Below are 275,367 nucleotides of genomic sequence, written 5' to 3' on the forward strand. Positions count from 1 at the left end.
TGATGACAGGGCACACGCTTATGACAGGGCACACGCTGATGACAGGACACATCCTGATGACAGGACACACGCTGATGACAGGGCACACGCTGATGACTGGGCACACGCTGATGACAGGACACATCCTGATGACAGGACACACGCTGATGACAGGACACACGCTGATGACAGGGCACACGCTGATGACAGGGCACACGCTGATGACAGGACACATCCTGATGACAGGACACACGCTGATGACAGGGCACACGCTGATGACAGGACACATCCTGATGACAGGACACACGCTGATGACAGGGCACACGCTGATGACAGGACACATCCTGATGACAGGACACACGCTGATGACAGGACACACGCTGATGACAGGACACACGCTGATGACAGGACACACGCTGATGACAGGGCACACGCTGATGACAGGGCACACGCTGATGACAGGGCACACGCTGATGACAGGACACACGCTGATGACAGGGCACACGCTGATGACAGGGCACACGCTGATGACAGGACACACGCTGATGACAGGGCACACGCTGATGACAGGACACATCCTGATGACAGGACACATCCTGATGACAGGACACACGCTGATGACAGGGCACACGCTGATGACAGGGCACACGCTGATGACAGGGCACACGCTGATGACAGGACACACGCTGATGACAGGACACATCCTGATGACAGGGCACACGCTGATGACAGGACACACGCTGATGACAGGGCACACGCTGATGACAGGGCACACGCTGATGACAGGGCACACGCTGATGACAGGGCACACGCTGATGACAGGGCACACGCTGATGACAGGGCACACGCTGATGACAGGGCACACGCTGATGACAGGGCACACGCTGATGACAGGGCACACGCTGATGACAGGACACACGCTGATGACAGGACACACGCTGATGACAGGGCACACGCTGATGACAGGACACACGCTGATGACAGGACACACGCTGATGACAGGGCACACGCTGATGACAGGGCACACGCTGATGACAGGACACACGCTGATGACAGGACACATCCTGATGACAGGACACATCCTGATGACAGGACACACGCTGATGACAGGGCACACGCTGATGACAGGGCACACGCTGATGACAGGGCACACGCTGATGACAGGACACACGCTGATGCACGCAATCCCATTCTAGGGGGAATTTATTTCAGCGGCTTCGGCTACCATGCCTTTGGGCTGCGGGGGGAACCAGTGTCTGAAACAGAAGGAGAACAATAGAGCAAACTTGATGCCTACAGATTCAAACCCCCAGCTCTAGAGATGTGAAACCCCCACGTCCCCAACACCTTTATTACTTACTCAAAGTTCACTTACTCTTATACTGCACTGCTGTCTGTCGTATTGCCCCCCCCCCCCCCAAGCACCTGTCGCCTCCCCTGCAAACTTTTACATAAGAATTTCACTGTGTTCCTCTGAAGACACATGGCAAAAAACGTTGAGACTTGGGCAGGATCCGATATCTGGGGGGGGGGGGGGGGTTGGGGTCGTGGCCCCTGGCTGTGGAACATTGCTGTGGAAAATAACACATGGTATTTCTCCAGTGAAACATCATTCGCTATAAAACGCTTAGTGTTTAAAATCTGCCCGGCGACCGGCCTAATGCACTGCATCCTGCAAATTAATTACACTTATGGAGAGGGAACCCGTGTATAAAGAGCTGTCTGTGTGCAGCAAGGTCACAACTAGAGCAATTAACTCTCCTGAATGCACTGGGTGTCATCGTACAGCCATCCCATCGCCAGCCTAATTCGTTAATATTTCTACTCGTCACATATTCCTGCTGGCCGCCTTCTCATGTGATGGACTCTGGCCCAGAAGCAAGCCCCCCCATCCCCCCCACCCATCTAAATGAGGCAATCATCACGCTAAGCAGGCAGACAAGTGGCCTGTCAGGTCACAACACTGACTTTCCATCCAACCCCCCCAATCCACTGCAATTAATTAACAAGAATGGGGCCCATATGGGGAACTTAGCTGCCGGGACACGCTCTGAATTACAACCGCCACCAAGCGGGGTGGACAGCGCCCCCATGCTGCAGACAAATACTGAGATGGGTGGGCGAAATGTTGAGCAGGTGAGAGCGAATAAGATCAAGCGAAGACATGTGAGTTGGCCAATCGACACCTTGCCCCCAGACCCCCGCAGTCTCCCAGACTCTGCCAGATGGCTTGAGCTCAGACACGAAAATGCTTTAACATCAATTCTAGATGTGCATCTCAACATGATTAAAGAAGATCCTCATGTTTTTACAGCATTCTCCCATGTGCAGAAACATAGGACCATTAAAAATTAGCACCTGTGCAAACATTTCTTATGAGCAATCGGGGCAGCTCCTTACCCTGACTGTGTGTGTGTCGAATTGGGGGGGGGGGGGGTTTGGTCTGGTATCCTCAGATCAGCATTTGGATCAGCGGTTATGGAAGACTGCTGGATGGATGGATGGATGGACAAATAGATGGATAGATGGATGGAATAAAGGCATTTCTAGATGAATCATTTCTGATTTCTGGCATTTCTGGAAGGATGGATGAATCGACAAATAGATGAATTGATAAATGGGTGGAAAGAATTGCAGCATTTCAGAGAACTGGGCTGGGGTGGACCCATACAAGACTTTGGACAGATCTCAGCTCAATCTCAGACCACTTTGTGTTGAGACAGCATTATTGCCTTTCTGCTTGGGACCCAAGCCCACGCCACCACATTGCTTGGAGGGATGGAGAGTCATATTTCGATAAGACACCTACTCGTCCGCAGTCGTCTCCGGCAGCTTGTCTGCCTGGTCCACAATCTCGCAGAGCCCCGCCTGCGAGCCATTTTCTGGATTTGGAGCTTTCTGGAAAACGAAGTCATAATTCAACCCGTCCTCCATCTTTGATTGTTCTGCTACTCTAAATGTAATCACTGCACAAACCTGCAGTGCTGTATTCTGGTCTTGTATGTCCATTACAGTTTATAATAGTGTCTAAGAAAAGTAATATGTGGTTGATTCTATAGAGGCACTTTTGCAAGATAATAGGAAAAAACCTTCAGGCAGCTTGCTTGTACTTACTGGGCTGACAGCACACAGACTGATGGCGGGACTCCAGACGTGTGTGGGCTCCTCCCAAGGTCACTGCACTGGCCTCCTTGTGTCATGGTCACTGGAGGCTGATTCCCACCTGCTGTGTGACGGCATTGGGTCGTCATGAGTCCATGGCCTTTCTCGCCGGGGTCAAACAGGGAAAACGGGTCCGGGGTGAAGCCCAAAGCACAGGCTAGTGACCGGTGGGGGAACCGACATGACCTCGGGTCTGAATCATGGATGTGAGATTCCCTGCGGGCTCGCAAAGCCATTTCAGAATCATTTCCTTCTCCTCAAATGATGCCAAGCTGAATTCACTTTGCATAAAGTTTGTAAGATTTAAATAGTGCCTTTTTCGTCCTTTTGCTGTTGTTCTGATTTACTTTTTTGTTATTTTAGGGTGTTTTATTGTACCCCGCTCTCCTGTAATAACAATAATTATTATAACAATGATAGCTAGTCTGAGTACCTGGTGTCAAACCTCGATCGTGCAGATCCTTCTGTGCCACGCCCCCCTCGTTAACCTCATGTGGATTCCCTGTGTTTACCAGCTGTTTCTCATTGTCTGTATTAGTTCGATGTATTTAAGTCCACGTCAGAGTTTGTTTCCCCAGTTCTGTCATTGCATAGTCATGTATTGTCGTGGAGTTTCGTGCCGTGTCTGCTTGTTATGCCCCCTCGTCTCCCAATTAAAATCTTTTATTTTACCCGTATCCTGATCCCCATCGCCTGTTTCCCTGGTCCGTGTTCCGCGCAACGTGACACCTGGCCTGTTACACGCAGAGTTTTCAATGCACTGTGTTACACTTGTGGGAGAAAAACAAAGCGATTTAACTTCATTAGCGTCTGTATCAAGGCACTAATATTTTCCGCCTGAAATGATGGCCACCTTATAATGAGAGAAGCAATTTGCTTACACGACCTTATTAATCAGGCCTCACACTCAAATGGGCCAACTGTTTAATGGTATTTGCGGGGGTTGGGGGTGTTTATCACAGAGTCCTTGGGGGGGGCACCTGGATTGAATCTAAACTTGGATTACCACCCCCCCCAAAACTGGGCACAAAATAATCTACACAACAGCAGAGTATTGAATAGGCTTAGAAGTCTGGATACACAGTGTTGGGAAGTGTTTAGACGAAAGCATCTGGAAGCTCTTTGTAATGGATTGCAAGGTTACTATACCACTGCGCTGTCCTGGTCTGTGATTTTATGCCCTGTCTCAGTGTGTGACTTCATCCTCTCCCATGATATGACATGTCCTCTAACAGGATCTGAAGCATTCCTCTCAAACTAGCCCTGCCCCCCATAGCAGTTAAGTGATCTCACATACTTATGAAAGTTTCTGGATGACACCCCAAGAAGGGGAAGATTTTATCTACAGGTAGGCAGACTACCTTGGACATAAGGTATGTCCAAATCGCACCTTGTCAGAGCGCAACTCTGCCTCTTTATGTCCAAATCATGCCATTACCAGATGCGGCTCCACCTCCTTATGTCCAAATTGTACCTTTCCGGATTGCAGCTCCGCCTCCTTATGTCCAAATCATGGCATGCCAGAATGTGGCTCCGCCTCCTTATGTCCAAATCAGGCCGTGCCAGAATGCAGCTCCGCCTCTTTATGTCCAAATCACACCTCAATGGATTGCAGCTCTGCCTCCTTCAACATTAACTTTTTTTTCTTAATGTCCCAAAATTTAGTACAAGACAATCTTTTTAAAGAGAGTTAATTTTGCACTAAGAATCATGTTTTTTCTATCAGCAGGAATGTTAACTTTCATTAGTCATTGATTTCTCGAGTGGAAGAGATATTCCTAGTGTGGTAGAATAATTATAAATCCCCTCGAATAAATACAACTCCGGACCTCTCAGTTGGTGAGCAAAGTTATCTCTTTTATTTGAGCAATCCAGCAAAGTGCTCCCGTCACACTCTGGTACCAGGTACCACGAGCACACAGAACACCCAGTTGATAAACTATAATTCTCAGTTCCAAATAAGGACTTCTAAGTCCTGATTGGTCACAAAACACTAACAAACCAAGCTCAAACGTATAACAAGCACAATTCTCTCGCTCTATTGGTTCACCTTGGCAGCAAGGTAAAATCCACCCATTTTGCTTAATCTGCCAGATCATGCCTCGACTGCTAGGCTCCAACTTGAGATATGAATATAGATATTGATTATATGACATTGAATCACTGTAAATATTTGGTTGTCCTTTGATTAATGATTGATGTATTGACATATTGTCATTGAATCACTGCAAATACATGGTTAACATGATTAATATGATGTAACAACTACCTATACATTTGTACTACCGAATAACATACTGCGTATGGCCTACTGCGACTACTCTATAACTACAGCTCTTTGTGCACCAGTCGGGGCAGCCTCGAGTCCCTTTCTGCAGACAGTTTCTGCCCTCCCCCCCTTACTCCATTGTCTGTCTCTCCAAGGTCTGATCTCTCTTCAGCGTCTGCAGAACCAACCGCAGGCAGCTATCATAAGGCGAGGACACACAGTATTCAAAACAATGAGAGATGACGCCTTGATTTCTGTCCCATGTTTTTGCATTTTAACTTATTTCACTTACTGTACTGATGCCAAAACTTCACCTACTAGCTAGACTCTAATAGAGGTAGGGTTAGGGTTAGGGTTAGGGTTAGGTTAGAGGGTTGGGTTAGAGGTATGACGTGTGTAAGAATAACTTTGAATAACTTGATATTTTAACACGTTTTCACAGGGACATTACAAATGAATAAGGAAGAATATTATCTGTAGTGATAAGCCATATTGATGCATTTTTAAGTTTCATTTACATGTTACATTAAAAAAAAAACATTCAATTACTATTTAACCATGTGATTTCAAATAAAACATACGTTTTGATCACATTTTTTTAGTTTATTTTGTATTGCTTTAAAGTGGTAACGCAACATGCCTGCAAATGAACCTTTAGGTCAGATGTTCAAACCCAGGTGTGAGGACTCTTCAGCTGATCAGTCCTCTAATTAGTAATCTAATTAGGGAGTTGCTGCGAAAACCCACATCCCCAAAAGCCCTTTCTGGATTCCTCCTCAGTTTCTCCAGTTAATTTGTTCCTCAGTGACAATCATCTGCCTCAACCTGTGCAGCAATACATTTTTTTTTGTTTTGCCCCAGTGAACACGACTGCCCCCTACTGGCATCCCGGAGAACTGTTCCTGACACCTGACCACCGTTTATTAAAAGTTCAGCCAGAGCTATATGTCAGAACTATATGTCATCACCTCCCCCTGCCCCACACACACACACACACTTTCTGCCCGTGACCGTATAAGCTAAAAATATTCCACTTGCTTCAGATTTCTAGCCAGCTTAATTAGTATAAATGCAGTGGCTCATTCGTTATTCTGATACTTCTAAGCTGGAGAGAGGTTCGGATTCGCTAATGCTATCCATCGCCATGGCGGCAGATCAGAAAGCTGTGTGAGGGAGCTTTAGCATGGCGATTTATGAGCTCCCTGCACTGGCAGAGTGAAGACAGCATGGATTTGCGGTGGGGGGTGGGATAGCAGGACCAAATCGCAGCTGGGCAATGCATTAAGTGTGTCTTCCGGACCTGCCAGGGGCTCACGCATTGCTAGACGCCGCTGGAGCCTGAGCACTGTCCTGTATTGGGGTGGTGTTTGGTGGGGGGGGGGGGGGGGGGGGGGTGAGGAGATGCCACTTGGCAAAGTGTGGGTGAGAATCTGTGAGAGAAGGGAGAAAAAAAGTCATGTAGAGAGGGACAGGGAAATGGATTCTCCGTGACGACGGGGCCTTGTGACAGGGAGCCTAACTCACATCTGCGGTAAAAGGTGAGACAGCTCCTGCCCCCCCCCCCCCCCACCTACCACAAAAATAGGCGATGGGGGGTTATAATTCATAGGGGAAGAGAATTTAATTGAAATCATTAATGAACTGCCATGGGATTCATTGACAGGATGTAAGTGACGCCTGTCAAACGCTACACGGCGAGTCACCCCCTGGCAACCTGTGGGTGAGCCGGAGAAGGTCATGCCCCCCCCCCCCCAAAAAAAAAAACGATGAAATTAATCTACTTCAGGAAGGGCTCCTACTGCAAAGACCCATGGGAAATGAGCTGTGAGAGACGATGGCTGATGCTGGAGCTCAAGGTCAAAATCTACCCCGATTATCTGGTACCAGTTTATTTGCAGCATAAGCTAAAATCAGGTGAGCAGGGCAGTGGTCTCACACCTCCAGGGTTGTGGGTTTGAATCCCAACCCTGCTCTCCGTGCATAGAATACTCTGGATGTTCTGGTTTCCTATTGTTCCCAATTTCCCATAATGTGAGCTGTGAAATAGCTCTGATGTAGATATAGATATAGAGCTCTGATATAGAATGGCCAGTGTTCATCCTGGGACAGGATTCAGGTTCTCCGTTTTGAAAGGTGGACGGACTAAAGCTGCGTTAGCTGTCATTTGGTCCAATTACAAAACGGCCAAGAGTTTTTTGATACCCAGAAAAACAGCACGATGAATTCAGATAAGCGTTCAGGTTCTCGGTTACATTCAATCTCCATACTTTGTTGCTTTTGTGTTTTGTTTTGCACGTTATATGTAGATGCTTTTATTAAATTAGAACCATTGATGTTACTCTGACATACAAGCTTTTCTGAAGTTCATGCTTCCGTTGTGCTGGTTAAATCCACACATCCTCACTTACACATGCTCTCTTTGTTCTCAGGCCCTAATGTAACACCAGCTAGTGAGTTTCCCCCTTAACGTGACAAAATTACAAGTCCTCTGTTCCGGCTAATCAAAGACACAGACACCAGGATATTTAGTTAGTGTTAGTAGCCTGAGCCGTCATGAAAATGTTCCTCCATTATCTCTTCTCTCATGTGTCATTATCCTTGGTTCCCAATGTTCCTGTTGTTTCTTTTTTGATCCAGTTCTGTCCCATCTAAGCTCAGGTTCTCATCCATAATCGTTACTTTGTGCTGTACCATTTTGTACATTCGACTGAGTCTTGTCATGAATTTTTAGGATCGAAAAAATCTATTTTGATGATTTTTTTCTGTACAAAGTGAATAAAAATTAGCAAAGGGCATTAAAAGCTATAACATATGATAGATTCCTCAATCTTCCATAACTACTTATCCAGCTCAGCATCCTAGGGGGGGCTAGAGTCCATCAGAGGAAGCACAGCATACAAGGTATAGGGCCACCCTGGATGAAATGCCAGTCTGTCACAGGGAACGGGGTTACTACTATTATGCTGATCATGATGGTAACAAGCAAGGTGTGTCGGCGTGCGGGCGAGCGGGGAAGCAGCCGAGAGAGCCGTAAAATGCAGGTATAACGGGGTTTATTAACGCAAACAGGACTCAGGGAAGCAGACTGCGAACTCACGTTACACTACGACAATGACAGATCTGGGGAATACTGACTCAGACGCGGACTAAATAAACAAGACAAGCAGAAAATAACAGGCAACAGGTGATCACAATCGGGGTAACACGCGACGGTAATGAGGGGGCGTGGCACACAAGAGGATCGTACGAGCAGGTCATGACACAAGGCTGGTCTATGCTGGTTTTTTCAGTATGGTTATTTATGGACACGTTTTTTTTTTTGTAATGTTACTTTAATGTTTTATTGCTTTTTGCTATTGTTACTAATGTGGAGTTGACCACCTTGCATTTCACTGCAGACTGCATGCCTTACATGTGACAAAACCCTTGAATCCTTGAATCTACTGCTTACGAAACTGTCTCCTTAACTATACTGCCACCTGCTGGCCTAAATGCCTTTAGGAGACCGTTATTATCACAAAGTCTGTTTGGAGGCTGTTTCACCCTGATTGCGCTCCTTCATCTCCAGCAGCGCCTATCCGCTGGGGGTGTCCCTCGCGTTCTCCATCCCAGTGTCTAGCTGGCATCTCCTTCACCATGTTGACATTCAAAGCGCCCACAACACGTGTCCTATCGTTCAATAATCGCAGCGGAGATCGTATTAAGCAGAAACATACAGTAGAGCAGAAACATTTAAAAAAGAAAAGATATATATTTGATCAGCAGAGGTCATCTGGGTGTCAACACGGATAGAGCGTCTGGTAAAATCGAAATGTATTTTTAAGTTATGCGGTCTTCCCCTCTAATTGTGAGACATTGTACATGAACACTCACTTTTCAAACCCGAAAAGACAAACACCCAACAGTTGCACATTTTGACAACGTGTAACAGGGCTGCCCGGATCATTCCGGAACGATTCCAGTTACCTGGAAGTAGCATTTAAAATACTTTTCAATATCCAGTATTCTTCAAAAGACGCAAAACATTGCGCTAATTGAGCAGTAAGACTGTCAATCTCTTATTTTAGTTACTTTAGTGTTTTAGGGACGTCTGTGATGTTTGGAACGAGACTGTTAGATTTGCATGCATGTTAATTATTCTCTTTGTTAATTATTAATGCAAATTAGGGCTCAGGTCTTTGATTAACTTGCTTGAAGTTCCTTGTAGCGCAGTCATTTTCCTCAAAGATTTGTTCTATCAATATACTTCCAGAAAGTATTGGGGAAAGTGACTGTATTAATTAACCTTACGCTAAAATAATTTATTGTGTTATTAATTACTACACATTTCTCCCGTTAGTGCCTCGACATCTGGACTGTGTGTTGTGCGTTAAATACAATATGACTAAAGAATTATAGGCTAATTACTAAGTGCATGCTTTGGGATTAATTAATTTGGAAATTTGCATACACTTTTAATTATTGAACTAGCTATAATAATAATTAAGCAAGCAAATAATAGCAGCGCTTTTCCATGTTGTTTGATATTTTGTGGAACATTAGTAACATTTCTCTGTTTTGGGATATTTTACCGTAGACTAATTGACGTTCATATTTAACACTAATTTCTCTCCCTCCCTGACTAAACAAGCTCCCTATTCATATTTGAAAAGTAGACCCAGTCTAGCGAGCCTGCTGTCCGCTCCGCTCGTACCGCTCAGCCGGATCAGCGCCGCAGAGAGCGCTGCGACTCTCCGGCAGCTTCTGCCAGAGCGGAGAAGGAGCACAGTGGGATCTTCCATCTCACTGAAGATCACTGGTGACATTTGAGGCATTTCCGAAAAGCGATCACAGCACATTTGACTATCTTCTGTTCACATTGTGACTTGCGGATGCTGAGCCGTTGCCATTCGCGGCCCCCCGGTGGACGCGTCGTGTAATACCGTCAGCTAGGCATCGCCGCGTGCTGCTTCTTGCTTACCCGGCTCTTTCCGCGATCATAGCCTTTCCCTGCCAGGGCACGTCGCATGTTCGGGGGGAGGCTTGTGTTTCCAGGCCCTGGATAGTTTACCGATGAACGATCCGACAGGCGAGGGAACGCCGAGATACAGGAGGGCGTTTCTCTGGGGGTAACATTCTTGAATTATTTTTGGGTTCGTATGCCATATTATTTATAAGCCTATTAAAAAATAAAACAGCAACCCAACCGCTTTGGATGTGAATAATAATAAAGATGATATTTTTCTTTTGCTTGAAATGGATGAAGACAACCGGCGTTAACCGTCTGCTGGTAGCCACATATGAGGCGTTATTGTTTGTTATAATTATTTTTATACATACATTGTTGGCCCTTATTAGCATAGCAACATGCTAACAGAGGAAGTCGATCTATTTAGGATAGTGTTAAATTTCTATCAGTTCAGTCATTCCAAGAAGAAAGAATCTAAAGAAAGTCAAATGCGTCGGCATGTCGGAGAATGAGAAACAAGCGAAGAAAAGAAATGGGTGAAAATGAGAAATGGAGCTAAATGAGTTGGCTGGCTCCGCTGGCTGTGATTTGAGTCGGATTGTTGTTGTGAGAGCCCTTCAGTGGATGTGCAAGGGGGTCCGAACAGGATTGCTCATCACAGGTCTAGTTTTTGGCAATCGTGAAGTAGGGGTTGGTGAGAGGAGAGACCTTTATGGGTCATTTAGCTCCGATAAGAAGATGCTGCTGCTGATTGTATGGTTTGTTAAATGAGCTACCTTGCAGATACTGAGTGTCTCGATGTGTAGCTATGGACTAGAGACATGAGCTGTGTGTAAGAAATTAATATGTAGGATTTTGCTCCTGCTGGATTTTCCTTAATGGAGCGGCAAGGTGCTCGGGGCGAGAGCTTGCGCAGGATTTCAGACACGTGCGTCAAACGCTTAGCGACGGCCTGGGATTAGATAACAGTAGTCAATGTCTCAAGGACAAGAGAATGGTTTTTCACATCTTCATTCAAGCTGGCTTGGGATTAAACAGTGTTCTTTGACATTTCGGGGACAGAGGAATGATTTGGTCACATCTTCATTAGAGTTAGCCTGGGATTTGATGATGGGAGTTGACGGTTCGAGGACAGAAAAATGATTTTTAATATTATTACCGGCATCAGTCTGCGATAACACAAAGTTCATCAATATTTGGAGGAAGGAGAAATGGCTTTTCATATTAGTGTTAGCCTATAGAAGTTTGCCAATTACAAACAGCTAATAAAACCTAGATGATAAAAGACCAAGCTAAACAAGATGAAACACCAGATGGGCTGTCTCAGCTCTCAGCTTACCCTCAGTTTTATTGGTATTCTATGCGAGGAAATTGAGTCATCAACTGCCAAGCTGTCAGGCAAACTGATGGCATCACACTGACCTAGGTATCACTTATTAATGAGAGAAAAGCAGGCCAGGTGAGACAGACGACCTTAAACTAATCATACAATTAATAAATAGAACTGGTCCAAGTACTGGACCCTGAGGGACCCCACTGATGACAGGCACAATAACATGGGAGCAGGATGGGGAATTTCTCCATGGGGATCAATAAATTATCATTCTATTCTATTCCATTATATTCTATTCTAAAAAGATACAGCTAGGAACCACTTACTGGTTGTGCCAAAACAAAGTGAGTGTATGGTACAGAATGTCACTGGTCATGCCCTCTTCTAGCAGAATGACAAGGCTAACTGTGCTAAAAGCAATATTAAAAATTAATCATCCACAACATTAAGAAGGGGAATCCCAGACCCATTACAATTAAGACATAGGAGTTGATGCATCTCTTGTATGTTATATTTAAACAGTAGATTCTATAGAGAAATTAGAATGTATTTGACACTTTATAAATCAATAAAGCCTTATTCTTATCATTATATCATACAATATGTGAAGCTGGAATTTTAATTTCCAGTTTACCCACTTTTAAAATGATTTGCTGTCCAGTATTGTATAATAATATTCATGTGTGACCTGTGTGTTACATCTTGGTCTGCTTGTTGAGTGGTAAGCTTTCACAGGAGACGTTGGTATATCTGTTTGACCCGGAGACGCTCTGGCAGAAGCACACTGCATCACTGTAAGCTGTTAACCATTGACTGCATCCAGGTTAAGAATCGGTGACAGTGGCAACAGTCTTTGTTTGGCACGGAGCCTCGCAACAGCCAGACCATAAAATCCATATGCCTGGTTTTATAGGTGCGGTAACGAGTGACCTTTCCTGGGCAGCTAAGGACCAGACTATCCATGGTGGTTTTACAGTCCCGATATCTGGCAAGGACAGAATCATCGAGACACAAACGCCACGGCTACAGAAACAGGAGGAAGGAGGTGTGTGACAACAATGGGGTGCTCTTTCACTCCTTATAAGTTGATTGTGTTACAACAATGAGGTGCTCTTTCACTCCTTACAAGGTGACTGTGTTACAACAATGGGGTGCTCTTTCACTCCTTATAAGTTGATTGTGTTACAACAATGAGGTGCTCTTTCACTCCTTACAAGGTGACTGTGTTACAACAATGGGGTGCTCTTTCACTCCTTATAAGTTGATTGTGTTACAACAATGAGGTGCTCTTTCACTCCTTACAAGGTGACTGTGTTACAACAATGGGGTGCTCTTTCACTCCTTACAAGGTGATTGTGTTCTACATTGTAAGTCTGTCCACCTGCATGCAGGTCCACGTCTTCAGCCAGCGGCGCCATTTATTACAATTCAACCTTGTGCATGGCCCCCTGCTGGCCACAAACAGTCACTACATGGGGGGGGGGGGGGGGTAAAGTGACTTGAGCGGGGCCCCGAAACAAAAGACATGCCCAAGGGTGTCTGTAAGGGCCTGCTTAAGAGTGTGACTCTCTATGATCTGCCCATGTTCCCTGCAGTCGCTGCTACAGAAAGCGAGCAGTGATATATTTATGAGATTCTCACCACTTTCACCTTTATCAGGACCCCCCCATGAGCAAACGGCAATGTCAAGAGGGACAGCATGCCCTCCAGCAAGTGGAATGAAAAGTCCCCCTGCATCTGAAGGACACTGTAATCGTTTCTTTATTCGCTATTCCTCTTCAGGCATGCTCCTGTGAGGAATCAGACTGATTTGAATAATTTGCATTCTCAATTAAAATCCGTTGAAATAATTACAAAGAGGAAGAAGATTCTCATCTCCTGCCAAGGCTCACGATCTCCCCAAGCTCCCTTCCACGTGTGCCTGGTGGATTTAACATCTAAATTATCTCACACGGTGGGCACTCGGAGGAAGGTGGAGACTGTTTCATATGGCGGTGACTTTACCTGGTTGACCAGTTGAGCTCAGTCGCATGTCTCTCTTGTTGACAACCCTCTCACAGTACCAGAAGACCTGGACCATTGGTGGATCCACTTGTGGGTTCTGGTGAATTCAGCCCAGGTATCTGTCAATTTGTGTATGTTACAAATCCTCAACTAAAATATCCACCACGAGCTGTCAATCTCAGGCCTGATGAAGACAGCTCTTAATTACCAAGTTCAAATCATCTTGCTAGGAAATGATCCCTTTTGATTGGGAATTTTATTTTTGGCTCAGAGGACAGCCAGATCTCTGGGGTCCTTTCTCACAATTGCTGGCAGCAAGCTATGAGTTGGCCATAGCACTACGTCAACTCAGATGGGCAGGAATCAACACATCATGCTTCACAGCACTGCCCCCTAGTGTGAAATGACAGTACTTCAACTGTAGCATATCGGTAAGCACTTTACTCCAGGGTAAAACAATTCCCTTCTGTGATTTTGTACCTACAGATGCGGTCTTTGTAGAACATACTAGGTTTTTTATACAGACTTTTGCATTTTGACATCATAAACTGATATTTTCAGTTAACTTCACCATCCATATCCTCAACACTCGTCATTCTAGAACTTTGTAGACCATAAGTAGAACACAGGAGGTGGCATTCAATGTGGTAGACACACCTTCAGGGGTAGTTACATCTCAATATTCCCCTAAATTTTTGGTTTTGGCAAAGACTGTGTCGTCATTCAGTCATGCCACAGAATTTTAATTGGATTTACGGATCTGTTAACCGGATTACCTATGTGCATGCTTGCGCTCATTATAAATGCTCACTTGGCTTACTCTCTCCATTGTCATCTTTCTGTGTTCCGAAGCGTTTGCACGCTCCATGCATTCTTGTAGTTACACCTCACATCCAAGACCTCACACTTGAGAGTACAGACCACCTTTTTCCACAAAGGAGCTACTAGGTGTTCAATGTTTCAGCCTCTGGTCTTGGGCTGAGCTGTCCTGGATATACAAGTGTGTGTGTGGGGCTGTAATGGGGGGTTCAGATTCATGCATAAGTTGGTGGGTATCTGGTCAAATTTTCAACACGGGGACAACGGGCTTCTACCAGCCTGGCTCATATAGGTACATAAAAAATGTGTGGTCAGATCAAACACCTGCAGAACTGCAGAGAGGGAGGAGGAGCATTAAATCCTGACATTCGAACGGCATTTAGCAAGGCATGGGTACTATTACAGCACCTCCCCAAGCAGTTAAATAACTCATTACCATTTAGTATAGATTACTGCTTCCCACAGTTTGGCTTTGTCATGTCTCCTAATTAAATGGAAAATGGAGGATGTGTTCAATAATGCTCTTCAAATTTTATCGATTTCTATATATAAAATTCTAGGAACAGCAGGCAAATGATCTGCAGAATTAGATCCTTAATGAGTTCTCAAAAATAAAATACGATTTAGCAATTTAAATTGAATAGTTTAGAAAACAAGATTATGTATTTTATATAGCATACATAACAATATTATGGTGTAAGAAACTAATTGTTAGTTAAGAGATGACCCCCACCCCCAGAGATACCTGTAATGGGTCACACGGTGCCCCATGAGCTGCCACACCTGTTAAGATGTTTCTTTCAGTTACCATCTTTTTGGATAAGTAAAGGTTTCAGCCATGTTTGCCACTTTGTATGATAGTATCTCCTACGAAGTGAAAATTAAAGCGGTGTAATTTATAGGATTTGACTGCCATCTGGTGGACATGGATGGGAAGTGCAGCGGCCTGTTTGAGACATCCTTTTTTTTTTTCTGGACGGACGGCCAAACTCTCGCCATACATCAACACGCTGTTTTCACGATACGCACCCACACAAAGAGCGCCGTCACGTTATGAAAACTTATAGCGATTAATATAATAAATTATACGGTTTAATTCATCATTATATCTCCTGATTTATTATTTTATGGTTTTAACCAGAGAAATTTATGTCACTTAAAAGAGGAGTTCAGTGTCATTTCCTCTCGCCATAGTAATCTTTAATAATCCTTTGTTAATAATACTGTTCCGACTACTTCAATGAATAATAATAATAAAATTTCTCGTTACAATCCAGAGAAATTCTAACATAAAGCAAAACACAAGAGACGTATAAAATGACCAAGCAAACAAGAGGATGCTGTCCTTTATTTCCTTTAATATCGTAACTCTTCCGTCACTGTGGCGCTTTCGAGCGGTATGGCTTGAAGCTTTACAAAATGAAAGGGAAACCAAATATTTACAAAAAGTCTCTCTGTGCAAACAGACGTGTTCTTTTACAATGGCATCGGATCGCTCTCCTATCGTATCAGAAAAGCATGCTAAGAAAGAAACTTTGGTACGTTAACAAAAGTATACTATGCTTCTTGATACACCAGTTTATATATACACGGGTAGTAAGTAGTTACTATTACTCAGTATACATTTAAACATCGATAACTATTAAATTAAAGAGCACACATATCAGTGATGCTGTCTTCAGAGAGGTATACTGGGCCTGTTTTACACAAAAAAAAAAACTCCCCACACAGTGTTTCCAAATCGGCGATTCTAAGCCCCAAAATGAAAGTACAAACACCTTAGGCAGATAGGCACGGTAACTAGCAAAGACGGAGGACTTTGACCTAATGTAACCCAGCGCCTGGGTTCACTAAACTGACAAACTGGCAGCAGGCGGGTTCCAAAACACAAAGAGGGCGGTTATCCGCTACACAGCGTTCATCTCACACCGCGATCGTAGCTATTCTAGAAAGGTACGACTATCGGTTAGTCTTTCAGTTCTTGGCAACATAAAAAACTAATGTTAGATCAAAATATACTATATTCATCCAGTTTTCAAAAAAATAAACCTTTTTCCTCTCCATTTTACACATTTTCATTCGGGTTAAACCTCAGAACAGGTATGCTCGTCCGCTTCCCATGCTTCAATTAATAAGTATCGCAATGTCAAATGCAAAATAGCGAAAAGCGCTACGAAAAGCCCCCGGGAGCTAAAGGAGCCCCCGACCCACTGCAGCCCCCAAGCGATGGACCCAAAGCAGACTAGAGGACACCAAGCTGCATGAGAGATGGGAATGCCGGCAAACCAAATCAGAGAGGCCAATGAGCAATGGAGACAGAACGCGGCTCCGCCCGTCAATATTAACCGAACCAATCAGGATGCGTCCTTGGAGGCGGCTGAGGCAGGCGGGACGGCGTATTTCCCGTTGAGTGGCTTGTGGCTGGTAAAGCTGGGTGTATGTATGGTTCGGATGCTCCTCCCACTGTGACTAAGGGAGGTGGGTGAGAGGGGGGAGGGTCGGCCATTTTGGTTCTGGGTCGAGAAGGATGTGTGGTGACTTTTACCACTGTGGGCGGGGCTAGGGGACTTCAGCGAGCCATTTGAGAGGGAGGGGATGTTGCAGGGGGTGGGGCGGGAGCAGTGGGGGGACGGGATTGAAGATTTGGGGGAGGGCTGAGTGGGGGAGGTGGTGGGACTAAGGGGGTTAGTAGTTTCTGAGTTAGAAGTGGGGTGACTTGAGATTTTTCCAGAACTAGGACAAAACGCTGGGATCTTAGAAGCAGGTAAAGTTGGGGGTGATGTTTTTATGTCCCCACCAGCTTTCTTAGCCATTCCATTTGCCTGCAAACAAAGATGCCAGGAGACACGGTTTGTCAAACGAAAGAGGGAAGAAAAACAAACGTAAAAGATGTGTACAAACAAAAGGTAAACAACACGACGTACCGCTAAAGGACCGAGGCTATTTACAAGCGAAACAAAACTGGGCTGACAAAGGATAAGCTAAGGGTGCTAAGCTACCTGTCACCATCTATGAGTTTCTGGAAGTTTCTGGGGGGTGGGGACGCCAAAGAGGGTAAAAGAGGAGAGTCAGTATGTCAGAGAGTGGGGACAGGAGGTAGAGAGCAGCACTGAGGTGGCGGCGAACGGGGAGTGCCATGCCCACACCGGGTAACTAGGGGTGGGACAAGGGCAGGAGGGGGGTGTATGGGTTAGGATTTTAGTAGGGGCATTTCAGTTTGGTGGGGGGTGGGCTGCACTGGGCACCCCGAATGGTGGGGATGGGAGGTGTTACAGAACGGTATGTATTCAGTAGCTGGGGCAGTGGGTGTTAGGTGGGCGCGGAAGTCGTTATGACATAAATTTCCTGCTCGTTCACGTTGATGTCCCAGTTGAGTGCGTGAGAAGCCGTGGACGGCATGGGCATGCAAAAGCGGATGGCATTTAAGAGGTAGCAGCCAGGCACCAGGGGGGCATGCCGTCCGAGCGATACAGGCAGGGGGGCAACCTCAACCCCCCCCATGACACAACAAACTCACAGCTCTACTCTTCACGGTCCCTCTCTCTCTCACTCTCTCTCTGTGCATGTTTTACGAGTCTTAGTGCCTCTCCATCGCAATCCTCTGGAGAGTGGAAGGCCCACCCCCACCCCCCAGCCCAGCCTACAGCAAAACTACCTGTCGGAACTGCCTGTGTGGATCCTGGAGGTTTGCCTGCTTTCCTGTTTTCTCGGCGCCCCCTGCTGGCTGCCTGGGCTTGGCAGAAATGGGCACCGGCATCCGACTAGTCGAGGAGGCGGGGTTGGCGCTCTGCGGGGTTTCAGACGGAGGGTGGGGAAGGTGGAGGGGATAGGAAAAACAAAACAAAAAAAAAAAAGAGAAACCATATTGGAGGCAGCAGGTAAGACAGGGCAACGAGGACAGAGCACAGCTCGCACCCGACACCGGTCCATTATGGGATAGGACCGTACCGCATGCAGACTGCGACCCAGAGGTGATTCCCATGCACCTGATTTCAGCTAAATGAGAGGTTAAAATAATGAAAAATGCCAGAATGAACCCCAGAATTATTATTTTTTTCCTTGAACCCAGTTCAGCATTTAAAGAGTGAAATGCAAAAAAAAAGAAGGGGGGAGGTTCAGTAATATCATTGTAAATAAACAGCCAGTTAGAGTCTCCCAGCGATTCCCAGCACCTTGAAATATATTTGGTTTAGAATCAGCTGTTAGGAAAGTGTGGGGGGGGTGAGGGGCCCAAAGATGAACCAAGCCACCAGTGCAAAGCCGGAGAAGCTAGGAGGACACCTGTTGGCTGGTGGGCACTGTGGCAGTGCCAGGCCGGGGAAGTAGAGGTGGTTTGTTCTTCTTACGGGTCAGGCTCTTACGAGCCTTGGGGACCGGCTTGACTGTATGTGGCGAGGGAGCCTCCTCCTCCCCAGCTAGGGGGTCACCGACCCTGGTCAGGGAGTCGGCAGGCTCTTCCGAAGACCTGGGTCCCATCTCGCTGATGGTGGTCTCCAGCTGCTTGATGGTTTGCTCCAAGCTGTCCAGGGTCCTGTAGGTGCTCTTGCGGATGTCGTCTGTCCGACATTTGGGCGGCTCAGGTGGGTCCTTGGAGCGGCTGATCTCAATGCACTTGGCTTCCTTGTGCTGCCTGATGGTGCCGTCAGCCTCCTCCTCTTCCTCATACACCACCACCTGTAGCGTCTTCTTGCCCGTCTTCGTGCCCGTGCGGATGGCCTGGCTCAGAGCTGCCAGCCGCTTCTTGGGGAATTTGAACCTGAACTTCTTCTTGGTCTCCTGCTTACCCTCACCCCGCTCCCCCTCACCCCTCCCCGGCGTGATGCACTCTCGTGCCCCGGGCTGCAAAGTGCCACGGCCTCTCTGGCCGTCAACCCCGTCCGCAGTTCTACCCACCGCATCGTCTCCGAGTTTTACCTGCTGGCCTCCGCTGTCCATTTTGGGTTCGTCCTCGTTCTCCTCATCGATAGTCTCCTCGGAGAGCATCCTCTCCAGCTCCTCCTCACACTCGAATATAGTGGAGAGCCTCTTGTAGGCCGAGCGGATATCCATGGGCTCGTCAAAGATGATGATGACCGGTTTGGCGTCAAAGCCGTCCTCCTGAGAGGTCACCTCCTGGTCGCTGTCCACCTTCACCGTCTGCACTTGCCCAGCCCTGGTGCTCACAATTTTCTGGTACTCCCTGCAGGATAGGGCTTGCACTTTGCTGTCGGTTATCATGAAGGCAATGTTGTCCGGTGGGGGTGGTCCCTCGTCTCCAGGGAGGTCCGGGCTCAGGGTGGCGTCACTGAAATCTTCCTCTGTGGTCCGAGGTGCAACGTCTGCGCCTGTAGAGGATACAGCCCTTTCCACTACACCGGGCGGAGCTACAACCTCAGGGACTCTGCTGGGCACCGCACGATCCACCGGGATGGTTGGGGATATAACCTCTGAGCCTGTAGAGGGCAAAGATCTATCCACCATGATGGTAGAAGGTATCACCTCTGGACCAATAGAGGGCACCACCCTTTCCACTGAGATGGTCAAAGGTACGACCTCAGGACTTGTATAGGATACAACCTTATCCACTAGGATGGTTGGAGGTATGACTGCTGGGGCTGTAGATTGCATCACCCAATTCACAGAGACACTTGATGGTACGACCTCTGGGCCTATAGACCTTTCCATAGGGATGGTGGAAGGTGTGGCCTCATTCCGACCGCTACCTCGCAGTGTCTCAATCGTCCCTCCACCCAGAGGTAGCTCATGTGACCCCGAATCCTCTCTCCCATGGCCCCCATCTGGGGACTCTGCGGTTGCATTTATGACCATGGGTGGGCTAGTTGGGCCATCCTCCAGTGGGCGGTGGGGGGCAGGCAGCTCATCAGCGCCGCCCTCCTGCTGCCTTGGGGAAACGTCAAAAGCATTGACATGTGCAACCTGTGAGGGGCCCGCGCCGGAGCTTCTGCCCTCCTTCCGCTCTTCCGTGGCGTCGGCCGGCTGCTCTTTGGTAATCTGCCCCGTGACGTAATATATGACCTACGGATGTAGGGAGACACAGCGAATAAGCCGCGCGCTAACATCCAGGGGGTGACACGCGCTCACCTACCAGGATCACGCAACGCCGACCCTTCCCGTGGCATGGGGGGGTGCTTCAAATCCTAATTACCCTCCATGTGGACTGGAGCAACATACTCTAACACAGCAATTAAAGATCTTTATGTAATCAGGCCAGCCAAAGAAATCTGGCCAGGGATGATGGATAATTTGTCAGAGATTTACATGTCATCGATCGAGCGGTCGTCATAGAAACCCGTCATGCATCACGTCACGTACCCCCGGGCCCTGGCGGACCAGGCCACTCCCGTTCTCGTCCGCCTCCCGGTCGTCGGGTCGGCCCACGGATTTCTGCTAGGACAGGTTACGAAGAGGGGGAAGGGACAACATTACAGCAAGGCTGTCTGTGGTGGGCCAGGGCCTTCTGCGGCCTCGTCAGCCAATCTAACAGGGGGGTTGTTTAAACGCATGGACTCTCGCACTCACACACACCAGCTCGTTTTTGTATTTTTTTAGTAGGCAAAGCAGCGCGAGAAGCCATCCGCCAATCAGATGGCATGACGCCACACTGCAAGCATTAATTTGCCGTGCTGTTTTAGCAAGACGGGCTAGGGGGCGCTCCACATGTCCCGTGTGAGTTCTACGGTCAGGTGCGTTTAGTGATTTAGAGGCAGACCCGTTAAAGCTCCGCTGTCTACCCTATGGAGCGAGCGGGAATTAATAAGCTCATTAACACACCCATAACAACAGCTTAACAAGCCTGGAATCTGGAGCCTCCAGACCTCTCGAAAGGAGGGATTGAACCGCAGATATGAAAGCTTCTTAAAAGATGGTCACTCATGAACTATGCCCAGCACTGGAAGGCAAGCTGAAGATCACGGCTTACAGCAGCGAAAATAAGTAGGTTCTGGTTTTCAGTTTTGCTTTCTGTTGAATGGGGTTGAGAACCGCATACCACAAAACATATGGACCAACATTATGACCAACATGAAAGGAGATACCTTTGCATACCAGTAGAAGGAGCTCACGTACCACCAGAGATAAGCATACCATAGTTTGACAACCACTGATTTCGAGCCTACAGAACACATTTTAACACAATGTGGAGAACCATGGCGGCAGGGGTGAGGAAGAGAATTTGGAAATACAATTACAAACGTCAGCTTTATCTTTCCCCAACCGTAGATGTGAGAAAGTCGCCCAACGAAAAAAAGGCCAGAAAAAAAAAGAGATTTTGAGGAGAAGGATGATGAGGAGAATCAGGTTAGCCGGTTAAGGAGGAGGCCAAAGGAAATCAGCTGATGGTCCAGCATGATGGTTGAGATGGACAAGGGCACTCTGTGGAGAAAGAATCCACTAAAACAGGGAGTCCAGTTCTATGGATCTAAGACAGGCCAAGAAGATCCAACCTCCAACTGTCAATTTAAAAAAAAATATTACATTAATGAAGACCGTTAATTTCAGATCAGGACTGAACGTTGTTCATAATTAAAATACGTGTGGGAAACTCTGGGGGGGGGAGGGTGGTAATTGAAATGATACTTTATTCAGGCAAGAAATTAAGCTTTTAACTCATTTGGACCCTCAGAAGAATCATATACAGGCAGTTAGGACACAGCACACGAGCCACAGAGCAAGCAGGTGAAGTATGATTTGCAAACGATGCAAAGAAGTCAGCCTGGACAGATTTAATCTGGTACCGTTTATTAATATGCAGCCAGTGGTCACATGGTTAAGACGTCACTCTCCCCATCCAAGACGTGCCATAGATTTTGGAGGAAACAAGTCAAAGCAGGAATTCCGAAGAAGTCCAAGGATCGAAGGGAAGAAATAAAAAAAAAAAAAAACAGGCAGGGAAAATACTGGGAGTGTCAGGAGATCCCTCGAGCCGTTAAGGATGTTAGCTGGCGGCCAGGCAGCAGAGGTGTGAGTACAGAGCTGTCATTAAAGTCATGGCCAGCAGGGGGAGCCAGAGGTGAAGCCAGGCACTCAGCAACAGAGGCAGCAGAGGCAGCAGGCGGATCGTCGCCACATTCGTTACCTTGCGGTCTCTGGGTGATACCATGGCCCCGGGTCGGATCTCTCGGACCTGGGTCTCGACGCGAGCATGCTCCACAAAACACTTGGCCTCTACGTCCTTGAACGTGCACTTCTGGAAGACCTGAAGGGGTCAAGACGCAGTTGGCGTTTACGGGCCGCTTGATCGTGGACACACCCATGTGGACCGTGGGCAGCCCCTTTGTCTCTAATTAAGCAATTAATACAGCGGCAACACAAGCTATGCATCGCGCTAGATGTCAGCATCTATGTGTGTAACATTTCAAGCTCAGGACGTTTGACTTTGATCCACGTCGTTGCTGGACACATAGACCTTGGTGGGCTCCTGTGGCTTGGAATTGGAGTCTGTTGGAAGGATCTGTATCCAGTCATGCGGTCCAGGATGCAATTCACCAATATCACCAGCAGGGGCGAATAGTGGTCCGTGGAGTTGAAGTGCCTCCCAACAGGAACAGGCTGGCTAGGGGTGGCATGGTGCCAAAGGATCCGTCTGCCACGTCTCTGGCGCCCCCTAGTGGGGATGGTGTCCGTGGCTGGCCCTTTAAGAGGCTGTAACAAGCGTCGCCATTACGTTCCTGCTGCGATGCTTGACGACGACCCCGTCACCGAGCAGATGCTGAGGACGTGTCCCATCCCAGACAGCCTCTCCGGGTGACAGGCGGAGGCCTTGCCAGGGTCGTAGCATGTGAACCCGAGGCCAAACACGCATGCATGTTTTCTGAGTGCACCCCCTCCCCCCCGCTCCCGGTACCTGCAGTTCTGTCATGATCCTGTTTGCGTCGTCCTCCTCATCCCGCACGCCGGATGCCGTGACAGGGGGCGGGCTTAGTGGCTTGGGCTTGCTCTCCGTGGGCGACTTGACCTTCGGTTTGCTTCGCTGGGGGGAGGTGACCTCTTCCTCCTCATCCTGAGTGGCAGGAAACAGCGCAAGGCTGTACATGAGCACCTTCTACACTGTAAGACACCGGCCAACTGCTTCTGTACTTTGCACAGTAAGAAGTAACAAATGGAACGCGAATTCCACTGAGATTCTCCTTTAATCCCATGGGCCATGTTTGCTGCTAATGTCACTAAATCACACTACAATAACCATAATCCATGCCATCAACTGACAGGATTGAAACATTTTAGTTTTAGGAGGAACATATACAGAAGGATGGATGGTTTATTTAAAACATTCTCAGAACATTAATGCAGTCTATTCAGACCACACACCTGAGCGGTGACGGACTCCTTCCTAGCGGTAAAGATGACCTCACCAGATCTCCCCGTGGTCATCCCGGAACCCAGTGTGTAGGTCTTCCTTGGTGGCGGTGGGGGAGGGGACTTGCCAGTTTTCTCTGCCCCCAGCTTGCCGACCTTGTCTGTGACGGCTTGGCTTAGCCTGTCCAAGGTAGGTTTGGGCTCTGTAGGCGGCTTCTGTAGCTTACCAGTTTGGTTCTGCTTGGCTGGTTTTTCTGTTCCAGGCTCGCGGACGCCCTCTGGTGGTGGAACACCTGCATATGTTGTTGTCGATAAAGGAACCAATCACAATAAGGCTCTCAGGTCCACCTCTCCAACCATTCCTTCCAGGTATGCTAAGCTGAGATCCTTGCCAGATGTAGGAGAAGGATGGAGCCGCGGATTAGATGGGCGAGAAGTAAACGACAGGGATCCTGCCAGGAGACCCTGGGGCGACAGGCTGAGAACAGGACTGGAGTTATCTCAGTATGACACATGCGTCCGGCGGCTAGTGGCTGCCATGTCATTGACATGCCGCAACTGGCTGGTTCCCTTTGCGTCTTTCCTGAACAGTCACCTTGAGATCGTGCCAGAACTGCTGCCGGAATTCACCGACTCGCTGCCATAAACATGACAAACAATGCAGAATGGACTGACATGGGTTAGCTGTGCACTGGGGGCTTTCCCTGCATTTGCAGTGATTGGCTATGCTCTCGGAAAGCCAGTGCCGCTCCGCTTTAGCTCGCTGCACGTACCCTCCGAGGATGATGGGTACTCCGTAAGGCTCTGTAAAGCTACATCTCTCTGCACTAACTGGGAAGCCTTTCACAGCTGGTTCAGGCTAATGGGAGGAATGGATTCCACAGGCACACGGCCCAAGCGAACAAACTCAGAATAAATTACACCCAAATCCGCCATGATTCACGACGACATTCTGGCTCTGTCTCCCAACAATCCGGCACGACTTGGATTCCCGCTGCTTACTGAGCGGCTTCATATTCCCTGTACATGTGCTCAGATCCTGATCGCTGGTCACTGGCTGGCTGTTGGGAGACTATGGTCGTGTGCATCACTCCTCATGTTATCTTTGCACATGTTTATATCAGGATCACCTGTCACTAAGTGGGGATCCATGTCACACAGGGAAGGTGACACAGAAAGCTGTACATCACTCTGTTACACATCAGAGGGAGTTTATATAGATTTGTGCATATTTGGATGTGGGTGTTTTCTCTGTGTAAACTAGGGTTGCAAAATTGTGGGAATTTTCCGGTAACTTTCCATATATTCCTGTTAATTCCCATGTAAAGTTTCCAAATTGGAATATCTCCAAAATTCTCCAGCTTAACTTCCCATGGAATGCAAAGTGTCAGGTTTCTGGAAATTTTCCACCCCTTTGCAACTTTAATGTAGACTACTGTTGCTGAAAAGCAGTACAGTTATGTTTGCATTCATCACCAGAGCCAAAGCGGAGTTACCAGAGTCATCCTCTCATTGGTGGTGGCCATCAGCCTACCTAAGAGCAGCGTCTTGCCTGAGAAACATCTAGAAAACAGTGCCTTCTGCTCATATAACATACTTGGCTTGGTGCGTTCAGATTTCAAGACGAACTTGCTGAGGCCCCAGCTCTAAGGTGGGTCAAAGCTCTCACCTGAGGGAGGGCACACCACTTCCTGGGCGTCGACCTCATTCGGCTGGTCAGCAGGGGGCGCTGGAGAGGCCTCATCCTGACCTGTCCGCTCCATGCTGGGGAAGCCCTTCATCATGTTGGCCTGAGCCTCCTGGAGGACCTTCTCGAAGTCCTTGCCATCGTAGTGGGTCATGTTCTGCCTCTTTTCCTCCCAGTCACGCTCCGCGGCCTGTTGGGAATGAGCGGTGATGAGTCACATGCGATGTGTCAGCGCTCAGCATAGTTCTTTCTCCCCCCATGTTAATTTATTATGTTGACTCTGACTTTATAGATGTGATAGGTTTTCCTGGAATGTGATTCCCGGGGTCATTCAGTGAAGCTCTAATAGAACTAAACACATCAAATGGTAAATATAAAATTCCAAAATGAGCTAAAATGCTAAAACACATTAAAATGCAAAATGTGCTAAAAAAAAATCCTTCATAGGGCGAAAGGTCAACAACACAAGCTTAGAAATGCTGGGACGAGTCACATCTTTGGGAAGCACCCAGTCTGGGGCCTACCTCGATAGACATGGCCCTCTGCTGGCTCTTTTCCCTCCTGGTGTGGATCTCCTCAATGAAGAGGGCCCTGGTGTCGGTAGCTGGCGACTCCGGGATGGGGGTGGGACGTTCCCGGGTGGGCGGGGCTACCGGTGTGGAAGGGGGGCTAGCCTGGCACATAGGGGCAATGGACTTCTGGGCCTGTTGCCCCTGGACAGGAGAACTCAGAGTCTGGTGGATGATCAGCGGGGCTTGAGACATGAACTCAGAGCGGATGGCAGAGCCCTGGCCTTCAGGCAGGTGGGTAGGTGGCGAACGGGCCAGCTCTGGGATATCTGCCTCCAGGGGCTCCGTCTCCAGCTCCATCCTGGGCACAGAGACTTCCTGATCTTCCACTGTGCCATTCCTATGCGGCGGGAAAGGAGGCGGGACAATCTTAAGTAGGCAACTCAGTGGCTAACGCACTGGTCACTGATTGGCTGCTAGGAGACTGCAGCCATCTACGCTTGTCCTCATGTTACCTGTACATGTGCTCAAATCCAGAAAATACTGCAGAAAGAAAGTGGAGAAACTTTTAATCTTTTCTTTTTAATACTTCCTCGCATTAGGGAGTTGACTTTAAGTGCTTAAAATGTGCTAAATACACAGAAGTATTTTCAGCTTAACAGGGTTATGGGTTTGAATCCTTCCTGCAGTGTCTGTGCATGGAATTATCTTTAATTAGCGTGTAGTGTGTGTCGATGTACCCTGCGTTGGACTGGCATGCAATCTCAGGGAATCCACTGCCTTGTATCCTGTGCCTGCTCAACTGCTAAATTTCCGTCTCAATAGCACAACAGCGAAACCCTCCTGAGCCTCAAACCAACAACCATACAGTTGATGACCTCTAGGCTGAGCTAATAATCCTTGGTAGAACTGGACAGAAGTGGTGGTGGGGTGGGGTGGGGGGGGGGGAGGGCAGACAACAGGGTGTCCATGGAGAGGACAGACCACTCTAATGAATGAAAACTTCCTCACAGCCATGGGGGAAGAACAAGACCTACACAGATACCTTATGAGACTTATTTTCACCCCCAATGCTCTCAACCTAGAGGCCAGAGACAGACCCCTCCCTGCAGGAGTCTGATTCCCATTGAGACACTGCTGTTGTACCTGTCTTGGGATAGACACCTAAAGCCGAGCCCTGAAGGACAAGCAGATCCAGCATCACCGGGTGACCAGCCTGCTCCTCAGTATCAATGGCGTGACTAAAGAAAATGTCCATGACCTATGACTTATGTTCAAGGGTCCAACAGCAGGGAACCTCATTACCTCTGGAGGCCTCCCAGCATGGTGGTCAAGATCTTCACCCTCTTCAGCATGCTGTCCAGCTTGTGGGGCTCCTCTTTCAGGAAGCGCACTGCCTCCACCTCCACCCGCAGCACCGCCCGCATCTTGGCCTGCAGGGCCGGGAATTCTCCTGCGGGGAGCAAAGAAAATCTGGGTCCAAACATCCCAGCTGGCGCCGAAACATTCCCCCCATCCTGTCAACACCAACCCTGTGACTAATCCACCTTTCCAAATAAAATCTGAGTGTCTGACCCACGGAAGCTTCGAGAAAATGGAGTTCAGAGCAGAATGTACCATGTTCTGAAGATTAGTGGGACGCAGTGGATGGAGCCCAAGATTTGCTTACGCCTGTGAATTCACCTTAATGTCATCAAACTCCACCTCACCCCCCAACCGGGCTCAGATTTTGCTCGGCGTACCTCTGAGCGCCGCCAGGGCCTCGCCGACCTTCTGGAGGCCCACTGCTCCATCCTCCACGTCTTTGAGGGTGACGGACCCATCTGTCCGCAGGCTCTCCACGTACCCCTCCAGGTCCCTGCAAAGCGAAGCGGGCCACAGATCCGTCACCAGTCAGCCTGCGAGTCGAACCTGGCCGGCCTCACAGCAGAAGACAGGCATCAGGGGGCTGGGAGGTGGCAGCAATTTAAATTGTCAATAAAAATCTCAGTTATACGCAACTGATTCCTCACTGGTCTTTGTGGCTTCAATAAAGAAAAAAATTGAGTCATTTAAGGAATTAACCATAGGACTGCTGAAGCCGCACAATATTTTCAAGAATGTCACAAAGTCGCGTGCGTGTTTGTTAAGGAAAACTACTTACTTCAGTTTAGTGTCTTTACCCCATTCAGGAATATTTATACTGGCAAAAAATTTAAAAAAATCTTTGAGGTAAGAATGAGCAGCACCTGTAGTACATAATTACAGACACTGGGGGGCAGTGTTAGTACATCTGTTTCATTATGCTTTAACCTTTGAGTGTCTTGCAGATGTGAGACTTGACAAATTGCCAGCCTAGTGAGAGCAAAGCCCATCTTCCTTTAAAAGAAACAGTCCTACATATTACATGCAATATAGCAAATAGAAACTGCACGATGAAACCTCGCCATCTTCCAGTCCTGGTGTTAGATCTACTGTGCAGCTGGGGGCCATGAACCATAGGCGAGACACTGAGGCTGCAGACAAGCCAAACCTCTGTGCCACTTCAGTACATTTTGAGCTGGACATTTAACTGAACTACAATTCCCATCAGCCCCTGGAGCCTCTGGGACCATAATGACAGATGTGCGTCCTTTTGGCACCAGCCAAAACTCCTGACAGGAGATTGCCAGATTACGTGCTCCACCAGCAGGTGGAAACGTGAACAGGCCCGCAGAGGATTAAACTAAAGCCTTTGTTTCACAACTGACACGCCGTTCCCACCCTGCACCCCGGGGGAGTGTCAATTTCGTGACTAGCAGAGTGGAACCAAGTTTTACCAGTTTAACAGGGGCAAACTTTTGGCGCGCAGTGAGCGTTAAACCCACTAACGAGGCTTGACGCTCTCCTGTGGCATCCCGACAAACGTATCTGACCTTTGACCCCGCCCCTCCCCCCACATGCACCTACACACATCTACACTTAAGTACTTAAAATATGCCTAATCCACAAAAGTATTTTGAGCTTAACTGTTGGGAGATGAGGTCACAACTTTCAGAAATATCCATTCTGTTTATGCTGGAAAAAAAGAAAAATCTCTCCCCTTGTCATCCTGGACTCCATAGTTTGAGTTTGGCTTTCCTGATGATTTTTTTCCTGAGGCCTTTTGAGCAGAAGCCGCAGAGCTGACGAGGCTCCTGGCCCGGCACCAATGCCAACACCCCCCCCCCCCCCTCGACAGGTTTCTGTGTGATATTCATCATGTTTACCGCTGTCTGTTGGATGTACAGTCTGACCTTGCCGCTTAAACGTCTGATCTAAAAACGGATTGGTCACTGTTTGCAGTGGAAGGTTATTTCCGGGGGGGGTGTAGTGCTGGTAATTATCTCATGCTACCAGGTTTGACTGAACAGAAGCCATACCCCATTTACTCACCACTCGGGGAGGGGGGGGGACCAAGAATGGGGATGTTGGGGCCCTTCCATCTGCTCAGAAATCTGCCTATACACCCCCCCCACACACCCAGTACCTACCCCAGCTGTGCCCCTGCCCTCCCCCCCACACCCAGTACCTACCCCAGCTGTGCCCCTGCCCTCCCCCCCACACCCAGTACCTACCCCAGCTGTGCCCCTGCCCTCCCCCCCACACCCAGTACCTACCCCAGCAGTGCCCCTGCCCTCTCCCCCCCACACCCAGTACCTACCCCAGCAGTGCCCCTGCCCTCTCCCCCCACACCCAGTACCTACCCCAGCAGTGCCCCTGCCCTCTCCCCCCATACCCAGTACCTACCCCAGCTGTGCCCCTGCCCCCTCCCCCCCACACACCCAGTACCTACCCCAGCTGTGCCCCTGCCCCCTCCCCCCCACACACCCAGTACCTACCCCAGCTGTGCCCCTGCCCCCTCCCCCCCACACACCCAGTACCTACCCCAGCTGTGCCCCTGCCCCCCACACACCCAGTACCTACCCCAGCTGTGCCCCTGCCCTCTCCCCCCACACCCAGTACCTACCCCAGCTGTGCCCCTGCCCCCTCCCCCCCACACACCCAGTACCTACCCCAGCTGTGCCAGCACCTTCTCCTCCATGCCCAGATACTTGTGACGCTCCTCCTCCACCAGGGCCCTCTGCTTCTGCACTGGATCCTCCAACCGCTGTAGCGTCTCCGCCACCTTGTGGCCGATCTCCTGCTCTGCGTCCTTCAGCATCAGCTGCAGGGTCTCCTGGTTCTGGAGCTGTGTGAAAGAACGTGTACACACACACACACACACACACACACACACACACACACACACACAATCAGGGACATCCCTATGACTGCTACTTAAAACCTGAATGTGATTCCTCGTTTCACCCCCTAAATACAATACAGGCTGCAAACGGGATGTGTTCCATAAGTCAGTCCAAGTCGTATTTATAGGTAAGTAATAATACTGATAATAATACATGTATGTACAGACAGCACAGAACTGTACCTCACGCTGACGGACTGCTGAAGCCGCACAATATTTTCAAGAAAGTCACAAAGTCGCGTGTGTGTTTGTTATTGCAAACCATTGTATTTATCCTGGATTTTTAATATAATAGGCTTTACGGCGGTCCGTTTGTGTAAGTACAAGTTGTCCGTAAGTCATGCGTTCTTAACCCAGGAACTTCCTGATTGATTACATGCAAATATAAAGAGAGGTGACATTGTGGCAGAAAAGTTCTTGTAGGGAAAGTCACACAAAGCAGTGTCTATCCCTGTTAATGACATTTGCTTATCAGAAATACACGTGTGTGACGCATTCTACCAGAGATAACCATACCCCTCATCTAAAACGAGCACCCCCCCCCACCCCTTACCCTTTTCAGATTTCCCCTGCTGCATAACACAGCAGCCAATCACGAGGGGATATAAATTACGCATTCCCAAGCATGTATTTGTTCTGTTTGCTTCTGTGGCCCCATGCAAAAAAAAAAGTCACTTTTGGGGTGTAGTGACTCTTTGTGACCAGCAGAGGACCAACCTCAGGGACCTCAAGCAAGTGGTGGTACGCAGCACTGCTACATGTCCCCAGATTACAAGCAGCAGCACAGAAAGCACCGTAAGCCTGTTTCACAAGCATGCTGATATGTATATAACGTGAAGATCAGACAGCACTGGGGAAGCATTCTCTTGAAGGTGTTCTCCAGTTCGCCCTCAAAGTGGATCTGCACACACTGCCTGTCAAAAGTTGACGTGTGCAACAACGCTGATAACATTTGACAGGCCGCGCAAATGGGAGGCTGTTGTCATGGGAGCCCTGCTTGCGGAACCTCTGCGTCATGGAAACGCTTGTCACTGAGCCTTTGTTCACGAAACACTTCATCAAGGAATCCCTGGCGATGAAACCACTCACCATGGAAACTCTGTTCATATAACCCTCATCACAGAAACCCTGTTCATAGAACCCTCGTCACGGAAATCCTGTTCACGGAAACCCTGTTCACAGAACCCTCATCATAGAAATCCTGTTCACGGAACCCTCGTCACGGAAACCCAGTTCACGGAACCCTCGTCATGGAAACCCTGTTTACGGAACCCTCATCACAGAAACCCTGTTCATAGAACCCTCGTCACGGAAACCCTGTTCACGGAACCCTCATCATAGAAACCCTGTTCACGGAACCCTCGCCACGGAAACCCTGTTCACGGAACCCTCATCACGGAAACCCTGTTCAGGGAAACCTCGTCACGGAAACCCTGTTTACGGAACCCTCATCACAGAAACCCTGTTTACGGAACCCTCGTCACGGAAACCCTGTTCACGGAACCCTCGTCACAGAAACCCTGTTCACAGAACCCTTGTCACGGATACCCTGTTAATGGAACTCCAGGGCCTGCTGTTGTACCCTTGAGCTGCCTACATCCATCCAGCTGTATTAAAGAGTGATGCACAAAAGGGAAGATAGGAGGAGCCAGAGAGCACAGGCAGGTTCGCAGACACTGAAAGGAGCGGCGGCCTCACCTGCATCTGCCGCATCTGGTCCAGCTGCAGCCGGAGGTCCCCCACACTGCATCTGAAATGGGTCAGGCTGAGCTGAATGGAGGCGTGGTCTAACGGCGTCGGGGGGGGAGTAGGGGTGCTCTCCAGCTGGAGCCCGTGTACTGGGGACACTGCTGCGGATAAACAAGGGGGTGGATGAAGCTAAGCGCCCGAAAGAGTAGATGCCCTGAGTCAAGCACAAACGGCACAAAAACTCCAACAGGTTTGTTAAATCCAGTGGCATAAGTGGGTTAAATGAGCTTTGGGTGATGTGTAAATAATAATTAAAGGGCTCTGCACGCAGAGAGACCTTCGCTCTGCCGAAAAACAGAATCCCTCCGAAGTAAAGGACTAAAACCTGAAATGCAGAGAGCAGTTATCAGCTGGGCTGGATTCAGAGTGGACACACACACACACACACACACACACACACACACACACACACACAGTGCCAAGAAAGAGCAGGTCCAGCACAGCCCCTGATAAGGGCCTCAGGGGATTTTAGGAAGGGGGGAGGCAGAGCTTGAGAAGAACAAGGACACATCCTATCGGAGCTGAGTGTTCTGCAGCATTGAATGACAGCGGGCCCCCCCCCCCCTCCTCATGGCTCTTCCAGCACCTGCGCCTGGGGGCACTCGGGGCAAATTCCAAGCTTGGTGTTTCCCCAAAGTCCTGGGGTTTGACAGGTTCTTGGCCAGATGCTGACTGATGCTGGATGTGATGTCGCTGTTTGTTTGCAATCGGACCCAAAAAGGCATCAGTGTCACCACACACCACAGAATCACTGTCCCCAAACGGCGACACCGAGCTGGACTGGGACGCCTGCCGCTGTCCCATCAGGGAGGGGGGTGCGGAATGTGAAGAATGCAAGGCAGTGAATGGGAGTAATCCTCAACTCCCCCCCCCCCCCAGCCTGACTACTCTCTGCTGCGAAGCCAGTCATTGTGCCGTACCCACCCCCCCACACACACACACACAACACCCCCACCCAATGTGTCTGTACTGGGCGGGAGGGGGTCAGGCACACAATCCCAGAAAAGGAGTCAGCTGGGTGGGGTGGGAGGGGGCAGCCAAAATCGGGTCCAACTACATCTGCGGGAATTCCGATGCATCTCGGCCAGGAACGCGAATGCCGACCCAATTTCCTTTGCGACACTCCTTAAGGTCAAGCTCCTTCCCCCGCATCCAACAAGGAACACAGCACTGGTTCCCTTCCGGATTTCAGCACACGTAACGTAAAAGCTGGCCCATGCGGGATTTACCTGTGCAAGGAAGGTTGCCCAGTGGGCTAACAGCCTCACCAGCACAGCTCACGCTCTGCACTGGGGACGATGCTCCTGGCGGCCAATCGCTGCAAAGAGAAAGGCAGGGAGAGGAGTCAGTCATAGCTACAGGGGCCAATCAACAGTGAAGGGAGAGGAAGCCAGGCAAATGAGCAGAGTCACGGACAAGCGGGTGGCCAATCGGGTGGGGAAATGGACAATAGGTGGGCGAGGCTAAGGGTGGATAAATGGGCGGGGTTATGAATAAGTCGACAGGCAAACAAGGAGGAATATGGACAGAAAGGCGGGCCAGCTGGGGGGGGGCAGGGTTACAGAGACAGGTTGGCCGATGGGCGGGGCTATGGAAGGGCGGGCACACGAGAAGACAGTAGGGCACTGCGACGCTGATCTCACACTCTGCTGGAATAACAGGCCTCATCCTAAATTCAGGCATCTGACACATCCGAGGCGTTTCTGTCCTCCCAACATCTGGCAGCTTCATTAAGGCCTCTTTTTCCCTTCTGGGATTAATACAGTTTATCTGCGTAACAGCACCTGAAACAGGCTGCTTAACAGTCACTTGCGGGGACACGGCGGCTGGCTCAAGGCATGTAGGTCTGGAAACTGGCGTGACCGAAAAATAAAGGTGTGGCTGCGGTATTTGTGCAGTTTTGCGTTACCTTGAGTGTCCCACCCACACACACACACACACACACACACACACACACACAATCCCTCAGCGGATCCCTCTGAGAGGGACACACCCTAAGCCACCCACGCGCGGGGGGGGGCTGATCTCGCGTTTCATGTGCCGCCCTTCAGTTTCACTAATCCCGTCCCGAGTCAACCCCACACGCACCTGACACCCACCCCCCATCCCCGCACACGCCCCCACTCACCCGCTCAGCTCATTGGTTCCCTGGACGCCGGGCGTCTTCATCAATGCGTGCTGGACCAATCCAGTCAAGCTGGCAATCTGCTGCTCCATAGCCTTCATCCGCTGCCTGTGTGATATGGCAAAGGGGACTTTTACTGTGAAATCCCTACACTGGGATTAGGAGCTTGCTAAAATGTCAAAATAAAAGGGCTCTGGATATCTCTGCTTTTCTCCTTAGCCTGTATTGTGAAATGGAACACTTAAGAAAAATATTATCTAGTACACGGGAAATGAGTTTAAGGTGTGCACATAATACAGAAATTTTATTTAAAAAATTTATTGCACAATAAATTCCACAGCCTTGAAGTATATAGTATACATAAAATTTAAAATGCATAAAACATTAAAATGACCAAAAGCAATGTGGAATTTTTTGCACAAGGGTTCTCTGTTAAAACCCAGTGTTACAGATTTAAAATGAACATCGTTAAAGCAACAGTTTCCAACGGTTGTACTCCCCGGGGGAGGGAGGGGGGGGGGGGAGTCTGGGTGGGAAACAGGCCTGAACGTTCTGCACAGACTGACGTGTTTGAAAGGTGCTCTTGGGATTTAAATTCAATCTGAGGAAGACGAGCTCTCAGGGACAGTAGGATCTGTAGGCCGGTCCTCTATGTCGACCCCAACACCGAGCAGTGTTTCATGATGATGGAAAATACGGCGGCATAAGCTGGCGAGGGAGCAGACGACGGATGAGATTGGGGGGGCTTACCTCGTCTGGGGGTCGTTTGGGGATGGGGGGGTCCCATGGCCTTGCAACGGCAGGAGGTCTGGAGAGGTCATGCTCCCACGGGCTTTACCCAGGCTGTCCACGCTATCCTTCCGGAAAGACTGGCGGATGGGCGACGCCCGCTCCAGCTGGAGACTGGCCTCACCCCGGTGCGGGGACGGCGGCGGGGTTTTGCAGGCCAGGCTGGGCAGCTGGGGGTCCACGAACTTCCTGGATTTCTGCCTGTAGAGGGCGGGGTCCTCGTAGGGGCTCGGCACAGGCCGCCGTTGGTAAGGTGGCACGGGCACATGGTCCACAAGGTCGGCGGGGTGACTGCTGTGCGACGAGGCGATGCTGAGCCGGCCCTCATGCAGCAGGTAGGGGTCCCCGTACAGCGAGTCGCCGCGTGCCAGCGTCGCCCCCTTCAGGCCCACGTCGTCGTCCGGCTTGACGTCCCGCCGCTCCAGGATGGCGCTGGGGCAGGGTGACGCGGCCCGCCCGGGGGATACATTGGCCAGCCGCTCCCTGGGGAGGGTGGCTCCACCCGGCAGGGTGCCCGAGCGTGGCCCATAGGGGATCCGGGACGGTGAGGGGGGCATGGAGTGGGGGGAAGGAGGGGACAGCGGGCCCTGTATGACGTGGGGGGAGGGCGGCTGCCTTAGGGAGTGCTGACCATCCCGGGAGGCATACATCATCTGTGGGGGGGGGGGGGGGCAGTAAAACATTAAATTACTCCAATTTCTGGACAAACGCATTCCCTTTGATTATGGGTTTTTGGCCACTGTGCATTTTTGCTCAGGCACCCTGGGTGGTCACCTATTTTCTTCTGTATTCTGCCTACGTGAACCAACCGGTATCTGAAGTGGCCCGACCACTCTTAAATTTCGCTTAAGGTTTCAAAACACCCCAACCCAAAGTCCCCCCCCCCCCCCTTCCTTTCTCCGGGACGATGGAGCCTTCTGGAGTGTCAGGGAAACCAGCTGAGACCTGGGATGAGCCTCATTCAGATTTGACATGACAGCTGTCACATGTAGCTTAACGCCGGTAAAAATAAAAAATAACAAAAAGGACAGCGGGCCGGTTTCACCAGTGTAGCGAGCTACCGAAACACAAGTGAGTAACAAGAAAGTGTGACAGAGAGCGGGCATGCTCGCACGCCTCCCGCTCTGCGGCAAAGCAGACACCGCCATCTCTAAAGTACAGGGCTAAGGAGCCTATACTTTGTGGAAGCTAAACGTGGACATTCATTTAGCGCCGTGCTTCTCTGGCTGTATATTTCGTAGCCTGGCCCGGAACGTGGCGCCAGATGGCTCTGGCTCCACATCAGCCACCTCCGAGTTCCACGCAGCTCCACGCGCTCGTTCTCAGGCCATAAACGGTTAATCCCAAACAGGGAGGGTCCGGGCAGGCTGAGAGGGCCCGCAGAGAACACGGTTACAGTTCCATAAAGCATTAGGGCCCGCGGCGGGCCGGTGGAGAGGTTTGTTCCAGCGAGACAGAGGCACCGCCCCTCTGCGAGTCCGGACCCATCCGGAAAAAGGAAAACTGAACCGAGAGCAGCGGCACCAGGCGGCACAGGTTAGTTGGGTCGAATCCTGCTACACATACTCTGTAGAAACTTACACCAGCGTCGTTAGCATTAGCGTGATTAGCATAGGTGTAATTTGCATTAGCATGATCAGCAATGCTGTGATTGGCATAGCAGAATCAGCATTAACGTGATTAGCATCCGCCATCTTGCCCTCTATAATCATTTTGCTTGATGCAGTATTAAAGTGCGCCATCACGCAATAGCTACACCACACCGGCAGTTACAGGTAACGGCACAAATCATAAATGGGATTAGCCCTTCGACCCTTTCACCTCGTGTGACATGAAATGATACTTTAATAATAATGAATGAAGCTGTCATTTAATTTTTAATAAAATTGATACTTTAAGTACCCGACAAGCCAGGATAAGCGGCCGAAAATGGATGGATGGATGAATGAATGGATGCTTTAATAATAATATTCATTCTTCAACTTACAGGCAAGTATAAAGTCTGTTTTCCTGTTGAAAAGAACAGTTGGTGTCCTGTGTCAATCATCCCCCCTACCCCAGTAAGGTCAGGTAACCCCTTGTGTTCATGAACAGCTGTGGGCCCCGACCCGAAAAGAGATCTGGCTGGATGTTCTGTTCCTAAACACCAGGCGCTCCTCAATGTGCCGTTCACAGACACGCCTCCCCCACCCCAGCGGGGCGGCATTTGCCCAATGATCCGGGTCTGCTGCATGGCGTGGATGGACGGGCAGGCTGAACAAGCCCCGTGGGGAGTTTTTGGGTTGGAAGAACACCGCGGCGGGCCAGTAAACAAGAAACAAACCCAAAACGGCAAGCAGCCCGGCCCGGATACATAAACAAAGGCTCCATTCAGCCAGAGACGAGGGTGACTCCATCCTACAGCTTCACGTAGCCTTTCTCGGTAAGCGGGAGGGTTTGTTTTCATGGTCGGGACCTGACAGTCACCTACGGCGACCCCCCAAGTAATCTTGCGCCTCCGCTGCGAAAAGGTCAACCCTAACAAAGGGGGCAGTTGGAGGGACGTTTGCCCCTTTGGCGGTCCCTGTCTGGGCTCTTCTGTTCTCCGTTTTGGGGTCACCCCATCTTCCGTTTCAAGCCTGAGACTAAGTCACATGGTCTGACTTTTCTGCCGAGATGCTGGCAGCAACAGGCTGGGAATCAAGCCCCCCCTCTGCGTAGCCAAGAAACGCACTTCAAAAGGACAACGAACCGGCCTACACCAACTCCAGTGGAACTGGGTAATGGCATGCAGCTAAAGTGTATGCAAAGGCAGCAACGGAGAGAGAGGGATGAGCAAACGGGTCGGGAAAGGCGGTCGAATGTAGAGCCACGGGGGGGGCGTGGCCACCTGGAGAGGCGGGGTCTACAGACGCCGCAAGCTATCGCAGCTCGTACACCGCGTACACACCACCACCCTCGAGCTGGGATTACTGATGGCAGGCGTGTCAACAATCTGTCTTCATAACACAAAGGTGAGCACCGACGCACCAGTCAGCTGACCTGCTCTTGCCACCACGCGCGATTCCATAAAGCTGGCCGAACTCCCAGCCATCACTGCTAACTGGAATTACAAGCACTGGCAGTACAATGAGGGGATCGTCACCATGGGTACCAACCTGCTAACATGATCGGAACGTCGCCATCGATCACAAACTGCGCTCGCGGATGCGATCAAGCCAACGGTCTAACGTAGATTGGATTATTTGACAGTGGGAGGTGTATACTGTATGTGGCCAGCTAGACTGAACAAGGGCGAATGGGACCCCATAAACCCTATAGGCAGCTGGAGGAAAATGACACACCATCCACAAGCAGCAGTAGCCTGAGTGACAGTGACAGCCGCCTTGCCTCCCATTTAGATACGACGACAGGTCATTGTTTTGCCGTCTTCGATGCGTCACTCTGCTGTTTTATAAGCCATCGTTACAGGCTGGTCTTCTGAATGCCTTCAGGAAGATTTGCAAAAATGGGCACGAGGTAGACAGATAGGGGATGGGCAGGTGTGTCCTCCATCCATCATGGGCTAAAAGAAGTTAAGTGACGAGTCCTCAGCACCCTAATCACCGATAAAAAGCCATGTCGAGCTCCTGTCCCAGCTATGCATGCGACACAGGCGTTTGCTTTCTTTGTTCAGTACTCATTACTCAGTACTCAGAAGTAGATCCCTAGGAGTTGGTTGTTTTGCTTCAAGCAAAAAGGCTGACAGATTAGTTTTGGTATGTCACCCGGTGTCATATGACCCTGCTCAGCACGCCGGTGACGTCCCCATGACACATCTGCCTGTTTCGCCACACCCTCACATGGAACAGACCCAAAATTACCCTTTAAGGCATTCGCTCTTTATGGGTGCAAGTCTCTGCCCCCCTGATCAGAGACATCCCTTCCCCTCCAGTCCCAGAAGCCTGACCCCAAATCACAGGAGCCGGCAGATCCCGCCTTATAAACCACCTACAGTCCGCAACCCGCAAAATCACAAAAGCTGTTCCAGTTTACTGACAATTGACTCGAGCATCCAGAGTGAAAGCAAAACCGAAATGGCGACTGTGTGACCCTGAGTGGAAACACTGCAGGAGCCTGACAGGTATCATCGGGTGGGGAATTAAGCCAGCACGCCCTGCTGCTCCGGCTGAGCTGACCTCTGACCTTTCCAAAGTGACCTCTGACCTTTTCCGAAAATGAGCACCGTGTGAATTTTATCCCCCACTCCTCATGCTGTCCTGCACCGTCACAACTTGCATTCCATCTGTGGCGTTCGGACGTCAGGGGATTGAGATGACGGAGAACGTCCGTGAAACATCAACCAAGAACACTTCCAAAGGGCGCCGCTGTTGTGCTTTTGAAAAGACTGGTTCACACCAAAAAAATTATCTACATCTGAAACTTCTAAGCCGCTTCAGATGACGGAACGTACCCTATTAATCCAAACCCTAACCGTAACCCAAACCCCTGATCTTAGAATAACATAAAAGGCTTCACTACATAGGAGACAGCCACCATCTACTGCACCAGACTCTCCCAAGTGTGCAAGCGTCCCGAAACAGGCAGAAAAGTGTGGACACTGACACTTTGAGGGTGGACCAGAGGTGGATGTAGTTCTGAGCAATGAGACGAGACTGAAGTGTGTGACACAGAGATGGAGCAGGATCCAGCTGTGGAGGGGGGGCGTATCCCATCATGCTCGGGGCACTCACCCTGGCATCTCCATTGGCTGGCCGTGGGCTGTGGCTGAAGGCATGCACGGGGTCCTTGTGGTAGACCTTCAGGCAGGCGTGGTCTGTGATGTTCCTGCAAGAAGCGAGGTCACATGGTCAGCACGGAACACAGCCGAGTGACGTTACAGAAAAACACGTTTAAAAGATGGCCGTCGGCGTAGTGGGCTTTATGGTCAGGGCCATCCCATAATGAATGGGCCTGAGTTTTGCCAATAGAGATCTGCTCATTTGGGCCCAGGATCCTCTCTGGTGGTCAAATGGAATTTCCACCCCCAGAGTCGGGGGGGGGGGGGGCATTCAGTGAAGTCAGTAATGTGGCACAGGGTAAAGGGCACTGTTTTTTATGGGGTGGGGTCACACCCATCTGAAGAATACCAGGTTAAGGAAAGCTTTTTTTTGGGGGGGGGGGGGGCTGGGTTTCTGAAACCAAATGAACACTATGCTTTTTGTCTCTGTCAGAGCTCCATTGCCGGGAACAGCACACTGGCTGGGGTGGTGGGGGTTTTGTCTTGGCTGGGGAAGTGGGACGGGGGCACAAGACATAGCTAAGCCCCCCCTTTCCAACACAGCACTGCCGGGAAACAGACGACCACCCGGAATCCGTGTAATATCTGCCATTCTGCAATGCTAAATAAAAAAGAAACAACACAGCTCCCCCCCCAAAAAGTTTCCCACCCCCACACTACCACACACACACAGAAATGGCATCTCTCACACTGCAGCCAACTCCAGGTGAAGATGCAGAGCACTGACGCTCCCTCAGAGTTCATAGTTCAGCAGCGGTCAGCGGTCACCCCATTGTGTGAGCGTGTGTGGATTACATTTATATTAAATTGTGGGGACCAAATGTCCCTCACAATGTAATAAAAAACAGTTTTTTTGACGCTGTGGGGACCATTTTCCAGGTCCCCACAAAGATCTGTGAATGCAAAAGTAAAAATGCCAAAAGTCTTGTGTTTTGTTTGCTTACTTACGGATAAGGTTAAGGCTGGGTGGGGGTTAACCTCGGTTTTATAAAAGTCTGTGAATGCAATCAAAAAAGTAAAAATGCCAAAAGTCTTGTATTTGGGTTGGTTACTTATGGTTAAGGTTAGGGATGGGTAGGGTTAAGGGTCGCTGGGATTAGGGTTTTTCCCATAGAAATGAATGTACGGTCCCCATTTAGATAGGTATGCGAGTCCGTGTGTATGTGTGTGTCTGTGTGTGTGTGTGTGTGTGTGTGTGTATGCACTAGCTTTAACCCCTGACAGGCCGGGATGGGACAGTCCCACAGTGAACAAACGGTCAGACGACAGAGCTCTGCGACCTGTAACCTTCTCCGGTACCCGAGACACCTTTCACTGCTGACGGCTCTGTAATTAGGACACAAAAGCTGCCCCCCCACTCCCCCCCCAGCTACCGCACTTCCTCCTCCTGCCCCGCCCTGCCCTGCGATGTGTACCCAGCTCAAATCCCCGGCAAGCCGCTCCTCAAAATCACACAAGCGCGGCTATTGTCTTCAGCTGGATGCAGAGAGACGCTCCCCGCCGGCGTGGGGGAGGGAAGAGATAAACACAAACAGAAGGAACTCGGCCTGGGATGGGGCCTGGCTAGATGGGCTGCAGGTTTACCGCCGGTCTATTTGGGTCGGGTTTTGGTGCACCATGGTTAAAGGAAACGGCTACAGGAAGACCAGACCTCACCGGACGACCTGTGGAGGAAATCCAGGCAGGCGTGGGCAGCCGATACGCTTCATCCTAGTCGCTGACAGGGAATTCAGTGACGTCACAGCAATCGTGTGTCCCCTAAGTCCTAACACAATCTACATAATATTATACTATTACCTAGCATACACCTTTATCCAAAGAGACGTACAGCTGAGTAAGCAGGGTCACCGCAGCGATTCGGGTGTTAACGACCTTGCCAAGGGCCCAACAGTAAAATCATTATGCTGACCCTGGGATTCAACCCAACACCCTTCTGATCACAGGCACAGCATCCTAACATGCTGAGCCACGCGCAACCCCCTACAGTAAAGGTCAGGGTTGTGCCTGTGGACATCTGCAGGGTATGGAGGCAGTGGCATTGACGACGGGCTTGCTGCAGGGCGACCCACAGGGGTCCTGCCGGGATAGGCGCACGCCCACCTGACGTCGGAGAGCTCGTAGTAGACGTTGCGCATGTCGTCCTTGATGTAGATGGCCATGCTGGGCGAGTCGAGCATCTTCATGGTGAGCTGCTGGGGGAAGGCGCTGACGAAGAGGGCGCGGATGGTGTCGCCGCTCGTGATCTCGTTGGGCATCCGCATCACCCGGCTGTCGTCGCCATACTGCAGGTACAGCACGCCTAGGGGGGTGGGGGCAGGGGGAGAGGCGGGGTCGTGATCTATCCCGGGGTCTGTCACTGGGAAGGAAAGGTGCGCACAGGCAGCTGACAAATGGGAGAGGGGGAACGAAAGAAAAAGGGAGATGGAGAAAGAGGGGGAGGGAAGGAGGGAGGGAGTGGGCTGAGGCGAAGCAGGGGAGCAGGTGACCACAGCTCATGCATTTTTTCACAGATCTGTGAGCCCCCCCCCCCACACACACACACACACACACACACCGATGCTGCCAGAACAGGAGGCGGGGTTGGACACGGCCGGGCCTGAGTACGCACGTGACTGCGTGTGTGTGATCCTCTGCTCACGTTCTCCTATTTCATTCTCTTTTTGTTTTTGATGGTAAAAAATATCCCCGGATATTGGGGAGGGGGGGGGGCACACATAGTGAGGATGGTGTAACTCTACACAGAACAAATACCTTCAGCTTCTCCTCCGAGCACTAAAACCTGTCTGTGGGGAATTCTGCACAAACAGTGTGTGTGTGTGTGTGTGTGTGTGTGTGTCTGTGTCTCGCTCCAGGAACGACACGCCCTGTGGTTGATGGTAGTTTTCAGTGTCTTTAATCTGTGCCCCACAGTGCACCCCCCCCACCCCTCCCATCAGGCCCCAAACCCACACAGACACTTAAATAACCGGTAACACACAGCCAGTGCTTGGAGTGCTCTCCCCTGTACACCCCACTGCAGTGCTTGGAGTGCTCTCCCCTGTACACCCCACTGCAGTGCTTGGAGTGCTCTCCCCTGTACACCCCACTGCAGTGCTTGGAGTGCTCTCCCCTGTACACCCCACTGGAGTGCTTGGAGTGCTCTCCCCTGTACACCCCACTGCAGTGCTTGGAGTGCTCTCCCCTGTACACCCCACTGCAGTGCTTGGAGTGCTCTCCCCTGTACACCCCACTGGAGTGCTTGGAGTGCTCTCCCCTGTACACCCCACTGCAGTGCAGGGAGTGCTCTCCCCTGTACACCCCACTGCAGTGCAGGGAGTGCTCTCCCCTGTACACCCCACTGCAGTGCTTGGAGTGCTCTCCCCTGTACACCCCACTGCAGTGCTTGGAGTGCTCTCCCCTGTACACCCCACTGGAGTGCTTGGAGTGCTCTCCCCTGTACACCCCACTGGAGTGCTTGGAGTGCTCTCCCCTGTACACCCCACTGCAGTGCTTGGAGTGCTCTCCCCTGTACACCCCACTGCAGTGCTTGGAGTGCTCTCCCCTGTACACCCCACAGACTTACACTCTCTTATGTTACGTGCAGCATGTCCGCTGTGGTAGCGGGAGGTCATTTCCGGAAAGATTCGTCTTTAAAAGAAAAAAAATCGGCTTCTTGGTGTCTCGCTTGCACAGAGAGCTTTAGTCTGTGATCTCCATAGCAAGACCTAACCTGAAGATTTTGGGTTCTAGCTTAATTCTACTGCCGCCTCCCCCCCCCCACCAGCTGACGTCACCCTCACCCGTCACCCTGCTTTCATTTCACGCCAAACTCTGCCGGTTCAGCCCGCTGCTGGGCTGGCGGATGGGAGCTACACCAACCTCCCTCCAAAGCGAGGAGCCGCGTTCGTCCAGCTGTGGCCAGATGTTCTGGGGGAGGGGGGCCCTGTTCAAACTAAACATCAACACGGTACTACACCCCCTCAGCTGGGCAAAGAGTCAAATTACTCATCGATAGCACTCACTTTGGATGGGATACTCTGCTTTTTGTCCAGTTACACGGTCCGGGCCGGACGCCAACGACCCGCTTCCGAAAGCGCTTCCTTTTAAACGCCCCTGGACATCACGGAAGCGATGGGAACGTGGAGGCGCCGGCCCGTGGGCCGGGAGGGCGGCGGACCGGCCTCTTGGCCGCGGGTCCGAGTCCGGGTCACGCGTCGTGGCGGTTCCGAGGTCCTGTCTGTCCTGGGAGAACCTACGATCATCCTAACCGGCATCAAACTCTATCAGGACCACACTTCTAACCACTCCCCCCAAAAAACAGCCCCAGCATGATAGACACAGAGTAAAAGCAGAGACTCACACAGCGGGACTCCTGGGCCTCCGTCTGACGATCCTGCACCGCAGGCTGAAAATGCGCCTGGCCTCCCGTTCCCTCGCTTTCTCTAGCTCTCTCTCTCTCTCTCTCTCTCTCTCTCTCTGTAGCTCCCCCTCCCTCCTTCCCCCTTGGCCGGGGCCCCCTCTCCCCATGCCGTCCCAGAGCTCGCACTTTTCACGGGGTATATTTAGCATTTGTGTCGAGCGCAGCTGGCTCCCTGGGTAGACCGCGGACCTGGCAAGACTTGCGAGTGGAAAATCAACGCCCCCCCCCCCGCTCCCCCATCGGCCCTGAAAACGATGATACTTTGGTGGGGAGAACGACCATGACCAGAACAATGCCTTTATGATGATGATCATCATCATCATCACCACCATCATCATAGGGAGACACTGCAGAAAAGCGCACTGACGCCAACAGGAAGTGAGTGATCATGTGACCATGAGCCACAGTCATGTGATCAGGCTACTGTACTGCTGCAGACAGCCTGAATGTGAAGCGAGCAGGCGGGGTGGCGGTTACAGTTACCTAGCGAGCGATCCTTGGTCTGGTTGGTGGAACGCACCACCGGCAGGCTGGCCCGTGAGCGGATGCCCCGGGTGAAGGCGCAGGGGCCGTCTAGGTCCGACATAGTCTCCAGCGAGTCCAGTGAGTCCGCTGGGAAGTGCTCACCCAGGTCCGCCGCCGGCTTAGGGGGCGTCGAGTGTTTGGGGCTTCTGCTCTGTAGGCCGAGTGGGAGGGAGACTATCAATGTCCAGGTGTGTGGGGGGGGGGGGGGGGCACGGTTGTGAAAGCGTTAGTGCGAAAAGCGGGCTCACCAACACAGCAATGTCAAGATCCACACAAAAGGAAACGCCGTCTCACCCTTATCAGGCCACAATCTGCTTTGGCCCAGCCGGGCCGAGTCACCGTGTGACCTCTGGCATTTAAGAGCGTCTGCAGGATGCAGTTGGTCGCAAGAAAACACATGAGCGTTAGAGTACAGCCACAAGGACGCGTCCAAAACCCTCCCAGGGTGTGAACCAACAGGCGATTAGCTTCCTAATTCCAGGAGACCATGCAGGGGGACACTGAATGATCAGTGCTACACCAACCGAGGTCTAAAGATCCAAAAGGAATATGCGGGCCAATAGCAAATCATCGGATGGAAGCAGCCCCATGGAGTTAGCTGGACCTCCACACGGAGGCGCGCACGCACACACACACACACACACACACACACACGTGGATGCAGGTGAGAAAGGGGAAGGGGCTACTAACTTTCTGGGACGTTTCGATTCTCAGCAAGTACCTCTGGATGTCCAGCTCCGAGTGCAGAGAGGACAGCATGCACTGTAAGGCCTAACACAGTGAAGACGTAGAAAGAGAGCAGAGGATCAGAGTGAGGAGGAATGGCATGTGTCAGGCCTAACTAAACGAACACAGAGATGTAGAGAAAGAGCAGGAGGTTAGTGATAGCCTCTGAAACGTCCGGCTCTTAGTGAGGACAGCATACGGCATCAGGCCTACCAAAATGAACAGAGAGAGAGAGTAGAAGGTCACCAGATGCCCACAGAATGTTGACCTCTGAGTGGGGAGAACAGGAGTCATTAGGCGCAATGAAACGAGCACAGAGAAAAGAGCAGGAGGTCAGCAGAAGCCTGAAGCCACTAAATGTCCAGCTCTGACTGCCAGGCCTAACGAAATAAACACAGAGCAACCGAGAGCAGGAACTCTGCATACGTTCTGTTATCCACCTGGGAGCCAGGCTGCGAGGACGAATCAGCAAATATCCGCAGGTAAGACCAGAACAGCACAAGAACCAGAGAGACGGCAAAACTGGTTCAAGTTAGTTTGCCAAGGGCCACAGAGAACACTCCCTCAGAAACCGTGGAACCGATGCAATGATTTATGGGTGATTCTAAAAACGTCAGTCTCAACCCTTGATCTTAGGCCACATGGTCCGACCTGCTGCACAGGGGTCTGGGAAACTTGGGTTGAAAACTCCCCAGTTACAGTAGAGCCCGACAGCTTTATTACAGAAACGACAGTCTAACCGTGGTACAGCACCATGTTTCCCCTGAAGGCCTACAAGCCTTCACAGGGATTTGACAGAGAGGACAGAACCCAGTTGGGCCCGTCTTACCACATTGGCTGTGAACGTATCCTCACCTGAGTCAACACTGCACACAAGAATGCATTTCTGCATTTAATCACAATGCGGCAATAGAAACAAACAAACTTAATGACACACAGACCCACATAGACGTCAACACCCACAATTATATCTCGTCACCATTTGGAGGGGGGGGGGCTTTGTCGTGGGTGTTTTGAGTCAGAGGGCCAGCCCTTTACTATCGGGATATCCGAGGGGCCGCAGGTGGGAGACACGCTGCCCACTGAAGCCACAGTTCAAGCTGAACCTCACCAGTGCTCATGCTGCGTTCCATTTACCTCAGAGGTGTGAATCCGGAACTGGGAATGACGTCACACTCGAGTTAACAGCGTTCCAGTACAGCAAGGTGGAAAGCCATTTAACAATACCAGGGACCAGTTTCAAAAAGCAGGATTATTATTATTATTATTATTATCCCGGTTAATTGTTAGCCATTATTAGCAAATATCAGTGGATAATACCACATTACACGGTATTTTGCACATAAAAACACCATAGCAACACGTCCACAGATGGCCTTTGTACAGTACTGTGTGTGTGACCAGTTTAATGAGTCACAAACAAGACGTAAGTGCTAATAAACAGTATGAAACTACAACTTTAACTTCTGTTGATAAAGTGCGCAGCCATCTTGGATTCTGAGCTCGGGGTTGTGTTGAAGTCGGATTTTACGAGATGCGACTTCAAACGGAACACAGCATCAGACTATGGGGTGTATCACCATGGAAATGCCAGCAAACAGTTCACAGTGAACATTAGGTGAAGCCTGCTTAAGGAGGGATAATCGGGCAGCTGTACTGAGTACCCAGCACCTAAACCACTCCAGTGCGAGGTCAGATGAATAAATGAATAAAGCAATATTTAGCTAGCTGTACAATGAAGTAAATATAAGCACACAGACATTTGCATAAACAGGGAAATGCCAGCTGTCTGAGTGAATATAAATCCATAGCTATATGACAAGTAGCCAACTAATTACTACACATACATAAATACCTATCTGTGTGAGTAAACAAGAGAAAGTATCCAGCTGTATAAATGGACAAATGTAAATAAATCCTTATCTGTGTAAGTAATCAAGTATCCAGCAGTATAAAAGACTAAATATAAATGGTTAAACAGGAGTCAGTACCGAGCTGCAGTAAATGGTCTCTAGGTGGCGTAATTCCTGGAGGGCCTGTCTCGACGATTGAGATGCAGCCTTTCCCCCCCCACTCTCAGATGGATTACACACATCCACGTGTCCCACAGAGAATCATGCGGTGTTGGGGGGCCGGGGCCCTCGGGTATCAAGACCGTCTGCGGGGAACGGGCATTCAGACCCTGACATGATGTTTCGAGGATGAGAGCTAATCGACCGTGTCCTCAGGAGTGTGTGTGTGTGTGTGTGGGGGGGGGGGGGGGGCGTGTCCTCAGGAGTGTGTGTGTGTGTGGGGGGGGGGGGGCGTGTTCTCAGGAGCGTGTGTGGGGGGCGTGTCCTCTTGGTTGTGTCCTCTGGCCCAGCCAATCCACAGAGCTGCGTGACGCACTAATAATGAAGGCACTCCACTCGTGACCCGAGAGTGCGAATCCCAGAACGTCGCCTGGACCTCTGCAGAACCTTCTGGAATGACCCACAGCAAATCAGCCTCCCCTGTAGGCCAGAGGAGCCATTAAATCACCAGGTAAACCGCCCCCCCCCCCGCCCCCCCCAATATCCACGATCGAATTACACGCTTGCCGCGCCCATTTCCACGCTCTCTGATTGCTACAGTGCTTCAAAAGCCTCTCAGTAATTTCCTCCCGTCTCTGCAGACTGCACTCTTGCCATAATCCCCCCCCCCCCAATAAGACGTCTTTTATCATTGCTTCAGCTCCTGTAGTGGGTTTATCAATACTGCCAGCATTTGATTAAGCACTTTTCAATGCATGAGCCCCCCCCAGTTACATAATAATGACCCCCCTCCCCCCAGCAGCTCTATCGCTGCCTCGGTCCGGCCTCAGTGACACACACACACACACACACACAAACACAATGGCCAATGTAGAGACATCGATTAGCCTAACTGCAGGTCTTTGGGCTTGAGTACCTAGAGGAAACCAACACGCCACACAGGGAACACGCAGACTTCACGCACACAAAGAGATGATTCAGAATTCAAACCCGCAACCCTGGAGGTGAGACAATGCAGCACCGTGTCGCAAAAGTAGGGCGATATTTAATGAATTTAGCCAATTATGCTGCCAACTGGGTTACATTTAAGTCCCAGATGGTGACAGTGCCCATCCTTGTCCTGTGCCCCCATGCCCGAGGCCGGACAGTGCCCCTTGGCCGTGCCCCGTCTCCAGCTGAGCTCTGGATGTGACGATGCACACAGGATGACGGTGACCGTGACTGTGCCGACCTCGGCTGATGAAACGAAGCAGAAGCAGGGTTCCCACATCCAGTCACTCCAGCGTGAATTTAAATGCCTCTGCGGAACAGAACAGAAACGACTCCTGTGCAGAGTTTAAAAGACTAAAACAGTAAGGCATTCAGAGACGCACTTATCGGTTTAACGCGGCCTTCGGGGGCAGATACGAGCCCAGCAGCCTGTTTTTGCCACCCGGGCTAAAGCAAGGGCCCCCCATATCTGTGACCTTTGACCTCCCCCCCCCCTCCCATTCTTTCTGCCTGTGTAGCACCCTGAAGGTTGAGATTAGCATGTAAAAAAACTGTACAGTAAATTCATTCAAAAGCAGAAGTCACAATTTCTACGGAATTAAACTAGATAAGGTGACTCAAACGACATACATAGCATTGCGTGACTGCAACTGAAACTTGTCCTAAACGCTATTGTATACAGCCCGGCTGAACAACAGAAACGGCACAGGAAGTAACTCTGATGTAATAAAATCACAATCACCAAGGTGGAGCCGGATGAAAGTTCACCTCAGTCGGCACTTTGAGACATTTTCATAGCAATTTGAGATACTAGCAGAACTCCCATGAGCCGGAGCCGTCTGTGCTTGCAGAATCGCCGTTACTGTCGTGAAAAGAGCGGAATCGGTTAACGCGTCGAGGGGACCGCGCTCGGATATCCGGACGGGATACGCAAAACCCGGAAAAACTGCCACGGAAAAGGGGAATAGCGGAAGCAAGTCGACGCTCACCTACAGGGACAGACGGACTCTTTAACCGGACGCATGATAAATGCCACAAAAACAGAGCCTCGGGAAATGACCACAGCACTGAGAACCTGTGTGAGCCCAACGCAACAAGAATTTAAGGTTGGCTGCCATTTGGATCTGAAAGTGAAGCCCAGAGATACATAACCTGGTGTAACCAGCTCAAAACCAGGCAACAGGTAAAGATCTGTAATACGGCCTGATTGGTCGTCTTTTACCAAAAGATGCAGTGAAAATGCAGTGTTTGGGCAGTGAAGGAGTCTGATTTGGGCCATTTCACAGCGCCAGAAGCACCCTTACGATGCAGATCAGTTGCCTCCTGATGTTCCCACATTCCAAGATGATAATCCCTCCATAAACACCGCTAAGCCAATTCAATCGCGGGCTCACAGACGTCAGGATGAAGTCAAACAGCTCCCAGGGTCTCTACAAGCGCCAGATCTAAACATATATTGAATCCCGAAAGTCCTGCAGGGCACAGTGTGAAGCAGCAGTCCAGCTCAAAGTACTGGGGGGGGGGGGGGGTAGTTACTTCTAGAAAAAAAATCAATATCCTACAACATACAATTCAGCAGCTGCTTAACCTCAATCCAACAACAGAGCAGGATGAACGTCATCTAATCATGCAGTCCGGGGGACTAACAGTGTGGCAGCCAACCTTATAGGACAAATATGTATGATGCATGATGTGAGGTGGCACATATCATTCCATCCATCCATGCAAAAGCTTATCCTGGTCAGGATCTTGGGTCCGCAGGGAGCATGAAGCCACTCTCAGCCAAAACGGGGTACAAGACTGTGGCTCACCCCCGTCAGGATGCCAGTCCATTGCAGGACACAGATGCATTATAGCTAATTCTCCAGACAGTAGGAGGAAACCAGGAGTAGCTGCACAAGTCCCACACTCAGTGTTGAGTATGAAGAGTCACAGTCACAGTGTAGTCAACTGATTGGTTGAAATAAAACCCTGGTCTGGATTTGAACTTTCTGGACCTGAGCTTTATACGTCTGTCTATAATGGATCACTTTTGTGAGTAATTTCCCCAACACTGCCCACACCACAGAGGCAGAACACACAAACTTCACATGCAAGCGGGATTCGAACCTGCAACCAAAGGAGGCCTCGGTTCTTCACATTAACATTTGTGCACGTCAGTTTGGCAGGAGCTTCTCATTACAGTAAGCTGAGCTGCACACTTCGTGTTTGGGGGGAGGGTCTCTGTCTTTGGACCAACCCCCCCCCCCCGGTAACACCCCAGGATTAACTGCCACTTGTTCTGGGACAGCCTAACCACACTGGACCCCCCGCCTCCCAAAAGCTAGCAGGTCACGGACACCCTGCCGTTGCCATTGATGACCAGCCCGGAAACCTGGCGATGGGTCGAGGGGGCCAATGGGCAAGAGGGACGCGGACAAAGGGCCCAGAAAACCCAGAAATAAATCAGAGGCAGAATCTCAATAGCAGAACCAGAATGTGAGATTAAATACACAAGCCCCGCCCCCTATATCACCCCCCCATTGTCCTTCATGAAAAGCAAAAGACATAAATAGGAAAAAATGGCCCTTTAACAGAAATTACTTCCCTGGTTTATCACCGTGGCTCATTTTATTAAGAAAATCTATTTTCCTCCCCATCTTTGCGTATAAAACCGGGCTTTGAGCCCAGAACCCGCGGGAGCCCCTAAATATTTAATAGCGCCAATTTACAACGGCTTCATCCCCTTGGTCCAAATAAGTATGTTCTCCACCCGAAGCCTGTGACCAACTGGCACAAGGTGGCTGACATCTTTTTAACCAATCTCACATTTTTTAAAAAATACTTTACTCGCTGCCGAGCTTGTTGCCCTCATCTTCTGGGGCTGGATCATATCTCGACGACCATCGAGGTGAGGAACAGGCTGAGTGGAAGTACAAGGAGATGTCAGGCGCCACAGCAAAGGCGCAAACAGGCGGCACATACAGAGGCGGGGCTACAGTTTTCAGATAGGGCCAGTGCCCCTGATTGGCCCCCGGAGGACCCCCTCCCACATTGCTCACCGATTCAAAACAAATCATTGGCTAATGCTAAGGTTGGCCCCTTTGTATGAGTGATGGACCCTCTTATTCCTCCCCACCTTAAAACAAAATCCTACGATTCACCCCTGGGCACAAAGAAGTTGTTTCACACACAAAATGGAAAAGGGGGGGGTGGGGGTCTACCAACAGCTGAACCACAGCTGACTGACTGTATGTTGGATTGATGGAACCAACACCATTGACGCTGGCCAATGGGAGTGAGCCACAAGAGGAGGTAAGAGGGAGGGGAATTACGGTAGATCAGGTCAGGGCTCTGCGACGCGACCACAAGCGGGGGCTCAATAAAGGACTACAGAAACCCTGAATCCGGGGGCCGGACGCTCCGACTGTCGACCACACTAATCCGGCCATGCTAATCTGACCGCCAGCACACAAAATGGGTCACGGCCACGTTATCTGGCCCGGGCTCTGGCCAGGGCCATAAGCCTTGGCAGGAGAAAGGAATTAAACCATCCTGGCACAGGTTTAAAGAACCAGATAGGGAGCCAGAAATGAGGGGGGAGGGTGCATGACTATGTGAATGACACTGACCCTGACCAATGGGAGGCCGACGACTGGATATCACACAGATACTGAACCAATCACACATCAGAAGGCACTACAGAGGGCCACCATCGCATTCCTGCGATAAAAGGTTAAAAACAAGAGGAAAAAAGATTAAACACCCCAGGAGGGCTTGTGTGTGGAGATCAGAACAACAAATGATCACTAGAGAAACGGTAGGAGGTTCTAGGAACCTCAAAAAGAATCACTAACATTAAAATCTTTTAGAAGATGAAATCGAAACATGGAGGCGGATTGTAATTGGTGGAAACTCATAGACCGTCTCAAGTTCTCTCAGTATGAAGGACAGGCGTGCAGCTGCCTCCACTGGTTTCTTGTGCTAATGTTGGTCTGAGCAGCATGTTGAGTAGGTACTGGGAGGTGAGCTTAGTGACTGAAGGGGAGTAAAAACTGTCCTGAAATGCTTCATTAGTGTCATACTTACATTTTTTTTTTTCATGACAATAAAGGGTAGGCGTATACTCATCGTGCCTTGTCATTACTTCTTTCAAAAGCCACACCGAAATCATCCATTAAATCGCAACTCTTTTTCAGCAGGTCAGCCAAAAATATTGAGCTATTTCATTCAACATATCTCAAAGATGAATAAAAATAATTACCTGAATTTTTTTGCTTCTTTATTCGGTATTGATGCAAAACATTCTGACGTATAAAATATAACCTGGGCCTGTTTTCTATTTTTACCTGCTGGCTTCCATCCACAGACAATATCTGTCTGCTGTCAGGACACAAGGTGGCTGATAAAACTTCAGAACCCGAAGAACCTCAGAGATGAACGAGAGTTCCTGCTCCTTTTACGATACTAATAAAGAGATGGCGTTTGCTTCCTCTTTCGGTTTGCGCACTGTCACCTGTCCCGTGTGCGGTTAGGGTTAGGATTAGGGCAGGGAGGCGCTACACCGCAGCCCTGGCGTCTGAACACGAGGTGTCTTCCTCCCGAGGTGCGGCTGCTCTTTTTCAGCGGGGCAAACGGCTGCCAGCTGAAAGTTCAAGGAGAACAGGCAACAACAGGCCCAGAAAGGAGAAGAGGAGCCCCGGGGCTCAATTAATCATTAAAATCTGACCAAATCCTAAATAAATAAACAAATAAACGTAAAGCTGGTTTCCCCAGTTTGGAAAAATGCACCACAATGGCAGACCGGAGTTTGATATATTATCAAAGCAAACATAAAAAAATAAAGCAAAAAAAAAAACTTTCCTACATTATTAATCGTCGCCTCTTACTAAGTACTGAAGAGTTCCCTTTTTTCTACACCATAGAAAGCGTACATAAAAGGAGGGAATGATTCTGTATAATATTTCAAATGTATCAACCCTCACAATTACCGACGCGAACAATGCCACCAAGACGTCCTCCCAAAGTCTTTGGGCGTGCAAACAGATTTGTAATTGAGGCAGGGATCCGAGCCAAAAATAAAATCAAAACAAAACTAATCACATCTGTCAAGCGTGATGCCGAACTCGCTAGACGAGTAAGTATAGGTGAAAAAAACAATGCAACCGGCCTCTGACTGCCATCATTCACCTGCCGCACCCCTACAACGAAAAGTTGAGCCCGATTCCGATCCCAAACCCCACGGGCCGCCAAACAGTCTACTGTGCCGGATGCGTGTGTCCGCTGCGATCGCTACGTTGCTAGACTCATCAGCCGAAACCAACCAAAAGAAACACACACTTAAAACCTCAGTCGCACATGGACACATAGCTGAAGCCGTCCCACTGTGCCCGTGGGTTTTAGTTACACCATTTTAAAACAATAACAGTAATAGGCTATTATATGTGTCGTTCGCAAGCACTACTGTAACAACGATCTTCGCTGACAATGTGGCTTTTTCTGCCTATAGACGGACTAGGGACACCCTGTAATACTTCACGAACATATTGCACCTATATAGCCTACTGTTTAATAATTATCATTAAGCAGGGAGCTAGCGACAAGCAAACCACTCCGGAATATCCATATCCGTCCCAAGAGAAAACACTGGTCACAAGTCCAACCCCCGACTTTCCCACCCAAAACGTCTTACTTCCCCTGAAACGACAAACAGATTTCGCCATCTGTTTGCCGATTCTCTTGCATCATCCCATGTTCAGTAATTTAAGTCAACATGTCCTGACAATCGTTACAATTCCGGATTTCTGTGAATGTGTGCCGTTTGATCGTATGCAAAAAACGTCTCCTGACAGTGACCCCCCGCTAAACCTCTCGCAGGTCCCTACTTGCTGGCAAATGTGTCAAAACTGTCCCCGCAGGAGTGCGGCACATGGTATACGGAGATAGAGGCATCTCACGCTTCGCAGTTACTTTCGGGTTTTTGCAAGCAAACATGCAAGATAACTCAAATTTATACAGACATTGTAATTAACATTAATTTGCACCAAGCCATGCTTTAATGTAGGTATTATTTGTGAAACGCACTAATTATTACATTAAACCATCGGTTATTGTTACTATTATTAAAATTAATGTCATCCCATATTCATTATCATCAACACTTTAAACACGGGTATCGGACAGAGGAAGGAACAGCTAGAGCAGATCGAAATGGCCAGAGTGGCATTTACATGCACAGCAGTTGCTGTTCCGTTGAGCGATGTTTAGATACGAGCCCGATCAGCGCAGCACCTTATTGAGAACCGCTTTCCAAATTCAGCCCACTCTCTCCTTTCTGCTGAGCCCAGCATTTTTTGCCTTTCGAGGGGGAAAAGCAGAGCGAACTTTTCCGGACTCTGTCTTCAGTAAGAAAAAGAAAGAAAAACTCTTCTGCGAATATAACCGGCACCGCAAGCATCCAATATTAGGAAACCACGCTGTAACGCAGAAAACTGAATATTACATCAACACAGCGTAAGTCTGATCGCTTTAAACTAATATCTTTAGTCCAAGAAATAGCTCGCGATCCGCGAGTGCGTTTCCACCGTACCTTTATCCAAGGAGCAGCGCAGTTACTTTCCGATTGTTCGTGTGTGTTTGTATTTTTCCCCTGCGCCCTATAAAAACATTATTTATATTCCAGGAAGAGGGCAGATGCCTGCGGATCGGACTCCATGCCTCCGCTGAGCTGCGATCCCAGCACGGCACTCCCATGCGCTCCAGCCTGGCGCAGGCGGCATGTAAAGAGAGCTGCCCAGGTGATGACATCACCTCTCACCATGGCGACAGATCCCGCCCCCAGAACCGGAGCCCGCTTCACCTGCACCAGGTTCGATCCAAAAACCTTTTTTTTTTTTTTACATTATTTTTATATATATTTTATTAATCAGATGCTTTAGTCCACAGCAATGCCAGAGATTAGGGTCAGCCAGCATCCCTTGTGGTTAAGAGCCTATAGCTCAAAAGCCCAAAGATGGGATTATTCTACCAGCCCCAGGATTTGAACAAACAACCTTCCGATCACAAACTGAGTGCCACACAGAGTCCCCCTATGCAAACGAACACCTTACTCTCTCGTCACGGGCTGGACGAGCCCCTGTGCGCTGACTCTTTGCCCGTTACACACGAGCCCCTCCCGTTTCATATGTCCGTGGGGCAGGGCACTGTAGTCTCATCATGCTGAGTAAAGGGAAAAAACACCCAGAAAACTGCAACAGAAACTGGAAGATTCCCATAATTAGGCAGGACCGTCGCCCACTGGCGCTGCCTCTGAAAATCCCTGTTACCCTGTATCTCATCAGCCTCTAATTCCATCTCCGCAAAAATAGTCTGTATAGCAGGAAATACTGTCTTAATTGCTCATCCGCCCAAACTGATGGGTTCACAGTTAGCAAGTGGACTGCATACTCAGTTTAGATTTCAGACTCAGTACTTATTCCTAATCTTGGTTATAAGAGAGGCGGGTTGCTTTCAGACATGAGCTGCAGCACCTTTTATATTATGTTCAGAATAAAGAAAACAGCTGCCTAACAATTCAGTATTAATACAAGACCCTGGGCAATGGATGAGCTCTCTCTCTCTCTCTCTCTCTCTCTCTCGCTCCTTCCCTCTCTCTCCCCCATGTGACATTCTTAAAAGATGATCTGTTTTAACCCTTCCTATCCAAGAGGGCAGACCAGACGGACTCAGATACTATCCAGGGATGGTGTGAACAGCTGCAAACATCTGGAGAGGCAGGGTGTAACGTAACGGTGTCCTATTCATCAAACAGAGACTTTACAGTCTGTGCCAGACCAGAGACTTAATAAAACTGCCTTAATTGCCCTCCTCTGTCTTCGATTAGTCTGGGGTCACTGCAGGAATGTGTGACAGCGTGGAATGACAGTGGAGCAGCACTTCCGCCTTACAGCTCCAGGATTCAGGTTAAATTGCCCACACTGTGTTTCCTGCGGGGGGGTGGGGGGGGGGGGGTACTGGGGGTGCTTGAACACCTGCCCATTTTGCCCAGGCAACTTAATGTGAACTTATGCATGAACTTCTTAGGTACCGAATGCTTCTCTTTTAAACCATTGAGTGTGTTGCCAAAATGCCTCTGCACTGCCCTTATCTCCAGCCCCCCCCCCATGATCCTATACTGGACAAATAGTCGGAAGATGGATGGATTAAGGTAACTTATGATCACACAATTTTCAGCTATGAACCCACAATATACCGAGTCTCCATTGACTACAGCAAAATTACTAATTAAACAATGTGAATTAGACAACTCTGAGATTTAGTTACACCGTGTACAAGCGGAAGATCTGTTCCTGGAAACAGACGGCGCTCAGTGCTCTGGGCCGGAGCCCAGCCGCCGCCGTCGTCATGGCACAACCACGGGAAGCCCAGGGCACTGCCAAGCAGGCTCGACTGGCACACGGGAGACGGGGACGATGAAGTACACCCCTCCCCACTCAGAGTCGGGGAGCGGCGGCCTTAAATACACACGTTTATCTCTCCTGTGGGGGAGTCTTAACGATCCTGCACCCCCCCCCCCCCCCCCCCCCCCATCTAACTTCATGCATCTCTGCCGGCCTTGAGTTTAAAAGATCCTCAAGAGCCCATTGTTTCTACTTAAGGTCACATGACCCCCCCCCCCTCCCACATCCCAGCAGAAGGTGACCCTCCTCCCCAGGTTCCAATGCCTACCCTCCCTGCCCTGGTGAGGGGGGACAACTCCCCCCCCCCCCCCACACACATTCCTCACACCCAGAGTCGGTCACACTGGAGTGATTCAAAACAAGCTCATAGGGTAATGTGGAATGTTCTGGAAAGGCAGCACGCGTAATTAAGGCCCCGAGTCAGGCAGCAGGGACCTGCAATACCCGGCCTGACCACAGCCGTCAGATTTACAGCGAGCTCGTAAACAAAGAATCCGTCGCCTACTTAGCCCTACACTGATTGTGTTTGATTTGATTTAAACAGCCAAAGGTACGTTCCTAGTTAGCCTGCCGTTAAACTCCGCTTGAGGTTTCCTGTGCATGACAAAAACCAGACGTGTCAGTCATCAGCCCAGGATACGAATCCAAGCAAATAAATCAGGCAAGCTGCGAACGTCGGTCACGATGTACGGAGCGAGACTCGGGTTCATCATACCACGCCACGATCAAACGGCACGGTCCTTGGCCGGCACCCCGCCTTGCTGTGTAGCCGCGGCTGCGTCTAATGAAACATCATTTTCACCTTTCCGAGTGGCGTCCAGTCCGAGGGCTGGTCCGGTGAGCGAGTTAACGTCATCCTCTATAAGCACCATCCATATGGAACCACCAACCCATTTACGCATCATTAATTGAAGCTCAACACGTGGAGCATTGCACTAGTAACGCGATGGTCGTGGGTTCGAATCCCATGGAATAAATCCAAAATGTAACCTTTCCCCGTCTCTTCGGATTAAATCATCAGATGAATGAATCAGTGTAGATGTAAATCCGAGTCGTAAGGAAACAGGAAACGGAACGATTCCACAGTGACACACTCAATGCTCACGCCTGAGAAAATCTATGGACATTTATGGGTCACATATTTCAGGATTTGTCCCATTGCTCCGGATGCACCCCCCTGACAGCATCGCCCAGGTGACCAGCCAAAGGTGGGGAGCCTGACCTGTTCACGGAGACGTTCTTGGTGGCCCATGATGGCGACGGCATGGTGGGGGTACTTCTGCTTCAGGTGCTCCAGGAAGGCCTCGCGCTTCCTGTCCATGTCAGAGGGCTGCATGGCCAGGATCTCCTGGGAGCTGCGTGCCCCGCCCACCGTGTGGCGCCGCGGAGCACTCCGAGAGGACTTGGGGTCTGGGCGGTTACTCCCGCTGGCTGAGTCGGCTTTGTGCCCCAGGAGCTCAGCATCATCTGGGGAGGCGGATCTCAGGCTCCCCTTGGGCTGTTCTGTGACAGAGACAGAAAAAGGACTGGGCCAGGGGGTCTTAGGTTCGAATCCCACACTGCTACACACATGCTCCTCGTGGACTGTTCTGTGACAGAGACGGATCCAAGTATCTGAAGCCTAAGCAGGTCTTAGGTTCGAATCCCATACTGCTGTGCCCTGTTGCAGGTTAAGAAAAACTACACAAATTAAGATTCTCCAAAATCTTAAAAATATAAAAATCTATCTGCAACCTAGTCCAGGTATAAACATCTAATTTACAGGTCGCAAAATGAAAAATTTATCTAGCAAGTATAAAAATATTTAAAACATCAGACTTCTGTTATACAGCTTGTCAGTCATGTGTCCAAAGATGCACATTTCAGTTAGTCGTTTTGAACATGCATGACAGCTGGCTATTAGCGGCTGAGTAGAGAGTAACTTTTTACGGATGTGCGCATTCCATTTGAAGGGATTATTTTTATTCCAATTAACAGGAATTCTCTGAAAACCGCATCCTAGGAAAGCATAGCGGTCCTCCACTCTGCCAAGCGGACTGTTCCGGAATCACCGGCCGCTGGGAATCGGAGCCCCCTAACCTCCCCCATCCCGAAAGCTGGGACAGTTGGGACATTTAGTGATTAGACAGAGCTTACTGCCAAACAGGGGGGGGCCATACACACGCCCCTAATGGCCAGACTGGGGGGGGCACTCCTGGCTGTGGTTATTGGGCTCCAGTCCAGCTCTACATTCCTTGCCCAATTTTCCTGAGGTTAAAATGGGGGGGGGGGGGGGGGGCTCCAGAGTGGCTACAGCTGTTTTACTGTGACACTTTCATCAACACAACCGGTCTCAAGACATCTGTAAATTAATCGTGTAGAAAAATATGCAATTTTGGGCTGCATCAGTGAATCTGTTTAAAACTGGACAAAGAAAAGCAAATCTGAAAAGTAAAATACCACTCTCCCCCCATAAATTTTTGGTTTATTATATCAGGAAGAGGAGGGGAAAGATCAGCATATGGTGCATGATAGTAATCTGGAGTCACTGCATGTCCCGCTGTTCCGGAATGTGACCCCCCGCCCCTCAGGCACGCGAGCGGACACCCCGCAGGGTAACGGCAGGACCCCAGGCGTTCAAGTTCATCCTCTGAACTCCTCAGCAGGAGGATGGCAGGGTTTTTTTGGATGCCGAAAGTGCCAAGTCACACCTAAGAGGCACAAAAACAGGAGCTGCTTCATTTATGCTGCAAGTTATTCAGCAGAAGAAACTGAGGCATTAAAAGGAGTTCTGCGACCTTCCGGCAAAACAGTGAGAAGATATTGATGCTAACAAAAGCCCCCCATTCACGTTCTCCGGCACACTGTTGGGGTGTCTGAGGGCTTTTTCTCCAGGACATCACTCAAACCATGCATTTATGTGGGGCCCTTGAGGTTTGGGCCCCCTGTTGGCCACAAACAGTCACTACACTAAATATTAAATAAACGCGTTCCTTATTAGGAGATGCTGAAGCAGCATGTTCTGGTAAAGCTAGCTAGCTGTGATCTTCGGACTCTTCTGGCGAGGGGGGAGGGGTATGACTGCTTGAAAGGGACCCCAAATACAACAGACCCACCCCTGGTTGTCATTGGTTCCAAACATCCAAATCTTGTGGCCGTTCGTAAAGAAGAATCATCACTCGACTAAAATGAATGTAAAATGGCCAACATTTGCTCCGTCACGAGGACCAGAAGAGAGTAGCTGGGATGGAATCGGAGCACAGAAAAGACCACGGCTGGCATAGCCTTGGCAAAGTCATGTAACAGATCGGATCACCGCAAATATTTATAAAACAACATGGCTAAACCTTCTGACAGCGACTAAAGATGGGAAGTAAACCAAAATGAACAGTCCAGCTTGCATTTTGCTCCTATCTTAGCAGTCCACTAAAATAAAACTTAAAAAATACACCTCCATTACGCTGGGACCCATAAACAGCACCAAAACGTTCCTTTAAACTTTTAAAGAGACAGGCAAAATGAGAACAGCAATTATTTTCAAAACTGTTATACAGTACCATACTGAAAATAAAAAAGATAAATAAAACACTTAAGATCTCATGAGTGTTTAAGACGTCGCGTTTTAAAGAACTGAATTAGATATATCTTCTTGTTAAGCTATTTGAAGCACTGATCCAGGAATCAGTAATGGAACTTAAAAGGGAAAGTGCCTAATATGAGGGCCAGCCGCTTTGTTTAAAACAAATCATTCTTAACGCAGATGAGCGTTTCCTCTAATTAAAATTTGATGATGTCAATCTGCCGAGTACAGTCCGTAATAACGTCAAATTAGGAAATTCAAATTGCTCTCATCGCTGCCTCACGCAGGGTCACCCCATAGCGGAGAAGCGTTTACGAATGGATTGGGGTTAGGGTTATGAAAATGAAAAAAATGTTCTATCCAACTCTCCTTCGAGATGATAAAAGTAATGGACATCGAACAGCCATTTTTTTTCAATTTCACAAGTGACCCAAAGATGACAAAACTGAAGTTTGAAATATATTTAAAGATCAAAATTTAAAAATAAAGATTAATTAGACTTTGGCCTATATTGGGAATCAGAGAAAGAATAAAAGTGTATTAATTGGAATAGGACTTGAAACCTGTTTTATGTGTGTGTAATTAAAAATGACTTATTTTATCATTAGAAGATTTTAATCCGCATTACAGATAATCACCTGGCCCAGGGGCAGATTTCCCTAACTACTATGCCCCCTGCTGGTCAAGGTGAACTGCGCATTGGAGGTGTCACAGCCATGAGCCAGAGTGCTAATCACATGACTCACCAGCAGCATAGAGATATAAATTCTGAGATTCCTGAAAGTGTCCTCTTGCATAGAAGTTAAAGAGCTTTTCCATTTAAACCAGCCACAACAGAAACTTCTACAGTTGCAGGATTTAACAGGAGGCAGGTATAAACATGTGTACACATGGATGGAACAATAAACATTGTCTCATTTTTGTTTATAAAATACTGGATTAACTCATGGAGAAGCAATTTAAGTCAGGAAAAACATGCAACGAGGTTATAATGAGAATCACACTTAATGCGCTAATCAACAGGCAACAAAGGGCTCAAAATGTCTAGAGGGCCAAACAATATGAAGTCTTGTGTGGACCATCGTGGGATTGGCGTTACGAGTTTGACAGCCTCTAGCGCAACCAGCTAGCCTGAAGAATGTCCAGTGCAGGAAAAGACTCCCCAATGGGGTCATCGAAGCAGAGTCATGTGAGAGTCCAGAGCAGGTAAACGCAAGGCTGCAGACACTTGCCTCAGAAAAACAGCACCCCCCCAAAGGCCTTGCCATATTTGGCATGCCAGAATATGACGTTGTTTATTCAGAATGAATAGCCAGCAGGCCGAGAGGCCATAGTGTTCTGATGGCGGCCCATGATTCCTAAATTATTGTTGTGGAAGATGACAAATAGTCACACCCAGATACCGACCCGATAGCAGGCAGTGGAGACGTAAACAGCAGGGATCGCTCTGCTCTCGGACCAGGCAGAGCCGCTGTGTCCCAGCAGCTAATGGGGGGACGGAGATAGTTCCCTAAAGCCACCACACAGAGCAGTGGGAGGTTCACACACACAGCAGGGGGGGGGGGGGGTTACACGCACACCCCCACAACACAGTCTCCCCGGGATGGCCAACTACCCCCGAGGGCTATTTATAGTCACCCGGACTGTCACTGTTTCCCTGCCAGTGGGACGCGAAGCCGTGAGGCGTCGGACTCACCTTCCAGCAGGCAGTCCTGTGAGCCACCCGTGCTCGAGGTCAAGGCCCCCTCCATTATCGAGAGCACCCCCCCCAGGGAAGGTGTGCACACCCAATTCCGAGCCGAACCTTGTAGACGGGGCAGTACTTCTTGTTTCCCGCCGAGTAAAGTGCGTTTGAGGTGTGTGTGGGGGAGGGGGGGGGGGGGGACTTTACACGATGCACTGATGTCACTCCCCTAAAATGGTCACGGCTTTAGGGGGGGAGGGGCTAAGGGGGGGCATGACAGCTGTCAGACTGCCTGGCTGCCAGTCTGCAGCCAGAAATGCAGTCCCCAGTACTGACAAACAAACCTGCCAGGAGGAACCATACCCCAGTCATCAGACAGGGGGCGTAGGAGAGCAGAATCCACAACCATGCCAAACACTACTCTAACCAAGCAAGTTGAATTCTGACAACATGACAATCACTCTAAGCTGTACCGGATCATTTTCACGGTGTTTAAAAGGGTTTAAAGTCACCTTAGCTTAGCGTGGCCAAAACGGGCATTCCTGAGGGTACCTGTGACCGTGACCAGGCATTCCACGCCGGAGCGTCCGGATGCTTCAAAACAAACCTGTAGTACGTTACGGAGCAGTGCTGTAAAATGTGAGGAAGGTGAGAAAACAACCTGACGAAGATCAGACAGCCCTCATCGTCGCTAAAGATTTAGCAAAGGCCCACGTACTGCGTCACCACGGCGACGGCGTGTCGGACAGACACCGTCCAGCGGTTTTCTGCCTGCTTTTCTGCAATTTGTCAAAAAAGGAAAAGTAAAAACGTGCATGACATAATGAAGGGGGGGGGGGGGGTCACATGGGGACACAAGCACACGATGACATCAGTCACCACATTCATGACTGTGGGGACCTGCAGGGTCTTATGAAGGGTCTTAAACTACAGGATACATACTATACATAATATATACATACATAAGCTTTTCGATTGCAGAACAAACTGATTTCCGGCCAGTAAACCTTGAGCGGTAACTCTGACATGATCTACCACAACCTCCATACACTTCTCATGTGGCCACGCTATAAAGTTTTACAGCCTGCTGCTGTCTCGGAGTGATGAGAGCGACGTTAACGAGCCTCAGATGCCTACCACCCCCCCCCACACAACCTCACACAGCTAATTAGTCTTCAGACCACCCCCTCAAGCAGATTTTAATTCTTGAAAGCTTTGACTTGAGTAAGTGAATCGCTGGCGCTCTCTGTGGCAGCGGCTAACGGACCGGTCCACTGTGAACCTTCGCGGGGGGGGGGGGGGGGTCTCCTTTCAGGCCGAACGGCATACTGCGCTACCTGTATTCCCAGGAAACAGCAACAGGGGGGCAGATATCAGACTGCTTCACCAGCCACATTGTCACAGCCTGTCACAACTTATCACATTTTGGACACACTTAGTCACATCTCTATTTGGTTTTAATGTGTATTGGTGTGACATCCCCCCCAGATCCAAAGTGATGTTACCTGACTTAAACCCCTGCCAATCAGAGCAGCCCACATGTAACTGGTTCAGTTCTGGAAGCGAAACCTATGATGCGGTACCTGGTTGCCCCGGGCGACCGCAGCGAGCAGCGCCGTCACCGCAGCACCACATTCCTCAGCTTAATGACACCCTGAGCACAGGCTACACTGCACACTGCCCCCTTGAGGACAGTCGGAGCCTGTGTTTCGGGGGGACAGGGTGACACTGGATTGGGAATTTAGGAAACATTTCACATTTTATTCAGAGAGAGCAGGGTCAGCCAGTGCCTGGAGCAGTTGGAGGTTAAAGGTCATGATGCTAACCGGCTACCTGCTGCTTACGGGGCACGGTGCCCAACCCGCTGAGCCACACATACCCTCACTTTAGGGAGGAGACGCGCTTCCAGTACGAGGTGAGAGCAGCTCGCGCTTGGCACGCGGCGGCCGAGCCACGCAGATGAAATGTCACAGGCGTACAGCAGTCAGGGAGCCAGCAGGGGCTTGTGCCCCCAGGCTACGGTGAGTCGCCAGTAGCAAGTGCGAGTTAGAGCTGGAGCAGGAGCTTCGCGCAGCATTACAAAGCATCACAAGAAGCATCACAAGAAGCTACCAGGAGAGCTAATCAAATCCAAGTCAGCAAGAGATCTAGGATCCAGCTCGACGAAAACACAATGGCATCCAGCACAGACAAGCGGCTGCAAGCAAGGGACAGAATATGAAGCGCGGAGCAGGTCAGTGGTTGGATGAGCTGACTGAGGCATATCTGCTATACAGCCCAACTCTCAGTCCTTTCCTGCTGTATCGGGGGTGGTGCCGCTGAAGTAAGACCATGTGACGGTGCCCCCCAGAGGTCAACGTGAGGAATGCGTCTCCTCTATTTATTACCGCTACTTTCGCTGACGACCACCTGCCGACCTTCACGTCTCTAAGGCTGCTTCCACCATGATGACTGTGCGAGTAAATTGCCCAGTTGGTCAGATACGACGGCGTCCCCTAGTAGAACTACTCTGCTGACAAAGGGGCTGATTCCAGAGTCCCCTGCGAGTCGAGATGGGACTGCAGCTCTATTTGCCATCAGTATCTATCAGACGATTCCTTCCTGCAGCCCAGCAGTGAGTGTGAGGTTAATCTTTCTCCTCCAAAGAAAACCACGTGAGGAATACACTGTTTTCGCCCGAATATTAGACAGCCCCGATTATAAGAAGGCCCACTACTCTTTCGGAAACTACTTTTGGAAAAAAGTTTTTGGAATAACAAACCTTCTCTTTATAAAGAAAAACATTATGTTTTGTCACGTGCATAAGTTGACCACAACACTGTTACAAAGCAACCATGGGCAATCACATTACAATAAGTGTATTAACTGCAAACACTCCTATAAACAAATGTATTGTTTGGGGGAGGGGGCAGATAATCAATATTACAAACTGCACAACCCTAGATGGTGCAGAATGATTTTGATGCAGCAGACGCACATACAGAGTGCAAATAAATGTATTGTGGTGAGTGTGTGAGTCATTTAAACAATGGAGATGACAGCTCTTTTAAAATGGAAGCTACTTTATTATTAAAATGGAAGTTACTTTGTTAATAAAGAAACTTTATTAACAGTCACTATTGGTTTAATGCTAGCAGTGGCACAGACAGGGAAGCCAATAATTTAAAGGACACTCGTGGTTAGACATTGCCGAATCGCACGCATTCCACAGCAAACATTACACGGCTATGACATTTACCATCACCATAAATACACTAATACACATAGTAAGTTAGGCTGCTGACAGATATGTGGGGTGCAGTGCTTGCCAGTAACTGTATAATTAACTGCTGACCAACCCTGTGGCATCACATTTATGTCAGCCAATCGTTGGAAAGTGGGTGAGATCAGAACGAATGAAAGTTCACCTTGGGGACCCTGCACAGGCGATGCACAAAACGCTTTTGCTAAAACAACGTCAATTCTGCGTGAAGTGTACGTATGGGAGGCAGATTATTTATAACCATCTACTGTTGTATGTGTATAATGACTTTTAAATTGTAGTCCTTGAATAAGATGGCCCCAGGTTTTTTAGATGTAATAAAAAAAAAAAACACCATCATATATTAGGGTAAATATGGTATATGCCTTTATTTGGAGTCTGTTTGACGTGCCCCATCCCGGCGTTAAAGGCAAGGTACCTCCCGTATCCTTAGCAAGCATCCACCCTCCTCCACACTCTCCATTTCTCTCAGTCCCATTGCTCTTTACTCCACTCCACCCCTCTTCACCATCCAGATCAAAACAAATCTAAATGAAGGTCACTAGCCAGTCAGATCGAAGCGTTAAGGCCAAAGGCAGGTGGGCAGGAACCCCTGAGTAAAGCTAGCGTTACGCTAATGCTTTGACATTACATTCTCGTGCTTGTTCTGTACTGAACGCTTATGAATATTCGCTGCTGTCTGGTGGTATAGGGCTTCCTGTTTTATGGCTCTCGGATCCCATCAATCCTGGCCAGGTCCTACTGTGCGAGATGATGGATTACGCAATCTGACATGAGGGGAAAAAAAATGTTTGGGGGGTAGGGGAGGGGAGACAGATGCCTGTAACTGCATTTCCGGCCCTCACCCAACAGAAATAAACATACGCAAATAAACTCCTGTCAGAAGAGTGACAGATAAACAGCTGAAAGCCAAAGTTCAAGACGATTCCCAAGGCTGTCTGCTGTGAAAGAGGGAGGGAGCGAGGGAGAAAGGGAAAAATAAAGAATGTGTTCTTTTATTGACGGGGGATTATTTACCTTGAATACTTCTAAACAAACACCATCATCATCATCACTTATACCTGCATACATCAAAGCTGTCAAAGCTGAACACTGGCATCTGCTAAGTGTCCCAGAATAAAGGTACAAAACCAGTGTAAAACACAGTGAAATGGACACTCCTGTTACATTAATATGCTCACTGTAATTAAAACTCAGACTAAGGAACTCATAGTCAAACCAGAGACAGCTGTATCTGATGCGCCACCTACAGGCCACACACTGCAAGTGCAAGCACTGAAAACCTAAAACAGCAACTCCTTAAACCTTCCACTGATCCATTCTCTCTTTATTCTCCTTTTCACCAAATGCAAGTGCTATTGTCACTTTATACACCAAGAATACATTCCCAGCAGGAGCCCGAAGCCCCATGAGCAGGAGACACAGAGCTGCTCGCGGTAAACACCCCGCCGGGCATCGGCGGTTTTAGTACACAGTTCAGCGAGAGAGGGTCGGTTCACTGCAATCGCCAGGCAGTCATCGGCGGTTTTACTACAAGTTCAGCGAGAGAGGGTCGGTTCACTGCAAACGCCAGGCAGTCATCGGCGGTTTTACTACAAGTTCAGCGAGAGAGGGTCGGTTCACTGCAAACGCCAGGCAGTCATCGGCGGTTTTAGTACAAGTTCAGCGAGAGACGGTCGGTTCACTGCAAACGCCAGGCAGTCATCGGCGGTTTTACTACAAGTTCAGCGAGAGAGGGTCGGTTCACTGCAAACGCCAGGCAGTCATCGGCGGTTTAAGTACAAGTTCAGCGAGAGAGGGTCGGTTCACTGCAAACGCCAGGCAGTCATCGGCGGCTTTTAGTACAAGTTCAGCGAGAGACGGTCGGTTCACTGCAAACGCCAGGCAGTCATCGGCGGCTTTAAGTACAAGTTCAGCGAGAGAGGGTCGGTTCACTGCAAACGCCAGGCAGTCATCGGCGGTTTTAGTACAAGTTCAGCGAGAGACGGTCGGTTCACTGCAAACTCCAGGCAGTCATCGGCGGCTTTAGTACAAGTTCAGCGAGAGAGGGTCGGTTCACTGCAAACGCCAGGTGCATATTGCTGCAATCCCATAGTAAAGCGAAACAGGAACGGAAAGTCACTTAGACAAAAAGATACCCCCACCCCCCCCACTCCTACCCCCACCGTGGCCATAGAGAGAGTCGGATGAGAGTCACAGGTTTCCAGGGGTCCATAATACAGGAGCTGGATCATCAGAGTAAATTAAAACCAAACATACCAGCCTGAACCAGGCCAGAGCCAGGACTCACAGAGACAGATAAAGTCCAGGTCTCTTGCCACCAGGGGTACGGCACATGCTACAGGGGGACTGTCGTTGTCCCCCCCCCCCACTCCAGCCAAGCAGTCAACCCGACAATAGCACCCAGTGGCTCTCCATCACCAACCATCCCACCTCCCAGTTACTGTGGATTTAATGACATCACACTACATCACATCACTGTGTTACACTGTAACATGTTGAATATTATAGATGATGACACATCAGGATCATGACCGAGAGCAGTGCAGATCCCGATCCCAAAGGAGATTTTCTCTTGAACCCTTAGGAAGAATCACGCAGAAGTCATGGCACTGCACCGTAACCTTTAAAGCGAAGTCTGCAGCACTTCTTTATTTACATAATTAGAAGGCTCCTCCAAACGCCGCAGACCTGGCACAAACGACCCCCCCCCCAGCCCCTGCCACCATGCTGTGTTGCAGATTCCATCTCACGACCAAAAGGATGGCCAATTCTCAGGATGCTGCTGCCGTAAACTTTAGGTAGGAATCGCATGTCGGTAGAGGAAGCGCCACACCTTGGACGCGATTGGCCGAGTATCGGATAGAGCGTGCAAACAAGGCAGATCGCAAACGAAACTGCACGATGCCGCAAATTCATGTTAGGCATGATGTACTTGGCACAGCGTGTGGAATCGATGAGTATCCCCACATTCTCGTAATGCCCCCTAGTGGCCACGGGGGAGCAGTGACGGGGTTAGAAGTTCAAACAGCAGGACAGGTATTGTGTAAGACCTAAATTTAACTTTTTAAACTAAGGATGAACAACACAGGGGAAAACCCCTTGGCGGAACCTCTAATTTAGACCCATCACCAAATGTACCCACCTGCGACAAATCCATGTTAACATCACCACCTACTGGTTGGGATGAAACTAGCAGTCTGTGGTGTAGGTTGCGAATGGCCATGAGCAACACTCAGCAACAAAAACAACAACAAAAATCCTTCTTAAACCTCCTTTCCAGCCACATTTTAGTCCCTGCAGTATAAAGTTACAGGCCGGCCAAACAGAAACCCACACTGCTGTTTCGAAAGGATGCTCTTTGGAAGTGGCAGAGCACATTAACGGGATGATCTGGATCATTCCGGTCCCGAATCCGGCCCAAATCAGCCACTGTTTTGTAACAGTTGCGGGCGCCTGGGCAGGACCGGCCAGGTGGCGGCTGATTGGCTGTTGATTACGTCACCTCTCCCCTCCCCACCCAACTGCACCCTACCAGGGTGACTCCCAGCTCTGCTCTACTATGCAATCAGGGTTTAAGCATTTAACATGATGTAATGCTGGGAGTGCATAGACATAAGCGGGCCTCAATCTCGCACGGTGATGTTAAATGATTTCTCACCCTGGTGCTGAACACCAACCCCCCTGACTGGATGAATATTGACCTTGAGGGGCAACTAGGCAGAGGTCTTAATCTCTCTAAGCCCCACCCCCCTCACAGAGCTAACAAACACAGCTGGAAAAGCCACGCCCCCTTAGGCCTGGCCAGAGCGAATGGGAAGAAATGATGGGAAAGGGGGCGGGGCTTGTGGAACTAGGCCAGGTGTACGGACAGCATGATTTGTCGGGAGCATGGGAGCATCAGTACCCATAGGAGCATGAGTCAGTATGCACGACTGGGCGGGGCAGGAGGAGGCCAGTGAAAGGGCATGTTTAGGCACCACAACTAGCCCTGGTGACTTAACGCTCGCAACTGATGCACTACTAAATCAACACGCTAAACGTGCTAATGGGCTACAGGCAGCAGACGCTCAGTCGTAAAAGCCTCTCTGTTTACGCTCGCATCATCCCATCTGTGGCTGCTTTAAATTAAATGCGTTTAAATACGATTTCCTCTGACAGTCGGGCAAAACGAAAGCAGGAGTGTTGAATCCTAAGCCGTTGATGAAAATTAAATGTTTGTGCTGGACAGATTTTCACCGCCATCATCCAATGCTTGGTCAAACCACCTTCATGACTCAGCTGTGAGTCATTATCATTCCCCCCCCCCCCCTTTCTGGAAAGGGCAGTCAGTTTAACTACACTGCTCCCATGCCAGCTCTGGAGGCAGACACCCGCTCCCCTGTGTGTGCTGCTGGCCAGCTGCCTTTGGACTGGCACATCTCACCTGGAGCAGAGCCGTCTGGCACTATGCCCCTCCCCCCCACTCAGCAGGTGGCACAAGAGGGCAATGGCAGACAAATCAAGCCAATTGGCTGATGGACCCATGGGCCATTGGCCCTCACCAAAGCCCAACAGCACACCAAAGGATAAAATCCAGGTCCTGAAAGTGGCCACATCTTTTTCTTTGAAAGATGCACCAGCGGAGAGGCTAACTTGGATTCTCACGGACAAGGTTTTGAACCAGCTTTGAACATCTGGTTAGTGCAACATGAACCTCTTCCTTAACAGAAGCTCTGTGGAGACCCACTGGAGCACAACATGGAGTCTCAGAAGTCATGTGGAGAAAAAGATTGAGATCTGGGATGTGACTGGTCTGTTCTAGAGTATTATACCTCCAAGTCAGCCCAGGCATCACTGAAAGGGGCACCTCCAGCTCCTCTCTAGCTCTACCTGTAATGTATCTCTTTAGGTTCTCTACAGCTTGGCAGCCAGCACCACCTGAGCTCCATCTGCCAAACCAGGACACCAGCACCCCCACCTTCTCACAGGAGGGGTGGTCCTTTCTGGTAGAAGCCAGAAGCGACACCCTCCAAACCACACAGTTCAGTCTCCATATTCTTCGACTGCAAACCCCCATACCCTCCCTCATAAAGACACTGTGCCAATTCTGAGGCTTCTGTCTTCTCTCTATCCTATAAACACCTGTGGACAAACAAACACCTTATTCCAGAGTTTTCTCTGAGCTCCCAGCAGCTCAATGCCTCCGTTAGCCCTCAGCTCAGTCTAACGGGGCGTGCGCTCGGAGCAGATCCCGGGTGCTGCATCCCTTCTGCTTCTGGAGCGCCTCGATGGAACATTCCAAGCCTCAGTAACCCCTAGATAACACGTGAGCCCCCTGTACAGCTCTGACTGAGCCGCTCGCTCCCCAGAGAGGCAACCTTCAGAAGAGCATTCTAAGCTGCCTGATTAACTTCACAGAGGTAGGTGCAAATATGGAATAGACACTCATTTATGTAACAGAGAGATGTGAATGAATGGATGAATGAATGAATTAAATCATTCATTCATTAATTACACAAACATACACTCTTTTTTCAGATACGCTGTAATACTCTACTTTTTTATAATTATTAATAGGATCCAGTCACTAGTATAACCCATGACTGTAATTTAATATAGGGAGGTGGCTGTAACATTACCCCTATCCAGACTCATAGAAGTGTGTAAATGCACGTTATATTTATTCGTGAGTTCCTACAGACACGGTCGTTTATATTTATTATTATAAACTGCGCAATAGGCTATGTGGGTTGGAAGCCAATTTAAATGGATACAAATATCGAATTGCTTGGCGGTGCACCATCACTAAATTTGTCAGGTTTAGTTACCTTATTCTCAACATGTTGATAACAGCTGAATTGCACAAATTAGACAAACCTCCTGATTTATGAGGAAAGGTGTTTGCCAGTTTAAAGCGGAGCGCACACAGAAGACAGCCTGCGTTCCTTGTGTACATATGACGACATTATTGTCATGATCTAATTGTCTGGGCAAAGTCTTTTCTGTAGTTTTTACGCACATAGCTGTCCCGGAGAAGTTGTACCAGGCCATACAAGAAACACCAGTACACTGCGTTTGAAAAGAATGGGTGTTGCTCTAGGACACAATTTTCCATTCTCTTGAAGGAAGTGGTACCTCCATCTATAAATCTCTTTCCCCTTCCAGCTGCGCTCCGTCATCCTTGTGCATGCGTGTGTGTGTGAACCTCATGGACAATGTCTTCCCCAGGAAAGACCGCAATTAGTGCCCAGACCTCGTAAACTGCGTGCCGACAACCGCACACAAACATAAATATAGGCCTGTCAGTCAAAACCAACAATCAAACTAGTGCAGACTAACCTGCTGCAAATTTTACAAAGATTTAAACTTTCTACTTTATAGACTGGAATAGAACATCAAGAACACTATGTCCCCGAGGATAAATTCTGGACAGCCTGGAGAAGGGGGATCTTAAACCTTAATCTCTGTTCATTTTTTAAAAACGCATATCTGCTTTATTTTATGCTCTGCGAAGCCTGAGATTAAATGAGAAACTTTCCTACCCACTTGAGGGGAGGGGGGGGAAAGGGTAATTCTGCTCCACTTTTCTAAAACCGCAAGGCGGAGAGTAACGGAGTGCTGTAAAGGTTTTAAGCAAGAAATTCCTGACGACAGAAAGCGGCGTTTCGGCTCGGGGTGGAGGGGACCCGTCCCCCATCCACAAATCACTAAAACATACCTTTAGGAAGTGAACTTTCCACAAAGTATCGGGAGTAGCGGAGAAATGCGGGAACACGCTGTTTATTCCTTGGCAGGGCTTCCAGTTTTCCTGTCATTGTATAGGCAGAAAGCACAGGACCGGTCCCGTAGCCTTGGCGCTAAGTACTGTGACCCACCGGCACGACAAACCCTAACCTCCCAATGTACCAAATCTATACTTAAGCATTCCCCCAGATAAGAATACCTTTACACGTATGCACCATCAGACCTTCTCGTAATTATCCTAACACGTGAATAGATATTGAGAAAAATTAAGGGCAAGATATTTATGCATATCTGTTAAGCCGACCTAAATATATATATATAAAGTATAGTTAAATATTCTAAATGCGGTTTGCGGGTAATCTGGAAAGCAGCAGTTCATTCGCTCCCTATGAGAAATATCCTGCTTGCCCCCACCCCCCCACACCCAACCCCAGACCCGCTCCCCACTAGAAGGACCGTTCGCTGTTTCTGATCAGCGTCCCGGAGTAGCACCTTTACACATTTACATGCAAAGATTTTAATGCAGAACGACGACTGCAGCACGGAAGTACATACATGTGAACATGCAACAGTTTAAACATAGGTAGCGTCCCATTACGTTAATAGCATTCAACCAGTATGTATAATGACGCATAGCGTACTACGTACAGTATAGGCTACACACACGCGCTATAGTTGTATATGTTACATGTTTAATCTATATATATATATATATATATATATATATATATATATATATATATATATATATATATATATATATATATATATATATATATATATAGCATAAACATACGTGAAATCAGGCATGCATGCTGAGAATTGTTTCACTTTTTCTGCGTTTCTTCGTATCCCACATCGCATGTCATGAGAGTGTCCCTAAATATTCAGACTGACTTTATGCGACAACCCATCCCCTATTATCCCGCCCCATACTTACAAATATATAGAAAGGACAACGTTTAATTTGAACCTATGGCAAATTTATAGTTAATCTTAACTGTCCTGCTTTAAGCCCCGTGGGTAACGAGTTTTCCTGACGTCTTCTGTTGGGAAAGACTTTGCAATTAAGTATAAAGAGCTGTCGCATATTAAAAATGCCAGCACGTTGTAAACTTTTAATATAAAGGATTGACAATAACAGAGTATTGCCATCGCTTTTCAGGACACGAAGCCCGAACCGCCCTATAGTCCCAGGGCTGTCAGTAATTCCCTATCGGACGTAAACACATAAATCCTAACCGGATCGCAGCGAAGTAGCGAAAAACACTAGCATTGCCGAAGGATTCACCACAGCAGGGTTCTGCAGACATAGTAAATTTCATAGAAAGCCTTTTGGGGGAAAGAAAGGGAGTCTTACCAGGTTCATGTTTTTCGGTCAAAGACAGCGTACAGATCCCAGGAGGACGGATCTCTCCTCCACCAACAGCGATTATCTCCTCTTCTCCTTTTCTGTGCATGTTCAGGCCAAAAGCAAAACCCCATTTATCGCCCTGGAGGGTCTCCATTCACCATGATACCTCCTAATACGATGTCCTCTGTTTGCCATAGTTATTATTTTTGCAAAGAAGGGAAAAAAGCGTAATGGATAAAGGTCAAAATAAAAGAGACTCGCACAATTTTTAACAGTCCAAACTAAGTTTACAGGGTGAAATGAAATGAAAATTTCTCTCTAAAGGTTAAAGCCAGCAGGTGTATTAATTTGGTAATTTCTAGTCATTTCATTAGCTTTAACAGCTTAATTAGCCTGCAAATGTCGCGTGTGGATGCCGTTCTTTGTAGGAATAACGTACATACGTTCAACTACAAGCCCCGGACTGACTGTACATTGTTAAGACACGGTGCAATTAATATCTAATAAGTTTAACAGTAACCAACATCAATTCAGATACTTGAAAAGTCGGGGAAACGACCGAGAACAAGAACTAAACGGTAAGCTATGTTACAGCGATCTATCAATATTTACAGTGGGCTTACATTAATCTCCACATTCACAACAAGGCACCGCCTAATTCAATATTTACTCCCCTTTGGCGAAGGACCCGGCTACATACACAGAAAGAAAGATAGAGACGAAGGACACAAATGAACTTCAGATTGCATTTAATTGATAAGGGGGGTGGTGTTATTGTGTAAATTCTACAGCAAGTCATTCATTATGCTGTAATTTTGATCAGCTGAGGGTATTTTGTAGGCCTACTGTTTCCATGTCCTGATCGGTACCTCTGCCCCATACAACTGCAAATTAATGTGTTTGGACGTTAAATCTCGCAATGTGGAGTCGTAAAAATGAGATTTACTTAAACTGAAATTGTTCCAGTGGCAGTGAGACGCCGGCTAGGGTTTCGATCGGCAATTAGGCAATTCGAGTCACATAACGCTAATAATGTCTGGGAAATTTAGCAAGGTATTTAACCCGAGCTGATCTCCTGCTGGAAAAATCGACTCCGCCGCTAACCGGATAATCTTATTAGGAACCTGAGGTTATATATAGTCTGTTCTACAGATAGACAAACAAACCAAACAAGCTTTATGTTACTTCAAATGGGGGGGTCGAGGTCTTCAAAACAGGCCCTGATGGTCTGAAAGGAGGAACCGTAAATAGTAACGGCTTTGTGAGGGCTTGTGCCACCGACGGATTTACGAGCCCTTTGTTAGCAGGGTGGCTAGGAAGCCCGTAACAGACCAGGTCTATGACAGAGGAGCTTCCTCCCATTCAGCATTAACGTTCCTGAAACTGGAGCCTGAAAATCGCTCCGGACATCTCAGATGGAAAAAAGGCAGGAATGCAGTGCAAAGGGCTGAAAACACCAGCCAGAAGTCCCTAGAAGGGGACGGATGAGGTCAAACCCCAGTTTGGTGAAGGCTCAGCCAATGACAGAAGCCTATTAAGCAATGTCAGGCTCATGTGTACCTTTCATATGGATCAGCATGTAGTACACAGGCTTGAGAGCTGCATTCGGGGGCCAAAAACATCCCAGAAGGAACCTGGTTGTTTTACCTTTGAGGGAAACTCCTAAACCTCACCTCAGGAGAACACCAAGCTGTAAAAATCCACCTAAGAAATAAGTGCAAAAAAGAAATAAAATAACTGAATATCCAAGGTTACTATATGCAATGGAGAAAAGATGCATTTGAGCTTAGCTGTGAAAGTACGAAGACATTCAGTAGCTCTCAGGTTTTGTGGGAGAATGTTCCAGTGTTTGGGAGCATAGTGACTAAAAGCTGCCCCCTCCGTCCTCAGCCGGGTTTAAGGAATAATCAGTGAATTGTAGTCAAATGATGTGAGAGATCTGCCCGTGAGATGCTTTACAGACATGTGACTGAGGCAGGGCAGAGCCAGACCAATAGATCAATCCTGAATGGCACAGAAAGCCAGTGCCGGGATCCCAGGGACAGGTGTGTGTTATAACACTAACAGCGGCCTTGTGGACCCGCTGCAGATTTAAAATAGAACTCTTAGGTAGAACAGACAGGAGTGCATTACGGTAATCTGTTGTATGCGAAATAAAAGCGTGTATTAGTTTTTCACAGTCATGGAAAGGTTAGCTTTGATGACGTGCATTCCGGATGCTGAAATCCAGCGGCAGCCAAGCGGCAAGCCCCCCCCCCACCCCCAGTCCATTAATGGGCCGCTCCGTTTGGCTACAGGCATGAAGGCTTTTAGCCTCTCAGCGGCTCCCCGCTCAGACGGGCAGAGGCAGAAAGGGTTCCTCCAGATCCCAACATCCCCAAGCACAAGATGTCCACGGGTTTCGCACGTACATGGAACACCCCCCGTGGTGTTCAGCCAGCTCGATACTCTCCTCACACTCTCAGGAGAACCACTCATCACCAGATGTCTTTTATAGCGCCTTGCATCACCCCCTTAAAGTGATTCATAGGTAAGGCGTTATAGTGTCACATTGCAGTGAAACCCCACACAGGTATAACAACAGACTATCTACATCCTTCATCTCCTTCTGCCATTAAAATGCAAGAGAATCTAAATTACTTTAATGCTTAGAGGTCGGCATGTAATTCCATGTTTTGGAGACAGGGGGCGCCAAGCATTTAAATGAGATCAGATAAGGTACAGCTTTCGTGTGCAAGGGGGAATGGCGCAGAACAGACCTGAATCTGTGATACGGGAACTGAACGTCTAATTTGCTTTGGAAAAATTAGTTATTTTAAAACCCGATTTAGAGGCAGTGACCTTCATATTAAGCCATTATGGAGCTGAATACGTAGGAAAAATCCCAGTTTCATTTGACCCTGGTTTCTGTGGTTTAATTAAAGCATATTTCCCAGGCATAACGGGTCTGGCCACTTGCAAATTCTGACGTCGGCAGATCTGGAAATGAGATTCATCAGAATGGGTGGAGGACGGAGGACGGGGCTGGTTAAGGGGACGTCACAGGCTGGCTGCCAGCAGAAGACTGGGTCCCACCAGGCGGGCAAGGTGGGAATTCACGATCTCTGGCAAACCTCATGCCTTTTTCTCATCAAGTGCACAGGGCAGAATTTCAATATGACGGGCACAAGCCCAACACAAAATGAAAGCGAGATAAGCAGTGGAAGTCCTACAGGGCAGTCATCCCGGTCAGAAATGTTTACCCCGCACACTGATTAGTGGATCACTGATGTTACATCATTTTTAATTCTCTCTCGACTCTCTCTTTCGGCTACGGTGCTCCAGAAACAACAAACCCGCCCCTGGCCACCACCCCCTATAAATATTACTGGTGCCTGACAGCCACCCCAGTCAAAGTTTCCCGGAGGGCCTGGTTGACAGGGGGCCTGAGACCATGCTGGTCAAAAAGAACTGACCGGTAATATTTACTGCCCTCCACATTTCAACCAGGCAAATGTAGTATAGAGAGGATCAGAGCCCCGTTGACCTGTAGGGGTAACAAGGAGAGAGAATGACATCGCCAGGTACAACGGAACCACGGGGAGGGGCCGTGTTCCTGCTGCCACCAGACTGTTAAAGGTTAAAACCAAGTGAACGAAGCTGAGCGATTTCGAGATTCACAGTATCCAGCGACCGGGCAATGCAAAGACATGAGTCCAAGTAACAGCATATTCTTTAGGACGTGCTCGAACCCGAGCCCATCCAGCCGCGCCCCCCCCCCCCACAGACACTGACACACTTAAGATAAAGAACGCTGTCAACACGTGAAAATCAACCCCCACCCCCTGCTGAGAGGGAGCTTCTGTCTTCAGCGGGGGCTGTTTAACCGTGGCACTAGGACCGTCCCTTAGGTCTTCCCCCGCTGGTCAGACTTTTACTCACCGCGCCTCGCCTGCCGAAACCTGCCACCCGTCAGAAAACGTCACTGCTCCAGGAAAGGTGGGCGGGGGTCGATTCCCGACGAGTGCGAGTGTGTACGCACGCACGTTCTGGAGAAGGTCCTTCGGTATCTGCCCTCAGCTTCTCTCTCTCTCTCTCCAGTGTGTCACAACTTCAGCATACAGCTGCAGGGGGGTGGGGTCGCCGGAGGGGCGCAGGGGACTGGGTAGGCTAAATGGGTGGGGGCCGGCCAATGGAAGCCATGTAGAGGACGTCCTGACCAAGTCCAGATTTTACATTCCCGCAGGCTTTTCAAGTAGAGGACCTGGAAGGAAACAGACCTCACGCTGATGGACGGGGGGGGGGGGGGGGGGGGATACTGCACTCACATTGGGACCACAGCAGATTTCCGAGGGAGGTCATGGGGTGAAGGCGTGGAAATGGGGCGGGACAGAAGCTCTGGATGGAAGGACACAGGAGCAGAGAAGAGAGAGCTGATAACAGAGAGTATTTTATATCAGTGTGTTACTCTGGCTCGCTTTCGCCACCTACAGTCCAGGCTGTGAATCACCCTCCTGTCTCACCGTCATCCCAGGCTGGAAAAGTGGTTACAGAAGATGGGCAATTAGATCAGTGTGAAGTTTGTTAAACACCCTGAGATGAAGGTTATAATTACTGCCGTACTGCCACAGCTCACGCCCACGGCCATCAAATAAGTTTCCTTTTGTCAAGCCTTTTATTTACAAGCCGCGATTTAATTCCTACCCGTCGAGGCCAGCGGGAACTCGGGCCAGCCGTGTGAGCTTGCAGAGGTCATCATATTGAAATCCCCCCCCTCCCCACCTCGGGGAAAAATCGCACACAAACCTCAATGAAATCCTGGCAAGCGAGGCTAGGGTGACTGAAACAGACTGGAATTGAGTGGGCGGGTTTGGTTTCGGAGCACCAGCGAGACTTTTTGCTCACGGGGGAATGGCAATGATGTCAGTACTCTGTATTTTTTTGGGGATGGGGGCTGTAGAGATGGGAGTGTAAAGCTTCTCTTTGAGAGAAACGCCCTCAGGCTAAATCCCGCTGGTAATGCAAACTCAGAACCAGCGACTAGGATGCTCTGGGAAGCACAAATGCGGTTGCGTTTCCATGCGAATTCCCGGCTGTTCCGTCTGTCTGGACTCTGAAGTCGTGATTCTGTGGGGTGTCTGGTGGACTTTTTTTGATGACACTGCGGGGTTGGGAGGAGGCGGTCCACAAGCTGCACCCGCGGGTGAAACGTGTGAAAAAGACTCACAAGCACAGGAACACTTTTAACTAAAGTAATCGCTGCAGAAAGCAGAGGCACGAGACAGAAACGTGTGATCGTGGCAAACAGGACGCCACCGGACCAGAACCATGACCGACAGGAAGTGCCCTCCAGCAGGACACAGAATCGCTAATCCCCCCCCCCACAAACACAGACATAAACATGCACAAAACCGATGGAAGTAAAGCATTACCACTTACTGAGAGCGCAGGAGCATTAGTAAAGATGTCATGCAAAAAAAAATAAAAAACTATGAAAAAGAACTCAGGAAATGTAAGATAAAAATCTGGCAGCAGATACATCGGGTTAAAAGAGCCGGCATCCTCCAAGCATCATTTTCCCATTGCCTGGGGTAGGCACAAGAAGAGGGAGCTGTCTGTACTTACAGCAGCACTGCAAGGGAATGCACCCTGCAGGCCTGCGATGGAGAGCCTTCCAAAATCCCCCAATGCCTCAGAATCTCCTCCCCCTCTCTTTAAACAGCCCTCCAGAGAGCCTGCATTTTCCCACACAGCTCAGCAGAGGAGCCTGTGGACCACAGAGGAACAGGTGGCCGACCTGAGTACATACCAGGGGTGTGTAGTGTTTTAGACCAATAATTTCCTGTCACATGATCCGCACACTTCCTGTTATCTCAGTATGATGTTTACATTGACTTATTATTCTATGGTACAACGGCATAGTCTGTCCCATATAGATGACTCACATTCTTGGCCCAAAGTCAAATTCCCTAGTGATATATTTTGCTGAGAGACACTTTCATCCGTGCGTTTAATGATCCTTGGGCCTTTTCCAGAACATTTTCAAGATTGTTTAAATAGAGATGAGTCTTTTCAGATACTCCATCTTGCCTTGCACCAAATATAAAAGAAGTTAAGCACAAGTTAAGATAACACTGGACTCCCGTTTCTTTCGGGCTGGTTTCTCTGGTGAGGATTCACAGCTGGAGCCTAAAATCCAAATGGGAGCGGAATTGAAACAAATGCACTCAGATACAAGCAGTGTTTGTCAGACAGTAAACATTGACATGTCAAGGATAAGATTAATATAGACAATATCCAGCTATTGCAGGGAGGCAAAAATGTTTGGAGACCCTGAGTTAACGAGGTACTGTGACTTCTACACTAAACAGAAGCCGGGGAGGCAGACTCCTGAGTTAGACTTGCAGCAGTTGCCCTTTCCTTACTCTTACTGGAGACTTCCTGTCACATGATCTAGTCACTTCCTGTCATTTTTTTCCACCCACTTACTGATTGTCCTTGGAATGTGGGAGTTCAACTGGTGACGGAAGTTCAGTGAATTTCCCTCACTTGTTTTTTTTGTCTGTCCTTTTAGTTGGGTCTCTGCCTCCTCAAAAGGTAGTCAGGGCTCATGTTACACCTTCTGGAACTTTCCAGTCTTTTAAAGTCATCCTCTTGAAGATGGATTTTCGGTCCAGGTCAGATACATCTGCTCCAGTCAGCAATCAGGACACAAACCTTCGCCCGTGTGGTGTGACCTGCTCCAGCACCACGGGGGAAGCACGAAGTTACAAAAAACGGACCTAGGGGGGTCTGGTTCTGCATTCCTGAGCATCACAACCTTAACTCCCCCCCCCCCCTTAGCTAAAGGGAGGTGTGGGAAAAATCAGTCCCTTAAAAAAGGTTTAAAATTAGTTAAAGTAAAAAATCCTCACCAGCCTAAACGCCATACCGTGCCTAAAAAATGCAACGAACAAAGAACAGAAACACAGCCCTTCTCAGGTGGGGAGAGAAGTCACATGATCAGATGAATCATCCTCACTGCTCTCAACGAGGGGGGGTCTGCATGGTGCAAACTGAAAGAAGACAGGATGACACACTCAGGTGTCCCACTCTCTCACCATGAGTCCATTCTTCAAGCCTTTGTCTTTTTATGAAGCCTGGTATACAGAATCTGCCCCCCAGGGGCAAATGTATTGTTTTTGCAACCTCACTCATAGCGTCATTTTTCAGAAGCTAAATAAATAATTATTAGAGTCAGAATGGTAGCTAGCTGGTTAGCGGAACATGATGCTCCAGCTTGTCGTAAAACACAGAACGCGTTGTGACTGTGTTTGGCCAACAGGGGGCCCCTATGCCTCAGGAGACCCTATGAAAATGTGCGGCTTGTGGAAAACACGGCCATTGTGCGTGCCTCACGGGACAGAGACACCACGAAGAGGGCAAAATCCCTCTGCCTTCCCCCACCCTGGCAGTGAACCCAACAGCACAGCTCGGAAAAGCACGCCAGCCTGGGGTCACCACAGTGAGTGACCGTTAAGCGCTTCCTGGACGACCCGTGTTTTTACGGTCAGTCGCCGAGGGAGTGTAACCCCTGACCGCTGGCGCATTGCTCTCGTCAGGCCTGGAGGCGTGGATCGGTCACGCGGCAGACAAGCGGCCATTAGGCCCGCACGCCAAAACATGCTGGCTGAACTCCCCCCCCCAAACAATTTAGGTCTGGAGGGGAAACTGGAGAATCATGGAGACGGGCCTGCGGGGGGGGGGGAGATGTCTGGAAACCTGGGGTTTATTCCAGGGACGCCCATAAAATCAGCAGAGCCTCCAGCCACGCGGCAACTGGACGCCCGCCGAACCACTGCAGGCTCAAGAAAGTGGTGCTTCCAGAACACTGGCGGTACTGTAGCAGTATGTGGCACCATTTGGTGACACTGAACTTTCATCGGGTCTCGGACTCCCATTAAACACAGACTTCAAAGGTGGCGCGATAGGTGTTTGACTGCTCAGGTCTGAAGGGACGCCTTTTAATTAGCAAACATTTGAATTTTAATGAGCAAAATCAGCTACAGTAGTTGTGCTGTCCAGGGCTCCCCGATGCCCGTCCAGCTGCAGTCCGGCCTCCCCTACACGGGTGAGTCACCCCCCCTTTTCAGATAAACGGAGGAATTAGCACTAAATGCCTCATTATAACTAACCGGTCACATTTACAGGAAGATCAAAGGGGATTTATTTTCCGTCTAAGAACTCACGGCACATGAAGATCAAAATGCTCTTAACGAGAGACAGTCTCGTCTGGAGTCGAATGCCACGCTCGGGGGAAAGCGAAGGGACGTCCGTTTGATGCTGAACAACTGATGCCGTCCTGCAGAAGGGGAACAACGAGAAATACTTTTTGAAGAAGAAGTTTTCAGAGCTGGAGGAGGAAACACCTGGCTCGCAATCTGCTCCGGCAAGCTGGCGAGAGAGTGGCACAGCTGCCCCGGGCCTCAGAGCGAGCCTCATATGAATAAAACATTCGTGTCACGGCCTGCTTCATCAGGCCAGACAAATTACTTTACATCCTTTAACTCACATAAAATCATGCACATTTGCACCTCAAAGATTCATCCAGATGGATATTCACAGCAGCCTTGAACTATCGCATCAGGCCCGACGACCAGGGATTTGAAACTGCAATGGTTTCCTTAACAACTACGCCCCCTGGTGGCCTCAGTGAAACTCTCTCTCTTATGTTAACTCTCCAATTTGTAGCTATTAGTCGATAATGCCACCTTCTCATGTATGTTTTTACTGCCTTTTTTTGTTTGATGGTACAACTTTTGTATACTTATGGGGGAACAAATTATAGCTTCTCTGATAAGATATTTTCAACATATAAAATTACCTAAAATTTACCAGCATGTGGTGCTTATTTATATTGAACAGCAGATCAACTAAAAGTGAAATGTTTTCTCAAACAAATTATCATAGCTTATAGTATTTGAATTATACTGAAAATACAAACAATTAGTCTAGGTGTCTCTAGATAGATCATTTATATGCAATGTTTTAAATCCTTCATACTACAAATGTATTTCCATATATATACCCTCAAAATAAGCTGTCAATTATTGATGTCTCATTTTACAATATTTATACATGGAATTTATACATCCTGAAACTCCCCCCCCTCCCCAGGGATTAATGACAGATGCAGTTTTTTTTATCTGGACCCCAGGTCTCGCCTGTGCACCATAAATTGAAGAGAAGTTTCCGGAAACCAGCGTCTGTCATCCTGTGTCTGCTGCGACCGTCATTCTCCAGCACACACCTGTTCCCCACTATGAGGATGGGGCTCTCTCCACCTTCGCTATCCAGGAGAAGCAAGACCTTCACCCCTGACGTCCACATGAAAGGAACTCGCCAGAAACAGTGATGGAGAAGACCTAATGTTTTAATGAAGTGAAAGCATCTTCCAACCTTGCCCCCCCCCCCCCCCCCCCTTGAAGCTGGTGGTGGACCGTCATTCTGTATTTCACACCCCCACCTGTGATGAATGTGGGCCTGAAATGGGCCGTGACAAGCCCATTAATCAGAGTCCGGTCGGCCCTCTTTAGCGCGACTGCTCACCAGTTCCAGAAGCTTCCGAAGATGAAAGTGGCCACTGCTGGACGCCTTTAAGGACCTGGCGTGAACGTTAACGCCACAGCACAGGCATCCACTGCTGTGCGTCTTTAAGGACCTGGCGTGAACGTTAACGCCACAACACAGGCATCCACTGCTGTGCGCCTTTAAGGACCTGGCCTGAACGTTAACGCCACAACACAGGCATCCACTGCTGTGCGCCTTTAAGGACCTGGCGTGAACGTTAACGCCACAGCACAGGCATCCACTGCTGTGCGCCTTTAAGGACCTGGCGTGAACGTTAACGCCACAACACAGGCATCCACTGCTGGGCGTCTTTAAGGACCTGGCCTGAACGTTAACGCCACAACACAGGCATCCACTGCTGTGCGCCTTTAAGGACCTGGCGTGAACGTTAACGCCACAGCACAGGCATCCACTGCTGTGCGCCTTTAAGGACCTGGCGTGAACGTTAACGCCACAGCACAGGCATCCACTGCTGTGCGCCTTTAAGGACCTGGCGTGAACGTTAACGCCACAGCACAGGCATCCACTGCTGTGCGCCTTTAAGGACCTGACGTGAACGTTAACGCTACAGCACAGGCATCCATCCGTCATCCATAACCACCTACCGTTCACGGCAATCCCAGGAAGCAGGGACCCCCCCAGACATCATAGGAGACGCACTCCTAGCACTTAGAAACCCTGATTCAGAGCGACATACAGGAGACACAGACCATACATCACCAGCATATGGCTGTCAAGGAACCAACTAGGCTTAAGACTGAGCCTCTAATGAATGACCAGTAGCAGGTGATACCAGTTAGCAGTACAGCACAAGCTAGACAGCATGCTACATACATAGCAAGAAGCTAATAACAGACCAGCTAAGGCTCCACAGTCAACTCAAATGGGTTTTACTGCCCTATCATCCATACACATGTATACAGAGGCATGAACTGCCGTTCCTCAAGACCACAATGTGACATACAGACAACAAGGGACAAGGAGAGGGTTTCCATAGCAATTATGGTGCAAAACACAGGGCAGTTTGAAACAGGGGGGGCTGGACACATATGGGCAGGAGCCACCTGAAAATTTACCCCCAATAGCTGCACAATAATTTGTTTTAAAAGTTTGTTCTCATCCATTGTCATTAAAATCCATCAAAACGTGACTTTTCATTTCCACAGAGCTTGTTCTAGGATGCTTGGACCCCAGGGAAATGCAGCAATAATTGATCACTATCACTTTGTAAAGTTCACTGGGGGCCAAAGGCCCCCACCTAAGTGCCAAAACGAAATCTCACTCCTGCATAAGGGTTTCTATATACAACACAAGTGCTTATATACATAGATACAGACAAAGCAGATCAGTGGTTGGAAATGCCAAAGAAAAAAGGGGGATTTGAACCCACAACCCCAAACGTGTGAGGCTACAAGGCCGCCCACAGAAGCATGACAGCGCAGGCATAAAGACCACACAACACAGGCAGGAATCCTGTTACTAAAGCCTGCGAACCTCGTCAATCAGAGCGCCGATTTCCAAGCCGGGACAGGAATAAGCACTGATCTGCGTGTCGTTCCAGACAGTAGGTGGTAAAATAAACAAATGAGCTCCTCACATAAAATATCTCTCTGTGAACGAGGCCCCTGGGCCAGGATCCTAGCAAAGCACATTCGTCTATTTCGAGTGCTGTGTTTGGTGGTGGTGGTGGTGGTGGTGGGGTGGGGGGGGGGCTGTAGATATCATATCATTTATCTAAGAGATGCTTCTACCACAGATTTGCTTAGAGGGACAAAGAAGAGAGATGCTAATTGGCCCATCCATTCCGGGGATCCCCCATAATGCAATCTGTCAACTCTCTGAGTTCCTGGGGGGCTGCAGTGTGGCCGAAGAGGGGTGTAAATTCTCAGGGACAAACTGTACAGACCTCCTTTGTGTGGCGCGACTGGCTCCGCAGGTGTCTCCCTGAGGCTCTGGCCGACGGATGGAAAGATGTATAGAACTCCCGAGGGGGGGGGGGGGGGGGCAGCCTTAGTCAATGTTGACTGTGTGATGAGAAACATAACAATTGCGAGGGATTGGGTTTGAACCTGGCATAATGTTTGTTGTGTGACAACATACAAAGTCGCGGTCAATATTTACCCCCTACGCAGCAGACAATTAAGTGATCCGTGCCACTGGGGACAGGGTTGGAGTCCCAGTGCCAAAATAGTTTCTGTTGCTGTCCCAGTAGACTAGGAAGTGCCAGAGGGACCAGCCGATCTACCACATCACGACAGCAGGGTGCAGCACGCTTAAGACTAAATGAACAGAGAGTTTCTCACAGACAATGTACTATCAGCAGCAATTAAACCGGGATTTTAAAAGCTTGTTTGACGTCAGATTGTGTCAGAGTGGATCCAGCAGTGCATGTTCACTTAATTAAGTTGGTGATTAATTATGTTTCAGAGGTACTTTATATTAAAAATAGATAAAAGATAAAGGAATTTCTTGTTAAGTTAGCCAATTAAGGTCAGCAGCAAATTGTTAGCTGGTAAATCTTTTCCTAATTAATAGTTAAATGCATTAATGGCGAATTAACAAACATGGATATTAGTTTTTGAGTCTGAAGGAGGGTGAATTATTTCCTTGTTTCTGAAGGAGATTAGCGATTATAATGGACGGATGGATGGATGGATGAATGGATGAGTGTCAGCCTCATACCTCAGCAAGTGTGCAGAATTCAGCGGCACAGTGAGGTCCAGTTAATGAAGCAACACCAGTTTATACTGGGAACAGAATTAAGGTAGGCCTTAGTACTCCCATTGTACATGAATGATTTCTGCATTTTCAGCAGGCTGGCTGAAATTGCCTGCTGTTAATGCACAGCCAAAATCTCCAACCAAAAACAGAGTCCAGAACTGGCCTGTGAAATCGGCTGGGGTTTGGCCACCATGGATACCATAAGATGGTTAAACCACCAAGATCCCACTTGGTGTGAGGCTGTGCTTCCCAAACTTGGACAGCAGGTGGGGCTGTGCAGAGATATAAGGTTATGCCTTATCTGCTCTCGGTGGCAGACTGCGCTGCCTTGGCCTGTCAGAAGGTGGCAGCACTGAGAGCCATCAAAGGGTCAGGAGGTCAAGGGGGTGCATTTCATCAAACATCACCCAGGAGGTCCACCTTGCCGAGGAACGGCATTCCTGAGGTGAGACCACGCCAGGAATGCTTCTCAGCTCAGGACTGTGTGAGGATCAGTCCTCTGCTGCTGAAATGCGGCGGGGCGCCAGCTGATTCATCCATGTCACACCCCCACCCAAATTTTTCAGGGGGCTTATGTCACTTCCTGCCTTCCTCCCCTTGGAGCTTCCACACTTCCCTGGATCCTACCTAAATCTTTCTTGGATCTGAAAATGCTGTCGTTCGGAAAGGAAACAGAGAGACACGACCGGAGCAGCGGTTAATGGGAAACAGATGCTGCGGCAAGCTGGGGGCGGGGCGGGGACACATTGACATGCTCAGGAACGCGGCAGCTTTACCCCTGGAAAACCTGTATTGCTCAGCCCCTAGCAGGCCAGACCTACGTTACTCACATGGCAATTAGCATGTCAGAGGTCAGAGGTCAGAGGGTGGGCTGATAGTGGCCTTCATGACGCTGCTAAGGAGGTCAATCTAGCAGCTGCAGATTTGCATCCCTACTTAGTGAGCCGACCCACCTAAAACACACTTCTAGCCGCTTCGAGCTCACTGCCTCTTTCCTGGGTCATTACCGGTGTCCACCATGAGGGGGCGACAATGAGCATTTGCTAATTATCGCCTTTCCGCCTTGCGATTAACTCAGCAATAGATTGCATCGATAGAGGGGAGACATACTGAGTGGAAGATGTGGACAGAGATGGCAGATCCATCAAATGATACAATGGCCCCATCAGCTCTGGAATTTACAGGCTCCGTCTGGGAGGGAGGATTTTCGGGGTAGTTATTTGTGGAATGTGGCCCAGAGTTTGAAATTCCAGTTATCCTTTGACGGAGTTACCACCCCAGTGGGACCCCCACCCTACATGTGTGCTTCTTAAATATCCCTTTCGAGTGCAGCCCGTCGACAGAGCTGCTCCAACCCCCCCTCAGCTTCCCCCCATCATTGACATCATTTCGCATTAAATCATCCCTCCTGGTCTCCAGCTGTCTCTGACCCCCTCGCAGTCCCCCCATCTTCCTCCAAAACATACCATTTTAAAATGTGGAATAACCAACGACTAAATCAGCCTGGCTCTCCACCCATCTGACTGATCCAGAGGACGCACCCCCCCACAGGACAGCGAATCCCAAATGAAATGTAGTCATCTGACCTGTGACGAGTTTGACAGGGTGATGCTGGAAGCTGTTATGATGACCACAGACAAGGGTGACCAGGACCAATAAACTTCAGGATGGGGCGGGGGGGGGGGCATTGTGAGGCGACATGCGGCCATCCAATCACAAACTCAGAGTCACTTCGGGACAGCGGGACAAATGGGTCACCGCAACTAGACGCAGCAGGGTCATGCATGGGATTGTGGGAAAAAAAAACAAAACCGATTACAAAAACGGAGACAGAGGGCAAATCCTGTGTCCTGAATTATTCTCAGCTCCTCCAGGGCACAGAAATCCCCTCCATCAGCGGGGCTTGACAATGCCCCAGACAGAAAGATTCACAAAACAGCCCTCCCCATCTTGGTCACATGACCTTGTGAGGATTTGAACTCTCTATTTAACATTGTCATAGTTAAATGTGCAAATCTATCTAACCGTCCATTGTGTAAAACGCTAGTCTGTAACCAATCCAACTGTTCTCCCCAGAGGTGGGGAACATCAAATTTCTCTCTCTCTCTCTCTCTCTCTCTCTCTCTCTCACACACACACACACACCCCTGAGTACCAGATGCTGCAAGGCATTCAGGAAAAGCCTCGTTGTCAGTTGTATAACCCTGAGCTCCAATCTGAACTGCACCAGTCAATGGGCCTGGTTCCTGTTAGCCTGTCTGCCTAGTGAGCATCAGACCAGGGGCGGTGTTGGGGAGGCTCAGGACAGCCACAAGACCAGGAGTTATGATTTCATGCAATGTGATGTCATAGATAGATAGATAGATAGATAGATAGATAGATAGATAGATAGATAGATAGATAGATAGATAGATAGATAGATAGATAGATAGATAGATAGATAGATAGATAGATAGATAGATAGAAGCCAAGTGAGTCTGAGATTGCTGGCCACCTCGAGGTATGATTTAATGGAATGTGATGTCATGGATATAAAGACAGGGGAAAGGTGAGGGGGTTTCAGACAGTCACACACACCTTACGGTATGATTTAACTTAATGTGTGGACACAAATAGATAGGGGGAAGGTGAGGGGGTTCAGGAGAGCCAGACATCTTATGGAATGATTGAATGGAATGTGATGTCGCAGGTTGTGGAAGCTGAATCAAATTCTTTGTGCTGTGAGGCGATTCTGTGGCTGGGGGAGTCGGTACTCAATGATTTTTGGTGATGACTGTTACAGGACATTTGAGCTGGAATTTCCAGCTTCAAATGGGACAGAGCAGAAGCAGGGAGAGCTGACAGAGGCCCGGGGGTGACAAAGGGGGACTCTGTCGTTCAGCGACCCGGCCCTGGGTTCAGCCAAAAAAAGAGGGTGTTTTTATCTACTGGAAACGACCAGAGCTCAAATGTCACTGGACATTAATCGCCTTTGTCACGATTATTTTTCTTGCTAAAAGGAGGAATATATAATTTGGTTTACTTTTCAACTATAATAGTAACAATGGCTTTTCAATGCCTGTATGATATATCTCTAAAATTCCAGCATTTCTATTCCATTGTAGATCTCTGCCATTGTTCTCTTGTCATGCAAATCGTCATTATGCCGTAACGCCAAATGTGTTTTTCCTGTTAAGATATGCTGATTATCCTAAGAGGAGCAGAAAAAGCCGCAGCCGGAATGGGGGAAAGCAGATGTCAGTGATGGGGAGTGGAATGATTCCAGACAAGATCGTGTGAGGCGGGGAGCAGGACGGCACCGGGAAAACTGCCCCATTCTGCCCCCCGCAATCCCAGGGCAGAATGGGGCCAGAGCACCACTTCTCCCACCCAAAACAGAAGTTTAGGTACAGATGGGCAGATTCTTCCTCAAATACAGATTTTTGTTACCAGCAAAGAATAAAGACAATTAGCTATACACCAAAATATGACCATTCTGCCTCCATCTCTCTCTCTCTCTCCCCTTTGTCCTCCCTCTCTCTCTCTGTCCAACTTGCCTGCTCCATAACTATCTGCTATATCTGTTTACACAGCCCTTTGTCTCCCGAGGAGATGAGGGATGATGTCACAGAGCCCCAGGGTACCATTCCGGAATGTTCCCGCTGTTTCCCCGTTAGCCAAGTTCCCAAGCTCTATAACCCTCCTTCCCTAGAACCTCCGACCTCCTCACAACCTGGCCTGGAGGAACCAGGCAAAGACAAAGAGAAGGAAGGAAATAACCCCCGCCCCCAAAACAAAAACCCTTGCAGCACAGCAGGCAGCTCCGTCCTGCCCCTCCTCAGTCGCCTGGAATGTGATGCCGCTTCCCAGATACCAAGGAGCCGGCTTCCCGATATGGAGTTACCTCTCCGAATTCTCTGGTACACGCAAAGAGCAGCGATTATCACACGTGACGTCCTCTGGTTAATGGGATAAACAGAACTGAACATATAACACATAAGAGCCATGACAGCAGGCACAGAACACGCGTTAACGTGTTCAGAAATCCAGTGTAAGTCTCCCTCTACTATGCTAATGTATCAAACATGAGACGATCTGAGGCTTTTCGGTGCTTAAATAACGGCCAGAGTGAATTTATACGCTCAGATCTCACACTTGCAAAATTCCCCATATAAGCACAGCATCCAGAGTAGACAGCTGGTCCTGATGGCAAAGGATCCGGGATGAAGAGCGACGCTCCGGACTGATTAGTGGGTCATGCGGTCCATCACCGGGAGTTGGGCCATTCGTGGATTAGTTTGGCTTTGGGAGGTGGAATAGGGAGAGCAGGTACGTTCATGCCCCAGTGTGGCGGGGGGGTGGTGCATGGTAGGAGGTGTAACTAACACCGTCTCGGGAGAAAGGTGTCAGGATCCGAAGCCAGCTGAGTGTCCCCTGTCACATGACTGGGATCCTGTGGTGACAACAAGAGCACAAATACCGTACTTGAATGCACGTGGGGTGCCATGAATCATGGGATTGGTCTCGTTCGGCGAGGATGCGACCAGTGTATCCTTGACATTTGGGACGGAGCAAGAACGACTTTTTTTTTGCCGTCCTCTGTACTTCTGTACTGTTCTTCAGTAATGGAATTGTACTTTGGAAAAGTGAGAAAACGTGAGAACGCAAGTACAGTCAAGTAGGAATATTGAGGAACACCCTACGTGTGTCGAAGGACAAGGCGGGATGGGGGGGGGGGGGGCTTTGGTCCAAGACACCAGCCCCCCCAACCGCATTACCTTCTTCACTGTAACACACTGTCCCACCTGGGACAGCCGACCAATAGCATTGTGTCACTGTAACGCACTGTCCCACCTGGGACAGCCAACCAATAGCATTGTGGCACTGTAACGCACTGTCCTACCTGGGACAGCCAACCAATAGCAATGCGCCACTGTAATGCACTGTCCTACCTGGGACAGCCAACCAATAGCATTGTTCCACTGTAATGCACTGTCCCACCTGGGACAGCCAACCAATAGCAATGCACCACTGTAATGCACTGTCCCACCTGGGACAGCCAACCAATAGCATTGTTCCACTGTAATGCACTGTCCCACCTGGGACAGCCAACCAATAGCAATGCACCACTGTAATGCACTGTCCTACCTGGGACAGCCAACCAATAGCAATGCGCCACCCAAGGCTCCTAAGGACTGACCTCACTGAGTGCCAGTCCCAGTAACCCCACTGCCAGGTTAAAAAGCTACTGCATGCTCATCAAACTGGTCAGCATTGTATGGCAGGAGGGGGTGTGGGGGGGAGGGGGTGGTCCAGAGGCCCTAGTATGCAGACATACAGTAGCATTTATGCCATTTTAAAGCCAGATGGGGGCTCCTATGATGGACAGGAAGAGCCAGAGTGGTCATGTGGCATTCAGACATCCAGACGTTTAGGAGGCAAACAATTGGTGGGGGCAGGGGGAGGGGGGTGTCACATGACCTCCCCCACCATGCCACACAGGCAGAATTCCATGCTTAGAATACACACACACACACACACAGACAGAGACACAGATACAGAAAGAATCACACACAGATACAGACATATAGACACACAGAGAAACACCGACAGACAGACAGAAACACTCACAGATGGCGCCGGTTCGAGGCACAGACGTGGCACAGACATCAGACGCCTGAGAGGAATGCCGACAGCTGAGAGGCAGCATGAGGATGGGGGAAGGAAATAATCAGTAAAGAAACAACAACTCCGCCCCCCCCCCCCCGAGCCAAAACCGCACGAGGCCGGGGGCGGGCTAAATGCAGCAGGTTTAGCTCAGGAATGCCTCAAGGAAGTGAGACAGGCAGGTTCACGAGTGACAGTGTCCATGTGTGTGTGTGTGGGGGAGGGGGGGTTAATTCTCCCTGTATCTCCTACCTGTGGCTGGGGGGGTCCTCTTCCGCAGTACAGCCAGGCTGCCGTTGCTGCTGCCCTGAGTGCGTCCTGTGGGCAGCCTGGAGGACGACCCTCCTGAGGTGGGCCTTGCCAAGCGCGAAGGCTTGGGCATGGCTGCCCCCTGGTGGAAGGTGGGTGTGGCTGCAAGCTACCGTCCAACCTGCCCCCACTCTACTGCATGTCTCTCACTCTCCCAAGTCTCCTCTCTCCTCCTCTTTCTCAGTCTCTCTCTCGATCCTTCCACCCTCCCAGCTTCTGTCTCTCCTCTGTCTCTTCCACTCCTTTTCCTTACGTTTCTCCCTCCTCCTCCTCCTCTCCCGGGTGCCGTAGCACAGACTCCTCGGACGGCAGCCACTCCACTTGGGCGGCAGACACAGTTTATAGACGCCCCTGGTGAGTCAGGAATGCACAGGCTCCGCCCCCCCAGGTAGACTGGGCCTGGTCAGAGCCAATCGAGATGTGAGCTGCACATTCAGAAAGCCACGCCCACTCCTGGTACCACACCCTCTCCCTCACACCCCCTTGCTTGAGGAAGAGAGAGAGAGAGAGGGAGAGAGCGAGAGCAGGGTGGGGGGGGGGGGCGGGGGGTATGCAGTGCTGACAGGCTGCTACGACAACAGGGAATGACACCTCAGCTCTCGCTTAGACTGCTAGAACGCCATGGAACCAGCACAGCAATGGGACACCCCCAGGGAGAGTCGCCTCCAGCACACGACCACTGAAAGCGACTGGAAATGAGGTAGACGGATCCCACCTCAGCTGGGCAGGACCCCCCACCCCAACGGAAAAATCCCTCAGACCCCTCACCAAGTTTATTGTGTTGGTGGAGATAAAATCGCCGAGGCTTTGGAAGGGTTTGCAGGAGGTGTGTTTAAACCAATGGAGCTCGTTAGCACGCTCTGCTTTCCAGGTCTGAACGCACACTTATGACAGAGCAGGTAGCCCCAATCCTTACTGTTAGAGCAGGTAGCCCCAGTCCTTACTGTTAGAGCAGGTAGCCCCAGCCCTTACTGTGAGAGCAGGTAGCCCCTGTCCTTACTGTGAGAGCAGGTAGCCCCAGCCCTTACTGTGAGAGCAGGTAGCCCCAGTCCTTACTGTGAGAGCAGGTAGCCCCAGCCCTTACTGTGAGAGCAGGTAGCCCCAGCCCTTACTGTGAGAGCAGGTAGCCCCTGCCCTTACTGTGAGAGCAGGTAGCCCCAGCCCTTACTGTGAGAGCAGGTAGCCCCAGTCCTTACTGTGAGAGCAGGTAACCCCAGCCCTTACTGTGAGAGCAGGTAGCCCCAGTCCTTACTGTTAGAGCAGGTAGCCCCAGCCCTTACTGTGAGAGCAGGTAGCCCCAGCCATTACTGTGAGAGCAGGTAGCCCCAGTCCTTACTGTTAGAGCAGGTAGCCCCAGCCCTTACTGTGAGAGCAGGTAGCCCCAGCCCTTACTGTGAGAGCAGGTAACCCCAGCCCTTACTGTGAGAGCAGGTAACCCCAGCCCTTACTGTGAGAGCAGGTAGCCCCAGTCCTTACTGTGAGAGCAGGTAACCCCAGCCCTTACTGTGAGAGCAGGTAGCCCCAGCCCTTACTGTGAGAGCAGGAAACCCCAGTCCTTACTGTGAGAGCGGGTAACCCCAGCCCTTACTGTGACAGCAGGTAGCCCCAGCCCTTACTGTGAGAGCAGGTAGCCCCAGCCCTTACTGTGAGAGCAGGTAGCCCCAGTCCTTACTGTGAAAGCAGGTAGCCCCAGTCCTTACTGTGAGCCAGAGAACGGGTGGCACACATGGCGGTATTTACACAGCGAACTGTGCATTTAACACGTCTGAATTAACGCAGCTGCTGGGTCCGGAGCCCTTCAGCAAAACCAGACCTGCAGACTCAGAGATCATGGAGCATGTTCATTTAGGCGTGTGGCAAACGGGGAGGGGCTCTCTGCTTTTTGGGGAGAGACGGGATCTGAGAAGGGATGGGAAAATCAGCACAGTAACGCAGAAGTGTGTGTGTGTGTGTGTGTGTGTGTGTGTGTGTGTGTGTGCGTGTGTGTGTGGGGGGGGTTGGGTTGGGTTAATATAGAAGGCTGCTGGTTCAACAGGGGAAGTACGATCCAAAAATTAACGGGAATTAAAAAGGAAATAAAACGGCTGTGGGTTTCTGAAAGCCTGTAAACACAGAATACAACTGCACGGTCAAGTTGTAAGCACCAAACCTAACCATAGGGTCAATCTGTAAGCACCCAACCTGACCGCATGGTCAATCTGTAAGCACCCAACCTGACCGCATGGTCAATCTGTAAGCACCCAACCTGACCGCACGGTCAATCTGTAAGCACCCAACCTGACCGCACGGTCAATCTGTAAGCACCAAAACTGACCGCAAGGTCAGTCTGTAAGTACCAATCCTGACCACATGATCAGTCTGTACGCATCAATCCTGACCGCATGGTCAGTCTGTACGCATCAATCCTGACCGCACGATCAATCTGTAAGCACCAATCCTGACTGCACAGTCAATTGGTGAGCACCAAACACAACCACACCATCAATCTGTAATAGTGATGCGCGGATCACAGTTATATCCGAGGGCACCGCCGTTAATCCATGGATCTGCCGACTCAGTCATAAAAATCAACATTCTGATTAATAGTAGTTGGATTGCAGGTGTTTGATATATATCATAAATGAGAGAAATATTAATTACATTCTGTAAAATGTGAACACATTTCAAGCTTCATTTTAAGTCAGGTAGGAATTAGCAGACTCTCATTTCTGGGTCTTTTACAGCAATAGAGGCAAAAAAGATCTGAGTGAAAATCAAATAAGGACAATTAAAAAAAAACATGGAAGGGCATGATTTAATGAAATGGTTACTCATGACGAATCGAGTGCTGGGTATGTCATACGCTACATAGGATTAGTATTCTTAACTGTCTGTATTTGGGAAGCTGCAGTGACCCACAGAATGTCATTCTGAAGAGACAAACACCACAATACAAAATACCACACAGTCTGTCTGTACACACCAAACAGAACCACATGGTCAGTCATTAAACACCAAACCATGTCATGGGGTCTTGGTGAGAAAGTCTGTTAAGCGCACACACACACACACACACACAGGTTTGTAATTATATCTTTGTGGGGACTCTCCATTCATTTCTATGGGGAAAACTCTAATCCCAACATGACAACCTTACCCCCTACCCAGCCCTAACCTTAATAATCAGTAAGCAAACAAAATATGAGACTTGGTATTTTTTGTTTTTTGATTGCATTCACAAATCTTTGTGGGGACCTGACAAATGGTCTCCACAATGTCAAAACAACAAGTATTTATTACATCGTGGGGAACATTTGGCCCCCACGATGTAATATAAACATAATCCACACACACACAGACACCCATCACCAGGAGGGGGCGCTGCACATTCCATTATCCCTGAGAGCCCGGTCCTTTACTATAATCCACCCCAAAGCAAGCAGAGGGATCCTTGCTACGACAACAGGGAATGAGTCTTACTGCCCCCTAGTGCCACCCTCTGTCACTGCAAGAAAGACACGGCCCTCACATTAATGGTCACTTTCGTTTTTAATTATCCTTGTCACAGAACACTTATTTCAAATAATTAATTTAGAATTTATATTCCGTCCTAAGAAGGAAGAGATAAGACCTTTTGTTATATTGATTTGAAAATAAGTCCAGATCAGTTTGTATTGCCTCATTTTAAAAGCCATAAACTCCCCTCCCCCCACCCCCACCCCACACAGGTCAACATCAGTCTCTGGTAGCCATTGCATCAAGGAAGTGTGATTAACTGGATTTTCCTGGCAAAGAGCTACACGCTTTGGGAGGGCGGGTGAGTTAGCATCCCGGATAGGCTACTAGCCATTGAGCTGTCTGAAGGCATGCAGAAACCAAGGTCAAAGGGCAGAGACCACCCCCCCCGCCCCGGCCACACAGACTTTGGCATAAAAACATGTCTGCGCTCATCAGTCTTCAGAAGGAGGCTGGAGTTTCCCATTTCCTGGTCAATGTCACTGCTTTTAAAATGTCCTGCAGCTAAAGCCATTCCGGAAAAAGCCAAAGTCACAAAAGCGGAGTAAAGGACTCTTAATGTGAAACTGCATGCATTTAAAAAAACTCACTACAAACGCCTTAAAACGTGTGCGGCTGCTCCCCCCCCCCCTCCACAAAGGCTTCATCCACTCTTAAAGAAAACAGAAAAGGGCTACACTTGTGTCCGTCCTTAATTTTAATCGATTGCTGAGTTCTGTCAGGGAGGTGCTACGCCGCACCTCTGTGCTGCCCCTTTAATTCCAAATCATGCAGTGAATCTTTAAATGAGCTTATCTTAAAACGGCAGCCTTTTCCTGTCCCAGACTGTCTCTGATTCTCCTGTGCCCTGGGGACACAGGAACAGTCATGCTCCTCGGAGATGCAGAGACATGTTTAGGAGAGACCAGGCTCTGTACGGTACCCTCTGCGGAGTTTTAGGTAATTCAACATCGCCAAGAATCAAACAAAGGCTTAAACATCACCTTTATACCTGCCGCAGTTTAACTCCTCCATCCATCCATCCGTCTGTCCATCTATCCATCCATCTACTTCATAACTGCTTATCCAGAACAGGGTTATGGGACACACACATCACAGGAAGCACAGGGCACAAGGCAGAGACACCCTGAATGGGATATCAGTCCATGGCAGGACAGCACAGCTTTTCCATCTTTTATCTACCCCCTGTTTAGCGTTTTGGGGCATAAATAAACCTTGTTCCACTCCGGGGGCGTGTCCAGGGCTGACCTATCAGAACATTCTATTATTAACTGAAGATGGTGGCCACCTCGAGTAGCCAGCACAGCCCCTTCTCCCTGGGCTGAGGTCATCATGGGTCACGGCGGGGCCTCCTGGGACGCGGGGCACCAATCACACTCCTTCGTGGTGAAGCTGGGGTACCTGGTGCCAGACGGACTCTGCCCCTTCCTGCTGCCGAGTCATGGGTCAATATCCAGGATATATCAAAATGAAGACTAAAAATCTTTACAATGGCGCCCCCTATTCCTAAGGAGGACCATACCCACAGGTCATTGGCCACAGAACTTTACTGACGCCCCTTTCTCGAAATCAGACCTCAAATTTTCTTCCCATGACCAGAGCTATTAATAATCTCTGACCTTGACCCTATTTGTGGCGAGGACTTTGGTTCGCCATAGCCTTCGGTGGCAGTAAACCAGCTCACCATCCTCCGTCGGATGCTTCATATCCTGTTGTAACCGCTTAGCGGCTACGCATTTAGCGCATTAGCCAAACGTGTTCCCGGCCTTTAAACGATTCTTTCTAAACTGCTTTTCTCAGAATGACTTGCAGACGGCAGAGGACAGTTCGGGATGGGCAGCACTTTAAAGCTCACTAAAATCACTGCCCCACATACATTTGTAGGCCTGTTTTTGCCGCTTCTGATTGGCAGAGGGTGTAAGAAGGGTAGAAGGGATCTGTGCAATTTTGTGGGAAGGCTGCTTAGCATGTTAGCCATGTTAGCTTCGACCAAGCAGGAGCTTTAGCATGTTAGCCATGTTAGCTTCGACCAAGCAGGAGCTTTAGCATGTTAGCCATGTTAGCTTCGGCCAAGCAGGAGTGTAGCATGTTAGCCATGTTAGCTTCGGCCAAGCAGGAGTGTAGCATGTTAGCCATGTTAGCTTCGACCAAGCAGGAGCTTTAGCATGTTAGCCATGTTAGCTTCGACCAAGCAGGAGCTTTAGCATGTTAGCCATGTTAGCTTCGGCCAAGCAGGAGTGTAGCATGTTAGCCATGTTAGCTTCGACCAAGCAGGAGCTTTAGCATGTTAGCCATGTTAGCTTCGGCTAGGTTGACCACTCATCTGGATTTCATTCGGACTGCTGCAGGGTGTCCTCCTTTTTGGCCCTTTGTCCACCTTTTTCTCTCCCCCCTGAAGACTTCATTAGTAATTAGAATGCAGCACTGCTGTATTTAAAATAGCCTTTTGTTTCATGCACTTTAGTATATCAAACTTAATCGCTAACTGGACTGCATCAGTGGATTAAGTGAAAAAATGAACATAGTTTTACATAGCTTCATTGACTAGTGTTGTTATGCCTGATAACTTTTTCATTTTTGGACAAAAGCGTCCTCCGTTAGAGAGAGTTATGCTGTTGGTCTGCGGAGCCATTGTCAGCCATGTTAACCCCATGGAGTGGGGGAGGGGGGGGGGGTAGAATGCTAGTCATGTTAGTCTTGGTAGAGTATGAGCATTAACATGTTAGCCATGTTAGTCTCAGTGTAATGAGGACATCAGCCATGTTAGCCTCGGCCAAGCAGGGGCGTTAGCATGTTGGCCATGTTAGCCTCGGCCAAGCAGGGGCGTTAGCATGTTGGCCATGTTAGCCTCGGCCAAGCAGGAGCGTTAGCATGTTTGCCATGTTAGCCTCGGCCAAGCAGGAGCGTTAGCATGTTGGCCATGTTAGTCTCAGTGTAGTGAGGATGTTAACATGTTAGCCATGTTAGCCTCGGCAAAGCAGGAGTGTTAGCATGTTAGCCATGTTAGTCTCAGTGTAATGAGGACATCAGCCATGTTAGCCTCGGCCAAGCAGGGGCGTTAGCATGTTGGCCATGTTAGCCTCAGCCAAGCAGGAGCGTTAGCATGTTGGCCATGTTAGCCTCGGCCAAGCAGGAGCGTTAGCATGTTGGCCATGTTAGTCTCAGTGTAGTGAGGATGTTAACATGTTAGCCATGTTAGCCTCGGCAAAGCAGGAGTGTTAGCATGTTAGCCATGTTAGTCTCAGTGTAATGAGGACGTTAGCGATGTTAGCCTCAGTGGAACGTGAGCGTTACCATGTTAGCTGTGTTAGCCTCAGCAGAATGGGAGCCTTTAAACCAGACTGATTTACAATGTCATCCACTCACTAAATTCCCTGTGGTCAGCCATCACTGGCTGCTCAGTTTCCATGTGTTAGGGGTGGGGGCCATGGAAAAGCCTGACCTCAGAAGAGGAAACACAATGGTCTTTCCACAGCACTAAACAAGCCCCAAATGGCCAGCAGCCCCTGGAGAGCAGTGGACCAGACTCTCCTGGATGGGGGGGGCAGCTTGGTCAGACTTCCATGAGGCTGTGAGGATTTCATTCCAATAATCTGTAATCTTCCTCCCATCTGCGTGTTATGGGTTTGAATCCCGCTCCCTGTTCTGTACGTGGAGTCCACATGCTCTCCCGCGGGTCGTGCAGTTTTACACCTGATGCTCCGCTTTCCCCTTGCAGTTTCTGGTAATGTGTGATGGACTAGCATTCAGATTGCCCCCCCCCCCCATCCCGGCCCCCCGCCTTGTACCCTGTGCTTCCTGCGATGGACTCAAAGCTCTCCGCGACCTTCTGTTGAAGAAGTCATTACAGAAGACAAATTTACAAAAACACAAAAAAGGTCAGGGTAATAAAGAGACTTTCCCTGCAGCATCAGATACATTTACTGTAACTCACAAAAAAATTGCTCACATTCTTCTTCTGGAAAAAAACGCGGGCGGCCAGACAGCAGCCGTTACTTTCCATCCTGCCGGGTGCCACATACAGAACCCAGAACATACCGGCAGCGTGATGGAAAGCGGCTCCCCGATGCCTCAGAGGTCTACGATCTTCATTTGTTTTTCATACCCCCCCCCCCAAAAATCTCTGTCCAAATGAACTGCAGATCATGATGCCCTTGAAAAAAAAGGCTTGCATGAAATCCACATTGGCATTATCAGCGAGCTTCAGCTGGGAGTTAATTTGTGGGGGCTGTCACTACATCACAATTAGAGGGTCGTTGAGAGATGAGCCAATCATGGCCTCATCACGTCTCTGCCTAGAACACAAGCCACTGCAGGACTCAATGGCATTAACGTTGTTTGTTCGTATCCTGGGGGGGGGGGGGGGAGCATTCCTGGCTTGTGTTTTCTGTATGTGTTTTCTGTATGTGTTTTCTGAATCTCTCTCTGACCTTTCAAGCCACTTTCTATCTAACTGGACAAAACACAGCCGATAATGAACACTCCCTCTACTGGCCATGCATAATTATAATCAGAAAGCCCAAAAGACATATTATTTAAATCTGATACAGCTACAGCTACTTATTAGCATACCAGGAACACATCATTAGTTGCAAAAAAAAAAAAACAAAAAAAAAAAACATGCTGCATCATTTTTTTTCCTTCCCCATTTCTTTCTCTTTTCCCAAACCAGGACATTCAAATCACAGGCTACTCCAGAATGGAAGACATAGTGCATTCTGCACCCCAGCCAGTAGGTGGCAGCAACACAATAGCCTAGGGGTCAGTTTCGATACTGCAGTTGAGTCAGCCTTTCTGAAAAGTTAAGATTCTTTCAGTGACCCAAAAGACACAAAGTCTTCTTTGTCTGTTCTGTCTCTGGGGCAAATAGAAATCCAAGACTGGCCAGTTTGTATAATAAGACAATGAAGGAACTATGTTGAATAAAAATTCTTCAGAAATCCATCACTGTAACTCCAGGAACATAAAGTAAAACACAGTAGATGTATATAAATTTATTACTGAACTTTATTATGAAAAGTTTCTACCATTAGGCACCACCAGGGGGCTAATCACAGCTAATTTTGTGCAAAGACTCCTCCAGACTATACTGTCACATCACATTAAAAAACCAATTACCATTTTCTTTGCTTAAAGCACCCATTTTAACATTGATCCTGATTAAAATGAGCAAATACATTTTATTACCGATTTCTGATGTTAATTAAGCGACGTTAATTTGAACACGGCCAGTTTTTCTAAAAAACGAACTGAACTGGGTCCGTAATTAAAGAATAACTTTTAAACAGGAGTATTAATCCATCCATCTTCCATTATCATTTATCGGGGGGGGGGAGGGGGAGGTCAGGAGGATATTAGTAAAATATTTTTTTAAATATTCAAAGATTTTTTGTCCCAATGAAGACAGACAACCACAGACTCCAAATTAAATCAGTACAGAAACGTGACTTCAGGCTCACAGGCAAATTTCAAGACCCCCCGGGGTTTCAAAATTCGGCCTCCGTTTATAAAACCACTGAAGGTTAAATGCATCTAAACGTGCTCCTCGCTCCTCTTATCCTGACCCCCCAATGAGGCTCAGTGTGCCCCTGAAATCATTTTGGAAATCTCCCTCCCCCTTTGACATTAAAAAAAAAAAGAGTCAAAAACAGGCCTCGGTCCGGCCTTTCGGAAGCGAGACGGTCTGTCGATTTTCTGAGGACGAATACGGGGCATTTATTTTAGCGTGCGGGCAGGCACTCGACGTAAAAGCCCAGAAGAACACTTAACCTCACAAATCACTAGCAGCCTCTTTGAAGGTCCCACAGGTCCAGGCTGCATCAGCACTGCCTCACCAGAGAGTCCCAGTAAGGAGAAAGAGGTGAGACATTCTCTCTTAATAGGACAACAGTCGCTCTCGTGCTGGGAAATTAACAACAGTCAGCTCTTTAGCTGGTTGAGGAGTCATGTGACCTACAGAGAACCCGACACCATGATAAAGGAGCATCCAAAAGGTTGGTTGAACATCTAAGACCAGGATCTGTCCCACATGTACACCCAGGTCACGCATGAGGCATCCAGTGTCCCCAGTCAGGTTGTCACCAGTCACTTATCACTCTCCAGTTGTCTATCTCTCTGGCTTGTGGTGGAACACGAGGTTCACTTGAAGGTCACCCATCAAGGGGAAACTCCAAACCCAGGGAGGCCCATGACTGAATGACATCACAGGTGGAACCTAGAACTCAATATCAGATATCAAGGCCAGAGACCTCCAGGATTGTCAGGATTTGGGATACTGGTTCGCAGTGATCTCCTCCATTTGAGAGATGGCACTGCATTGTCGATATGGAACGACCTTCGCAGCTCAGCAATCAGGCCTCAAGTGTGATTTTTTCCCCCCCCACAGAAACCATCTGTTCACCTATGAATGGCCTGGAAAAAAATAAATTAGAAGCAGCCACGCATCCCAGTTTGGCCTCATCAACATGTCCGTACTGAAGCAAAAAAAAAAAGAAGCCAAATTTGACTAGAGAATAACCATTTGGATCTTCCAGTGTAATGGATGGATGACACCAGCAATTTTAAAGTGGATGACTGAGGGGAAAAAACTGCACATATCAGTCAATAGAAAAGTTATATACGAGAAAAGTCTGAAAAGCCCAGTGAAAATGATGCTTTCCGGAAGGTTCCAGAAAATTCCGCTTATTCGCCCAGGTGGCTGCTATGCATCTGCACTAGCAGAGGAATCACTAGAGAAATGAAAAGCAGTGGAAGAAGCAGGATATTGAGAGACATTTATTCTTATCGTTACAAGAAACCACTCGAGGGAGAAGAAGTTCAGGTGGAGTTTGTGCAATTTTAAGACGCGGGGAGGAATTAATAGACGTACAGGGGAACTCCACGTGCATCAAAAGAAGCACAGAATAAGGTGATCAGTCACACAGGTCTACCTACACCCAATTCTAAGACATTAGTACATGGATTAACGTTAACATTCAGGTGGTTAAAACGTCCCCTAATATTAAACCTACATCCAAACAGCGAGATTGATACCCAGAGACTAATTTAAAGCACCGTCTGTGCTTAAATGTGGCAAGGCTCCTCTACATGATATGAACATTCCTCCCTGGTCTCTACTTTCCAGTCAACTGCGGTAAACATTATCTATTACATTAAGGGACACCTTTTACAGGCTCGGTCACTACTCTGTCCTCATACCGTTTGAGGAAACTAGGTCAGTCACCTGATCACGCACTCCCAGGTCACATGACTCTAATGAAGGCCCTCGAGTTGTTGACGTGTTTGTTCGCTTTTAATTCACTCCAATGTAACAGTCTTATGTGGCATTGTCTTTTTTTTCGTGTGACGTCACTCGGCGTCAAGAACTTTTTCACCATCTTCGGCGTCTCAGTTTTTAATGATTTTCTGTCGTTGCCAGAGGCCTTCCCTACATCTGATTGGCTTGGGTCAAGGCCTGCAGGGAAAGTATTTTATTTTAATTGGAAAATCGGGGACTGGTGCCAGAATCCCTGCTGGGCATCAAAAAGTTCACGATGACACTAGTCAAGGTCAGAAACAAACCACTCAAATAAGCCCCACACAGACACAGACCCAGGGATGGGCATAGAACCCAGAACCTACAGTGCGACCCACTGACCTGCCTAGAACATTAACCCATCTCATTTTAACTGATTAGATTTTCACTTATCTATCTTCATCTACTGTACCAGGTTAGGAAACACTGACCTAGACAACCACAACCGCAAAGACAACCCCCAGATATCGTTAGACTGTTACAGAGAGACATCCTTCTGAAAAGGACTACAATCGCGTCCACCTGGAGTCCGGGAGGCTCCTCTTTGGGGGTGGGGGGGGGTGGAGGGGGGGGGGGCACAGAATGCACCCTGACAACATGCTAAGCCCCGTGACTGTGACATTTCAACCATTTGGAGCCTTACAGGGTCCTTGGTGGACAGAGCAATGCCCCCCCCCTCCCTGAGGCAGGAGGTATCTCTAATCCACCCCCCTCCCCCGGACCACTAAGGCTGGCACATGAGGGGCGATATGCTTGCATGGATTATTACTACATATGTATGTGCAGGAAATATGATTGGAGACTTGAAATGAAAGGGTGGACTGAGGGAGGGATGCCGTCCAACCTTCAAACTGCGAAATAAAAGGGTCGTTGGTGAAAATAACCAGACTTTTCTTCCCCAATAACACACTGCCGCCTTTCCCTGGGGTCAGGCAGCAGCCCGGGGAGGGAAGGGTTAATTTCAGCCGGTCTGCGAAAAACTGCTGATGAATCAGAGTGTCGAGGAAAGAGCCTCAATCACACCAACCCCCCACACCCCCGCTGGCTCACAGCACACCGTGCTGATGGCATGCGCCCAAAATATGTCCTGCTGCTAGTCATACAGGACGACTGCCATCGGGAGGCGCTGTCACACATCATGCTGGACTTAAGCACTCAACGTCATCAGAATCACATGGCTCACTCCTACTGCACCGCCAAATGCTGTCTGTGTCCCGGGGGGTGTGGGGGGGGGGGGAATACCGCCCACGAAGCTTAGCGGGGCCCCGTGACGCCATGGAGACGGTGCGTGACCCACACCCTTGCCATGCCAGCTTCTGGGAGGTCCCCACCCATGTTCAGAAGAACGCGGACCAGTGGGGCCCCAAACCACACACTGCAGGGACGCCCAGTCAGACTGGCTGCAGAGCCAAAATGTAGCCCGGCACTCTGCTGCCCCTATCTGGACGTCAGAGGAAATACAAGCAAATTAAAATGGTATGCCGCTATTTTTGACTACGGCTTTGGCGCACCAGTGAGATTAAGGGCATCACCTTGGCCCCGCCGTTATTCCTTGTTCCCAGTTGTCCCAAACTCATTTCATTGGCTGGAAGTCAGAACCACGTTCCTGCTATGCCAGCGTTCGAAACTTTCCCAGTCATGCGATTTTCTATTGGATGGTACTCCAGCCCCACCCACACCCTGCTGTGATTGGACACAGCCACTAGAGCCAGTCCTATCCCTCCCCCCTTGTGAGCCTTCAGCCAGCAGGCATGGAGCCACGGGATGGCTTGGAACAGCCTCAGGCATCCCTTCAGGATTACCCAACTGTGCGCACTACCCAAAACCAAACACTAGGGGGTGCTCCTAAGCTTGATTCCAGGGCCTTCCATCATTACTCAAAGAGCACAGCCCTCCGGCCCCACCCTAGTATGTGCTGTAGTTAGCGCACCGCTGCTTCTCCACCCTGCACAGCCGAACCTGAACATCCTCAAACACACATGAAAGTTGTCAGTAAACCACATTTTGTGTTGAATCACGATGTCCCATCGTGTACAGAAACCTAAAACAACAGCATTAATCACCATTTACTCCCCCACACACATCAGGTCGTCTCTCCTAGACTCTACTCCTGCACCTCCTGCTGCAGTATGGATTAACGCCAGCTCGGATGACCGCGTGCTTTTTCGGAGAATGCAGGAACTCTCCGGAACAAGCGCCAGCCAGTGCCTGTGGCATCTTCCTTCGACCGTGTGGCCTGTCGATTGGGCTCACAGGCCGCTTTCCAATGTGACCCGAGCGTTCTCAGATAACGCTCACACTCCTCGAACCCCATCACCTGGGGGCAAATCTGGACCAGCAGCCCCGTTTCCAACCCCATCAATAACGGCGTGACTTTGGTACCCCATAGCACTCCCTATCAAGCAGTCTCTGTGTCCAATGCAAGATGCTGCGCCCCCTATACTCTGGGGTAAAAATGACAAGCTGGTCAAGTAGTTGTTCCGGGCCAGTGTGCAGATAGTAATGATGGCTTAATATATCTTGAATTATTTTCCCTCTGCATTTTGGGATTGGTCACTGTGGGTGAACAAAACCATGGACAGGAAGTGGAAACGAGACTCAAATTGGGGCAACAAGAAGCTAAAGCTAAAGCGGAGAACCAAGCAGGGGACATGGGGCTAACTCAGGGTAATAAGATTCCGGTTTATGGAACTCAGATGCTGAATATCTAATATTAAATACTCTGCCTGCACTAAACAACTGGGGTGTTTTATGGTCTATATGAGTCACTGTAGGCGCCTTCACTCTGTCCCAGAAATCTACACTTTCTCCCCATCCCGAGAGGTTGGACACTGGGACTAGTTAGGGCTGAAGTTCCCCTAGGCTTGGAGGCAGCGTAGTGCTCGGGATGTCACGGTCAGCGGGCAACGGAGGAGACTCCGTGCTCTACACTGATACTGTAATCATTTCTCAGAGGACATCGTAAGACAAAAGCAGCTGAATAGCTGATATTGGGGCAACAACAATCTCAGAGCAGCTCAAAGATGGCCCCCGACTTATACATAATAATGCCATCTATAAAATGAAAAGTGGCAGAAACATCCAGAATTAGGGTTAGGCTGAGGGTCAGGTAAGCAATTCAATTACTTTTCATTGTGAGTGATCATTTTGTAGATTAAACGTGCTGATTGGTTATTTTGCTGTTCATTAATACAGTCCGGGTGTGACTTCACTGTTCATTATTGCAGTCTAGACATTCTGATTGGCCGTCTCACTTAGCCCACCCTCTGCCTTTGCCGACTAGTCCAGTCCTGGTTTTTACTGTATTTCTGAACTCTTCTCAGATACTGATAAATTAATACAAACTTACTTTAATATTTAATTACTTGTGGGACGTGGCGAGTGCATTTTCGTTTAGGAATAGTAAATGCACCCCTGTAGCACATGCTTTTTAAATTTTCCCGAAGTCTAAACAAGATCTTTGATTATTCTGTGGGTTTTTCAGGGATTGCCGCCCCCAGCTGTAATATTCATATGCTCAATCCGAGGTCCTCGTCCCAGAGGCGTCTGCTCGGCGCCTGCAGAGAACCGCGTTACGCCGTTTATCTGGGAAGCCTCGCCTTGTGCCTCGCTGATGGATGAGCTTCCCCGCAAATCCAGCCGACCCCCCCGACGCCTTAAAGGAGCCATTACTTTAATTATTCACCATTAGCTTTGATTAAAACAGAGAATCTACTGACGTTCAAAATATAGCTTTATAAAAGCTCTGGACCCATTTGCACCTTCTGTACCATTCAGACAATCCTGAGAGCCTTCTTTATTCCAGAACACCAAAATTGCCAGGGGTCTCCATTAACAAGAGTGTTTCCACCATTGCACAATATACAGTCTTTATGGCGGAGCTAACTGATAACACTCCGGGGTCTCTGTTCACTTCCTTTTTGGGTCAGTCTTAGCTAGAGGGGAGCCAGCACCACATCAGGAGATCTTCCCCTGTGCAGGGCCTGCGGTGGACAGAGAGAGGCAATGAGCTGTAAAATGCTCTTAAAATAATGCTTAATCCGTTCAATTGGTGCAAAGTCACGTAGAGAATAGGAATGCCTAAGTTACTACTGATTATTATTGCGTGTGCTTTAGTTTGCAGTCCAGTCAGAACGGGGGACAGCTTGTCCGGGCCTGGGTCAGAGCACATGTGAATGCTCTCTTAAACTTGTTCAGAAATCCACGCAGCATAATCGACACCAACAATGACATACAAATGAATTCTGGGTTATTGGTTTGATTTTGACAGGATTGTGTCCCCCACTTTCAGTGTCAGGGAAAAATAAAATGTAGGCAAATTTTACTCGCTCCAGCTGGGGTGAAGAGGGGGGGGGGGAGAATGAGAAAGAGACAGACAGATAATCACGATACAGAGAGAATCATCCTGGGAATTCTGGCCCAAAGATCTCCATCAAGTCTGCGGTCACAGTTTGCTAAACATCCTTGGCACGATTCAGGACGGGAGAATAACATTTGCTGAGATGAACCAGAGAGGCCGTAAAATATTGGTTACCGGACCCAGGAGCCTCTGGTCTGGCCTCTAGAACGGTGCACGGGATGAAGAGGAGCCTCGCAGGCAGATCCCGACACAAGGAACCGATTACGGCAGGATAGGCTTCTGCCTGCCATGACCTTGCGTCTTCCCGGTCTGCGGCCCACCTAGCGTGTATCCGGAATGCGGCCGGAGTTCGCCATCCATCTAAATAAACATTCGTCTGTATAGAGCAGAAAGGGATCACTTCCCATCCTCCCAGGAAACACTGTTGTGAGTTTTCTTCTTCTTTCCGCTTTATTTTTTTCCAACGGGACGTTTCAGCTGCTCCAGAAACTTTCCAGAATGTTCAGACTGGAGTTCTACAGTTCTGAGAGCCACCAGATACAGCGCATCGGTCCATCTGCCAGAACCACTTATCGAGTGCAATGTCACGGTGAGCCTGGAGCTTACTCCAGGAAGTACAGGGAACAAGAGAGAACAGGACATTGCTGGTTACTCACTCAGCACAGACAGCTTAATAAAAAATAAGCAGCGAGTCAGATGACTGTAGTTAGCTAGCTGATTAGCAGAACGTACTGCTTCAGTATCTCCTAAATAAGGCATTTGTTTCATATTTAGTGTTGTGACTGTTTGTGGCCAATAGGGGGCTAGACCACAGGAAATGCGTGCTTTAAACAGTGCTTTGTTGGTAGGGCTGCACGATTTGGGGAAAATATCGAATCGCGATTTTCTGACAGAAATTGCGATTACGATTTGATTTGCGATTTATTTTTTTTATGTGAAGCCTCAGTTCAATATTCAGTGTGTGGTCATTTTAAAACATATGACGCAGCATGAGATACCATCAGTATTAACTGGTCTATATTCTAATACAAGGATGAGAATTTAAAGATGTGATGTGTCAAGTTAAATAAAGTAATAATGAAAACAATTGCAGCAAAAAGAAAAATAGCGATCTTGCAAGTAACGCTTATTACCCTCCTAATAACACTAGAACCGCCTTTTCCCACGCCCAAGCAAGAACTGCTTCGGTGTATGCAGACCTTTTGTTTGCGCTATTGCCTGTTGTTAGCTGCTGTTATTAACACTAATAACACTGAAAAACCCATAATGTTCATAAGAGTGGCTGTTCTGTCCTGAAACCCTAAAGCTGGAAATTTTTAAACGTAGTATGCATTTTATAAAATGTTGAATAAATAGAAGTCGTTTATTGGTGATTTCATGTTGGTCGAAGTTTCCGCTTTTTAACAACTGTATACGGTTATTTTCTATTCAAATCAATTCAGGTGAAACAAAAAATGTAAGTGTTCATGGTTGCAAACTCTTTCAGACTCTCAAGCAAGAAATCTTACGGCAAATCTATATTCCATTCTGAACTTAAAATTAGCTGCATCAAAAACGCTACGGCAGTTTGCAAACCTTACAGACTATTAATTACAAGGTAATAAAACTTACATACATGTAAATGTGTGTGCAGAACAGAGAACAGAAAATCTCACTCCATGCAGCTGACCAAAATTGCCAACCCTGCATTTTATTTTAAATGAGAAGTAAAATGCAGTATTTATCTGCAGCTTATCATTCCTTTGCTTTGTTACTCGGACAAATACAAAACGAATGATTAAACATTATATGCGTCTCTTTTTGTATGTTTTCTAAATAAGACCGCGTGCCCATACCCAACTGTAATAGCGATTAAAGCGATCTATTCTTTTAGTATTTATGCAAGACTTTTATTTTATTACTGTTGTGTGATTAATTTTTGGAAACACTTAAATTTAATAAGCACAAAAACATATGACATAAACACGACTGTATTGTGGGTTTTACGGCTTTTTGGAGGTCACCGACTCCGCTGCTGTGAGAATTACTGTTTCATTGTTGTTTTGATGGGTTAGTGGTATACTAATGATATTGCCTATTAACAAAAACCAAAGGTATGATACGCTGAAGTATATTGCAGCTGGTTTTTAAAAGGAGCTCGCCGTTCTATTGATGATAGGACCTTTCTGAAACAATCTAGGACCATGAAATAGGAAGGCAATTCACTTATACCTCAGTAGCAGAATCAGTATTTTTTCCGCACCGCAAATGTAAACATTTTCTTCCGGTTTCACGTGTTTGCTGATTGTGGGCGTGTACTCCGTCGCCTCGGGCCACTTCTGATTGGTGAGCATGACTGTCACATAAGGAGCACGGCGCTTGTGATTGGTGAGAACGACTGTCACATAGGGAGTACGGTATGAGTTTGGAAAACTATTCTTAGTTTTAAACCCTGGGTCCGACGTGCTGTATAATGTATGTCATAAATCGCAGCCTTTGCGATTTGCTAATCGCGTTATTTCAAATCGCGATTTCGATTTGAAATCGATAAATCGTTCAGCCCTATTTGGTGGTGAACATCACCACTGACCGCAGTCTTTAGAGTGTGGTACGAAACCAGAGAAGCTGGAAGACACCCACACAGATACAAGGAGAATATGCAAACCACACATACACACACACACACGATTGTAATAATATCTTTGTGGGGACTCTCCATTCATTTCTATGGGGAAAACTCTAATCCCAACATGACGACTGTAAGCCCTACCCAGCCCTAACCTTAACCATAAGTAAACAAACGAAATATGAGACTTTGTTTACTTTTCTGATTGCATTTTTTTTTTAAAACTGAGTTTCCCTTTGTGGGGACTGATAAAATGGTCCCCACAACATAAAAATAAGTTTTGGGGATATTTGGTCCCACAATGTAACCTATACATGACCCCCACACTCACACTCACACACACTCACACACACACTCACACTCACACACACGAGAATCAAAACCCACAAACCTGAAGGTGGAGGACCCACCAAAGCACCATACCACCCAGCTTAGGAATTTAAACTAAAGCGTACTGTACACAGGAAGATCTTTCTTTTAGGGTTCAGTGGGCATGGATCCTGGTTTTGGGGTGGGAGAGAGGTTCCAAACCCATCGCTGCGTGCCACAGGTCTGGCGCAGGCGAGCTGCCAAGTCAGCAGCACAGATGGTCAGCGGCTCACAATAACTGAAATGGCATTTAGCGGATATTTCGGAAACGTGAGCTAATTCGATTTTATCTGGAGATGAAGGGGGAGTCAGATCTGACAGTACGAGCAGCTGGGCCACACCACACACAAACACCAAGAGAAAGTTAATGAGCAATTAAAACAAGATAAAAAGTCATTGGTTTGCGGTCACCTTGGAGACGGGCAGCCATCCATCCCATCATCTAGGAGCACGGCTCACCCAGAAGAAGGTTTCAGAGCAAAAAGCGAAAGAGCGGCCCTAAGGGTGTGTTCGGTCTGGAACGGCATCCGACAGGCGGACTGCCCGAACGCGCTCCACAGCATGTGCTCTCCCTGGAGGCTCAGTTTACAACTGCAGGGTGTCCTGTCTGAAACAATGGAGGTCCCAAGCTGCCATTTTAGGAGAGCAAACACTCTAATCCATCCATCATTTAACTGTCCATCCTGATCAGGCTGGAGTTACACCCTGGATGGGATGACAATCCTTCTGATCCCAATTAGAGAAAAAAATGCTGAATGAGTAATTAAATTCCTAAATGACATAAAAAGTAGCTGCCAATTAGGCTTAAGTCTAAGGAGAATTGGCACACAGAAAAGGGCTTAGAGCCAACACTGCACAGGTAGAGCGGACTCCTGCTTAATCCGGGACGATGCTGCTCTCGCTCTAATTGTGGAGGTTATGTGGCCATTTCCAGCAGTAACAGGAGAACATGTAGAACCGAGACGAAGGAACCCGATAAGAGCAGCACCTGCCCCGAGCTGTAGGGCGGAGCCGAGGAGCCCCGAGGTCACGGAGGTCAACATCTTTATTTAGGGTTAATAAAAGTGGATCAAAGCGATGCTTTTTAACAACCCTGCTGTAACCGTGAGGGAAGCCGACTGACAGGACGCCAGATTCACCCACCGTCCAACATTAATTTGTACTCTGGGGAAACCCCTCGGCACCCCCCCCCCCCCACACACACACACACATATAAATGGGGCAGAGTTACCAGACTGAGAGGACACTTCACACCTCACCAGGGCCAGCCCAAGGCATAAGCAAACTGAACGGCTGCTTTAGGGCCAAAGCCCACCAGGGGGCGCCGCCATCTGATTAACCTATCAGAACAGGAAGAGAAATGACTAATGACAAAAAGGGTTGGGGCGACCCTGGGTCACACTCTGGCAAACTGAGGGATACCAGTCCAGCACATTGCTGGAAACCCACAAGGGCGAGAGCCAGGACGGGATTCGAACCCACAGCCCTGGAGGTGTGAGCCCATGGTGCCACAATATAAAGACATGATTATGTGATTAATAATATTAAATATAAAAAAAGCTCTGGCAGGATGGGCGCCCCGACACACAGGCTGCTGATGTAGCGGCAGAGCAGGATAGAGGTACTGCCCCCAGCACACTTATACAGAGTTATCCCCCCTTCCCCCCCCCACACACACACACACACACATACACACACACACACACCCTGGAACAGGTAACCATGACAACCCCACATTATGAAGCCATCGCTAGCTACACCTTACAGGGATTCTGTCCAACTACCCAGAATTCCCAGTTTTTTGGGTTTTTTTTTTAAATGAGAACACTCTGACCAGGCCTCTGCGCGGTTGTCACGGGATGGGGGGGGGCAGGTGGTTCCTTGCCCGATGACATCAGAGGGATACTTTGGTTTATTATTAGACTGACATTGTGTAAGCCCGTTAACACTGGGTAGGATCGCTAAGGGCATGGTCGTGTGTGTGTGTGTGTGTGTGGACCCCCCCTTTCTCACAGTACCCCCCCCCCCACCATAACCTTCACTCTCACAGCAGGGAGTGCCTGGTGGGGGAGTCTCTTAGCAAAGTGGCCACTACAGCAAACAGACCAGGAACAAAGCTGATAAGCTCGTGATGCTGCAGGGGGTCACAATGGGAAGAGGGCGTCTTACGCCCCCCTGGGGGTCCCCCAACTCAGCAGCAGGGTCACAATGGGAAGAGGGCGTCTGAGGCCCCCCTGGGGGTCCCCCAACTCTGCAGCAGGGTCACAATGGGAAGAGGGCGTCTGACGCCTCCCTGGGGGCCCCCCAACTCTGCAGCAGGGTCACAATGGGAAGAGGGCGTCTGACGCCTCCCTGGGGGCCCCCCAACTCTGCAGCAGGGTCACAATGGGAAGAGGGCATCTGACGCCTCCCTGGGGGCCCCCCAACTCTGCAGCAGGGTCACAATGGGAAGAGGGCGTCTGACGCCTCCCTGGGGGCCCCCCAACTCTGCAGCAGGGTCACAATGGGAAGAGGGCGTCTGACGCCTCCCTGGGGGCCCCCCAACTCTGCAGCAGGGTCACAATGGGAAGAGGGCGTCTGAGGCCCCCCTGGGGGTCCCCCAACTCTGCAGCAGGGTCACAATAGGAAGAGGGCGTCTGAGGCCCCCCTGAGGGTCCCCCAACTCTGCAGCCCGGTCACATGGGAAGAGGGCGTCTGATGCCCCCCTGGGGGTCCCCCAATTCTGCAGCCGGGTCACAATGGGAAGAGGGCGTCTGAGGCCCCCCTGGGGGTCCCCCAACTCTGCAGCCGGGTCACATGGGAAGAGGGTGTCTGAGGCCCCCCTGGGGGTCCCCCAACTCTGCAGCCGGGTCACAATGGGAAGAGGGAATCTGAGGCCCCCCTGGGGGTCTCCCAACTCTGCAGCCGGGTCACAATGGGAAGAGGGTGTCTGAGGCCCCCCTGGGGGTCCCCCAACTCTGCAGCCGGGTCACAATGGGAAGAGGGCGTCTGAGGCCCCCCTGGGGGTCTCCCAACTCTGCAGCCGGGTCACAATGGGAAAAGGGCGTCTGAGGCCCCCCTGAGCGTCCCCCAACTCTGCAGCAGGGTCACAATGGGAAGAGGGCGTCTGACGCCCCCCTGGGGGTCCCCCAGCTCTGCAGCAGGGTCACAATGGGAAGAGGGCGTCTGAGGCCCCCCTGGGGGTCCCCCAATTCTGCAGCCGGGTCACATGGGAAGAGACGTCATTTAAAAGTTCCCGGAATCCTCGGCAGTGGAATCCGGACATGGTGACCTTTGCTGACCTTTACTAGAGTACCCCCTGTTCATATGGTGCCTAGTGAGTTTGAATTCAGTGGGGCGATGAACGGTTAAAGGGACAGTCCAGTCTAAATGGGTGGGGGGGCACCTGTGTGAGGTGGGATATGACATAAAAAATATCCCCAAGCTGTCAGTTCTGCTGTCAAAGCGGCAATTGTTACCAACTGAGACAGAATCACACAGCTCAGAGTGTCAGAATCAGGCTGCTTGTCCCTCATGCTGAAGGACGTGCTGACCGTACGGCCTCTGGTGCACGTGGTCAGGGCCCGGCCCGGCCCAACCCAGCCCGGCAAGCCTGCATCAGTGCGGAAGCTTCTGGAAAGGCGGGCGCTTAAGGTCCGGCCGAGATTAAAGGTGGCATTAAGGAGCCGCAGTGGAGTGTAGAGGCTTTTTTTTTGCTCTGATAAGCACTATTCTCCCACTCCGGCAAACCCCCCCACCCCCGGAAAAAAGAAAATTAAAGAGAAATAAATACCGACCCAGCAGAGCGAGACAGAGTTTGATGACATCGACCCGGAAGCCGGGAGCGAGGAGGGAACCCGCTCGCTGGTCATGTGACTCCAGAGCTGGACCGGCCAATCGGGGGAAAGCCGACGTGGGAAGGAACTCCAGCAGCCTGCAGAGTGACCCTTTGGCCTCAAACATCCAGGGTTGTGAGTTCAATTCTTCAAATAAGCAGCCGACGGTGTCTCATAAGCTTATATGGGTTTGGCCCTAAGATCAATCAATCATTACTGAGAGCCTCAGCAGCTGAAATCAAGCGCAACGTAGTCAGTAAATCATCCATACATCAGCCAGGACATCCATACATCAGCCAAGACATCCATACATCTGCCAGGACTGCTTATCCACTACAGCATTGCTAGGAGCCTGGAGCCATCCCAGGGAGCGTAAGAGAGGAGCTCATCCCGGATGGAGACGACAGTCTGGTGACTCACAAACGATCCAACTTCTGTGCTCTTTTACTGAGCAGGGTCACGGGAGGGGCCTGGAGCCCATCCTAGATGGCATTGGGAGGGGGAGACGGCCTACAGGCAACTAAAATAACCGCATGACTGTGAGAGGAAACCTACACGACACTGCGAGAGGATGCGAACTCCACACATGGCACTCGAACCTATACCCTATTGGTACCAGGCAATGGTAGCACCTAGGGTGAATCATACGTAAACTAAGTTGTGAGAACATGCCCTCACTAACCCCAAAAGACACGTTCAGATTTCCTGCACCAGACACTCTTACACCCCACCTCTCTGCCCCCCTCCAGGTTCTCTCCGTCCGCCGGGTCTTGTTTGATCGCATGTGACATTCTCCTACAAGCGAGGGTGAGGATGTTACAGCTCCCCCCCAGGGGGAGGGGGGGGGGCATGGTGCCCCCCTTCTGGTGCGTCGTCCTTGAACCGAACAGGAGCTGAACGGAAACAACTTCATTACAGCAACTAACCCCCCCGCCCCCCCGAATTCGAGTCACATATATCATTGTGCCACCTAGCAGCAGTGCACCACCGGTGAGTAAAAAAATAAATAAATAAAAACTGCAACAGACGTCGCAATTACTGCAATTTGTGAGTCCGGCTGCCCTCTAATGTAAGTGCCTGCCGCCCACGTCTGCCTTCATGCTGCTGAGGACCGAAAGCCGTCCGAGAGGGGAACCTGCGTTGAAGAACGACCCTCAGAAGTGTGTGAGCCGGCATTCCGGACACGGCCCGGAAAAATGGAACAGAGTGAGGTCAGGAAGGATGGACTGATCCCTCACAAGCTTCAAACAGCACCCTATTCCTACAGCAGTGGTTCTCAATCCTGTTCCTGGCGCCCCCCCCTGCCAGAACGTTTTCATTCCAACCCACACTGATTTCAAACCGCCACATTCATTATTAGCCTAGCAAAGAGCATATTAGCCTGATTAAGGTGGAGTTGGAATGAAAACACTCCAGCAGGAGGAACAGGATTGAGAACTACTACTGTCCTGCAGGATGTGGATTTAGGAACTGACTTACTTTGGCGTGTCCCAAAAAAGGTTTGCATATGTTAAAAACATGTCATAGCATGTTCTAGGGGCTGAACATGGATTTAGGCTCGGGTCTCAAATCCTAACATGCGGTGAGGTCTTAGTTATTATTGCTCAACATGTGATCTTCCCACCTGATACGTTTAACATTATCCCATTGGTTGCCCAGCTGGCACTTTTGACCAATCAGACTCCCATTTGCCCAGCCGGGCTCACTTCCATTGCCAATCGGGGTGATGAAGAAGCTCGCTTGGTGGATGATGCACCCAGGGCCTCTGAGTGCCTCTGGCCTTATCAATGCCACCACACAATCAGTTATTACGTCCTCCATCTGTGTCTGGTTTGGCTCTGCAACATCGCACTCTAAGAGGAGACTACGGCGTACAGTGTGATGTGCGGAGAAGATCACTGGCTGTCAGCTCCCCCCTCTTGAAGCACTGTACTCATCTCGGATGAAGAACAGAGCCAAAAGAATAATGTCTGACCCTCTGTATCCTGGCCACTCCCTTTTCCAGCATCTTCCATCCCAGCAAAAGCAAAGAATAAGAGCCCTGAGCCCAAGGACAAATCGTCACCTGAACAGCTTCTGCCCCCAGGCCGTTGCCCTTCTAAATAAGGACCCATGAAAAACTGTCATAATGGAACCACACACTGTTCAAGCTTCATTATCATATTTTAACTAACTGAACCCATCTACACTGTACCTGAGCTCTTTGCACATTACATCCATCCATTATCTATTTATTTATTTCTTTAGTTATATTGTCCACATGCTTGACTCAGCATTGCACATCTCCTGTAAAAAATAAATCCTTGTATCTTTACTTTTAGATGTTTATTTGTATGTGTGCTTTGTTTGTGTCATGATGCCACCCGCACCAAAGAAATGCCTTGTACTTCTCTGTACTTGGCGAATAAAAAGATTCTGATTCAGCAAACAAGCTACACTCAAAAGGCAGGATACAATGAGCCCAGATAAACAAATGTGTTCAGCAAGGGGAAGAGTGAAGTCTCTGAAGCCACCACCCCCCACCCACCCCCCAAGGCCTAATGTGATCTCTGTCAACGAAATTCAGTCGTCCTACACACTATTGTAGCCTTAATAAGATTATTAAATCACAGCTCGGTGCTCATCCTGCACCGAGGAAGCTGGTCAAACTGAACACTGATTAACACGTTAAGTGTGACTTTCATTTCCATATCCACTGATCACTGTCCTGTACCCTGCCGCTATCCACACACCGAGAAAGGCACAACTTTACATCTAGGAACCGAAATTAATTTAACTTCTCAACAAGAAATACCAGAGTATGCAAAGCCATTCGAAGCCATGAAATAAAATGCATGAACAAAGTATGCACCCCTCAGCCAAACATCCGTCCTTTTGGTGAGGGAGATCCTTTAACTACAACGCCCCCTACTGCCTGCTGCTTGCCACTAAATTGGTGGTTAGCATACAGGATTAATTTACTGGGACAGAAAAAGACACATTTATCACCACTGGTAGGAGCCGGATTGTCTCCCGATAACCATGTGGCCTATGATGTCAGCGCCGTTCACCACCCAATCACAGAAGAGCTTCCACAGTGGTATCCTTAACCCTGCTGTCCCATTGGAGTATCTTCTGTCGAATTCAAACATTCAGCCTTTTTCAGATTTCCGACTGTTTCTCCAGCATTCCTGGGATTGACCCTTGTCGCCTGACATCGCCTCTCCGTGGGAACGATGAGCAAGGCTGCCAGTGAACACAGCAAGACAGCATCACTAGTCTCTAGGGACTACCCCCACCACCACCCCCCCACCATAATTAGGCCACTGTGCAACATGTCACTGAGCAACAGGCAGCTGCAATGACCACTCCCTGACAGTAGGGGGTGCTCACGCAACTTTCAGCTGGGGGAGTTGAACCCTGCACTTTAATTCCATGAGAACAGGTGGAATAGTCGGTCTGGCTTTAATCTCTGGGAAATGGAAGGAAGAAATCCATGTTCGGAGGAAACAAAAGACAATGGGGGGGGATATTTTTCATGCGACTATTAAATCCGCAACCAGGGCTGAATTTCCTCTGTGGGACCAGTTAGCAGAAATGCAGCCTCTGTAAATCTGTAGATCACATTTGAGAAATTCTGGGCGGGCTGCCTAGACCCTGGGTTGGTGGGGGGGAGGGCAGGATACCAGACAGGGGTGCAAGATAGAGAGAAATAAGCACTGAGGATATTAATTCACTGGGGGGGGGGGGGGGGGCAATGGCTGGGGCAGGTGATGGCGGGTATCAAAGTTAAGTTTGCCTGTGTCTGTATGTTTGTTTGTGTGTGTGTGTGTGTGTGTGTGTGTATGTGTGTGTGTGTGTGTGAATGGAAAAGTGTACCATCAAACAAAACGGAGCCCCGTGGTTGAATGCGCACATCTCACGGTTCCGCTCACCATTCCGGTCAGGGACGTCCTCACAGAAAACGTCACGTCCGGCTGGACAGATCGAATGCAGCAGGGCTACATCCCCAGTGACTTCGCATGAGATGCTCGCTATCCAAAGGAATGAAATAGACCCCCAGAACTCACATTATTGTTGTCTTCAGAACATCCTCTAATGCCTTAAGACAGAACTTAACCAGCTAACACAGCTGACAGAGTTACACACTCCAGGGCTCTGAAATCCTTTACAGGGATCTGAACCTACGGGCTGCTGGTCAGCGCCTTAACCGCTCTGTTACCTTGCGCGCAGCTGCTATTAAAGTCTGTCTGGCACTTCATGTGGAGCTTAATATCACAGTCACTTGCAGGATACTTTTATGAACTGTCACTACATTGAGCTGTGCCCCTCCCCCCTGACACAGCCAGCCAATCACAGTGAGTGATGGTGTCTCACATTAACACCTGCCAGGGAAATATAGAGCAGGAGGTGTTAAGTAGTCGAGGAGTTCAGAAAAGGCGCTGAACAGCCAGGTAAAGGACAGCGTGAGAGCCACATGGGTGTGTGTTCAAACCCCAGTCAATGACAGAAAGACCCGTCAAACCGCTTCTACAGCAAGTTAAACATCCCCTCCAGGGCATCCAGATGCCCCGCCCCCAAAAACCCAACCCCAAGCCTCAGCCTTTCGTCTGCCTAAACCTTCCTGCCGTCTCCCCTGGAAACCACATCCGACTCCCAGACAGGATGTCATCTTAGACTGCGACGTAGAAACAGTGGCACTCGGCTATTTTTGGACCCCCCCCCCCACTGCTCGTGCCTGGTCAGTGCAGACTGTCTGCCAGTCGGGCTGCTTCCTCACCCTGACACAAACTCCACCTAGACTGCCATCTAGACTGCCACCTAGACTGCCACTGACTGACAGTTTGCTCTGATGCCACTCAGCTGCCAGAAGGTGGCACTCATTCATCCATTCCATACATGGTCATCTAAACGGTGAGCCTGGAGTCTATGCCAGGGAACGAGAGCCGCCCTGGATGGGGTGCGAGTCCATCACACACGCACTCATAAGCTCAGTGCTAGCATTCGAACCCACAACCCTTGAGGTATGAGGCTACAGCGGATCCAGCAGTCACCCAGGAAAGGAGCATCACTTCTTTAAGGTCACGTCATCTGCAGGACACTTGATACAGCACCCCCCCCACCCCCCACCCCCCCCACACACAGACACATCTCACGGTACCTGGTGTCAGTTTCATGCCACCCCCCCAGTCTGCCGGGTCCCCTGTCTGTGGTTAGGTTGATGACCAAGCGCCGCGTTAATAAAGGCGCTGATAACGAGGGGTTCAGCAGGTCACCCTTCTGGCAGGAGAATTTGGACAGACTCTGCAAAAAAGTACACAACCACCCCACACTCACTCGCCAACATCCCGCTTATCACCTAATACTGCTGGATATTTACCCTTCAGGGACAATAGCAGCCTTTCACCCACTCAACCAGCACCGCTTTCCAACTCTGTCCAGTAGAGGGCACCCACTGACTGAGGATCAAACCCCAACCACCCTCCCGCACACAAGCGGACACTGGGAAGAAAAAAAAAACCTGACACTTTTAGTGGATGAAATTGCAAAGCCTTTGGTTTTGGGGCAACAACCCTGAAATAACAGTACATACAAAACACAGGACTGCAATCCTAAATGTTATTTAACAAATAATTGTATCCAAAGCAAGATACACTTCCGAGGAAGCAGGGTCAGGCAGCCCCTGGAGAAATTGGGGGTTAGGGGCCCCGCCTGGGGGCCCAGCGGTGACATCATTCTGCCGACTCTGGAATTCAAGCGGGTGACCTTCCAGTCACAGGCTGAGCCCACTGAGCCACATGCCAACCTAAAAACAGCCCAAAAACACAAGTGAAATCTCCCTCTGTGCTCCAAACTCCACTGTTCATCCCACACCCAGTATTTTGGACAATACTCAGGTTCTCTCTATGACACTGCAACATTTTGAGGTCACAGCGGGACTCAAACCCACATCTCATGTAAGGGCAGAGATCCTGGCTGCACTCCTCACCAGCCAAAGACCCCAGACAGCAGCCCAGGTGTCACTGCAGTGTTACCGACTATCATCCCTAAAGTCAAGCTGCGTTTTACTTCAGTGAATTAAATGCCTTTACGGCCCACTTAACACAAAGAACCCGCCAGCTGTCGTTAGTTCAACCTAAATTCTCAACTGGGCCTTGATCAGTGCACTAACAGGTCCATTAAGCCTGGGGGGGGGGAGGTGCGATGCAGATTCTTCAGCTCATGGTACACCCCTCAAAGGTGGACGCTGCCCCCCCCCCAAGCAGATGAGATCCACTTTGCTGTGAAAGCATGGACCGGATTAAGGTCGGCAGTGCCCCGAGGAAGAACAGCAGGTACGACAGCGCTTCAAGAGGAAAACATGGACGTTCTGACCGCCGGGCTGTAGGTGACAGTCCCAGGAAGGTCCAGCTTCCAGTAAAGGGTCTGGAAAGACATGGATGAGAGAAATTTCTGCCTGGAAAAAGGATAAAGAAGGAAAATCACGTTTGCAGAGGTGGTCAGACTTACATCATCTCCCCCTTTGTCCCCAGGACCATGAATAGACCCGACCTAATCAAGATCTCACGGCAGACTCTTGTGATTCATCACATGTTTAAGTGGTATGGAGTTACACTTGATGAGAGATTCCGCAGATTAACCGGAAGGACATCGGTTCAAGTCCCAAGCACTGTGGGGGTTGTACCTCAAGTGAGCCGGTTATGAATGGGTTCAGTCTAAAGGGGCAGTTTGAACGGGGAGCATGATGAATGCTATAATTCATCCCGCAAACCTAGCAGACAGGGAGGACACACAAACCGCAGCTTATGACTTTCCACAAAAAAACATTCCAACACGTCTTTAGGATCGACTCGTAACCCCCAACCCGTTGCAATGAGCCCACTGTTTCCGAGCGCTCCAGATGAGCGCATCCCATCTGGGGGGGAGGGGGGGGGTGTTGGCGTATGGTCGTACGCCCAGTCAAAGGTTCATGAAAAACGCGCATCTTAAAACCAGGAGAACAGCTTGGAGGAAATCCCGGCACGCGCTCAACGCAATACCACATTTGTCGCACGTTTCAGTTCCGCGAGCGGGAGCGATGTGTTAGATACTGGCGGACAGAGCAGCCCGAGGTACCGTCAGCCCTGAGGGCGAAGTCAGGGTGCGCCAGTGGCTTCTGCCGCAGCTGACTTGCAGCCTATAAGTGTTTAATTACTCCGTTATAAATTACTCCCACGACCGTCTCCAAAAAAAAAAAAAAAAAGAGCTAACAGCCAGCCCAGATAGCACACATATGTTGAAATGACATTGATTCCATATCAGACAAAAAGGTTGAAACAACGTTGATCTTAAATCTTTTACCTTATATCAACATTGAACCAAGGTTTTGCCACCATCAATTTTTTAATATTGAAAATCTGACCAAAAATCAATTCAGTTTCAACGTAGATAATTTAACACTGACCATAATTCAACACATTTAACTCTAATTCACCGTTGAAACAATAACATGATGCTATCTGGGAGCTTCCTGTGTGCAAGAAGAAGAGAAGTTTGGCATCCTACTCTGCAGGTCCTCTGGATGTAAGAGAGGGAGACACAGACATCCAGCGCAATGGGTCAGGCAGCAGTAAAACACTAAGTATCCATGTCAGATTTCTGACTGCGACCTTCAAAACGTAAACACTTCAATGTGCGGTGAGTCGGTGTCGGTGTGTGTGTGTGAATTATGTTCATATTACATTGTGGGGACCAAATGTCCCCCATAATGTGATATAAACGTGTAATGTTGACATTGTGGGGATTATTTTTCATGTCCCCACGAAGATCTGTGAATGCAATCAAAAAAAAAAAAGTAAAAATGCCCAAAGTCTCGTATTTTGTTTGGTTACTTATAGGTAAGATTAGGGCTGGGTAGGGGGTAAGGTTGTCATGTTGGGATTAGAGTTTTCCCCATAGAAATGAATGGAGAGTCCCCACAAAGATATTATTACAAACGTGTGTGTGTGCGTGTGTGTGTGCGTGTGTGTGTGTGTGTGTGTGTGTGTGTGTGTGTGTGTGTGTGTGTGTTTGAACGTCAGTAGTAAATAATATGCATAACCTATAGCCCAGCGAACCACAGAACAGAAGGTGATGTTTAGACAGACTGTGTGTAATCTGCGCCTGTGAACAAACGGTCTCGGTTTTCATAAGCAGTGGCGACCTGGACGCGGTACAAGCCGCTCCTACTATCCTGCAACACACGCTGAGGTACACCTAGGCGATGGGGGTGGGAAGTCACGCTAAAAGACCAGCTACTTGTGCCCCCGCAGCTGAAATGCAGGGCATCTCGACATGGTGCAGTTAGAAGTATAATTAACAGTACGAAAAGCACCGAGGCTGCGGTCAGAAATGAAGCCGCAGGTGTAAATGAAGCCGGCTTCGCGTCCCCGCGACTCGCTACCTGCCGGAGGAGCTGCTCTCCACGCAGCGTGGAAAAGCGTCTCCCCCACCTCTGACCCCTACTGGGGGACCCTTGACTACCTCGAATGAAACGTGACCCGAAACACAGATCCAACTAAATTTGTGTTAATTCAATCAGTCCACGTCACCCCCATACATGTCATACTGCAATCCCATTAAGTTTGTTCCAGCAACAACAAAAAGTCCAATCGGGATATCAAACATTTTCCCTCTCTAGTGAACCACATGAAAAAATAAGCGTCCACAGATGCCAAAAAGTAGAGTTCAGTTCTCAAAAATTCAACAGGTTTGAAAATAACGACTGACAGGTCGGAGACGGAAAAACGCTGGCGGTAATTAAACGTCCAAAAGGCTCATTTCCCCAGCAGCAAAACGATCACAGGATGATAAGCTTATTTAGGAAACTACACTGTCTGACCGGCTCAGAACTCAAAGGGTTAATTTCATTGCACCACATATAAATTTAAATAACCTCGCCATAATTCTTCACTTATATATAAAACGTCGGCATCAGCAATATTCCAAGAACAAATGTAAGTGCCATAAGAACAACATTCCCGCAAGGTCAGGTTGGACGCACTTTCCATCTAGCACCACCAACACACCCCCGGCAAAAAATGTTAAACTTCTTACTGTTTATTATCGGGCTGGCTTTCCGGTCATTCAGGGGCGGCAGGTCGGCGAACTGCACCCGGTGTCCAGACATTTTGAGCGCCTTCCCCGGCGGGGCTGAGCAGCGGTCCCTGGCACGCAGTTCTCCCGAAGTGTTGAAAGATCACAACGGCGCTTTCCCTTCACGTCCGGCTCACTCCTACCGCCGCCCCCCGCCCCCTTACTCTCAATGCTTACCTCCACTCCTCTCTTCCCCCGGTCCCTTATTTCCGATCGTCTGGATGCGGTGGACAGTCTCCTGCTGCATTGGACAGCGGGGATCGCCTACACTATGGATACGGCATCTCCCAGCTCACCTGACCGTGTGCCGGGAGGGCGGGGGGGTAAACGCGACCGTGATCATTTTCGGGAGAAGAGAGTGCCACTGTGGAGGGAGATGGTTTGTGTCAAGAGGAGAGGAAAAAAAAAACTTCACATGACTGCAGGGATTACGTCACCATATTAAACTGCTGTTTCTGCGAGGGGGGGGGACGCTACAATAATAATAATAATATATATGATTTTGCACGCTTTAATGAATAGCCGAGCCAAGTCCATTCCCCTCCTAGAAGACGTATACATGAAACTGATTTGGGAAAATAAAACAAGTTACCGCGATGAATCTCTTTGCCCTTGCTTCTCTTACGAGGTGATTTACAAATTCTCACAATATTGCCGATAAGCACTAAGTTGCCGGTGTAACTTAAGGTCAGTGAGGAAGACGGGGAGTGATGAAGCTGCATGCACGGTGTTTCCCGCGAAGTCTCCCACCTACGAGACGTAGCAAGACAGCGGGGTCGCGTTCCCCATAACAGCTCTGGATCAAATTCCTCCAGATCCCTGACAAGCCAGACTCCCCCTCCCACTGGGGGCTGCACTCGCCGGTGTGCCTGATGCACGTCAGCTGTACAACTGTGCAATAAACCTTTTTCCTATTCACCATAAAAAAAGTAACTGTAGACATGCTTTAAACATCTCCGGTTTTATTGTGCACGATTTTAAGGATAAATTATAAAATATACACAGTATGCAGTTGATTTTCTCCTGAGTTTAAGAATTCCCCATAATCCGACTCAGCCGCTGGAGTAATGATGGAGCCCTTTCACATGGTGACTGAGATTGCGTGCTCCGGATCTGAAGCAGCTAATCTCTCTTCCAGCAGTTATATTTATATGGGAAAACGGCGTGCTAATTTTAGCTACATGCCCGGTTTTCAGATCCGGGTGGGGGGGTGCAATCGCTTTGATAGTGCAGGACGTGGTGAAGCTGCAGATTTCGTAAATGGATCCAAAAAAAGAAATGTCCCCAGGTGGAACTTAGACATCAGATCCGGTCGACATATTATTTTCAAGCCAGGGTAGAAATATATGCCCTTTTAAAGACGGATTCGCGGTGCATTTGCCGTGAAATGTGCAATTGGCATAACATTCCAATCAAGTATTTGAGGTGGCAATTAATAGTGTATTAATAGTGTGTTTACATGGCGAGATACCATGAGAAGGTCTTGTTTCCCCCGTGTATCAGTTGCCTACGTGGACGCATTTTCAATCTGCAGCTTGAGGGACGTTGAGAATTGTCTCCATTCCTGACAAGAAAAAAAGGTTTTTAATCCAATTAAAGACCCAATTATAGGGAAAAGAGACGAATGTGATATGGGCTGGAGAAAGACTTTGATTCATGTGGCCTGTACTACGAAGCAGGGTTACTGGCTTATCGGGGTAACTTGTCGGATTTAAGGTACCACAGTTTAAACGGACTTCATATTCGTTCACTTACATTTTGCCCAGACTACCTTGAATCCGACAAGTTACCCCGATAAGCCAGTAACCCCGCTTCGTAGTACAGGCCACTGTTCTAGTGTAAGTACTCGTTGATGGACCACGGCCTGCATGCTGCCAGAAGACAGCGGCTTTTTCGCAAAACTCAGGCAATAAACAAGTTAAAAATTAGCGCCAACCCTAGAACTGTGGTACCCACTGACATGATAAATTTACATTAAAAAATTAGATAACAGCGTAAACCTCAGATGGTGTGTTCTGTTACAGGTCAGTAATTTTGGCAGTGGTCATTATGGGTCTGTATAAAATCGTTTCTTCCTTCTTGAAATGAACACAGGATTAATGTTTGCGAAGGGGTTTCCTATCGGAACCTCAAACTCACAATATAAGTACTCTAATACTTAATGATTTCACATGAGAAATACCAAGCTCGTTTCCAATTAAATATCAGCTGGAGGATCTGTTTGTAAACAGCAATTTAATGACGAATTAGTCAACAATTGGGAGAGGCGATCCATGGTCTTAATTAACAAGATCGTAGGGGAAACGGATAATTTTTAACCGCGTCTTTGACAACCGAAAGACCATGTTGTGACCGTGCTGTTGATATCAAGACGCCGTTCACCATGACAGCGCGACCAGACAGGACGACATGAAATGGAACACCTTAAGCTCCAGAATAACTTCATCTATATGACCTTTATTCTGTCATCCACCTGCCACGGCATTCCTTAACCTCGATTTCTATATAAAAAACAACACGATTGACGGCTGCGAGTTATTTCTGCAACACAGATATCATAAACTTGTTTGTGCCCCTCCATTTATCAGTGGTTAAAAAATCACTTCATCAAATGAGTTTACTGTAAACGAGCCGTGAAAGTGTATCTCTGGCGCCACCTAGAGAGGACGCTGATCTGTTCGGCACCTCTACGCGCAAATACCGCAAATGAAACGTAAATATAAGCATAGCAAAATCATTTATCGGTATATCGGTGTTTAATCGGTGTATTTTTTATATATATATTTGCATATCACATTGTAGGTCACAAAAAATGTTTTGCTGAGGTGAGTAATACATTTTCGCATTCTTTTTAAATGATTTCAGTTCTGTTTTGGAGTTTGCACGCCCTTGCATGTGTTGCATGGTTTTTCGCATGTACTGGAGTTTTCTCTCGTAGTCCATAAACGTGCAGTTAAGTTTGCTGGTGTTTTAAAAATGCCCATAATGCGTGTGACCGGAGTAAAGTTGACACAGAGTTCGGTATTCTTTGAGGATTTTGTCCATATATTTGCTCCACTAAAACATGAGATAAAATACCCAAGACGTTCACGAAATATTTTATGCATGTATTTCGAACCTAATGTCACCTTCGTATCATTATGTATATAATGTACAGTATATGTGCCCTGTAATGGACTGGAATCCCGTCCAGTGTGTACCAGTACCCTGTGCCATAGGCTGCCTGGAATTAGACCCAGCTTCCCCGCTACTATAACCAGGACAAAGAATGAATGCTCCCCAAAGGATACGTCCCTCGTTCATCAACTAGAAACGTTACTGTTGTAATTTATGAGTGTGCGCCGCTTCCCAATCCGGCGCGCATATGCTACTTTGTTCAGAATCCCTGGAGCCAGTTTAGTGTCCATGTAAAGGACATTTCGCTGCGCTTTTTTGGCGCTGGGTGAATGGGTCGCGCGCTTAGTTAATCGGCTTCGTGGTGCTATGAACAATGGCATCAGATCGTCTATTCATTGCTTCTCGCACAGTGAAACTGCTGAGGTAAGTTAGAGGAACTGCGGGCATTATTGTTATGCATTTATTATAGCCTACGTTTGCACAGGGACGTCGCTGGGACATGGACGCCCTGGCAGATTAAAGGGGCCCAGCCCTTTATAGGGGCCCCCGAATACGGAATATTTAAAGAGGCAGTAAATTCACCCCAGTTAAACATGGGAATCTTCCTGCACGCAGAATCTGAGGAGCATATATACGTTGAAAGTATTTCAATTAAGTGGACTTCCTCGTTGGTCAGACGTTGATAAAATAAAAAAATCCGAACAAGCAAAACATTCAGTTCAGACCAAGGGTGTAAAGGGGTTGAGGCCCTCTACCCACTGAGCCACACGCTCAGGGGGACAGGGACATGCAAAAGGGCTGTTTCATATGGATTTTTAATAATAAAAATTGAAACTTTATTAATCCCCATGGGGAAATTGTCTTTACACCTCCCTCAACTTGCCCTTTGTAGAGTAAGTTGTCCAGGAAGGGCAGCCACCCATAGCAGTGCCCAGGAAGCTGGGGGTTAAGGGCCTTGATCAAGGACCCACCGATGTATTGAGGCTGGGTTTGAACTGGCAACCTTCCGATTATAGGCACACAGGCTTAGACCACTGAGCCACACACTGATTTTAAGAGAATACATTGAATATTGAAATAGAGAAATATTGAAATTTGAATTTTTGTATTTTACACCCATGATTCAGGTGGCAAAATATTGAGAAAAACAAATAAAAGTCAAAAATAACATTGCAAACAAAATTATATATGAAATATTTAAGAAGTAGAATGAAAAATAAAGATCGTACCATGAAATTACAGCAGTTTCAATTGAAAACAAGGATTGCAGGTTCAATGGTCTATGTTTAAGTCTTCATTCCATTTAAAGGAAGAAATTAGAATCTTTATTATCATTGTACAAGTACAACGAAATTGGTTATATGAAATTGGTTATATGGTTATTAGCTAATATGTACTGTCATTATAAATAACGTCTGTGTCCAGACAGTCTGGGAGCTGGGAGGGAAAATGATTATATTTGGAGATTTTGCTGGTTTAGCTGTAAACCAGACGAACTATTTGATGTCCAGTTTTCGTACTTGTGCAATCATTTTTACAAATTCATCATTCCCAACAGAAATTTACCAATTTATGCCTCTTTTGAGATTGTCAGAATAATCAGCAGTGAATCAATGAAGTACTTCAAATTAAAATTTATAATCTGGTTTGGCAACTAAAATCACATCACATAGTTTTATTAATGCGGGGAATAAGACACAATGTGTCTCTGTGTCACAGTTCAAACTGTATAAAATGACTATTTCTGCTTATTTTGGTCTCTGTATCGTTTGTACTGTCATTATGAATAACGTCTAGGTCCAGACAGTCTGGGAGCTTGGAGGGAGCAAAAATGTGGACTGTCTGAGTCCCAGAGCACTGGGTTGGGAAACACTAGTATCGCATACCGTAAAGCTTGTTCATTGCCATTTGTGTGATATAATTATTATTTTATATTAATTACATTATACGTTATACATGTATGTGGTTTTCATTTGACAATTTTTTCAGAAATATAATTTTAGTTTTTGAATTGGCTTTTTAATTTGTTTTTAACGTTGTTCTGATTTTTCCTTCTGGGCCACCGTAGTTACTACGCCGATATCTTTTCTGTGTTGTTCTGATGACACAATATGACCACTAGGCGGAGTCTTGAAATTCGGATTTAAAGTAGCGGTAAAACCAGCCGACTAAGACATAGGACGGGCATTAGTAGGCCTATCAATCAATCAATCAATCGATCGATTCATTCCAAACCAACAAAACATAAGATTAAAACAATTACTGTTCTTTTTTTCCTGCAGGTCTGATCAGTGTAGGCCTATGTGTTTTACAGATGGCAGTAAACTTTGTCTCTGGTTCATATTTTTTTTTTACAGCTTAATGGTTTATTAGATTTAAAAACAATATAGCATTTGAATATATAAATACGAGTTATGCAGAATACATTCATAGTAAAAAGAAACTTTGTCTGTGGGTCTATGGTGGATGTGGTAACTCAAATAGGATAATTTGACTTTACTCAGTACGCCACATTGTGTCTTATTCCCCGCATTTAAAAACCGTTTGCACTGCACCAAAATACAGCAAAAATATATATTTTTAATTTATTTAATCCAAATGTATAATATTACTTTTTATTAATCATCAACATGACAAGAAGGTACAACAGGAAATCCAGAACTGTAAACGAACACAGAACGATCGAATGGCGGTTCATAAAATTCCCCCTCCTGCAATCGCAACAGGTAAACACACGGATAACATGGTCAAGATTAATTGGGAAATTACGGAAATTTCATCGCATTAGTCCTATATTACATTAAATTGCCTTTAATACTCAGAGACAATACAAGTCCTCAGTTAAAAAGAAAAACATTTCAGCTACCTTCATTACAAAAGTTCGTCTATCAAACAACTTGGAAAAATACGTATTACAGGTACTTAATACAAAACCTTACACTGGTTTTAAAGTCAGATAAATATAAGCAAAATTGTTAATCTGTGACAATTCGGTTTGACTCCGAGATTTAAGTGCTTCAACAATTTATCGTAAGGACAGAAATCAGACCACATAAAGATTTGATGGATATGATAAATAAAGGTTTTAAACGGATATTTCAAACTGTCTACCACGGCAGACAGTAGCGACAGAAATAAAACTCCAGTAACAGCCTAGAAGAAAACTCATGGTTCATTTCATACAAATGGGCTACTCCTCTTATGAAAACAACAAATACAGCAGTAAACTTACAGTCGGAGCGAAACCTGTTGCGGCTTAGCATAAAATGAAAGGCAAACTGAAATTCAGCTAAGAAAATCAATTAAGGCGATGCAATACAGTGCATCCAGGTCGTAATTATATTTCTTCAGCAGGAACCATTTTGTTCAATGTACATCCTGGACAAAGAGGCTGCCATTGACTTGGCAAGTTCCTCATCCCGTCTCCTCTGGACATGAGTCTGTCGGCACCAGCTCTCGTACTCCGGGTTCGGCAAGCATCTGTCAAACAGGGCGTCGTAGTGACCATTACTCAGCCAACTCAGCCAAATCGTGGGCTTGGAAGCGTCTTCTTCGCCAAGGTAGTGCACCATGGTGGACACCGTGGGACTTTCTAAACTGCCCCCCGTGGTCAGGTGTATGTTGACATGCAGCATCTGACTCATGGCCAGCAGCTCTGGGTATCCAGCCCAGACCCCGTCCTGCGCAGCGTTTATCAGAAACTCCCCAATGTCTCCTTCGATTATGGGGTTAAACGCCTCCAGGTGATCGGCTATGTGGTGCATAGTCTCCTCCCGCAGCTCCCTGTGCATGGACTGGTTGCCAAAAACTGCTTTGCAGACCGCCCTGTACAGGCAGTTGCCGTCAGGGATTATGTGGAACCGGTATTTCTGTCTGTCTTTAAGGTACTGGTTCTGACGCTCCACTTCGGACAGGTAGTTCGGCTCCCGATCCCTCGCTTCCAGCTCGCCTTCCACGGCACTTTCGGGATCGTTTGAAAGAGGCGCTCCAGCGGACGCCGCGTCCTCCTCCCTGATTGGCCGTGTGATCTGGACGGTTCTTGTACCCCTTCTGGGATCCAGTCCATGTCCCAAGTGTTCGAGACGATCTTGAGTGACTCCTATCCCAGGGGGCGCCCTTTCCCCGGTTTCGCTGTCCAATGTCCCCACACCAGCACCGTTTCTGCACGGCATCGCAGCCGACGTCTTGTCCATGTTAATCAGGTTGTTCTCCAGCACTTTGCGGTACTCGTCCAGCGCGTCCACCCCGCCCTCCATCTCACCCATGAAGTTCTCGATCAGCTGGCTGTCCGACACATACGGGCCCTTCATGTCGACAAGTGACGGCTGTGCGCGTTGTAATTGTGCGGAAGACGAAAGTTTGTTTCTCGGACCCACAATAACGTGGATAGGAACGGAGCGCTCGACTCCATTGGGGCGAGTTACGAGGATCTCGGCAGTTGAAGTGTAGTGGGCTGGTTTGCTGGGTACTGCTTCGTAGCAGGAATGATCGGGCATGTTTTCAACAGCTACACTCCCTCCTGTCTGATCTTCCGTACGCCTGATGCCACCTCGGCCGTCAGTCCTGGTGATCACGGAGACGCTGGTGACCGTACTCCTAGGCACCTGATCTGTGACACTTGAAATGGGGATCGAAACTTTGCAGGAAGAGCCAGGGTAATGTATCAATGCACTGCTGTACAGCTGCATCTCCAGAGCCGTTCCTTTTATATGAAAGCAGCGAGGCTACAATGCGAAATGATGAAAACGCGCAGAAATACACACGTCCATCGACAAACGCAGATGCCCCAAAGAGCCGCCACTAAGTCAGACTCTAATTCCCGCTGATACACGGTGAAGATCCAACATTAGCCATCTTGCGTCAGCGTCGAGTTCCCCCTAATTATAGCGCTGGGAATGTAATCGGAGCCTCTCCTTTAGGATCCCCGTCCAGGGTAGAACCTCCGGCGCATATCCCAGTGCACAGTACCGGAGAGAAGCTATTCAATGCGTCACAACGCGCTTACGGTTCATGAAAACAAAGCAGGCGAAAGGGACACAGACATCCAGAAACTCGCCAAATCTCGGCGATCTAATTACGCTTCAGATAGAAACCAAACGAGGAAACTACACTGGCCCTTAGGATTAAGGAAGTCCCGCCTTTGAACCGACATTATTGGTCTTAATATTTCTGGTTGGCAAGAGTAAAAACTAAAATGTCCCAGAAGATTGATCTTTAAAGAATCGCAGAGTATTCCTCCTTGGCAAGCAGTACCACTGGCTGCAATTACACAAGGAAAACCACACTCTGCTTTCATACTACTTCATAGTACGAATCAAGTGGTGAGCGAATGAATAGGATCACATGCGGCACAGAATCTGGTAATGAATTCTGAACAGGGGAAAAAGGAAAGTAAAAAAACTCGGCAGAAGCGCTCCACTTACACCCATATATGGAAGTCCAGCTCTCTCTAAATTCCACATCATTAACTAAATTTTCCAAGGGAATTACTTGCTGTTTCATACCATCTGGGATACAGAACCGTTACTGAGGCGGAATGTTTCCGGAAACCGCACAACCCGTAGTTATATGTTCTGTTAAAATTACTCAATGCTTTAGTGAAGGGGAATTCGTTACAGGGAAACTCACGTAATATAGCTAACTCATACGCTCTGGCGTAACAACAACAATAATAATAATAATAATAACGAAGAAGAATGACAGGGAAGAATGACTTTTTATCTTTATTATGAACTGTCATTAGTTGTTGAGACGAATGGGCACATCTGGTAGACCGGGAGAAAATGTTTAGGGGAAGGTCGGCGACTCGGGGATGGAGAAGCGTTTGCGCAGGGCAGAGGTGCTTAACCGGCGCTGGGAGTGTGATGCGTTCTGCCTGGGTGGCGTGCATTTCACTGAGCACTTAACGGCGGCGACTTATCACGGTGGAAAACCGCAACAACACTTTCAATCTGGAAAGATTTAATGCCTAGGACTGTACACAGACTAATGGGTTAGCTGGAATTTAAGAAAAGCAAAGCTTGCACTGCCGCAATGCCGGTGACACATGGGTGGGTGGGGGGCGAATGTTTTCTGGACCATGTGATACTGCAAACTTGGCGTCATGAAGTTAGTGATTCACGCTTAAGTGATTCGACATCCATTCTTGGCATCCCACGTCCATAAGTTAAGAATTTCCCCCAGAAATTTGGTCACACTATAGTCAAAAGGTATTTTGACTGAGGGGAAAACGCATAGGGGCACCTGTAACATTATAGATGTATTTTTAAACCCCCCAGAAGATAGGTTGATTGATAAGAATTAAGGCCTGTTGTAACTATGTTTTATAGTTATATCCCGGTTTTATATATAGATTCTATATATAAAAAAGAACGTAAAAGAAAATAAGCGAAAAAAAGAAAGGTATAATACATATTTATTGGCTAGGGGATGTTAGAAAAGGAGAGCCATAACGTGTAAGACAAGTGGCATCACACGTAGGCTACGGACAACTCGCCGGAGAGCTACAACCCTTAAAATAATCATTACACGCCTCGTTTGCACGCCGCGTAAAGGTCACATGCCTGCGGTCTCCATTTCAACCGGCGATGGGGCGATGTGTCACCTTCGACAAAGCGGGAACGGACCTGGTTTGATATCGACGTGAGTAACTTAACACGCGGTGAAACACCACTAAACACCGTCGCTAAGGACCAAAGGCGGGATGTGCCGTGTGTCATCGTACCAGGGCGATCTTCTTCGTTCTCATTTTGTTGCCCAAATATAGAAACATACGTTAGAGAAAACAGTATTCATAAGGAAAAAGACCAAGCAAGACCTCGTTTCAGTCCTATAGGCGACACAGGCGACCGCCTAGGGCGCCGTCTTCTGAGGGGCTGCAGATCCGCCAGCCAATTTCACGGCGGAGATGCTCGCCCGTCGCCTATTACCGGTACTGCCTCGTTTACATTTCCAGATTCACTAAGACAGAGAAAGATCTGCTTAGAAACAACGTCTGTCAACAAAATTTATTTTAAATGTGGTAAATATAATCATAAAAATCAATTTAAAATATAGTAAATCCTTATCGATAAATACACTATATTGCCAAAAATATTGGGACACCCCTCCAAATCATTGAATTCAGGTGTTCCAATCACATCCATAGCAACAGGTGTATAAAATCAGGCACCTAGGCATGCAGACTGCTTCTACAAACATTTGCAAAAGAATGGGTCGTTCTCAGGAGCTCAGTGAATTCAAGCGTGGTACCGTGATAGGATGCTACCTGTGCAATAAGTCCTTTGGTGAAATCTCCTCACTACTAAATGTTTCACGGTGAACTGTTACTGGTATTATAACAAAGTTGAAGCAACTGGGAACAACAGCAACTCAGTCACGAAGTGGTAGGCCACGTAAAATCACACAACAGGGACAACGCATGCTGAGGCACACAGTCTGCAGAGTCGCCAACTGTCTGCAGAGTCATTAGCTACAGACCTCCAAACTTCATGTGGCCTTCAGATTAGCTCAAGAACAGTGCATAGAGAACTTAATGGAATGGGTTTCCATGGCCGAGCAGCTGTATCCAAGCCTTACATCACTAAGTGCAGTAAAAAGCATCGGATGCAGTGGTGTAAAGCACGCCACCACTGGACTCTAGAGCAGTGGAGGCATGTTCTCTGGAGTGACGAATCACGCTTCTCTGTCTGGCAGTCTGATGGATGAGTCTAGTTTTGGTGGCTCCCAGGAGAACGGTACTTACCTGATTGCATTGTGCTAACTGTAAAGTTTGGTGGAGGGGGGATCATGGTGTGAGGGGTTGGGACTTGGCCCCGTAGTTACAGTGAAAGGGGTTCTTAATGCTGCAGCATTCAAAGCCAATTTGGACAATTTCATGCTCCTAACTTTGTGGGAACAGTTTGGGGATGGTCCTGTTCTAACATGACTGCACACCAGTGCACAAAGCAAGGTCCATAAGGACATGGTTGAGCGAGTCTGGTGTAGAGGAACTTGACTGGCCTGCACAGAGCCCTGATCTCAACCTGATAGAACACCTCTGGGATGAATTAGAGTGGAGACTGCGAGTCAGGCCTTCTCATCCAACATCAGAGCCTGACCTCACAAATGCTCTCCTGGAAAAATGGTCAAAAAATCCCATAAACACACTCCTAAACCTTGTGGACAGCCTTCCCAGAAGAGCTGAAGCTGTTATAGCTGCAAAGGCTGGGCCAACTCCATACTAAAAACTATGTATTAAGAATGGGATGTCATTAAAGTTCATGTGTGTGTAAAGGCAGGTGTCCCAATACTTTTGGCAATATAATGTAGCCTATAACTGGTAGACATACAAGACAAATGCATCCTTTAATATGTGCATGTGTGATGAACTGAAAATATATACATTTATAACACTATGTAACACAAATTTTGTTCCTTAATAGTATGTGTTATTTCTTAACTGCTTATGTTGTAAAAGTATAGAAATGGTCATTATTCCCTTCAAATTTTGCTTTTGTGACCTGGGTAACGAAATTAACCCACATTCTTTGTAAAAACTGGCAAATTTGCACATTTTCATCTACATAAATAAAACAACATTTCAATCAAGATTTACATGTATGTAAAGTTATACAAAAACGAACAAAACTATTTAGAAGTGAGTTGTTTTTAGAAGTGTGCATATATATAATGTAAATCACTCTCACGTATCAACCCCCAAATGCAGCCACAGAGCACTTTTTTGCTCATATCTTGATAAATTGGCCACATACATAGCAGCGGGCGTCTGGAGAATGCTGTCAGGTTCTTGATGCTGTGTCTGATAAATTCAGATAGGTCTGTGTATTCACTTAGGCACCTAGAACTAAACTGAAATGGTGAGTTGTGAGTCCCTGTATATATACATATTACTGTGGATTGTTCTAGAAAATTCTAAAAGGCCCTTTTAAAATCTGCCAAGTTCTACAACATTTTAGAAAATTCTTGAAAATTCTTGTACGTTCTAGACAATTCTCCATCAGCTACTCAACACTGTATGGGACCCCTAAAGGTACAAAAAACAAAAATGCTCTGAAACTTTGTGCTGCTCATGCGACACTGTTGAGGAAATTTTTTTTTGTCCGTGTCCCTTTGTGGGCTCTGTGGCACGGAATTTACCTGGAATCCTCTGAAAAATGGGTACATTTGAAAATGCCATTAACCAGGTCACAAAAGCAAAGTTGGACGAGAAAAAAAAAAGTCTTTTCCATTTACTTTAGGCAGAAGCAATTGGGAAATTGGTTGGGATTAAGCGGTTACGGTGATGGGTGGTGATGGATGGATGGATATTTGAAGTACCCCAAAGCATAGAAAACATCCTACATTTCCGTTAAATGGTTTAATTTAGCCTTACAAATTCAAATTATCTAATGGACTGTCTAAAAATTCACACATTTAAGCAGAACGTTTTTGCTTGGACAATTTGCTCACATATGGTGAGTACGGTTAAAATTGGACCCCTGGCAAAATGGGACAGTTAACCTATGCAGTTAATATATGTTCTTAGTAGTACTTTATTTTATCTTCTATATGGTGTTTAGGGGCATTAATGTATTTAGCATGGTATCAAGTTCGGATTCATGACACTGAAATGATTCTGTACATATTTCCAAAAAGCAAGTCATCAAAACGTGTCCATTTTAACAATACTCACCTAACACTGAGGGAAAACGCTATTTTGCCACACTTGCCATCAGGTGAGAGGAAATTACACTAGGAAGGGATGATATGACCTATTCGGCCACTGTTCAGTTGACATGGGATATTCTGAGGTTATAGCAATAAACACAGGAATCTATATAGTGGGATTTTGGTAACTTGTTGACCGACTTTAAGAATTAACATTTACAAAGTGGGCGTAGATGACCTTCACAGTTTGGATAAACCGTCCCTGGCATTTCGCTAGCTAAGGAATCTGTCATAATTTTTAAGATAATCTTAAGTGTGCACGGTCCAGAGAACGTCAGTAGCAAAATGCCATCCGATAACAAACGAGCCTCCACAAGGGGGCAGCACTGCCAGCCACAGCTGCCAACTGATGGCTGACGCCAGATGAGAGGAATCCTACACACGATTACTGTACTTCAGCTGAAGGAATCGGGTCATGCTGTCATCTGGTACTCAGCAAACGCTGTCGCTCGGCTCTCGTTTAGTGAGCTCTCCCTATTGTTTGGGGAGCGCAAAACGGGAGTTCAAACGCCTTTACAAGTGCAGGGTCATCATCTCCGTTGTAGGAGCTATAGCCTATATTAGGCTAGATTTAAGCCATTTTACTTCCATTGGCCAAAACATTGCATACGCGCTTCCTTTTAAGTTTTATACTTTCCATTTTTATTTATTCGGGCATATATTATTACTAGTGCGACATATAAAAACAATCCTCGCTATTGAGAGCCGTACTAACGTTCATTAATGAAGTGTAAAATACGAAACCACAACGGTACTGCCATTACGTTTACAAACGCCAGGTTTATGTATAATGGTATTTAAACAGACGCAATCATTATTCGCCCTGCAGATAAATAACGGCCAAGCTTAGCAAAAGCATGGTGTTTATGTGCTTTCGAGACTTTAAACCGTGGTTACGTGTTGTACCTTTTCATTTTAATCTTAATCACATGGACGCTTTGGACATACAGTCCAAAATACCGCGTTTCCTGTGTAGCGCTCATCGTGTTACAAAATGACTCTAACGTCACTTAATGTCTCGGCGTGGCGTGGTCGATCTTGAATGAGTTATTTTTTGTTTCGATTACGATAAACCAGCGTGCCCAGAAGGCCAGACATTTCGCACACATGTCAAAACATCACCATGTTTTTGTTTTACACCCACGCAACAAACGCCTAAGCAGAGCTGGGTTTAGCAAGGGGCAGGGGAGACCGATCCGAGTTTTGCTTTTCTCAAACACTACAGAAGCAGAATCTCTTGACATCTTTTGAGAGAAAAAAAAAAATAAAACCCTCATGGAGAAAGCGACAGTATTTCTGAACAAGCGCAAGCACGCCGCGCACCGACAATGTGCCAGCGTTCGGCATGTGACGTCAGAGGTTTCCTTTCTCTCTCGCTCCCCTTCCTTGTAAGTGGGTGGATCTTAGGCGGCCGAGCGGCGCAGCTGTCAGGGGTAGCTGTCACCCAGCTTTATGATCAAACGCACATTGAACGGGGGGGTCTGGCCGACTCAAGCTGCGGCTCCCAGCGACCTCGACCATGCGCCGCCGCGTCTAGCAGACGATCACACTCCAGCAAGATACCCTGCGCCCTCCGCCTTTATTATTCCTGCTTTCACTGGGACTGAGAAACACTATTTCTGGGGGAATATTTTTGAGAACCTTGTACGTGTCTTGTGCCTAACGTGGGAAAAAAAGGAATCCGGTCCGGGATGAAGACAAAAAAAGGTAGGAGCGAGCGCCTGGGGCAACCGAGAAGCGTGTGGCACATTTTTCCTTCGTCGATCGGCAATATTTTTTGGGGAAAGGGGGGTGAAACCGACCGTCCTGCCTTATAAACGGATACTCTCATTGTTCGGGCGTGTGTGCCATTTTTCCGCAGAGCTCAGCCTCTGTTTTCTCCCCATGCGCTGGCGGGCTGTCAAAATCCCTCCTTCACCTCTCTCTGAGATACCATGGCTTTTAAAACGCCTAAACTTCAGTCTTTACTCTTGTCTTTTCCCCTAAGTCAGCCCCGTCTGGCGCCTTTAAATACGCGTGGACTGTAATGTGAAACAGTTTTCTCCCCCAAACTTTTTTTCCTGATTATTTTAAAGTCGCATTTATGATTCAGCAATCAATTGAAAACGTCAGTCCCACCCATACAGGACGCGGGATCAAACCGCGTGGGTTTCATTGGATTTGTTTTTCATTAAATGGTATCGTTTGCTGGGAGTAACTCTGAAGTGCTCGATTGTAATTAAAATCATGGGGATTTCCCTCCACACGGCATTGATAGCTCCCAGTCCGACGCGGATGTAAATCCCCACGTCTATTTTGAACATGAGTTTCTTTAACGTTTCCCCCCCACCACCACCACCGACCGGGAAGTAAGTGTCTTTGCAGTCAGGCAGACGGACCCCCTTTGTTATGTGCGCTTGGCGTCTCTTCTCCTTCGAAACCCCCGACCTCGTGTTTCAGCAGCGCACTCCGCCGGTTTTAACGTTGTATCCTAATAAAACACGCGCTTGTGTCTCGGCCATAAAAAGAGGGAAAAACCCCTCTCAAACCACATTCTGGCTTAAAACAAAATCTCAAAGTATGCACGGCTTCTTTATTATTTAATGGGTCCACGACCGACAGTCTTTTGTTTAGTCTACGGGCGCTGATTTGCAACAGGTCCTGGAAGTGCGCCCCCTCCTTGATCGAGGCCCTGCTGCACTTCTGCTTTGTGTGACTTACAGGCTGCTGTCGGGTCGGTCGGGAAAGCACGCCGTAATGGGACCTGCGAATTCCCGAGGGGGTGAAAAGCGCGTCTGGGTGCCTTTGTCAGATGGGCTCCCCACCCCACCCCCCTTATGCGGGTCTGATGTTTTGAAAAGCCACCGTGTGGGGTTTTTTCACGGGTTGCGTTACGGTTTCTGTCTGTTTTTTTTTCCTCCAAGCCCTGTGGTCTGACGTCATTCTTCTTCAGCTGTCAGATCCTGTTTAATATAAATACATACTAACACGACACCCTTTGTGTTGTACAATACAATGCCGATATTCAGTGGAAAATAAAGAAATACATCCTCAATATATTTATCTGAATGTCGTAATAATGTTGTTTTAGTATTTAAACCAGATACACTAAAATCAAATCTTAGTTTCTAGTTAACTTACTTTTATACGTGTTTTTTGTTTTTCTTTTGTTTTTTTGGGGCGGGGTGTAAACGTTAAACCAGCGACTTCACTTCTTCTCACGGTGATAAATTGATCAAATTTGATTTTATAGAAATGTATCAACTTCTTCAGTCGGTTCAAAGGCGCCGCGGTCGAGCGTCGGCTCACAGGGGAGGGAGCGCTCGCTGTTTATACGGGATTAACCGCGCTGCTGACAGCCTGCGCCTGCGCCTCAGCAGCTCGTTAATCATCGCACACCTGGACTTTGCTAAACTCTAACGGCAGAAATCACACCAATGTAAGATGTAGCTGCTTAGATTTTTGTTTACTGTGTGCAGTTTGTACAGTTGTTGTTATAATGGCGTGGCAATTGTTCTGTATGAGTTGATTGGGAATTTTTCACAAAATTAACTTGGCGGGGTGGCTCTTTCAGCTCACAGCTCCCTGACAGGTACTTCCTGACCTCTTCTCTGCTCTCTAAATCCTAATTCTCACGCCACACCTCCCCCCTGTTTTTTTGCCCCGCTCACAGTGGTGGTGCCGTCCGGCAGCGAGACGGAGGACGAGGACAGCCTGGACGCACCCTTGGACCTGTCGGCCAGCGGGGGCAGTAGCAAGCGGCGTCGCCGCGGCAACCTGCCTAAGGAATCCGTGCAGATCCTGCGCGACTGGCTGTACGAGCACCGTTACAACGCGTACCCCTCCGAGCAGGAGAAGGCCGTCCTCTCCAGGCAGACCCACCTCTCCACGCTACAGGTCAGACTCCGCCTTGGCGAACCCCCCCCCCCCCCACACACACACACACACACACACAACTGACCTCTAGCGTTTGTGTGCTTAGTCTTCCTGAACAGATAGCAGACACTCTTGTTGGAATCGTGTAGCACAGGGTGGAGTTCGCTACTTGTTTGCTGGGAGAGGGGGCAAGTGGGGACAGGGATAGTGAGTCTTATAAAGCCCCCTGGTTGTCCGTCAAACACGTTTCATTCCATGTAATGCGATGGAGTTTTTGGCCATGATTTCCCACCTGGTTTATTATTATTATTATTACCATGAGGGGGCAGCTGGTTACCACTCGGGGCTTCAAATATAGCTCTTTGCACGTCTAACAACGTGTAACCCAGACTACTCCTATGCCTCACCATTTCCACGCCAACACACTTGTGCACGAGGTCAGGTGACATACCAACATGTTGCGGACTGACCTTTTGTGGAGGAGAGGGGGCTGCCGTCATCTGGCAGGCCCTCGAACGAGGAACAGGATGTATTTGTGGAAGCGATACTTTCATGGGGAAGAGAGATGTTGCATACGAACTTTCTTTGATTAAAGGTCTTTGATGCATGGTTGTAGCAGGGGCAAGGTAATGCTTGGCTAACACTACTAATTAAAGCACCTTATACACCTGTAAACATTTCTCGAAGGGGATGTACCTTGATGGACAATTAAGGCTCGAGCTCCTAAGCTTACCCGCCGCTGCCCCCTGCTGGCCGACTGAGCTTCTCCTCCATCTTGTCGTTGGATGCTGTAGGTGTGTAACTGGTTCATTAACGCCCGCCGGCGATTGCTCCCGGAGATGTTGCGGAAGGACGGCAAAGACCCCAACCAGTTCACCATATCCCGGAGGGGGAGTAAGAGCGGGGAGGGGGCCACTGCAGAGAGCTCCCTCTCTTCCAGGCCCGTCGCCATGGAGATGGAGGACCGAGGTCCACTTCACTTATCTGGCTCCGAAACCAGCGCCCGTCAGAAGCCCCTGTCGCCGGGGTCTGTGCCACCCAGGCCATCGGTCATCTGTCACACCACCATCACTGCACCTCCACGCCTTACAGACGAGGGGACAGATCTGCCGTCCCCAGCAGCCGGCCAGGGGGCCCCTGCGGAGCGCAATGCCAGTCCCCAGGGGGGGTTCTTTAACACCCCTCCCCCGACGCCGCCGGATCTCAGCCAGGATTTCAGCGGCTTCCAGCTCCTGGTGGATGTGGCCCTCAAAATGCGGGCGGAACTGCAACAGGCCAAGTGAGCCTAAGTGCCTGATCCGGGTACCGGGGCGATGCCGGGAGACTGACCGCAAACACACCAGCATCACCGTCACCAAAAAAAGGAAAAAAACCACAGAAGCCTGTTCATTTCTATTTTTTGATACGACGACGATAAGGATTTTCTTTAAGAAAAAATCTACAGTTTGGTGCCTTGCCTGACGTTTTTTTAATCTTTATTTTGTATATGTATATGTAATTTGTATCTTTTTGCACACAGAGGACCAAAAATAGACATGAGAGAGTCTTGTGAAACTCTTTCTGTTTCCAAGAAAGGAAGCCACGTTTTTTTCTACTGACTTTGCTCCTTCCTTCGTAAACTAACTTTCTTTGGACTTATTTGCCGAGGAGTGCGGTCCCATCGTGTTCTGCCCTCCCACAGAGGAAATCGACGTCTCCGCTTCTCAGAGACGTCCAGCTGTTCTGCGACATGCCTCATCACTACCGTAGCTGTTTATTTTTTGCCTTTATTTAGCAGACAGTAAGTGGTTACCTCCCACATCCTTCCCTCAGTCAGGTGGTTCGTGTAGCAGCAGTTCCATGCTTTGTCTGAGTTCTCATGGCGCTTAGCAACAGCCAATGACTGTGCCAAGGTGAAGCCCTGCCCCCTCACTGAATAAGTCCAATAAGAGGCACCTGTGCGGTGAACTGGAAAAGCAAACACTAATTTCATTGGTTGAAATGATATGTTGTGGCTTCATATTGCCACCAAAAATGTATTGAATTATGAATTGGACCCTGTGTATAACATGTGATTTCCTGTCTTCATACTGTGCAATGTCCATGACAAATATGGGTCACTCGATTGTTCAAATAAAGTTTTGTTTTCTACAAACACCGCTGTTCAGCGCACGTCTCTCTCTCATAATCCACTAACTCCGCCCCGGCTTTAATTTCAGCAAACCTCCTCCCACCTCATCCTCACCGCTGACCATATAGGCCAGTATCCATCCATCTTCCGTTACTGCTTACCCAGTACAGCAGCGGTGAGCCTTAGCCTATCCAGGCCTTTGGGGTAAGGACACTCTGGATGCGATGCCAGTCTATCGCAGGGCAAACAGTCATTATACACAATTTAGACACCAGTCATGTAACCGCATATCTTTGGACCGAAGGAGGAAACCTTAGTACCTAAAGGAAACCGGTCTGAACAGGGACAGACATGCAGCCACATTGCTGCATTCGGAGCCACCGTCTCATATGTTAGGAGCACCAAAGGCCTACATTCATATTTCCAAATTGGATTCAAGATTTTATCCAAAGCGATCCAAAGTTTTACAGCCGGCTCTTTTACAAGAGTGATTCAGGTTCTATATTCTACTGAGTTGTCTAGAACCATAAACTTTCAGGCTGAATCCGTAACCACAGAACCACAATTCTGGCTGTATATAGCATTTTATATGCACACTCACCCTCGGAAGCAGCTGTTGCTTATTGCTTGTACCAGGTTATGCAGAAAGACCCAAACATCCTATCAGAAATAGCCTTGATCTCCGTTTCTGAAGCGTCTCCTTTTTGAATAGCGTGAATTAAAATGAGCACACTCTCCGCTCTCCGGAATACACCCCCCCCCCCTCCACCCCCACCCCCACCCCCATACTGGAAGATTTCCTGAATCTGCTCAAAGAGTGTGCCAGCCTTTCCCAGGAAGCACGGGGATGAGTACGTGGTGGACGGGATGCCAGAATCACATGCAGTATAACGTGTCTTTATGGTTATTTATGGGAGGAGATCCCATGTACACTGGGAACCATAACGGCATATGGAAAGTTAAGTATGAACTGGCCCTAACCCCACACATACAGAGCAGGGCCAGAAATCTAACACACAACCCAAGAGGTGTAAGACCACCAAATTGCACACTGTGTCACCATGCCCCGTAATCAGGGGCGGATTAACGCACAGGCTAGATATGGCTTAAGCCTAGGGGCCCCACGTGTGCCAGCCTGCAAGGGGGCCCCCATTGGTGCGGAGCGGGGCTGGGTTGGGGGGCCCACAGACTACTGTAGCCTAGGGGCCTCTGTACACCTTAATCCGCCCCTGCCCGTAATCAATGCAAAGTGTTTTCAGGGTTGGATTAATGATCTAATGATGCATTCTGCGGGGCTATTGGAAAAGGTCATTATTATCCAATGCAGTTCGGAGCCTTGAAACTTTAGAACTTTTCATCGTGAGATGTAAGCCTGTCACACTTTTACCACAACGCAAGATGTGTATGTGTTTAAACATTTTATTTATTTTTACACTGAGAAACATTTATATATTTACAAATATTGTTTTTAAATGTGTTTTATCTGCTTATACACAAACTATTTTCATAAAATCCCCTCGATTGTCACAAAATCCTTGTTTTGCCAATGCTTTGCTTCCCCGATCATCTCCTGTTGCTACGAAACGAATTAATTCAAATCTCACCTACGGCTTGATTCTAAAACATGAAGGAAAATAAACTGTAAATAGAAGAGAAATACTCCACATGATATTTTTATTCAGTTTGCAGCTGTTCTAAACTACCAAGGAAACCAGTGATAATCTTTGAAGTCATGATTATTTCCTTATTTTAAAACACACAGAAACCATAAGGTGGTTGTTTACATTCGGCAAAGGTGTGTAATAAGTTATTCATCTGTTCTCCAAACGTGTAGCATTAACTTTTTTTCAACCCTACTAGCTCGCTAAGCTATGAACAGGAGACAGGACGGTAATCAGGGGTATTACAGTGTCTCTCTGTGTATTATGGGGTACAGAGGAAGGCAGAAATGACCGGGTAATCTGCCAGCGTGGCCCTTCCGATATAAATCGAGGGATCCCACTTTATAAAAACCCCGGTATTAATTCTAATCATATATACATGCACACACTCCATGAGGGGCTGCGTGTAAATACAACGGAGGGGAAAGAGTGGAAACAACTTTATAAAAGACGGTGCATTTTAATCAAGCCAGTTACTGATTCCTGTGAATTGCTTAGTTATGTACACATGTAGTGCCATTAATCCCTCACGTTACATCCTCTTGGCCCTGAGACTGATTTGTGCTCAACAATCGCATTAGAAATTAAGGCTGATTACAGTGGGGTAAAGAGAGATAAACATACGGGCAGTATGTAGGATTCTGACGTTTTTTTTAACGCAGATAAAGCAGCGAGCAGGCGGCTCCAAGAAGAGTGGAGGCGGCATCTGCAGCAGATTAAATGTCGGTAGTGTCGCCGAAACAGGTGCACGGTCGGGATATGTCGTGGTCACAGCATAATCCAGAAAATTGCATGCAGCCCGAAGACGGAACACCGGTAACGACCATCAGGTGTAAGCGATTTACACTTGAAAAGTCGGGTTCGCGCCTACGTTATGGGAACAGCTAAAACATTCGCATCATCACCTGTAGATTTACATGTCCTCCCGCTTTGTATCAAATCTACTGCTGTGGAGCTCAACCTTTCTCGGAAAATGAATGGAAATGTATTTTTTAATCATTCGGCGTCATGGATTCCGAAGACCGGGAATGTCACAGTGATGCTGGGACCGGACCTTGACCGCACCCATGTAAAATCTACAGGGAGCAGAGGTTTATGTACAGTAGGTTATGTGTATATGGAGTCCAAAACAGTGGTTTTCAGTGTAATCCGACGACTCCCCTACCTCAAAATCTGTATCATGTATTCGTATTCGTTTGCTTGTTTATTTTGCAACGTGGTTCACTTTGTAAGCTTTATTTTAGCCAACTCATTTTAATAAATGTATCCAGACCAAATATTTACATAGCGATAAATATTCATATACATATATTTAAAATGATTTTATATTTATATATATAGTATCCTACACTCAACATAAAAACAGCCCATGGTAATAATGAGCAAAGTTAAAACGGTAAAAAAATGAATAATAATAATAATAATAATAATAAAAAAAAAAGATTCTGATCTACTTTTATAAAGAATGTCTTTATGATTTCTCCTGCCACCTTGCATTTCTTACACGCACATGGATAGCGGTGTGGATGGTGTACTATTTTACAGGATGCGAATGAGGTTCGTTCATTATTTCTGAAGATAGGCTGACTCGGGTCTGCAAAATTAGGAAGCACTTTTACTGTGGCGATAAATTAGTGCCAAAACTCGCGCGCACGAAAACCATTCATCCATTTTCTTCATCTTCTACCAAAGCAAAATAGCCAATCGTAGACAATAATTAAAAAAAAAACAAAGGAGCGGAGATATTAGCCACTGTTCCCGCCCCCAAAGTGTCACAATTCATCCTATCCAGCGAGCGAGTGCTGTGCAGACGCGAGCGCGTAGATAGGGTCCAGCGAAGGCGAGCGCGTAGAGAGGATGGGTTTTCAGCTCGCGAGCGCATACACGCGCGTGGTTCGACTTCTGGCACTAATTTAACGCCGAGTGAGCGAGCGAGTGCTGTGCAAACGCGAGCGCGTAGAGAGCATGGATTTTCTGCTTGCGAGCGCATGCGCGCGCGAGTTTTGGCACTAATTTAACGCCATATTTGACGCGCGCGGACACGCACGCCGTCGCCAGCGCATATAAACACAAATGCGCATGACAGCTGTCTCCCGGGAAAACCCTTCCTGAGAGTTGGCGCCGAGCCAGCCGGCCTGGAATTGGCTGGAGCTGGTCATGTGACTCTCCGGCCAACCGGGAGCAAAGGCATTGGGCTGCACACAGACGAAGTTTACGAGTATAATTAACCCAGCAGCCCAGTTACCGTTTTGAAGTCGTTTTGATCCGTTTTGTCGTTTTGCTTTCGTTTGATAAGATTAGAACATTAAGAGTGTAATGTATGACCCAGCGGTACTGAATCAAAACTGAAGTGTGTCCCCTGGATGATGGCTGCGTCTTTAAGCCATCAGGACCTGGGCGGGAAACGCCACTGATGGCGGTCACGTGACTGAGACGTACCTTCAACTAGTCTACAGGACAGATGAGTGCAAAACGTTAAAAAAGGCCACAGCTGAGGGGTAAATAGGAAGTAAAAACTAAATAAAAGCTCACTCTTTACAAAAGATACCAAAACGAAAAACAAAACATACTTTTAATTTGGCACAAAATATACTGCACGCATCAGAAAGAATAATTAGCCTCAGAGCTACCTGGCATATACGAAGCCTACATTCCATTGTCTACATGGTCGATTTCAGATACTGTTTGCAGAATGACAAACAATAAACAGATCTAGTCCCTAACATATGCAGTATATTTTGACGCATATTAAAAATACACTCCTTCGTTTTCTGGATTTTATATTTCAACAGTTTATTTGATAACAGTTGTCGATGCAGCCCACTACCTTTGATTTGATATTATATATTATCCCTGACGTGTGCCGAGGGATGATGTTATGAGCACCTTGACTTTGCCCTTTGCCCGTGTTTGTGTGTGTGTGCATGGTTCCCTGTGCATGGTTCCCCGTGCATGGCTCCCTGTGCATGGTTCCCCGTGCGGTTCCGCTGGCTCAGAGGCGTGTCTGAGCCTCAGGGATGTAGATCTCGATGCTGTCGGCACTCTCGGTGGCCGAGCTCTGCCTGGCTGAGGCGGCGCGCTTGGCCGCCATCAGCCTCTTGCGTGCTTCCTGCCGCTGCCTCTCCGTGCTCTCCAGGGACCGGTCCCTCGCCATGGGCAGGGGCCCCTTTGGGGGTTTCCTGGGCACCACGGGGGCCACCCTCCTGGCCTGCATGGGTGGAGATATAACAGCCAGTCATGCATCTGGAAGTGAGAGAGGAAGGCTCATGGGAGCTTTACTTACACAAAAATGTTCTGAGGGCAGAACGAAAAATGATTAGATGGTTTAGAGCAGGGATGCTCAACTCCAGCCCTGGAGGGCCAGAGCCCTGCACATTATTGGGTTTCCCCTCATTTAACACACCTGATTCAACTCCTTGTGCTAATTACCACACAGCTCTTGAGCTGAATCATTTATGGTGGAACAGGGAAAGAACTAAGCTACACAGGGCTCCGGCCCCCCAGGACTGGAGTTGGGCACCCCTGGTTTAGAGAGATAACTAATAAGATTATACATTGAAAGTGGGACCAACTAACCAGATGTCTTGGTCCCACCTCCTCTAGTTGCTTGGACCCACCTACAATCTGATTGGTTATTTCTGTGAACCAATCATTTTTTGTTCGGCCCTCAGTCCATATAAGTAGAACTCCCACAAGGTAGGGTGGGTTAACTTGTGAAATTTAAAGGTGGTGGCAACCGTGAGTAGATTGTGTGTGTGGGAGGGGAGGTGGGGGGGGGGGTGGCTGCCAAATACTCCTCAAAACCCCCCCTTACTGTCAACGGAAAAATAAAATGTAGAGCCAAGCCCAGGGATTGGACAGAGTTGGTCATGTGACTCCAGAAAGCACAAACAAAAGAGTAACAACAAAGATGATGACAATGAACATGGACATGTCCCTATGTGACCCCCCTGCAAAGACGATGTATGGCATAAACAGAATTCATTTGAAGTTGTGTAGGATGGTGTGGCTTGTAACGCTGTGCGTGCAGTATGTAGCAGGACGGACACGTGTGCTACTCCTGCACAGGAAACCTGACTGTGACTCATCGGCACTCCCAATCAGCCTGTTCCACCCAAAGCAGGAAGAGGTAGGCTTTTATCTTAGGCAGTTGGATTTTTGGGATGGCAAGATAACTTAGTCTTGGCTAAATGTTAGTGCATTTAATAAACTGTTACCTTAAATCTGACAAATTATCTGGCTAGGCAAGAAATCCTGCTTTGTGATACAGGCCTCTGTTCAGCTAGACTTTAGGTCAACCTCAGCTCATAATTACTCTGCTGAAGGAAGGTCACCTCTGCCTGCATTTAAAATGCCAGGCAGGCAGTAATTACTGTGGAAATTAACACACCTGTTGGACATCAGACCAAAAATACCAGGCTGGGGCATTAAGAAGTAGACAAGCTGACTGAGTCTTTACAGTCAATATGTGTAGGTGGCGGGGGGCAGGAGAAAGGGGCACGTGCTTTACCTTCCTCTCTGGGACCGCCAGAGGCTTCCATTTGTTGGCTTTGAGCTGGTGCAGCTCGTCGAACTTGAGGCTGATATTCTCGATGGATAGCTGAAGCATATCCCAGAAGCCGGCCAGGTCCTGTGAGATGGGCCTCGGATTGGCGTTGGGGTTCTGGGTTAAGGCAGGTGCGGGGGGGGACAGATTCAGAGGTTCAATCAGCCATTATGAGTCGCACATTTCACTATGGGCTGTGGGAGGAGCCTAGCATCACTGTGTATGTGCTGTGGGAGGAGCCTCATATCACACTGTATGGGCTGTGGGACGAGCCTAACATCACTGTGTATGGGCTGTGGGAGGAGCCTCATATCACACTGTATGGGCTGTGGGAGAAGCCTGACATCACACTGTATGGGCTGTGGGAGGAGCCTAACATCACTGTGTATGGGCTGTGGGAGGAGCCTCACATCACACTGTATGGGCTGTGGGAGGAGCCTCACATCACACTGTACGGGCTGAGGGAGGAGCCTCACATCACACTGTATGGTCTGTGGGAGGAGACTCACATCACACTGTATGGTCTGTGGGAGAAGCCTCACATCACACTGTATGGGCTGTGGGAGGAGCCTCACATCACACTGTATGGTCTGTGGGAGGAGACTCACATCACACTGTATGGTCTGTGGGAGGAGCCTCACATCACACTGTATGGTCTGTGGGAGGAGCCTCACATCACACTGTATGGGCTGTGGGAGAATCCTCACATCACTCTCTAAGGTAGGGCTGCCCAACCCTGCTCCTGGAGAGCTACCACCCTGCAGCGTATACGATCAGCCCTAATTTAACACACCTGATACAGATAATCAGGCCCTTCAGTTATATCTCAGTATGACAGCCAGCTTAACTTCAACATAGCTGACTCTAATACTGAGGTGATATTGAAGTGCCTGATTACCTGTATCAGGTGTTTTACATTAGGGCTGTACCTAAGCTCTCTAGGATCAGGGTTGGGCAGCCCTGCTCTAAGTGATGTGGGTGGAACCTCCAATCCTTCTCTAAAGCCCATGGGGTGAGCCTCAAATTACTTTCAATGGGCTGTCGGTGGAGCCTCACGACTATCTCCCTACGTGCTGTGGGTGGAGCCTCACATCTCTCTCTATGTGCTGTGGGTGGAGCCTCACATCTCTCTCTATGTGCTGTGGGTGGAGCCTCACATTGCCCTGTGTCCCAGGGGTGGAGCCTCACATCTCTCTCTCTACGTGCTGTGCGTGGAGCCTCACATCTCTCTCTATGTGCTGTGGGTGGAGCCTCACATTGCCCTGTGTCCCAGGGGTGGAGCCTCACATCTCTCTCTCTACGTGCTGTGCGTGGAGCCTCACATCTCTCTCTATGTGCTGTGGGTGGAGCCTCACATTGCCCTGTGTCCCAGGGGTGGAGCCTCACATCTCTCTCTCTACGTGCTGTGGGTGGAGCCTCACATCTCTCTCTTTACATGCTGTGGGTGGAGCCTCACATCTCTCTCTACGTGCTGTGGGTGGAGCCTCACATCTCTCTCTCTCTACGTGCTGTGGGTGGAGCCTTACATCTCTCTCTAAGTGCTGTGGGTGGAGCCTCACATCTCTCTCTACGTGCTGTGGGTGGAGCCTCCCTATTGATTATTAGCATATCGACACACAGCTCACCAGGTTCTCCTCACAGAGCTCTCGGAATTGCTGGAACTTCTGTGACATGAGCAGCTGGGCACTGCCCACCGCACTCCGGATCTTTCCCAGGACTGGCAACGACAAACAGATGCACATTAACAGAGGCAGACACCCACACACAGACAAAAGAAATGGGATCAGACAGGGGACCATGCTGGCTAACATCTATAACATAGTTTACAATACTGACTTTCTGAGTCAGTATTAATGTGTTAACTATGTAAAGAGATGATTAATTCTTATATCATCAGAGAAAGATAATCACACATTACTAAACTCATCATTAAGAAATATGAATGGATATGGGGGAGGCACTGTAATGATGCATAACTGAGCTGTGGGGGTGGGGGTGTGTGTGTATGGGGCGGTTGTTCTAAGCAATCCATTAAGACTGACATTACCAGGAAGACGGGCTAAATGGAGGGGGTGTGTTTCTGAAACACGATCACTGGGGTTATGGGTAGGATTTCCCATAGATGCATGCACGTGTGGGTGTGTGTGGGTGTGTGGCCGTGTGTGTGGGTGTGTGTCTGGGCGTGTTGCCTAGCTAAAGAGAACCTTTAAAAGCTTTTGCTGCGACATTACAGACGAATACTGTAGGAAAGTTTAAGTGGAAACAGATCGCCGCCAAAATGGAGGTTGTGGTGTGTGTGTGCGTGTGCGTGTGTGTGTGTGTGTGTGCGCGCATGTGTGCTTTTGATTGCATGCCTCTCACACGTAAATTTTTGAATCTCTGTATGTGACACTTGCAGTCATTTTCTCTTCATTTGCGTCTGACTGCAGGCCAGGGTTCAGGCATTGGCGGGGAGACCGTTGGCGGACAAAGGCGGCAGGTTGAGAGGGTCGGATATCAGCAGGGGGCAGAGACGCCGCAGATACCCTCCCCTCACCAGTGGGGGGGGGGGGGGGTGTCTGTCCATTGCCATAAGCAGCACTAACCAGGAGGTCGAGCTGAGAGGTCGAGAATAATGGGTATCGGTGACCTCATCGTTTCACAGTGTCAGAAGCGGGATCTCAGTTACGGCACTCCCAGAGACTTTTGATGGAGAGATTTGCTATGAGACAGGGACTGCTAATCAGTCTGGGTGCGTCGACTTTCTCTTGGGCTGAGCAGTACTGATGCCTTTTAGGTAGAGCTAAAAGCTAATGGCTTGTTCAGGTAATAACTGTCAATGGTCCAATGGAGAATGTGTTGTGATAGGAAGACAAAAACATACATATATATATGTATGTGTGTGTGTGTGAAATGGTGATGTCACGATGGGCGTGTCGTGTCATCATCAGGGGACACTGACTCTCATCTGGCAGGTCATTCTCCAGCTCCTCCTGCTGCATCTGGCGGCACCAGCCCTCCATTCGCTCTGTCTCCGCCCGCAGCAGCTTTAGGAACCAGTGTCCGTCCCGCTGGCATACATAGGCCTGTGTGGCCTCGCTGGGGTCGTCCTCCACTGCGTCGATCCAGGGGTCCGGCGGCGGCAGGATGGACGGGTCGAAGCCCACGTCGCTGTCGTCATGGCCGGCAGCTGCAGGGTAGTCGTCGTCCGCACAGGGGTGGTAGTGGTTTCCTGAGCCCTGGATGCTCACCGTGGAGGTGCCGGCATCACGGGATCGCTGCCGGGGGATGGGGCCTGACGAGGGCGGTCCTGCCACTGGGGTGTCCACCAGCCCGCTCAGCGCCTCCAGGTGGTCCAGGTCGGCCTGTACAGCTGTGGTCACGCTGTCGGAGCGCGTCAGCCGCCGATAGCTGCTGGACACAGTGGGCACTACTAGTTATCGTTGCTAACATGCTAGCTCGCTAGTGTGCTAACGCACTAATATACTACAGTGCTAACATGCTAATGTGCTAACACCGAGCCTGCCTTTTTTCTGCCTGCGGTTCCACTCATTCTACTAAATAAAAAGCCCCTGCGGCAATGAACGCTCTGCGGCCTGGGTTCAAATCCCCACACCCTCCATCCGTGCTGGAAGTAGGTGACAGATCACACGACTGAGGCCCCGACTGGGAGTGTCCCAGCAAAGGCAGACAAGCAGCCACACATACACACATCACTCTTAGCTGGGGGTTAAGTTATGCTCAGGACCTCTGAAGGGCTGTCGCTGTATCCCACACACGCACATGCACAGACTGTGACTCCCTGCTAGCTGTGAGGAGGTCTTTCCCTGGGAGGGGAGGGGAGGGGGGGCTTTATGACACATCTGTTCTGAGTCAAGGCCGCACAGAACACCGGGCGCGCTCAGTTCCCCAAACACACACACACACGCGCACACACAGCTGACAGGAGGCAGCTGGTAACGCTGTCTGTGATCACTGGGCTTGTTAGCGCTGGTGTGTAACGGCTAGCGGGGGCTGTTCATAGCTTCCTGGCAGACTGGTGTTAACCTCACATGTGACTCCACTGTCCTTAAAGACGCTTTTCTCATGTCTTGTCCCTGATGGTGGGGAGGGGGCTGAACAGAGTCAGCGGGCAGCTGGGCCACTGGGATCAATCTGGACAAAGTGGAGCATCAAAGTATTCTAGCTAGAACATTCCATACCCTGGTCAGATAACGGAACCAGACTGAAAGTCTAGGAACCACAACCGCCCCTAAACATCAGGGATATGGATTCATCCAGAAACATACTGAGCCTGCGATGCGGACGACAGCACAAGACCAGGAGTAGAATGACCACCTAACAGGGGAACCAGCACAGGGAGAACCCCCCCCCCCCCACTATCCCTGCCTCACTATCCTCCAGCCAATCAGAGAGCAGCAAATGTCCTCCCGATGTGGTACTCATCTTAAATTATCTGCCTGCCCCCCCCCCCCAAAAAAGTGACTACCACCTCCATCCTCAGGCACTTTCCTGTCCTACAACATGCTCTTCTCTTCTTGTTGTTGGCATGTTCACCTTCAGTGCATCTTCTGTGTAGCATTTTCTATGCATGCGTGTACTTTCACTATTCACTATATATCACAAGGCCCCAAGGCAGGTGGGCCGCACGCTCACCAGCGCTCCTCCACCTGGATCCCCACCGACTGGAACCGGCAGTGCTCCCCTGCACCCAGGGTGTCGTCAGGGCTGTCCACCTGCGGGGGGGGGTGGGGGGGGCTGGTGACTGACTGACACCGACTGTGTGGTGGCTGTGACGCTACATTGAGTTTACCTTTGCTAACGGCCTTCGATAACAGAATGTTCAATTCGGAAAAGTCAGAAATGCGAAGACCATGAAGTTCACCAGATTTAACCAGCAAGCGGTCTTGTGGTTTTTGTTTACCCTCGTTCAGAGTGAGATGACGCCTGAAGACGACTGTACTTCGCTCAATGTTACCTTAACATAACATAATTATAGACTACACTGGGTTTTCTGCTTTCAGATAGTACACATGTAGCTTCCATTTTCTCCTTTAATAACATGCAACTGGAAAAATGGTTAAAATTTATATTTATAAATTTAAAGATTTATATTTTTTGATGTCTGATATGTAGCCTAGATATTGAAACTACAGTAAAAGGTGTCAGTTTTGAAATATTGCTGGTATGATGTCAGTATGACTATCAACAAGTCTTTTACTTCTCCATTTTTGCTGAGAACCGCTGACCTCGCGTGTGGAAAATAGGCACTAGGCCGAGACTCCAGACGAGGCGTCGCTGCCGTCAGGCGTGAGCTGCGTCTGACATAAAGCCTCACATAGGCAGTTTGGCTGCTCTGAGCTGTTAACTTGGGCACGTTCTGCAGCCGCTGACTGAATTCCCATCTCCATGCTCACTGCATTCCAATCCAGTCACTGTATTCCAATCCAGTCACTGTATTCCAATCTAGTCACTGTATTCCAATCCAGTCATTGTATTCCAATCCCATGAAGGCCATGTCGCAGACCCCTCCCCCGCCCCACCCCAGGCCCCGCCCCTACCTGGATCCCGATGGAGAGGCACTGGCTTCGCCGCAGCGCGTCCTTCTTGCCGTCCTCGCTGAGCTGCGTGACGGTGGACGCCGTGGCGGTGATGGTGACGGTGCTGCTGCTGACGTGCTGGCTGGGCGGGCCGTGCACCTGCGCGTTGGCCGCCTCAATGGCCGCCGTCAGTGCCTTCATGCTGTCTATGCTCTCCGTGGAGTCGCTGAGGCGTGACTGGCTGTCGGCGCGCCCCCCTGACCGTTCGCCGTAGGCGTCCTGCGCCGACTCGGTGCTGCTCTGCGTGGTGATGGAGATGAAGGGCTTGGTGGCGGTGGCGGCGGTGCGAGGGGGCACCGGGGGCGGGGTCTTCTTGTAGGTGGTGATGCATGATGACACTGAGGAGGCAGCGCAAAGCACATCTCAGGGGATTGTGGGATATGCTGGGAGGACTGGATAACAGTAGGAGACGCGGACGAGGTAAAACCAGTCTGGGGTGTAGTCAAGAAATGTCTCCCCCCCCTCCCAAAAAAATACACACTTGGACCTCGAGGGGGAGATGAATGGATAAAACTTTACAGCCAATAAAGGAGCGGAATTTCAGGATACGATTCATGATTCATGTGAAAAGTCTGCTGAAAATAGACCCCCTTTAATATCTATATAAACTTTATACATACTGTGATGTACAGAAAAACTTTTTTGCACAGTGACAGGGGCGGGGTATTCAGGGGACCAATCAGCTTTCAGCTGAGGTCAGTGGCCCTATGTCTGCACCTCGGACCCCCCCCCCCCCGACAGAGCTTGTGTATTCATTCCACACGAGGCCGAGCCCCAAGCCCCGCCCAGGACCTCCCACAAGGGGCGTTCATTTGCTGGCAGCTGTTTAACGGGGCTTTGGGAGATCAAACGCGAAACGGGAGACGATAACGTCTGCCGCCACCCCTCAGAGCAGTCTGGGAAGGTGGGGGGGGGGCTCTCGCTTACCAGGGGCTGAAAAACATCTCACCCGTGTGATTACCTTACCGCGGGTGACACTCACTTCCTGTCGCCCCCGGGGCTTGGCCCTTGGCCTGCATGCATCGGGGCCTCACGAGCCCATGGGTTTTTACAAGGGTAAACACATGAGGGCCCTGCAGGTACATGTGAGTTTTGCTCCTGGCCAGCAGGCGGCGCAGTGGTTAAGGAACTGCAGCCGTGAGCCGAACTGTTCCAACAAGGGGGATTTCTAGGAGGGCCTTAAATGCAGAATAGAAATAGAGAGTAAGGAATGTGGGTGATCGAATTGCAAGGGATCCACAAATCAGACAATGACAAATACTCACTGAAAACCTGAGGACCCTGATGAGGAAGAAATCTGCTCTGGCAGAACCTGGGATAGTCGATAATATCATCTAACTATCTGGCCTGAAGACTAGTTAGATAAATTAATAAGATTATGATTAGTTAATCTAGTGAATCAGATAGGTGGTGGAGTAAAAGAACTGGGGGGGGGGGGGGGTTAAGAGAAACAGAGGGGCCCTGTTGGTGGGGGGTGGTAATTAAAACCATGCAAGTATGGAAACCCAGCTAAAACCACCAGTGAAAGAACCTAATGTTTATTGGTGGGGTGGGCAATCTTGTCCGGTGCCCAACGAGTTGGGGTGGGGGGTGGGTGGCGGTAACATGACCCAGGCAGAGTTGAGTGGCCCTCCCAGGAATGCCCCCCCAGAAGGAAAACCTGACAAATGCAGACAGTCTCAGCAGCCTGGCGAGACAAATACGTCCAGTGGGGGGGATCTTCCAGTGGATTTAAAACAGGAAGCCCCGCCCATGAGCCATGCTCCCACTACAGGCGGCCGGCAGTGTTGCCATGGTGACGGTCAGGGATAAAGATGCCTCCCATTCAGCTCAGGAGTGTGAATAGCTGAGCCGTAGAAAGACCCTGAACCCTGACCCCCCCCCCCCCCCCAGCCCAGCTCCCACCGCCTGACCCCCTCCCCCTCAGGCCTGACCTCACAAATCCAGGAAGGGGAGCAGTTTTAGGGGGGCGGGCTGACAAGCTGAATGCTGCGGGGGAAGGGTTGGGGTACAAGGGACGTTTTGTGGGCTGGGGGCCGGAGGCCAGTGTAATACCATAACCATGGCAACGGCAGTTCCGCAGCCCCGCCCACCAAGGGGGGCGTGTTTACCTTCACTGTTTACTCTCTCACCTCCCACCACTGACTCTCCAATCTCCATCATGGCACGCGAGCAACAGCCCCCCCCCCCATCAAGCAAGGAAGGGCCAAACCCACACAGTCCCACTTCCTCTGTGACAAGTATGGGATGCAGGTGATACAGTGATTAATGGCATGCCGAAATTACAAATTACAAATGTCTGAAACATACGTATAGTGAACAGTTATCACAACTGCAAAGCATATCTGTTTGAAGCACTCACACATGGGCTTGGAGGGGCGGGTGAAAGGGACACATGCACGAATGGGACCGGCCATGCCACCATCTGACGGGCGAGTTAACGAGCGCCCGTGGGCCGTTATTTTGCAGGGTTTTTTTCCGTGGCTATCTTAGACAACAGCATAACAGATTGTAATATAAACTCAGCGACACCGAAACCGTTTAGCCTGTGGCGTTATTTTTATTTTTTTGTCCACGAACACAGTAGACTTTTTTTCTGGCACGCTTGCAACACCCCTAGTGGCTATAGTCGGTATTGCGGCGGCCCCAGATGGACGGCTTCGGAGCTGCGTTTTCTGTAAAGCTGTCTCTCTCTCTCTCTCTCTCTCCGAAGCCGCCCATGTGCCAATCACGCGACCTCACCGTCCTGGGACTCGCTGGGAACCTGAAACCAGGTAACCCCACCCTCCATGACACAACGTGGCCCCTAGGAGACAAAGGGACTCTGTGTGAGGGAGTGATCAATGGTGGTGGTGGTGGGGGGGCATCTGGATCGCTCTTATCTCCCTCACCTCTGACCTGCATTTCCTTAGTGTGTGGGGGGGGAGGGGTGCAGAACTAAAAAGACTTCCTGGCTCTGGGGTGACCTTCTGGAAGCCTCATGGTGCGTTCGATTATTTCTCTCCAAGTCGGAACTCGGATGAAAACGTCGAGTCGGAAACACGCCTCTTTTATGACGTTGATGTCGGACAAGATTTTGTTGTCCGAGTTGCCCCAGTGACGTAATTTCAACATGGCGGCTTACACACTCAACAGTAATTCTATTTTATAAATCTTTAAAAATGTTTATTTTGTTAATTGTATTGTTATAAATGTAATTGCACGTGTTCGATTTAGAGAATACCATATCATGACCGTAAACAGTATCCTATTTTTACCAGACTTGTTAGTGTCTTTGGCTTGTTTGTAGTTTTTTTGCCTCTCGAAAAAAGAATATCGCTATGAATGTACTAAAATATTTTATAAAGCTTTTAATGCGGTTTGACTAGTCCGCGTTTCTTGTTTGTTTGTCTCTCTGAAAAAATAATCTCACTCCAAATCTGCTAAAATATAAAGCAACAACACACAGCAGCGTGTTCATGGAGGCAGCCATGTTTGTTCCGAGATGTGGGTAGCTCGAACGGGAGATTGTCAGACGTGATGTCACTCAACTCAGAATTTCCGAGTTCCGAGAGAAAAACGAACGCACCATCTGCCACATCGTGACCTGGCGGGTATCGAAGGGAGGACCAATCAGATTGCTCCGTTGTACATGTCCAAGGTTTTCGAATCCATCCCGCCTTAACCAGATTGCCAGCTCTATGTTCGTCTCCTGCTGCCTTCTGCCCTTTTGGAAGAGTCCCATGTCCACATGCATGGCCTTAAGGCACTTTCACTGCACCAGGTACAGTACTTTCGGTACGGTACTTTTGGTACTTTCTCTTTTCCATTGACTTCCGGTCGAGTACCAGTACCAAAAGTTCCAGTACCAAAAGTTCCAGTTAAAAGTGCCAAACCAGCTGGGGTACTTCATTGGTACTTTGGGGTGGGACTTGCAGATTCTTTTATGTTCATTGTCGGCTGTTAGGCGAATTGTCTGCCTCTGAAAGACGATACAACCGCCATGTTGAAAAAAGTTAGAAACCAACGATAAACAATTTTTTTTTAAAGTAATAATAATGTATGTGCGGACAAAAGAAGAGACCCAAAGTTTAACTGCAATCTGCTCAGAGGAACCAGACGAAGGTCTGGATGGCATGACAAGAAATTTCCTATGATACTAGAGCTACACGATATTGGACAAAATTCTAATATCACACTGTGATTTGTTGTAATAAATATTGGGATATTTATAAAGCAAAAAAAGGAGTATATAATAAATTGCTCATAGACCCATCTAGGAGAGATTTAAACAGTAAGTATGACAATGATTATGATTGGCTCGGAAAGAGCATGCAGCGTTCATGCAAAAGCAACGAGAGTAAACTTTAAACTGATTTTTTAAACATATACAAGATAACCTTCAAAAGGAACAATCATTAAAATTGCAATGTCTGCTAAGTTTTCTCTCCTATGACAGAGTAAGAATGTTTTAGTGAAACTTAAACCCCCTGCAATACAATGTGAAGGCTTGGCAAAGCCTGATCTCAAACCAGCTGACTAAACTGTCCTTGCATATGCATAACATGCAATGCTGGTATTAATATTGCACGTCACCCTGCTCTATAATATATTATAGCAATTTTTTTAATTAAGCACAAAATACGCTAAATACGTTGTGATGTCATTCAGTGGCAGTACCAGTTTTTTTTAATGGCAGTATCTTGAAGTGCTGCACTTTTAGTACTTCAAAATAGTACCGAAAGTATGGTACTGGGTGCAGTGGTACAGTGGCCATAATTCATTCCGTGGCACCAGAAAAACGCCCCCAGGAGTCACACCTCCTGTTGGCTTGGATTTGTAAAGCAGGTGAGTCAATCATAGTCACCCTGTCATTTTCCTGTCACTAACCAGCAATGGCTCTAATTGCATTGTGAATGACAGTGGTTATGGTTGGGCTTTGGCCTGGGCGTGGCGCTTCCAGCCAGACCGCAGTGGCCCATCCAATCACAAGCTTGTGCCACCCAGAAACTGACCAATCAGACAATAAAAAAAATATATATATACTTTATATTAAATAGGAAGGAAGCAAGCTAATTTTTAAAAGACACTTTTTAAACTCTTATAAAAAGTTATCCTAAAACCTGGCCCTGTCATTCAACAAGAGGAGGAAATGGAGCAGTATAGAAACCAGGATCGTGAAGTGGGCCCCCACACAGCTGGGGATTATCGGGGGGGGGGGGGGGCAGGCCTTTGGGGCTGTCACCTGCGGATGGGGGATGTGAGGTGGGGGTGTTGGGGTGAGTTGAATCCATGCTCCCCTCCCAGCCAATAAGTAAACAGAAGGACCCCCCATCATGGGAAGCTCGCTCTCTAGGACCCAGCGATACGTGACATTAAAAATGAATCCTGATCGGATTCGGTCCTCTGGCGGGGGGGGACAGCTGGCGACTGAGGGCCTTCAGCGTCCCAGAGTGACAAAGGGGGCCCCTTCTAGGAGGGCGCCCCCCCCCCCCCCCCGCCCCGCCCAGCTGTCAGCTAAAGCCTGGCCCCGGGGAGGGGGGGGGGGCGAAAGAGGCAGACAGCTAGAAGCTCTGAGCTTTACTGACTAACCCTTATAATGGGGGTCCGATCAGGCGCTTCCTGTCTTAACATTTAACCCTTACAATGGGGGTACGATCAGGCGCTTCCTGTCTTAACATTTAACCCTTACAATGGGGGTACGATCAGGCGCTTACTGTCTTAACATTTAACCCTTACAATGGGGGTACGATCAGGCGCTTCCTGTCTTAACATTTAACCCTTACAATGGGGGGTACGATCAGGCGCTTCCTGTCTTAACATTTAACCCTTACAATGGGGGTACGATCAGGCGCTTCCTGTCTTAACATTTAACCCTTACAATGGGGGTACGATCAGGCGCTTCCTGTCTTAACATTTAACCCTTACAATGGGGGTACGATCAGGCGCTTCCTGTCTTAACATTTAACCCTTACAATGGGGGTACGATCAGGCGCTTCCTGTCTTAACATTCCTGCACCTCGCTGAGCAAACAAGCACCCCGCCCCCGCCCCCCCCGTGTTTCTACACTTTATGATCCTCCCCGTCACCCCCCCCCCCCCCGATTCCCTCCATCACCCCCCTGTGAGAATGTGGCCGGGTGGATTTTAATGCTTTATCTCACCCCCCCCCGCCTTGGGTGACTCAGATCACTGTATGCTGAGGGACTGCTAAACAGTCCAAACTCGAGGCCTCCATTCCGGTAATGACTTCTGAGTAATTAAGTTAATTAGTTAGTAATAAAGTGAATCATTCGCAGTGGCAGAGACTGTTGAGCAAAGGGGGCAGGCACTGCGGCACAGGAGCACACTGGCTAAGCACACTGGCTAAACGGGCCATCTGGGCAACCGCAGGGCTGTAATGCCAGCTGGCCTTTATCTGTGCCGCATTATGGCTGCGATCTGCTCATTATTCCAGCTGTGATACAGCTGTGTTGTGATCTTGTCTGTGTATCTCTCTCTCTCCCTGTGATACAGCTGTGTTGTGATTTTGTCTCTCTCTCTCTCTCTCTCTCTCTCATTGTTTGTTTCCCAGCACCATTCCTCAGCCCTCCACCCAGCCCCATCGAGGGAGGGGCAAAACATATGGCCTGGGGGCTGTTGCTTTTATCACAAAGCTGGGGGCGGCACCTGGCTCCCTGGCGGCCTTGCAACGGACCAAACTTTAAAGCGGGTCTCGCTGGGGAACGGCAGTGAGGAGAACGCGGTATCATAGCGATTTCAACAATCATCTGCCATGTTTATTCAAAGCGACGTATGACTACTGATACAGCTGGCAATGACCACAGAGGGAACTCGGTGTTTAGGTACCTTTGTCTGTCTGGAAGCCAGTGGTGCTCCACCTACTGTTAACTGTGGGGGGGGGGGTAAATGAACGTGACAAGTGTCTCCTCGAATTCGCAGGAGGACCCGGGTGGTACGTTTCTGTCTGTTGGCTCTGCCGTGACCTCTGCTCCCTAACCCTAACCCCCCCCGGCCCCCCAGGCTACGCTCTCTTGCACATTCCTGCCGGCCTGCAGAGGTCTCCTCGCCCGTGAACCGCATTCTTGGCCCACTCTACCCCTGCCGCACCGATTCTGTGAGAGGCGTCCAAAAATCCACCTCAGACGAAAGCCAAACCCAGCCCCCTCTATGCTCCCCCCCCCACCCCAGCCCAAAGACAGGACGACACCCTTTATGGACAAAAATAGCGTCAAACGGCTGATGGAACACATCAGTCCACTCCAATCCACCCCACCCCAGCTCTGTAATCGTTTTCTTCTGCCTGCTGCCTTTCTGGAAAAGCTCCAGGCCTGATGTGGGGGTGCAGGGGTGGTGGTGGTGGTGGGGGGGGGAGTGTAATTAGGGCCTTGCTGGGGAGACTGAGCCACCCACTAATTCTGCCACTCCTTCGCAGGAAGCAGGAGATTAATCCACCGCCCAACATATTTCCGGAATAAACCGCGTGCTGTGAAAATGGAAGGCCCCTTTTCCGTACGGATGCGAGCCGGAATCAGTCACCATGGATCGGGCGCGGGTGTTAGGGGCTGTGATGGTGCCCCTGCACGTCACCCCCAGGTCACCACATTTCCCAGGTGCTACATATGAAAGCTGTCAGGCAAAGCTTTAGCCACCCGCCTTCCTGTGTTCCGGACCGGGGCGGTTAAAGGATCACGGGGGGACGTGGATCTCGGTGTCAAAAAGACGCCCTGGTACTGTCTGATCAGTCTGGCTCCATCTCTCCAAGGGGGACCGGAATTCCATGGCAGGGGATGAAATGCTAAGCCAATGGATTACGGACTGTGTCTCTTAAGGGCCACACTCAAACTCCCCCCCGCTACGTCTCCTCGATGAGGGTCACGCCGCTACATCTGTGGGGGCACCCGGGCCCCTCCCCCGCATGGGTGTTTTGGGGGTAGGAGTGGGGGGGTCATGACCGGTCATGCCATGTGGGTGGGTTCGAGTCATGGGGGCGGTGCCTCACTCTGGGACTCGAGAGGCTCTCCCCCCCCCATGCTGCATGCTCTTAGCACAATACCAGCCACATGTTCCAAAAGCCCCTCAAGAAGCAGCATCCACCCCCCCACCCACCACACAAACTCAAAGCTTCCCAGGACAAAGGGAATGTCTTTAAGTTCCACCCCATTTCCACCAGAGTGGGCTTTGGAGACACTCCGGGCGGACACACTGTGGTGTAGAACAGGTTAATAACACACACACACACACACACACACACACACATACCAGCGACAAACCACTGAGCTTTACACCAGCGGGGAAGGCCATGCCTCTACTGCCCCCTGGTGGGCATCCGTCAGGATGCTTCGAGCATAACCATCGAGAGGGAGCATTTCACTGCACGGAAGTTAATGAAGCGTATTATAAAAAATGACCTTGTAATCTGCACAGCCAAACTGATGCTCCTTTGCATCCTAAACTTCCTGCAGAGATGAAGGGCAGGCATGTCACTGTGTCCGAGCCTGACGGCGACCTACAGATAAGCAGTGACTATCACTCTGATTAGCATGCAGGTGGACGTGCTGGCCAGTCGACCTGCCAAGTGGCGCTTGGAGGAGCGTCAGCGTATTTGCCAAAGGCACGTCCGGAAGAGAGCGACGGTTTACACAAGGGGACACGAGGTGAGAGCAGACAAGGGCTGGCACGTCGCCGTGGGAACCAGTAAGCTGACTTGCGCAAGCAGCTGCAAACCGTTTCCTGTTAGACCAGTCCTTCGACAAAAAAGTGATATGCGTAGCAGGAAAGGGGTCACTGCTGCTTTTTAAGTCACATGCCGTGCTGCTATCCAAATGCTCCATGTTTGCTGGGAAATGCAGGCTCCCTCTAGTGTTCATTAATTAGTATTGCAATTCATAAACTAGATTTGCAACCCCTTGGACCAACGCCGGATTAAAACTGAGTTACTCAAACAAAGCATTATTGCCTTTAGTTTATACAAGGACTCATTCATGTGTGCATTTAGGGAATGGCAATTGCTTGTTATTATCAAAAACGCATTCATTATAATTAGTTGGTTGTAAGGATGTAAGCATAAACTATTTAAAAAAAAAGGTACAAATATTTAAAATGTGAGTATGTGCAAGTGTATACTGCATATGTCCATCCACTCACTAATAAGAATTTGTTTTGATCCATTTGGAGGCCACCCAATCATAGTCACAGAGATCTGGGTCTTATCCAGTCAAAGTGTCAGTGATCTGACGTTATTCCAATCACAGCCCCCCCAGCCCCCCTCACCCTCCTTTCCACCTACTCAGGGTACCAGTCTGTCAGGAGGCTCTCAAATACAAACACGACACACACACACACACAAAGTCACCCACACTGTTATTCTCTAAGTACAGTTTTGAGTAACACATAATTTTCCTGGGCTAAAGAGACCATGGAGTGAACCAGTATGAGTACAAGGGATGGGGCTGCCTTTACCAACCCTATCCTGCAACCCACATACTCAGAAAACTACCTTGAAGGAGAGGCTCTTAAGGGAAACAGCCCCATGAGGAGCCATGATCTAATCCCGGCAGCTTCAGCTGCAGAGGAATGACAGCCGACGTCCGTGTTTATAAACTGCTACCCAGCGCTGCCAACCTTCTGTGTTTATAGGAAAACACAATAAATCACAGCAGCGTGGCATGGATGCTGCCAAATAACACATCTTTTTTTTTAACAAAGTGGGCGGCCGGCTAGGGGAATCCATATCACTTAGGGGAGAATCTCCCCACCAACCTCCGCAGCTTGGCTACGTGTGAGAGGCTTGCAGATGGCCTGTATCTGCGTAGGCGCCAGCTTGGGATGGCGGGGCAGGGCTAAGGGATTACCGCTAAAGCCCAGGGGGGGGCGCCAGACACAGCTGAAAGGCGTCATCGGCAGCAGCAATTCTAGGATTCTTTAAGGCAGAGGGGCCATAATTCATACAGAGTGACCAACCTTATCATTAGCCAATGATATGTTTCGAATCTGTGAGTGACAAGGAATGGAGCACTCTGGGAGCCAATCAGCTTTCAGTGCTCCTGTGGCCCCGCCCCTGTACACACCCCTGATCGACAGTGGTTAAACATCACGTGCAGAAATGGCGGAGAAAGGAGCAGGAAGCGAGTGAGAAATGAAGCCTGCGACGATGCCAACCACAAAAAAGATGAGCAAGATGGAGGCGGAGTTATGGCGGCTCTGCCAGCATCGAGGAGACTGTTGGGTTTTAATAGCCGTACAGCAGTAAGTCCGTTCAAACTGCTCTTCCTCGTTTAGCTGCTTCCATTGTTAGATCCCTCATTAAGTGCCTTAGGAAGCCTGCACTGGGGCAGGGGTAACAATTAATTAAGTCTGATTTAATTCCCAGCATCAGGCTAAGCTCTTACGACACCACAGCTCCCCCTACGGTAATAAAAGTAATACAACACAAAGCCATACAGAGAGCAGCTAATAATAATAATAATAATAATAATAATAATAGACACCAGAGGCTGAATCTCTACAGAGCTGATGAACTCAGACAAGCAGAAAGATGGCAAAGGGGTCCAACATAAGGGCCCAAAACACCATCTGGAGTTCTTACAGTTTGCCTGCTCTATATTTTAACAAAAAGATAATGATTGCAGTGGGACCATGTCACCCAGCCGTGACATGAACATGCAATTAGGCAAAGCAGTGCTGGCTAGTGTGTGTTCCCTCTGACGAACTAGCATCACGACCAGGGTTCCCCTGACATGTTCCCTGGGACACACTAGCGTCCTGCCCAGGGTTCCCCTGACGTGTTCCCTGGGACGCACTAGCTTCCCGACCAGGGTTCCCCTGACGTGTTCCCTGGGACGCACTAGCTTCCCGACCAGGGTTCCCCTGACGTGTTCCCTTTGACAAACTAGCGTCCTGCCCAGGGTTCCCCTGACGTGTTCCCTGGGACGCACTAGCTTCCCGACCAGGGTTCCCCTGACGTGTTCCCTGGGACGCACTAGCTTCCCGACCAGGGTTCCCCTGACGTGTTCCCTGGGACGCAGTAGTGTCCCGCCCTGGGTTCCCCTGACGTGTTCCCTGGGACGCAGTAGTGTCCCGCCCTGGGTTCCCCTGACGTGTTGCCTGGGATTAGAAACCTGGATACACTGATGATTGATGGATGGACAGCAGTTCTAGTATCTTGTATTTTTCTGATGTTATTTATCGCTCACGATTCTAGTCTTATATTTCAGTTCACAGCAGCAGCCGAGAGTTTCTTTGTCTATCCAGACCCAAGAGTGTGAAAGGCCAATGAGAGCCGGGCATGGAGGCGGGGGCGTCTGTCAACTTCCTCTGATTGGCAGAGGCATGCAGGGGGAAGGGAGGTGGTTTGGAAAAATTCATGGGTGGATTCACATTCATATTGTGGCGGAACACATCCGTCTGTGCGCGGTATCTCTCAAGAGTTCCACTTTCCTCCAGCAGAGCGGCGCCGTCTGGCAGGGGTGGTGGTGTCTCTGAGATGCACCTATAGAGTGATTGTGTGAGTGTAGCCCCCCCTCCCCCCAGGCCTAACTGGATGGATGCTGTTTGTATGCTATGTAAATATACACAGGGGCGGGTTTGTTGTTTACGGGGCTCCACTGCAAAAGTCACTTTGGGCATCCCCAGTGTAGTGACTGTTTGTGGCCAGCAGGGGGCCCCCCACACAAACGCGTGGTTTGGGGGGTGGTAAACACTGCTGCTGACTGTACATGTGCTGTATAGATGCCTCCCCCCTCCAACGCAAATCCAAACACAGCATGACGCTGTTGTGGACTATGTGGACCATGTGCCCCCCACTCTGCCTCCTTGGGGTCACTCTCGGTCAGACTGGGGTGAGGAAAAGGCCTGACTGCACCCCCCTGTCTGACCTACCCTGGCTGCTCATGCATTCCCACCCCAAGGGTGGCCTCTGTGTCACCCCGCCGGTGGGTGGGCTGGCTGATGACGCCCGAGACCCGCTAGTGCCCCACAACAGTCTGTGCAGGCTGTCCGGGTCCCCAGTGATAGAGGGCGACAGGTGGGGGGGGAAGAGAAGCCAGAGGGAATATGAGGTAGTAAATACAATCACGTTGCCATAGTTAGAAACAGGAATCCAACACGGGGAGTGTTCCTGTACTGCTAACACCGCTACACAATCATACCTGTCTGAGAAATAATAATAATAATAATAATAATAATAATAATACGAACAATAGGTATCCAGCAACTAACGCTGCTTGGACTCCTAATAATAGTAATAATCGTAATGACTCTCAGTACGGTGGCTCGGTGGGCAGAAAATAATAATGATAGTCAATGGCAAATCCCTAACAGGTTAACACCGCTACGTATACGTACGTTACGCATTTTGCCCAGCGGGCGCTGGCTGCGCCGCCGCCCCTGTCAAGCACCGCCCCTGTCAGCGACCCTCGCAGCTCGCCCGGGGTAATCCTTACATATTTATTATTATTACAGGTTTATAAAGTCATCCCATCGCCCTGAAGAGAGGAGCCCCATAAAACGCCAGACGCCCCCCGCATGCACACACCTGCCGCCCCACATCAAGCCCAGCCCACCAAAATAGCCCGAGGAACTGCGGTAAGGTTAGCCTGGCAATGCTAGCTGGCTCCCCGCCGGCTCATGCTGAGCTGTACTTTCCCCACAACTTAAAAGGCAAAAAAATACCTGGCCGTGGTAGAAAACGGCACCAGGAACACTAAACCAACCCCCTCGGTCCCCAGTGCACAAGCAGAACTAGGGCAACTGATATGTGAAAATTAAATATCCTTCTTCTTAAGCTCTTAAGCTTATTAAATCAAAGTTGACATGAATATGGCTTTAAAAATCATATAACTTTTTATTTAACCGTTCCACTTCACTCTTGCTATTTCTTTATATCCATATTTCAAGTAATTACTTTCCTTGCTGTCAACAATATGATGCCTTTATCTTTAATCATTATACATCACATAGGTAAGCCTGTAACACAACAAAAGATTTAATAGCCGTTATTATGAACATGAAATATATTTTATATACCAAATAAATGGCTATAAAAATGGCAATCACTGAGAAACGGGCGGCAAGGGGGACATGCGGACTAGCAGAGCGTGGCGGGGGTGTGCGCCGGGGCCGATGGCTGCAGGCATGAGTAAGCATTACGGCGGGGGCCGGATCCCTAAAGCAGCACCGGCACCGGACCGGACGGGACGGGACGCGCCGCGCAGTCAAACGGCGGAGAGGCGCTTTACTTACGAAGGCGGATCCAGCTGTCACACATACCCTCTAATCTGCGCGAAAACGGACAAAAAAGAAGGGGAGATTTAAAAAAACCGACAAATACGGCGATCAGGGTTTGGGTCCGTCCCTCCGATCGCGCTCCCTCTATCGCTCTTTTTCTCTCCCCGGCAATCCGGTACGGGATAGCCTCGGCAAGGCGGACAAGCCCGCTTCGCACCCGGCCAGTCGAGGCGCCCACTGCGGACTGTGCTCAGCGCTCGTCCCGCCCGTGTTGGGTAATTTCCTCTCCCATCTAGTCACCAAGCTGACCGCTACCGTCCTACGCCTCTTCCCCCGGGATTAATGAGCAAACGCATGGATAAAATGAGCAACAATAACGTGGCTTAATTTCAGGTCGGACAACGGTACAGATAATGACAGACTATTATAATATTCCAAGATATTCAGTTTATATACTTCAACGTGCATATTTTGGCCCATAAAAATAGCTGCCGCGGTGATTATTAATTACAACCAGTGGACTGTGATACAAAACAATGGCAGCTTAAAAAATATTTTTTAAGACTACGCACACCAAAAATAACATGATTAACTGAATTAACATAAATTATTATAATTCAATTTAAAACACAAATACGGAAAACGGTTACATTCTGGCATGTATTGCTGTACGTATTTACACCCCGTATCACCTCAAAGCCCACCGCCCTGTCCCTCCCTAGGCGCCCTGCAGGCGGCGCTGATCGCCCGAGGTACCCGGAACATCCATGTTTTTTAAATCGGCATTTTCAAAAGCATCAGGAAGGAAAGCACCGCTGGATGATTTTCCCAAAACTTAAAAGACAAAAAGAAAACAAAACACTTGGCCTTGGTGGAAAACGTTACGAGGAACACCAGAGCCCACAGAATGCTTTGCCAATCTGCATAATGGAGACCATTAATAAGGCAACGTTTTTCCAATCTTCCCTTGTCCAATCATAGTGAGCCTGTCCCCTCTGTAGCCTCAGCTTCCTGTTCTTAGCTGCCAGGAGTGGCACCCAGTACGGTCTTCTGATGCTGTAGCCCTAAATCACCTTTCTTCCCCTTTCTGGTGTTTGATGTGGACATTAACCGAAGCTCCTGACCTGTATCTGTATGACTTTATACATTGTTCTGCTGATTTTTGATTGGCTGATTAGATATTTGCTTGAATTAGCAGTTGAAAAGGTGCGAGTAAAGGTTAGCATCCAACCTCAAGGTGAACCATTTGCTGCCCCTAGAGCTTGTTTTCAGAGGGGTTAAGGGCCTTGCTCCAGAGTGCATTGACAGTCCTGCCAGCTGAGCAAGGGATATGAACCGGTGACTTTCGGAAAATACTGACAAAAGCCCAACCCGCCAAGACACACCCAAGCTGGACATTAACCAGGACATTAAATGCCAGACGGAGCTGCTCCAAGCATTGGCCCAGCATTAACTGCGCTGGTGGGGCAATTGGGGAGGACGTTTGCAGATACATTACCAGGGTATTAGCAGCCCCAACTGTATGAGGGCAAGCTGAATCTCATCCACCAGCATCTGTAATCTACACCACGTGGTAATTATGGGGTTTTTCCAGACAGACACAGATAGACAGACAGATCAATAGATAGATAGATAGATCTACTAAAACTACAGGCGTTATAGCAGCAATATAACTAGACTCCAGAAGTTAGTAAAAAGGTTTTCCATCCAATGCCGTCCAGAGCCCACAGAAAGCTTTGCTCACGTGTGTAGCGGAAAGCATGATCACCCTCTAGTGGCATTCGAGGGAAACGTCTGCAGAGCTAGAACATTAACGCCAGCGTTTTCATTAACACCTTTATTAACACCTACCCACGCCAAGTACTGGCACGTGCCAGACGCAGCTAATGCCCGTAAGGTTCGCTATCATATTCCCATGTTGCTTTAAAGTGTTTATCTAGTAAAACAGGCATCAAGGAATCAAGCCGGAAGCAGGAATTCCAGCATTTGCGGAATTTGGATACCAATCAAAAGAACACTGCAGTTTAACACTTTCATCATTTTTATATAGTCATATGTACGAAGAGTGCATTAGTTATATCGTAGGCAAGCCCTGTACTGGACATGTACTACACACACACACACACACACACACACGCACGCGCACGTAGGGTAAACATATCCTTATGGGGCCCGCTCATTCACACACACACACACACGCATGCACACCCATGTAGGGTAAACATATCCTTATGGGGACCGCTCATTCACACACACACACACACACACACACACACACACACACACACACACACATGCACACAGGGACACACACACAGTGTAGCCAAAAATTATTTGTACGTTGTGAAATAATGGTCAAAACTGGAAATGATATTGAGGATATTACAGAATAAACTTAAAAAACTGCCTAAAACGTTACAATTATGTTAATTAAAGAAACAAGAAAAAGAGAGAAGAGAGATCAGCTGCACCTACAGTATATTGCTGACCGAAACATGAAAGTATTACCATTTCAACTCCGCACTGCCTTTTGCTTACAGACCGTCTCTGTAAGATGCCTCTCAACACAGCCAACCCGCTGTACACGGCAGAGCAGATGGTCAGAGCGCGGTGACTACCGGCGGTGTCCTCCATTCGCTTTCCCACAATCCATCTGCTCTTTAAAGCTCGTGCTTTGCTCCCAGAGGTCACGCGAGAGTTTCACTGGGAGAAGAGCTCCTTGTTCAGCATGGCTGGACATGTAACAGATTCCACTCTTCCTCTGATCTGTTGTTTTTCAGTCTCCAAGACACCAGCTTCAGCATCCTGGAAATCTGCCACCAGCTCATATGGCCGAAATTGAAGTTTATGAAGGACAGGGAGACGCTGTCCATTAGTTTAGCATCAGCCACTCAGCGCAGCCACTCGCTTTCCCTTTAAAATCCTCCGTGACTTGGGCGATTCCCCAAAGCTTCCTGGAAAGTGGACTGCAGTGAATGGCAATCAGAATCCGGCCCCATGGGGGGCTATTCTTATTAAGCACAGCGGAGGATGGGACAGGGGACGTCTTGAAAGCTTTGGGGAGCCGTGAGTGTTTCATGATGCTGAAAAAAAAAACAAGCATTTCTGTCTCCTCTGTCCAGGTTTGTTAACTTTAACATCCTGAAATTTAGCTCCTGGGTAGATATTTATTTATCAGCAATTCTAAAAATATCGGTCTACTATGCTACAGGAAGCTCATTGCAAACTGCCACCGGCCTCCGAGCAGACAAGCGGCTGGTTTCTTCCAGGTCCTCCTCCGGATGGCCCCACGGGAGACGTTCAGAGCATCTGGGGTATCTGTGATTAATCACCCTTCAGGGCCCAGAACCAACAGTCCTTTTTGGAACAGCCAGTGTAGCTCAGTTGGTATAATAAAAGACTTTTAATCTGGTGGTCTGGGGTTCAAGTCCCAGGGGGAGGGTAGTGTGTGAGTCACTGGGATAGGATGCTGACACTGGGTTCAAACCACCCCTAGCTCCCACCAACATGTGTCTCTTGGAGTGCAAGATGGAACAGATGAAAAAACAATTCCCTCATGGGGATGAATAATCTATCGATATTCTCTCTTAAACAGTATCATCAAAGCTTCCTAGAGGTGCTGTGACTTTGTTGGACTTAATTAAAGGTGATGCTCAACACCAGGTGCCCATAATACAAAAGGTGGAAATCCCATTATACACTGGGATACAGTACTAGTCAAAAGCTTGTAGAGGCTAAGCCTCCAGCAAAGGAAAGTGATGGTGTCGCATCACATGACCTGGCCTGGCCGCCTGAACCAAACACAACAGAAACGATTTTGGAGGAGTTTGACCAGAGAGTGAAGGAAAAGCGGCCAATGGGAGCTCAGCATGTATGTGGGACCTGCTTCAGGACAGCATCCCAGGAGGCCGCCTCATGAAAGCGGCCAATGAGAGCTCAGCATGTATGTGGGACCTGCTTCAGGACAGCATCCCAGGAGGCCGCCTCATGAAAGCGGCCAATGAGAGCTCAGCATGTATGTGGGACCTGCTTCAGGACAGCATCCCAGGATGCCGCCTCATGAAAGCGGCCAATGAGAGCTCAGCATGTATGTGGGACCTGCTTCAGGACAGCATCCCAGGAGGCCGCCTCATGAAAGCGGCCAATGAGAGCTCAGCATGTATGTGGGACCTGCTTCAGGACAGCATCCCAGAAGGCCGCCTCATGAAACTGGCATAGAGGAGAACGCAGCATCAATGCCTGAAGGAATTGGCGTTAAGGGCCCAGTGATGGCAGGGATTTGACCCGGCAACCTTCTGAGACCCAATACACAGAGCTGCCCCCTCCGCCAACAAATTATTATTTTTTGTGTAATACTTTTTGTCAGTACATAATCCATATATGTTATTTTATAGTTTTGATGTCTTTATAATTATTTCAAAATGTAGATCAGTGGTGTCAAACTCCAGTCCTGGAGGCCCTATGTAGCTTAGTTCTGTCCCTGTTGTACTACGAATGACTCAGACCAAGAGCCATATGGTAATTAGCAGAAGGAGTTGAATCAGGTGTGTTAAATGAGGGGAAACTCAAAAACTGTGCAGGGCTCCGGCCCTGCAGGACTGGAGTTTGACATTCCTGACTTAGAGAATGGTAGAAATAAACCTTTCTATGGTATGTGTGTCCAAACTTTTGACTGGCGCCATACGTCTGAAGACGGCATGCCTCCAGTCTCCATCCACTCCTCTCCCGGCTCCCTGTATTTCCGACCCGGTTCCGCCGAATCTAAATTTGATGCGGTCTCCTCCTCAGCCAAGTCCTTAATTGCAGCCCCGATGGTGCAGTGATTCATTAGAGATTCCCTCGGAACGCTTTAATTAAAAGAGGATGTGAGTCACGTTTCCGAGGGATACACACGCCTTGTCTGTCCATCCCGCCTCCCCTTCCCACTGCATCGTCGCTCAGCAGGCATGCTTACTTACTCTATTTAGTTACATAAGCATTCAAATAAATCACAGAAGATAAAATGTTTTATGACCAAATGTGAGTTCAATAAACAGTGAAAAATTTATGCAAACATTGTATGTTATACAAACATACTTCATTTATATATATATATATCTCGGTCCCTCTCTCTCTCTCTCTCTCTCTCTCTCTCTCTATAAATATATATATCCATCCCATCTATCTTCTAAGTACCGCCCTTTGGTCAGGGTTCGGGGCATGTATGTGTGTGTGTGTGTGTGTGTGTTTGTACTGTTTCTTAACTTAGGCAGTCAAAGAAAATGTTTCAGGCTATTTATCTGGGCAGTAAGTGTATATTTGCTCTGAAAAAAACATATGCAAATTAACAATAACACATACAAAAAAAAATTCCTCTGCTCTCCCAAAAGTCACTGTTATCTTGCTGGATGGGTAGATGAACACTGCCTTGTTTTGACAGACATAATGTCATAGTTTTACAGCAACATTAAGGTCATTTAAACAACATTTTCCTTGACTGCCAGAGACAGATTGACTGTATAGCTCCAGTATAGTATCTCTCTCTCCCTCTCTCTCATTCTATCGTTCTCTCTCCCTCTCTCTCGGTCCCTTTCTCTTTCTATCTGTCTCTCTCGCTCCCCCCTGTCTCTCTCTCTCTCTCGCTCCCCCCTGTTCTCTCTCTCTCTCTCTCTCTCTCTCTCTCTCTCTCTATATATATATATATATATATATATATATATATATATATATATATATATATATATATATATATATAATATATATATATTCCCCCCCAGGTCCAGTGGGAATACTGGACCTTATAAAGCTGAACTGTGCTGTAGGAGTCACCTCACCAGATGCTCTTTCCCCTTCCAGCCAGCCATGCTTCTGTACGGCCGCACTTTTTCTTAATCACCTCCCCCAACAGTACAACAGCAGCAGCCCCGGCGGGATTACGAGCAGCGAGCTGCGGTGAGCTTTGCTGTCCGTCGCCGTGAGCAGGGGAAAGGCGGCGGTTACATGCCGGGGGCCCGCCTCTTGGTAACCGAGACGAGCTGTGAGTACGGAGGAGAGGCAGAGACATGACTGGAGCCCAAGGCAGCACTGATGGCAGCCTGATGGTGGCTATTAGAAGGTCCGACCCCAAGTCCCTCTGAGGTTTACAGTGCAGGTTAAATAGGCCAGGCTGCCGGCATCTCCCCGTGCTCCTCTGAACACCCCTGACCTGCCGCCTTTCCCCGCCAGGGCCGCAGACCCATCCCGCTGCCACGGGGCCCAGATGAAGCTGAGGGCCCCCCTGAGCCCGTCTCCCTGGCGACCGCCTTCGGCTGGACCAATGGCCCGTGTTTAATCTCGGCCTCCCGACTATGCAAGCTGCCCATGGCACCCTCTCTCTCCTCATTCTCTCTCCCTCCATCTCTCTCCATAGCTTTTCCCTCCTCTTTCTCTCTCTCTACACTCTATGTCTTTCTTCCAACCTCCCGATCTCATTCTCTTCCCCCTCTTAATACCCCTCATCCTCCTCTCTACCTCTTCCTCTCTCTGTTCCTGCTCTACCTTTTTTCCTTTCTTTGTCCTTCTCTCCCTTCCTATGTTTCTCTCTCATCTTTTTCTCTTTTCCTCTCCACTTTTCTCTCATTCCCCCCTCTATACACCTCTTCCTCCTCTCTGCATCTTCTTCCCTCTCTCCTTCCTACCTCTCCCCTACCTTTCTTCCTGCTTTTTTTTCCTCCCTCCTTCCTTCCCATTCTCTCTCCTCCTGTTTTTCTTTCTCCTCTCATTATTTCCTGTCCACTTCTTCCTCTCCCCCTTTCCTTCTTGCTGTCTTTCACCTGCTCTGCCCCCACTTCCTGCCTCCATCAGCCCCCCCCCCCCAATCCCTCAGCTTTTACCCATTATTCATAGTTTTTTACACCCTACCCCCCATCCCCATGAGACAACCTCCTTTTACAGATCGATACCCTCAAAGCTGTTGAGGAACATCACATGGCCTCCATCCCGCATCCCATAACAAGGATAACGACCTGCAGGAGGGTCCGGTGACACATCGCATGATGACAGGAAGATCACCGGGTACCGTTTCAAACGCCGTGAAATTAACACTCGCGCTAAATCACGCTGCCTGCCTCATCTTGGGTAAACGGCCTGAGCGTCGGTCTCCACTTTAATTGTAAAGATGTAAACGGCTTTAATTAGCCGCCTGTAACCTTGATGGCCCCCCTGGGGGAGTGGATATATAGTGATGTAAAAGAGAGTGAAACAGAATGAATCCACAGCCTTGGAAGATGCCAGGGAAGAGACTCAAACAGCTGAAATTAAAACGCTATCAGAGCTTTTTCATAGGCAATGTGGCCGCCATGATTGCGCTGCCACAGGCTTCTTTCAAGATGTGGGTCGTAAATAATAATAGGCAGCCCCATCCAAAACTGAATAAAGGGAATCCTGCTTCCTCCAATCAGGTCTGAGGCTGAGAATTCCATGCCTCCTGTCCAATCAGGTTTGAGGCTGGGTCCATGAGAATCCCCGTCCCTCCTGTTGAGCCAATCAGCTGCCCCGAAGCTGTGGGGAGCACACTGACCTGTGCTGCTCTGGATGGTCCTGACGGTGGTGGCGGTCCGGGGCGGGGAGACGGCCCGGCAGGGGGTGCAGGCACCGTCCCCTTCCGGCGAGCAGCCCTGGTCGATGGCTCGCACATAGCTGTGGCTGCGCATGCGGAATTGGCCCGGCAGCGGCAGGTCTAGTGCGTCCACAGCTTGTGACTCCAGCTCGCTGAACACTGACTCGCACACCGACTCGAACTGCCCGTTCACCTCCACCTCGCTCACCTGCAGGGGGCAGCAGAGCGGCGTAGTGAGGGATGGCACCGAGAAAAGCCCTTGAGCTCACCAAAGAATACAGGGGAAAAACACATTCGGGCCCTTATTTATGAAAGGAAAAACAGACAGAAAACATATTTATAAAATTCACACAGATAATAAATCTCCCAGTGCTTTGTGAGCAAATAGACTCTTGGATTCTTCACATCTGTTGTGACAGCGGAGCCTTTTACGTTTGATTTTCACAAATCAAAACGTATTTCATGATCTCAGACATGTGGGACATGGAGGTCTCTGTTGTTCCGGAGATTTCAGGAGTCTGGTGTGAGGGACCTACAGGTTTCCACCTGGATCTCCAAATGAGACGATTCCCTACACAAATAATCGCCTTGGCAACATGGAGAGGTACTAGATCCCATTCCGAGTTTCACCATCCCAATTAAAGCAAGGAAACAAATTCATTGATCGATTTTGAATTCCACCCACCCTGTTCGCCCTGTAATCTGCAATCAGCAGCAGTGATAGAGGAGGCTTTGCAGATTTCAAATGGGCAGATCTGTGTATCAGCTCTCTTTTTCTTAATCACTTCCCTTTAATAGACATGCCGAGATTAAAAAAACAGGTGAAAGGGAGTGATGTAATCTCGATTGGTTGTCAAGGTTATGTCAACCTCTCACTGATCGGCTTTTGAATTAAGCGTTGACTTGAGGAAGCACAAACATTGAATGTACATAAATATCGACAATCGTGATAGCAATGTAAAAGAAAAACAGTGTTAAGCTACAGCATTTCAATATGTTTAGTCAAAACTGTGCGTCTCAAGTGGGTCACAGGTAATGGTTGACAGGAAGTGCTTCACAGGAAGTGAGGCGATGATGTCAAATGCGGTATCTGGTATGATCTGGGTACATGAGAACGCTGAGACATCCGATCCCCACCCTGCCCAAGTGCGAGGGGCTCATACATGGGGTAGGGGTGGAGTAATTTAGGAAGGCAAATGAGACTTTGGAGAGGTGAGGGGTTCGAGTGACAGACTGAGGCTGTCATATTAGCCTGTAGGACTTGGGAAAATAGGCATAAACTTCTAGATCTCTATCAGTCGAACTTCATGCGATGAAAACGTGTTGGGGATGCCAGATCACACAAGCAGGGCCTACAGTGACCTCAGAGGTTCTGAGATGTTCTGCAACCGTGTTTCCAAACAGCTGCGACACGTTTAAAGATTACAGAGCAGCCAGCACTGAGATCAGAGACGCCGGTGAAAGGCAGGTAGGGGCATGCAGTCTCATGCAGGCCATTCGCATGTTGGGGGCCCCTTTAACAGCTGGGATGATTTTCAGACGGCTGTCAAATCCTCAGTGGGTTAAAGTGTAATGCAACAGCCAGGCTAGATTCGCTCTCCTCACACGAAAAGTTGTGGCTACACAGCCTCACAGCATTGCCAGGCTACCATTACCCTCTCATAAATGCCAATTATCGCTCCTTCCCAGCCGGCTGAAGCTCTACATTAATGAGTAAATTTGGAATATATCTCGGGCTGTCAGCAGAATCAGAGGCGCCTGACATTTTGGGGAAAAAAAAAAAAAAAACACACATGAAAATTTCAGAATCTTCTCTCGACGGACAGGATCCTATTGTAATCTGGAAATGCTTAATTAAGTGTGTCATTCAGTGTGTAACCAAAGTGGACAGAGCAGACAGTGATGTGGACATGTATATAAAGGATGGGGGGGGGGGGGTGTCTTGCCTAATTAGCATCATGAACTTAATCCAGGACACTCAGCAAATGGCGGGCATCGCCAAGAAGCTGTCGGTGCAATTTAACAGCGCATTTCATGCCTGACAGATGGGTCCCTACTGCAGGAGTTCCTCCCATCCACTGGGGGGCGCCACCCACCTGGCTGATGGTGCTCATGGCCCGCATGTAGCTCTCATTGCGCGAGCGGAATTTGGGCGAGGCCAGCAGCGACGTGGGGTCCAGGCTGTCCAGGCTTCTGTTGATGGAGACCTCGCTGACCGCCCGCAGGTAGCTGTGACTGCGGATCTGCAGCTTGGGCGAGTGCTCCGTGGAGATCCTGCACAGCATGGCCAACTATGAGTGGACCCCCAACGATTGGCAAGGGAGGTGACAGGTGCTTGGCGGGGACCACAGGACAGATAGCAGTGCAATAAAAGACACAACAGTGCAGTATAGCAGTAAGTGGACAATAAACCAGTAATAAGTTGGGGACGCAGTGAGCATAGTGTGTGCAATAGTCACAGAGGGAATTAAGTACTGATAAGAAGTGGAATTTTAACAAATAAATATTATGTGCGAATAGGAATGAAGGGGACCTCCCAAGGACAGGGCGGTCTCTGCTCGGACGTCTGCACGCTGTGCCAACATCTCGACATCTGCGTTGCTACTGAAGCTCTCCGAGACCGAGCATCTCGCCTTCCCTGCCAGCCCTACCGTTCAGCTCGGATCAGCGACATTGTCTCCATCAAGGTCTGCCAGAAACCTGGGGGTAATGATAGATGACCAGCTATCCCTTGCTGACCACATAGCTGTCCGGTCTTGTAGAGTCACCTTGTATAACATCAGCAAGATCAGGCCTTATTTGTCAAAATATGCAGCTCAGGCTCCTGGTCCAGGCGCCTGTCATCCCATGACTAGACGACTGGGGCTCCTTAGTGACGGCGCTATCGGCTTGTGCTGTCAAACCGCTGCAGATGATTCAAAATACCAGCACGTCTGGGATTCAACCCCCTTGTCTCGCTTCACTGTCTCCCTATAGGAGCTCACATCAAGTTCAGGTCCTTGGTGCTGGCTTTCACAGCCTTTAATGGGATGACACCCATCTAGAAAACCTCGTATCTCACATCTCTCGTATCTGACATTTCAGCCCCCAGCTGCCTGTTCCAGTTCATCTTTGGTAATGACTGATCTACTCTGAATTCTTTCTTCTCTTGTCTATACATTGTCTACCCATATTACTATGGGTAGACATCAAAACTACTTAAACTGCCATTTCAAAACAGATCACATATGATCGTGGCCAGATATCAGTGAAAGATTTCAGTTACTACCTTATTCAATGATAGAGCCAAAGCTTTCTTTAGGGATTCAAACCAATAACCTTCTCCCAGCCCAGCTCCTTACTGGTTACTCTGTTCATAGGCCGTGTGTAATACGCACATATGAGTAAATTATGAATAGTTTTATTGTGTCATCTTTCAGTTACTGCAGCAGAGCATCTGCTGGGGTGAGGAGAAGTTGCAGCAAAACAATAATGTTTTGAATTCTAAAAATTCTGCTTTTCAAGGACAGCTAAAACAAAAGGGTTAAAGGACAAAAAAGGAAGAGCAGAAAAACAGCAGCTGAGTGTCCTTAAAAGGAAGTAAACAGCCCTCCATTCCATTACTGATGATGAAAGAAATGACACTCAGGAATTGAGGGACGGGTGGAAAATCATCAGCATAAGGTGGTAATTTGTGACAGTCCTCACCTTACCCCAGGCCCCCACTGGGGTAAATCACCACCGCATCCGCCCGCTGGGCCTTCTTATAGGTGCATTTAGCATGGGTGGCCACAGGCATCCATTAGCGATGCGGGGTGCATTTTGGCTTTTTACACTCGTCGCTCGGAGTTTCTTCCCGGTCCCTACGTAACCGTTTGGCATTCTGGGGGGAATAAGCCTGTCGGCTCCGGTGATGGCGGGCGGGTGACGAGCGTACGGATCGATGAGCGATGCCGTCGTGCCACATGTCCGTTTGAGTGATTTTTGGCGTGCCACTCGACCCAGGGAGGGGACTTTTAGCCCCCCAGCCCCATGTCCCATCCAGTTCAATCATGCATGGCTCCCTTGAATACAGACAGGGGCCTGAATGCTGGAGAAAGCTTGATTACTCCCCCACCCCCCGGGGCGGAGTAGGATGCGTTACCCCAGCGCCACGGAAGAACAGCCATGCCCGCTTAGGCCCAAGCGTGGCTGACGGCCGCTGGGATGAACCAAGTCGGCTGGGGCTGTGGGGGTGGTCAGACCCAAGTACCTGTGAGCCTAAAAATAAACACTTAAAACTTCCTGAAAGGGCATTTCTGCACAGAAGCCTTTACAATCCCACTCCACGGAGAGATGAGTCGATAAAGGGGAGGTTTCCGCTCTCTCCTCTCGGCACGTTTGTCCTGTGCTCCCCCGCGTGCAGCTCCTCCTAAGATCAGACCCAGTTCGTGGGTCTTTTTTTATGGCTGCTTACTGCAAAACGGCTTATAGACTGACATGCGGCCGGGTTTCAGAGAGACACGGGCAAAACCTGTGACCCATTTCAGCCGAGATAAAGTGAGAAATAATGAGTCTGTGTGAACGCAGTCGGCTTATCTGTTGCATTCCTGTTCTGGGGGGGGCTGCCCAGACGGAAGGGGGGCTCTGCTCTTGTGTTCCCAAGCAGAACGGTAATATAAAAAGCATGGGGGCTGGAACAAATCAATAACTATAATGATGATGTGCCACGGACGTGCCCCCTCCCCAGACCGCATCGTGCTTTGACTTTGTCCTGTTCGGTTTTGATGTGGTTCTTTTTTGGGGGCGATGTTTTCGTTCGGTTTTTCAAAAAAACATAAAGCGGGAGACGTGTGTTATGCAGTCCTTCGGGGTTCTCTCTCGGGAGGTCATGCTGCCGGAATGCCTCACGTGTCGGAGTGATGGGATCGCTGGTAGCGAAAACCCCATTGTGGGTTGGTGGGGGGGGGGGGGGCCTCCTGGCTAAGCACCGGCTGGTCCTGGGCCTCCCGGGGCCTGTCAAACATCAACCTGCCTTTTCCGGCAACGTGAGAGTTTATGGTCTGGCATAATTCACCCAGACAGCTTCCTTCTGGCGATGGAGCTCCAGAGCCAGTGCATCCAAATGTACAGCAGTGATCCTCGCAGTGCGACTCCTTAACCACGTCGCCCCCTACTGTCGGTCTACACATGTAATCGCGGTAACATCCGTGTATGTTTCTTGTTTAACGTGCGGCAGACTTACTTCAGCGTGGTCATCTCGGTCAGCGAGGGCTGCGTGGCCCTCAGGTAGCTGGCCCTCCGCGCCTGGGCCTTGGGCGACGGCTTGGGGCTGCCGTCCGAGTCGCCGCTGTCCTCGTCTGCCATGGCCTTGATGTAGCTGCCGCTGCGCATGCGCCGGCACGGGATTTCCTCATCCTTCCCCAAGGACGACAGCCCCCCCCAGTCGTCCTGGGGAACCTGTAGGGGGGGGGGGTCTCCTCAGGTCAGCGTACCCCATTACAGACACACACTCACACTCGTGGTCTACAGGGCAGCATTACTGTGTTTTCATGGGGGGGGGGGGAGTGGGGCGGGACTTCCTGTTTCCTCCAACGACAGTGAGGGCACAGGAAAAAATGTGCAATGTCACAATACCGAAAGGCTTAAGGTGATCAAGGTCAGGCTGAATGGCCCGGCCTGTCTTCGTGCCCCCATTCATGTCACCAGGTGAGGTGTGACACAGTACAGTCCCAGGATTGTGAAGGCGCACAAATTGATATGAATCGTGCCTCGTGGATCTTGCACTGCGAGCCAACGGGGGGCATGACAGTGGCGCAGCCCTGCGTTTGAGCCCGTCTCCGGCGTTTCTGTGGTGATTGATCACCAGCCCCGTGCCTCTTAAATTAATGACACACAGCCGACCCTGACTGGATTAATTGGTAGTGTGACAAATGGGGTCAGCAGAGAGTTGGGGAGGAGTATTAGATAAGAGATGGACAGGAGAGTAGGAAAAAGCCCCTTAAAACATTTCAACCATTTTTTTTTTGGGGGGGGGGATGTTGGGCCTTTATTTTTAGGACTGCTTAAAATGAATTCGGCACTAATTTAATTTTTGAGTGGTCCATAACACTGACCAACGAGCACACAGCAGACATCCATCGTATGACATCATATTCTTTACAACTTATCTAGCATTAACCTTTACCTATTTGAAAACATCATTTTTTACTGCCATTTCAACTGAAAAATATTAGCAAGGCATAAATGGCAAAAAGAAGCATGTTCAAAATGGCATATCATAAATACATGCAGTATAGCATTTCAGTCAATGTTACCCATCCGTCCAGCCAACAGTCCATCCATCCATCCATCCATCCACTGCTTATCTCGCCTGGGTCATGTGGAGCCTGTCTTAGGCAGCACAGGGAGCACGGCTGGAGTCCACCCTGGACCGGATGCCTCTCCATCGCTGGGCACATGGAACTTCGACCCCACTCAACATGGGGAAACCAGACAAACTCCATACACACAGAGCAGATGTAGGATTCGAACCCCCAACCACGGAGGTGTATGCCAACCGTGACAGCCACCCCAATCATATACTCTCATACATAGAGCCCCAGTAATTCCCTCCCTTTCCACCTCACATCCGTCAGCCCGCCAAACCAATCCATACAGTATTCCCATCTGCATTCTGACCCTCAGCATATCCACCTCCGAGCGAGTGAGATAATGGAGGCGGGGCTTGTGTTCGAGTTAAACGCTAAGAGGGCCCACGACTGCCAGCAAGCGTATGAGTCAGCAGGAGGTACAGTGGGGTCTGGGCAGCCCGGCGGTCCTGAAGCCAGAGCTGAATAATAAAAGGGCCGGATCACACACTCTGCCCATCCACAGCTATATCGCTGTTAGCGTAGCTGTTAGCGTAGCATAAGAGGGGCCATAATTCAAACAGAGGGGACAGCCTTCTCAATAGCCAATGATATGCTGTGAATCTGTGAGTGACAGGGGAGGCAGCGCGTCAAGGGCCAATCAGCTTTCAGCTGGCGTCAGTACTCCTATGACGCCCCCACCCCATATACTCCCTTGGGCCCTGATGGTGGTGTGTCTGACAGTCAATAAGGAATCACCTGCTCCCTGAGAACAGTATGTGGGCGGGGGGGAGGGGGGGGGGGGGGTCGCTGACAGGCACGGAGGGGTCACATCCAGCTGTTGAGGCGAGCTCTGTGTGGATGGTCCCCTTTAATGACCTCATTACCCCTGCTGTGTTTTTCCAAATGTTCCCCTGAATGATAAAGTATCTGACAATTTCTGCTGTTTTGGAATTAATGGAAATAAATTTCGCATTAATGGAATAATGTACTCCACTATAGAGTGTCTCGGGGAAATAAGTAAACGTGGGACAGATAATAAATTAGTAAATGGACGAGAGTCGTCGCCGGAATTAAACATCAGGATTAAAATTAGGCCTTGTACAGCCCTTGAGGAAATGAGCTTGGAACCGCCTGGAGCCAATAGCAAGAGGAGGACACTGGCGCCCCCTACCTGGGTGCACTCATCATGACAGGTGACCAATGGGTGCACTCATCATGACAGGTGACCAATGGGTGCACTCATCATGACAGGTAACCAATGGGTGCACTCATCATGACAGGTGACCAATGGGTGCACTCATCATGACAGGTGACCAATGCCTTGGGGGCAAACCCAAGGGCTACTGAGACTTTGCCGCTTAAAGCTAATTAAAACAATGAGGCTTTTCTTACATGAAAGAGAGACATCCTGTAGATATACACGAAAAAGCACGGGTAACACAATGCTAACTGCTCCAGATAATGAAGATAATACATAATTAATTGGGCCCATTACTTATTCATTGAAGCGCTTAGCTTGCATTTTTAAAATGATAAACATTTATGATAAAACATTACTCATCAGTGCGTCTTGGATCGCTGTTAATTTGTTTCAGGTGCTAACGCTTTTCGAAAGACGGGAGGCACCCTGACAGTCAGAATTCCTGCGATGTTCTCCTCATGTTCTTTCAGCGCAATAATCATTTACGACAGAATCCGCACAAATCAAGCACAGTGAGAACATCTGCTTTTCGGGTGGCTTGCGTTTATCCGCTGAATGGCCTTTGAGGGCTTTTAGAGGTAAAGCACCTCACTTCAGATCTTAATTAGGCCGAATCGTTGAGCGCTGTCCTCTCTACAGTCGCTAGCATGTGACGCAGGCATACCGCGGTCAGCCGAGAGGCACAGGTGAAGGGCCACCGGACAAGGGCTTCTAATTATGTGCCTGATAGCAGATGGCGGCAAAGTCTACCAAAGTCAAAATGTAGTGGAGAGCTAACGGCTGTCGCAACCCCCGCTGTCTGCAGGTGGACACGTTCCATAAGGCCTGGGACCTGCGTTTCGTTTGAAAACACAGAAGGTCCCCGTAGAGCGTGCCGATCGGGAGCCTAATTGATGGTCGCTACTCAAAGAATGGCGTTTGAGATGACAGGTACCGTAGTAACGGGCTGTCACGGCATGTGGGTGATAAACGCGAAGACCCTGTGGATGTAACCGTCTGAAATCTGTGATGAAATCAATGACTCAGTCGTTAGCTGTTTACTAGGAGATGGGGCAGAGGATTCGGAGAGTAGTATGAACAAGGGCAGATAAACCAACCGCTTCCTGCTATTAACGGACGATGACGAGGCCAATGCCTTCGAGGTCAACCAGACTGCAGAACAGCTACACTGCTCTCCCAGCCATATTTGTTGAGATCTCTTTGCCGACTTGACGCGGACGACTCCCCGCTCGCCACTTTCCCACGCAGGCTATTGATATTCGCAGCAGAGAGTGGAGAGTTTCACTGAAGGACTTCAGAGACTGGAGCAGACATGAAAATTACGGTTGGAGGCGAGATGCTGGATTCAGAAGCGCTTCCCTGTCTAGACTGAAGCCTGTTTTAGCGATGCTTTGCTTTCCAGCTAAACCTCTCACTGTCGCTGGTTTGTCTCCGAGGGACAGATCTAAAACAATGATTCCCAACCCGGTCCTCGGAAACCCCCAGACAGTACACATTTTTGCTTCCTCACAGCTCTCAGCCAATCAGGAACATCAAAGACATGGTATGAGTTCGCTGGGAGCTAGGAGAGAGCAAAATTCTTGACTGTCTGGGGGTCCCTGAGAACTGCCTTGGGAGTTACTGATCTAAAAGGCTTTTAGGGGGTTAACTGGTGTCAAAACCCATGTTTTCTCCACACAGCTTATTTATGGTGGTTTTACCCCACGTGTTCCCCATGTTCCCCAGGATATAGCATGGTGGGCTTTCTGCAAGCTTCCATGCCCTGACTCCCCACCCAAATATCCTGACCCCACAAGGTCCTGTAGGGTCACGGGGAAAAAAGTTTAGCTATGTTACCCAAACATAACCCCCCCATACACAATGCTAACTACACCATGTCTACTGCAATGCTAACATCAAGCCAATACAGATCTATAAAAGTAATACGGAGGCACAAATGAAAAACTATTCAAACTAAAGTAATATTGGTATTTCTAGTAAAAGTACTGTATGTCATGTGATCTACAACTAATTTTTGTTTGGTTAAACTTAGATATTCTGCACTTGATTGGTTTTCAAATCCTGATGCCTTCTCCTACATTTTTAAAATAAAATGCTGTACGTTTGAGACATGTGGTGTTAATATGGGTAATCCCTTCCTCAGATACAGCATGTTTCTGATCAGACTGATCAGCACTTTAATTTTAAATTACATATGTTTTAATTCAGATGACAATTAAATGTAAGGAGTCCACCCATCCTTTGGAGGGCAGCACCTCTGAGTTTTGGTACTCTTTACAGGATGCACACCCTTACCCCAGGCTCCGGATAAGCAGCCATGGAACCCAAGGTCAGTCTGAAGAATGCCTTTGGTAGGTTATGCATTCCTGTTTTGATACCATGGCTGCCCACTTCTCCTGACTGTCTCTTTAGCTGCCAAAAGCTCCCTGCTGTCCCCCTGCTTGTCCTCACTCTTCATACGAGTCCCTGAACTCCGTTTCTGACCAGACTCTCTGCCCTTTGCGGAGTCACAGAAGTGCTAACAAAGTGTTCAAGGTTCGACTGAGGTTACGTCCTTAAAGGTATGGCCAGAATGCTGAGCGCGCACCGGGTCTCTGAGAATGGCTTCACACATAGTGTTTCTGGAAAATTCTTTTGCGTGCGGCTAGGATATTTGATCCAGATAGCTGTACAGAACAGTTGGCACTGCACAATAATACACAATGTGATTGATTACAAATTAATCCATAAATCCAACAAATGGTCGACCCCACTTACACCTCATTACCTACCAACCATCCTCCTGTCTGAATTAGCATTCCTGAGGAGGATGGGGTTTAATGGTGGTACTGTCGCTTTAAGACTAGGCAAAGCAAGAGCGTGGCATGACTCCAGATTGGGAAAAGGCACATTAGCTTGCTGTTACGGTATATCATGCTGGGATTCGGCTACAAGCTGGCCCTGTTTTCGGCCTTGTCTGGACAGGGCCAGGTCTGGGAATTCAGCTTGTGCGTATACAGCTCCGATTTTCCCCTGGCAATCCTGCAGGTCGAAGCTGGGGGCAGCTCACATGGCAAAGGAATGATTGTTGCTTTTGGTCTAATTTTGCATGACGCAGGAAAAGTGAAGACATGCAACAGAGTGACTTTCTAAAGCGGACTAAGCTTGCTGGGAAAAAAAACTCTGTGCCTATATATGATCTAAGTAAGTCAGGTCTGTGATCGGTGTATACACTCTCTTCTATGCCATCTTTACTTTCAAGAAAGAGCACTAAATATAATCACAAAACAAAAGGATGTTACCTTTGTTATACATACAAACACACTCAGGGAGGAACAAGAAAGTACAACTTGTCGACCAGGGCACAACAAGATGATGCTAATGCCAACTCAGGGCCCCGAAGACACATGAAAGACGGCTAACTCGCTACTGTTCATTGTCATCCCCTCCATACTAATGCTCAGTCCTTGAGGACACGAAAGAGAGCGAACTCATTACTGATTAGCATCTCCCCCTCCATGCTAATGCTAATTCCGAGTCCTTGAGGTCATGAGAAAAATAGCAAACCCATTGCTAATTAGCATCTTCCCATCCATGCTAATGCTAACACGGGACCCTGAGGACACATGAGAGAGAGCAAATCCACTATTGCTTAGCATCATTCCCTCCGCACTAAAGCTAATGCAGAACCCTGAGGACATGTGCAAGAGAGCAAGCCTACTACTGTTTAGCAACATACCCTCCATGCTAATGCTAGAGCACAGCCCTGAGGACACATGAATGACGGCGAATCCGCTACTGTTCGGCATGCGAGCGACGATGCTAATGCTAACACAGAGCATTGAGGACCCGTGAATGACACCAAACCCTGTACTGTTTGGCATGCAAGCCACGGTGCTAATGCTAACACGGAACCCTAAGGATGTGTAAAAGACAGAAAAGGAGCTACTACCTAGCATGCAGTTAAAGTATGGAGCTCAACCATGCCTACCTGTAGAAACTGGCACGACCGCTCCTGCTTACATGTCTCAGACTTCACCAGGGCCTTGTCAACATTGACGGAGGCCTTCTGATAAACCTCGCGGGCCCTGCTGACGGTGAGCATGGAGGACCAGGAGCTCTTTTTCACCAGTGGTGTGTCCAGGTTGACAGGCATGCTGGCACAGGCAGAGCACTTAACGTCGTTGTTGCTGCGCGATGTCTTGAGGGTGCGGTCACCCATGGTGTTGTAGGTCTCCAGGTAGTAATGCGACTGGGACTTGTCGGGCCGCCGGCCCATTGTCATGGCGCCAGAGGGGCTGCGGTACAGGCGGACATCTCTGTCCAGGTTGTCATCAGAGCTCCAGTAGCCTGAGATAGCGGTTCGCGTTTGGGGGTCTGCCGTCGTCTTGCAGCGGTCCCGGCTCTTGCTGCGCTTGCCTTGACGAGGAGCCGGCGCCTCATCCGGCCCAGCCTTGCCGCTGTTGACTCCGCCTTTTCCGGGTCCTTCCAGGGACTGGGACTTGGTGAAGAGCCGCTGAACTGAGTGTACCAGGTGCCGGATGCGACCTGGGCTATCACTGCGCTGTTCCACTGCAGCTGTACGCTTATACTGCAGTGTGTGGAAGCCATCACGAGCGGCCGGCAACCTTCTCTCAAACTGATCCAACAGGTTGTGGGAGACGGCACGGCCCCCTTTGCCGGAACCGCCGGGGAATGGAACCACCGCCTGGCACTCAGCCTTCATCTCATGGTGAGAGCTATAGTGTCTCCGGGGAAAGGTGCTGCAGACCATCTCACTGTAGGGCGCCGCATAGTCAGTATGGAAGGAGTTGCGTTGGGTGTAGTAGGGGTGGTCGGCGGGGTGCGTCTCATCAGAGCTCAGCAGGTAGGCCGGGCGGCCAGTGCGGCGCGACATGGAGTCGTAAGCCGCCTCACAGGCCATCCCATGGGGGTGGCTCCGGCTGCTCGAGAGGCCCTTCATGCTTTATGCCTGTGACCGCTCGGATTGGTAGGGGCAGAGTGGAAGATGACCAATCAGGTGCCAGCAATGGGCTCTGGGGATAGAAAGAAGAATGATGAAAATGCAGCATATTAATATTATAATATCATATAATAATATTAACATATTCCCCTGGACACTCTGCCAATAAAATTTCATTGTCGATGCAGGAAAGTCTAATCCTGCTTCTTTTAGCACATGCTATCTTGTTCTCCATTTGAGACATACACGCACACACTATATGAACAAAAGCTTGGGGACACACCTCTTAATCATTGAACTCACGTGTTTCATTCAGACCCATCGCCACAGGTCTCATTTGTGAAAGAATGGGCTGTTCTGAAGAGCTCAGTGAATTCAAGCGTGGTACTGTCATAGGGATGTCACCTTTGCAATAAGTCACTTTGTAAAATTTCTTCCCTGTTAGAATTATTGCAAAGTGGAAGCATTTAGGAAGAAACAGAAACAGAAACTACATCAAGTAACAGAGCAGGGTCCCCGAGTGCTGAGGTGCATAGTGCGTAAAAGTTGCCAACACTCTGTTGACTCAGTAACTGCAGGGTTTCAAACTTCCTCTGGCATTAACCCCAGCACAACCACTGGGAGCGTCATGGAACGGGCTTCCATGGCCGAGCAGCTGCATGCAATCCTCACATCACCAAGCGCAATGCGAAGCGTCGGATGGAGTAGCGTAAAGTACGCTACCACTGGACTCTGGAGCAGCGGAAAATAGCTCTTTAGAGTGATGGTTCACTGTAAAGTTTGGTGGAGGAGGGATCATGGTCTGGGGCTTCTCAGGGGTTGGGTTAGGCCCCTTAGTTCCAGTGAAGGGAACTCAATGCTTCAGCATGTCAAGACATTTTGGACAATTCTATGCTTCCAACTTTGTGGGAACAGTTTGGGGAAGGCTGTCTTCCATTCCAGCATGCCTGTGCCCCAGTACACAAAGCAAGGTTCATAAAGACACGGTTGAGTGAGTTTGGTGTGGAAGAACTTGACTGGCCCACACAGAACCCTGACCTCCACCCCAACGAACACCTTTGGGATGAACTAGGATGGATATTGTGAGCCAGGCCTTTACATCCAACATAAGAACCTGACCTCAGAAATGTTCCTTTGGATGAACATTCCCACAGAAACACTCCAAAATCTTGTAGACAGCCTTCCCAGAAGAGTGGCAGCTGTTGTAGCTGTAAAGGGGGGTGGCAACTCCATACTGATGCCTATGGATTTAGAATATGATGTCATAAAAGTTCCAGTACAGTACGTGTAATGGCCAGGTGTCCCAATACTTCTGTCCATCTAGTGTATATAAACCGTCTTGAATGAAATTTAGGGGGCTTAAGAGCCTTGTTCAAGGGCCCAACAGAGATGCAATTGTTCTGCCGAAGCCGGGACCCGAACAAACTACCTTGCAGTAACAAGCACAGAGGTTTAACCCACCAACAACATGGGCAGCACGCTGGCTCAGTCGATAGAATTGTAGCCTCATGCATTCAGGTTTATGGGTCTGATTATGTGTGTGGAACTTGTATGTTCACCCCATGTTTGCACATCTTGTCCAGGTATATCAGGAACCACCCACGCCTAAAACCAGCCGGTTTTGCTGAATCTGTGTCTCCAAATTACCCTCGATGTGTGATTCTGTGTGTTTGCTGCAACTGACTGGCATCCCATACAGGGTGTCCTTGGCGTCACGCCCCACGTTTCCTGGGACAGTCTCCAGGCTCACAGCGACGCTGTACCGGATACATGGCAATGAACGAGGGATGGATCTCAGAGAACATGACTCAGGTCAATCTGTACACATTTCTCTATATTGGCGCAGACTTTCGTTTTCCAATTCTTCCGGGTAATCTCAATAAGTGACAGAGCATATGAGATGAACCGCATGTGACAGGGTGTCTTACTAGTTATGGACTAGTAGATAATGTTAGCTTGGCCTTTGAAAGATGGGGACTCAATGAGCATATAAACTAAGGTAGTTGGCTCTTTATCAGGACAGGCTGGTACTGGATCAAGAAGCCCATACAAATGGAACTTTCTAAAATAAAATTAGCTGCCACAAACACCTGTAAAAACACAAAGAATGTGATTCTCTGCTTCTCGTGACCAGCAGATGTCTAACAAAACTTAAACATACAAAGATATTTTATCTCACGTCCTTCCACAAGCTAAATTCAAATTACACTCTTATCATGCATGCACGTCCACACACACACACACACACACAGAACAGAGGGAGGACATAGTGTCAATACCAAAGTTCTAGGTGACAGAAATATTAATTTAGCTAGGAACAGAAGCTTCCAGAACACTAGGCAAATATAAATAGAGGGAATGTTACAAGTTAGTGGTGACTCTGAAATACCTTTCTGGGGGTTCTTTGTACTGCTGTCCAACCTGGCTTGATTGAAAAAAAAATAAATTGTACACCTCAATTTTCACACAAACTTTGAAGTACTCTCACAATGCTGACAAATGGCAGAAGATGTGGACTGATGCAGCCTTGGAGATATCTTGAACATGATAATAGCTTCGTGAGGGGGCCAGAAAAAGATAGCTGTTCTAAGAGTTTTGCGGTTCTGAAGGTCATGCTAAATGTACTGTAATTTTGAAACTCATTGATCCCATGAAGAGACAGATTTTGCCTAAAATGAAGATTGATATTTTTTTTGGTGGAACTAAGGCAGCGTTTTCTTCTCTAAATAAAGACATTCTTCAGACTGTCAAACCCCTGTGCAGCAAATGAGAGATCTATGAGTTATTATTAAGGCGTGAGAAATCAGGTGACCATCATACTGTGTGCTGATTGATTCCCGCTGTCTGTCAGTCTGTAACACAGGCAAACCACGACCTGGGTCACCTTGAAATTTGAGCTCTCTTGTCCCCATCCTGCTGTCTTTCTTATCCAGTTATTTTGCTGTGTCAGTACTTGGTCAACTGTGGTCCACCCTGTCCCAATAGAGTCCTGTTGTTTTTTGCAAACAAAGACCCAGGCTCCCCACCCCTGTATCCCACCCCGTCCTGTTCACCTCACCCCTGACTATTTCCTCAATGGATTATGGTGAAAATACTTGTTTAGCATTCATTGTGTTAGCATTAGCATTCACTGCATTAGCATTAGCATTCATTTTCCATGTCAAACAAGCCACTGAATTTGACCAGGGTGAAGCTGAATCCGTGGTGAATGTGCGTAAGGGTCCTGCACGGGGACTGGACCACCACCCTGACATTTCTCACGCTGGGCAATTAATGGCTGGTTACTGCGCTTCACCATTTGGGGGCAAAAGTCTCAAGAATGAAGCCGACATGGCGAAGAATGAATGAATGAACAGGGCCTTCATTCATATGACGCTCGTAACCTGGCAACCATCAAGTCCACGAGAGGCTGCCCCATTCAGGGATTCAGTCTGTTCAGACACAGATCTACACACTGCATTTCCAAACAGGAACAAGTCCACGGGGCTGTCATTAGCGGGATTTCATTACACGGGAGTGGGGGGGGGAGGGTTCTGACATCCCATCGCTTATTAAAGCAGCACGGAGGCTCCATAATGTGGCAGGAAGTGGCCCCATCTGGATCTGGTGGGGCATGCTGGGAACTGCAGGTATGGTATATGAAGCCTCAGTGGGGAGCAGAAACTGGGGAGACTTTCTGCAAGGCTCTGAGGAGCGGATAGCGAAGGCCATGTCTGTGCTACACTGACACTGCAACGAGGAGCGGATAGCGAAGGCCGTGCCTGTGCTACACTGATACTGCAACGAGGAGCGGATAGCGAAGGCCGTGTCTGTGCTGCACTGATACTGCAACGAGGAGCGGATAGCGAAGGCCGTGTCTGTGCTGCACTGATACTGCAACGAGGAGCGGATAGCGAAGGCCGTGTCTGTGCTGCACTGATACAGCAACGAGGAGCGGATAGCGAAGGCCGTGCCTGTGCTACACTGATACTGCAACGAGGAGCGGATAGCGAAGGCCGTGTCTGTGCTGCACTGATACTGCAACGAGGAGCGGATAGCGAAGGCCGTGTCTGTGCTGCACTGATACTGCAACGAGGAGCGGATAGCGAAGGCCGTGTCTGTGCTGCACTGATACTGCAACGAGGAGCGGATAGCGAAGGCCGTGTCTGTGCTGCACTGATACTGCAACGAGGAGCGGATAGCGAAGGCCGTGTCTGTGCTGCACTGATACTGCAACGAGGAGCAGATAGCGAAGGCCGTGTCTGTGCTGCACTGATACTGCAACGAGGAGCGGATAGCGAAGGTCGTGTCTGTGCTACACTGATACTGCAACGAGGAGTGTAATCAGAATCAGAGAGGAGGGGGAGCCCTGTCAGATATAGAGTGGGGGGGGGGGGGGGCGGTTTCCTCAATTAGCCGCTCTGTACATTAGTTTATTAGTTATCATATGTATTTATAATCACAGTCTTAACAATGCAGTATGTTCATTATGTTTTTTTACCACTTCAAAGCGATACAAAATGAACAAATGTGATCAAAAAGTTATTTTTCTTTGATATGGGTATTGCACAAATCGTGTGGTTAAACAGTACTCGGCTTATCACTACAAGTAATATTCTTACTTATTCGTTCGTAATGTCCCTATAAAAATGAATAAAAATGTCAAGTTATTCTCAGTTTGCTTCTTAAACACGTCATACCTAGAGTTTATCTAGTAAACAGGGGCATTGGACTGCAGGTAATGGGGGACCTGACTAACCAGGGCCCTGTCTGGGTGGGGGCCTCCATAAGCCCCGGGAATAATTTGATTTTCGTTTCTAATTTTAATTCCTGTTGCTGTTACATAAATATATAATAATGTGCATGATAAGTTCTGCTTTATCTGCTTGTCTGCCTGTTTCCTGCTGTCCCACTGCAGCTGTACAGTTATACTGCAGTGCTCCATGCTGACGGGTTTCATTCATAAAGCAGGTGACCCTAAAGTACTAAACAGTACATTGCAGTAACGTAAGTTAGCTTGTAAACTGGCCAGTTAGCAGTCATTCATAACGAGCACGACCATATAACAAAGCAGGACCTGATTCCATGAAGCTAGTAAGCATCTTATTAACAGTTAATGTAACAGACAGTGTTTTTAGATCATTTCCCAGCAAAGTGTAATATCCTCATTTAACCACAGTATGACTGATGAGGCATGCTTAGCTTGGTGATTTTTAGCTGTTTACATTGTACTTTAGTTTACTTTTTTGTATTTCTCTTTTGAATTCCTCTGTAATTACACTGTTACAGTTTGGTGCTTTGCCCCTGCCGGTAAGTAAAGTTCTGGCTGTGGTACGGTAAGCGAAATAAGTAAAAACTACAAAATACATGAGACAGAAATCAAGGTGTCATGTAGGAATGTCTCATCCACTCAAGGAATAATTGTCTGGTCAGAGCTACTAAAGAAAATTGTCATTAAAGCTGAGGACAAAACATTCCTTTTAGCGCAAAATTGACCTTTTATTAAACTGTTCACTCTGAAAAATTTGGGACATTACGAAAAAAAGGTTAACATTGAAGGATGAGGAGCTGCACTCCAGCAAGGTGCGATTTGGACATAAGGGGGCGGAGCTGCAATCCGGAAAGGTGCAATTTGACTCTTTATTTAACAGTGAAGATAACAGACTCTGTCCTCTTCCTATAGCACTATTAGGCCTTTTTTCTGTAACACTGAGACTTACAGACCCCGTTCACCTAACACTGTCAGCCCCTGCTTTTGTAATGGTGAGCCAAAATAATTTGTTAATTTGTTTTTCTTGCAATAAGACCACATTAAACCCACTGTGAAAAAATCTGACGATCAGACAGTAGTACACTACAGTACCTGTCAAAATTTCACACACTGAACATTTGCATGTTACTCACTTAGTATTTACTTAACATTCACTGTATATTCCTTGCTAACAAATACATTTACAGTATGTTCACCATTCAAGTACCTTTATTAGCAAGAAAATGTCACATCCTTGATTCATCAAAGTAACAGCAGAGAAAATTCAAGGCATTCTTCCTTCAAGGGACATAAAATACTGCTGTGTTCCAAGGAATGAAATAGTTAACTAGTTCATTTAAAGGCCAGCCTAGAATTTGACTTGCCATCACCACACAATCAGTTAATAGGATGTCTGGCATGCACTATTATTTACTCTTTCCATGTTATAAATTAAACTTGTTTCATTATATTTTCATATAGTCGTTCACTGAACTTTCCAGTGCTTAATAAGAATAACAAATCTACAGTTTATGAAATAAATGTAAAAGTAATAATAATAAAAACCTGTGGTGCACAAAAGCTTCTGATTGGTAGCCTAGATGCCTTTTCATTACACAATAAGGCCACTTCCGTGCACTTCCGTGCACTGGCGGTTTACCACGAGGTATTCACACCTGAGCCGTATGCTGCTCCTGCAGGGTCGGACAGCCCCGGCTCCACACTCATCCTGTGAAGGATGTGGGAGATTTAGTAGGGCCTTCCAGGCCGATGAGGACCTGCCGGGATGTGAAAACGAGCGGGATTATTACCCTCCAATTCTCTCCAGTTGAAACTGCTGATACCAACGACAACATGCAGCCCTTTAAATGCGAACGGCAATTTGACGTGACATTTCCAAGAGCGATAGAGAGAGCAGGACTAGATGTCTCTGGCTTGCATGAACAATTCCAGCGCGCCCGACTCTTAAATGATTTACAGTCTTGCTTCTTTCTCATAAAGGTGGGTAACAAGCATGGTCAAATAAAATGCAACCTGGCCATTTATTGATCAGTGTGGGAGCCCAATAACAAAGAGGGTCCATTGAAGGGGCCAGATTCGGACACAAGGCCCACAGATTCACAGCCCTGGGTTTACCGATGACCAGCAACAGGAAGCTGGCCCTCTTCCTACAATCCTGTGATGATCAAGCCATATTGCTGTAACAGTGAGACTACATGCCCTTTCTGAGCAGCACTGAGATTACTGTCCCCTTTTTCCTGAAGCACTGACACTAGATTTGGACAAAGGTAATCCATTTAAACACGTTTAGAAAGGAAACAGAGGCGAGTGACGGTTTAAAACAGTCTATTAAACGTCTCAGTCTGTCTGCCTGCACGGTTTCTGAGAACAAAGCGCCCAGACATCCTTCCTGCTAATATACCACCTCGGTGACGGGGTGAGGCGGCATCGGCGAGGCCAGATGCATGCGCTCGGTGCTGTTTGTCAAACAAACTGGCGCGTAATAATATGTTTTATCAGTCAAGTGCATAACCGCAGAGCCCAATTGTAGAATGTGGAAGTGATCGTACACAGATAGGGAGGGACCAGGTCACCATTAGGCTGATCAGGGGTATACATCAGTGAGAAGGCAGACAGCACAGCAAACTGGGAGTGGAGCCCAGCAGGGTCCAGGCAAACCAGGCCTTGGACCTGTCAGTGTTTGAATATGCATCACCCTATTCATATTAATGTTATTAATAATAATCAGCATTGTATTATTATAGAACGACAAAAAAAACAACACAGATAATAATTATTATAATTATTATTATTTGTAATGTGCATATCTCAAACCTGATGCACTACACAAGCAAAAAAATAAAAAGTTAAAACAAAATAATACATTAAAATTAAAATAAGAATAACATCAAGCAGGCAGTAATGGAGTACAAACAATAGAAAAGGCAGTGAAGGAATAAAACAGGGGCTACAGGCAATTGAGGGAAAAAAGACTTAAACATTAAGCCTCTGAGAAAAACAATCTAAATACCCATAACCCTTGCAGTAAGGATGAAAGCACTGGGCAGCTTCTACCCAAAGAGTAACAGCTATTGCTCAGCGTATGGTCGCCTGTTAATGTATCAACACCTGTCTACAGTCAGTCCGTCATCTACTCTAAACTACCCATGAGCTGTTTTATTGATGCACCATGAATTATGAAGATTCCCTGCTGTCACCTCTGATGGCCGGATTTTAGAGCATTCTGTGAGAAGCCGGGAGCTTCCGACATTCTCCAGTGACGCCGCAGATTGGTTCCTGTCGCTCGGGGACAGGGCGTGGGCAGGGCGGTGGGGACACATCCCTACCAATACTGTGGGAGTACCATGTGTGTTTAGGGGAGGGGGATGTGGAAACCAAAGCTATGCACTTGGCTCGGGGAGTCGGTCGGGGGGTGGGGAATAGGGCTGGCTATAGCAGAGGGTACCGTTCACCGCCTCCCTCAGAGACCGTCTCCTTCGTTTAACCTCGGCGGAAGTCAGGCTGAGGGTTACCCTCCCTCTTTCCCAGCTATTGGGGTAAAACACACAACTGATTCGTAAAATGTGCATCCTGATAGTAGCGTACCACTCCGTTGCTGCCTCTAGTTCTCGTGCATGATCATCTAACCTGCCTCTGCGATGAGCTAGGGCTGGGCTGAAGGTGGGAGAGAACAGAAGCTTTCCACCCTAAAGGTTTCCGTTTAAGCAAAGTCGGCGACTCTGTCTTCGATTTTCTTTCTGATATTATAGGATATCGTTCCGTCTCTCTCACAACTGCTAATAAGGTCGACTCTGGACGTGGATCCACCGCCTCAGGGGGCAGCGGCTCACTTCAAGCCGCCGAGGAGAACAGGCAGGGGAAGAAGGAGAGTGAATGGGAGATGAGGAAGGCAGGAAGGCTAAGCTGGGGCCAGCACCTGGACGATTTCAGTTTCCTCCTGGTGCCTCTCGGAGGCAGACGCCCAAACCCTCAGAGGCTGATTGTGGCACACGCGTGACATCACAGCCCTCGATCTTCCCCATTGGTTGAGCCCATTATGACACATTCATTCTGCTGTTTCTCAAGTATTCATGTTATCTTGTGGGCGAGTCTTTCCAGTGGCTGTGTCTACCGCCATTAGACTCATGTATATGCATGGGACCACCAAGGTTTCAGAGCCACAAACTGTCAGTACACTGGAGGGACGCACCCCCCCCTCCCCCAAGTGGCTGCTTGAGCGGAGCCCCAGAAACAACAAGTCTGCCCCTGAGTCAACCCCCTCCTGATATAACCCAATGACATCATCCTCCCGGCTTTACCTGAATATTACGGACCCCAGAAACACCTTCATAACACAGTTACAAAATGTGACACGGATTCGTCTTTGTCACTGGGGTATAATTAATACAGAGAATGGGCAAATTACATCCCTGATTAAACAGACCCTCGCTTATTCATACACATTCATCATCGGTGGCGGGGAGGTAACAGCACTACGGTAAAGCTGACAGGCTGACCCCGAGGCGGTCTGTGCACGATTTGTACCTGCTCTGCTGCTTCTTTTTTTCCGAGACACATGCATTGATTTATTTATGGGTCTTTAATTATTCTGAGTCTCCAAATGACCAATCGCTGTTTTCTTTTCCCTTCTCCAGCATGCGGTCGGCTCCCAGACCTCCATCTGAGGCATTCCTGTTGCAGTCACCCCGGTTGGACGCAACACATGGCTTCACGCGGCGCCGGAGGATAAAGGGGTAGGGAGATTGGGGAGGAAAGATAAGGCAAAGGGACGCCAGCTTTCATCATCTGGTGAATGACTGCCAACCCAGCACCTGGGGTCATTTCAAGCCCACACACTTCCTGACTGCCTCCGCTAGATAACGCGGTATTCTAAATAATACTCCTGTAAGCCAATCTGCTATTATCCTGAAAGAATGCTAAAAAACAAATGCAGGACAAATGTATTTGCATTATTTGCCGAAAATGCTGGGCCGTGAGGTGTTTGCCACTAGGGATCGAGTTGTAACAAAGTGTCACATCTTTTTCTAATCGATTGTATACAATTTTTGAAAAGTGGTGCGTTACGTTGCACCCAGGACTTTCGTGAGATCCATAGTAACTTTTCTCCTGAAATGCCCTGATATCCAAATGGTGAGAGACCAGTATGGAATGTGTTAATAACCAGGACTATCTAGGTACAGGGACGATTCTAGGTGGCGGACTTAAGAGGGAGCATAATTCATATAGAGGGGCCAGCCTTAGCCAGTGATATGTTTTGAATCGGTGAGTGACAGGGGAGGGTGCCCTCCGGGGGCCAATCAATACCACTATGACCATGCCCCTGTACAGTGATCTCCCGCCTATCGCGGAAGATGCGTTCCAGACCCATCAATTCAATTCAATTCAATTTTATTTATATAGCGCATTATCACAACATTACATTGTCTCAATGCGCTTTACATTTCTGCCTCGTAAGGACCCCCCATTGAGTAAGCCAAAGGCAACGGTGGCAAGGAAAAACTCCCTAAGAGGAAGAAACCTTGGGAGGAACCAGACCCAAAGGGGGAGCCCATCCTCCAGGGGCCGGCAGATGAGTCAAACAAACAAGAAGATATGACTAAGCTAATACAGGGGTTGAAATATCAGTCTCAATGCAGCGGCCAACCGGTGCAGGCACGTGGTGCTTGATGCACGATGGCAGGATTAATAGACACACAGCCGCAGGATGGATGGCGAGGCATCGTGTTGAGCCAAGGGCAGGCAGGTTGGAGGGTAGTTGCCGGAGGTGGAGGTAGTTGTCTTGTAGGCAGCAGAGGCATAAATTCTTCAACGACATTGTGCTCCAGGGAGCACACCCCAGAGCCATACTACAATGTAATTCTTAAGTGAAAATCCGTGATATAGAAAGACTGTATAAATAAACATTTTTTATAGTTTAAGCCTTAAAATACCCCTCCAACACGCTTTAAACCAATGTAAACTTATTAAAAATAATAATAATAATGATAACATGTAATGTATTTCTATGTATATATAGATCTCTGTATACATAATGGAATATATAAAAATAAAAACATATTTAGCTGTTTTATATTATTTTCACCCTTCTTGATGTATCATACCATCGATTCATTCAAGCCATAATGGCGAGGGACGTCCGCGTAACGCTTTCCTTCCTGAAGCATATCCAGGAGTTTTACCTTCTCCTGAATGGTCAAGGTCCTGCTCTGGCACTTAGGCTCACTACTACCAGAAGGCTTTGAAGATGTGGAACGCTCAGGAGCCATCGCAGGGGTTAAAAAAACGAAAACAATCGCACCACAAGCAAGGTACGCGATACGCAGAGAACTCTGACGGGTCAGGGAAAAATCCACGAAATAGCAGGGGCGCGATAGCTGAACCGCGATATAGTGGGAGATGACTGTACAGTGGTACTTCGGTTCTCGAACTCACTAGAACTCGCATTACTTGATCTGAATATCAGAAGTCGAACCGTGAACGCTGACCTAATATAAATTGTACACGTCAGGAAATGAGTCATACTACAATGCAATTCTTACTTGAATGCCTTCTTCACAGACTGGACGATTAACCAAATAAAGCAGCGCAACATTACAGTAACTAACAATAAATAAACCACTAACTTACGTGTACTAACTTACAGCCAATAAGGGCAAAGGTGTGTCGTCACGGAGGCGGGTCCAGTTTGTGCAGCCGGGTGAGAGGTCGCAATGCATCTAACCGTAATGCATTGCGTCAGGATCAGAATGCGTTGCTTTAAGCCAGCGCTATAAGTCGAACGCACCTAATGACCTGACTGAGGAAACAAACTGAAACGCGGACTTAATACAGAGGACTAATGACGACAACCAGAAACAGCTGATCACATGGGGATCGCACAGGAGGTTAACGAGGGGGCGTGGCACACGGAAGGAGCGGACGATCGGATCGGGGCAGGACAGGGGTAATGTTGGGATAAGATCTTTATCGTTTTGGAAGCCATTAAGAAAAAAAATGCTCTTCTTGTTTTATCTTGTTCATTTTGTGTTTAAATGAAAAAAAAAACAAAACATATTAAGGTGTAATTTTGGGGGGCCGGGAACCAATTAATTGGTTTTCCATTATTTCTTATGGGAAAAATTCGATCAGAACTCGAACTTTTTAGGATTCGATCCGGAGTCCGGAACGGATTAAGTTCGAGAACCGAGGTACCACTGTATAGGCAAAATGAGCCCCGCCTTTTGGCAGTTCGGCAGGTCGCCATCGGGACTCCGTGGCTGGCGTCCGTCGCACTGGTAAAAAAGTTAGCCCACCAAGAGCCGTTGCTTAGCAACCCTTGTTCTGACATACCCTTACAGTGGGAAAATGACGGCAGTGCTGATTGATGGACAACACATTATTTATGCTCTTCATTATTTATAGGGAAAATAGAAGCTATCGCTGGTGCATGGCGTTTGGACGCCTCGACATGTTATTCTAGTGTGATTGATGAAAGTGTGCATTGGAAGCAGAGCAACACATTAAAGCCACACGCACACACAAAAAACACAAAGGCGTGAAAATTCAACATTATTTCCTACATGGGCCTCCACCGTTCCAATAACATGCGCAGCCAAAATTCATTTTGGTGTCAAAGATGGATGCTTGCTCTGGGATTTTGGGAGCCCCTGACTCAAACTGGGGTGGAGATTAATGACGCAAGGTTTACTTCAGAGTGAACCCTCCTCAAAGAGCATAAAACAGCTTATAATGTTACCCCCCACCTGTGACTTTAACATAAAATAATTCACCATGTCATTTCTCCCAAAATGATCCATTCCTGTTGAAATCATGACGTTTAACAATTAGCTTCCTCGCAATCGACATGAAAGTCGGGACGGTAGAAGTGAGCCCCCTGACTATAAGTCAGCATGGGAGAGCAAATGAAATCGGTTGAAAACATCACAAAGGACATTGATACAGGGATCTAGGTAAACAGAAAGGCAACCAATGCAAGGTAATGCACCAATGCAGGGTAACACACCAATGCAGGGTAACACACCAATGCAGGGTAACACACCAATGCAGGGTAACACACTAATGCAGGGTAATGCGCCAATACAGGGTAACGCAGTAATGCAGGGTAACACGCCAATGCAGGGTGACGTGCCAATGCAGGGTAACACACCAATGCAGGGTAATGCACTAATGCAGGGTAATGCGCCAATACAGGGTAACGCAGTAATGCAGGGTAACACGCCAATGCAGGGTGACGTGCCAATGCAGGGTAACACACCAATGCAGGGTAATGCACTAATGCAGGGTAATGCGCCAATACAGGGTAACACACTAATGCAGAGTGACACGCCAATGCAGAGTAATGAGCTAATTCAAGGTAACGTGCCAATGCAGGGTAATGCACTAATGCAGGGTAACACACTAATGCAGGGTAACTCACTAATGCAGGGTAACACACCAATGCAGGGTAATGCACTAATGCAGGGTAATGCGCCAATACAGGGTAACGCACTAATGCAGAGTGACACGCCAATGCAGAGTAATGAGCTAATTCAAGGTAACGTAATGAACAGAACGTAGCCTGTCCTCTGTTAGCTGATGCATTAAAAATAGAGCCAATCTCACATGATAGAGTTAGTTTATCACCCCGTTCCTGGATGTATCACGAGCCGCCCTGTTATCACTGTAATAATCCCGACATCTATAAAAATGGACCATTATTAATTTGAAGGCTCAGCTCTGTGTGCTGAATTGTAGATGAAGAAGGATATTCACAGGCTAATCTATTATGTGTCCTGTCCTTTTTTTTTTAAAGAATATATTAACATTTAAGAGGAAGTGCCAGATTTTTAAGGAAAAGGAAAATCAAGGTGGACTTTTTGGTAAAATATAGAAAATTTGACACTGTACTAATATTACATATGGAAATCTTCGATAACCAAATATAGTACAGCTGCCAATGACTATAAATCAATCAATCCATCCATACTCAGCAGAAACCTGTGCAAACAAGAAACAATCTACATACACAGGAGGGATGGGATTCCAATCTAAAACCCAACTAGAAAAACGATTCACTACCTCCCACTGATCCGTCATGTCCCAGTGACTAATGTATACACATGTGCTTGTGCATGTGCGTGCGTGTGTGTGTGCGTGTGTGTGTTTCCCAATCAGTGCTTCCCAAGGCAGTCCTGCAGGACCCAGGCTGTTCATATTTTTGCTCCCGCCCAGCTCCCAGCCAATTAAAAGCTCTGAATAGCTAGTACAAACTGTGTTGGGAGCAAAAATGTGGACTGCTGGTGGTCCTTGAGCACTGGGCTGAGAAACAGACTGATTTTGAAAGGTCTGGCTAAGCTGGCAATTCCTTTCACCTGTGATCTTGGCTTCTCCCTTGGTTCTCTCAGCCCTTCAATCAAACAGATAAATTAGTCTTCAGTCTTATGGGACCTGGGTGTCAGGTCCCTGATTCCGGGATCCACCATCCAGCCTGGATCTTCCAAGCGACCAGATGCCCTGTTGCCGATCATCCTTCACCGAATATCGATGACACTTCTCCCTAGTTTACTGCCACAAACATCTACATGCCCTATGCGTCTGCAAGGCCATATCCTGTTTGCTTGACTCCAACTTTTGAATTCTGATTCTGCTATATTTCTGTCCCGGTTTGGTGACTGGGCTTGTTTTCTGTCTCTGTCACCAAATGACGATGGATCACTCCTCAGCTGCACCCCAGCCTGATTCATTACTCGGCACATACACCTCTCCTGCATTTTACCATATTCACCAATCCGCTAAAGCCTCAATGAAGTGTGTCGGCTGACAGAGCGATTGCCAAAGAAAATGAGGAGAATAAGACTTACACTTTAATAAAATAATCAGCATGGCGCATCCATCTAAAATAATCCCTTTTCCAGTACAGGGTGAAGGTGAGCCTGCGGTCTATTCCAGGAAGCATGAGGCACAAGGCAGGGGACACCCTGGATGGGATGCCAGGTCCTCGCAGGGCACAAGGCAGGGGACACCCTGGATGGGATGCCAGGTCCTCGCAGGGCACATACAACAACGTACACATACACACACACAGAGGCCAAGTTCACCTAAATGAATATTTTTGGACGTAGGAGGAAACACATGTACCTAGAGAATAACCTGTGCAAACCTGGGGGGGGGGGGGGGCATGCAAGTTCAGCACACATGGCGCTATAGTTTGGACCCCCAACCCTGCAGGTGTGGTGTCACAGTGCTGCTCCCTAAGGCTCCCCCTCCACCCCCATCATGTTTACAGCCATTCAGAAACTATAGTCTGTCTTTCTGAAATGTTTGAATGTGACACAAAAATAAGAACAAGAGGCTGAGACCTGAATGCCACTTGAAAGGATGTCCCGACTTCCTGCACGGACATCAAAGGTGAGGCAGGTAGAGGCTTTAGTGCATCCCGGATGACTATGCTACACAGCCGTTGTGCAAATGTCTTTTTATCTTCACTGGGGTTGTATGTGTTATCCCCACCCTCTCTGGAGAGTGCGCCTCCCTGACTCTGTGCTCCAGTTCCACCCTGATCTGTTCTCCCATTTTACCCTAACTCTCTGCTCCTACTCTGCCCTGATCTGTTCTCCTACTCCACCCTGACTCTCTGCTCCTACTCTACTCTGACTCTGTTCTCCTACTCCACCCTGACTCTCTGTTCCTACTCTACTCTGACTCTGTTCTCCTCCTCCACTATGACTCTCTGCTTCATCTCTGTCCAGATCTGTTCTCCTACTCCACCCTGACTCTCTGCTCTTACTCCACCCTGATCTGTTCTCCTACTCCACCTTGACTATCTGCTCTTACTCCACTCTGATCTGTTCTCCTACTCCACTATGACTCTGCTCCTATTTCACCCTCATCTGTTCTCCTACTCCACCCTGACTCTGTGCTCCTCCTCCACCCTGATTTTGTTCTCCTACTCGACCCTGACTTTCTGCTCCTCCTCCACCCTGACTCTCTGCATCTTCTCCACCCTGACTCTCTGCATCTTCTCCACCCTGACTGTACAGCTTTCCTTCATCCGCACTGTCTCCTTCCACTCTCCACACTGCTGGCTTCCAGGCATCTACCCAAAAAAAAACCCCCACTACTGTTCTATTTCTGCTCAAGAAGATATAACTAGTTAAGAATCCAAATCCTAAAATATTAACCACTAGAGTGAACGGACAGTTTTATCCCGAGCTGCTCACAGAAGTGGAAGAGATCTAGGTGCGTTTCTCAGAGGCCTGTGATTCTGCGAACGACATCACTCCCCTCCGCCCCCATGCTGCTGGAATGGGCCCGTGTGGATTTCCGCACCCCGGGGAAACACCGCCAGTTTAATTAGCCGTCCGTTATCATTCTGTGGGCTTAATTAGCCGGGCAGCTGTCCAGGGGAGAGGCTTAACCCGAGCGTTCCCGTGAAGCAGCTCTCCGCAATGACCTTAACGTAGCGTAGCGTAACGTAACGTAACGTAATGTTCCTCATACCCGCTCACCTGGTCGATGTGACCCACGGGGTCCATGCCCAAATATCCGTACGGATACATGCAGCCCTCAGACCTGGATATACGCCAAGATCTGTAAACCGTTTGCTTAAATTCTTAATCCTTGAGTACATTTTGGTCGCAAGGCCTCAGTGATTCTCCAAGGTACACTGATAATGCTCGCCTGCCAAACTAGATTATGCGGACTCTTAAAAACCACCTCAAAAAGACAGATCTTATCCAAAAATGGCCCCATCTCCTGAAAATCACTGCCATTCCTTCTAAATCAGGACTGACTGCTGCCCTCATTGCCCAGATAAGAGCCCACTTTGCATAACCGAACCGGAGTGGGGCCTCAGACAGCCTCTCAGCGCGTAAATCACATTAGCCTAGCGCACTCCGGTGTTCCACGCACGGCTGGACGCCACAGCACTTCCCGTGAGCTGACCGTAGGTCCGCCTGCTCGCTCGAGCATGTATTATTTTTTTTTAAGGTCCGTGAGCTGAGGACGCAGCCCGGCGCTGAGGGAAATGGGAGAATTGGAAGACGTTTCCCACAATGCACAGAGGTCTGGAAAGCTCGCCCTGTCAGAACCGTCAGAAGAAAACTAATTACACAGCCGGCTCCAAAGAGTGACGGATGAGCGACCTCGTTGAAACGTTTTCCGGCGGACGCGTTTGCCGTGGAAGTGCCTCTTTCAGTCAACTGTCGTTCACCTCCAGGGAGTGAGAGACGGAGAAAGGCCATCCCGGATATCTGAACCGCCACGCCGGAGCCTCGCAGATATCTGGCCCATAAGAGCTCAGATCTGGACTACTGCGACCAATGAGTGGTAGTTTTGCCTCCAGGCAAACGGATTGAATTATCTGTCCTAACAGGGGTTAGAGATGGGTTAGTTATAAAAAAAAGACTCCTTTTAAATTTATAGAATAATCCTGACTTAAGTCAAGAGCAAAAGTGATTACACAGTTCATGGTCACTGTGTGTGCCAGGGACCAATAATCGCACCACACAATTCAGCCAACAGGGGGAGCTTCTGTCCCTACTGCAGGGTAAAATGTTTTTGGTGTGTACTCTAACTGCAGGCACGTCTGAGGAATAACAGACAGCTTCGCCGGTCAACATTTCCATTCATACAAAAAGATGGAGCCAGATATCAACCTGAGCGGTAAGACCTGAAGAACGACGTCACTCCAGGAACGTAACGACACTTAAAACCAGACGGGTCAGAGCCTTGAACGCAGGCATGGCTTCTAAAGACCATGATGTTCTCATAATTCCCGACATTCATCTTCCAGCCAGAACAGCGTCATGGAATATTCCAGTCTATTCCCTCACCCTCCAGCTGTGTACCCATACAGAGTCACATAATGCTGTAGTCTTCCGTTCTATTCTTACATAATGAGAACTACAATGATAATAATGGTACCAATAATGACAGGCGGTCATTTCAATGCCCACCCTTGTTTTGCTGGTGCTCGAGCCTAAGCAGAGATTCCGATTTATGTCTTGCCTTCAATGCCGAAAATAAACGGCCCCCACAAAAGTTTCCCTCACTCATATTACTCTGGGAATCTGAAAATTGCTGAAGAAACAAATCACTTGTTATCTGCTGCTGACAATTGGCAGCCAACTTAGTCCCCCTGACCAGATCAGTCAGTGTTTTTTTTCTGTTTATCCTAACGGACTCAAGACAGGCCATATACAAACAAAGAGACACTAGGATCCCACCACTGTCACTCAGAAAGTCTCTGTTGCCCATGGCAACAGGATGCTGATGACGTCCGGCTCCCGGCCGCAGTCTGGCATCTTACTCTGTACTGTGACGGATGCTGATGTCATCCTCTCTGAGGATCTAAGGTCACCCTCCTCAGACCATTGAATGGAGTGGTCCAGAGCGAAGTTGAGGGGGTGTATTGGGACAAGATATACCCCCTACCTTCTGAAAAACAGGCTCAGTACCGATGTTGAACAAGGAAGGAGTGCAAACTCAGAATTCTCGCACCTTCTGAAAAACGCCACAAACTTGCATAAATCAACTATAAAATCTACATTCAATAACAGATCCTCATATAACCTCAGACAGGCAACAGCACAGAAGGGAAAAAAAAATAGACCTGAATACATTTTCAAAGGAGGGAAAAATACAATCTGCTTTTTTTTACTGCAGGGATCAAAACACACGGAAGATTTGACCCCCCCGTTAAGGCTGGCGGGGGATCCGGGGGTGTGTGACAGACGGGTCATTAAGCCGACAAGTGTACGGGCCGCAGAAATGCGCTCTGGACCTCCACGAGCTCGTTCCCTTTTCGGAATCACCCCGTCGGCATGGAAAGAAGCTTAAGTGGAACCGTGAAGATCAGTACACTTCTAGTTCAGATGACAGCTGGGGTCTCACCCACCCACCCACGCGCACGCAGGAACGTCGACCCTCTGACGCAGCTGATGGGATTCTTCGTGGCCCCCTGCTTGCACCAGTGAAGGGCGGAAAGATGCTGCGTGAAGAGGTGCTGGAGGTATAACATGCTAATCCGGGGGTGGGAGGGTACTGGCACTAGATTTAACAAATCTAACCGTTTCCATTTTTTTTATATGACATCAGAACGCGCCAATGTTAGGGATAGTTTAAAAAATTGGAATTTAAAAGCATAGAAAAAAGGAAACCCCTTCTTTAAATGAAGGATATCCAGAAAAAATGCCTATTACAACAACTACCCCAGAATAATTGATACTGATACTATTATTTCAAAACTGGAAGCTGCTGATATGCAAATTACAATTACTGCCACAGTGATGGCCGCTGTTTGAAGGAACAGACCTATCTTCCATAACCACTTATCCAGTGGGGTTCTGGGGAGCCTGGCGCCTATCCCAGAATGCACAGGGAATGAGGCAGGGGTCACCCTGGATTGGGATGCCAGTCTGTCACAGGGCACACTCACACCGAGCGGAAAATCCGGAGGAATCAGTTCACATAACCGCATGATTTTGGACAGAGGGCGGAATCCGGAGAACCTGGAGGACACCCACACAGCACTGGGAGAACATGCAAGGCCCACACAGAGCGGGAATAGAACCCGAATCCATGCGGGTGTGAGGCTACAGTGTCATTTTATAAACAGCCTGCTTTTTGTGATCCAGACATCTAGCGGGGAAGTTTCCCATCCTGCAGGAATGCATAGGCGCAATCAGGCCAGTGTTTGTTTTAATGCAGCAGCACAGAGCACGTCCCCTGTAATGCAGATTATAATGCAAGTCACCAGTTGAAGCTGATTAAACAACGGGTTGAGAGGGCGAATCACTTAACTGAAGTATTCAGGCTGTAGTCCGCATTTAATGTACCCGGTGGGGGGGGGGCAGCAACATGAGGGGGTGCGGAGGCCGTCCAGGGAGCTGATGATGCAGGGTGTGGGTGCTATCCAGGGTCCTGAACTCAGCAGCACTAAATGACCTTACATTATTTGTTCTTACATTTAATTTATTTAGAAGACGCTTTCATCCAAAGTGACATACAATTGAGAGAGTGGGGTCAGCCAGGGCCTGGAGCAACTGGGGGTTAAGGGCCTTTGCTCAAGGGCCCGATAGTGACATCACTCCACCGATCTCGGGATTTGAACCGATAACCTTCCGGTAACAGGCTAACCTGCTGAGCCACACACTGCCCGGCGCTGATTCATTCCCTCGACGGCGTCCAGGTGCGTGTGAGGCTGGAGAGGAATAAAACGGCCTGGATTTCAGCGACCAAGAAGATAAAAGCCACTTTTTCCTCAAAATGTGTGACACATACAGAATTAAATAAAAAACAAACACAGACACACACACACACACACACACACACCCTAAAGCTGCCTTGGACAAAACATTATCCTGTCCGTAAATAAAAAGCGATACAAGCAACCTTGCCATGACCGCCAGATGCCAGTCACGGGGGGGGGGGAACAGAGGCTGCTCCGTCACGCACACAAAACAGATGCCAGACCTCGAGTACAGCGCCACCCGGGGGAGGGGGCCATAAATTATGTAAAAGGAAGACAGGGATGCTGGCCCACTGTCATCTTATTGTAGGACAAACTTCTGCTGTGGGTGGGGGGTGCTGGCAGCAACATGGGGGGGTGTAATGGGGGGTGGAGGGAGAGGTCTGACAGCCCGGTATATCGCTAATCTCAGCTAGTAGGATGACAGGGCATTGCCCCCCCCCCCACAGTCAGACATGACAGGGGGCAGCAGGCCAGGCTGACAGGCTTCTCTGCTGTCATGGGAGTCATGGAAGCCCACCGCTTACACCCCCTTAAATACTACAGAAAACTTTTTAGCTGATTTCACTTTTTCCTATTTCAAAGAAATCCTACATTTTGCAAAAATTTTAATTCCAGTGGACTTTTAGACGTCTTTTAGACGACTCTCGGGCAATTAGAACATTATGGCAGAGCATTGTGGGAAAAGGACTGTTTTAGCATAATGGCTAACCGGTGTAACACCTTCGCTCTTTATAATTTCTCTCTGGGAGACCCGGCCTGATTTCCGATGATCCATTATGCATGACGTCGCATTAAAAATGCAAGGTTAGAAGGTCGCAACCCACGGATAGAGAGCTGGGGGCCACGCCCGATGCCTTGGGTATATGGAATGCTGTGCGTTTGATTGGTCTATGAGCTATAGGGGGTAGGACTACTGTTCTCCTACCTATTTGTAATGGATTTTTCTTATGACTTCCAATGTCTAAAAGAAATGCTCTCGATGATGCAGCAGGTGGCGCTGTGTTTAATGGCCAGCTAGCACTGACTTCCAGGAAGGGTCTCGAAGAGAAGGGCTCTGCCTGTTATCTGGTTTAAGATGCAAACCTCACAGCGACGTCTGCCTGTCTCTGAGCTGGAGGGCTCGACAGCTGGGCCCGAACGCAAATCGCCCGGCTGTTCGCCGGGAATTGATTAACGTGTTGGCACGGCAACCTAAGAATGGCGCTATACGGGCAGGATTGTGAGAGCTCCTTATAACCTTCATCGTCATGCCAGCTGTGAAACATGTGCCAATACAATGCCAGCACAGTATCTGTTTTTTCTTTTATTTCGGCCCGTACATATTCTTGGAAAGACTAATGGGAAAAGATGCCCCTCCAGACTAACCAGTTCCCGTTTAACCAGGCCCTGTGTAACCAGTTCCCGTGAGATTGCAGAAGACCTCTCCGGCTCCTATCAGGTAGCCCCAAATCCATGTAGCATGCTAGTGTAGCGTGCTAGTGTAGCGTGCTAGTGTAGCGTGCTAGTGTAGCGTGCTAGTGTAGCGTGCTAGTGTAGCGTGCTGGCACATACTCCGGTGGCCTGTTTGACACCCAAGGTGAGCCCTGCTGTCATATCCTGGAGGGCGGCCTTCCCTTGGGCAACTTGGCTTAGACTGTAGAATCACAAGCTGCCACTAGGGACAAAAGCGTGCGATTTTCCAGTGGGGAAAGAAACAAAATGAATCAGGGCGAGCGGCGATGGGCTTTGCGCTGGGGTGGGCTGGCGGGGTCCGTTCCCCTTGGCTGCACTCTGTGATGGTATGCGAGCCGGCCTTTCACTCACTCTGCCCTTCCAGAGATTCAGCACTTCTTCCCATAATATGCCTCGTGCCCCCCCCCCCCCCCCACTCTTCCTGCCGCTCTGTTTTCCTTCATTCTGCATCATGACCTTTAAAAAGATTTGCCCGCTTGCATAATTTAAAAAAAAGAAAGAAAAAGAAATACACAAACTTAATTATTTCTTTTTCCTGCAGTTCGCCCTCTTGGCGGGCCGGCTTTGTTCTAGAACATTCTGCCGCCAGCCGCTTGTCTTCCTCGCCATCGTGCCCCGGAGGCTGTGCCTGCCACATTAATAGGCCGCGCTCCCTCCCACACGTGGCAGAACAGACGGAGGTCTCACAGCCGTGTCACGCGCCCGCTTTACACGGCAGACCCCCGCAATGCGGTCCTCTTTCATCGCCGTGGGCGACTGGGGACAGAATTGGGGGAAAGGCTGCATGACAGGGGTGGGGCCACAGAGGCACATGCCCCAGGTGAAAGCTGATTGGCCCTCGAAGGGCCCCTCCCCCGCCACTCACCAATTGAAAACGTATCCCTCTGTATGAATTATAGCCTCTCTTATGCACCTCCAACTTAAACAAAAACCCTAGAATCATTCCTGCTCTGCGTGTGTGTGTGCGTGTGCCGAAAAGGCAGTGTCTGCCATGTTCGGGTGCAAAAATAGCTTCAAAACCGAATCAGAATAGAAATCAAATTAAAACTAACTTTAAAAAGCTTCCATAATAAAAGGAAAGAGGGAGATGTTAAGATAGGGTGGCTCATCATAGCTTCGAATGCACATTCTGGGATTCCTCAAATTGTAGGTGTAATTACATAGTAGCACCTATACTGTACTGCATGGAACAGGAATAGACCCGCGGACGGACGGGTGAGGTTCCACGGGTCATGCCCGCCGGCCGGGGGCAGAAAGATGTTGTGTTAGCACTCATCGAAGATCTGCTTAAGGGAACACATCAGGGTTTTGTTTCAAACTCCAGGAGCAAGACCGCAGCCATTTTCCGACCTCCAGTGTGCGGGGGATGGTCTCACGGCTACACGTGTACAGCACTGGGTCTCTCTTACACTGCGACACTTAGAATTGCAGTGAAGTTGGTTAATGAATGTCAAATGAGGACAGGGAAGAGACGAAGGCTTATGAATAACTGTGAGCTGCTGAAGGGGGAGGAGGCAAGGAGTCGAGCAGAACTAGTAGCACTAGAGCAGCAGTCAAGCATGAATTCAGATGGAATTCAATAGGAGTCGAGTAGGAGTCGAGTAGGAGTAGGGATCAAACTAGAATCAAACAGGAGTGAAGCTAGAATTGCTGGCAGACAGACAGGACCTCAGTCGGAGTCAAACAGCTGAACTAAAATTCTTAGGAATCAAGTGGAAGTGAAACAGATGTCAAGACAGAATTCACTGGGACCATGTAGGAGTCAAACAGGAATCGAGTAGGAATTCTATAAAAGTTAAAAGTAGGAGCTGAGCAGCCCTGCTGAGGTATTTCATGAATGGTTCTCTAATCAGACTCTGCTGAATTCTTGTAATGCTGCACATATCTGATAGACTGACTTACTCACTAGAAAAGTGTCCAGGGGAGACTACCAGCATCTCTCAGGAAGCCATTTTAGGAGATTAAACATCAAAGCTAACCCAAAGCTCAACGGCACGGCCCACTCTGACCCTGATAAACTCGGCAGATAAAAAAACAAGGTATCTGGCTGTGAGAAGGCCCTCCAGAGGCAGGAAACGGCAACGCCTTCTGCTGGAAATAGGGAGTGTAGAACTTGAATAACACATACAGGACACACAAAATCACGACAATCAAAGTGGTTTAAATGCTCCACTAGGGTCTTGAGAGCTCGGTCCTGATCATGACGATGATCTAAGCTCGCTGCTGATGTGGAACATCTTGGGGGGCTCCTGAAGAGAGAGACAGCAGGGCAGAGAGAGGCAACCAATCAAACTCAGCAAATTAAGTCACCCAGCTTAACGAACCGGGATGATCTGAGCCGAAAGTGCAACTTGGGCACAACAAACATTAATCACGCAGCAATCAGAAAAATGTAACTTCAGCCATTTGAAAAATGAATATTATCCATAATTCATTAGATTGCAGGGTAAATGCTCATAATTGCCATACACTCATTTTACATACACTGTGATTTAATTAGTATTTTCATTTTTGACGTCACAATCGTAACGCACCTGAGAGCTTTAAATAGCATCACTGATAAAAAAAAAAAACTACTTCTGTATGACTCTCATCCCCGAAGCAGGGAATCATCTTCATGATTCTTACTGCATGTTCTTTATTCCACGTTATCGATCGGTTTTTGTGATGCTACAGTGTCACCGATCGGCCTCATGCCGGTTGCCGTGGGAGACCCCATCTGCTTCGTGATACTGGCAAACGCGGGCCGATCACTCAGGACTTCAGAACGTCCTCGGATCGGAAGTGGGGAGAGACACCGTGCCGGATTCTCAAGGGGTCATTTAGAGGTCACGTTTCCATGGCAGCTTCATCGACAGCCAGAAAATACAAAATCAATCCATCCATCCATTCATCCATCCGCCAACAGCTTACTCTGATTAGGGTCACATGGTGGCCTGGAGCCTATCCCAGTCAGCATAGGGCCACCGTTAGACACTAGTCCACCTATCTGCAGGTACCCCAAGCAAAGGGAAACCATGTAATCTCCACACACATGGTGGGATCTGAACCCCTGTTGCCCATTGAGCTGCACTTACTCTATCCAGCTTAAATCTTAATAAAGCACTTACTTAGGGGGCGATATGTAATACTGCTGTCATCTCTAATTTGAAGCTCTGGGATATGGGAGACGCCCCCCCCAACCCCTATCGCATGTTCACATCACGGACAAATAAAAGGCTATAGTAAGCCCAGGTCGCCATGGTGATGTTGATGGCCCAAGAGGACTAGGAAGGTACAGACCGTACAGCGTAAAACAATAATGCTAATAAAAAAGATTATGGAAGAGGCTTCACACAGGGGACCTTCCTGTTCATGCGGCACGTAATCTGAAGGCAAAGCAAACAGACATCATCTGTAACATCATCGCCTTGTACGTGCTAGCGAGGACTGGAGAGATTCTGCTGATGATTCAGGAAACAGGATGGGGAGAGTAATCCCCCGCCCTCCTTCCAAAGAACGGCTGGCGAGATAAAACCATCTGGAAGGGAGTTTTCATAAACCGAGAATGAAAACGGGGATGGCGGCCAAGGGGATGGGATTCTCCTCACGGATCAAGGAATATTCGAGTTAATCCAGCACTTAATGTTCAAGAGTGGCTTGTCTGGATAGCCCGCCTTGAGCAGATCCGCACGGGGGTCGCTTTCAGCCCATCCCTGTGGCACAAGTGCAGGGGCGTATGCAGCAGTGGGGCCACAGGGGCCCCCGGTCAATCACCGATTCAAAGCATATCATTGGCTAATGATAAGGCTGGCCCCTCTGTATGAATTATGCCCCCCACCTTTAAAAAAATCCTACAGTTGCCCCTGCATGAGTGAAGACGGACACAATCGTGGTAGTCAGGCTCTGTGATTAATGTGGTGCCTCAGTGGGGGGGGTTACCCATACTGAGAGGACACCCCCATCTTCCCCCTCATTACATCATCGCCCGCCTGATGTGTCATCCTACGCCATTCCAGCTCCGGCCGGTTAAATGCAGCTCCGTGTTTGCTTGGCAGCGAGACCCATGGCATCGCACCGCCCCCCCCCCCCCCCTTCTGATCTCCTTCTTCCGCCCTTCTCCTCCCTCCCACTCACCAGCTGCAGGATGGGCAGAATGACACAGCACCTGCCCTTCTCTGGTTCCCTCCCATCCTGCTCTGGAGAACGCTCCCCGGACAGCTGTACACTGCGGGACAGGGACCGCGTGCTTTAATCCTTCTGTGTGGTGCCAGCTAAGGGCCCGGACCTTGCAGAGCAAGCCTGCAGCACAGAGTCAGGCCAAGGAACTGGAGAGGAACACAACCAAGCCCACACAAACTCTGGTCATTCTTCAACCAGGATTTAACTCTCGATACACATTTATCCATTGGGATGACACACAAAGCAATAGCACAGACAATACAACTATTGACAGGCACAGCCTGCAGAAACTTCATTAAATGCTAGAAATTGTTCTCGAAGTAGAATGGACCAGATTCACAATTAATTGTTGTGCTGATGGTTTCTGGCACTCTGCTTTCCTCCCACACCCCAAACCTTTCCAGGACAATTTCTCAGTGTGAGTGAATGCATTTGACTGAAATACCATAGTAAATTTGGCTTATACCAGCACCTTTCACTCTGTATCCTTAACCATTTCGCCACCTACTGCCTCAATGGGGAAGATGTAGCTGAAATCATTGGCTCGGTTTGCAACATCCAAGACCTTCGAGGATGTCTGGGAGATGGTCAATTTTCCAATTACTTTGCTGATGCACTTTTTATAATGTTAAATTAAAATGATCACAGACAAACAAAGACACAAAGACATATTCTGCTGTTCCACCATCTCCAGGCCCTTGTGTGACTATCTCCCAGGAACCATACATCACCCCAAATCCATTATCTACTCCTGCAGGTGGTCTCCTCCACAGATCATCAGAGACTCTCCCATCCTGTTCCTCCAGGAACCCTTGGAATTCTTCAAGTGATGAAACATCTCTAAACAATACCTCAAAACTAGGAGGTCCTTAAATGGGTACTGCTTCACAGTGCTGAGGTTCTGGAAATTTAAAATCTGCAATCTAAAAGCAGGAGGTTCCCCATGCTCAGAGCCTCCATCCAGCCTCATTGCCCACCAGGCTGGACATACTCCAAGGCTAGTAACATCTCCTTGCTGCTGCAAATTCTGGTCTCCTTCAAGGCCTGTTTCTGTGTCTCGGAACAAGCAAGGAGACTCTATGTCACCAAGATGCAGCACTATATAAGGGTTAGGCAGTCAGAAAATATTTAAGGCTGATTATCTTGGTAGTTAAATGTATATTTGCTCAAAAGAAAACCACAATCTAACATTAGTACATATTCAAATTAACAGTACCACAATAAAAAGTAATACTGAAATCTTGTTGGACGGCTAGAGGAACACCACTTTGGGTCCCAAACCTCTCCTCGGAGGCACCGCAGCCCAATCATTTCATGGATTCCTTAAATTTCACCACCAGCCCAATTAATTAATTAACATAATTAGTTAAGTAACTTAATGAGGTATTCATTAGCCAAACACCGTGTGTTATTGAATGATAAATGCAAATCCTGGGGTGACATTTGGAGAACTTTTTGAAATGTCCTGGGTATGACATTAAACTGAATCCGGCCCTGCAAGTGATCCTCCAACTTGCAGGGAAAAAAATTTGCGGGTTAGTGCCGGGATTGGCACTCCAGCCACCATAAAACATTTCACAGTAGCTCAGTCTGAACAGGCACACCCTTCTATTCTCTGTGGGAGTGGCTCTGCTGCACAACAACACTGCATGCATCTTGAAGTGGGTATGGAAAAGCCGTTAGAGAGCTAATATGGTCAGGACTACTGGGGATCTGGGCTGGTGTGGTGTTGAGGCGTCGCCTGCTGCATGTCCCAATTTGAGGTGGCCCATCTGGGTAGGCAGATGGAATGTTTTGTCTCTCCGGGAAGATGGCCATCTTCCTCTGCTGTCGGGGGAGCTTCGTAAACTCTGCATTTCGGTGGCGGCACTCTCTGAGGTACGCAGACCGGGGAGTGGCCGGTTCTCTGTAGGTGGTTACACCTATTTTTGGTCTGGTCGTGCTGATGGCTGCCATACTTAGGGAGTAGCTGTTGCTGTGGCGGATCAGCTCTGCCCAATGGTGTCTGATGTCACTCCTTTCAATGAGTATATTATAAGACTCAGGCTAAGGCACTCCTTGGGTATCTTATCTGTTGTCACCATGTATGCTCCGACCGCAGTGAGTGATGTCTCATTGAGTGAGACATTTTACTTGCAACTTCGCTCGGTGGTTGATGGGTGTCCACGAAGTGACACTTCTCTGGTCATGGGTGACTTCAGGGCGCCCACTGGCAATGACAGGGCTGACTATGAGGATTGTGTCGGTACCCATGGGTCTGGGGAATGGCGTGTGAGTGGCTCCATGTTCCTTGACTTTGCCAAAGGTCAGGAGCAGCGGGTAACTGGATCCTGGTTCCAATGCCCTAAGCCAAATCGCTGGACTTGGCACTCCAATACTGAAGGTATGGCGAAGGAGATCGATCACATCGTTGTGGGCAGATGCTGGAGACTCCTGCAGAACTGCAAGGTCTACAGAAGTGCCCAGTTTGTGAATTCTGACCGCCAATTTGTTGTTGCTACTCTGAAGATCAAGTTTAGACACAGTAGGCTTACTAGGAGAATAAGGCTAGACTTAGCCAGACTCCAAGATCAAGTTGTTTCTGATGAGTTTGCATGGAGTTTGTATGAGGAATTTGCAGACTTGGGTGTGACTGCCAATGCTAATGTGATGTGGGAGACCTTATCCATTGTAAGACCCTGAAAGTTGCCAAGGGTTGTGTTGGTGTTGCCAGTGTTCCCAGAAGGAGGCGTTTCATCTCGCAGGGCACCCTGGATATTATCCAGAGAAGTCGCAGCGCACAACTTGGTGGAAACTCCAGATTGTACCGGGAGCTGAGAAAGATGGCTGTGAGGGCTCTGAGGGCAGATAAGGAGGCATTTGTTAGACAAATCTGTGAGCAGGTAACACACCATCTGTGGTCAAGTGACCCACATCCTACTTACAGAGGAATTGAAGCATTACGTACATCTGAATTTGTTCCTCGGAGACTTGCAGTCAGGGTGGATGATCGAATGGTCCTTATAGAGGACACAGCAGTTGTAACCCACTGGGACGGCTACTTTGAACAGTTGTTTAAAGCTGATCCTTCAGCTACGACGTTGGACATCTCTGGTTTCACAGTTCTCGAAGCTGATCCTCCAATCAGCTGTGAACCACCCAATCTCACTGAGATTGCACGGGTGATGATTCAGCTGGGAGTAGGGAAGGCAGCAGGGATCTGTGGTATCTGGGGTGAATTTCTCCAGGCTGTTGGTAAGGCTGTTCTCCTGGCACTGCGGGAAATTTTTGCTCCCATTTGCGAGTTAGGCGTCATCCCAACTGACTGGAAATGGGACTTGTAGCCCCTATCTTTAAAGGGAAGGTGATCACCTGGATTGTGGCAACTACAAGGGGAAAACACTGCTCTCACTGCCGGCTAAAGTCCTTGCATGGGGTCATCCTTAACAGGATCCGTGATGACTTGCTTTCGTACCAGCATCTGAACCAGTCTGGTTTTACGCCTAAGAAGTCTACCATTGATCGTATCCTGACACTGAGGGTTCTCATTGAGCGTAAGTGCTAATATCGGCAGAGGTTCTTTGCGGTATTTGTCGAGTTTCGTAAAGCACTTGAGTCAGTTGGTTGAGTTGCCCTGTGGGACATCCTGAGACTTTGCAGGATCCCTGTGAAGCTGCTGGACATCATGGCCGGCCTGTACACTGGTACGGTGAGGGCTGTGCAGAGTGGTGGGAGAACCTCTGCATTCTTTACAGTTGATTCTGGGGTTTGCCAGGGGTGTGTTCTTGCTCCTACTCTGTTCAATGCTTGCATGGACTGGGTGTTAGGCAGGGTTGTGGGGTCCAGTGGTTGTAGGGCATCTGTTACTGATCTTGACTTTGCCAAAGATGCTGTGATCTTCACAGAGCCAATGGAGGCTCTGATCTGGGTTCTTGAGAGACTGAACGAGGAGTTTGAGTGTCTGGGATTGCGAAGGTCCTGGATAAAAACCAAGATCCAGGCCTTCTTCTGACTTCTAAGACACAGCCATCAGTAGTGTGTCTGTCTGTGGGGAGAATGTCGACCTCGTCCGAAGATTTACTTACCTCAGCAGCAACATTTATGTCTCTGGTGACTCTTCCTATGAAGTCAGCAGACGGATTGGAAGAGCATGGGGGGTCATGAGGGGGTCACTGGAAAGGGGTGTGTGGCTCCCGATATCATTGCAAGAGGATGAATGTCCAAGTCTTTAGAGTCCTGGTGCTCCCTGTCTTGCTGTATGACTGTGAGACATGGACACTATCCAGTGAGCTGAGACAAAGACTGGACTCCTTCGGTACTGTGTCTCTTCAGAGAGTCCTTGTGCACCGCTGGTTTGACTTTGTGTTGAATGCTTTGTGAGGGAGCGTCAGTTACAGCACTACAGCCATGTGGCGGGTTTCCCTAAGGGTGATCTTGCAGGATCCTCGTTGCTGAGGACCTGAGGGGCTGGACCAGGACAAGGGGACGCTCACGTAACACTTGGCCGCGGCAGATGGCTGTGGCCATTTCCGGGGGGTTGGATTGGACTGTCTATCTGCCTGGGGGGTCCCCAGCCAGGATCCCGAGGAGTTTCGGCATGTAGTGGGTGCATCAACACGCTGCATCAGTGCATGCTCCCTAACCTAACCTGACCTGTCCAGAACTGTGTATTCAATGGTTACTGCAAATCCTGGGGTGACTTTTGGAGAGATTTTGAAATGGCTAAGCTGGCACATTTTTACTGATATAACTTGACTGCCTAAGACTTTTGATCAGTACTGTATGCCCAGCTGCTCATTACAGAGCACGCCCAAGGAGCTCACACCTTCAGATGAGGCGGGAGTGTCGTTTCAACCTTCCGCTTATTTGCATTGACCTAGAATGGGTCTCTGACATTTAATATCTCACTTGCTGCAACCCCAGCTCTCATTATTATGACCTTATTCCAACTCGCACCTAAGCGTGTAATTATTTAAATTCTCGCGGCTGACATTGTCACCAGCCTCGGTGGCGTAAATAAAACGACGTGTCCAAGCATGACGACTAAAACGTTCCAGCAATTTCCTCGGTAAAAATAACGCTGGGCAGCTGGAGGGCTGCTCTCACCGCGGGAACTGCCACCTCGATGACCCCCCCCCCCATGGCTTTCAAAAGCAGCTTTAGTCATTTAGCTGATGTGTTAATCCACACGCTTTTATAGCTGGACTTATAAAGTTAGGCTGAGCATAACGACTCAGTGGGCAACGCTGCAGATTCACACCTCCTGGGCTGAGGACCCGATTGCTACCCTCGGTTCTGTGTTCATTTCCTAGGGGTGGGGGGGGCGGATTATTCAGCGCCCTTAGTGTGTGCCAGTGCAGGCCTTGAAATGCACATCCTAGGCATCCTGTCCACAGCCTCCCGGAGTGCATTCTGGGAGATGTTCCAGGCTCACTGTGACCATGTGCTGGGTAAGTGGTTGTGGAAGATGGATGTGAGGAAAAGGACCTTGGAGGCACTAGAGCAGAGGCCTCCTGGTCCAGCAGGTTTCAGGAGTGTCCTTACCTGCCCCACCACCTGGACTCAGACCCCGGGCCCTGAAAGGTCGGCTCACAGCACACCAAAATTTTCCAGGCTCCGATCCAAACTCTGCCATTGAACCACAGTGTAGCACGGTGGATCAACCATCTCACAATCATGCCGCTTTTTCGTTGCCACCCCTCTTCGAACCCGGGTCTTGCAGTGTGACATCACATCCCACTCCTCAATTCTTATATAAATATTACTTTATTTGTCAAAATTGGCTTCGCTACTAGAGGTCCCGGAAGGGCAGACAATCGATTTCCGCTGTTCTTTCTTCTCATCTCTAATCTTTTTTCCCCTTATGGATCCCTTTGTCCAGCAGAAATTAACCTGTGAGGCAGGCTGGTTGACCACATACCATGGAAACACTCATGCGGGGAACTGAGATCAATCAATTGACCAGCACTGGCAATTTCGAATATTTCTTAAACCACCTTGGAAAAAATAATAATAAAATCAGAAGAGGAACATCAACGCATGCGTGACCGCGAACGTGCTGTAAAAAATAACCGCAATTATTACCGAAATCAGTCATTGTTACGTTCCGGCAGCTGTCCTGCCTTGTTGTTTGTGGGAAATGAGGTTGTGTCCTGCCAATAAAAGAACTAATTAATTCTCAAATATTTCACACCTGCCCATGATTTGCACCCCTCCCCCCAAGAGTCCAATAGCACCTCATCAACACCATGGAAAACTTTCAAAGTCTTTCAGCAGGGCTTCCTGCTTCCCCCTGAGTGCAACCCACCCAGAGAGGTGAAGGATAGAGGATGAGGCATTGTGTGTACAACTTTCTGTCTCAATGAATAACAGACATAAAAGAAGGAAGTCACTTTACGGACGTGGGCAGAGTTCCAGCGAATTCCAGGGAAGGTGGCACAGTTTCCAGGACACGGTGGCACTGCCTGGAGACTCAGGGGTGACCCTTTGAAAGGCTGAGCTCCGGGTCTCAATAGCCTCAATAGAATAGAAAAAACCATAAGCGGGTTTTTTTTGCCACAGGTGCGACCAAATGTGTAATAAGGTCGCGGACCGCAGCACGTGAGGTCAGCATATAGGAAGCTGAGCACCGACTACAAGGGGAGAGAGAGCCAGAGAATCCAGCATCGTTTTTTATTCTTTAAAAGGTTCAGGAAAATCCGGAACCTTGAGCCACGGTGGTCTCGTGGTACCTTTGGAACCGCATCCGCTTGGATCCCCCCCGCACTGAGGTTCTCTCCCACCCGCCTGCTTTCCCAGAATTCCATGCCAAGTCACATGGCACGGCGGGCCACTGCACAGGACTGCGGCCTTTATTTCAGCCCTTGACTGTAAGGTTAAAACGAGTGTGTAATTTAATCGATTGAATTCACTATAGGACTCATTTACATAATCCATCGCCGGCAAATCATACGGCCCGTCAGCAAGGGATCATTGATTAAAATACCAGGCAGCATCTGGGACGACAGGGAAAACGCCCGGCGGATTTAAATGTTAACTCACCCACATTAATGTCACACTTCTCACATACTGGCATGGGGGGGGGGGGGGGAGGGAGCGCTGGAACTGTGGTCCGCCGCCAATGGACTAAGTCGTCCCAGTCCAGCTCGTATCCCTGAGCAGAACAAAAAAAAACAGGCAAGAATTTAGAGTGTAGCATGGGTGCTAACAAATATAACACAGTTTACGTTTGGGGGTTTTATTATAAAGGCATGAAGCTGGCTGGCAGCAAAGCCACGTGAGGCTTTCCGGAATGCCGACAATGGTGGAGGACATTCTAGTTTATGACGCATGCTTCGGATCAGGAGATCGATCAACGGGCTTTTGTGTCACTGATTTCTTACGAGCGTAATTTCATAAGGCACAGATAATTTTCTGGTCATAAAAACAGAAAAAATAGCTAGTAAATGAAAGAAACCGAAAATAATGCTCTAATCTCCATGAGAGAATATCTTGTTATTTCAATGTTTCATGGTGAGATTCAGGATGAAGCGAATTAGGGCGGGATTATGTGGACGCTGCTGGCTTCATGGGTGGAACTGGGTACTTACACCAATCAGCCATAACATTAAAACCACTAACAGGTGAATTGAACAACACTGTTTATCTCGTTACAGGTGCCATTATAAACTAGGCAAGTGAAAAGTCAGTTCTTGAAGTTGATGGGCTGGAAGCAGGAGAAATGCGCAAGGATGTGGGCGACTTTGACATGGACCAAATAGTGATGGCTAGACGATTGAGTCAGAGCGTCACTAAAACGGCAGGTATTGTGGGGTGTTCTCGGCACGCAGTGGTCAGGTCCTAACAAACGTGGTCCAAGGAAGGTTTACTGGTGAACCGGCAATGGGGTCATGGACACTCAAAGCTCTTTGATGTACGTGGGGAGCAAAAGGCTAGCCTGATCTTACAGGACAGCTACAGTAGCACTACCAGCTGAAAAGGTTAATGCTGGCTATGATAGGAAGGTGTCAGAACACACAGTGTATTGCAGCTTAGTGTGTTTGGGGCTGCGTAGCTGCAGACAGTTTAGAGTGTCCATGCTGACCACGGTCCACTGCGCACTTTGGGGGAAAAAGCAAGCCAGCACAGGCAGTGTGGTGCTCTGGGTAATGTTCTGCTGGAAAGCTTTGGACCCTAGCATTGATGTGTATGTGACTTTGACACGTACCACCTACCTAAACACTGTTGCAGACCAAGAAACAACCTCATTGCAACAATATTCCCCAATGGCAGTGGCCTCTTTCATCAGGATAATGCACCCCGCCACACTGCAAAAATTGTTCAGGAATCTTTGAGGAACATCAAAAAGACTACAAATTCCCCAGATCTCTATCCAATTGAGCACCTGTGGGATGAACTGGACAACAACTCCATGGATCCATGGAGACCCCATCTCACAACTTACGGGACTTAAGGAATCTGTTACTAACATCTTGGTGCCGGATACCAGAGGTGGGCGATTTGGGTCACAGCGCTTGACTCAAGTAGGACATGAGTTTCCAATTTATGGAAAGACTCGACTTGACTTAGACTTGGATATTGTTGACTTGAGACTTGACTAATTATAAATGACTTGTACAGTTGTTCATTCTATCATTGCAAATAATATTAGTTTCCATCTTGGTTTTTCCACAATTGTGTTTCTGACTGCTCTCGTTAGAGCCTCAGAAATGCTTTATGCATGCACCCATGAGTACAGAAGCCACAACATGCTGACACAAGATGAACACGTGATTTGTTGGTGAACGCAGTTCAGCGCGCTACCGTGAAGTAACCATGGTGGAATCGACACCAAAAATAATAAAATTTGGTTACTCAAATTTATATGCAGATAAAGTTTAAAAAAACTGCCGCTTACCAATTACACCACCATAACGATGAGTGATACTTAGCTTTGGATGTTGCATTTATTATCTTCCCACCTTGCAATATATTTGATTGTTGAATTACGCAATTGAAACAGGAAAAAAACATTGAACAGTGTATCCATTTATCAAGTCCTGGTTATATTCGTGCTCCTCCAGAATTCTTGTAGACAAATTGGTAAAAATGTCGAGCTGCTACAAAGTCGCTTTTTATGCATTTTCTCTTATAAAGTAAATTTTTTTCTAGTCCTATCAAGTAGTAATCCTCTTAATGGAGGTAAGAGAAACTGACGCTGTCATTCTGAGTGTTTTGTAGACCTGTTTCTACAATGACCAGTGTGGGTTATTTAATATTAGATATAAATAGCGCTTCAGTCAGCGATATAAGTACACACTTTATTCACTCTTATAAAAAAAAAATGAATGCTACCAAGCAGACCATTCACAGTTCTTGTAGTCTGTGTTGTCGCGACGTGTAGTTACAATTATGAGAAGGTGCTAGTAAGGGTACAGCGTAGGGTACAACGTAGGGTACGGCGTAGCGTACGGCACAGGGTACGGCGTAGGGTACGGCATAGGCTACAACGTAGGGTACGGCGTAGGGTACGGCGTAGGGTACGGCGTAGGGTACGGCGTAGGGTCCGGCACAGGGTACGGCGTAGGGTCCGGCACAGGGTACGGCGTAGGGTACGCCGTAGGGTACGGCGTAGGGTACAACGTAGGGTACGGCGTAGGGTCCGGCACAGGGTACGGCGTAGGGTACGGCGTAGGGTACGGCACAGGGTACGGCGTAGGGTACAACTTAGGGTACGGCACAGGGTACGGCACAGGGTACGGCGTAGGGTACAGCGTAGGGTACAACGTAGGGTACGGCACAGGGTACGGCGTAGGGTACAACGTAGGGTACAACTTAGGGTACGGCGTAGGGTACGGCGTAGGGTACAGCGTAGGGTACAACGTAGGGTACGGCGTAGGGTACAACTTAGGGTACGGCGTAGGGCCCGGCACAGGGTATGGCGTAGGGTACGGCACAGGGTACGGCGTAGGGTACAGCGTAGGGTACAACGTAGGGTACGGCACAGGGTACGGCGTAGGGTACAACGTAGGGTACAACTTAGGGTACGGCGTAGGGTACGGCGTAGGGTACAGCGTAGGGTACAACGTAGGGTACGGCACAGGGTACGGCGTAGGGTACAACGTAGGGTACAACTTAGGGTACGGCGTAGGGTACGGCGTAGGGTACAGCGTAGGGTACAACGTAGGGTACGGCGTAGGGTACAACTTAGGGTACGGCGTAGGGCCCGGCACAGGGTATGGCGTAGGGCCCGGCACAGGGTATGGCGTAGGGTACAACGTAAGGTACGGCGTAGGGTCCGGCACAGGGTATGGCGTAGGGTACGGCACAGGGTACGGCGTAGGGTCCACGACTATGCTGTACTTACGGCATTGAGCCACTGCAGAAGCATAAATCAGCCTTTAGTTCCATGCCTGCCAGATACTACAGGATACCTTCAGAGATCTTGCGGAGTCCAGCCTCAAGAGATCTGAAGTATTTTGGCAGCAAGAGGGGGATCTAAACAATATCAGGCAGGTTGTTTTAATGTTAGGGCTTATCGGTGTATAATAGCTGTGTGTGTAAGGCCTGAGGTGTGACCTGCCCCTCAGCTTGTCACAGCGCCCCCTGGTGTTGTGGAGGAATGGATGTATAGTGAGATGGAGAAGCTATGGCACTGATCTACACATCTCATCTTCTCCCAAGCTCAGACACGGACGTCAACTGCGATGCTTCCTGCTAATGAGAATAAAGTGATCTGGAAATGTAAAAAAAAAAGCAGAGTGGAGATCATCATTATCATCCGTACGCGATTTAAATGTGTCTAATGCAAGAGACACGAAGGGCATCATGTCAGCGGTGGTGTCACATGCAGTTAAGAAGCCTGTTTTAAAACAAAGAGATTAATCCCCCCCCCTGGTGCAGGGTGCCTAAGACTGCCATCCAATCAGGAGAACTCCCCCCTTCAGCTTGGTGGGGTGGGGGTTCAATTTCACACTCTGCTGGAGGGTATTTCACAGACAGGCTCATACACAGCGGTATATAAATAAATAAAATTGTAAACGCGCAGCGGGAAGGGGGGGGGGGGGTGAGTTGCGCTTTGGCGCTCGTTCTGGATTCGAGGGTCAACGACCGTAAAGATAAGACCTGCGTTTTTCCCCAATCTGGCGTCATCTGCGATCGCCACTCCCCCCCCCCCGCCAGCCTCCTCTATTCTTCTGCTGGTGTCCCGCATCCGCCGCATCCGCCACGTTCCGCGACACCCCCATCCCGGTCGATTTTATTGACGCACGGGCTGCGTTTACGAGAGGCGTTACACGCTCTGCCGATGAGAGGGCCCACCAGGGATGTGGAGCTCAGCTCTGCGTTACTCTAATTTGGATTCACACTCGTTCCAAGCAGACATGTGCAAAGCCATCAAGCTGCTCCAGTGCTGCTTACTCTTGTACCTGAGCATTCACTGGAAGCTCAGCCTAGCTGCACTTATGCCCAGTCGACTCCTTGACAGCCGTATATTTGCAATGTGCTACTTGCGTCACTTGTACGTCGCTTTGGACAAAAGTTCTGGTCATCTCCTCCTGATCTCCTCCTTCTCCTTTGACTAACCCCGTTGCTGTATTTTCATTATCTCAAAATCTGAGGTCCCCCACAAATAATACAACCCACAGTAGGGCCCGTCTGTGAATCTGCTTCACTCTGTCTCCGTCACAGAATTGGCTTCTTTGGATTTGGTGGTGGGGGGTGGGGGGGGGGGAGAAACGAATCCTTGAATTTCAAGAGGAGAGAGGATTAGAGGGCAGAGTTTGAGAAGAGCCCCGAGTCACCGGAGGAATGAAAAACAGAGGATCTTTCCCGCGCCTGTTTCGCGAGGACCCCGCCATCGCACGCTTATCCTGACGGTTCCGACTCTGGCCTTCAAACGGGAGCTGGTCCGATTAGCTGCAGCTCCGCATTCCGTCTGGCACGGCGACGGAGGGAAAACCTCTTCCCCAAAAAAGCAGGCTTTCCATAAATCTGCGTGACTTGTCGACTGGCGTCACACTCCTGTCATTGTGTCATCACTCACGCCCGTCGAGTATGGATTACGGCACGGAGATTCACTTGCTAATGTCTACAGTGTGCTCATTTTCAGTATTAAATTTTACATTGGACACAAATTGCATCATAAATTTTATTTTATTAAGACTATATTTCCAGCACAGGTGGCCCCCCTGCTGCCTGTATTTTATTATTTTTGGACGGGTGATATTTATGGATAGATGCTGCTATTCCGCTAAGGCCCCCACAGAGGAGGCGTGTCTCGGGCCGTCACCGTGGTGACACCTAGTCCCCTGGCCATGGATGGTGTGCAGGACACTGCCTACCCATAATAACAGTCATGCTACAGGCTTTGATGGTGCCAGATGGGGGCGCTGTTGCAGGATCCTACAATGAAAATCGCAGAGAGATGTCACTGTGCCCCCCCCCCCATGGCAAGGCACATCATCAGAGTGACAGGCGGAGATGCTGTCTCCCCCCCCACAGGGGGCTGGACAGGTATTAATCACGCAGGTGCACCAGACAGACAGAGCACAGCACTCAGGCACAGAAAACTGTCACAGATGGGCACTGCCTGCTTCCCTTTAATCGTCTGACCAGGGGGGGGGGGGGGGGGCTTCTTACTCTTCTTAACACCCATGTTCCCTCAGTTCAACATGTGTGGCCACCCATACACCAGCTCACAGATACTGAGCTATTTGTGCCTGTTTATGTCTGTCTGCCTGGGCCTGTCAGTCTGTGTCAGTATCTGTGTGTCTATCTGTCTGTCTTTGTCTGTGTGTCTGTGTCTATCTGTCTGTGTGTCTGTCTCTGTCTGTCTGTCTGTGTATGTATGCATGTTTGTCTCTGTCTGTCTGTCTGTGTCTGTCTGTCTGTGTGTCTGTCTATGTCTGTCTGTCTGTCTGTGTATGTATGTATGTTTGTCTCTGTCTGTCTGTGTCTATCTGTCTGTGTGTGCTTGTGTGTCTGTCTCTGTCTGTCTGTCTGTGTCTGTCTGTGTATTTATGTATGTTTGTCTCTGTCTGTCTGTGTCTATCTGTCTGTCTGTGTGTCTGTCTGTGTCTATCTGTCTCTGTGTGCTTGTGTGTCTGTCTCTGTCTGTCTGTCTCTGTCTATCTGTCTGTGTGTCTGCTTCTGTCTTTCTTTGCATTCTACCCCCCAGGAAGTTCCCTCTTGGGGGGGAGTGCTGTGAGGGGAGCTGCTTGTTTATTTTAAACAACAGGAGTGAAGGACAGAAATGTACACAGGATCCTGAAACATGACCTTCCCCACCATTTTCCCCGCACTCAAACCCGGCATCCAGGACTGACTGAGACTCCATGCTGGGATGACCTTTGACCCCACGAGGTCGATCACATTTAATCACTTAAATCAGCTGCTGAGCAAGACGGTGAAATGGGCAGAATAACCGTCCAATCACACGTTGTTTAACGAAACGCACACATTAAAAGGATAAGCTGTCTTTTCAATTATCATCTGTCCTCATTTGCATGCAAACCGTCTTCGATACCGTGGCCCTGCTAGCTGCGGGACTGCAGTGTTTCTGAAAAAGAGCGACACTCACCTGCTCCTCGTCTGATCCAGGCAGCCTTAGGGGTGAATGCCTTCCATTAGCATGCGTGAGCTTAATTACTGTTTCCAACAGAGCTCTTTAATTAATAGGCGTGGGCCTCTGCATGTCAGTCTGCCGTCTCCAGCACACAGTCACGGTTCGGGTCAGGCTAACGCCACCGTAGCGGCGCCCTCTCTCTGCGTTTAAGCAAACAGGTAAGCGAGCGGCAGCCCCGCGGGTCACGTGATCCTGGCCGGAGGACAGGCAGGCGGTCCGAAAACGTCGCATGCGAACCCCATGTTTCAGCAAACAGAGGGCCTGGGAAATCTAAGCCACGCCGGCGGGCAGGCAGGGGGGGTGGGGGCAGTGCGCTCACATTCCCATTCATTCTCCTGCACTGGCATTCCACCTGAAGGACGATCCCACGGAGAGGGAGGGAGGGAGGGGGGGGGCGTGAAGATTCGCCGGCGTCTGTGGTGACGTCACCCGCCCGCGGCTTTCCGGAAGGGGCGGCGGAGGCCGGCTCGCTGGCCTGCCAGGAGCAGGCTGGGTGTCGGCTCTCCCATCTGTGCCTTGCCCACATTTGGGGGGGGGTGTAGGGGGGCTAATCTTTTCATTGCAGGACTCTCAAAAAAATAAATAAATAAAATCTACACCACACGCTCACCATGCACAGAGCCATACATACAGGATGGACTCCCTCCCTCTCCCTATCTCTCACTCTCCCAATCTCTCACTCTCCCACCTCCCTCTCCCTATCTCTCACTCTCCCACCTCCCTCTCCCTATCTCTCACTCTCCCACCTCCCTCTCCCTATCTCTTCCTCTCCCACCTCCCTCTCCCTATCTCTCACTCTCCCTCTCTCTATCTCTCACTCTCCCCCTCCCTCACTCCCCCTCCCTCTCTCTTTCTCTCACTCTCCCCTCCCTCTCTCTCTCTATCTCTCACTCTCCCCTCCCTATCTCTCACTCTCCCCTCCCTATCTCTCACTCTCCCCCTCCCTCTCACTCTCCCCTCTCTATCTCTCACTCTCCCCCCTCTATCTCTCACTCTCCCTCTCTCTATCTCTCACTCCCCCCTCCCTCTCTCACTCTCCCTCACTCCCCCTCCCTCTCTCTTTCCCCTCCCTCTCTCTATCTCTCACTCTCCCCCTCCCTCACTCCCCCTCCCTCTCTTTCTCTCACTCTCCCCTCCCTCTCTCACTCTCCCCTCCCTATCTCTCACTCTCCCCTCCCTCTCACTCTCCCCCTCCCTCTCTATCTCTCACTCTCCCCCCTCTATCACTCTCCCCCTCCCTCTCTATCTCTCACTCTCCCCCCTCTATCTCTCACTCTCCCTCTCTCTATCTCTCACTCTCCCCCTCCCTCTCTCACTCCCCCTCCCTTTCTCTTTCTCCCCTCCCTCTCTCTATCTCTCACTCTCCCCTCCCTATCTCTCACTCTCCCTTCCCTATCTCTCACTCTCCCCCCTCCCTCTCCCTCACTCTCCCCCTCCCTCTCTATCTCTCACTCTCCCCCCTCCCTCTCTCTCACTCTCCCCCTCCCTCTCACTCTCCCCCTCCCTCTTTATCTCTCACTCTCCCCCTCCCTCTCTCACTCTCCCCCCTCCCTCTCTCTATCTCTCACTCCCCCCCCTCCCTCTCTATCTCTCACTCTCCCACCTCCCTCTCATCCACGACACCCTGCATCCAGCTGCTGGCTTTATCCAGACTGACTCCCAGCCAGACCTTTTTACTTAAGCTACTCTGGTTAAGTGCTGAGCTTAACAGGACCCTCCCGTGACCTCCCTTACCAGGCGCCTTACCATAGACACGCCATCGCGTATGCGGGAATGCGTACACGCATTTACACGCCAGTACACTCACTGACTCCCAGCTGACCACAGACACGCCATCGCATATGCGGGAATGCGTACACGCATTTACACGCCAGCACACTCACTGACTCCCAGCTGACCACAGACACGCCATCGCATATGCGGGAATGCGTACACGCATTTACACGCCAGTACACTCACTGACTCCCAGCTGACCACAGACACGCCATCGCGTATGCGGGAATGCGTACACCCATTTACACGCCAGCACACTCACTGACCCCCAGCCTGACCACAGACACGCCATCGCGTATGCGGGAATGCGTACACGCATTTACACGCCAGTACACTCACTGACCCCCAGCCTGACCATAGACACGCCATCGCATATGCGGGAATGCGTACACGCATTTACACGCCAGCATACTCACTGACCCCCAGCCTGACCATAGACACGCACACTCACTGACCAACGGCTATTATTCACCGCCCTGACCCTGGCTCTCTTTGTTAATATCACCATAATTCATGTTGCACAGTGTATCCAGGTTCAGCGACACATCCCCCACCACAGCTATAATGAGGAAACCCTGTCAAGCATCCCGCAGTACTGACTGCCACCCCCAGTCCAGGCCCCTGATTGGCTGAGAAGATGAGCCTGTACCTATTCTCCAGTCTGACCTGCGGGTCCCGGCTTCAACAAGCCAGAGAGTTCAAAGAGCAGCCTCCCTCATGGAGTGCAAAGGATGCTGGGAACGCACGGCAAGGATGCTGGGGACGGCAACTAGGGGGCGTACAAGTTAACAGCTGCTTGAAGCACGCCTGGCCAATTTCATGGAGTCCGTGTGAAGTGCTTTGGGGTTTCTGAGGTCCAACTTGCAAATTGGACGTGGCTGCGGCGATGTTTACATGGCGGGTGAGCCGTTCGCGACGCTCTGTGCCGTGAAGAGCGCGCCGTCGCCCACAGCTGCGAGGAATTGGCTATGCTGGTCCGACGGGCTTGAGCGTTATACGTCAGGCCCAGTGGTTTGAGACTGAGGCTGAGACAACTGAGTCGGAGCAGACGGCTGCCGGTTTGACGTCATGTTGCTATATCAACGCTTTGAGACACGCATGTTTCAAGGATAATCCTGCCGTTTACAATGACGGCGCGTCTGCCATTGCGAGGAGCCAATTAAAAAGTCAGGTACCGCCAGGGCTTATGGGAGAATGGAGTCCGGCTGTGATGAGCTAGAGCGGGACTGCGAGTGGCATCTAACCCCATATCCCTCCACAGAGCCTCCTCACTACTGTACATCTCAGTGGGCGAGGAGAGGGCACCACCGCGTAGCTTAAAGTGACTCACAGCTGGGAAGTCGGTGAAGGACTAGCGGCGGCAGCAGAAAACAAAACAGAAATACAGGCTGGCTCGTATACAGGCTTCGGCGAGAGAGAGACAGCACCCATCCATTCATCTTACCCCGGTCAGGAACTCGGGGAATATATATCCAGCTCATGGGTTGTGGGTTTGACCCCAGGTTAAAAGCAGTGGAGTCAATGGCTAAAAATCCACACATCCATTTAAACCATTTAAAATAATAATAGACACAGTGCACAAAAGAACCACAATACACCTTTGTCAAATGTGTCATTTGCTGCCAAGGATTAGATAATGGACTAATATTATTCCCATCATCAGCTGGAATATATAAACACAGCAGGTGTTGTGCTTGATACTGAACGCAAGCTGTGTTTACTGAGTGGAGAAGTACTCTAACAGCTTCTATAAATATCCATCTGTACAAAAAAAAACTAAGCCTACAGTACAGCAAAGTTCCACAAAGGTTCTCTTTTTTAGTATTTTTCCCACCTTAGATATCTGTTTTTGAGCACTACAGCTGTAAAAACTAAAAAATAAAAAAAGAAATAAAATAAAATCCCAGCATGCACTATTGTAGTACAAAAAAACTCAGTTTCCCAACATGCACCACTGTTGTACAAAAAAAAAAGTTTCCTAGTATGCACCGCTCCCCCATCCTATGACCACATGACTCAGAAGGCCCACAAATACAGTGCAGTCACTAGGATTAAAACCTGTCTGGACATGTCAGAGCAAACCAGAGGAATTTATGGTGCGCTGGAGCATGACCGTGTCAGACAGCTCAGTCCGAACTAGACTAATGGCCATTCCTGCCTCAATGGCGCCCCCGCAGAAAGGACAGTTCATAGCCGCCTGCCTCTGTCTGGTCATCCGACCGTCGGCAATCGATGCTGACCAGCCTGCTGCCTGATTCCACCTAAAGCAGGTTTTCTGTCACTCTGCCATGAGGAAAACGAAACTCGCATGATTGGGGTCAGAGGCCATTCGATTTAGGATTGGATGGAAAGCAAGATGACATTATCAGCAAAATAAATTCAAGCCATGCCTCAATATATATTAAAGCATAAAATAAATAATGTATCATTTTCATATCATGTTAAATATCCTTCATGTAAGCCATCCATCCATTTTTTATAAACACTCACCCAAGCAGGGTCACTGTGTCCCTGGAGCCAGCCTCAAGGAGCACAAGCCTTTATGGGTAATTTAGAAGCACAGGGTATTATGGGTAAGAGACACCCGTTTGCCTGAATCCACACACAGAGGTGTGGGCGGTATTCCCCCTTGACTGTGATTCGTGGAGCCAAATGATAAGGTGAAAGTGGGCGTGTCTATAATTGTCCAGCTCGTTTGCCAGCCCGTTGCCGGGTGATGCTGTAAGCAGAACGGGATGGGTTTCCCTTGCTGAGGCAGCAAAATGTGGCCCCAACAGCTGCTTACAAGCAGATCCACGTTATATTTCTTCTCTCTCTCCACCCCCATGCTGACGGGCCCCCCCCCCCCCCCCGTCCGTCACGCTGATTGCAGCCCCGCCCCAATCCAACATGTCGTTTTGCACTCCGGCCCTCGGCACATTACCGTGGTAATTTATCCCCCGACGCAAAAAGGAAAACCGATGAATCATCATTCGCGATGAGATCCTATCGGATGATTCTTAATTTTTGCGTCTCCCCTGGGAGACAGGAAAGCTGAAAGGAAGGTCATTAATCCTTATCTTTATTGGCGTGGGATTCGTGCACAGGATCCGTACCAAACGCAGAAGGTGGCCCGAATTAACGCCACACGTCCGCTTGCATGAAATATACGCTTGGTTGTGGTTATCTAGCTGTCAGTCAAAGTGACATGCAGCTTTCAGTTGTTGTATAAAGGGATTGTGATTTGGACATTTAAACTGAAATCAACTAAAAGAAATTGCAACCCACAAGTAATGTGGGAAATAAATGAGCTGAACATAATGAAGCTTCACCCTCAAACCCTGCCCCTGGAGTCCGACAGCCAATGGAAGTCTCGAACACAAAGCCTGAATCCCCATTGGAGGAGAGCCCTTCCTGCCTTTGGGCCAGGTGCTGCTTATCTGCATCCTGCCATGCTATACGCTCTATTTTTGTTTCTTTCTCTTGCCGATGTATAGACATGAGAACAATTAAAAACCCAGTTTAGCTCTGAAATGCACCTGCACACCACCCTCCTCGCCCCTCCACCCAGATACCCCAGAAACAAGCCTCAAACCAGCCTTGCTGACTCTACCGCAATGACGCTGATTTCCCGGAATGTTCTAGAAGAAACAAAGTGCTGCTTACTGCTCCGTGGGGCAATCCTTTCCCTACAGCAGCAGTGGCCAATCTTATCCGCAAAGGGCCGGTGTGTATGCAGGTTTTTGGGATAACCTGTAGGTCAGCTGTTCAAACCCAGGTGTGAGGACTCTTCAGCCAATCAGTCCTCTAATTAGTAATCTAATTAGGGAGTTGCAGCGAAAACCCGCATACACAGCGGCCCTTTGCGGATAAGATTGGCCACCCCTGCCCTACAGGATTTCTCACTGAGCAGTACCGACGCTTCCTTAAACTCCCGATTTAAATTTGATACCATCATGACTGCAGGTCCAGAAGTACAAATCAAAACAAATAAACATCATATACTACAATAAAAAAAATAACAAAATAAATATAAATAAATAAGAAAAGTGATCGGGTGCCCTACCCAGAATGCTCTGGGGGGTACTGACATACAGTCTATGAAGATGTGAGGAGTGATGAACGGGCAAGCTGTCAGAGATCTGCTTCAGAAGCAGGCCAGTAGGTCTCCTGCACGAAACGCCAACCCTTCATGACTTTACCCCTCCACCCACCCAAATTTACAATCCAATTTACATTTTCATATCCAAAGTCAGGCACTGCACAGTGAACAAACCTCAGTTTTGCAGTCACACAGCCAGAACATTTTTCTGGAACCAGAACCTTTTTCCAGAACCAGGCACTTTTGTTGCGTTCACACCGCACTGTGGTTCCTTAAGGCAGTTCCGGAAACCTTTTTTTAGTACCTACTCCAGGCTAGGGTACATTTCATTCGAACACAAACTACTGGGGAGATGCTTACAGCAATAGCTTGCTGATTGGTTGACTACAAGCACCAGAAATTATACAAAAGAGATGTAGTGGAGCAAATATTACGCAGGTAGAATTATTTTTGTACCCCAATTACATTTCATGCATCAATTATTACATTTTTTGCTCGCGTCTCCATATTTCTGCACTGGAAAATTCGATCGCTAACCACTATACTTGTCTAATATTGCCAGTGCCGGCGGTAAAACTTGCCAGCGTTTATTAGCGGGATAACGTTACACCGTTTTATATTCTGTGGAAGATGAAAAATCAATATGATGGCCACATGTAATAGGAATCATAAAGAAGTCACAGGTCATACAAGCAAAAAATAAATAAAAGCCTCCCCCAGTAACTAAAAAATAGCTAACAAAGCGACTTATTTATCCTCTGTTGTTTCGGCATGGCGGTGTACTTTCATATGAAATGTTGTGCATCTCCAATGCTTATTTAGCATGAAGGTCCCAGCTCCTTTTGTGCGGCGTGAAAGTGACACACAAAAGTGGCCACGAGCTACTAAAGTTACATGTACAGACAGCCCAGGGACTTGGAACCAGTGACCAGGTTCCGGAACTTCGGTGTGAAAGCGCCTTAAGACAGCAAAGTATATGTGACATTATGAGTATGTAGCAGTGCCTAAACATACACCCTGCAGGATCTGGTTAGGCTCACACTATACCAGGTCCCCACAATCCTTGATTTACATTAACTAGCAGAAGCTTTTCTCCAGAGCAACATACACTTTTGAGAAGGCAGGGAAATTAGGGGTTAAGTGCCTTGCTAAAGCCTCATTATTAAAATCATTGGCAACCACAGCAACCACTTCTGATCACAGCTACAGTGCCCTAGCCCACTTAGCTACACACTGCTCCCATTTATAGCAAACACTGTGCCCTAACACAAACACACACTGTATGCTGCACATATACTGCATACTGTACATGTACTGTATACTGCACATATACTGTATACTGCACATATACTGCATACTGTACATGTACTATATACTGCACACTGCACATGTACTGTATATACACTGCAAAGCAGAAGTGTGGGCCCGCCCTCCGATTCTTTAAAAATAAATGATACACTGCTTTTTCAATATTTTATTACAAGAAGATATTATAAATACTTAAATGAAACTGATGAACGCGAGTGCCTAAGCACGAGTGTCATCAAAATAACCACCCCTTGCCTTTATCAGGGCAGCACGGATTCACAGCATCCATTCCAGCAGTTTTTGGAACTAACTTGTGTCCAAACTCTCCCAGCACCTTTTCAAGCATGCAGACAGTTCCGTCTCTTGCTAGACGCTAATATTAAACTTGTTGGTCCAACTCGTCCCATGTATGGATCTTCGTCCGCTCACAAGACCTGCTCCCCGTCCTCAGTACTCCAGTGTTTGTGTGTTTTTGCCTATAATAGACCCTTTTTCTTGTTAACACCATGAAGTAAACGTTTCTGGCAGCAACTCGACCATGCAGTCAGCTGCTCTCAGTCTTTGCTTGACTGTATTAAGAGATACTGGTTACCCTCTGTTCACAATCCTCAGCCGTTACAGTCATCTTCCGATTTCGTTTGCACGTCACAACTAAGTGTTGATCTTCAGCCTTTGATGTCACTTTGCTTGTCCCAGACTGTTTACAGTAACTATTGCTTCCTGTCAGCCTTTTTCTCTGTAAACAGTAGGTCACTCTCTGGCTATTTGGTGATGAGAGAATCCTTCTTTCCCATCTGAGCCCTTCGTTCAATTGTTAGCTGTGCCTTTCTAGTCATTACAAGCTTAAAAAAAATATTTAGCAAAGATTCTGACATCAGTTGCGATACAGTACAACAGAAGACTGAAATGAGGAGCAGTGCATTAAACCTCTCACAAACTGATCTGGGACAAGGCAGACAAGTGGCTATCATTTAATTTATTAAGATACAATCAAGAGGCCAAGAGCAAATCAAGTTCTGACATTAGTAAATAAAATTCCAGCACAAAGTGAATGTCAATGCACTAAAGCAGACCTGATATGTCTACTTCAAAAGCAATAGTTTCAGCCTTTGTGGCCAAATAATGTTACTACAAACATACATAAAATACTGAAAACCAGTCAGTTACATTTGCTTTAAGTCTCTCTTAGTTTCTTGTATTAAAAATTTGACAAAGCAGTGTATAGTTTATTCTTTAAAAAATTCGAGGGTGGGTCCACACATCTGGCCTGTAATGTATACTGTATCTGTTTTTTATATATATACTATATACTTATATATACACTACACACACAAACCAACAGTACATCAGACGGTAAGCTAACATTTTGTACCCATAGTTGACCTGCTGAATGCTAATGGAATGGGCAGGGACAGAGAGATCTGTGACTTTGACAATGGCCAAATCATTATAGCCAGAAGACTGCGTCAGAGCCACTCCAAAATGGCAAGGCTTGTGGGGCGCGTGCCTACCAGGAGAAGTCCGAGGAGGGAAGAACCACGGACCGCCGACAGGGTGCTGGCCAGCCAACACTCACCGATGCGGGATGTGAACGGGATGTGAAAGGTTGCCCTGCCTGGCACAAACCGACAGAAGGGCTACTGTGACACAAATGGCAGATACTTTTAATGATAGTTTTGGGAGTGATGTGCCACGGCACACAGTGAATCGTGCTCCGCTGCGTAGACAGAGTATCGCATATAAACAGAATAAAGTAACACGACGTGTATTAGCCAAATACAGCACATTGTACAAGGCCTGTGCGGAAACTCCCTCGGGGCGAGTTACTAGTGCTGGGAGAGCAGCTGTTCCCTCCTCGACGTCCCCCCGCCTTCAGGAAAGAATAAAAAGTGAAATAATAAATCCTGTGGCCCAGGTGTGCTGCTGTGTAGAAGTGGGAATTTGCGCTGACCTTTAGAAACACGATCAATAAAGGTCAGGGGTCCCACTGGAACTGCCGAGATTAGCTCCCTGTGTGGAGGGGGGTGGGGGTTCGGACTTCCTGCTACCCCCCCCCCAGCCCGGCTGCGGACATCAAAGAGCACTCAGGATATCAAAAAAAAAATAAAAAATGCCATCTCAAACTGTGAGTTATTACAGCTCAAACCGGGGAATCAAATTCGTGGCAGGCCTGGCTGGCAAACTGCTCCGCGTGACGCCAGGAATTGGGATCACCTTTTTATTCCTCCTCTAGGGGGCGACAGTGAGGGATGGGGGTGAGGCAATGGGACAGCAGATGGAGAGCACGTCTTAGGGCTTGCAGTACCATCAGGGCTCCTGCACAAGACTTCCGCTCCATCCAGACAAAGGAAATGGGGTGTCACTAACCAATCAGACGACGGGATTGTGTCACCTGAGCCATGAGTTCCTGTCCCCTAAGTCACACTCACTAACAACAAATTTTAGGCATAATTTTTAGAGAGCCAGGGGTCTAATTTCATACTGTACTGTCCGTGGAAGTGAACTCATATTTGAAAGTGGTAAGGATCCAATCTCACACTGTACTGTCCGTGGTGCTGACTTCACATTTTAAAGAGGTAGGGATCCAACCTCACGTTATACTGTCCGTGGTGCTGACTTCACATTTTAAAGAGGTAGGGATCCAACCTCACGTTATACTGTCCTTGGTGCTGAACTCACATTTTAAAGAGGTAGGGATCCAACCTCACGTTATACTGTCCGAGGTGCTGAACACACATTTTAAAGAGGTAGGGATCAAACCTCACGTTATACTGTCCGTGGTGCTGAACACACATTTTAAAGAGGTAAGGAACCAACCTCACGTTATACTGTCTGTGGTGCTGACTTCACATTTTAAAGAGGTAGGGATCCAACCTCACGTTATACTGTCCGTGGTGCAGAACTCACATTTTAAAGAGGTAGGGATCCAACCTCACGTTATACTGTCCGTGGTGCTGAAATGATATATTTAAAAGAACCAAGGATCTAACCTCACATTGTACTGTCTGTGGTCCTCAACCCACACATTGTTATACAGGCAGGGATCCAAATAATACTGCAACCCAGAGATGACACACTACCAAACGATGATCTGACTATGGAGTCCGGTCTCTGTTTGTCTGTGGTGCTGAACCAGCTGCAAATTGGGTTGGTTCCAAAGGATACTCCCACAGCAATAAATCAACCGCTGGTCAGGCAGCTGGACAGACGCAGAGAAGACCGTCAAACAGCGAGACAGGCTGCTCACCGGCACGCCATCTGGGGGGAAGTCAGAGCGGCCGTTAATCTTGCGGAGCTTGTCTCCTGTGGTGATTGACACAGCTTCCTTTTGGAGAATCCATGCAGCTGTGCCCTTTTTGAAAGACATTCATTTCCGAGTTGTGTTTAAGCACATTTAGAAGTTCCCTGTCAGGGGGAATGAGGTTCACGCTCCGAAGTTAACGAGGACCAAGTCCGGCAGCCTCTGCTGGGATCTGGGAGTGCTGCGTCTGCCGTCGTCACGGCGATTACATCCGGCTGTCTCCGCACGCCGATCGGATGGATGTCCTAACACCGGCTGTCAAAGGATTTTTTTTCCCGTGCTCATTTGAAGTGCAGCCATCCAGGCCAAAATGCCATTACCCCAGATGGCTGGGGGGGGACCCATAAATCGCCCCCACCGGACCCACACCTAACACATCACAGAGGCTGATGCCCCCAAGCCTTCTAATGTTTTTGGAGCTAAAAGCCCCATGAATAAATCAGACTGCACTGATTTGTTAGCAGAATACTAATCTGGATTTGAATATCCTTTATATTTTTTCTGTTCTGCCTTGCACTGAGAAGTGCTAGATTGGAAAGTGTTAGAAAACTCTTAATTATTAATAACACTTTATCATTATTAGTACTTTGCAGTTACACCCTTCTTACAGATTTATGGGCTCTAGAATCTTCATAATAAACTCATAAAGTTCAGAGCTGCCGACCCATTTATGTAGAGCCAAACCTAGACTTTGGAAGGCTTGTAGTGGTCTGCTACCATATCAAACGACAGCTTTTCTGAACTGGGGGGAGACTGTGAAGCAGAGCAATTCCCACTAGTGGAAGGTGAGGCCCGACATCCTCCCTTTACAAGGGGGCAGATCAGTGGAGTAAGGTGAGAACTGGCTACAGCCAATGGGAGCTCGAGGACAGAAACGGCTACAGCCAATGGGAGCTTGAGGACTCAAATGGCTATCGCCAATGGGAGCTTGAGGACAGAAACGGCTACAGCCAATGGGACCCCGAGGACAATAACGGTTACAGCCAATGGGAGCTCGTGGACACAAACAGTTTTCTCCCCTGTAATGTCTCCTTAACTGCTGAATTATCAGGGTTTAAAAGCATTCTAAGGTAATACATCATCAATATTCAGCCTTTTATCTGAAAAAATTAGCTTCTACTGTCTGAAAAACAACAGCATTTTTCCTAAGATGGTGTTGTTTTTCTGTAAGGTCAAATTGAACTCTCCTAATTTAACAGTAAAAAGTCTGGCATTGAGTTGGAGAGATGACATGCTTTCATCCTGAAGATTACTGTCATTCTACCTTAACAGCTATTTCACTTATTCAGGTTGACGTAGGACAATGACAGTACCGGCTTCTTTTCTTCCTGTGTGCTCAACTCTGCATCCATCCATCCATCCATCCATGCATTCATCCATCCTTCCACACAGTCGTGCATGAGCCTGAAGCCTACCCCAGAAAGCATAGGACACAAGGCAGGGGGGTGTCCCACATGGCAATACTAGTCATTCGCAATTTAGAGACACCATACATCCAAGTGCATGTCTTTGGGCAGCTTTCACCATTTCACCCAGCTCGTCCGGACCTTCACGCTCACACAAATGCATCTGGCCATTCTGATTGTCTCCTTCTTCACAAACTCTTTCATTATTAACTGGATGATCAAACTCATCAATCCTTTAGATGCATACTGTATAAATAAACTGGACTGTATGTGATCATTTTCATCTTAACTGTGCATGTAACTATTGTATGCACGAGAGCCAGTGACAAGCAGAGACAAATTCCCTGTGCGCTTGAACAAACTTAGCCAAGAATATTATTTATAATTCCTCCAAACCAGAAAAGTGACCAAAAAGTACCTTTCTATCAAACATGCAAGAAACAAAAGTTGTTTTCACAAGCAAACGTTTTGAAATGTTTGTGTCCTCACACACGGTCACAGTTTCTTCGGATTCCCTGCCTCACCTCTCGCTCGCTGCCCCCAGAGAGAGTCTCTGTAAGCGCTGTCATGTCATGTCACGTGACTAATAGTGGCCCCAAACGGCCCTTCTGATGGGTGGTCTGCTCAACTACGCCAACAGGCATTATTTACTCACAAATAAACATCATTTACTTACAAATCAGTCGGCTTATCTCCCAGAACAGCTTGTTTGTCAGGGAATTTCTAGTTGTTTAAATTTGTGCTATAATCATAAAATCAACTGCTATTATTCACACTGTGAAAACGGAGATTAATCATTTGTTTTCAAACACACATCATCAACTTTTAGCAAGACACTGCCACCCAGAATCAGACCTCGCCGATCCTGAAGACCCATGTCTCTCTTCACCCCCGGTCTCTCCATTACACCATGGGAGAGACGGTCTCACCAGCCGGAAGAGTGGAATCAGATAGGCGGGAAATGAAACCCTTCTTGCGTGCCAGGAATGTTCCAGAAGGTGCCGGAAAGCAACTGAAGACACTTTGAACCGTCAGAGGTGGTTCACAGCCTCATGATTCTCCTCACATTTCAGGCGAAGGCAGAGCTGGGTTGAAAACGTGCTACATGCAACCATACGCTTTCAAAGTCGCCTCATACGCTCACTGTGATGCTAATCCCTGCCCAGGAGCTACAGAGCCCGAAGAATAGCATCTATACCACACGCTTACAACTTTTACAATTCAGGTACGGGTTATAAGCCCGCGCTCTTAAATACCGTGCGACCTACTGGCACTAATGCATATTCACCCGGGCGTGATGCAGAGTCACTAGTTCACCTGACCTTCAGAACTGTGGGGGGAACCAGTGGGGACGTGGATGGATTACAGCATGCTGTCGGAAGTGTGAGGCTCAGGTGAGCCGGAGGGTCTGGACAGCAGGGCCTTATCCAGCTAGAGGTAATAGCGTAGAAAGACAAAAAAAAAAACAAAATGGGGTCAATGTCCCTTTAAGTTGGAACAGAAACAATGGTATGTAGGTGCCTCCTCCCGCTGATCTCTTCCTGATCGCCTCCATTCCCCCTCATCTCCTCAATTCCTCCTGTTGATCTCTTTCATGCCTCCTCTTGATCTTCTCCATGGCACCTACATGCATTTTTCTGATCTCCTCCATGTCTCCTCCTTATCTCCTGCTGATCACCTCCATTCCTATTCACCTCCTCCATTTCTCCTGTTGGTTGCCGCCACACCTCCTCCTGATCTCCGCAACTACTCCCCTCCTCTCCTTAACAGTCTGCCAGGTCAGGCTTAGCTGTGTTTTGCTAATTGGGATACCTGTGAGTTGCTGGTGATTAATCACCATGGTAACCCAAATGAGCTCCCTAGCTATACATATAAAGTAAACAAAATCAGGAATATAATTGTAAAAGAACCCAACCACTAAGTGGATGAGACATCATTTAAGGGTTATAATCACACATGGACGTGGTCGGCAGGAGTGTGGGGTGGAGAGGTGTTGGGCATGCTGGGTTAAAGACTGCTTTTAGCCCCCAGTGCAGGGCAAACAAACGCTTACAGGTAATTGGAGCGAACCACACAGGAAGGAGCAGAGCCAGGGCAGGAAGGAGCAGAGCTCAGACAGGAAGGAGCAGTGTATGGGCAGGAAGGAGCAGAGCTCAGACAGAAAGGAGCAGAGTATGGGCAGGAAGGAGTAGAGTCTGGGCAGGAAGGAGCAGAGCATAGACAGGTGGGAGCAGAGTCCAGATAGGAAGGGGCAGAGCTCAGGCAGGAAGGAGCAGAGTCTGGGCAGGAAGGAGCACAGCCCAGAAAGGAAGGAGCAGAGCCCGAGCAGGAAGAAGCGCAGCCCAGACAGGAAGGAGCAGAGTCCAGACAGGAATGGGCAGAGCCCTGAAAGGATGAAGCAGAGACTGGACTCAAAGCAGTAGAGACCGGACAGGAATCAGCAGACTCTGGACAGGGAGGAGCAGAGCCCAAGCATGAAGAAGCAAAGCACAGACAGGAAGGAGCAGAGCTCAGGCAGGAGGGAGCACAGTCCAGACAAGGAGGAACAGAGATCCAGCCAAACCCAAACCTGCTGTTGCTTCCATCTCCATCAGTGTCTTAATAAGTTTATACATTCATGAACAAACCAACCTCCTGCTTTGCAATCACTCCCCTACCACATACCCCCAGGAAACGGTACTCAGAGGCCACCTGTACCCCCCTCTAAACCCCGCCCCCCCCACGCCCCCTCCACCATCCACGCTCCACGGACCACGAAATTAAATTTGGCGGCCGCCATCCATGCCGGCGCAGCCCGCACATTCCAGCACACGTGCGTTACCAGGGAAACACTACTATCCCACCGCCTCCTTTGTGGTACATCTCGCTAAACCGCGGGAAACTTGGGGAGGCAAGAGGAGGTCGCCCGTGCATTAAATCCCATTTCACACCGAAAACCGAACGCTCATCCGGTGAGACGTTTTAGCTTTTCGACTCGTTTGAACTTGTTTGTGATCTCCGAAATCCTGGCTCCGTCCACCGAGGTACCCAGACTTCTTGCGGTGCCGTTTTAGAATAAGATGCAACATAACAGCCCTCGTTAACCAGTTATTACAAGCAGCCCCGTGCTGCTGAGCACACGTCGCTACGTACGACGCTCCCCACCGTAGGATGATTCGGCGGTGGCGATAGTGAGCTCGATAGTGAGCTTGCCAGGGCTCCCTCCTCTGAAGCCAGATGGCGACTAGAGAGCCACGCCGCAGGATCACCTCGCTACGCAGACCTTGGTCAGTGGGTCATGAACGCCGGAGAGCACAAGGAAGACGAGGCGGTGGATCGTCAAGCCGATCAAGGACACAAAGAGGAAGCCGCTTCCAGAAACGAACCAGGAAGAAAAAATACTTAAGTAGGATCACTAGTGATTTTTACAAGCTATATACAAGACGTAAAAACAGCAAAGTGAAATCTAACCCAATGTGACAGCCTCTGACCACACTGCCGGACTGGGCGAGACTCAGACTCCAAAGAATCCCCGGAAACATCCCAGTATGCTGCTGAAAATGGTTACTGGTTTTTCACAAGCTGAAGATTGTATTGAATAATATAGTATTTTTAAACTGTGTTTTTCTCCCCTTACAATACTGTAATTAACTGATGTGCCTAATTAACCTTCTCTTTCATTTTCCAGAAAGTATGAAACTGGTTCTGTGGCAATTCTTAATTTTTTTTAAACTGACATTTCATGCAACACAACGGACTTATGCAGAAAATAAACACTAAACATTAATCAACTCAATTTGCTTCGCTGCAGTAGTTTATGAGCTCAGGCCCTTCAAAATAAATAAATGAATAAATAAGCTCAAGATTGCAGAAACATTACAGCATGAGCCAGAGGCCCACATAGTACCGCAGAAGCGAATGTTTAATGTATAAGGACGCAGACAATGGGAAATGCGCGTCAACATGTAAATAAACTGAAAATGGGTGTTATCCTCAGGTACAAAAAAACTGGTGCATCCTCACATTTACATTAATGCTGGCTTCCAGCATGCACAGGTCAAGAACATTCAGCTTACATTTGAATTTACTGCTCTTCATTTTGACTACCTTATTATAATGGGATCTCAAATTTACATTAAAGTATATTTAGTATGTGGGTCAGCAACAATGAGCAACGTAGCAGGTATCTCGCACAAAGTTTCATCTAGCTAAGCATTGATCGCTAAACTGAGAGCGTTAAACATCCTCACTGACTGAGAGCCTTGCTGGGTGTATAATGTCCATAGCTGGCTAGCCTAGCTAGCCAGATTGAAATGACGCGATAAAATCAGTAGATGAAATATAAACTTATGTCGAGATCGAATTCTTGAATGCAGATATCTCAACAGGCCTATGAAGGCAAGGCCGACATGGCGACATCACCCTTCTTGGCTTTAACTCTTGCACGTGCGGCCATGGATGTAATAGTTCTGCAGTCAAGGCAGCTTCCATTAGGAGGTCAATGATTATCGGTGGCCTTTAAGATTTAACTAATCAACTAGCAATTTTTGGTGCAATTGGACATGATTGGCCACGAAAAAAGGAACAGCCCAATCGCTGCTGATGGAGTCAAAGGAAGGGCAGAATATGAATGAATAAAATCATTAAACTGATCAATCAAGTTTCGGCCTCCTTTGCACCCCCCGAGCTGCTCCCTTTTTCTGAGATTCAGATCCCTCCCCCACCTCGACGCCATTGTTCCCGAAGAAGGAGACCACGTCACGGCGTAGACAGCTTTCCGCTGCCTGACGATGATTCTGTTCACCGTGGTGTCCGACAAACCGTTCACAAAGACAATCCCACTGAAATACTTCTGCTTAAATGCATCACTCAGGGGTAATCTGAGCCTCGAACATACAACCATCCGCTTACAGACACAGCCCCTTAAGTGCCACGCTTCCATCAGCAGGGGCGCCCTCGGGCAGCGATGAACGGAGCTGGACGTCAAGAGCTTCTGAAGCTGCGGAAAACCCGTAACAAGGCAGTTTAATTTACGATTCCTCAGCAAGCATTCGGCTACACGGACAGTTACCTCGTTCACTCCGAGTTCAGCTCCACCTTCTTCCATGAGTCTCCGCCCAAACGTAAATGACAGCGCTTCGCTTCCACATATGAGCGCATAGCGACCCAGCCGAGGGTGTAATCTGTCTCCCCGCTGATTCCTCTTTCACACCGGTGGATTAAAACTATCGAACGAGCGTGAGAGTTAATGAAAACGAACTGCAGGAGGCCTCACTGGGGGAGTCGGGATCGAGGCTCCATCAACAAAGAGGCTTTTCTCGAGCCGCCCCCTCCATCTCTTAGAAGATGGCGAGTTCATCGCTAAGCCCGGCCTTCTGTTCCCTCTCCCGAAGGCCCAGATGATTCGGGACGAGAGGGGGACGTGACCCAGCCCCCCCTTCCTTTGTTACAATGCCACCGCTGCCTGGAAGAGAGTCGCTGGACCCAGAACTTTCCTCCACACGGAAGAACCTGGAACCATAATGTGAGTCTGATGCCTTCTGAAGAGAGACAACCGCTATAGTGCTAGAGCCCGTAGGTCGAGATTCTGACATTGGGTCCAACAGGTCGCACCCGTTCTGTCACTGTCAGTTATGCTGTCCCACGAGCGTCTGGGCCAATCGGAAAGCCTTAGCCTTGCCAGCTGTGAGCCTCCCCCTACAACTTTTTTCGCTGTGTTTAAACAGCCTTATGAGTGTGTGCGGTTGTTCCCGTTATCTTCCCAGAACAGAAACCAAAACTGACAGCTAGACTCTCTCCCTACTAGACAAGAACCTGAACAAACTGTTTGTTCAGCTCTTTCAAAGTTCTGCTCCCTTGAAGGCTGAATCCAGTCAAATGACAACCAGTAAAAAGCACGTCCCCACGCACACAGCTAAGGGCGGAGCTTATCGAAATCCATTCAATCTGCAGATTAGGGGCAGAGCTTATTGGTGGCTTAATGGTTAGGGAAGTGCACTTGTAATTGAAAGATTGCTGGTTCAAATCCCTGACCACCAAGGCATCACTGAGGTACCCTGAGCAAGGTACCGCCCCCAAGCACTGCTCCCCGGGCGCTGAATTAGCTGCCCCCTACTATGTCACAACGTCACATATGGGTTAAATGCGGAGGACACATTTCGCTGTGGTGTGACCACTGATCACCTAATTCTGTTGAAATCCACTGAATGTGCAGCTTAGGGGCGCAGCAGCGCGGCTGCTTCTGGCTCTAGCTGTTTAACCACTAATCTTTTCACTTCCTGTTTCTCAGCCAATCACGGCCTTTCATCCACACTTATCAACTGTTCAATTCAAACCTTTTTCTTAGATCCTTGCATGTCTGTTTAATAGTATCTCATTTATTACTCCTTTATAGCTGGGAAAACTAAATCTGCGTTTCAATGTCACAAAAAGTGAAAAACATGCCCGAAACCAGACAGGAAGTTGGGAAGCGGCTGTGCTTCGGACGACCTTCCAGAACAGAGAGAGACGTCCGGGACGGAGCATAAGTCCTAGACATCGTTTCCACTCCGACTTACGAAGATCCCAGACCCAAAAATAGCCCCAGAGGAAGGAAGCGAGACGGCGAGCCTTTCCCTCGGGGGGGCCGGCGTCGTGGCACAGGAATGATGACGGGGGGGGAAAACGGTACACGGGGCCAAAAATAGCCGTGGCAGACAGGGGGAGGGGGCATCGGCGAGGGATTGGGCGGGACAGATGAGAGCGAGCTCAGACGGGATCCGGATGGTGACAGTCATCGGCGACGAGAGCTGAATGAATCCCCAAAGTACCGCAACATCACGCTGAGGTATAACGTGAGTCCCGGCTCACGCGGCAGCCGGCGGGGGGGGCGCTTTACCCGGCAAACTAGGAAAAGAGCTGCCAGGGAACATCCCAGCAGCTCACTTCAGGCACGCTCCGTAAATTCCCGAAAGTAAACACGGAATAAGGCATCATCCTGCGGAAAACCCTGGGTGCCGGAATCACGGGAGGGAAGGGGGGCGCTTTATTAGCACCATTAAGATGAAATCGGGGGGTGAAGCAACATCAAAAAGGCCGCTTTGCTCACTAACGAGTCAGATATACTCCCCCAGGAACCCGGCAATTTCTCCCAAACTCTCACTCTGCTTCACACACAACCTTCTTTATATTCTTAGATAGGGTCGAATCTCTGAGTTTTTTTAAGTTCTGGGCCATTCACACAGAAGGGCCAGCCTTATCATTAGCCAATAATATGTTTTGCATCAATGAGTGACAGGGGAGGTGGTACTCCAGGGGCCAATCAGCTTTCAGTAGGCCCCGCCCCTATATAAGCCCCTGTTCGTAGATTAACAGTTACTGGAGAGTTGAGGGGTTTGACCCATGACCAACCCCCCCCCCCCCCCCCAAACTATACACCCCACCCACATCACACAACACTCTCTGACACTCTTACACGCACATGGCAACATTTCTGAGCAGCACACCGAAAACTTTAACGACCATGCCCCCTGCTGTCCTTAACACCACATAACATAACATACTGTACAGAACATCACCACTGCTCTTTACGCACCACAACAGCCCTTTTACAAAAGGGTTTGAATCCAGTTGAATCCAGATCCTCATCCATAATGAATAAGTGTTGGGGGGGGGGCTTCCACATGAGGACCAGGAATCTGGATGAGCCTCTTTGCAGGTATTTTTCATTCAGAGCACCTCCTATGTTCTGCTCACCACCACTGCGCTCTGACGACCGAGAACCCAAGCCAGACGCAAAGCTGACAGAACGGGTAACATTCTGCTCCTGCGTCCGCATCACGGCCGGAACGCTGCCCTGCTTCTCCATCAGCGGCTTTCTGCAGAAAAACATTCTTCACCATTAAAAACATATTAGCCCCGAGTCAAACCGGCATGTGGTGTTTAGCACCTGGTATTAGACTAACGATCCACCACCACAACCTAAAGCCAAGCTTAACACCCCTCCCTATACATGCCATAATTACATTCACAGTCTGCCCCAGCCCTGACCCCAGCTGGCCCCCACTCTCCATTCCCACAAAGACCCCCCCCCCCCCACACACACCGATAATCCAAAGTGACTCACACATCTTAGATCAGCCATTATCACCTGTTTGTACAAACTAGATGACTGAGGCCGTCCTGATTAACTTCATCTCCAATATTTCTCCAGCCATAATGCTTACATGCCTTGTTTCTCCATGACGAGACCTACTTCTACCATGAACCACCACCCCTGATTTCTGGGGTCCAGCCACAGATTTCCTCCCTGTCTTCTTTGCCCACCACATACTTCTTACCCACAATCCTCCTTGCTAATAATGAATGCCGTTATGATTCTGCTTCTGCTTCTTTGCTAACAACCACTTCTGTAAATAGAATGGAGACACTTTATTGATCCCTATGGGGAAATTGTCTTTTTTCCTGTCCCCTTTTGCTCTGCAGGAGACACACAGACACACATACAGGAGAGAGCAGGTCTGGGGTGACAGCACAGGGTTAGCCAGTGTGCAGCACCCATGGAGCTGGGGGTTAAAGGCCTCGCTGAAGGGCTTGACGGTGACCTTCCAGTCATGGAGTCCTAACCCACTGAGCTGCACACCACCGCCCCCCCCCCCCCCCGTTTGAGTCTTCGAGATCTCTTATAGCTCTTTGTCATTTATTTAGGTCCTTGTTCGAAATTTGATCATAACATGAAAATAGCACTTGTCCCACGAGGGGCTGGATGGTTTTCCATGAAAAGCAGGATGAGAGACAATCAGCCTTGATGGCTTGCGGAGAGGAGAGCGGACTCATCCAACGCTTTTCACGAAAGCCCAGAAAGGAATGGCCTGGTCCCCGGCTGATAAAGAAGGACAGATCGCTGGGGGTCCCCAGGCTGGGGGCCGGAGTCGTCATCAGTCCTGCCAGAGCTGTCACCATGCTGACCGACTTCTGATGTGACATCCACTGAAAGATGACATGAACCCCTGTCACGCCTCCTCCATTGACCCCTGCCCTCCAACTGCCAAATTAGATCAGCTTCCCGTGACCCGACTATTAATATCCCAGCCGAGACGAATCTTCGGGGGAATCTTGGAAGATCCACGCCGAATTCGACGCCGACGTGCAGACCGGCTAATGACGGCTGCTCTTATCAGTGAGACTCGCCTGCACACCAGGGCGTCCTGGGCTGACACTGACCCTGAAGAAGGGTGAGCAGACTCATGTTGGCGCCTCCGAGCCTCCAGAAGCTATCAGAAGCCCAGAAACACAATAAACAGAACTACTACTGCGAGTAGTACTGCGAGGAAAAAGCCCGGTAAATTATAGATATGAGAGGTCTGCAAAGCACAGCCTTTCTAAATCATTCAGGTCACTTAAAGCACGCTCTGATAGGCCTATCCAGTAACCGAGGTGTTTGTGAGAATGAAATCCAATAATACAGAGACAAGCTGAGAAAGGTGGTCAAAGAAAGCCGGGCTCTGTTAACGCTGTCAGTCGCTCAGGGCCCGCAAACCATGAAGGGAAAATGAAAGGAGGAGTGAAAGCGGTTTTCAAGCTATGATCCTCAAGTAAGGCTGGTTGGTTACATATCGATGTGGATCAGACTCACTCTCGTGAAGAACAGAGGCTCAGGTCAGAGACTTTCGGGGGTCCTGTTGGGCCACAATGAGGACATCAGTGACACAGAGCAGCGTGCGTCACTGAGAACAGGCGACACGACGGACGACTAAACACTCAAGCAGCTGATTCTGTCCGGTAGCCCAGAAGACAGAGCCTGGCGGTAAACCACACTGCTTTCATAGCTGAAAGTGAGCTCCTGCTTACCGCGGACGTCCCGGTCCTTGCACCTCACCGCAGCTCCGCCCCACACTTCCATTACCAAGAGCAATCTGCTACCAACTACCACACGGGTACTAATAAGAGTGCTGCTGCCGGTCCTTCACCACAGATATTTTCCCTCCGAAAATAGCCGGAAGATGTAAACGAGGCCACCAACATCACCCCATATCATGAAGTTCATCCATGAAACTCTGACCCAATGAGAACCTTTTGGCTGTTTCCACTGCTGCACAGCACTGCCCCTCCCTCTAGGTGGCGACATGGAGCACAGCCTTTTGCCCCTCTGTGAACCTTCTGGAAACCCCTGATGGGAGAACAGGTCCCTCTCAGCAGGGCTCTATAGGCTGCATATGGACCGGCCCGGTCTGGATTCGTGAAGAATGTCTCCTGTTGTGGTCCGAGTGAAATTCTGGAACAGTCCGAGACAACCAACCTTTAAGCTTCACAAAAATATTAAAAATGAAAAAAGACAGACTAGTTCAGAGTAGTAGCTCTTAGGGGAAAACTGTGTGCAACTCAAAATTCGGCAAATGCAGATAGGTGAGTGGGGGCCTGGACCCAACCGCAGACAGAAGGGGCTGCCATATGCCCCAGGCTGCAACAGCCAGATTGGGACTGAGGTACCACCCCGGGTAGCCCCGCCCACTGTCCGAGCCACCCAATCAAATCACGCCCTGTGCATTCAGCCCTCCCACTTTCACAAAAAAAAAAAAAATCCCAAGTGAGCCAAACAAACAATACACTGGACGCTGTCGGGGGCCACGCAGGGTTAAAAAGGCGCACCCAGTACAGAATTCCTCTAATACATACAGGGCCATGAGCAACTAAGAAGAAAACAGCATGCAGACCAGCACCCAGTCCATCCCTCAAGGGCCTGGGCAGTGGAATTTCAGCTCCACCCCCTCCTGCCCTTTCCGAGGCCAGGAACATTTCATTCGCTGGATGGCAAACAAGCATGTCTTTATTCTGCTCCCCCCCCCCCACCCCAAGTGCAGGCCTGGCCTCACAAACAGGCCGCGGACTTCATGAGGGGCGTAACCCGAGAGGAGGCCGTCTGTGGGAGGCGGGGGGGGGGCTTTGCATGGCAAGACACTGTCGCACCTGTGCTGGTTTTTCTCAGAAGGGGGGGGGCCTCCATGCCATGCATATTCAGCCAAGATGCCGAGCTGCAGCCAGGCAGGAACTAATCTGCTCGTGCCCCTTCTGACACTGTTATGTTCAAAACCTGACTCGAACACCGGGTCAGTTTTGGTTTTAGGCCTCCTGTGATAAACAGCAATACCAGGCCGTGGCAGAGGGGCACTCACCCCCGGGGCCACCACAGCAGAGCCCCCGCCCGGTCTGCAAATTTTACTGAGTGCCCCTTTTCATAACAAACAATCACCCCCCCCCACCCCCATCAGCTCCCCCTGCCATGAGACCCCTCCTCCGCCCCTGCCATCCGGCCCAGGCAAAGGATGCCCCCATCCTGGCAACAACAATCCAGGCCAGAGCTAAAGAACCGAACTCAAAAATGACAATGTGGAACCAGGCCCCCCTCCCTGGAAACGACAACACTGAGTAGGATCAGATCAACCCCAAGGGGATTCTGGGATGCAGTAACTACTTGACTAAGAAGTGGATCCCAAACTAATTCTTTATGCTGCTAGGCTGCTAATGCTAATAGAGCTTATTAAGATCCCAGCAAGGCAGCCCTGATGCTGACCAAAATGTAAAAGCTCCCACCGTTACCGTTTAATGCAATGCATGTGTGATGTATATACAGACACTTAAAGGTCGTCCATCACGCTTATTTTATCAGCTCAGTCACAGCTGTGTTGGACAAGCCTGGGGGCCTGTGGTAAATCTGATCTTACAGGAATTAAAGCCTAGAGCCAGTGATGAAGAGAGCATGCTGTTTTAAAAGGGAGGCACAACAAAGTGAACCGGACTGCTATGACCCACTACTGTAACCACAGGGCCAGATTCAGATACCCAACCTGCTTCCCCCCCCCCCCCCCCACCCAAAACCCTGTGGTCAAGGCAACTAGTGTTCGGAGAGGGGCAGAGGGCACGAGCAGGAGGGTGTCCGTTCCAGGGCCCGAACAGTGGTTCACTCGAGCGCCCCGCTACGCTCAACACAGACGAGAGCGGCTCCTTCATTTCAAGGACTTCAAAGAAAAGTGTGTCTATATTTAATCCCTGGCAGGGACGAACGCAAAAGGTCGGCTTTAAAAATGTAAACGAGAGCGCTTTTAAATCCGCCGATCGGAATCGCGCCGGGTTTGTGTTTCCCGCTGCGTCCGGCACAGATAGCCGCAGCTGAGGAGACTGACGCCCGCCAGCAGTAGAGGCGAGTGACAGCCAAGTCAATTTGCATTAGAGCCACTTTTCATAAACACACCATGACATCCTGACAGTGTGGTTGCCCCTCAGCCAATCAAAAGCCTTCAATCCTGCATTGTTTACGACAAGTCCTGCTCATCTCTGTCTGGGTCATCTCTTATATTATATTATTGTTATTATTACTCCTTCTTTACCCGGCACTGTCTCGCCTACTGCCCTCAGCTCCACACCCATCCAGCCATAAATAGGATTCTGTGACTCTCCATAACTGGGCAAGAGATTACCGCGTTTAAGGAGACCCGGTGCACAGCAGGTGAGCAGGGAGCAGGGAACCAGGGGGCCAAGTCATTTCCCTGGAGGTGAAAAGCATGACCATCCCTTGCATACCAGTATTTGAGCTGGAAGCACCGGTTGGGGCATCTAACCACATACCTCTGCTCCTTTACTAAACAGGCCCATACTCACATAAGTTAATGATAGGCCTAACAGATGTTCAGTCTGAAACTAATTTATATCACGGATAGCCTTCATATCATAAACAATTCATGCCATAGTACGATTTCAAATTAAATGACTAATACCACCACCACTACTACTACTACCACTACTACTACTACTACTAATAATAATAATAATAATAATAATAATGATAATGACCAACTGACCAACAAGCTAATTTTGTTTCCCACAAACCAGGCCTGTCCTGTGTGTGAACAAAAGCTTATGGTTTTACTGTCAGGCACTGCTTAAATAATTTGATTAAAATGTATGGAATCTCAGGGCGATTAGCCGCCAGACGGCGACTGTGACGTCGCACGCCCCGCCCGCTCTCCGGCACGTGCAGTATATCGCCGCACGCTGCACTACCGTGGCGTTGATGTGAAATTAAAAAAAGGAAAGGTCCCGTCGCACCCCTAGGCGGACGTAGCCCTTTCGTTGCTTGCATGCACAATGCGAGTTTCCCCTGCTCTCGCAAACAACGCTCTCTGACGCAGACTAGCGGCAGAAGCGCTGGACGTTTCGCACGCCAGTACGCGCTTGATTAGCGCGATCGTCCGCATCTCTCTGGTCTTACACATTATATATCATCACATGCATGCTCATCAACTTGAAAATATGACCAGTTCCGCAGCTATTCCGTCCCAAAGTAGTTTATCACAAATGCAGACCGACTGTAAACATGACCAAACGTAAGATGTATTTGGTAAACTAACAGCTATGGGATGCCGTTATTCCGCTGGTGCCAATTAAACGTGTTACTCCGAAAGCACGATCAATCCCGACGCGTCTAAGCAGCGCATCACAGGCAATTCAAACATAGAAACGTCGCGTCCGTTTTGCAGCCGCAACTCCAGATGGTCGCACGGCGCAAGTTAGTGTGCGAAACCATTTCTTAAAAATGCTCCAACAAACGACCGGTGTCGTGTTAACACTTTTCCAGCAAAGCCTCGTATATCATTGCCCACACCCCCACCACCACCTTTTCTACACGCATGAACGTGCTTTCCGTAAAGATGAATGCAGAAGGAGTGTGGAAAAGCAAATAAGCCCGCGTATTTGGAAAAATAATGTGACAACTAACCGATAACAAGTAATGCACAGTGGGGAAAAACAAGACATAAAAGATGCGTAATCTTGAGTCTTACCTCGAGTGTGGCAAATGTAAAAACAGTGCAAAGTGCAACGGCAAAGAGAGATCCCCAGTAAGCGCCCCGCTCCACCATGGGACTCCCGGCGAGATCTGCTATAGCTACTTTGAAGTGGAAAGGGGGAAGAGATGAGGGAAGAGTGTGGAGAGAAAAGCTGGATCTGCACCGCACGTACCTGACAGTCTTCTGCAGCGCCACTGCTACGGTGAAACTCCGGAGAAGCAGGACGCCGCAAAGACCCGGAATGGAGAATGGCTCTCGGAGGGCGAGAAGCCGCGCTCTCTGCTGCCCAAGGCGCGTCCACAACTCACATGCATCGCAGGATGGACCTCAGACAGTAAGGGATCCACCAAAAGCTCTACGGAACCAGATTTCTTCAGGACTTATCCAGTGTCGTTTGATATCCATTAAAATTGGTGATGATTTCTACTGCCGTTGCATGGATTTTGTCCAGTATTGGCAATGTCTCTGTTGCGTCTATAGGCGCCAGGTTTTAAGAACGAAATGGCGTGTAAATCTGAAATACAAAACAAAAGATGTTATACTAAAACATTAGGTTTACTACTATTGCAATTGCCATATCGAATTTGTTTTTATGTTAGTCCATTTATTTTGTTACTACAAGTAGTGGGCTACTTTCATTGATGTTGATCTGTGTCAATAATAAATAAAATTAATAAAACTAAGCTTTATTTCCCAAAATTATATACAAATCGTACGTATTTTGTGATGTGAGATAAATAAACGACATTTGTGTTACGTTTTCGTTATTAAAAGAAGCATCACTCAGCTTTTTTTTTTTTTAAATTTGTTTAGTTGTTTAAGCAATCGACACTAGATTCTTCTTAGATTCTTTTCCGTCTCTCTTATCGCAACTATCAAAACTTACCGGTGCCCACTGATTGTAAATTAAGGCTTACGTTAAGGCTTACGTTTAACAGACGTATTATATCTACGAAACACACGCCATTAATTACTTTTCAATATTCCTTTAATAAATAAAGTGTTAGGGCTAATATATACTGAATACGCGTTTACCGTCTACCGCCTTACTATACTTGAAATACAGGAAAACACAGCGGATATTAATCTACCAGCTCGATGAATGAAGAACTGTTCTCTGCCCTTTGCACGATCCCCCGTCTTATCAACACAACACGAGTCTGTGTCCGCGGAAGGGGATTTGATCGCAGTGAGAAAACCGCATGTGATTGAGATCGACGGAGATCTAATGGACAGCGACCTCAGTGCTGAATCCAAAGAGCAGTATTAACCATTTCAGAGAACGAAAAACTGGTTGCAAATACCACTCCAGTAAGCTTAATCCTAACACCGGACACACGTACATGTACACACAGAAACGTGCAAGCAAAACTGCAAGGAAAGGGGAAATAAGCGTGAAAAACGCCATTCGTCTTCATTATTTACCTGTCCCGTAGTTCCCTTTCTACTGAAGTATTGCAATAAATCGGTGTGGTGATAAATGGTGGCGCTCGGTCTTGGGGTGAGCCGGTGATGTTTTGCGGTTCGCTTTTTGTTTAGAGACGTTTTAATGTGGGAAATTCAACTAGATACTCGGAGCCAGAAGCGGGCTGCATACGCTGCAGAAAAGTTACGGTTCTGAACAGTTTAGGTCCTGAAGGATTTGGGCTAATCTGAAATATAGGCCTTTATATTCAGGATTGTAGTCTACATGTTACGTGAACATATATATATAGGCCTATATTATATACTGTCTTCAATATCAAAAGTGCAGGTTAGACCGGTCGAGGACAGATCCTTTATAAATGAACAACATTTTTTCTTTTTAATTTTTTACTTGGGTGCAGATTATTTTACTTGTATTACGTCAGATTGGCTCCCAACCCAACCGTTAAAACACAGAACTTTATATTATATAGGGAAAGTCAGTTTAGGAATTTTTATGTCGGGACATACATGGTGCTGCAGATAAAAGAAAAAAATAAGGATTTTTTTTAACAATATGACTAATTGGCTTAGGGAAAATGCATCGTTAAACGTAAAGCCACAAGGCTTTCTTCTGAAGAATAATTGGATGGAAATTCGTTGCCGACAGGAGATAGAGGACTGTAAAATACACTTTCCCACAAAACAGACACTCCTTAACAGCTCAAATGAAATCACCATATAGGTGATGAAATAAGAAAGCATGCATGTCACCCGGGGTGTAAAGTACCGAAATACGAATACTCTCATTACTGTAATTGAGTCGTTTTTTGCGTAATCTTTGCCGTATGAAATAGATTTAAATGCTGCTGGTTGCGTGTGTTAGTCTTCTCAGCCGTGGTTGGGTACCCCTGTCGGACACATACTGATTTGTACTTTTACTTATATACGTAGTTCTGCAGCAGTACTTTTATTCTGCTATATATGGATTCTTTCGATCTTAATGTTTATCTTGAGAAATAATTTTAACGCTAAAATATTGTGTCTTTCTTAGCTGTTGGCCTAATTCAATATGATAGGCAGGGTGTTGCCTGCATTGAATATCAGTACTTGCCATACCAACCTTGTATCGAATCGAAAAGACAATTAGTAGCATTGCCACTCCAAGTATGCCCGCTACGTCCCTAACAGCCTACCTGATTTTATTGGTTCATATTCATCCCTTCCTTTGACTCCATCAGTAGTGACTGGACCTCGTTTTTTTGGAGCCAATCATGTCAAATCACGCCTAAAATTGGTAGTTGATTAACTACAACTTCGATTCCACCAATAACCACTGATCCCCTACTGGAAGTTGCCACGACTACAGAACTATCACATCCATGGCACCTGCTGAAGAAGTCTAACCTGAGAAGAGTCATGGGATCTGTTGTCGTCAAGCCTGTTGAGATATTTCCATTAAAGAATTGGGTCTTGACGTTAACTGTGATTTTATCTTACGGCTTTATCACGTCATTTCAACCTGGCTAGCTGGGCTACATAGCTATGGACATTATTCACCCCGCAAAGCTCTTAGTCGGTGATGACTTTTAACGTTATCATTTTAGCTAATACCATTTAACTAGATGCAACTGTATTATTTGCAGTCTGATTTTAGCTAGCTCTGTAATTTATTCTAGGCTATCACAGTAATTACTAGGCTGCTGTAGCGGTGCTGCTGTTATTGTGAGATACCTGCTGTTCTTCGTTGTTGTTGACCCACGCAATATGTGCAATTAGTTCTAGCTGCTATAGGTGCTACCAGAACCTGCTAGATGCTTTTTTATTCTTTGAAGGGCCCGAGTACTTATTAACCTGCAGAAAAATTTGAATAGATTTGTAATAAGTTTAGTGCTTGTTTGGGTTTTCAAATGTTACGCTTGCATTAAACTACGAAAAGGCATAAAAAGCGTTAGTGTAAATGTGAGAAAATACCAGATTATTTTGTACCTGAAGGTAAACCCCATTTTCAGTTTATTAACATGCTCGTTGCTCGCAGGATAGTTTGCGTTTTGTCTTGTGATTGGAAGGTTGCTGGTTCAAATCCCATGGCGGCTAGAAGGCCGTCACTGTTCTGTCTTTGAGTAAGGTTCTTAACCGCTCATGGGAGTTTTACATGCGCAAAAATGATCTGATGGCAGAACAAAAAATGATTAGATCAGAGAGATGACCAATAAGATTGTAGAGGAGGTGGGTCCAAGCAACTAGAGTAGGTGGGACCAACCAATTAGATATCTTGGTTCTCACAACCATCCATTTTTCATTCTGCCCTCAGAACATGTTTGTGTAAGTAAAACTCCCCTCAGCCTCTTAACTCCAAATTGCCTTAGGGATACTGTCTGACCCTGATCTTTCAAATGTATGTCACGCAGCACAAAAGCATACTTTTTAAACAAGCCGCCTTTTTACTCTTATTTCAGTAGTTTAGAGGAGAGGTATTTTACTCAATTCAGAGCTAATTCCTCGGAAACTATCAGTATTTTCATTGGATTTTTCAATACTCTTTCCCTCCTTGCATGTCACAATGTTACAGTTTCTGTCACGCCTGGGAATTGGGTCACTTGAGTCCAGTTTGCTTCTTAAGCCCCTGACAGACATGCAGTGCCACCCTGAAATTTTCTAGACATCGCCCCGAGGGGCCATGTGTCATCGCAGATGTCTGAATCAGTCATACCGGACATTAAATGGACTTTACCCTGCTAGTTCCCTAATACAAAGTCTGGGTAATTTGCGATTGACCCCCATCTGTGAACAGAGCAGGGAATTGTCTGGAGAATTTATTGTGAGCGTGAGGGTGTGTTGATGACTTATTGAGTGGTGTGAAAATGAAAGAATACAAACATTACAGAGGGCAAATAAGAAGGGTCATTTACACGAAGAAAGTCCCAATGAACACAGCTAACTGGAGAGACAAGAAGATTCCGGAACTTCTGTCAGTAGCTTCTGTCGCCATCTTCAATGTGCTGTAAACAAAACACTGCAATGTCCACAGCGTACTTCTCACGTCTCGCCTTGCCTCCTGCATGCTCTACCCAAACGCCACGGGAGTATTTTAAGTACATGTGAACGCATCTGACATGGGCAATCTTAGGTCTTGGGCCACATGTGTGAAAGGGCAACTTCGAGAAAATGTCCGGACCCGATAATCCAGATGATGTAGGCCTCAGGAGTTCATGTGTGAAAATGGCTCTAGAGACATTTTCAGAAGTAAGTCCTTGATTTAAGGGAGCCTTATCTAGGTTTGTCGGTGAGATCACACCCATACATAATGAATCAGAGGAAAATGTCACTGTAATCTTTTTCTCATTAAGGTAAAAATCAATCATTCTGTGTCAAAATATTTAAATATTTCTTTATAACTGGTTCCGGGTCCTATTTCCTGGTATTTTGGCTATAAATTATTAGCAATTATCAATTATTAGCAATTATTATGAGATTCTCATAATACTGCCATATACGTGGGAATAAGAACACAGTTCGGGGGGGGAGGGGGGGGGGTGTCACTATGCGTGAACGTGGAGTAAGATGGCCATTTCTAGGTGTGCTGGTTAATTCGACCCCACCTTATTCTCTGAGTTACATATGAGTCGACATGTTCGTTTTTCTTTTTTCAGGTCCCTAGTCATTTCAAGTCATGACCCACCCAACCTAAATGCCCCCATCCCAGCTGCCCTGGTACACACAACCTGAATGAGCCAATCCCATCCGCCGTGGTACACACAACCTGAATGAGCCAATCCCATCCGCCGTGGTACACACAACCCGAATGAGCCAATCCCATCCGCCGTGGGAAGCACAACCCGAATGAGCCAATCCCATCCGCCGTGGGAAGCACAAGCCTCTCTCTCCCCCATTGGTTTCCATCCACTCCACGCTGAATCGGCATTTCACTATCTGCGTTCGCTAATCCTGCGCTCCAGCCGGTATCTGACCCTGCTTCTCCTGCAAAAAAATAACATTTAGAATTACATTTTAAATTCTGCAACAAACACAGCATCCATTTTAACACGATATTGATTTCAGCCTCAGATCTCCTTTGGTTACTAGGACGGTACTGCCGCAGTTTACAGGAAGAGGTCAAAGACTCTAATACACCCAGGAATGTCCACCAGGCAATGATGAACTGTCTCCATCGTCAGCCAAACGTCACGTTCCCAATTCAGCAGAATAGGGAATATGTGACTGTAAGGGAATTCTGCCCAATTCCCAAAGTGCTACTCCGATTCAACACCTCAGCAAGCCTGGATGCAACCCGTGAGAAGCAGAGCACACCCTGGACTGAATGTCAGTCCATCGTAGGACATGTTACAGACACAGATTCGCCTAACAGCATGATCCTTGACTGCAGGAGGAAGCTGGTGTGATAAAACAGGGAGAGCGTGCAAACTCTGGACAGAGAAGCCTGGCGTGGGAACTGAACCTATTACCCTATGGGTGCATGGCTATAAGCAGGGGCAGGTTGTTCTTTCTGGGGTTCCATTCAAAAAGTCCTCCTAGTGTAGTGATCAAAACGATGTTTAGATAGCAAGATGAATTATAAAATCGAAATAAAAAGCAGCACTAATATCTTATCAGTGCTTTGCCTCCTGTCAGCAAGATAAATGCACATGCAAATCAACATGCATGCGTTGGAGGTTAAAAAAAGGGATTAAAAATTTTGATCTTACTGCTAGGGTTTTGTGTTCAGAGCCAAACCGGTAACAGTGTTTCTTAACACTGAGAAGGTCACATTCAAAAAGCTCTTAAACTTTGTACCTTTCGATATTTTCTCAGGGATAATCAATTATGGGTTATTTCGAGAGTCAGTCTAGCGAACACACTGTGTTTGCCCTTCCTAAATTGCTTCTTGGTGGCAGAGTTGTGTGAAGTGTTTAAATGCATTAGAAGTGGATTCTGATTAGGTGCATTGGGTTGCCTTGTGTCCCACTCTTTTGTTTGTCAAATGCCCGATGAAAGTTCACATAGTTTTGAGTGATTCATTCCTTGTGAGGAAAAATAGCATCAGTTTACAACTCAACAAAAGCACGATTTAAACCGTAGGATAAGAGTTACACCATTCTTCCACTCTACGTTGTGTGTGAATCACGTGTCTTCCACGAGTGGCTGTGGAGTTGGGATGTGCTTACATCACTTCCTGTCACCATGACACCTGAGACTTTTTTATGATCGTAAGTATCCAGGGATAATTTGCAAGAAGAGTTAAACAGATTAATCCAGGCAGCGCACAGTGTAGAAGCAGAATGCATTCCTTACACATGTTCACAGAGATTGCTAGATAATTCCATTGAGTCCTACAATTAATCCATCATTCTACAAATTATGTACTTATACTGACTGTCATGAGGAAAAATGCTCAAATGCAATCTGACTGCCTCAGTAATCACACAATCAGGAACATATCTGAGGCCTAACCCTAAATCATTTCTTTAAAGCATGAGCTCAGAATTCACTTATCATGTAAGTTTTATCATGTAAGTCAGCAGAAATTAAATACATGGCTACTTGCATAGCGGTTCCTGGACCAGCTTTCTCTATTTCCTGCTCAGTGGTAATTAAGCCCCTGGTTTCATTCTTGTCATAAGGAATGACTTTGAAGATCAAACAGTGTAAGGACCTAATGCTGACCTTGGAACCCCTTAAATCACTGTTCCAAAAAATCAGTTCACATAGCAAAATGATAATTGGAACAGCCAATAACTAACATGGCTTTATTAAATGCTATAAACCTCACATGTTCAAATATTCTTCTTGGACATTGATTCGCAGAACGAGAAAAACTTAACAGCTGGATTGTTCTGTCAGCTCTTAGCAATGGAAATGAGCTAAAACAAGCGAAACGTTTCGCTTAATACTACTTAACATGTCGTTTCCATGCTATTAACATTCCAAGCCTTGAAATAATAAAAACAAGGGCAGAGACTGATATTTTCAGGTTTCCCCCAGAAGCCTGCATTTATTTTGGATCCTGGCAATCTAAATACACTGGCACAATATGACACAGTATGTCCGCAATAAACACATTTGTGTTTCAAGCCAGTCCATCTCTCACAATCCTCTTAGGGGAACATGCACACTGAATAATTATGTATGTCCAATCATCACATTGTTTGGCTGTGTACCTCCCTCATTCTCTCCCTCTACTCATTTGGCATTTCTGCTCGATATTAATACCCATCCCTTATGTTACTGTACCCACCAGAAGAAACCCCCCCCCTCTCCCTAATGCAGTTCCAAATGACTTTCTACAACCATCTCAGTGTGAAACCCTGAGATTACTGAATTAAGGGTATGAAACGCTTCGTTCTCGAACAGAAATCCAGGTAGAACCACAGCTTTCCTGACATCTGTGCTCAGTGTACCGAGTTAAAACTCAATAACATCAATAAAGGCTTGGCGTTCTACCAACAATCAAACTGCAAAGCATAGTAATAGTGTGACTCCCTGAACTAGATGTATTTTTCATTACTCCTTCTTTTCGTCTTTGTCATACAGTATACAGCCTTTCCCCAGGTTACGATGGAGGTTATGTTCCGATAAACCTAAGGTGACAATACATTTTAATACAGTCAACCTAACCTTGCAAACATCATAGCCAGGCTAGTCTACCTTAAACATGCTTAGAACCCTTACAATAGCCTACAATTGAATGATATAAGCATACAATTTTATGATAACAAACATTATAATGTTAATATATATTAAAGCTGTTATGTTAGGATTAGTGTACTTGCAATGCTTATGAATGTTCTACGAATGCATTATAAAGGCATTATGAAGGTGTACTGAATGTCCTATGAATGTATAATGTATGCATTAAGTAGGTGCAGTTAATGTGAAGTGTTACCCAATATTTTAATTTAAAAATATCGCAATTAACAATAACCTGAAAATCCCCCCCACACCTACACACACACACACACACAGCAGCACCAACTGGGAGTGGGGGAGTGCTGATTAGCAGTGTCGATTACCAGTGCTGATTACCGTTTTTTTAGTTTCTCTTTAGAACGACGGATCGGTGGGCCGGATTTAATTATAATTTAAAACATGTCGTGGGCTTGCTAAAACCGTCTAAAGCAGCGGCTCACCACATTTTTACACCGCGTATCACCATCACAGCATTATGCTCCATTGTCAAGAACAATGTTCTGGGTAAGAGCTTCTCTCATTTTCCCCTGTCATTTGACATTTTCTCTCCGCATCCTGGTGTTTGCTGCACAGTGGGTTGTTGCAGAGTGCTGCTGGTGGCAATTTCATCGCACTCTTTCTTACGTTTAGTTTTTAGATGTTTAATTGGATTACTTGTGTTGTATGAATTGTTGTACTTGTGTTGTCCTGATATTTTAGCAGAGCACAATCAGCAATTTTTTTGGTCCCACTTATTTTGCTTGTTAGTGATATCACTGATACTGATATGGTATCGGTTACATGCATTGGTGTATTGTCATGAGGATGAGTACGAGTATATGAGTACTGTATTGAACCTGATACGAATACTACTGTAAATATCGATATCTTATGTAGACAATGGGTGTCCATGGCATTTATGAAGAAATAAGAAAGCCCAATTCAGGGAAGTCAAAAGGACATCAGTGAGTGGATGATTGTGAAGGGCAGAGTAGAAAAGAAGCACTCTAATCCAAGCATCTTCCATAGCTGCTTGACCAAAGCAGGGATGTGTTGATCCTAGAGCTCATCTCAGGAAGCACAGGACCCAAAGCATATAGACAGGAACTATCTCGTAAGATTATGAGGAGGATGTTTCTTCTCATAAATTCTATTTTGCCCTGGGTCTGATTCCTGCCCCCATTTCTGTGTTCCTTGTGTTTAATGTCCAGCCTGCCTTCAAGTCCAATTTTCTCTCGCATCCAAAGCACATGTGGATTTGATGGCTTGGTGTCTCCACGTCGTCTGTTGTGCCTGTCTGTGTCCCGCGATGACCTGGTGCCCCCCCCCCCCCCAAGGAGCCCACGCTGAATATACAGTTATGGAAAACGGATGGCTGGGCACTTAGCTCATTAACACAGATTATGCAGCCTTTGCCCGTGGGGTATACGTATTGACCTGGTTATAGATAATCAGGACAGCACAGAAAAAGCCAGTTTTCTAGATCCTACAGCTGATCACTGATTGAGAAAATTTCTTGCTCGTTTGAGGAGACACTGATAATATGTCATTAAAGCAAACTACAGTTAGCTTATAAGCTGTAAGTCATAGATACACATCACTACCCTTCCAGCACGAGTTACAATTTTTCAAGCGGTTTATTAAGACCCCAAAATAAGTTTGTATCCTTGTGACCTAATCTCAAGCTAAATCCTATGTGAAACTTTGACCAAAATGGTCATATGTGCTTTATTCTTTTAGAAGATGTGTTTATCCAAAGTACTGTTTTTAAGTGACTTTAAAGAAAGCAGGTAAGCATCTCCCTGTGGCAGTTGGGGGGGTTAAGGGCCTCGCTTAGGGGCCTAATGCTGACATCACTCTGCTGACTCGGGGCTTTGAGGCGGCAAACTTCTGATCACAGGCACGACATCACGAATCCTCTGAGCTAAAACCCGCCCGCTTGTACCAACACAGGAGCAAGATAGAATATGAGTAACCCAAACCTAGCTGCAGAAGTTTGGAACGAAATTAAATGCAAAGGATATTTACAACAGAGAGGAAATTATTAAAGGCCGTTGGCTGAGACAATGCAGCTGGGACCCAAAGAAAACTGTAAGCGAATATAATTCAAGTTCAGCCCAGCTGTTTAGAGGTGAGGTAAATGAAAAAGCCACAGATTATTGTAGAGTCGTCTTCTGCACCATCTAATATTAGATTGTAGGAAAGTCACGTGCAAAAGCAGAGTTAGTTAAGGTTACAGCAAAAGAGTTGTGGGGATGTTTTTTCGGTGGAGGTGAGATCATTTATTCTTAGGTCGCTAGCTAATTTACTCTTAATAGATAGAATGGTTGGAAAATGTGTAATACTACACCCCCAGCAATGTGGGATGAAGGTAATCTGGACAGCTGTGCACTAATCGGTCTTACTACTACAGCAAAGGTTAAGGAGGCTCAGTTGAAAGTGGCTGCGCAATGCCAGCTCCGGTCCTGTAGGGGGCGCTCATCTGAGGTCACATATGTGCAATGAGCTTGGATTTGGAAATGGTGTATACTGTTTAAGTCCTTGGGCTGGCAGCCCATCCAGGATGCTCCTGTGTGCTGCGGCCTGGGAGAGGCTCCAGGATCAGCGTGACCCTCTCCTGCATAAGCAGTTATGGAAGATGGCAGGATATACCGCTCATGTCCTTGTGAGTGACTGCCATCCCTTCTGGGGGTGACCCCTGCCTCACGCCCTGGGTTTCCTGGGATAGGCTTGAGACTCGCTACACCCCTGCTTCAGATACCTGGTCAAGGAAGATGGATGAAGAACTTCAGTGAATTTCTTTGGGGATCCAAAAAGAGCTGGTGACACTCAGATGAATGGCACTGCCATTCAGGTCAAACAGGTCTGGATCATTACCCCACGCCGTACACAATGTACGGGGCATGAAGACCAGTCATGTTGACGGCCACTCCATCTCCAGCTTGACCAACCAAGGCTTGGCATGAACTATTGGATTCGTAGCAGCTGACAGCTTTAGGGCACAGTGACATGTGACAATGACACCTTACCTGGAGCTCCTGTTCCTGCATTGTCCGCCGTAACGTGTACGTGAATGCTTCCTGAACCATGCAATCTGAGGTCCACACTGATTATAACTAATTTCACTAAAAATAAAACTCATCTCTGACCCGACAGAGGCTATAGCCATTGCAGGCCTTTCAGAAAATTCTGCTCCACATTTTGTCAGACGTTTATGAACTACAATAAAATTTCAATCGAGGAACTTTATATTTTCAGTGAAAGCAAGAGAAAAGCCGAATTGCTGGAAACTGTAATTTTGCAGTGCACGTCCTGGCAGTTAAGCGTCCACAGATCGTACGCTCGATGCGGCCGTGAGTGAGGGGATTACCCAAAGCCCGCTTGTCGGGAAGATCCTATCCCATGAGGGATGCTTTCAGATCACCGAGGATAATTAAAGATCGGACTCTGGTGAAAGTTATACCATGTTTCCTTGAAATTCAAGGTACTGATTTCAGAGGTCCCCTGGTCCCAGAACGACTTAAAAACATCTGAGGTGGATTTTTATCATCTCATCCCCGTTTTGTTGAGTGGGATTCGGGAACCCTGTACAGAACATACAGTTTCCTGTCCTGATCTCCAGCAGAGTAATTTACCTCTTGCTGTGGCTTAGGACGGCGGCTTACCTGAGGCAGATCCAGCCCTCGCCACGGCTGATGGATCTCCCTGACAGTTTTGGGGAGAAAAAGTTTCGGAGCAGATTGCATATCTGCGCGGCTCCCTCCCCCCGTTTATTAATCTGTCCTCTCTGCGCGAAACGGAGGTCATTAATAACCCCCATGCCGGCTGTCGGCACCCCCCCTCCCCCAGAGTTTCCTAAAAATAAATAAATAAAACGGAAACAGAACGGAAACGATCTCTGGGTAAGTATTTCAGTGTCAATTACGTGTTTTTCTTTAATATACTCGAGTTAATTAAACGTGTTATCGCTCTTGCGATCACTGAGCATGGTTGCATTCAGTTCTGGTTCATGTCCCCCATTGTGCAGAAGCACAAACCGGGTGGCTCTTAGTTCAGATCCCTGGGGGCAGAGATCGGTAGATGCAAGCTGTGGAAGTATAAAGCTCAGGCTGAAAAGAGGCCCTGAAAAACAAAAAATACTATGAGCATCATTACATTTTTTTTTTATCCAAAGCAAAGCACATTTCAGAAAGCAGGGTCAGCCAGTGCCTGGAGGCTAAGGGCCCCGCCCAGGGGCCCAGGGGCCCAGTGGCAAATTCTATTGGCCCTGGGGTTTGAACCAGTGCTCTAACCCGCAGATCCACACCTCAGCATCACGGTCTGTGAAAGGAACCAATTGCATTAAGCATTATCGCTATATTTGTGTTGCTTCATCCCCCGTTGTGTTTTCATCCGTGCAGCACATAATGTCACCTTAACGGAAAGCTAAAATACCTGAAAATAAATGGCACATTTTGCCGGCTTTCAGGACCTTTGAACCTCACTGGAGTCTGCAGATCTGTAGCAAATAATAGTCTGTTAGCCCTGGCTGCAGGAAGTGGGCGGCGGGTCACAAGCTGCTCACAGGTCGTGCCACCAATGGGTTTAAATCCCCGCGATCCCTTGTTGTTCCTTTTAGAATAGCGTGAGTAATTGAACAGATGGACACCCTTAAGAAGACTGGTTTAAGTCCCCGGTGGGCGTGCGACTGCGCCCTTGAACGAGGAGGTCAGTTTCCCCGTTGAACGTACCCAGGGATATAAATGAAAAAGAAAATAAGTTTCTTTGAAGGAAAGTGTGGGATAAGCAGTGCAATAAAGAGAATTACGCAGTAGGCTCAAGGCTATATCCCTGATTTACGGCGTCCTTTTAGAAACATATGTGAAGCCTCGCGGTGTTTAACGACGCATCGGTGTACGATAACAGGGAGCCGATCGGTGAGAAAAGCGCAAGCTTGCACAACGCCGTTTCGAGTCCCGCTGATTAATGAGGGAGCAGCAGGTAGCCCTGGGAGGCAACCAACACCACAACGCACACCGACCCCCGACAGCGCCACTCCTTTTGTCTCCTTTTCCGTCACCCATGGCATTCTTACTCAACTATCTTCACTCCTCCTGGTCTTAAAACTCCGGGAGCGTGTCTGGTTGGCTGTCTCGCTCACCTGTGTTCACTCTGGGTGTTTATCGCCTTATGATCCTGACTGTTCTTATGTTCACACATTACCGCGTGACATCATCTTCCATTGCCCAAGTACTGTTCCAATAGCCAAGAAAAGAAGTATGGATGATGGTAAAAATGCCTGAATATCGTTATTGTCCAGCCCCAAATATCAAGGATGCATCGGTTCCATTGTTGCCAATGGGAACAATCCCATGGTTCATTATGTCCCAAGTTCATTCTTCAATATATTCTTTGCGTTCTTCATATTCATAAACATCCCCTGTACTGGTCTTAAAACTCCGGTAGCATGTCTGGTTGGCCATCATCGACAAGTAGTGTCTGTCAGTGTTTGGGAGGCTGAAACAGACCCCTGTCCTGTTTACAGCAACACAAGGGAAGCACCCACTGGAACCTCACTGTGTGTGTGTGTGTGAGTGTGCGTGTGTGTGTGTGTGTGTAAACCAGTCACCATTTAGCTCATACTAGACACTGGTCAGCACCAGCCTGTAGTGCCACTTAGACACTTACTGTGAAGTATATCAGGCTATTGCTATTTTAATCCAAATACTATCAATTACACTTTTGACTCTGGAATTTCACTCTCTGATTTGGGGGTCTTGTTTCTGTGGATTTTCTTCTTTCTAAGCGAACGCTTTTCACTCTTACCAAAGAGGAGAGAAACAATAGAGAAGCCTTTGGTTAGGGACGGGTAATAAGAGTCTCTTCGATCTGAGGGGATTTGAACCTCGGCCAGGCTCGATACGGCTGGGATTGTCCCGGGACACGTTCGACGGACATATTGACCAATCTCTGAGACTCCAGTTCTGCAGGGGAAAGGGCAGACAGTAGCACAGGAAGCAGGGATTTGGTGGGGAAATTGCATTTTATTAGGCTATGGAGTGTTCATCTGCACTGGTTATCGGGGGGGACTCAACAGCAAAGAAAAGCAAGCAGACAAAAAAACCAAGAGGCTATTTTGCTGGATGTGAAAGACCAGGACAAAAAAAAAACAAAAAACACACAGACTCCGAAGAGGAAATCGGATATAAAAAGAAAGAAAGAACACCAATTTGTTCCTTTTGTGGGAACAAGGCATGAGTGTATGTAATCAACAGGAAACCCCAGGTCACAAAGCAACGTCACCCAATTAGATATTTACCGGGGTGCCAGGAACACATATACAGGGTGGGGCCACAGGGGCTCTGGCCCCAGCTGAAAGCTGATTGGCCCACTTAGTGCTCCATTCCTGTCACTCACAGATTCAAAACAGATCATTGGCTAATGATAAGGTTGGCCCCTCTTTATGAATTATGCCCCCTTTTATGCACTTTCAGTAGTGGAAATAGCTGCCTCGAGTCCCTTTTCTCTAAAGGCGGTGAGGTCAAGTGCGAAATGGTTTCTGCATTCCTCCAGCGAGGGTCCCGTCTACTCGTCTCTCTGTGTTGACGTGGTGACCGCGAGCACGGGCCACGGATAAAACAGCAGCATAACACGCTTAGCTCCAGCGTGACGACGCGGCCCTGGGGATGTGGTTATTACCATCTAAACACATCCACTCCAAATGCATTCATTTTTTCAGCACGAAGCTTTCAAATACATCAAGGTGACCGGCCGTGGAAGAAGAATTAGAAATTTTATTCTCTGCTACATGCCTATATTTTTGAGAAATGAAGTCCCATGGGAACTAGGAACCATACAGCGATACAGCGGTAGCTAGTTCTTCACTCATGTAAATAATCCATTACACAAATAACTACGTAAGTCAAATTTTATATAAGTTGGATTGACCCTCTCATACCATTCAAGACACCTCAGAGCAATAAACATACACCAGTAATATGTACTAAAGAACACATATTAAATAAATGAAAAGATCAAGTTTAAATATATTTTCAGTGCATATTGCCTTTTTTGTGTTAGTGCTTCCATAGATTTCATGTATCTCAGATAATTTTTGCTTAAATCCAGATTTACGTTAAGTGGAGCGCTTCCTGTATAGACGGGAGCTTGGGGGAGACAGACTTGTGCCGAAATAATGTGACCTGGGTGTGTTTAGGGTCACTGACTGTGAGCCTAATAGCTCTCGTGACAGGATTGAGGGTGTACCAGCTCAGTGGGTAGGTTGCAGGTTCGAATCCCATCGGATATATGGAGTTTGGGTCCTCTCCCTCTGTATGCGTCTGCTCCCAGTACTCTGCTGTTCCCTCTCCGCTCTGAAGGTTTGGCTGGATCTCTGTCTCTAAATTTGTCCGCTGTGGCAGATTTGCGTCCCGTGCCTTGTGCCCCAGGCACTGCAATCTGGGTTAATGGAACCTTAATCAGTCACACTCCACCCCTCTCGCCATGACCCGTGAAGCCATTCTCCTTCAAGCAGCTCCCATTCACAACATCACTGCACCGACACAAGGCACGGCAGCGCCATCAACCCCTTAAAATCCACTTGGTGCTGTTGCTCACTGGATTTCACTGTCTTTGGTGTATCCCGGCAACCACTGGAATTGTCACCCTCTGTGATCTCTTTTCTTTCAAAGCATTCATTAACATCTGCATTCATTAACATCTGCATTCATTAATATCTGCATTCATTCATATCTGCTCATATTACAAGGACCAATAATAGATGTTAATACTCATTTTAAAATTATTTATATTAAAAAATGTATTTATTGTGCAGCATCTTATTCAGGGTGTCCCATTTCCTAGGATAGACTGTATAATTGATAACTGGATGGATGGATGGATGGATGGATGTAGCCAGTACCATTCCTTGGTATTTTTGTAAATGTTAGATTGTATGGGGCGGTGCCTCCTTTGTGCGAGAGAATCAGGTGACCGTGACATTCATTTCCCCCTTCCTGACTCCCATTCTGGTCCATGCACCTCGACACACACCCCCGTTTGTTTTTCTTGCCCAATCAGCTGCCTTCTTTGTGTCCCCGCCCTCCTCCACATTGTACTGACTCTGCCCCCTGAACTACCTCTCCCTATTGAACTCGGAACTTTGCGCCTTGCCTTCACGTCACTCAGATCCACTTACCATCCCAAACAGTTGAAAAATTCCCTTCGCTCTGAGTTTATCGGGTTTTAAGTCAGGGAGCATGGCGTCGTGGCATGTTGTTATTTATTGTTTATCTGTTTACCGATGCCATGGAAACAGGGAGACATGTTCAGTGATCCTGCCAAGTATCCAAGATGGAAAGGCCTCAAGGAATGAACACATAATCCACTCGGATCTACTGGCAAAGTGAGCCGTTTATAATTCCGGATATCCCCAGAACTCCCAGATAGATGGATCATCCTTAATCAGTCACCCCTCACTAGTTGCGTTGCACTTGTTACACCATGTTCACGCCTGCGCTCACACCCACTCTCGGGGGCCTGGTGTCTGACCTTCATCCAGCGGGGGAAGCTTTGGGTGTGGGATTTTGTCAGGAAGTGCCTAATTTGTATGAACAACTATCTCGTTGTCAAGCTAGAGGCTGCAGGCTCTGACTAGAAAGGTTAAACAACATAAGCTGATTGCTCAAACTTAGGATCAGATGAAAAGGTGTAAAAAACATAACTTCATCTTATGTATTCCATCTACCCATATGCCACTCAACTGTCTATACTTTTTCAGGGCAGGGAACTTCAGTCAGACACCGATTTGACGCATGATTCACCATCAGGATCTGGGTCAGGGAAGGTGATGATTACCTCTTCTGCCAGTCTTACCCTGGTAATTATCTTATCTTGGCTGAAGGAAGCAGAGCACAGCTCCAAGACTAACAGTTGCCGTGGAACGACATCAGACCTTGGGCATGTCAGCCTTGGACAGGAGAATTGGGTCAAGATGGAGAACGAGTCAGCTGAGATGGGGGATATAAAGGCAGGCAGGGCTTGTACTTCTCTCACGCCATTGGTTGACTCTGCTGAAACTGCAGATCCAATCCTGGGCTCCCTGCCTGGGACAACAGGACCAATGAGGCTTAACTGCCAAGCGAACGCTACTGAACGGGTGGTGTCTTCTTCTGATTTGGCTGATTAGAAGATGCTTCCCATCTATCTAACTATGTATGCAGCGCAGGGTCATGGTGAGCATGGAGTCTATCCCAGGACTCATAGGAAGCCAGGAAGGGGACCTTAGAGAGAACGCCAGTCCATCACAGGGCACATACACACACAAATGGTAATTCTGAGGTGTTGGAGAACCTAACTGCATATGAGGAAACCAAACACCTAACCTGCACACACAGAGCAGAGGTAGAACTCAGAGCCCCAACTCTGGAGATGTGATGCAATAGTGCTACCCACTGAGCCAGAGACAGACATATTCTGCAAAATATGTATAGCCCAAGGGATGACCACGCTAGACATAAAAATATCACTTCCAAAAAAACCATGTCTTTTGACAGGAAGGCTGTCTGTCGGAATGCCACATGTGTGTTGTGAATGTCAGATAGCAACAGCAATCACAGCGAAGTGCCCTGAATCCTAGATCGACTGATGAACATTCGTTATCAATATTGATCGAAATCTGTCTGCAGATAAGCAATCATCATAACTGCAGCCACCCCGTTTAAACTCTTAGCGCGGCCAAGATTCATAACTGGGTAAGAATTATGCTAATAGAAAAGAAAATGGGAAAAAAGAAATCTCAAACTAATTTGGAGGGATCCTAAATAAACCCTTCGGCAGACAGGAAATGAGAAGCTCTCATTCTTCGCAGTTATTTAAAAGCCCTTTCAGGCGGCGCCTCTTTGCAAGCCAAAGACAACAGTGAGGGCGTTGTTTACACAATGCGAGAATTACAGGCCGGCGCTTGGATTACGCTTTATAACAGCCAGCAACCGATGAATAAGGTCCAGGGTGTGGAATGATGATGAAAGGGTAGGTTTTCCCACTTAAAAGTCCTACACTTGGATTCCATAAGAAATAATAGTCTAATTCAAATGGAAACTGAGCCTTGAATTTGATTCTGAGATGTGGCGTGTGCGGACTGTTTGGATTAACAACTCAGTAAGAAGGTGAGAGAGTAATCTGACACGTCGCGGAAAATCTATACCGAAGCATTTCCTGTTTCACACCTCTGGATAGTGTCGGCTTTTATATTATTTTTTTCTCACTGTGAGTTAGCTTTGCACGCCTGAATGGAGTATGGACCCCCAGCCGCGTCGAATCGTAGAAAACGTGTTGTCGTGTTTGTCTAACTGAGGACGGATCCGCTCGTCTGGTATTTACCTTAAGTCACCCTCGGCCTATGTTACAGCAGAGAGCACAAATGGTGAAGGCGGTGATCTGAAACGTTAACCCAGACTTCAGCGTGCTGTCTCCCACCAGTCTGAACCACCTTTCCAAAGCAGATGCGGCATTCCATTTTCCTCGGGATTTTAGAATTCCGAAATTACGTCACATCCGCTAAAAACTCGGGAAAACCGAGTCGAATATGTTCCATTTGCCACAGAAGTAGCAATACCATGGACCCAACTTGTCGGATTTAAGGTACCTCAGTTTAAATGGCCTTTATCTTCGTTCACTTACAATTAGCCCGAGCTACTTTAAATCCGACAAATAATCCGACTAATCATGAAATCCAATTCTAGCCCGGTTAATTGATAGCCATTGTCAGCAATATCGCTTGATAACACATTACGCACGGTGCTTCACGTATAAAACTCCATAGCAACATGTCCACAGATAAGTTGGACGGTAAAGTGTGTGCGACAAATTTAATGAGCCACAAATGAGGAGTGGTGCTAAAACAGGATAAAACTATAACTTTCCCTTCTGTTAATAAAGGGCGCAGACATCTTGGATTCTGAACTTGGGATCCTCTGTGCTGTCCGAGATATTTCTCGGATCTCCGAGAAACGGGAGCGCGCATGTCGTCACTTCCGGCTTCAAAACTCGAAATCCGACTCGGAATCCAAGTTCCGAGGGCAAGTGGAATGCAGCAAGATTCTAAGAGTGGCTTTTGTGTCCCTGGCCAATGGCATTGCCAGAATCAGGTCAGGTGACTCACCATGGATTCAGAGCAATGAGGCCAGTGCTTCAAAGGCCTTTGTCCCTGGTTTATAATGCATCTCGCACTGGGGTATTCTGGTCAGGCATGAAGATGTATGTTCTTTTAATTATTACTGAATTACATATCAAGTTTACCTTAATGTTGTTACAGTGGGTGGACTGGTGTCCATTTTGAGATGACCCAGAGTGTAGCTTTGTCATTTTATTTCTGCCACAGTTTTCAGTCTGACAGTGACAACAGCACCTCTGGATAGATATGATGTCATAGCTTGTTAACTTTTGTTAACCCCCCCCCCCCCACACACACACACACACACACACACATTTCCATCAAGGTTTTTATTACCTGGTGTCGGACAATTCAGAGGAGACACAGCAATAAATGCGACAGACACCGGGACAGGATGTCATGTGACCTGCAGCATCCCCTACCCCCCCTAATGCGACAGGCTGCCCCTTGGGGGGCCGCCTACTCCAGACCCTGCCCTTATCTGTCAGATTCGTCCCTGTCTAAGTAGGGCTGGCTGTAAACCAGGCAACAGCATGTAGCACTGTGAGGCGCAGATTAATAGTGAAAAGGACGGTATTGAACGGAAAACTGCCGGCCGATATCAGAGCGAGCATTATGAGAACGCTAAGCCACACAATACCCCCAGACTAATTAACTTAACCACAACTGGAGGTGTCTCCGAGGGCCTGCTGATTCTCATAATTGTTTTAATTATGCCACGATCTGCAGAATTCTCATCGCCGTTATCCTTTTCTGGAATACACCTCTAATGCACACCTATGAATTTAATTAAATGATTTCTGGTAAATCTTCAGAGTTAGCTAGTAAATTTCAAAATATTCTTTCTTTTTTTTTCCCTGTGAACATAAAACTCATTATGAAAACATTATTAGAATGTACCCTAAAAACATATCAGGTTTTTTTTTCTCCTTCAGAGGTCTTGTGGGCTCTGTAACCCGCGAAGCTTGTGGATTCAGGGATCTTAGGTGGTTTATCTCTCCCATAACTACTGGCGTCTCTTTGCAGTGATTTAAAACACTGCTCACAACGCAGGGGGCTTTTGCCAAAGCCCAAACGTAATGGCTTGTCATCAGCCAGAGACGGGGGGGGTGGGGCTATCCGACACCGGTATCATTATGATGTTATGAGGCAACTTGTAAGGTAAACTTATTGAGCCGACTTGAGTCGCTTCCAAGACGGCACCGGGAACATTTTCTAATCTGAAGCCAGACCGTGTCGGGTCACCTCCAAGCTCATAAATGTTGAGCGTGTACTTTGTTGACATATTTGGGTCATTGGGCTCCTTAACCAAGCATATTATATTATTTCCATTTTCGTCTTGGGCCTGAATGGTCTGCTGGCTTCCTGCGGCTGATCGGCCTCGTCGTCACGCCCATGAAGGTGGGGGCGGCTGAGGGGGGAGGCATGCTGTGTGCCAGCCGAGAGACTGAGGGATGGGGGTGGAAGTGTTTTGACAGCTCGGTTCTGGCCTAAGTGATTTCAAGCCTGGGGAGGCATATTTATTGATCTGATGTCTTCCAAGCTTGGGGGGGGGTGAGGGCCCTTCAGAGAAGAGCACCCTGGTCAGTTCCTGGTCAAAATCAGCCTCTGAAATCTGCCCGAGGGAGCAGGGTGGGGTAGAGGTCCCTCAGAGAAGGTGGTCTGAGGTCTACTACGTCAACTTGGTCTACAGATAGAGTAATTGAAACGAGGCTATAAGATGGAGTGAAGTCTTCAGTGGGAGTGAGGGTCTGCAAAATAAGTGCAGCCCAGTGTAGGACCAAGGTCTCTAGATGATTTAGGGTTAAGAGTGGAAACATACTCCGATATGGGGACAAGATACAAACTTTGCACACACACATTCGATTTATCAGATGAGACATAAATGAAAATTATTATTGGACAATCTACCTTGAGGCACTGACAATGGAATAGAGAGCACTAACATGGTCCCCCAAGGGACCCCCCCCAGAGGTCAAAGGTCATTCCTCATTGCAGCCGACGATTGTCAGCTGGTCAGGGTTGGCCTGACACCAGCTTGGTGCTTCAGATTTCATTCAGCGTCTGTCAATCAGCCCCCATCGTCTGTGCTGAACATCAGGAAGGTGTCATCTTGGCGGATCGGAGGCTCTCTCTACGTGGTGACAACAATCCGCCCGCCGGACGAGACCCCAGATGGCCGCCGCCTGGTGATTTCGATCTCGCCCATCTTACCCCATTTTCGGTTCAGGAGGATCTGAATTTTGGAAAAACAGCGTGCCGGCATTTCAATTGCGAGCGGCTCCCCGGAGATGAAGCGGTGAAATATTCATGCCGGTTTTTCCGGAGCGCTGGGCCATCTGCTGACTCTGGCGATGAGGCCTAATCCACGCCAGTGTAAGCGGCATATTCATAATTATATCCGATGAGACTCCATCAATCCGATTCCAGCAGGGCGCAGTCATGGCTTTTCCTTTGGGTTTTTTAATCTTTTTCTTTTCAAGTGACATCGGTTTCAGGTTGGCGGGTCATGGATCATGTCAAGGGGGTGGGATGTGGCTCAGCGGGTTAGAATACCATGACTGTAATCAGAAGGCCATTGATTCAAATCCCAGGGTTAGCAGAGTGATTCCACCATTGGGTACCTGAGCAAGGCCCTTAACCCCCAGTCAGAGTTGGGTAATTCGGGTCCAGAGAGTAAAAGTCCAGACCAAGATTTTGTTTCAACCAATCAGGTGAGCATAAAGAGTCACAATCACATAGTACTCTACTGGCTGGTTGAAACAAAATCCCGGCCTGGACTTTTACTCTCTGGACCTGAATTACCCAACTCTGCCCCCAGTTGCTTTAGGGACTGGTGGACCCTGCCATGTTAATTGTACATTGCTTTGGATCAAAGTGACTGCCAAATTAATGTAATGTTCTTTTGGACACCATATGCTTGCGGACAAAGAGTCACCCCCCCCCCCCCCCAACAATGGGTGGCCATGATGACAGCACTGCTCCCTCTACATTTCATCTCTGTGCAGTTTCTGGGTGGGGGGCTCTTTTTATGCCCTCACTGTGATCGCGCTTCACGCTGCACCCAGCATGCTAATCTGGCAGTGGTGGCCTGCCGTGAAGGGCAAAGTCTCTCCGTAATTAAATAGAGACAGACAGAAAGATGGTATTAGGATATCCAATTAGACACACCAATTCATTAAAGTGCCCAATAACACACCACATTATAAACATATGGGGAAGATGGTATAGAGCTGTCCAATTAGACACACTGGATCATTAACATAACCAATCACATGCTCCTTTATATACATACAGGAACATGGTATAGTGCTGTCCAATTAAACACATTGCTTCATTAAAGTGCCCAATCACATGCTCCATTATAAACATACAGGAAGATAATGTAGAGTTGTCCAGTTAGGCACTCTGCATCATTACAGTGCCCAATCACAGACCACTTTATAAACATACAGGAAGACATAATATACAACTACTATGATATAGACCTATTAGTTGCTACCTTAAAAAGCCACAGTGTGAACATATGACTGGGGAAGGATGATGTCGACATCGAGAGGCACGGGGGGGACAGTGCGGGATGGACACTCATCCCACATCTCCATCACATATCACGTCTCCTTCACATCCCATGTCTCCTTCACATCCCACGTCTCCTTCACCAGCACAAGCCCATAAAGGGGTCCAGCCCCCGCCATTGGCAGAACCAGAAGGAAGTCAGAGACCAGGAAGACATCCTGTGGTCCAAGTCAGAAACTGGACCTGGGCTGGCGTTGGGCTTCCGCTGACTGTCTTCTAATCATTGATATGAAAATAAACTAAAACCTGTTTGGTTTGAATCTTTGCTTTACTCTGTTTTCCCTGTAAAATAAAGAGTGTTTTTCTGTTGTCTGTCTTGTTTTTTTTATGTCATAGCGATCCCCAGGGAAAGCACGCGATGATTAATGAAACCAATGTCCTCTGTTGTGTTTTGCAGAGGCCTCGTGGGGGGTAGGGGCATCATTGGTGTTGCCACGGCAACCGCTTACGCACTGTCCCCTTCCAAAGCCCTTCATTTTAAGGGTTATACGGCCTGAAAATGATGCTGGTCCATTAGGCGTTTTTGATCAGTTCGTTTTGGGTGGGGGCGGGGGCGGGGGCGGGGGGGGGGGGGTGAGGAGGGGCTGCCTGGGAAATCGATGTGACATGGCCTTATACGGGGCGGCGTGTCTCAGGTGTTGTACACTTTCGCTGGAGTCCGGTGTAAATGAACACACACGGCCACTTCCTCTGTGTACCACTGCTTACAACCCTAGATATGCAATAACAGGATCTAAACACAGCTGCTGCTTGCTCTGAATTCAGCTTATCAGCTCGTTATCTGATTTATGTCCACAGGGTACGGAAAGAAACTGCGGTGCGAGTCACTCCCCGATGACACCGATCTTGGGCTGAACATTACCGCCGTCATCCCCTGGATTTTTGCCAGTGATGATTCCCCACCTGCAGGAGGTGCTGCGCATCAGAGCAGAGCTAAGCCTGTCCACGGGTGCGAGTTGAGCTGGTTGGCATTAACCTCAGCTACACTGAGAAGCTGCTTGACGTGTCGTCTCAGCGAGACCGAAGCCTGAATTCCAGTGTGAGGGAATGCCAGAGTGAATAAAGCCAGACAGAACTTCTGTTTTACGGGACTCGTATTCACTTACGGTGCTGCTGTGCTTTGTGTCTGTTCTCCACCTCCTTAGAGAAGTTCTCCGTCGGTAGCGCTGATGAACTTTCCGTGTTGCTAGAGTCTTAGGGTCCCATGCTTATGATCAGAAGGTCATCAGCTCGAATCCTGCTGTCAGCAGGCCCTCGAGTCCCAGCTA

General features: G+C 48.3%; 4 protein-coding genes and 1 long non-coding RNA gene across 23 annotated transcripts; 2 read left to right on the top strand and 3 right to left on the bottom strand.

Annotated features, from left to right (window-relative positions):
* Window positions 1-15,852: 15,852 nt before the first annotated feature.
* On the bottom strand, window positions 15,853-122,987 carry LOC111858558 (sickle tail protein homolog). Of its 18 annotated transcripts, none has more exons than XM_072710701.1 (23): window positions 77,269-77,422; window positions 73,354-73,531; window positions 57,985-58,265; window positions 45,287-45,367; window positions 44,555-44,747; window positions 41,773-41,971; window positions 39,626-39,719; window positions 34,875-35,566; window positions 34,128-34,232; window positions 33,229-33,317; window positions 31,949-32,097; window positions 30,018-30,193; window positions 27,747-27,862; window positions 27,310-27,457; window positions 26,020-26,404; window positions 25,478-25,685; window positions 23,821-24,101; window positions 23,357-23,512; window positions 22,589-22,708; window positions 20,827-20,901; window positions 18,796-20,529; window positions 18,170-18,301; window positions 15,853-17,336 (listed from the first exon to the last, which is right to left on the bottom strand). In XM_072710701.1, exons 2-23 carry the CDS (start codon window positions 73,499-73,501, stop codon window positions 16,869-16,871), a joined length of 6,030 nt encoding a protein of 2,009 aa, XP_072566802.1. In that variant the 5' UTR covers window positions 73,502-73,531; window positions 77,269-77,422; the 3' UTR covers window positions 15,853-16,868. The 18 variants fall into 18 exon arrangements, with proteins under 18 accessions (XP_072566802.1, XP_072566817.1, XP_072566815.1 ...); XM_072710716.1 differs by having other exon boundaries at window positions 20,431-20,529; window positions 31,949-32,100; XM_072710714.1 differs by having other exon boundaries at window positions 19,429-20,529; window positions 31,949-32,100.
* On the top strand, window positions 73,693-82,736 carry LOC140588752 (uncharacterized). Its single transcript, XR_011989933.1, has 3 exons — window positions 73,693-73,925; window positions 79,049-79,140; window positions 82,523-82,736. It is a non-coding gene; the product is annotated as an uncharacterized lncRNA (long non-coding RNA).
* A 5,332-nt stretch (window positions 122,988-128,319) lies between the features above and the next one.
* On the bottom strand, window positions 128,320-131,096 carry LOC111858554 (OTU domain-containing protein 1). Its single transcript, XM_023840427.2, has one exon. The coding sequence runs from the start codon at window positions 130,445-130,447 to the stop codon at window positions 129,107-129,109; it is 1,341 nt and encodes a 446-aa protein (XP_023696195.1). The 5' UTR covers window positions 130,448-131,096; the 3' UTR covers window positions 128,320-129,106.
* Window positions 131,097-136,841: 5,745 nt separating this feature from the next.
* tgif1 (TGFB-induced factor homeobox 1) lies at window positions 136,842-141,456 on the top strand. The gene is made up of 3 exons (XM_023840426.2): window positions 136,842-137,174; window positions 139,120-139,343; window positions 140,117-141,456. Exons 1-3 carry the CDS (start codon window positions 137,159-137,161, stop codon window positions 140,603-140,605), a joined length of 729 nt encoding a protein of 242 aa, XP_023696194.2. The 5' UTR covers window positions 136,842-137,158; the 3' UTR covers window positions 140,606-141,456.
* Window positions 141,457-145,638: 4,182 nt separating this feature from the next.
* Window positions 145,639-192,960, bottom strand: dlgap1b (discs, large (Drosophila) homolog-associated protein 1b). 2 transcript variants are annotated; one of them, XM_023840449.2, is made up of 11 exons: window positions 192,859-192,960; window positions 185,482-186,526; window positions 179,203-179,417; window positions 176,096-176,273; window positions 173,961-174,207; window positions 153,180-153,556; window positions 152,275-152,354; window positions 150,581-151,032; window positions 149,265-149,356; window positions 147,604-147,756; window positions 145,639-146,301 (listed from the first exon to the last, which is right to left on the bottom strand). In XM_023840449.2, the coding sequence occupies exons 2-11, from the start codon at window positions 186,451-186,453 to the stop codon at window positions 146,086-146,088; spliced, it is 2,982 nt and encodes a 993-aa protein (XP_023696217.1). In that variant the 5' UTR covers window positions 186,454-186,526; window positions 192,859-192,960; the 3' UTR covers window positions 145,639-146,085. The 2 variants fall into 2 exon arrangements, with proteins under 2 accessions (XP_023696217.1, XP_023696218.1); XM_023840450.2 differs by having other exon boundaries at window positions 150,581-151,029; window positions 192,859-192,955.
* Window positions 192,961-275,367: the final 82,407 nt, after the last annotated feature.

This window comes from Paramormyrops kingsleyae, chromosome 4 (genome assembly GCF_048594095.1).
Source record: "Paramormyrops kingsleyae isolate MSU_618 chromosome 4, PKINGS_0.4, whole genome shotgun sequence".
Taxonomy (NCBI): domain Eukaryota; kingdom Metazoa; phylum Chordata; class Actinopteri; order Osteoglossiformes; family Mormyridae; genus Paramormyrops; species Paramormyrops kingsleyae.

Bases quoted from the DNA above. Each gene is read 5' to 3' on its own strand.
- LOC111858558 (XM_072710699.1), bottom strand. From the start codon at position 73,501: ATGGAGACCCTCCAGGGCGATAAATGGGGTTTTGCTTTTGGCCTGAAC. The intron at 18,302-18,795 runs GTGTCCTCCTAG...GAAACCCCGCAG, and splicing joins CAGTGCCCACCAGCCAACAG to AGCGCCAACCCCGCCTCCTC. The intron at 17,337-18,169 runs GTAGTTTTGCTG...CTTTGTTTGCAG, and splicing joins CACACAGGCAGTTCCGACAG to GCAAATGGAATGGCTAAGAA.
- LOC111858554 (XM_023840427.2), bottom strand. From the start codon at position 130,447: ATGCAGCTGTACAGCAGTGCATTGATACATTACCCTGGCTCTTCCTGC.
- tgif1 (XM_023840426.2), top strand. The intron at 139,344-140,116 runs GTCAGACTCCGC...TGGATGCTGTAG, and splicing joins CCCACCTCTCCACGCTACAG to GTGTGTAACTGGTTCATTAA.
- dlgap1b (XM_023840449.2), bottom strand. From the start codon at position 186,453: ATGAAGGGCCTCTCGAGCAGCCGGAGCCACCCCCATGGGATGGCCTGT. The intron at 176,274-179,202 runs GTAAGTCTGCCG...CATGCTGTGCAG, and splicing joins ACCGAGATGACCACGCTGAA to GATCTCCACGGAGCACTCGC. The intron at 149,357-150,580 runs GTCAGTGTCCCC...TGTCGTTGCCAG, and splicing joins GAATGACCTGCCAGATGAGA to TCCTGGGAAAGATCCGGAGT.